Below are 278,069 nucleotides of genomic sequence, written 5' to 3' on the forward strand. Positions count from 1 at the left end.
CTCCCGCCAAAATGGCGTGATACTGGGACACATCCAGAAAATATGGTACAAAGAACCCACATCGTTCAAGCACCACCAGCAGACAGATGGAACAGTGGGTTTATGGAATGTAGGAGTGCAGGGGTATAGTACCAGTGCATTAGCAGTTTATACTGCATCTCCTTATACGTGGTGCAGATAGATGACTGGGCTTGCCCTATTCCATACAGTCTGCCAGGCACTGCGAGAAAGAGGCGATCCGAGGGCGTAGCCCATTTATCCATATATGCATGATGTGGGATCTCGCCCTCCGTGGATGTGGCCAAAAGGCGGTAGATGAGAGAGATGAGACCTCTCGCCCCTGTGCCCAGTCAGCACAAATGCTCAAATGGGGTAGTGACACCTTAGAGCGAACCAAAAGTGGTGCTCACATAGTGAGGAACATAGAGGTAGTGGAGTCCTTCCGTCCGCCAGTAATTTCGTTTGGTCCTGAAGCTGCGCAAAGGATCTCACTTTTTTAGAGTAGAGGGCGTCCACAATGTCCGCCAGGTGAAGAGACCCAACGACGACCAGACCCAGACCATAGGGGCGGTTAAGCTAGAGGGAATAGCTGGGTTGTAAAGAAAGGAGATCATAGAGGAGTGCTGAGAAGCTAAGGCAAATCGTCTGTGGCAGGTGTCCCATATGTGTTTGGTAAGGCCATAGGGCCCCAGGAGGGGAGTGTGGGGGGGCTAACGGGGGGCCGCTGCCATAGCAGCATGTTCGGATGAAACGGGGAAATCCAGAGTTCTTCGATTTCTACCCATTTGGTGTATGCCTGTTGGGACGCCCAAAAAGGAACGACACACAGATGAGAAGCCCAGTAATGGTGTATGATATAAGGGACCGATAGGCCACCTCTATCTGTGGCCGCGAACATGACCATGCGGGGGATGGCCGTGACCTTTACCATGCCATATAAAGTCGAGAATGGCCTGTTGTTGTAATAAAGCAATTTTGGAAGCAGGGACATCTTCACCGCTGCCATGCAGCCTAGCAATGATATGTATAGGGTTTCCATTTTTTGAGGAGGGACTTAAGTTCACGAAAGAGGGGGAGGGAAGTTACTGGAGTACAGTGAGGCATACGTAGGGGTAATATAAAACCCTAGGTACTTCAGCGTGGTATCCAACCATCGATAAGGAAATTGCTCTGAGCAATTTACATCACGAGCGGGAATAAGGAAGGTAGGGCCTCCGTCTTAGAAGCATTGTATCCCGAAAGGTCGCTGTAGTGAGATAAGGCCTTTTGTAGGTTTGGTAGCAGGGCCGTAGATAATTTTTTTTCCTGGGGGGGGGTTCAGCTTTCTCAAATTACACTAGTGCGGGGCTGGCAGGCGGCGGAGCACAGGGGTGTAATTAGGGTGTGCCCAGGCACACCCCATGCGCACGCCTATGCTGCCCAGGGGGAGGATTAAGTGCATGATAGGCCCAGGGCTGTCTACCCAAACTTGGGCCCCCCCCCCCCCTCCATTTTAGTTTAGTTTTTTTTTTTTTGTATGAAGAGACTGCGGTGCTTCATGAGCACCACAGTCTCTTCTTAGGCCATATGACATCTTCAGACTAAAAAAAAAATACCCCAATTGGGTCCTAAACTGAAAAATTTGGTCGCCAAATTTAAAATACATATAGTTGTAATAAAAAAGTCATGGAGGAGAATACAGCACCACATACCTCTTACATCCAGTGACATCTCCTGTCATGTAGACCTTCTTTTCCTCTTCTCCTCATTTGACCCAGACCACCATGGCAAATTCTTTCAGCCGCATCTCGTCTCTACAGTTTGTAACACAGACACGTTAGATTTTCTAAATTTTTCCATCAACCTCCTCATCCTGGTGTCCCCACAGTGTCATCCTGCCACCCCCAATACTGTGCCCGTTGTGCCCCCAATGCCCCAGGTACTATACTGCTGAAAAAATAGTGACCCTAATAATTGGGGTAATTTATCAAACTGGTGTAAAGTAGAATTGGATTCCAAAAGAGCTGTCCAAATATGAAAGGTGGAATCTGATTGGCTGCTATGGGCAACTAAGCCAGTTCTACTTTACACCAGTTTGATAAATTACCCCAAATGTTCCTATAGTGTCCACAGCAGCTATAATGTCCCCTAGAGACCCCCAGTAATAATAACACCCTCTATTGTGCTCCAGGCAATAATCCCTGTATAGTGTCCCCAGAAATAATAGAATTGCCCTACAGTGCCTCCCCAATAACAACACCCCCATATAATAATTTCCACCACCCTGCCCCCACATAGTAATCCCCCATAGTAATTTCCCCCACACAGTAATTTCCCCCAAACTGCCCCCATATAGTAGTTTGCCCCCACACAGTAATTTGCCCCACACTGCCCCCACATAGTAATTTGCCCCCACATAGCAATTTCCCCACATAGTAATTTGCCCCCACATAGCAATTTCCCAACACTGTTCCCACATAGAAATTACCCCACACTGTCCCCACATAGAAATTACCCCACACTGTCCCCACATAGCAATTACCCCCACACAATAGTTTCCCCCACACTGCCTCCATATAGAAATTTGCCCCCACATAGTAGTCCCTCCCATAATAATTTGCCCCCACACTGCCCCATCTAGTAATTTGCCCCCACATAGTAGTCCCTCTCATAATAATTTGCCCCCACATAGTATTCCCTCCCATAATAATTTGGCCCCATACAGCCCCCACATTCCCCCCCCATCATGTACTCAATTTATCTTCCCTAATATGTCCTCCTCCCCCTCCTCCATGTCCCCCAAAGTAGGCACATGAAATAAAAAATAATAATAAATGAACAAAAAATGAAAAGCTAAATACTCACCTATGTCCAGGGCCAGGCGCTTGCTCGCAGAGGAAGGCGGGATGAGTCAGGCGCATCACAGTGCTGCGTCCCGGCACAGGCGCGCAATGACGTCATCACGCACGCCTGCGCCGGGATCTCACTACCGCATAGGCCTCAGGCCTACAAGGCCTGAAGCCTATGGCGGTTATAGGCGACGGGAGAGGGAGCTATGCGCTCCCGTGCCCCGCCGCAGCAATACAGTATGTGGGCGTTCGGGTCAGCGACACGCCTGGGGGGGGGTTTGAACCCCCCTATCCCCCCCCTTATCTACGCCCCTGTTTGGTAGTGTAATGTGGGGATTGGTCAGGGTGAGGAGGACATCGTCCACATAAAGGGAGATCATAAAATTCCTTGTCCCGTACTTTGAGTCCCTGAATGTCGGGGTTCAGTCGTATATGTGCTGCAAGGGGTTCTATACACAATGCAAAAATAAGCAGCGAGAGCGGGCAGCCTTGACGCGTACCATTAGAGATATTGAATGGAGTTGAGGAGCTGAAGGGCAACTTGATAAGCGCCGAAGGGGCAGAGTAGAGGCTGAAGATGGCTTGTAGAAAGGGTCCCGTGATACTGAAGGTTCGGAGGGTTTCGAATAAGAAATACCAGACAAGCTGGTCAAAGGCCTTTTCTGCGTGAAGGCTCAAAATAACTGTGGGGGTCGAGGTACATGTCGCCACATCAATCAGGTTAACAACCCGGCGAGTGTTATCACCGCCTTGTCGATAGGGGATAAACCCCACCTAGTCCTTATGGACCAGGCTGGGAAACCACACATTCAGGCGAGCGGCGAAAATATGGGTGAAAATGTTAAGGTCTGCGTTAAGAAGGGCGATCGGTCTATAGTTAGCACAGTCCTGAGGGTCTTTACCCGTCTTGTGGATGACTACAATATGGGATGACAGCATAGACGGCGGGATTGGGGAACCCAGTAGAAATGAGTTGAGTAAGGCCAGGAGGTGGGGGGAGAGTTCTGATTGAAACGTTTTGTAGTACATGTCTGTGAACCCTAGGGGGAGAGCTTTAATCACGTCCCTTAGGCTACTTTCACACTTGCGGCAGAGTGATCCGGCAAGCAGTTCCGTCGCTGGAACTGCCTGCTGGATCCGGCAAAACGTATGCCAACTGATCGCATTTGTAAGGGCTCTTTCACACCTGCGTTCTTTTCTTCCGGCATAGAGTTCCGTCGTCGGGGCTCTATGCCGGAAGAATCCTGATCAGGATTATCCCCATGCATTCTGAATAGAGTGAAATCCGTTCAGGATGCATCAGGATGTCTTCAGTTCCGGAACGGATCGTTTTTTGGCCGGAGAAAATACCGCAGCATGCTGCGCTTTTTGCTCCGGCCAAAAATCCTGAAGACTTGCCGCAAGGCCGGATCCGGAATTAATGCCCATTGAAAGGCATTGATCCGGATCCGGCCTTAAACTAAACGTTGTTTCGGCGCATTGCCGGAGCCGACAATTAGCTTTTTCTGAATGGTTACCATGGCTGCCAGGACGCTAAAGTCCTGTCAGCCATGGTAAAGTGTAGCGGGGAGCAGCATACTTACAGTCCGTGCGGCTCCCGGGGCGCTCCAGAGTGACGTCAGGGCGCCCCAAGCGCATGGATCACGTGATCGCATTGGACACGTCATCCATGCGCATGGGGCGCTCTGACGTCATTCTGGAGCGCCCCGGGAGCCGCACGGACTGTAAGTATACTGCTCCCCCGCTCCCCACTACTACTATGGCAACCAGGACTTTAATAGCGTCCTGGGTGCCATAGTAACACTGAACGCATTTTGAAGACGGTTCCGTCTTCAAATGCTTTCAGTACACTTGCGTTTTTCCGGATCCGGAGTGTAATTCCGGCAAGTGGAGTACACGCCGGATCTGGACAACGCAAGTGTGAAATAGACCTAAGGCTACTTTCACATTAGCGTTTTTCTTTTCCGGCATAGAGTTCTGTCACAGGGGCTCTATACTGGAAAAGAACTGATCAGGCATATCCCCATGCATTCTGAATGGAGAGTAATCCGTTCAGGATGCATCAGGATGTCTTCAGTTCAGTCATTTTGACTGATCAGGCAAAAGAGAAAACCGTAGCATGCTACGGTGTTATCTCCGGCGAAAAAAACTGAAGACTTGCCTGAATGCCGGATTCAAAATACCGGAATGCCGGATCCATCCTTCCGGTCTGCGCATGCGCAGACCTTTAAAAATGAGAAAAAATACCGGATCCGTTTTGCCTGATGACACCGGAAAAATGGATCCGGTATTGCAATGCATTTTTCTGACTGATCAGGCATTTTTCAGACTGCTCAGGATCCTGAGCAGTCTGAAAAATGCCTGATCAGTCTGAAAAAATGACATGCGTTTGCATACAGTTTGCCTGATCAGGCAGGCAGTTCAAGCAACGGAACTGCCTGCCGGAATCAAACAACGCAAGTGTGAAAGTACCCTAAGACTAGTGAGGATCTTAAAAATGCCTGATCAGTCAGAAAAATGCATTGAAATGCCTGATCCGTCTTTCTGGTGTCATCCGGAAAAACGGATCTGGCATTTATTTTTTTCACCTTTTTTTTTTTCGGTCTGTGCACGGATCCAGCATTCCAGCACTGATACATTCCTATGGAAAAAAAATGCCGGATCCGGCATTCAGGCAAGTCTTATCCGGAGATAAAACCGTAGCATGCTGCGGTTTTATCTTTTGCCTGATCAGTCAAAAAAACTGAACTGAAGACATCCTTATGCATCCTGAATGGATTGCTCTCCATTCAGAATGCATTGGGATAAAACTGATCAGTTATTTTCCGTTATAGAGCCCCTAGGATGGAACTCTATGCCGGAAAAGAATAACGCTAGTGTGAAAATACCCGTAGTTCCTCAGTTGATATGGGGCTGTTCAGAGAGACGACCGCCTCCAGAGAGAGATTTGGCCATTTATAAGAGGATAAGTAATTCCATATGCGGGGCAGAGAGGGTGGGTGCGAGTGTTTATCGGCAAGATTATACAATTTAGAGTAATAATCACAAAAGCATCGAGCAATCGTGTCAGGGTGGTATTGGGGACAGCCAGCTGTGTCTTTCACCGCCTGAAGAGCACGTTTGGAGGCAGCATCCTGTAATTGACGGGCCAAGATAGTGTGGGCTTTATTTCCTTTTTCGTAATATCGCTGTTTGGAGTAAAGCAGCATGCGTTCCACAATATGCATGGAGGCATCTTTTAGTTTCGCACGGGACTCCTCAAGCTCCCAGAGAAGGGAAAGACTCGGCTTATGTCTTAGTCGGGATTGTATCGAAGTAATTTGTGCCGTGAGGTCCCGAACCCGGAGTGTTCTATTTTTTTTTAAGTCGCGAGGCCAGTGCAATACATTGGCCCCCTGAACTACCGCCTTATGGGCTTCCCAGAGCACAGCCCGGGACGAAACCGAGCTGTTTTTGCTAAAGAACGTGCGGATGTATCCCCCAACGTCCGCGTCGGTGAACGGTGATTTCAGTAGGGAGTCGCTTAAAGGGAACCTGTCACCGTGATTTTGTGTATACAGCTGAGGTCATGGGCTGCTAGATGGCCGCTAGCACATCCGCAATACCCAGTCCCCATAGCTCTGTGTGCTTTTATTGTGTAAAAAAAAACTATTTGATACCTATGCAAATTAACCTGAGATGAGTCCTGTATGTGAGATGAGTCAGGGACAGAGCTATGGGGACTGGGTATTGCGGATGTGCTAGCGGCCACCAAGCAACCCATGTCCTCAGCTCTATACCCAAAATCCAGATGACAGGTTCCCTTTAAGCGCCAATGACAAGTGCGTTGTGGTACAGGTTGAGAAGAACGGGTGAGGGTGACGGGGGCCTGATCTCTCTGACCAGGAGATAAGTCCAATGGAAACATCACACATCATCTTCAGAGTCAGAGCACTGCCAAAAAAGTAATCTATCTGGGTGTGCAGTTTATGGGGGGGAATAGAAAGTAAACATTCTACCCGAGGGGTTGTCCACCCTCCACAGGTCGTAAAGGGCAAAACGCCTGATCACGCTACGAAAGTTCCTAGCCAGGGAGCACTGGGACGAGGGTGGGTGGAGAGAAGGGACAACAGATCCTGGTAAAATGTGGGGGACACAGGACCGTGGGTATAGCTTGCTGTTGCCACTAGGACACGACACTAGGCTGAAAACAGTTAGCTCCTCCCCTGCAAGCTATACACCCTCCAGCCTGGAGAGAGCATATCAGTTTGTGCTCCAGCAGTAGGAGAAGCAGAAATTAAACTGAAAACCAAACAAGAACTGCACACTGCCATGAGACCCAAACCAAATACAAGGTCCCAACTGGCAACCCATGGACCCCACATGCCGCACTAAGAACATTGGGTGGTTGCTGTGTCCCGCAATGAATAAAGCGAGAAAGAGATTTTACAGGTGAGTTCATAAAAATCTCGTTTTCTCGCTCACATCATTGGGGGACACAGGACCGTGGGACGTCCTAAAGCAGTCACCAGGGAGGGAAGACAAAACCCCCAAGAACTCCCTCATGGAAGTCACTACACTGCGGCCTGCAACACCCTGCATCCGAGAGCAGCATCCGCCGAGGCCAAAGAATGCACCCGGTAAAATTTAGTGAAGGTGTGTAAGGAGGACCAGGTCGCCACCTTACACAATTGGGACACAGAAACGTGGTGTAGGTGAGCCCAAGAAGCCCCGACCACTCTAGTAGAGTGAGCCGTGATCCCAGGAGGAGGCGCTTTGCCCCTGGAGCTATAAGCTTCGGCAATTGCCGATCGAATCCACGGGCAATCGTCACCTTGAAGGCTGCCAAACCCTTATGAGGACCCTCTGGGACAACAAACAAAGCGTCCATGCGCCGAAAGGGGGCCACGACTAACTGGTAAGTCTTCAAAGCCCGCACCACATCCAGACAATGGAGCAAGACCTCCCTCGGATGAGGGACAAAACGAGGGCAGAACAATGTCCTCGTTAACGTGAAAAGCTGATACTACCTTAGGTAGAAAAGATGGCACTGGGTGAAGCACCACTTTATCCTGATGGAACACCAAGAAGGGCTCCTTGCAAGAAAGAGCCACCAGTTCTGAAACCCTCCGGATAGATGTGATGGCCACTAAAAAGGCCACTTTCCAGGAGAGCAAGCGAAGGGAGACCTCTCTCAGAGGTTCAAATGGAGCGGCCTGGAGAGAACCCAGAACTAAGTTCAGGTCCCAAAAATGTAAGGGGGGGACGATAAGGGGGCACTGTGTGAGCCCCCCCACTGCATAAACATCTTGATCGGGCCCAACCTGGCCAGGGGTCTCTGGAATAAAATGGACAGGGCAGAGACCTGTCCTTTCAACGAACTAAGCGCCAGACCCAGCTCCAATCCGGACTGCAGAAATGCCAGTATATTAGGAAGGAAAAACCCTCTGGGAGGAAGATCACACTCCTCACAGAAGCGCAGGAAGGACTTCCAAGTCTTGTAATAAATCTTGGATGAGGAGGGTTTCCTGGCTCTAATCATAGTCCGAATGACCGCATCAGAGAAACCCTTCTGTCTCAAAATGAAGGTTTCAAAAGCCACGCCGTTAAACGTAGTGTATCCAAATTCTGGTGGAAGACTGGACCTTGTGAAAGAAGGTCAGCCCTGAGTGGAAGGGGCCACGGCGCGTGCCCTAGAAGAAGAATGAGCTCTGAATACCAGGCTCGGCGAGGCCAGTCTGTGGCAATCAGGACCGCCTGGATGTTCTCCATCCTGATTCTGCATAGAATCCGGGGCAGGAGAGGTAAGAGTGGGAAGACGTACAGGAACGAGAAGTCGTCCCATGGCGCCACGAGAGCATCCACGATGTGTGCCTCGAGATCCCTTGCGTGAGAGAAGAAGCGCGGGAGCTTGCGATTGAGGCTGGACGCCATCAAGTCCACGTCCAAAAGTCCCCACCGGAGACAGAGAGCCTCGAACACCTCCTGATGGAGAGACCACTCCCCCGGGTCCACTGTCATCCGGCTGAGAAAATCCACCGTCCAATTGTCCACTCCTGGAATGTAGTCCACAGATATCACCGGAACGTGGTCTTCCGCCCACTGCAGAATCTTCGTGGATTCCTTCATCACTGCCAGGCTGCGGGTCCCCCCTTGGTGGTTGATATAAGCCACCGCCGTACCATTGTCCGATTACACTCTGATCGGACGGCGGGGAGTGGGAGTCCAATGGCGAAGGGATAGATAAATGGCCGAGACCGCCTTTGCCACCCACGCAGAGGCGAAAATGGGTCGCAGGGCCGATCCACTGGCCGCAAACACAGACTTGTAGAGCGATTCAATGCTATGGTCCAGCGGGTCTTGGAGAGAGGAGCCATCTGCCACCGGAATAGCCGTGTTCTTCGCTAGGCGAGCGACCGGTGGGTTCACTTTCGGAGGAGAGGTCCATTTTGCCACTCATTCAGCTGGAAAAGGATAGAGCAGGTCCAGCCACTTCGGAACCAGGAAGCGCAGACCTGGCTGGTCCCAAACTTTTGCTACAACCACAGAAAAGTCGTCGTGCAAGTGGAAAGATTTAGGGGCCTGCTTTGCACGCAAAAATGACACCCCCTGGTGGCTGGTGGAGGGAAGGTCCTCCTGTACCTGGAAAGTGTCACAGATAGCAGATACTAGACTATCCACCATGAATGCAATCTAGGAAGATTGCTCCGGATCCATCTCCGCATCCGAATCTACAATCTCCCCCTCCGACAGCGCGTCACCCAAAAGGTAGGACGCCTGTGATTGGGAATCGGGAGGAGGGGGGATGTTGAGGCGTCAGAGGAGGAATGGTGACCTGCTCTGGGACACTTGCTAGGAAGCCTGCTCCTGGATTGTACGCCCTGAGACAGTGTAGACTGTACCGGTGGCAATTTCTCAACCGAACGACCCATTATAGAAAGGGTGGAGTGGGAGATTTTAGAAAGGTCTTCCACAGCCAGAATGGTCCTGTACTTCTGTGGGCTGTAGAGGGGGGGGGGGGGGGGGGGGGGCATGGCGGCTCTGTGGCGCATGGCGTGCAGAACATAGAGATTTTGCCTGTCCACGAGGGAATTTTACCCTGCACAGGAATAGTAGGTGGCCCTGCAGGGGGCCTGAGGGGAGGTATTGCCACAGCTACTCTACGCTGGAGGGGGTAGTTATAGTCCTACCAGAAATGGCGGTAACCCAGGTCCTGTATCTCACCACGCTGAAAAGAGCCGAGCAGAAGAGGGGAGGAACACTGTCGCTGCGGGAAATGTGGCTCCTCCCCCTCCAGATGCTGAGGAGCATGACTGGAGTGAGTTACCTCAAGCCACGCCCCCTGAATGTCTGCTCTGTTGCGCATGGAAGCTCCTAGGAAATAAATATGAGTGCCGCCATGCCTGCAGGAGGAACGCAGAAGGGGACGCCTGTGTCAGAGAGTATCCCCGTGGGGCGCCGCAAACGCGCGGCGGTATTAACCCCGCATGCCGCGGCCAAAAATTGATGATGCAAGAGCACCGCCTGCGCACGGCGGCAGTTAACCCCTGCATGTCCAGCGAAATGTGGCAAGGAACGCTACCCCCTCTCCAGGTCTGTTCTGGGACTTGTGAGGAGTAGAAAGGGCTGCCGGTGGTAACATACTCACCTGCCTTCATCTGTGATCTTCACCCTTCCTTGTCAGACCAGCAGTGCCACCTCTACAGCCGCTGGCAGGGGCAGGGGACCGGGCAGTAAAGGGTTTGGAGCAGGTGGCCCTCTTGCTGGCGGGAAGCAGGTGAGCTAGGTTGCCCTGGTCCACTTGTCTTCTTGGGGGAGGCAAGGCGGTGGGACAACCGACACTGGCCAGCCTCCCAGGGAGACAGAGAAGCCCTGAGACTCTGTATCCCCTCCAGAAACCTGTGAGAAAACATAAAAATAAAATAAATCACAAGAGCCACCCTGTTAGACACTAAGCTAAAAACTGATACGCTCTCTCCAGGCTGGAGGGGGTATAGCTGGCAGGGGAGGAGCTAACAGTTTTCAGCCTAGTGTCGCCTCCTAGTGGCAGCAGCAAGCTATACCCACGGTCCTGTGTCCCCCAATGATATGAGCGAGAAATCCCTTCCAGAATGACATAGCGACCAGTGGGGTCTATGTGGGAGGAGGATACTGACATGGGACAGGAGGCTGACAACAATATGGCAACACCTGCCTTTCGACGACTATGATTAGCTAAGAAGGCGTGCGGATAGTAGTGCTTGGAAAAGTTAAAGGATCCTGTCTGGTCGAAGTGGGTCTCCTGAAGAAAGGCCACATCCGCCCGTAGGTTGCGGAGCTCCCGGAGCACCAAACGCCTCTTGTATTTATGATGTCTTATTAGCATTGACTGCGACAAAAGGACAATATTTTATATTTAAAGAGGTTCTCCGGGACTTTGGTATAATGCCCACCAGCAACCTGTCCTGGAATTCAAATAGGACAGGTTGCATCCCGCAGTCAAGGTGTGTGGAGGTGGGGCTTTACAACCACTGCACCTAGAGCCTGCCTGCATGTATGGGTCTCTCTTGTCCCATCAGACTGCTCAGCCTGATGGCATATCATATCAATTCTATCTAATTGTAGAGCAGGGAATCTCATTCCCAACACACCTCTACAGCAGGTGGCCATCATGATGAATTCCTCGAGAACCCCTTTATTTTCAATGGCATTGTACTACTTAAAAGAAAAAGGCAATTAAAAAAAAAAAAAAGTTTTATGTAAATATTGAGGTTAAAAATGAAAGTGTTTCTTTTAAGAAAGAGTGAATGAGCCGCTTTATGAACCTGGAGATTTTGGCTGGATCGGCTAATGTTCAGATGTGTATGGGGCTTCCCAACAACACCTCCAGTAATAGATCTCAGGGAGGACCAATCATCATGGTGGGGTCTGGCTGGGTCTTTTTGCACTCTCACCATTGAAACTAATCAGGCATTCATCATCAACCAGCGTCCGTCTGACGGCCATCTTGTGTATGCCAAACATATCTTCCAATAGCAGTAAATATCCATCTAGTGCAGATGGAGGTAGGCATGCTTCTGAGGGACTCAGAAGAGATAACAAGACAACCATGTTAGGATTGTAAGCTCTTGCGGGCAGGGTCCTTTGTACCAGTCTGTTTATAGTTTCTGGTTTATCGTATTTTTATATTTTTGTAACTCCGGCTGGATGTACAGCGCCATGGAATTAATGGCGCTTTCAAATAAATAATAATAATAAACCATGTTAGGTAAAGGCACCATTACTTCCACAGTCACACCCTGCGCCCCTTCTGCTCATGTGGATTAGTGTTCTCTGACCTACGAACTCTTTCAATTGAAAGTATAGCGTACAGAAGACCGCTATGAAAATACCACACAACAGGTCATATTTAAATAAAAAAAATTCTGTATTTATTTAATAATATACCACACAAGATACATTCATTAAAGGGGTTCTCCGGACTACACATATTAATGGACAATCATCAGATCGGTGGGGGTCCAACACCCAGCATTGCCATTGATCAGCTGTTTCGGGCTGCCGCAGACCTGGAAGCAGAAGACTCCATACACTTTGTAGTTTCTGGCACCGGCCCACTGAAGCTCAGCTACCATTCACTTGATTAGAGCTGCAGTACCCTGGAATGGCCACTACACGGCGTATGGAGCTGTCTGCTTCCAGCTCTGTACAACTGCAGATGCTGTGACAGCCTGAAACAGCTGATCGGTGGGGGTGTCGGACCCCCACCGATCTGATATTGATGACCTGTCCAGAGGATGAGCTCATCAATATCCGTAGCCCAGAGAAATCCTTTAGTTAGCTGGAAATCTGAGCAACAAAGATCATCTAAAAGGTGACTAGATTTTGGCTTTAGTTGTTCTGTGAATCACACATTTGAAGAATGTCTTTTTATGACCTCAAGTAAAGCCTCAGTGTCAGCCGCATCGTGTATTTTATCAATGAGATCCTCCAGTAGTTCCTCTCCATTCAAGAATTCCTGTAACGATAGACAGAATGCGTTACTCCCCGGCTCACATGCTCCGGAGGTCACCCCCCTGCTGGAGTTTGGCTGAAGTCGGTGGCGTACAGCTGGCATCATGGCTCCTATCGCCAGTAGTATGACACAACCACTGAGACCACTAGGGCGTTTAGAATTCAAACTTTGGTAACACCTTTTACCTGTCGAGTATGCATGTTGACATTCACATTCAAGTACATGCACACTGGGTTCTGTACTGCTATGAGAACTGCCCACAACATTTATCAAACTGGTGTAAAGTAGAACTGGCTTAGTTGCCTATAGCAACCAATCAGATTCCACCTTTCTTTTCCAAAGGAGCTCTGAAAAATGTAAGTTAGAAGCTTATTGGTTGCTATTGGCAACTAAGCCAATTTTCCTTCTTCCCCTATGCTTCTGTGTCAAGTTTTTTACACATGCATTTTAGAAAATTGGCTTAGTTGCCAATAGCAACCAAAAAGCTTCTAACTTACATTTTTCAGAGCTCCGTTGGAAAAGAAAGGTGGAATCTGATTGGTTGCTATAGGCAACTAAGCCAGTTCTACTTTTTTGGCCAATTTCAATAGCATAGAAAATGCTTCAGAAAAAGACGCATTGATAAGGGGAGTCATAGATTGTATTAATCTCTTGTCGCAGACAGTTTGGTGGGGACTTTCATACACTTCTACGTCTCGGACATGCAAGCGGTGTACGGGCGTATGGATTCCACTGAGGGGTCGCAGTGAGCGCTGTACTATGTGCTATGTAAGACTTTAGCGGAGCGGGCACATGCAGGAGCAGTGATGTGCTATGCACAGGTCTCGTCTGCTCTCGCTCCGCTCTTTAAAGCGGTTGTCCAAGTTCTGAAAAAAATATAAAAAATATATACAGCACTGAAAATCTGATGGGCATCAATATATAACTAAGCTAAGCAAGTTTTATGCAAAAATAAAATATATATTTCCTCATTTCCCTGGTTCTCTTCTGGCCCTTTGTTTACCTGCAATAACAACAATCTCAGCCCCTCCCCCTGCTCCGCTAAGGGAGTGAATACAAGAGCTGCCCTGAGTGACATGTCTGCCTGCCGGGAGACTCTGCAGCATGTTGTATGTGTAGGACTACAAGTCCCAGCTGTATAATGACACTGCTAAGGGAGTGAATACAAGAGCTGCCCTGAGTGACATGTCTGCCTGCTGGGAGACTCTGCAGCATGTTATGTGTAGGACTACAAGTCCCAGCTGTATAATGACACTGCTAAGGGAGTGAATACAAGAGCTGCCCTGAGTGACATGTCTGCCTGCTGGGAGACTCTGCAGCTTGTTGTATGTGTAGGACTACAAGTCCCAGCTGTATAATGACACTGCTAAGGGAGTGAATACAAGAGCTGCCCTGAGTGACATGTCTGCCTGCCGGGAGACTCTGCAGCATGTTGTATGTGTAGGACTACAAGTCCCAGCTGTATAATGACACTGCTAAGGGAGTGAATACAAGAGCTGCCCTGAGTGACATGTCTGCCTGCTGGGAGACTCTGCAGCTTGTTGTATGTGTAGGACTACAAGTCCCAGCTGTATAATGACACTGCTAAGGGAGTGAATACAAGAGCTGCCCTGAGTGACATGTCTGCCTGCTGGGAGACTCTGCAGCATGTTGTATGTGTAGGACTACAAGTCCCAGCTGTATAATGACACTGCTAAGGGAGTGAATACAAGAGCTGCCCTGAGTGACATGTCTGCCTGCTGGGAGACTCTGCAGCATGTTGTATGTGTAGGACTACAAGTCCCAGCTGTATAATGACACTGCTAAGGGAGTGAATACAAGAGCTGCCCTGAGTGACATGTCTGCCTGCTGGGAGACTCTGCAGCTTGTTGTATGTGTAGGACTACAAGTCCCAGCTGTATAATGACACTGCTAAGGGAGTGAATACAAGAGCTGCCCCGAGTGACATGTCTGCCTGCTGGGAGACTCTGCAGCATGTTATGTGTAGGACTACAAGTCCCAGCTGTATAATGACACTGCTAAGGGAGTGGATACAAGAGCTGCCCTGAGTGACATGTCTGCCTGCTGGGAGACTCTGCAGCATGTTATGTGTAGGACTACAAGTCCCAGCTGTATAATGACACTGCTAAGGGAGTGAATACAAGAGCTGCCCTGAGTGACATGTCTGCCTGCTGGGAGACTCTGCAGCTTGTTGTATGTGTAGGACTACAAGTCCCAGCTGTATAATGACACTGCTAAGGGAGTGGATACAAGAGCTGCCCTGAGTGACATTTCTGCCTGCTGGGAGACTCTGCAGCTTGTTGTATGTGTAGGACTACAAGTCCCAGCTGTATAATGACACTGCTAAGGGAGTGAATACAAGAGCTGCCCTGAGTGACATGTCTGCCTGCTGGGAGACTCTGCAGCATGTTATGTGTAGGACTACAAGTCCCAGCTGTATAATGACACTGCTAAGGGAGTGAATACAAGAGCTGCCCTGAGTGACATGTCTGCCTGCTGGGAGACTCTGCAGCTTGTTGTATGTGTAGGACTACAAGTCCCAGCTGTATAATGACACTGCTAAGGGAGTGAATACAAGAGCTGCCCTGAGTGACATGTCTGCCTGCTGGGAGACTCTGCAGCATGTTATGTGTAGGACTACAAGTCCCAGCTGTATAATGACACTGCTAAGGGAGTGAATACAAGAGCTGCCCTGAGTGACATGTCTGCCTGCTGGGAGACTCTGCAGCTTGTTGTATGTGTAGGACTACAAGTCCCAGCTGTATAATGACACTGCTAAGGGAGTGGATACAAGAGCTGCCCTGAGTGACATTTCTGCCTGCTGGGAGACTCTGCAGCTTGTTGTATGTGTAGGACTACAAGTCCCAGCTGTATAATGACACTGCTAAGGGAGTGAATACAAGAGCTGCCCTGAGTGACATGTCTGCCTGCTGGGAGACTCTGCAGCATGTTATGTGTAGGACTACAAGTCCCAGCTGTATAATGACACTGCTAAGGGAGTGAATACAAGAGCTGCCCTGAGTGACATGTCTGCCTGCTGGGAGACTCTGCAGCTTGTTGTATGTGTAGGACTACAAGTCCCAGCTGTATAATGACACTGCTAAGGGAGTGAATACAAGAGCTGCCCTGAGTGACATGTCTGCCTGCCGGGAGACTCTGCAGCATGTTGTATGTGTAGGACTACAAGTCCCAGCTGTATAATGACACTGCTAAGGGAGTGAATACAAGAGCTGCCCTGAGTGACATGTCTGCCTGCTGGGAGACTCTGCAGCATGTTATGTGTAGGACTACAAGTCCCAGCTGTATAATGACACTGCTAAGGGAGTGAATACAAGAGCTGCCCTGAGTGACATGTCTGCCTGCTGGGAGACTCTGCAGCTTGTTGTATGTGTAGGACTACAAGTCCCAGCTGTATAATGACACTGCTAAGGGAGTGAATACAAGAGCTGCCCTGAGTGACATGTCTGCCTGCCGGGAGACTCTGCAGCATGTTGTATGTGTAGGACTACAAGTCCCAGCTGTATAATGACACTGCTAAGGGAGTGAATACAAGAGCTGCCCTGAGTGACATGTCTGCTGGGAGACTCTGCAGCTTGTTGTATGTGTAGGACTACAAGTCCCAGCTGTATAATGACACTGCTAAGGGAGTGAATACAAGAGCTGCCCTGAGTGACATGTCTGCCTGCTGGGAGACTCTGCAGCATGTTATGTGTAGGACTACAAGTCCCAGCTGTATAATGACACTGCTAAGGGAGTGAATACAAGAGCTGCCCTGAGTGACATGTCTGCCTGCTGGGAGACTCTGCAGCTTGTTGTATGTGTAGGACTACAAGTCCCAGCTGTATAATGACACTGCTAAGGGAGTGAATACAAGAGCTGCCCTGAGTGACATGTCTGCCTGCTGGGAGACTCTGCAGCTTGTTGTATGTGTAGGACTACAAGTCCCAGCTGTATAATGACACTGCTAAGGGAGTGAATACAAGAGCTGCCCTGAGTGACATGTCTGCCTGCTGGGAGACTCTGCAGCTTGTTGTATGTGTAGGACTACAAGTCCCAGCTGTATAATGACACTGCTAAGGGAGTGAATACAAGTACTGCCCTGAGTGACATGTCTGCCTGCTGGGAGACTCTGCAGCTTGTTGTATGTGTAGGACTACAAGTCCCAGCTGTATAATGACACTGCTAAGGGAGTGAATAAAAGAGCTGCCCCGAGTGACATGTCTGCCTGCTGGGAGACTCTGCAGCTTGTTGTATGTGTAGGACTACAAGTCCCAGCTGTATAATGACACTGCTAAGGGAGTGAATACAAGAGCTGCCCTGAGTGACATGTCTGCCTGCTGGGAGACTCTGCAGCATGTTATGTGTAGGACTACAAGTCCCAGCTGTATAATGACACTGCTAAGGGAGTGAATACAAGAGCTGCCCTGAGTGACATGTCTGCCTGCTGGGAGACTCTGCAGCTTGTTGTATGTGTAGGACTACAAGTCCCAGCTGTATAATGACACTGCTAAGGGAGTGAATACAAGTACTGCCCTGAGTGACATGTCTGCCTGCTGGGAGACTCTGCAGCTTGTTGTATGTGTAGGACTACAAGTCCCAGCTGTATAATGACACTGCTAAGGGAGTGAATAAAAGAGCTGCCCCGAGTGACATGTCTGCCTGCTGGGAGACTCTGCAGCTTGTTGTATGTGTAGGACTACAAGTCCCAGCTGTATAATGACACTGCTAAGGGAGTGAATACAAGAGCTGCCCTGAGTGACATGTCTGCCTGCTGGCAGACTCTGCAGCATGTTGTATGTGTAGGACTACAAGTCCCAGCTGTATAATGACACTGCTAATACACACAGGATCTTCCCCCTACCTTCTTGTGCAATACTCTCTCTAGTCTGTCAGCTCCAGTGCCCAGAATTGTCTCCTCACTGCCTGCTGTAGCTAGCCAGTCTGTGCAGCTGAAGGGGTTAAGAATCCTAGGATAGAGCAGACAGCCCAGTGAAGGGGGGCGTGGCCAGCACAGGCTTGTATAAACGACCTTTAAGCTGACATCACAGGTCATGTGACCCTCAGTGAAATCTGAGAAACCAGCCACTGGAGATAAAGTGAGTTAATTGGAAAGCTGTTACATTTGCTTAGTTAGGAAAATAGAAAGAACAAAAAAATAACTCGGACAACCCCTTTAAGGGGTTAATCATGCCAGCACATTTCGGAGCAAAATAACCGTGTGCATATAGGACATCCATTTGGTGGTGTAAAGAAGTGCAATTGTGCCAAACATATCATACCACATGTGTCATTTTGATAAATTTGGCATGTTTGGCACTGCCTTTGTCATCTTGCAAGACACATTTGAGATGCCCCCAAATCTGCTCTGCTGCGTCATATTACTTCTCGTACAGCGGTCATCATCTGATGGCTTCTGGTATCTGCCCAATACTAACCCCGGCTCTCCCATTAGGTTTCACTGATCGGCTGTTTATATCATTAAACATAGGCTTAAGCCCCAGTCCAGAAGGTTTTAGATGGATGCAGGTACAGTGAGGCCTAGGTTAGACATCTGTTACATCACCACTTACAATAAACAATGGCACAGATTTATGAAAGGGTCTAAAAGAAAAAGTTGCCCACAGCCACCAATCACAGTGCAGCTTTCATTTCTTGTAGTGCTCTTAAAAACTGAAAGCTGCATTGTGATTGGTCGCCATGTTTTTAGACCGTTTTATCTGCCCCCATACTATATAATACACATTGCAACTATGTAAATCATTGAGCACCAGAAAAGATATAGTTCATACCCTTAAGTTACGGATCTCATACGATATCCTGTGGTCTGTCAGTCTATCCTGAGTAAAGTTGTAAGTGCGAATCCGGTCAGACTGATCTCGCGTTCCAACCTACATAGAACATAAGATGACATTATACATGGTCAGGACTTGGGCTACTTTCACACTTGCGGCAGAGTGATCCGGCAAGTAGTACCATCGCAGGAACTGCCTGCCGGATCAGGCAATCTGCATGCAAACGGACAGCATTCGTAGACGGATCCGGATGCGAATCAGTCTCACAAATGCATTGCAAGAACGGATCCGTCTCTCAGTTTGTCATAAGGACAAACTGATCCGTTTCTATTTTTTTTTTTCAAATTTGCATGCGCAGACCGGAAGGACAGATCCGGCATTCCGGCACTAATACATTTCAATGTAAATTAATGTCGGATCCGGCATTCCGGCAACTGATCCGGAATTTAGAACGGAGATAGTACCGTTATTTCCTACGTCCAAAACGCCGTTCAGTGACTGAACTGAAGACATCCTGATGCATCCTGAACGGATTTCTCTCCATTCAAAATGCATGGGGATATGCCTGATCAGTTCTTTTCCGGTATTGAGCCCCTAGGACGGAACTCTATGCCGGAGAATAAAAATGCTAGTGTGAAAGTACCTTTACCTGTGCTCTGATCATATAGTTCAGTCACCATATACCGTACTGGGCCGTAGGCGTAAACAGGGTTGTCGATAGCAACCAATTAAAATCTGTGATTTTTTATTTCAAACCTGATCAGATAGAATGACAGCTGACATTTGGTCGGTTGCCAAGGACAACACTGACAAGATCTGTCAGGAAGCAAAGAAAGCGGCCAACACTGACACAAAGACAGAGTGCAAAGGGAAAAAAACCAAAGGACACATTTCTCGCGGCAACCAAATCTGATTTTTCACAATTTTTTTTCAGAAATGTTTTTCCGAAAAATGAGAGCTGGAATTTGCTCCCCTCGCACTAGGTTTGAAAATGGAGGGGCAGATTTACTAATCCTGTCTAAAACGTAGACGCGCAGTGGATTATTCTTTTGGATGCATTTGCTTCATAAATACGTCTAAAACTTGATGCAACATTATGCACCAAGACTTTGCCAAGGTTTGGCACATTGTCTATCAAAGTCTAGGTGACATCACATTCGTAAACAATGTCGGACTGGGCTGTTTAGGGCCCACCAGTAAAATGTATTTTGGGGGCTCCCCATACGGATACATTCAAGTATTACCTGCACACGGCAGCAAGACGCTACAAGATGATTGATTATGGGGGTCCCTGCAGCAACTTTGAGAAGGGTGGTCCCTGGGAAAGGAGGATACGGGCAGTCCTGCCTCTGTACCTAGAAGTCACCTCAGCCACATGAACGTGTCTAGAATAATAAACTGGGGAACTTCTTAAATATTCTACCCAGTTTTTACATGAACACTGCACATCGATATGTAGTGCAGTGAGGGGGAGAAGACAAGGGCCCACCTTGCTCAGGGGCCCACCGGGGGATTCACCTGTACCCCTGGGCCAGTCCGAGCCTGTTCGTAAATGGCAAAATGCTATGGCTAGTTTTGATAAAACAGACCATCTTTTTTAGGCCTCTTTCACACATCAGTTTTTTTTTTTTTTTTCATTTACGGGCCGTTTTTTGCGTTCTGTATACGGAACCATTCATTTCAATGGTTCCACACAAAAAACAAACGGAATGTACTCCGTATGCATTCCATTTCTGTATTTCCGTTCCGTTGAAAGATAGAACATGTCCTATTATTGCCCGCAAATCATGTTCTGTGGCTCCATTCATGTCAATGGGTCCACAAAATGCGGAACCCTTTATTGAAAATGTTATGCCCAGCCCAATTTTATTCTATGTAATTACTGTATACTGTATATGCCATGCTTCCGTTTCCATTCCGCAAAAAACAGAAACCAAAACTGAAAAACTGAATGGAACCGGAAACACTACTGAAGCAGAAAACTGAAAAACTGATCCGTTAAAAAAGGCCCGCAAAACACTGAAAAAGCCATACGATCGTGTGAAAGAGGCCTTATAGTGTTTTATCTGCAAATAGTAACATTATATATATTTATATATATTAGAATTTTTTAACTGCTTTGGAAAACAGAAAGCTGCACTATGATCGGACAGTTTGGTAAATGAGCTTCATTTAAAACAAGTACAAAGCTAAAGCCCTGTCCAGCACCAAGAAGACCCAAAAATAATTTCCTTCCAGCAACCCGTATGTACCAAAATCATTCATATCTACTCATTAAAGAGGGCCTGTCACCTCTCCTGACATGTCTATCTTAGTAACTACTTGCATTCCCCAATAAATAACCACTCTGAATCATCTAGTCTTGACTCTATGTTATGCCATTCCTTAAGTATCCCCACATGAATTGCCAACTGGGTGTTACCAGTTTGGGGGTATATTCCTGTACAGTATGACACTGTCCAATCAGTGCCGTACACACTCCCAACTGGTAACATTCATTAGGCCATTCATAAACTGCTAGTAGGAATAATAGAGAAATGGCACAACAGAGTTATATGGAAATAACATCCAGAATGGTTATGGCATGGGGAATGTGCAAGGACGCTCGTAGTTACTAATACAGACATGTCAGGAGAGGTGACAGCTCCCGTGTCTGTACATACTTGTATTTCCCAGGAAATAGCAGTTGTGGAGTATGTTTTCTTAGAACTCTTCATTGTGGAATCCCTCAGTTGTTCCTCTTGGAAAATTATGAATAAATTGAAAATCTGGTTTTATTATTTCCCATGTGAAAGGGATGTGTATCTGTAAGGGTAACAGCCCCAACTGGTAATGCCCAGTTCTCAATTTACAGGAGAGCTAAGAGAGGAACAGCACAGCAGATCACAAACCTCTAAGATGCTCCACAACGGTTATGTCATGGGGAAAATAAGTATCTACTAAAAGACCATGTCAGACAGGTGTGATCGGTAGGGGTCTCTTCGCACCTGCAGTCTCCTGGAGCTCTGCCTCTGGGACAATTCAGACTTCACACTCTGTCCGTGCAGTTTCGCCCGCAGCATCTTCATGGCTTTATCTCTGTTCTGAATCTGAGAGCGCTCCTGTTGGCACTCCACTGATATTCCTAGAAAACGCAGATTACAATGGGAGTTGTGATGAAGGGTCTGCACCCGCATGCTATAAAAACATAGCTGGACACGAGACTGATATGGAAGGCATATGCTAGAATTAATGCTCTGACTTTTGATTTTGATTCTTTTCAGCAGTTTCTGCACCGAATTTCACAGCCAAAAAAAAGGGAACCATTCGATGAACAACTCACCACTGCGCTGTGTAAGAGTGCTTATCTATTGCAATTGGATTCAGACTTAAAGGGAACCTGTCACCGGGATTTTGGGTATAGAGCTGAGGACATGGGTTGTTAGATGGCCACTAGCACATCCGCAATACCTAGTCCCCATAGCTCTGTGTGCTTTTATTGTGCAAAAAAAGCTTTTTGATACATATGCAAATTAACCTTAAATGAGTCCTGTATGTGAGAGGAGTCAGGGACAGGACTCATCTCCGGTTTATTTGCATATGTATCAAATCGGTTTTTTTTACACAATAAAAGCACACAGAGCTATGGGGACTGGATATTGCGGACGTGCTAGTGGCCATCTAGCAACCCATGTCCTCAGCTCTATACCCAAAATCCCGGTGACAGGTTCCCTTTAAAGGAGTTGTCGCACTTCAGCAAATAACATTTATCATGTAGAGAAAGTAAATACAAGACAATTACTAATGTATTGTGATTGTCCATATTGCCCCCTTTGCTGGCTGGATTCATTTTTCCATCACATTATATACTACTTGTCTCCAGGGGTTACGACCACCCTGTAATCCAGTAGCGGTGGCCATGAATGCACACTACAGGATAAAGCGCTGGTTCTCTAGTGGCCAAGCCAGCGGGAGTGCACATAGGCACGCATGCACAGCAGTTCTTGTCCCCACCACCTTGTCTCTACGCTGAGGTGGCCATAACCCCTGGAAACGAGCAGTGTATAATGTGATGAAAAAATGAATCCAGCAAAGGAGGCAATATGGACAATCACAATACATTAGTAAGTGCCTTGTATTAACCACTTAAGGACCACAGGTTTATACCCCCCTAAAGACCAGGCCCTTTTTTACAAATCGGCACTACACTACTTTCACCGTTTATTGCTCGGTCATGCAACTTACCACCCAAATGAATTTTACCTCCTTTTCTTCTCACTAATAGAGCTTTCATTTGGTGGTATTTCATTGCTGCTGACATTTTTACTTTTTTTGTTATTAATCGAAATTTAACGATTTTTTTGCAAAAAAATGACATTTTTCACTTTCAGTTGTAAAATTTTGCAAAAAAAAACGAGATCCATATAGAAATTTTGCTCTAAATTTATAGTTCTACATGCCTTTGATAAAAAAAAAATGTTTGGGTAAAAAAAAAATGGTTTGGGTAAAAGTTATAGCGTTTACAAACTATGGTACAAAAATGTGAATTTCCGCTTTTTGAAGCAGCTCTGACTTTCTGAGCACCTGTCATGTTTCCTGAGGTTCTACAATGGCCAGACAGTACAAACACCCCACAAATGACCCCATTTCGGAAAGTAGAGACCCTAAGGTATTCGCTGATGGGCATAGTGAGTTCATAGAACTTTTTATTTTTTGTCACAAGTTAGCGGAAAATGATGATTTTTTTTTTTTTTTTTTCTTACAAAGTCTCATATTCCACTAACTTGTGACAAAAAATAAAAACTTCTATGAACTCACTATGCCCATCACGAAATACCTTGGGGTCTCTTCTTTCCAAAATGGGGTCACTTGTGGGGTAGTTATACTGCCCTGGCATTCTAGGGGCCCAAATGTGTGGTAAGGAGTTTGAAATCAAATTCTGTAAAAAATGACCTGTGAAATCCGAAAGGTGCTCTTTGGAATATGGGCCCCTTTGCCCACCTAGGCTGCAAAAAAGTGTCACACATCTGGTATCTCTGTATTCAGGAGAAGTTGAGGAATGTGTTTTGGGGTGTCTTTTTACATATACCCATGCTGGGTGAGATAAATATCTTGGTCAAATGCCAACTTTGTATAAAAAAATGGAAAAAGTTGTCTTTTGCCAAGATATTTCTCTCACCCAGCAGGGGTATATGTAAAATGACACCCCAAAACACATTCCCCACCTTCTCCTGAGTACGGGGATACCAGATGTGTGACACTTTTTTGCAGCCTAGGTGGGCAAAGGGGCCCATATTCCAAAGAGCACCTTTCGGATTTCACAGGTCATTTTTTACAGAATTTGATTTCAAACTCCTTACCACACATTTGGGCCCCTAGAATGCCAGGGCAGTATAACTACCCCACAAGTGACCCCATTTTGGAAAGAAGAGACCCCAAGGTATTTCGTGATGGGCATAGTGAGTTAATGGAAGTTTTTATTTTTTGTCACAAGTTAGTGGAATATGAGACTTTGTATGAAAAAAAAAAAAAAAAAAAAATCAGCATTTTCCACTAACTTGTGACAAAAAATAAAAAATTCTAGGAACTCGCCATGCCCCTCACGGAATACCTTGGGGTGTCTTCTTTCCAAAATGGGGTCACTTGTGGGGTAGTTATACTGCCCTGGCATTTTCCAGGGGCCCTAATGTGTGGTAAGTAGGTAAATGACCTGTGAAATCCTAAAGGTGCTCTTTGGAATATGGGCCCCTTTGCCCACCTAGGCTGCAAAAAAGTGTCACACATGTGGTATCGCCGTATTCAGGAGAAGTTGGGGAATGTGTTTTGGGGTGTCATTTTACATATACCCTTGCTGGGTGAGAGAAATATCTTGGCAAAAGACAACTTTTCCCATTTTTTTATACAAAGTTGGCATTTGACCAAGATATTTCTCTCATTCAGCATGGGTATATGTAAAATGACACCCCAAAACACATTCCCCAACTTCTCCTGAGTACGGCGATACCAGATGTGTGACACTTTTTTGCAGCCAAGATGCGCAAAGGTGCCCAAATTCCTTTTAGGAGGGCATTTTTAAACATTTGGATACCAGACTTCTTCTCACGCTTTGGGGCTCCTAGAATGCCAGGGCAGTATAAATACCCCACATGTGACCCCATTTTGGAAAGAAGACACCCCAAGGTATTCAATGAGGGGCATGGAGAGTTCATAGAAATTTTTTTTTTTGGCCTAAGTTAGCGGAAATTGATATTTTAATTTTTTTCTCACAAAGTCTCCCGTTCCGCTAACTTGGGACAAAAATTTCAATCTTTCATGGACTCAATATGCCCCTCACGGAATACCTGGGGGCGTCTTCTTTCCGAAATGGGGTCACATGTGGGGTATTTATACTGCCCTGGCATTCTAGGGGCCCTAAAGCGTGAGAAGAAGTCTGGAATATAAATGTCTAAAAAATTTTACGCATTTGGTTTCCGTGAGGGGTATGGTGAATTCATGTGAGATTTTATTTTTTGACACAAGTTAGTGGAATATGAGACTTTGTAAGAAAAAGGAGACTTTTGTATTACTTACCAGTAAAGTCTCTTTCTCGCTCTTCCTTGGGGGACACAGGAAACCATGGGTATAGCTCTGCTCCCTAGGAGGCGTGACACTAAGTGAAAGCTGTAAGCCCCTCCTCCATCAGCTATACCCTTCAGCCTGGAGAAGAGACTGCCAGTTGCGTGTCCAAGTAGTGAAAGATAACCACCAACCGGAAAAAGAACCGTCAAGCCCCAACGGGGGCAACCAAGCCGGAACCACAACTGTAAACCCAAATGAAGGGCGGGTGCTGTGTCCCCCAAGGAAGAGCGAGAAAGAGACTTTACTGGTAAGTAATACAAAAGTCTCCTTTTCTCGCCCATATTCCTTGGGGGACACAGGAAACCATGGGACGTTCCAGAGCAGTCCCAGAAGGGAGGGACCAGAACAAACTAGACCAACACCGGAGGCATCAATCAACTGCCGCCTGCAACACCAGACGGCCTAAAGCAGCGTCAGCCGACGCATGAGTATGCACCCTGTAGAACTTGGTGAAGGTGTGCAAGGAGGACCAAGTGGCCGCCTTGCAAATCTGCTCCGTAGAAGCCCGATTTCTCTGAGCCCAGGAAGCCCCGACCGCTCTAGTGGAATGAGCGGTAACACCGAGGGGCGGAACCTTGCCCTTGGCGAGATAAGCCTCAGTAACAGCCATCTTGACAAAACGGGCGATAGCAACTTTGGATGCCGCCAACCCTCTGCGTGACCCCTCCGGAACCACAAAGAGCGAGTCAGTACGCCTGAAAGAGCCGGTTACCTCCAGGTAAGCCTTGAGCGCCCTGACAACGTCCAGGCGATGAAGTTCCCTCTCCCTAGGGTGGGAAGGGGAAGGACACAAAGAGGGGAGAACGATGTCCTCGTTCAGATGAAAGGCGGAGACCACCTTAGGAAGGAAGGAAGGGACCGGACGAAGAACTACCTTGTCCTGGTGGAACACTAGGAAAGGTTCCAGACAGGAGAGTGCAGCCAATTCGGACACCCTCCGAAGAGAGGTGACTGCTACAAGGAAAATAACCTTGCAGGACAGAAGTCGCAAGGAAACCGTCCGCAGAGGCTCGAAAGGAGAAGCCTGGAGCGCTGAGAGAACCAGGTTCAGGTCCCAGGGCGGTACCGGAGGCCGGTACGCCACGCCCTGAAGGAAGGTCTTGACAGGACCAAGGGGGGCCAGTGGGCGCTGAAACAAAATGGACAGCGCAGACACCTGACCCTTCAAAGAACTAAGACCCAGACCTTGGGCAAGTCCGCTCTGCAGGAAGGACAAAACGGTGGGGAGAGAAAAGCGGAGCGGAGGAATCCCTAGATCGGCACAGAACCCCAAATAGGTCCTCCAGGTCCTATAATAGATCCTAGAAGAGGACGGCTTACGGGCGCGGATCATGGTGCGGACGACGTCCGCAGAAAAACCCCTACGTGTCAGGACGGTGGTCTCAACAACCACGCCGTCAAACGTAGGGACCTTAAACGCGGGTGGAAGATCGGTCCCTGAGAGAGAAGATCTTCCCTGGCGGGCAGCGGCCAGGGCGCGTCTGCCAGGAGCAGCATGAGGTCGGCATACCAAGACCGGCGGGGCCAGTCCGGAGCGACCAGAATCACCGAGACGCCTTCCGCCGCGATCTTCCGAAGGACCTTGGGCAGGAGTGGGATGGGAGGGAATATGTATGGACGCGCGAAGCCTCGCCAAGGAAGAACGAGGGCGTCGGCTCCGCAAGCTCCCGGATCCCTGGCCCTGGACAGATAGGCGGGGACCTTGTGATTGAACTTGGAGGCCATGAGGTCCACGTCCGGTATGCCCCAACGAAGGCAAATGGCCTCGAATACCTCCGGGTGAAGAGACCACTCGCCGGGGTCGACAGTGGTGCGACTGAGGAAGTCCGCCGCCCAATTGTCCACCCCTGGAATAAAAATTGCCGATAGGGCCGGGACGTGGGCTTCCGCCCAACGGAGAATGCTGGAGACCTCCCTCATTGCAGCAGCGCTGCGAGTGCCCCCCTGGTGGTTTATGTACGCCACAGCCGTGGCGTTGTCCGATTGTACACGAACTGGATGACCCTTCAACAGATGAGTCCAGTGTCGTAGAGACAAAAGGGCCGCTCTCAGCTCCAGGACATTGATCGAGAGTTTGGACTCCAATGGAGACCAAATGCCCTGGACGGATCGGGGAGGAAACACGCCTCCCCAGCCCAAGAGACTGGCATCGGTTGTAACCACCAACCAGTTGAGTGGCAGAAAAGACCTGCCCAGAAGAGGGGACTGTAACCACCAGCGGAGAGATGACCTCACCGGAGGCGATAGATGGAAGGGATGATCCAGAGACTGCGGCGATTTGTCCCAGGAGGAGAGGATCGCCCGTTGGAGAGGGCGGGAGTGAAACTGCGCAAACGGGATCGCCTCGAAGCAGGCAACCATCTGCCCCAAGACCCGCATGCAGAAGCGGAAGGACGGTCGACGGTGGAGAAGGAGACCCCGAACCGCCCCACGGAGGATCAGACGTTTTTCCGAGGGAAGACGTACTTCCGCCGCTCCCGTGTCTAAAAGCATTCCCAGGAAGACCAGTTGTCTGGAGGGGGGAAGGGAGGACTTGGGGAAGTTGATGACCCAACCGAACCTCGTCAGAGTCTCTAGAGTGAGATCCACGCTGGCAACCGCTTGAGAAAGGGACGGAGCCTTGATGAGGATATCGTCCAAGTACGGTAGCAGAAAAACACCCCTGGAACGGAGTAAGGCCAAAACCGGGGCCAGGACCTTGGTGAACACCCGGGGGGCTGTTGCCAGCCCAAAGGGAAGGGCGACAAACTGGAAGTGGAGGTCCCCCACGGCGAACCGGAGGAAGCGATGGTGACACCGGGCTACCGGAACATGGAGGTAGGCATCCTGTATATCGATGGAAGACATGAAATCTCCCTGCTCCAGGGAAGCCACCGCGGAACGGAGGGACTCCATCCGAAACCGTCGAAGGAGGAGAAAACGGTTGAGCTTTTTGAGGTCCAAAATGGGCCGCATGGAACCTCCCTTCTTGGGAACTACAAAGAGGTTCGAGTAGAACCCTTGGAACCTTTCCTCTAGAGGAACGGGGGTAATCACCCCCCTGTCCAGTAAGGCTTGAACGGCCGCGGAGAACGCAACCGCGCGTTTCGGGTCCCGTGGCAGGCGGGAGCGAAAGAACCGATCTGGAGGGAAGGATGCAAATTCGATTTTGTATCCGGAGCACACAATTTCGAGGGCCCAGGCGTCGGAGACGTGAGCCAACCAGACGTCCCTGAAAAGGAGGAGCCGGCCCCCCACCCGGGTGGGTGGGGGCGCGCCTTCAGGCAGAGGATTGCTTTGCTGCGGGTGTGCGGGCAGCCTGCGGCTTGCGCCAGGAGGGCTGCGCCCGAAAAAACGGCTTCCTATGCTTATCCTGGGGAGGAGCCGAAGCGGCAGCTGTGGTGGGAGCCCCAGAGGCCCTGCGGGAGGACCGAAAACGAGACGCACCAGGGCGTCCGCGGGGGGCGCCCCTGGCTTGGGGTTGAGGAAGATGGGTGCTTTTACCACCCGTGGCCTCCGAAATAAGTTCGTCTAGGCGGACCCCGAAAAGGCGGGAACCCGCAAACGGTAGCCCCGCCAAGGAACGTTTGGAGGCAGCGTCCGCTTTCCAAACCTTCAGCCAGAGCTCCCTCCTGACGGAAACTGCCAGGGCGGAGGAGCGTGCAATAAGGGCTCCCGCATCAAGGGAGGCCTCACAAACAAAATTCCCGGCCCGAACAATAAGCTGGGCCAAGGAACGCAGGTCCTGGATAGGGACGTCCGAGTCCAACTCCTGTTCCAGCTGCGCACCCCAAGCAGAGATTGCTTTCCCTGCCCAAGCAGAGGCAAAAACCGGTCTGAGAGCCGAACCGGAGGCAGCAAAAATGCCCTTAGAAAGGGTCTCCATGCGACGGTCCTCCGCTGACTGAAGAGAGGACCCGTCGGGAACAGGGATGGCCGTGTTCTTCGACAGCCGGGCCACAGGGGGGTCCACCTTGGGTGGGGAAGACCATGTGGCCACGACATCTGCTGGAAAAGGATAGCAAATGTCCAGCTTCTTGGGGTTGACAAAACGGGCGTCCGGTCGAGCCCAAGCCTTAGACACCACAGAGGAGAAATCAGAGTGGATTGGGAAGACTTTTGAGACCTGCCTGGGTCTGATAAATGAGACGCTAGCTGCGTCCGAGCTAGGGGGATCATCCTGCACCTTAAAGGTGTCACGAATATCAGAGATGAGTTGACCCATCGCTGAGGCTAGCTTGGACGGCAGGGCCGAGTCCATTTCCAAATCTGAAACCGCCAATTCACCTTCAGAGAGCGAATCCTTTGGGGAGGAGAGGCTCGTCTGGGTGCGCACGCGTGGCGGGGAGAGGGAGGCATCCGAGGAGGAGGCTCGCTCTACTCTAATACGCTTCTGAGAGTGCCTAGCTCGGGAGGGGTCACTAAAGGAGAGTGAACCCGCTGCAGCGGCAGAAGCGGTGGACCCGGAGGGCGCGACAGTAAGAGTGGCGTCCTGCGGGGTAGGCGGCCTGTCTATTAGGCGGCCCACGACATGAGTGAGGCTTTCCACGGCCTGGGACAGGGATCTAGCCCAGTCAGGCGGGTCAGAGGCAGCAGGGAGCGACACAGCGGGCGACTGAGGCTGCGGTGGAGCCCGACATGCAGTACAGTGCGGATCAGACTGCCCCCGGGGAAAGGGTTCCCTACAAGCAGTACAGGCATGGTACCAAGGCTTGGCGGCTGCAGAAGGGTCTGACATGGTGGAACAAAGATGTTGCACTTAAAGTGGGAGACCCCAAGGAAAGAAACGGGGATAACACCCAAGCGACAGTACTGTGGCACGGAGGGGGTTAAAAGTCCTACCAGACCCGGATGATGCAAGCGGCAGCGGTAAGGGGGAACAGACTGAGGAGGCTGTGGAGGAGAGGCAGCAGCACCGGCTTCGGATCGCACTGCAGAGAGGATTCCACGCAGCACTGTGCGATGAACCCGGAAGTAGCGGAGCGCATGTAGGAAGCTCCGCCCCCTCCCTGCCGCTCTGAAGCAGAGCCGCGCGCGCGCGGCAAAATGAACTTAACCCCCAAGGATAATGAAGTGCCGGCCTGAAATGGCCCCCTCCGCGCCTGGATGTGGCAGAAGGCAGCGTCCCTGCCAAGGACTTGCCCAGATAAACTCCCCTGCCCGGTAACGGTCCGATATCGGGGGGGGGGGGGGGGGGGGGGAGGGGTGGGCGCACGATGTAGCAGTGGCCATGTAGTAACAGTGGCCATGGGAGCCCAGGAGGCCTGTAGCAGCGGTGGGAGGGAGGAAGGGGAGGCTGGAGCAGCCTGTCTCACCATACGCTGTCTTCACCCTCAATCCATCCAGCGGGGTCGCCCCTTCAGCTCCTGGCACCGCAGTGGCAGCAAGCCGGGGGAGGGACTTGGCGTGCGGGCGACCCTGAGCTGGCGGGACGCAGGGGAGCGAGGCTGCCCTGGTCCACCTTGTCTTCTGTGGGGGAGGCGGCAGTGCGGAATTACCGGCACTGGCGCAACTCAACCCCGGGAGAAACAGAGGGGTCTAATGCGCCTCTGTTGTCCCTGTAAGTAGAAAAAAACCGAATTAAAAACAACAAATAACGTAAAAATAAAAAATCATAGGAAAACAACCCTGCATAAGCAGGGGGTGTCTTGCCTCCTTGGACACTAAGCAAAAACTGGCAGTCTCTTCTCCAGGCTGAAGGGTATAGCTGATGGAGGAGGGGCTTACAGCTTTCACTTAGTGTCACGCCTCCTAGGGAGCAGAGCTATACCCATGGTTTCCTGTGTCCCCCAAGGAATATGGGCGAGAAAAAAAAATAATAATTCCGCTAACTTGGGCCAAAAAAATGTCTGAATGGAGCCTTACAGAGGGGTGATCAATGACAGGGGGGGTGATCAATGACAGGGGGGGTGATCAATGACAGGGGGGTGATCAATGACAGGGGGGTGATCAGGGAGTCTATATGGGGTGATAACCACAGTCATTGATCACGCCCGTGTAAGGCTTCATTCAGACGTCCGGATGCGTTTTGCGGATCCGATCCATCTATCAGTGCATCCGTAAAAATCATGCGGACATCTGAATGGAGCTTTACAGGGGGGTAATCAATGACAGGGGGGTGATCAGGGAGTCTATATGGGGTGATCACCACAGTCATTGATCATGCCCCTGTAAGGCTTCATTCAGACGTCCGGATGCGTTTTGCGGATCCGATCCATCTATCAGTGGATCCGTAAAAATCATGCGGACGTCTGAATGGAGCTTTACAGGGGGGTAATCAATGACAGGGGGGTGATCAGGGAGTCTATATGGGGTGATCACCACAGTCATTGATCATGCCCCTGTAAGGCTTCATTCAGACGTCCGGATGCGTTTTGCGGATCCGATCCATCTATCAGTGCATCCGTAAAAATCATGCGGACATCTGAATGGAGCTTTACAGGGGGGTGATCAGGGAGTCTATATGGGGTGATCACCACAGTCATTGATCATGCCCCTGTAAGGCTTCATTCAGACGTCCGGATGCGTTTTGCGGATCCGATCCATCTATCAGTGCATCCGTAAAAATCATGCGGACATCTGAATGGAGCTTTACAGGGGGGTGATCAGGGAGTCTATATGGGGTGATCACCACAGTCATTGATCATGCCCCTGTAAGGCTTCATTCAGACGTCCGGATGCGTTTTGCGGATCCGATCCATCTATCAGTGGATCCGTAAAAATCATGCGGACGTCTGAATGGAGCTTTACAGGGGGGTAATCAATGACAGGGGGGTAATCAATGACAGGGGGGTAATCAGGGAGTCTATATGGGGTGATCACCACAGTCATTGATCACGCCCCTGTAAGGCTTCATTCAGACGTCCGGATGCGTTTTGCGGATCCGATCCATCTATCAGTGGATCCGTAAAAATCATGCGGACGTCTGAATGGAGCTTTACGGGGGGGTAATCAATGACAGGGGGGTAATCAATGACAGGGGGGTAATCAGTGAGTCTATATGGGGTGATCAGGGGTGATCAGGGGCTAATAAGGGGTTAATAAGTGACGGGGGGGGGGGGGGTGTAGTGTAGTGTAGTGGTGCTTGGTGCTACTTTACTGAGCTACCTGTGTCCTCTGGTGGTCGATCCAAACAAAGGGGACCACCAGAGGACCAGGTAGCAGGTATATTAGATGCTGTTATCAAAACAGCGTCTAATATACCTGTTAGGGGTTAAAAAAAACACATCTCCAGCCTGCCAGCGAACGATCGCCGCTGGCAGGCTGGAGATCAACTCTCTTACCTTCCGTTCCTGTGAGCGCGCGCGCCTGTGTGCGCGCGTTCACAGGAAATCTCGGCTCACGCGAGATGACGCCTATTGGCGTTAGTGTGACCTGGGGGAGCCGCCGCAATGACGCCTTTCGGCGTTAGCGTGGCGGCAAGCGGTTAAAGAGGACATTTCACTAGATGAAAAAATCTAAACTAAGTATACAGACATGGAGAGCGGCGCCCAGGGATCTCCCTGCACTTACTATTATCCCTGGGCGCCGCTCCGTTCTCCGGTTATAGGCTCCGGTATCTTCACATGTTAGGCTCCACCCAGTGGAACCTGCCGGCGTCTCTTTCTCCCATGCTGTAGCGCTGGCCAATCGCAGCGCTCAGCTCATAGCCTGAGAGAGAAAAAAAACTCTCAGGCTATAAGCTGAGCGCTGCGATTGGCCAGCGCTACAGCATAGGAGAAAGAGACGCCGGCAGGTTCCCCTGGGTGGAGCCTAACATGTGAAGATACCGGAGGCTATACCGGGTGAACGGAGCGGCGCCCAGGTATAACAGTAAGTGCAGGGAGATCCCTGGGCGCCGCTCTACATGTCTGTATACTTAGTTTAGATTTTTTAATCTAGTGAAAGGTCCTCTTTAACTTTCTCTACATGATAAATGCCATTTGCTGAAGTGAGACAGCCCTTTAAGACCCTGTACACAGGCCAATGATTGGGAGGCAGTAATTGGGAAGGAACGCTCCTTCACAATAATTGCCTGTGTAAAGCCTCATTCACACATCTGTGTTTTGGTCAGTGATTTCCATCAGTGAATGTGAGCCAAAACCAGGACTGGAGCCTCCACAGACATAAGGTATACTGGAATGATCTGCACCTGGTTTTGGCTCCCAATCACTGATGGAAATCACTGACCGAACTCTGAAGTGTGAATGAGGCATAAAGGTGCCACTGAGTAAATGCCCCTACATTGGGTGGATGCATCGCGGGTGTATAAAGAGATAGTGGTCAGTCACTCACAGGACCATCTCCTTGACTTCAAGGCTCAGAACAAGCAAAGACTTAGGCCTCATGCACACGGCCGTTGTTGTGGTCCGCATCCGAGCCGCATTTTTTGCGGCTCGGGTGCGGGCCCATTCACTTCCATGGGGCCGCAAAAGATACGGACAGCACTCTGTGTGCTGTCCGCATCCGATGCCCCGCAAAAAAATATAGCATGTCCTATTCTTGTCCGTTTTGCGGACAAGAATAGGCATTTCTACAATGGGCCGCCTGTTCCGAAAACTGCGGAAGGCAGGAAGGCAGATGGGCGGCTTCCATTTTTTTGCGGATCCGCGGACCGCAAAAAAACGAACGGTCGTGTGCATGAGGCCTTAAATGTATAAAATACAAGTTATACTGAATCTTTTTCCATAAAACTATATATAAATCTGCTCAGCTCCTCCTGCTCTATAACATGTTACCTGCAGATTGCCTGCATTTTCATGGTGACAGGTTCCCTTTAAATATTGATGACCTATCCTCCGTTTAGGTCATCAATCGGACCATTGGCAGTCCGACTCCCACCACCCCAGCTAATCAGCTGCGACGCTAGGGAGAATGGTGCAGCTTCTTCTTTGGCCTTGCTGCAATCCCTACAATACTACTGTGCTCGGTATACTATGAAGAGGCTGCCGTGGCCCCCCATCAAACAGAGGATTAGTGGGGATGCTGGGAGTCAGACCCCCTCTGGTCAGATACCGATGACATATCCGAGCCCTTTACCATAGCCCCATACCTGTAGGAATGTGAACGATCCTCACTGCGCTGTCGGTCGTGTTGACATGTTGTCCTCCAGCCCCTTTAGCTCTGAATGTGTCAATTCTCAATTCTTTTGGGTCAATTTTAACATCTATCTGCAAAGGAAATACACTTTATATTAAATTATTTGTAATGCAGAACTAAAATATGAAAATGAAAGAACGGTTCAGCCACTTACATTACCTCATCAGGCTGGGGAAGGACGATGACAGTCATGGTCCCTGTGTGAATCCTCTGCATCCTAGAGGACAAGCCCACCTCGGGAATCCTCTGAACCCTATGAATCCCACCTTCATATTTCAAGCGCTTGTACACACCTTCCCCTATAACGCGTGCCGCTGCATGGTGCAGACCGCCTGCAACGTGGACATCATGCTTTATTAAAAATCATTTGCAATCATTAGCAGCTACACAATGAAACATAAGCAGTAAGAGCATACGGATTAGCTCTAATACCGAGGACGTACGGCTGTGATGGTTGTCAGATTTTTTTTAAATAGCCAAGCACAGTGTCATAATAGTCACAAAATATTATAGCGTAATAGTGTAACTGTAGTAGGGACGTGCCTGTATACTGCACATGGCTGCAGATAGCCACAGGTCATATACTGCTGAGGCAGGTAACTGGCTGCAGCGGCCACATGTGGGATACAGCAAGCCATCACATTACTTCAGAGCCGTCATGGCAGGGAGGAGAGGGGTGACGGCACTGGAAAAGAAGGGGCTCGGGCTATTATTATACCACTCTCCCTCTCCATTCAAAGAAAAAAAAAAAAATTCAGAGAACCCCTTTAATCAGATATACCTGTCAAAAAGGGGTTGTGGGAATAACCTGGCTGTACATATACACATAAGCTGAACGCTGTCCCAACCTGCCCCTGCACACAAACACCAGCGTCTGCGAGAGGGGTCTGACAGTAATCTATTCCTCTTTCTTATAAATATGCATATTCATTCGACATCTCATGTGTATGGTCAGATTACAAATCCCTGCGTTAACATCCAGTTTGATATAGGTCATTGGCTGCAGCGGCCACATGTTCCAATTTAAATTGGATGTTGACTGTGGAGGAGCCAGAACCCAGCAGTGGGGATTAGGCAAGTATGGTTCCCACTGCAGGTCCTACTATGCCGGTCTGCCCAAAAGGCCCTCGGGGGTGAACAACCCCTTTAAAGGGTTTCTGTCATGAGAAATACTGTTATGTAGCCGACTGACATTAGCGATGTGCTAATGTCCGCAGTACATAACAGTATGCTTTATATTTTATAGGGGTGGTCGATATGGCCTAAAATCTATATTGCAATATAATTTTAAGCATGTGTGATATGCGATATAGATCGCAATATATTCTATATTTAAAAGGGGGTAAACTTTTTTTTTACTTTTTATTTAATAACTATTAGCCTCCTTAGGGGCTAGAACCCTCGTCCTAGTGCACACAGCAGCAGGGAGCTGACTATGGCAGCCAGGGCTTCAGTAGCGTCCTGGCTGCCATGGTAACTGATCGGAGCCCCGCGATTACACTGCTGGGGCTCCGATCAAAAGCTGCCACCCTGGGGCCACTGCCACCAATGATTTAATCGTGTGGAGGGGGGAAGGCCCGCAATTAATATAATACTTAGAGGAGGGGGAGTAGAAGGGAGGGGCTGTGGCCACTGCACCATCAATGAATATAGTTAATATGCCTGAATACAAACGTAGCCTGCATGTGCCGGCCATATCCCATACCTGGTCTCTATTACTGCGTCCTTCACTGCGCCGAATACTAAAAGGGACGGCGCGGGATTTACAGGACACTGAGGAGAACTCAACTGGACCTGGGCGTGTCAAAGGGTGCGTAGACCAAACCTCTAGGTGCTGAAGCAACGCCCCAATAGCACCTAGAGGCTCATTAGCAGGCAGGGAGCTATAAAGCATACTGTTATGTTCTGCGGACGTTAACACATCGCTAATGTCAGTCAGCTACATAACGTTATTTCTTATGACAGAAACCCTTTAAGTTGTTCTGATAGCACTGACATACTCCATGGTGCAGTAAATACCGTCATCAGTCCCTGCTCCCAGAGAGCCTCACAATCTAATAACGCACACACACACTAAGGCCAATTTTGCAGACCGCCACTGAACCTTTCAGCATATACTACACGTAGAAACAAGTCTGACCCAAACAGCTCATATTTAGGTCGAATCTGAAGTAGCATTGTGTGGACAGCAGAGAAGAGGAGACTACCGGGCAGAAGTAAAACCCTGCAATTCCCGTCTGTTCAAATGTATTTATCAAAATAAAGATCCAGGTGGAGAACTTTGTATAATTGCTCGCTTCTGAGGAATAAAGACGTTGGCCACTTTCTAAAACCTCTAACACCCTAATCTTGTTGACACTAGCCATGACACCCCAAGCCCCTTCAAATCTTACCTGAGCACCCTGGTTCAATGTCCCGACTGCCTATGGATCTGTGAATGGCAATCAACTGCAGTATGTGTCTGAACATGCACAGAAGAGGGTGCATCCAGGGCAGCCGTCATGTAGGTAAACTGAAGACCACTATCATGATCACCAATGATTCAGCAGTCGCCAGAGTCTGCTGTTTGAAGATGGGATCGCAGCGGGGGATACTGAACCAGGGTAAAATATGAGAGGGGTTAGGGTTTCCTACACTAGTGTTTATAGGGTTAGGGCATTTTTAGAGATATTTTTTTTTAGAAAGTGGCCAAACCCTTCAACATACAAAATGGTGCAACAAATACATTACCATAATCGTTTGGCGTGTAATTCAGAATTTCAAATGACCAAGACTTGTACTGCGCGTAATTTCTGTACATGTCAAAAACCTCACCAGTGAACTGTTGGCAAATGTCACCTGAAAAGAGAAGTACATTGAAAATTGCCCAAACTGGCAGCTAATGATTTCCTTATTCCTTTATATACAGGCACAGGCCTTGCACAATCTTGCTAATGAAATCACCCATGATCAGACATTTTGGAACAAATTACTGGGACTGCAGAAAATGATAATAACAGTTATCGGTAATTTGATTTGCCAGAACCAATGACAGCACCAGAAAGAGAGAGGGGTCTGCCTCTACAGCTGGACAGGAAGCCTTACAGCAGTTAAAAAGAGAACACCCACGTCCTCCTTCAGTGGATTCCAAAGTAGATCAAGAGGAGCCATACAAATATATCCTTAAAGAGGACCTTTCATGGGTCCAGACATGTAGGGCATAGTCCATGGATGTAATATTGCTTGCTATTTTTTCTGGGTGCCGCTCCGTTCGGCCGCTGTGCCCCTGTTCACTTCTCCCGGCTGGTATGTTAATGAATAGCATCGGTACAGGGAGGAGGAGACTCCAAGGTTTCTCTGTAGGTGTCTCCTTCTTCCTGGCTGTGCCGCGATCCAATCACAGTGGAGAGCGTCACAGCCAGGGAGAAAAAAAAGCTCACCTTGTCCCTGGCTGTGACGCTCTCTGCTGTGATTGGACCGCGGCACAGCCAGGGAGAAGGAGACGCCCATTGAGAAAAAGGGCAGTCTCCTCCTCCCTGTACCAATGCTATTCATTAGCCCCCTTTCACAGGAGCGTGACGGATTGGCTCCGGATGCGTTCAGTGAAACTCGCACCATTTTGCAATCAAGTTCAGTCAGTTTTGTCTGCGATTGCGTTCAGTTTTTTCCGTGCGGGTGCAATGCGTTTTGATGCGTTTTTCACGCGCGTGTTAAAAAACGGAAGGTTTACAAACATCTCCTAGCAACCATCAGTGAAAAATGCATTATATCCGCACTTGCTTGCGGATGCGATGCGTTTTTCACTGAAGCCCCATTCATTTCTATGGGGCCAGGGCTACGTGAAAAACACATAATATAGAACATGCTGTGTTTTTTACGCAACGCAGAACTGATGCGTGAAAAAGAAACGCTCATGTACACAGACCCATTGAAATGAATGGGTCAGGATTCAGTGTGGGTGCTATGCGCTCACGGCACGCATTGCACCCGTGCGGAAAACTCGCTCGTGTGAAAGGGGCCTTGGCATACCAGGCGGGAGAAATGAACAGGGGCACAGCGGGCGAACGGAACGCCACCCAGAAAAAATAGTAAGCGATCTTACATCCATGGACTATGCCCTACATAGCCTGCTACTTATTTAATATGTCTGGACCCATGAAAGATCCTCTTTAAAATCATTTAAAAATGTTATAATTTTTTTTACCACCTTAAAGGGCTTCTGTCACCCCACTAAACTCCTTTTTTTTTGGGGGGGTACTTCTCTTTCGGTGACGTCATCGGCGCAGGCGCACTCAGGGAGTGCTGAGGAGGCGAGCCTCCTTCTCTCAGAGCGCCTGCGCCAAATCAAGACAGGCGCGCGATTTTTGAAACGCAGACAGGGCCAGCCGGAGGAGGAGATCGAGGCTGGCCCTGTCAATCAACAAGAGGAGGGGGCGTTTTTCTGCGGCTGCTACCAGCAAGTAGCCGCTCTACTTGCTGGTAGACAGGTAATTTGCATATTATAAAAGTACGTTTTTTGCATTATCTACTGAATGAAAATGATTAATAGCATAATGTATAGATATTTCACAGTATAGGGATTATAAGTACCCCAAAAAAAAGAGTTTAGTGGGGTGACAGAAGCCCTTTAACCAACAACAAGCGAGAGGGAGGAAATGAGAGGTGCTGTCATGGGTTCTGTAAAATCAAATTTCCAGTAAGTGTAATTTATGATTTTTCCCCTCACCCATAATACCACCAGAGAGAGGACAGCAGAAGAGTTGGAGAGGAATCACTGCTTGTAAGATCTTCCTCCTGAGGAAAGTACCAAGATGACCATAAATCACACCAAAATGAAAAGCAGAGGACAAAGGCCCAGAGTCATTCCTACAACTGTCAAGGCATTAGCTCAAGTAAGTGGTTTGATCCCACCATGGAGGACTAAGATCTAGAGGCCTACTAGACTGAAATATTCACATCATTAAGGTGTTCAATGCTTCACAGCCCTAGAAGCCACAGGCTACAGAGTTCCCTTTTTTATTGCTGTAAGGCTTCCTGTCCAGCTGTAGGAGGGGGTTCCTCTCTTTCTAAAGCCGTCAGGCTACGACCACACAGCGCAGCCATGCTGCGGTCGAGTACTGCTGCAGTCGTACGGGCCGCAGCTGCAACTAATTAAACTAACGAGACTACACTATTCAGTGGGTCTGTATTCTTAGTGGCCGCGTGGCCAATAACAATACAGACCCACTGAACAGTGCAGACTCATTAGTTTAATTAGCGGCAGCTGCGGCCCGTACGACTGCAGCAGTACTCGACCGCAGCACTTGCTGGGGGGATTGTAAACTTGTTCTCTACAACAGTCATCCAACTTACTACACTATATAGACTATGAGAAACATTAGAGGGCTGACCTCCAGTAGTTCTCCCGGACACAACTTCCAGTATAGCGTCATTCATGTCGTATTTTTCGTGAGGCACAAGAAAATGTAACAACTGAAGAAAAAGAGAGAACAAATATTTAAAAGGTGTCTGTCACCTCCAAGTCTGTATCAAGGTACGCACACCGGCCGGTAGGGTAGGTGCGCAGAAACATAACCATACCTTTCTTGTGAAACTCTGGTCCTTTAATCCTGAGAAATGCTTCTTTTTATTTTTATGCAAAAAGGCTAGGGAGGCTCGTTCCAGTCGCGGCCTGCTATTGGCTGACAACCCCCCCCACCACCCCGTCGCTGGATGTTTGGATGAGATGCAGCAGCGGCCGTGCGGGGAGCAGGAACGACGCAGGTGCCAGGGAGCAAGGCAACGTACACTCTGTGTGAGGGGCCCAGGCATTTGGGGGTTGGATAACCCATTCAATATTGCAATTAGGAACCAAATGAATAAACAAATCAGTGCACAGGTGTCTTAATGCACAGCCAACTAGAATACTCTGTGCTACCCTTGCCAGTCACCATGCACAACATGTTTGTCTCATTTATTATATTAAAGGGGTATTATGGTTTCAGGAAATAAAACGGTCAATGCATACACCTTGCTGCTCCTTTCAAAGTCCTATAGCCCTGACAGAGATAGCAGATTGCCATGCCTGACACTGAAGGGAGCAGCAAGGCACATGCATGACCACCAATACTCTGGAATGGCTGACTGCAATACCCTATTCTAGTAACTGGTGGGAGTTCTAGTGACTAGGGATGAGCGAACGTCTGTTTTCAAGTTCGCTGTACAAAGTTCAGGTTATTTAAGAATTCAGTTATGGATTTTGCTACCACGCTATGGTCTGTGGTATAGGAATCCATAACTGAATTCTTAGATAACCTGAACCTTGTACGCCAAACTTGAAAACAGAAGTTCGCTCAACACTACCAGTGACCATACATTCATCACTTATCCTGTGGATACCTGAAAAGCAGTTTTCATGGAATAGCCCCTTCCAATGGTTTTTTGCTAGCCCCTTCATTCTATAAGGCTATTTTCACACTAGCGTTAATATTTTCTGGTATTGAGATTCGTCATAGGGTCTCAATACCGGGAAAAACACGCTTCCGTTATGTCCCCGTTCATTGTCAATGGGGCCAAAATGCATTCCGTTCTCATGCCGAAGAGCAAACCGCAACATGCTCTGGGACGCGGAGCAAAACAGATCCGTTATGACCCACAATGCAAATCAATGAGGACGGATCCGTCCCCCATTGACTTTCAATGGAGTTCACGACGGATCCGTCTTGGCGATGTTAACCACTTCAGCCCCCAGTGCTTAAACACCCTGAAAGACCAGGCCACTTTTTACACTTCTGACCTACACTACTTTCACCATTTATTGCTCGGTCATGCAACTTACCACCCAAATGAATTTTACCTCCTTTTCTTCTCACTAATAGAGCTTTCATTTGGTGGTATTTCATTGCTGCTGACATTTTTACTTTTTTTGTTATTAATCGAAATTTAACGATTTTTTTGCAAAAAAATGACATTTTTCACTTTCAGTTGTAAAATTTTGCAAAAAAAACTACATCCATATATAAATTTTGCTCTAAATTTATTGTTCTACATGTCTTTGATAAAAAAAAAATGTTTGGGTAAAAAAAAAATGGTTTGGGTAAAAGTTATAGCGTTTACAAACTATGGTACAAAAATGTGAATTTCCGCTTTTTGAAGCAGCTCTGACTTTCTGAGCACCTGTCATGTTTCCTGAGGTTCTACAATGCCCAGACAGTACAAACACCCCACAAATGACCCCATTTAGGAAAGTACACACCCTAAAGTATTCGCTGATGGGCATAGTGAGTTCATAGAACTTTTTATTTTTTGTCACAAGTTAGCGGAAAATGATGATTTTTTTTTTTTTTTTTCTTACAAAGTCTCATATTCCACTAACTTGTGACAAAAAATAAAAAGTTCTATGAACTCACTATGCCCATCAGCGAATACCTTGGGGTCTCTTCTTTCCAAAATGGGGTCACTTGTGGGGTAGTTATACTGCCCTGGCATTCTAGGGGCCCAAATGTGTGGTAAGGAGTTTGAAATCAAATTCTGTAAAAAATGACCAGTGAAATCCGAAAGGTGCTCTTTGGAATATGGGCCCCTTTGCCCACCTAGGCTGCAAAAAAGTGTCACACATCTGGTATCTCTGTATTCAGGAGAAGTTGAGGAATGTGTTTTGGGGTGTCTTTTTACATATACCCATGCTGGGTGAGATAAATATCTTGGTCAAATGCCAACTTTGTATAAAAAAAATGGAAAAAGTTGTCTTTTGCCAAGATATTTCTCTCACCCAGCATGGGTATATGTAAAATGACACCCCAAAACACATTCCCCAACTTCTCCTGAGTACGGAGATACCAGATGTGTGACACTTTTTTGCAGCCTAGGTGGGCAAAGGGGCCCATATTCCAAAGAGCACCTTTCGGATTTCACAGGTCATTTTTTACAGAATTTGATTTCAAACTCCTTACCACACATTTGGGCCCCTAGAATGCCAGGGCAGTATAACTACCCCACAAGTGACCCCATTTTGGAAAGAAGAGACCCCAAGGTATTCGCTGATGGGCATAGTGAGTTCATGGAAGTTTTTATTTTTTGTCACAAGTTAGTGGAATATGAGACTTTGTATGAAAAAAAAAATAAAAAAAATAAATCATCATTTTCCACTAACTTGTGACAAAAAATAAAAAAAAATAGGAACTCGCCATGCCCCTCACGGAATACCTTGGGGTGTCTTCTTTCCAAAATGGGGTCACTTGTGGGGTAGTTATACTGCCCTGGCATTTTCCAGGGGCCCTAATGTGTGGTAAGTAGGTAAATGACCTGTGAAATCCTAAAGGTGCTCTTTGGAATATGGGCCCCTTTGCCCACCTAGGCTGCAAAAAAGTGTCACACATGTGGCATCGCCGTATTCAGAAGAAGTTGGGGAATGTGTTTTGGGGTGTCATTTTACATATACCCTTGCTGGGTGAGAGAAATATCTTGGCAAAAGACAACTTTTCCCATTTTTTTATACAAAGTTGGCATTTGACCAAGATATTTATCTCACCCAGCATGGGTATATGTAAAATGACACCCCAAAACACATTCCCCAACTTCTCCTGAGTACGGCGATACCAGATGTGTGACACTTTTTTGCAGCCTAGATGCGCAAAGGTGCCCAAATTCCTTTTAGGAGGGCATTTTTAGACATTTGGATACCAGACTTCTTCTCACGCTTTGGGGCCCCTAGAATGCCAGGGCAGTATAAATACCCCACATGTGACCCCATTTTGGAAAGAAGACACCCCAAGGTATTCAATGAGGGGCATGGCGAGTTCATAGAAATTTTTTTTTTTTGGCACAAGTTAGCGGAAATTGATATTTTTAATTTTTTTCTCACAAAGTCTCCCGTTCCGCTAACTTGGGACAAAAATTTCAATCTTTCATGGACTCAATATGCCCCTCACGGAATACCTGGGGGTGTCTTCTTTCCGAAATGGGGTCACATGTGGGGTATTTATACTGCCCTGGCATTCTAGGGGCCCTAAAGCGTGAGAAGAAGTCTGGAATATAAATGTCTAAAAAATTTTACGCATTTGGATTCCGTGAGGGGTATGGTGAGTTCATGTGAGATTTTATTTTTTGACACAAGTTAGTGGAATATGAGACTTTGTAAGAAAAAAAAATAATAATTCCGCTAACTTGGGCCAAAAAAATGTCTGAATGGAGCCTTACAGAGGGTGATCAATGACAGGGGGGTGATCAATGACAGGGGGGTGATCAGGGAGTCTATATGGGGTGATCACCACAGTCATTGATCATGCCCCTGTAAGGCTTCATTCAGACGTCCGGATGCGTTTTGCGGATCCGATCCATCTATCAGTGGATCCGTAAAAATCATGCGGACGTCTGAATGGAGCTTTACAGGGGGGTAATCAATGACAGGGGGGTGATCAGGGAGTCTATATGGGGTGATCACCACAGTCATTGATCATGCCCCTGTAAGGCTTCATTCAGACGTCCGGATGCGTTTTGCGGATCCGATCCATCTATCAGTGGATCCGTAAAAATCATGCGGACGTCTGAATGGAGCTTTACAGGGGGGTAATCAATGACAGGGGGGTAATCACTGATTACCCCCCTGTCATTGATTACCCCCCTGTCATTGATTACCCCCCTGTAAAGCTCCATTCAGACGTCCGCATGATTTTTACGGATGCACTGATAGATGGATCGGATCCGCAAAACGCATCCGGACGTCTGAATGAAGCCTTACAGGGGCGTGATCAATGACTGTGGTGATCACCCCATATAGACTCCCTGATCACCCCCCTGTCATTGATTACCCCCCTGTAAAGCTCCATTCAGACGTCCGCATGATTTTTACGGATGCACTGATAGATGGATCGGATCCGCAAAACGCATCCGGACGTCTGAATGAAGCCTTACAGGGGCATGATCAATGACTGTGGTTATCACCCCATATAGACTCCCTGATTACCAGGGAGTCTATATGGGGTGATAACCACAGTCATTGATCATGCCCCTGTAAGGCTTCATTCAGACGTCCGGATGCGTTTTGCGGATCCGATCCATCTATCAGTGCATCCGTAAAAATCATGCGGACATCTGAATGGAGCTTTACAGGGGGGTAATCAATGACAGGGGGGTGATCAGGGAGTCTATATGGGGTGATAACCACAGTCATTGATCATGCCCCTGTAAGGCTTCATTCAGACGTCCAGATGCGTTTTGCGGATCCGATCCATCTATCAGTGCATCCGTAAAAATCATGCGGACATCTGAATGGAGCTTTACAGGGGGGTAATCAATGACAGGGGGGTGATCAGGGAGTCTATATGGGGTGATCACCACAGTCATTGATCACGCCCGTGTAAGGCTTCATTCAGACGTCCGGATGCGTTTTGCGGATCCGATCCATCTATCAGTGGATCCGTAAAAATCATGCGGACGTCTGAATGGAGCTTTACAGGGGGTTGATCAATGACAGGGGGGTAATCAATGACAGGGGGGTAATCAATGACAGGGGGGTAATCAATGACAGGGGGGTGATCAGGGAGTCTATATGGGGTGATCAGGGGTGATCAGGGGCTAATAAGGGGTTAATAAGTGACGGGGGGGGGGGGGGTGTAGTGTAGTGGTGCTTGGTGCTACTTTACTGAGCTACCTGTGTCCTCTGGTGGTCGATCCAAACAAAGGGGACCACCAGAGGACCAGGTAGCAGGTATATTAGACGCTGTTATCAAAACAGCGTCTAATATACCCGTTAGGGGTTAAAAAAAACACATCTTCAGCCTGCCAGCGAACGATCGCCGCTGGCAGGCTGGAGATCAACTCTCTTACCTTCCGTTCCTGTGAGCGCGCGCGCCTGTGTGCGCGCGTTCACAGGAAATCTCGGCCATCGCGAGATGACGCATATATGCGTGACTCTGCGCAGGGCTGCCACCTCCGGAACGCGATCCTGCGTTAGGCGGTCCGGAGGTGGTTAAAGAGAATACAACCGGATCCGTTCATAACGGATGCAGATGGTTGTTTTATCAGTAACCCTGCCGGATCCAGCAAAAATCCTGAGGATAGGCCATCAATTTTTGGAGTGTACCTCCAGTTATAAACAAGTTTTCAGAAATTAATTGTATAGTTGAGTATAAGAAATTTTATAATATGCTTTATACAAAAATGATGCTTCCTTCTGGGCTTCTCGGAGTTCTTTCCTCCTCTTATCTCTAGTAGCCCCAGTCTCACACAGAAAAGTCTATGGAGAGAGGATGAGGAGTCTGCTGCCAGCCAGTAAGTGATTTCATTACCTCACTCTGTACAGTGATCGCACCTGTATTTACAGACAATTATCAGCAAAGAAGCGTTCCTTCCCAACAACTGCCTACTCTTCATTTACATGCAGCAATCACCTCCACTGTATGAGGACCAGCGATGGCTATGGTTATCACTTACCTTACGGTTATCACTCACCTACCTTATACAAAATCATTGTTCCTGGGCAGCAGAGTGGTGTTCACACACACAGCACCATCTTCTGCCCAGAAATGATGATTTAGGTGTCTTCATGACTGCTGATTTCACCCAATAAACAGGCGTTATGCTTGTTCATCAGGTGATCTGCAACATCTTCACACATCTGCTGGACTATTCGGCAGTGTTAATGAGCCATTATCCCCAATAGTACAGCGTTTGTGTGTCTCTCCTCCCCTCTCCACAATGTTAAAAACATTAAACAGCAAAGCAGCCTGATTAAAGCAGATAAAAGCATGTTTCTTTAACAAAATATATTACAAAGTTTCTTATAGTCACATGTACTATTCATTTATGGAAAGTTGACTTATAACTGAAGGTATGCTTTCACTCCCAGAAAACTTCTTTATAAGATATTACCTTACCTCTTCCTGCAAACGAATAATGTTTTGGATCATAGAGCCCTGCTCTTCTTGCAGTAATTCTTCCTCCTCCCTGGAATTTAGGTCTATAAGAAAACCAGTTACTGTTATTATAGAATAGAAAGAAAAGCTACAGCTACAAAATATCTTATGTAACACCTATGTATCCTACCCTTGAAAAAGGCTTAAGCCCCTTTCAGACGAGCGAGTTCCACACTCCGGACTCGCAGCGTGAGTATGCGGCAGCATATGTCAGTGTTATCCAATACATTCCAGATATTTAAGGGTTACATAGCATCATAAATCAATATAATGCTATGTGACTCCATCAGTGCTGGGAGGTCAGGACAGGGGGGTGCTCTCCCTGACATACACTGCGATTCCAATGCATGGTACTTGCTTGTGTGAAACCAGCCTCCTATGCGGACATTTACTAAAACTGGCACCAGTTTTAACCTATCCCTTGTTGGCATCAGATGCCCTAAAATTAGATCTATGCACCAGAACTGAAGTCTACACCAGAAGGTGGTGCAGATTTTAAGTATAATCTACCTCATTTTCCTGGAGTAGATTATAATAAAATTGTCAGGCCAGCTAAAGCTACTTTCACACTCGCGTTTGGTGCGGATCCGTCATGGATCTGCACAGACGGATCCGTTCAGATAATACAACCGTCTGCATCCGTTCAGAACGGATCAGTTTGTATCATCTTTAACATAGCCAAGACGGATCCGTCTTGAACATCATTGAAAGTCAATAGAGGACGGATCAGTTTTCTATTGTGCCAGATTGTGTCATAGAAAACGGATCCGTCCCCATTGACTTACATTGTGTGTCAGGACGGATCCGTTTGGCTCAGTTTCATCAGAAGGACACCAAAACGCTGCAAGCAGCGTTTTGGTGTCAGCCTCCAAAGCGGAATGGAGACGGAACGGAGGCAAACTGATGCATTCTGAGCGGATCCTTTTCCATTCAGAATGTATTAGTACCAAACTGATCTGTTTTGGACCGCTTGTGAGAGCCCTGAATGGATCTCACAAACGGAAAGCCAAAATGCCAGTGTGAAAGTAGCCTAAGCCCATCCCCATACTGCCCATCTCACCGATTCCAAAACTGATGAGGCACAAAACCCTAAAAAGCTGCAAAATTTTGCATAAGTGAGGTGTGCACCAAACTTTGCGATGTCAGTTTTCTGGCATACAGGGGTTAAAAAGTGTCCTGCGTGTCGTACCTGTAACAGTGACCAGCAGGAAACGTGCTGACAATCTCTGTTATCAACCACAATCATCTGAACGTTCTGAGAGGAAGAAGTTGAGATCCAGACATTGGCCTACCCCACTTCTGGATGACTGGCCAGTGATACAAGACACCATGTATTATACACTATACATCATACTGATGAAGACACCGTCTGTGTGAACCTACCAGCAAACATGGCTTCTAGTTCCCTGGCTTCACTTTCTGCTTCGTGTATTTTGTGCAGGAGCACGCTGAGTGATGAGAGTTCGGTATGCCGCTGGGTCAAAGCCTTGCGCTCCTCTTCTTTTAAAGTGAGATTTAATGTCTGGCTTAGCTCCCTGTGTTCTGCCATCAATGACTGCAAGTAGTTTTGTAACGTCTTGTTTTGCCATAATGGTCCAAAGCCTTGAGAACAGGATCTTCTCGGGGGAAGTCCATAAAGGTTTAAACATGGAAATCGATTCTTACTGGGCTGGATTCCTACAGAAAGCTGTCTTGTATAAGGCTTAGTACACAGTCCACGCAGTACAGAAGTAGGGGTACAAGTACGGAGACCAGACACACGGCACCTCCAGAAGACAACTGACAGACGATTCATTGGGGCATTTCCTGGTGACTCCTGAAGTAAAAAAAAAAAAAAAGTCATGGATTTTAATGGTACCCAACATGTCGGCTAACTTGCACACTGTGTTGACAATTCCTTAGTGAAATGCTGCAGCATCTCAGGAATATGAGGACAAACACACAGATACCTCCTGCCCACTCTTATTCTCACCTACTAACACTTTCTCTGCTTCTCCTTATTGCTGGTGATATCTCTCCAAATGCAGGCCCCCCTCAGCAAATCCCCACTATCACCTCTACGTCCCACTACAAATCTGATTCTACAAATTTCTGCAACCCCTTAAACCTAATAACCATTCCTCTGACCCCTGCTCCTTTGGTTCCTCTTGCAGGAGCATTATGGAATGCACGCTCGGTCTGTAACAAACTGTCCTACATTCATGATCTTTTAATCTCTCGAAAACTATCCTTTCTGGGTCTCACAGAAACATGGCTGACACCTCCTCCCCTGCTGCACTCTCAAATAGTGGATTTAATTTCACTCCACCCCCCCGCCCTGGCTGCAAACATGGTGGAGGAGTTTGTCTTCTCCTACAGCCCAACTCCACTGCCACTCTCCATTACGCTAATTTCATTTGAAGTAAACTCTGTTTGCATCTACTCTCCCTCCAACCTCCAAGTAGCTATCATTTACCGCCACCCAGGCCAAGCCACCATCTTTCTTGACTTCTTTAACACCTGGCTACATCACTTTCTTTCTGCTGACATCCCCACTATCATCATGGGTGACTTCGGCATCCCTATTGACACCTGCCACTCAGCCGCCTCTAAACTCCTATCACTCTCTTCCTCCTTCGGCCTCTCACAGTGGTCTTCAGCTCCCACCCACAGAGATGGTCACACTCTGTATCTTATCTTTACCCGCCTCTGCTTTCTACCTAACTTTTCTAATTCGCCTCCCCCCTATCCAACCACAACCTACTCACCTTCTCTTCACTGGTCTCTTCTGCTGCTCCCCCAGTCCACACACTAACACTCCCCGCAGGAACCTTAAACATCTTGACTTTCCCCCCAAGGGGAAGCCCTCTTCCTGGCTAGGAAGGCTGTAGCATTGAGGTGGATGGCGGATAGAGTCCCCACAGTGAACCAATGGAAGACCTTGATGAACCATGCAATGAATATGGAAAAAGTAGTATACATACATAGAAAATGCCCAGGGAAATTTCAGAAAGTGTGGGGAGAGTGGTGTTCTTCAAATCATTCCTTGCAACCTGTGCACTTGCACTCTGTGTCGGAGGGTAGCATTGCATTAAATGTCTAAACACTAGAAAGTAGATATGCTGTATTGTTTGATGCCAAGTAGCGAAATATTGCTGAGAATCACCTGACACATTATGTATCACGTTTGTACTATGTGGAGCTGGAGACCCCCCTGCGCGGGGTGTCAATGCTCCAAAATATGCTGAACCATGCTTATTGTTAATTTTCAATAAAACGAGTTTAAAAAAAACATCTTGACTTTCGCTTGCTTTCTGACTCTCTTCTGCCAATCTCTACTATTTGTTCCCTCAAAGACCCAGATGCTGCAATCACCCAATATAATACCACAAGTACAGCTCTGGAATCAGTTGCCCCCCTCACACATAACAAAACCCGAAAAATCAACAGACAACCCTGGTACACCAACCTGACCAAAAAACTCAGACAAGCTTCCATGGCTGCTGAACGGCGATGGAAGAAATCCCATTCAAAAGATTAATTCACCACATACAAGCAATCCCTCCTCATATTCAAATCCTCACTCGCTGGTGCAAAACATGCCTACTTCTCATCTCTCATATCTTCCCTGTCCCACAGCCCAAAACAACTTTTTAACACTTAACTCCATTGTTCGTCTTCCAGCGCCCCCACCCTCTCCTTTCATCTCAGCTGAGGACTTTGCCACATACTTCAAACAAAAGATAGTCAACATCAAAGAAAGCTTCAGTACACAGTCCCCACAGACCCTCTACACAACTGCTCGGTCCTCTTCTCCACCATTACAGAAGAAAAACTCTCCACTCTACTCTCCAGATCACATCTCACCACCTGTGCACTTGACCCGATCCCATCCCATCTCATCCCTAACCTCACCACAGTGTTTATCCCAGCCCGAACTCATCTCTTCAACCTATCACTAACCTCTGGTGTCTTCCCCTCTGGTTTTAAACATGCTACCATTACACCCAGTTATCGCCCCATATCACTTCTTCCATATGCCTCAAAGCTACTTGAACAACATGTCCATTCTGAACTGTCCTCTCACCTTTCCTCCTGCTCCCTCTTTGACCGCCTACAATCTGGCTTCCGACCTCACCACTCAACTGAGACTGCCCTCACCAAAGTCACCAATGACCTACTAACAGTCAAAACCAAAAAACATTACTCTGTCCTCCTTCTCTCTGCTTTTGACACTGTTGACCACTCCCTTCTGTTGCAAACTCTCATCTCTTGGCATCACTGACCTGGCCATCTCCTGGATCACATCATACCTCACAGACCGGACGTTTAGCGCCTCCCACTCTCGCACCACCTCCTCGTCTCATTCCCTCTCTGTTGGTGTCCCGCAAGGCTCTGTCCTAGGACCCCTGCTCTTCTCTATCTACACTTTCGGCCTAGGATATCTCAGAGTCCCATGACTTTCAGTATCACTTTTATGCTGACGACACACAGATCTACCTCTCTGGTCCAGACATCACCACCTTACTATCCAGAATCCCACAATGCCTATCTTCCATATCATCGATCTCCTCTCGTTTTCTAAAACTTAACATGGATAAATCAGAATTCATCATCTTTCCCCCATCTTGCTCAACCCCCCCCCCCCCCCCCCCCTTCTCCCCAACAGACCTATCTATCACGATCAATGGCTGTACACTCTCCCCTGTAAACCAAGTCCGCTGCCTTGGAGTGACCTTGGATTCTGCCCACTCCTTCCGACCGCACATCCAAGCCCTTTCCACCACCTGCCGCCTCCAACTCAAAAACATCTCCCGCATCCGCGCTTTCCTCAACTCTGAATCTACGAAAATGCTTGTACATGCCCTCATCATCATCATCAACCTAAAAACCCACCTCTTCAGACGAGCCTACAACCAGTGACCCTGCTGCCTCTATAATGCCATGACCAGCTTCACCCACACCTACTGTGTCCTTCCTCCATACCTCACGGGCAGGGCGCTCTCTCCTTCTGTACCAGTCTGTAACACGTCTTGTTCGTGCTTAGTGCAATAGTCTGTATTATGTATGTGCACTCCTCATCATATGTACAGCGCTATGGAATAAATGGAGCTTTAATAATAAATAATATGTGCCCGCATTGCTGAGAAAAATGTTGGTTTAATATATGCAAAAATGATTAAACTAGTTCCACCTGTAATAAAAGTAACTGCATGAGAAAATCAGACTGAAAACCGCATGCAGTTTTAAATGCACTGTATGAACACAAGACACAGTCAAGGCTGGATCTGATTGATAGGCTAGCAGTGCTTGTACCAGACCCCAGCAGAGCTGTCAGCACCTGCCTGCTGCGGTCCGCACGTGTGCTGCTAGCTCGGATCTCCACTGTTGTCCACCGGCAAATTCTGAGGACACAGCAGAAAGACTCCAACTCCCAGAATACATTGCAAAGGAAGACACTAAGGAAGCCGAAACGCATCAAATTTCATTGCACACAGTAAAGGACTGAAACCGGACCATAATAGCTATTGTACAGACATACATACGGTCCATTGGCAGCACCTTACAAACAGAATGGAAGGTCACAGCCTGACTACAGCCGAGTGTGACAGAGCAGGCGAATGACGTCACTGGTGTGCGCTCCGAATCATCAGTGGGCGCAGCAGGCGCATGCGCATTTAGTTGTCTAGTAGTGCGGCCTCCGACAGAGGGGGATTCTTTCTGGAGACCCCCGAAAGGGGCGGGCGGAGCACGGAGTCATCATGCCGGTTGTCACCCTCCCCCCCAAGGAGAACAACCTCTTTAAGAGGATCCTGGTGAGAGCCCAAACCCTAGTCCACAGAGCTCACACTCTAATCCCTTGCAGTCCTTTGTACAGTAGGCTGGCATTGTCACTCCCAGGGACTACATGTTCCAGAATAAGCCTATGTTGAGCCCAAGCATATCCTGAGTACAGGCACCAGTGAAGAGAAGGGTATCAGCCCCCCAATGTCACTGACATCTGACAACCCCTAGTAGAAGTAGAAACACATAACAGGTGGTGTCACCTTATTCCACAGAATATTAACCCCTCTTAAGCCTTACTCACACATCAGTGTTTTGGTCAGTGATTTTCATCAGTCATTGTGAGCGGAATCCAGGACTGGAGCCCCCACAGGTATAAGGGAAAGATCTGCACCTTTTCTATGTTTAGAGCCGCACCTGGTTTTGGCTCCCAATCACTGACCGAACACTGACGTGTGACTGAGGCAATGTAAGTGAAAATAATAACGCTATCTGAGATGTCATAGATGTGAATGGGTGACATTGCTAGCTGCGGCTTCCACCAGTGAGAATAGCCGATCTCCCCTAATGTGTAGTACAAGACATCACATAATACATGCCCCTTATCTCCTCTGCTCCCTGGCTCCCCCTCCCAATATCAGGAGAGATCATGTTTCTCATGCTGGGCAGCTAAAAATGCAGAGAGACCATGGGAAACAGACTGGCAGGACAGACAGGAAGTCATTGCATTAGTACTTTGTATTAGAGGGGCATGTGAGAGGGAGAGGAACAGGGGTGTTGTTTTAGGGGTTACAGTTGTACCTGTGGCTTGGAACACAACAATGCCCACAAGGTTCCTCTGCCTGTATGACAAAATCAGTGCTATAAATGATGGATAATAGTAAAGGAGCACTTTTGAGATTTTGTCTGGGGGCCCAGTAGCATCAAGCTACACCTCTGGAGAGGAATTGTGGGAAGTGTAGTTCTTCACATTTGTAGTCCCACCCTCAGCAAGCTCTAGCAGCATCAATACAAATGTGCATCACAGAGCTGGCAAGACCAACGAAAACTACAGCTCTCCTGACATGTCTGTAGCAAATAACTGTATTCTCCATAATGCAACTATTCTGGATCATCCTTTCTTAAAGGCTATGTACACCTTCAGAGGCAGTTTTTTATGATTGCATGTACAGTGCTGCCCATAATTATTCATACCCCTGGCAAATTTGGACTTAAAGTTACTTTTATTCAACCAGCAAGTAATTTTTTGACGGGAAATGACATAGGTGTCTCCCCAAAGATAATAAGACGATGTACAAGAGGCATTATTGTGGGAAAAAAACATTTCTCTGCTTTTATTTACATTTGAGCAAAAAGTGTCCAGTTGGCGTAAAAAAGGAGAAGCCTTCAACCCAAAGAACACCATCCCCACTGTCAAACATGGTGGTGGGAACCTAATGCTTTGGGGGTGTTTTTCAGCCAATAGACCAGGGAACCTAATCACAGTAAACAGCACCATGAAAAAAGAGCAATACATGAGGATTCTCAACGACAATATCAGGCAGTCTGCAGAGAAACTTGGCCTTGGGCACCAGTGGACATTTCAGCATGTCAACAACCCAAAACACACAGCAAAAGTGGTGAAGAAATGGTTAGCAGACAACATTAACGTTTTGGAGTGGCCCAGCCAGAGTCCAGACTTGAATCCAATTGAGAATCTGTGGAGGGAGCGAAAGATCAGGGCGATGGCAAGAAGACCCTCCAACCTGAAAGATTTGGAGCTCATTGCTAAAGATGAATGGGCAAAAATACCTGTGGAGACATGCAAAAAGCTGGTCTGCAATTATAGGAAGCGTTTGATTGCTGTAATAGCCAATAAAGGCTTTTCTATTGATTATTGAGAAGGGTATGAATAATTTTGGACTGGACACTTTTTGCTCAAATGTAAATAAAAGCTGAGAAATGTTTTTTTCCCACAATAATGCCTCTTGTACATCGTCTTATTATCTTTTGGGAGATACCTATGTTATTTCCCGTCAAAAAATTACTTGCTGGTTGAATAAAAGTAACTTTAAGTCAAAATATGCCAGGGGTATGAATAATTATGGGCAGCACTGTAACTCATTTTTGGCTAAAAATAATTTTTTCAATTGGCCTTTATTAAAAATATTGAGCTGTTCTGTCACAAAGGGTTAACTGTGTTTCTAGCTGTGTGACTGGTACTTTCACTTTGTGTCATCTAATAACCCTTATCTCTAAACTGCTGAGAGGTCATAAACACTTATTTAAGCCACATTCTTATCAGTAAGATAAGAACTGAGATATAATGGGTGTTTAGAAGGTCAGAGAGCAGAGATAAGGAGCCGTCAGCTCCTGGTCTGACGGAAAAGACAGAAAATCCATATTTTTCAATAAAGACCAATTAGAAATTTATTTTTTTAGCTCAAAATGAGTACAATGCAATAATTAAAAATATTGCCCCCAAAGGTGTACATAGCCTTTATGACGTTTAGTTGTGTGTTTCCTCATATTTACATAAAAGAAAAATGAGTAAACAAAATGAATGACATCTCCTTTATACAATAAGAGGAATATATTTAAAGGTTATGTACACATTCGGGGACATTTTATTTGTGAATGCATTCTACTCATTTTGGGCTAAAATCCTTTTTTTAATTGGTCTTTCTTAAAAATCTTCAGCCGTTTCTAAGTTATGCCTCATTCACTCGTCAGTGTTCGGTCAGTGGTTTCTATCAGTGATTTTGAGCCAAAACCAGGTGCAGCTGTAAACACAGAACAGGTGCAGATCTTTATGCCTCATTCACACAGTCAGTGTTCGGTCAGTGATTTTCATCAGTGATTGTGAGCCAAAACCAGGTGCGGCTCTAAACACAGAACAGGTGCAGATCTTTCCCTTATACCTTATGTCTGTGGAGGCTCCAATCCTGGTTTTGGCTCACATTCACTGATGGAAATCACTGACCGAACACTGACTGTGTGAATGAGGCATTATACCTTATGTCTGTGGAGGCTCCAATCCTGGTTTCGGCTCACATTCACTGATGGAAATCACTGATCAAAACACTGTCGTGTGAATAAGACTTTACAAGGGTTAAAAAAAAAAATCGGACTCTTTGCAAGCTGTCACTTTCACTCTCTCGTGTAGCTCTTATCTCTGATCTCCTGACCTCATAAACACTTATTTAAGCCATATTCTTATTAGTAAGCTATAATGAGTGTTTGAGGTCCTGTCCAAACAAAGTCACAGCTTGCACACAGACTGATTGTTTAACCCTAGCTTTCAGAAATGGTTAAACATTTTTAATAAAGACCAACTGAAAAAAATATTTTTAGCTCAAAATGAATAAAACGCTATAATAATAATAAAAAGCCCCTGAAGGTGTACATAGTCTATATCTTGTACTACCCCACTGAGAAATGATTCCGTGCTTCCATCGTCAGCCTTTCACCTGCACAGATAATGTAGAAGTGATTAAAGGGTGTATAGAGCTGAGGACATTGGTTTGCTAGATGGCCGCTAGCACATCCGCAATACCTAGTCCCCATAGCTCTGTGTGCTTTTATTGTGGAAAAAACCCGATTTGATACATATGCAAATTACCTGAGATGAGTCCTGTATGTGAGATGAGGCTCAGATGCGGACCCATTTATCTCAATGGTGCTGCAAAAGATTCGGACAGTACACCCATGTACTGTCCGCATCCGCAAGTTTGTTCCACGGCTCTGCAAAAAAAAAGAAAAGAAAATTGTCCGTTTTGCGGACAAGGTTAGGACATTTTTGAAGGAGTAAAACAAAAAATGGTGGCATGCACTCGGCCGGTATCCATGCATGAGCCTTAAAGGGAACTTGTCACCTGGATTTTGGGTATAGAGCTGAGGACATGGGTTTGTAGATGGCCGCTAGCACATCCGCAATACCCAGTCCCCATAGCTCTGTGTGCTTTTATTGTGTAAAAAATAACGATTTGATACATATGCAAATTAACATAAGAGTGATATCTTATTTGTGTGACCAGAGTCATATTTTCAAGCTCTGACTCATCTCAGGTTAATTTGCATATGTATCAAATAGTTTTTTTTACACAATAAAAGCACACAGAGCTATGGGGACTGGGTATTGCGGATGTGCTAGCGGTCATCTAGCAACCCATGTCCTCAGCTCTATACCCAAAATCCCGGTGACAGGTTCCCTTTAAGTTGGTGCTTCTCCAATACTGATCCAGAGTTACAAGAGATGTCCCTTTGATGTACAATGTATGAAACACAAACTGTTCATCTTCTCTCTATGAATGTTACTTATTTTTATTTATTAGAAATGCTATGAACAGAAGCAGTATAAGAATGGGCTGAAGTTTTGTAAGATGATCCTGTCGAACCCCCGCTTTGCTGAACATGGAGGTAAGATTCTGCTAGATTCTCTAACACATGTAATATTTTCTTATTACACCTATCAGTTATATTATGTCCTAGAAGGGAAGTCATGTGCTGGCCGAGGTTCCTGTAGGGAAGATTTCCCAATGTAAACTTCGCATGTATACCTCTGTTTGATTCTATTGAGTGGCATCCACCGCACATAGGCACATAAAAACAAAACCACAATGGGGGGATATATCAGGACTGGCGGATCCATCCACCAGTCTTGTTCTCCCTGCGCTGGCGTGAGATGCGCCTGATTTGTGAAGAGGCAGAAGCCCTGCTGTGCACCAGAAACGGATCTCTATGGCAGCTACAGGCTGGCGTAGACTTCAGCTGTAACTCCCACCGCTTTCTGGCGAACGTTAGTGCGCTAAGTCCCGCCCCTTCTGCTAAGCCACACCCCATGTCCATGGCACTTCAGAAAAGTGCAGAGAAGCTCTAAAAGTTGCAAATTATGGTGCACAGATGCCACCACAATTGTGGCGTAAAAGCATTGATAAATGTTCCCCGTTGTATGCCACATGGTATACTTTTTTTTCCCTGCATACTGTACCGCTGTATGGAAAAGCCGTTTGCTGAGCTATTCCATACAGGAAGGACACTCCAGAGTATACCTCCGAGCACTCTTTTGGCCTAGGTCTGTTTAAGGCCTCATGCACACGACCAAATGTGTTTTGCGCTCCACAAACCGCAGATCTGCAAAACACGGATCCTGGCCATGTAGATGCTGCCATTTTCTGTCTCCCTTCTGTAGAAATATCCTATCCATGTCCACAAAATGGAAAAGAATAGGACATGCTCCATTTTGCTTGCGGGCCAGTTTAACAGACAAACGGATGCGGACGGCCTTGAAATGAATATGTCTGCATCCAATCCACAAAAAAGCGCAGATCGAATGCAGAAAAATATACAGTCGTGTGCACAGGGCCTAATTCGGAGCTTAAATGAAGACTAAAACTTGTTTGGTTCCTCTATGGGAATATGAGCAGGGCCACCTAGAGGAGCTGGCACGTCTCATGTCATCAGGAGCCTGTCCATCAAGAGCGCTGAGCCTCACAATGATCAGACAGAACCTTCCTGTGCAGAGTGTCAGCTCTGCAGCTTTCTCACATAACACTTCCTGGCAGTGCTAGAGAGGACAAAAACACTACACCTACAAGAAGTGAAGCTCTACAAAAATAAATATTTTATTGAATTACAATTATACATACATGACAGACGTTGTAATAAAAAAACGGATAGCAGCAAAAAAAACAACACCATCCCAGTGGGACACTGGCTACATACTGTATTATAATAAGCAGTAATTTGTAAACCTATATCCATGTGGCCGAGTCTCAGCTACATAGAAATATATACATATAAGGGACAACCAAAATCTCCAAAAATGATTGCCAGTAATCCTACAAAAGATGTCACCACAAAATATACTGCCCATAAAACAGGACAAGAATTATGAGGACTGCTGAAGCAAGGAAGGTAATAGCCAGAGACTCGCTTATTAAGCTCAGTGTACTCGTACAGGGATGGCGCTACCCCGACGCGCGTTTCAGCGTGCCTTCGTCATGTAATATATACAGACAGGTCCATAAATATTGGGACATAAACACAATTCTAACATTTTTGGCTCTATACACCACCACAATGGATTTGAAATGAAACGAACAAGATGTGCTTTAACTGCAGACTGTCATCTTTAATCTGAGGGTATTTACATCCAAATCAAGTGAACGGTATAGGAATTACAAGTTTGCATATGTGCCTCCCATTTGTTAAGGGACCAAAAGTAATGGGACAGAATAATAATCATAAATCAAAGTTTGACTTTTTAATACTTGGTTACAAATCCTTTGCAGTCAATTACAGCCTGAAGTCTGGAACGCAGAGACCTCACCAGACGCTGGGTTTCATCCCTGGTGATGCTCTGCCAGGCCTCTACTGCAACTGTCTTCAGTTCCTGCTTGTTCTTGGGGCATTTTCCCTTCAGTTTTGTCTTCAGCAAGTGAAATGCATGCTCAATCGGATTCAGGTCAGGTGATTGACTTGGCCATTGCATAACATTCCACTTCTTTCCTTAAAAAACTCTTTGGTTGCTTTTGCAGTATGCTTTGGGTCATTGTTCATGTGCACTGTGAAGCACCGTCCAATGAGTTCTGAAGCATTTGGCTGAATATGAGCAGATAATATTGCCCGAAACACTTCAGAATTCATCCTGCTGCTTTGGTCAGCAGTCACATCATCAATAAATACAAGAGAACCAGTTCCATTGGCAGCCATACATGCCCACGCCATGACACTACCACCACCATGCTTCACTGATGAGGTGGTATGCTTAGGATCATGAGCAGTTCCTTTCCTTCTCCATACTCTTCTCTTCCTATCACTCTGGTACAAGTTGATCTTGGTCTCATCTGTCCATAGGATGTTGTTCCAGAACTGTGAAGGCTTTTTTAGATGTCGTTTGGCAAACTCTAATCTAGCCTTCCTGTTTTTGAGGCTCACCAATGGTTTACATCTTGTGGTGAACCCTCTCTATTTACTCTGGTGAAGTCTTCTCTTGATTGTTGACTTTGACACACATACACCTACCTCCTGGAGAGTGTTCTTCATCTGGCCAATTGTTGTGAAGGGTGTTTTCTGCACCAGGGAAAGAATTCTTCGGTCATCCACCACAGTTGTTTTCTGTGGTCTTCCGGGTCTTTTGGTGTTGCTGAGCTCACCGGTGCGTTCCTTCTTTTTAAGAATGTTCCAAACAGTTGTTTTGGCCACGCCTAATGTTTTTGCTATCTCTCTGATGGGTTTGTTTTGTTTTTTCAGCCTAATGATGGCTTGCTTCACTGATAGTGACAGCTCTTTGGATCTCATCTTGAGAGTTGACAGCAACAGATTCCAAATGCAAAAACTTGAAATTAACTCTGGACCTTTTATCTGCTCATTGTAATTGGGATAATGAGGGATTAACACACACCTGGTCATGGAACAGCTGAGAAGCAAATTGTCCCATTACTTTTGGTCCCTTAACAAGTGGGAGGCACATATGCAAACTGTTGTAATTTCTACACCGTTCACCTGATTTGGATGTAAATACCCTCAAATTAAAGCTGACAGTCTGCAGTAAAAGCACATCTTGTTTGTTTCATTTAAAATCCATTGTGGTGGTGTATAGAGCCAAAAATGTTAGAATTGTGTCCATGTCCCAATATTTATTGACCTGACTGTATTACATATACTAACTGTAGGTTGGCATGTGGGCCAGCGTTTGGTCTTGCGTTCATATTTATTAGTGCTAGAGAGGAGCACAGGGGTTAACTGAACAAAAATTCCATTAAGTTCAGTGGAACCATTAACGGAAGCATTTAATTTTCCTGTAGCTGAAACATTGAGAAAATGCTAGTGTGAACAGAGCCTAAACAATGAGAAGCACGCAGTGTGACTTATTTCTTCCTTTTTTTCTCCTTTCACTTAGCGCTTGATCTATAACCGCTATTGTTTTCTGCAGAAACGCTGGCAATGAAGGGACTGACGCTGAATTGTCTGGGAAAGAAAGAAGAAGCTTATGAGTTTGTACGAAAGGGTCTACGCAGTGATGTCAAGAGTCATGTCTGTATCCTTTTTCAGCATTTTTTTTTACACATTTGGGGGGCACATTTATTAGGACCAGCGTTATAGATGCTGGTCTTAATAACGCCCTAAGCTGGCGGTGGTTCCACCGGAGTTATGAACAGTCGCCGGCCTCTTCATAACTACGGAGGATCCTCTGCCAGTGGGTACATTCATACTAGCGTTGTGGTGGGCAGGTGGGCAAACTGATCAGTTTTATCCTAATGTATTCTGAATGGAGAGCAATCTGTTCAGGATGCATCAGGATGTCTTCAGTTCAGTCTTTTTGCCTTTTCAGGACAGAGATAATACCGCAGTTCCGTCCAAAATTCCAGCATTTTTTCCCATTGAAATGCATTAATGCCGGATCCAGCGCCGAGTGTTCCGGCATTGCAGTCTGTGCATGCTCAGACCGCAAAAAATGTGAAAAAAAATAAATGATGGATCCCTTTTTCCGGGAGGCACTGGAGAGACGGAGCCAGCACTGCAATGCATTTGTCATACGGATCAGGATCCTGATCCGTCTGACAAATGCCACCAGTTTGCATACGTTTTGACGGATCCGGCAGGCAGTTCCGGCGACGGAATCCTCTGCTGCAAGTGTGAAAGTACCCTTACAATTAGACGTTTTTCTACGCCTTAACCAGGCATAGAACATGGTAAATAAGACAGGCCTGCCGGCCCATTCCCTTCCCTGCCCACTTTTTTTTAGACCTGGCAGACTGCGGCGCAACTAGCTTAATATTTTAGCTTAATAAATGACCCTCTTGGTTTGTTGGACGGGGGCTGCATCTTTTCACAATTTTCTCAGTACACTTCTACCACATCCCCAATGGGAAATGATGAGGTTGCATGCTCCTATGGCTGCTGCATGTACATATGCCTCTGTCTGCTTCCTTCCAGACACAGCTCTCCATCTGTTGTTGGGTTGTGTCTGGTATTGCAGCATGGCTCCTTTAACTTCAATGAGGCTGAACTGCACTACCACACACAACAGCCAGCCATGGCTTTCTAACCCTAGACAGCCCCATTAAAGTCTGTTGCTGTATACCATCAGCTCTGACATGAGTTGCTGCTGATATGCGTCAGTGTCTAACCTACACCCCTTGAATTTCATGGTCGCTGTTATGGCACTTAACAGGTAGAATTTAGTGTTAGGTTCCCGTCTTATAGAGATCGCCTTGACGTGCGGCAGACGGGCTCAAATAATTTTGTACAAAATGTATTTGCTAAGCATCTCTACTTTATTAGCATAGCTGTCACGGATGATGTTGCAGATAGCTGGAACTTATGAATAAACGTCCGACTGGCTTGATCCCAAACTAAGGAGAATATTGGTGAGCCCTATAAAACCCTAAGAGCTCTCCCTGACTGCTATGCCCATGCAAGGGTCTCAATGGTAGACGATTGCATGCCCACGTACCTATGACTGTGTGACACCTGAAAACCCTATAATAGTGAGGGGACACGACCACCGGCTCCCTGCACTTAATACAGACGGAGTCAGGGTCACCTAGAATCAAGCCAGCAAGGAAACACAATACATAAAAGACTTATCTGAGCAAGTGAAGCAGTATGGGAGGGAATATAAAGGCAGACGATTAGACTAAATAGGTGACACCTGGGAGAAGGAAAGGAGATGACAAAGTGAAACCAAAACAAAGAAAGTCATGCAAGAGGTAGAGAAGGACGTCTGCCAGACCTTCTCACAGAACTGGCGGTGACAATAGCATTAGCGTTACAAAATGTTTCTGTACTTTATTTGGTTTGCAGTGAGCTGTTGCATTATATGATGGGTCAGTGTCTATGTCAGCAGCCACTCTATATTTTTTTTTTTACAGCTGGAGTTAGACGGCAAAATATGCAGCTGTGTGGTATACATATGGATGCTGGTAAAAATAAGGGGTGCTCCCTAGGGTAATAACATTTTGCATTTTTAATGTCAATTTTGGAGATTTAAATGGGAATCTGTGGTGTTTTGGTGCACACTGCACACCGATATCTGAATTCCACATTGCCGAAATAAGAATAGACAATCAATTCCTAAAGCTAGAGGATCATTTTATCATACATTCCCATACATCAGGGCTGTGCTTTTAGTATACAGATTGTGAGAACATGGCCTAAAAATGGCACACATTATTTGAACCCTAATGAACAATACCAAAAGTCATAATGAACAACTCCATTCATTATTAATAATAGCATATAACAGGAAACGTTCCTTAGTAGTGTGCAAAACAATTGAAAATTATAATTTTTTTTATTCTGAATTTTACATGGACCAAAAATTCCACTTAAAGGGGTTATCCCATGAATAATGTAAAAAATGAAAATCATACTTGATCTAGTACATGACATCCTCTTTCTAACAAAGCTAGAACCAGCCCTGTACCCCACATGAATCTCCCCATACATTGCTCCAATTGATCCGCTAGATTTATTTCAAGCTGGCAGCTCAGTAGGTGTGTCCTTTCTCAGGGGTGTGTCCTTTCTCAGGGGCGTGTCCTTTCTTTTGCCGCTGGTGGCAGTTGAAGGATGGAACTGAGCATGTGCTTCCATCTTAGTTAGCAGGACCTAGAAATTAGAAAAAGAGCAAACAGCAGGTGGCGCTATACAGATTTCATTGAATAACTCTATAATACATTTTTAATTACGTGCAGTTACAAAAGTATTCATATCCAGGTGCTGTTTTGCAGACTGTAGAATATTTTTTTGTGGGACCGCACCTTTAATCTGTTTCAAACATGCTGCCTTAGTGATTGCCTGATATATCCAACGCTTTGACAACCCGCATACCCATGCCCTGATGCTTCAGACTATTAATTTGGCAGAACATAAGGTTGGGATGATATGAGATGATTCTGTGAACTGCCTTGTAGGAGACAGATCCATTACACAAGCCTTGCTTGTCTATTGAGAACTGATAGATGCTTATGGATTCAGTTGGTTTTCCTGAATAGAAGACAGGTTGGCATGTCTATGGTCTTCTTCAGAGGTCCGACAAGAAGTATGATGAGGCGATCAAGTGTTATAGGAATGCTCTTAAACTGGACAAGGACAACTTGCAGATACTGCGGGACCTTTCATTATTGCAGATACAGATGAGGGACTTAGAGGGATATCGGGTAAGTGTGGGAGGGCGTCACTTGAGACACTAGTTAAAGGGGTTATCCAGTCCTATAAAATGTCTCCCCCCCCCCCCTTCCCATATGTCGGGCCCCTTACATTGAATATACTTACCTGGCTCCCTGCGCCACTCCTGGTCCCCACACCGCTGCTGCAGCTTCTCCCCGTGCGCGGATGAAAATGTCTGGTGTCGGGGGGAGCAGCAAATGGCAGGTAGGGACAGGGATGAGCCTCCCTAGCATAGCGGGTGACTGTAGGGAGGCTTGTCCCCACCTGCCATTGGCTGCTCCCCCCGACACTGGATGTTTATATCCGCGCACGGGGAGAAGCTGCAGCAGCGGTGTGGGGACCAGGAGTGGCGCAGGGAGCCAGGTAAGTATATTCAATGTAAGGGGCCCGGCATATGGGGGCGGGGGGGGGGGGTAAGCATTTTCTCTTGGATAACCCCTTTAATTATCCGTAAAATCTATATATGCTGATTAATATACATTATCACGCTATGACGTTCAGCTTCACATAATGTTATCTTGTATCTTTGCTGATGATCATGCCCTAGTTTTGTGGGTTTACAAACCACCCTCTATATGCAGACATAATAATGTAGTGCCTGTGTTCAGTACAACCACAAACTGTCCAGAACAGGAATCTGTATGCTGACAAGTCTCCTGCGTAAGTCTTGAATACTCTGAAATCAGTTTATGCGTATATGTACGTACCTGTAGATTTCTGTATAAACATGGTTCTTTTATTGTGACTGAAGAATAGACTCCTTGAAAAAAGGTAATGCCATGTTCTCTCTGATCAGTATGTGATGGTTTTACTGTTTTCTCTTGCACATTTCCCGTCCATAAACCCATACATCAGATCAGGTCTGTATTTTAAAACCTGGAAAATCTCCTTGTGCTGTTATTCTATAAAGAGCGTGTTGTCCCCATTACATAAGATATTAACAGTCTGATTCAGAATCTGGTCAACTCTAAATGGGTTTTCCAGGACGTCTCCCATGACAGCACATGGGTGGTTGTCCTTATAGGTCTTTGTAGAGACAGGAAGCCCCTCCCCACCCCCCTCTCCAGTGTTCTTCCTGTCCCTACAGAGAGTTGGCAAGAGAGGCCCTCTTTAGGGTTGAAGATAGAATAGGTGTAATGACCAGCGTCACGCACAGGGAGGAAAAAGGGAAAGCCCTGCCCAAGGGAGAGGGAAAGGTGGTGACCCCTAACTCACCTTGCGGCTGGCACCTGACTGCCCTGACGTCCCTAGACGGGTTCCTCACCCGTGCGGCGATCACGTGCCTAAACCCTGGCTTTCCCTAAAATGAGCCCTAGATAGTGAACGGGCCGGTGGGATCGCTAGTCCGCACCACTGTCACTAAGAGGGAAACACCAGGGAGAGGACAGACAAAACAGACAAACACATACACCCAGGTGGGCGACCACAATAGACCACAAAGGTCCAACAGGGATCCGGAGGGTAGCGTTCTGGACCAACTACCAGAGAACGCAGCAACACAGCTCCAGAGGGTCAGAATAGATGTCCAGGCAGGAAGCTCTATATCTGGCAACCAGAGAAGTGTGAGAGGGGAATATAAGGAGGTTTGGGAGTGCTGGACAAGGAACAGCTGAGGAGAAGGAGCTACGGATCCCTGAGTGAGCCAAAAGGGTTTGCAAAGCAAACCCAGAAAGTTACAATAAGGAAACAGCCCTATCTTACATAGAGCGTGCAGCCAACCGCTGCGACTTCCTGACCCCGGGTATAACGGAGTCAGGCGTGGTTCTTGACACCCTCATGACAATAGGATTAGAAGTAGCCACATGGTTACTAGGGCTGTAGCTCGGTCGGGTGGTGTCCGGCCATTCCTCCCAGTTCCTCAAGGCCCTGCTAGTACCTCTGTGCGAGGTTCCCTAGCATTGCCCAGTATACCACTTTCATCCATGGCCGCGGTATCTGGGGGCCTATGCCGCTTCCCCTCCGGGTGCTCTGGGCTCGCCAGTGCACACTTCTCATCGGCATCGCGAGTGAGAGCGGTGACATCACTTCTAGGGGTGGCTCCGTGTACAGGAAGTGATGTCGTGTTACCAGGATCCAAGATGGCGGTGCCCAGCGTTTTCATGCTGGAGGGCTGGTGTTGGGCCTCGCATGGGGGAAGTCAACTCTCCCCTAGGGGATTGAGTCCCCCTGAGGAAGGAGAAATGCAGCGGAAGCAGGAGGGGCGGACCCTTAAGGTAAGACCTATATAAAGGAACCAGCAAGCAGTAAAGCTTGTCTGCTGTTCCAGATGGAGGTCCAATTATCTACCAAGCCTGAGGTGGCTGGCGATCCCTGTGCTCAGGGTTTTGCAAGTTAATTACCCATACCCTGGTCTGTTTGGTTTTCTTTCATGCCTAGACTAAGGGAGAGTTCCCTCTTGTTTGCTCCTAGGGAGAAAAGGATCCAGGACATAGATCCCAGACAGAACCTAAAAGTAAAACAAGGAAATGTTTTTCCTGTACTAAAAAGCTACAGGAATCATTCAAAAAACAATTATGCCCTGATTGTATTGCCAAACTTCTGAAGGAGGAACAGCCGTCCTTCCTTTCTAATCTGAGGTCTATGAAAACAGAAGAAGTACAGTCATGTGAAAAAATTAGGACACCCTTTGAAAGCATGTGGTTTTTTGTAACATTTTTAATAAATGGTTATTTCATCTCCGTTTCAACAATACAGAGAGATTAAAGTAATCCAACTAAACAAAGAAAACTGAAGAAAAGTCTTTTCAAGATCTTCTGTAAATGTCATTCTACAAAAATGCCTATTCTAACTGAGGAAAAAGATAGGACACCCTCACATGTATTCCCTCTTAAATTGGCTCAGATCTCACACAGGTATATCACACCAGGTGCACATAATTAGTAGATCGTTACTCTGCATGTTGAATGAGGCTTGCCCTATTTAAACCTCAGACATTTAGTTTGGTGTGCTCCTGACTGTTGAAGTGAGAGTGAGCACCATGGTGAGAGCAAAAGAGCTATCAGAGGACTTCAGAAAAAAGATTGTAGCAGCCTATGAGTCTGGGAAGGGATTTAAAAAGATCTCAAAAGATTTTGAAATCAGCCATTCCACTGTCCGGAAGATAGTCTACAAGTGGAGGGCTTTCAAAACAACTGCCAACATGCCCAGGACTGGTCGCCCCAGCAAGTTCACCCCAAGAGCAGACCGCAAGATGCTAAAAGAGGTATCCAAAAACCCTAAAGTGTCATCTCGAGAACTACAGCAGGCTCTGGCTACTGTTGATGTAGAAGTACATGCCTCTACAATCAGAAAGAGACTGTACAAGTTTAACTTGCATGGGAGGTGTGCAAGGAGGAAACCTTTGCTTTCCAAGAGAAACATCGAGGCCAGACTGACATTTGCCAGCGATAAAGTTGACAAAGACCAGGACTTCTGGAATAATGTTCTTTGGACAGATGAGTCCAAAATTGAATTATTTGGACACAACAGCAGAGGACATGTTTGGCGTAAACCAAACACAGCATTCCAAGAAAAGAACCTCATACCAACTGTGAAGCATGGAGGTGGAAGTGTCATGGTTTGGGGCTGCTTTGCTGCAGCAGGACCTGGTCAGCTCACCATCATAGAATCCACGATGAATTCTACTGTGTATCAGAAGGTGCTTGAAGAACATGTGAGACCATCAGTTAGAAAATTAAAGCTGAAGCTGGACTGGACCATGCAACATGACAATGACCCAAAACATACTAGTAAATCAACCAAAGATTGGCTGAAAAAGAAGAAATGGAGAGTCCTGGAATGGCCAAGTCAAAGTCCAGATTTGAATCCCATTGAGATGCTGTGGGGTGACTTGAAAAGGGCTGTACGTGCAAGAAACCCCTCAAACATCTCACAGCTGAAAAAGTTCTGCATTGAGGAGTGGGGTAAAATTTCCTCAGACCGATGTCGAAGACTGGTAGATGGCTACAAGAACCGTCTCACTGCAGTTATTTCAGCCAAAGGAGGTAACACTCGCTATTAGGGGCAAGGGTGTCCTATCTTTTTCCTCAGTTAGAATAGGCATTTTTGTAGAATGACATTTACAGAAGATCTTGAAAAGACTTTTCTTCAGTTTTCTTTGTTTAGTCGGATTACTTTAATCTCTCTGTATTGTTGAAACGGAGATGAAATAACCATTTATTAAAAATGTTACAAAAAACCACATGCTTTCAAAGGGTGTCCTAATTTTTTCACATGACTGTACATGCTTTAGTCTCAAGTTTGATTCCTTCTCGACCTGTTTCACCACCAGTATAAAAAAAAAAATAGAATTCATCTGGAATCAGATTAACAAGGCAGGAATACTTACTATTCTGATGGGAAATTAGAAGAGGAAGAGGAAGTCATTCCTTCAGTTTCTTCTGAAGAGGGAAACCATGGAGGTGGAGGAGGTTCAGCAACCTAAGACAACTCAGAACGAGATGTTTGGCGGATTAAGGGCAAAGAAAAAGAAGCTGTTTCCGGTTAATTCCAACTTGAGAGAGATCATACTAGAGGAATGGGAAGATGCAGAAAAGAAACTTTCTATTCCTCGGGAATTCAGTAGTCGTCTCCTCTTTAATCCTGATGACACTAAATTATGGGAAGAGGTTTCAAAAATAGATGTCCAGGTAGCTGAAGTTGCAAAAAAGACGACCATCCCATTTGAAGACTCATCCCAATTAAAAGATCCCATGGACCAAAAATCTGATGGGCTCCTAACAAGAGTTTGAGAATCTTCATCAGCAACAATTAATACTAATATTGCCACCACGTCTGTATCCAGAGCAATGGGATTATGGCTCAATCAATTGGAGAACCATTCAAGGCTCAAGACATCTAGAGAAGAAATTCTCGAATCTCCTCCTCTGCTAAAAATGTTTACAGCTTTCATGGCGGACGCCTCTGCGGAATCTATCCGTTTTGCAGCGAGAAGTGGAACACTATTAAATAATGCTAGAAGGGCATTATGGCTAAAGAGCTGGACGGGCGACATAGTTTCTAAAAACAAGTTAGGCTACTTTCACACTCGCGTTTTGTCTGGATCCGTCATGTACAGATCCATTTAGATAATACAACCGTCTGCATCCGTTCAGAACGGATCCGTTTGTATCATCTTTAACATAGCCAAGACGGATCCGTTTTGAACACCATTGACGGTCAATGGAGGACGGATCCGTTTTCTATTGTGCCAGATTGTGTCAGTGAAAACGGATCCGTCCCCATTGACTTACATTGTGTGTCAGAACCCTTTGGCTCAGTTTCATCAGACGGACAACAAAACGCTGCAAGCAGTGTTTTGGTGTCCGTCTCCAAAGCGGAATGGAGACTGAACTGATGCAAACTGATGCATTCTGACCGGATCCTTTTCCATTCAGAATGCATTAGAGTGCAAACTGATCCGTTTTGGACCGCTTGTGCAATACTATTCTCCAGTTCCTATGTATTTGGAACAGTACTGGACACCATTTTAGAAAGAGCTGCTGACAAGAAAAAGGGATTTCCGGAAGAGAAGCCCAGGAAAAGTCAGCCTTTTCAGAAGACAGACAATCCTAATACTGGACGAGTAGAGGGAAGGGAAAGTCTGGTAAATGGAGCAACCCGAAAGGGGGCAGAGGGAGAGGGTTCCTTCTCAACCCCAATAACACAAATAATCCTGGTAAACAATGACCCCATCCCTGTGGGGGGAAGACTTTTAGTTTTTTCAGTCAGGAATGGATTTCCATTACAGGAAATTCAGGATGGTTACAAACTAGAATTCAAGTCTCCTCTCCCACATAGATTTCAGATAACCGATCCTCACTCAGTCATTACAGATTCAACTTCTACAGGATATTCAGTCTCTTTTCAGGATGAAGGCCATTGTTTCAGTACCCTCTCATCAACAGTTCAAGGGTCACTATTCCTAGTAAAAAAGCCAGACTTATCTTTCAGGACCATTATAAATCTAAAATTCTTGAACAGGTGGATCTCCTATCGCAAGTTCAAAATGGAATCTATTCGGTCGGCCACCCCACTCATTGCCCCAGCAGCATTCATGTGCACAATAGACCTGAAGGATGCATATTATCATATCCAGCCTCATTATCAAAAGTATCTGAGATTTGCCATAAAGGTGGACAGCTACATATGTCATTTTCAATTTCAATGTCTGCCAATCGGAATTTCGTCAGCTCCGAGGGTTTTTACCAAACTGAAGTGATGGCTCGCCTAAGACACTACAAAATAATTATCCCATATCTGGACAATGTTTTAGTAACAGCCCAATCTCAGGAGACTTTGAAGGATCATCTTCAGATAACCCTGCAGGTGCTAGCAATATTGGGGTGGATTATCAACTATGACAAATCAGATCTATGGTTGGAAACCAGGAAGATCTTCTTGGGTACCCTTCTAGATTCAGTGGAAGAAATGTATTTTCTGCCTATACCCAAACAAAAGACCTTGGTGATAAAGTTCCAACAGTTCAAGAAGAAGAGAAATTGCACAATCAGAGAGGCAATGAGAATTCTGGGCATTATGACATCCTGCATACCCATGATTCCCTGGGCTCATTTTCATTCAAGAACATTAAAGAAATTGATCCTATCTCATTGGGACAAGAGTCAGGAATCCCTAGACAGTAGGATATCCCCTACCACGGGGGTAAAAAAAAATCCCTAAACTGGTGGCTAGTTCCGAACAACCTACATAAAGGAATCCCCTAGAAACTGGATCCAATTGTGACAGTGACCACAGATGCCAGCAAGTTAGGCTGGGGAGCCCAGGTGGCGGATCAATACTTTCAGGGAGAATAGTCCCCTCTAGAGGATTTGGGATCTTCAAATTTATAAGAACTAACGACTGAAGACTCTGAAACAGGCCAAAAATATTGTAAAAGGGAAACACCTAAGGATATTCAGACAACATCACTACGGTGTGTTACCTCAAACACCAGGGGGGAACCAAAAACTCCTTGCTGCAGAGGGTGTCAAATCAGATTTTTTTACTGGGCCCAGTCCAAAGTATTATCAATTTCAACCCTACATCTAAAGGGCAAGGAAAACACTACGACAGATTTCCTGAGCATGTCACAAATGGGGTCATCCTCAGGTAGACCTATTTGCGACCAGAGTAAAAACACAGACGAGCTGTTTCTACTCTCTAAATCCAAGGGACAATCCTCTAGCAGTGGATGCGATGTCACAAATCTGGGACATGGACTTCGCCTATGCCTTCCCACCAATTCCTCTTATTCCAGCAGTATTGAGGAAGATTGACGAGAGCACGACAAAGGTGCTATTAATTACTCCGGCCTGGCCCAAAAGGAGCTGGTATTCGCTACCAAATACCAAAGAGGAGCATTTTCATTGCTTGGATGTGAGGAGAGCCGTAGTTAAATATCTTCAGTCAACAGAATCTTGGAGACAGGATTCTAATTTGTTCATTCAGCATTGGGGAAAGAATAAAGGCCGGAAAGTTACTAAGAAACCTTGGCAAGAGGGATCAAGGATACGATTCGAGAGGCATACTCTTTACAAAAAAAAAAACTGTCCAATCTCCATTAAGTCCCATTCGAACAGAGCTATGGCAACATCGTGGGCAGAGAAAGTTAATGCCACGATAGATCAGATCTGTAGGGCAGCTACATGGACAAATTATAATACTTCCTGTAAACATTATCGTCTGGACCTTCTCACCAATCAGAATTTGATGTTTGGCCGGACGGTCCTTCAAGCAGTGGTCCCCCCCTAAAAGTTAAAGTGATTGGTTATTTTTCCCATGTGCTGTTATGTTCTGGAAATCACTAATTAGTCTAATCAGTAATTGTTTTTCCAGGAGTCCAACATGACAGCACCTACATTATCCCCCCCCCCCCCTTCAAAAAATAAATATATATTTTTTTAATTTATATATACTAATATAATAACAATGTGCTGTTAACATTGGGAATTTAAATATATTAAATATATAACATTGGGAAAACTCTGGTGTAGTGATTTATAAGACATTGGAGAGGCCTTTTAAACTCTCTTGCTTCCTGTCCCTACAGAGACCTATAAGGACAACCTCCCATGTCCTCGCCAATCAGCTGTTTGAAGAGAAGGCCACGCTCCGTGCGTGCGAGCACAGCCTTCCCTTCATTGTTTACTGCTTGCCGTAGTCATCGCAGTGGTGAGCCGTGAACCCTTTGTCCCACCGCGTTGTGAGTTTGCAGCAGTCCTGTGTCCCTCCTGATCCAGGGAATCATTAGCCTCAGTGATCACATGTCATTCATGCACACGACTGCTGAGGCCAGTGGTTGGGAGTAGTAGTCGTGTGAACAATGGGCAGCACGTGATGGCAGTTTCTCACATACAATTCAGCCTCCATTCATTGGTATTATGATCAAGCGTATGAGGAAAAAGTTCCTCACGCTTCAGAAGTATCTTCAATATATTTGTAGCTTTATTCTTCTTGATAAAAGACATATATGGCTCACAGGCCCTTCTTGTTCAGAGGACGCTGAGCTGTACCACACTAGTTCATGCGCGACGTTTCGTCGGTCTCGCCCCCTTACTCCTGCGTGAACATCAGGTGGAACTAGCGGGCTTAAAGGCTCCATACCATGGGTGGGGTCTATTTTTATATTATACACCCTATTTTGAGAGAAAATAAAATAGTTACAAAATAAATGTCACAAAAACACCTTGAAATTACAGATGTCATTTAACCCTTTTGGTTTTAATGTCTCCATTTTGGTTATCCATCTAGTTTCATGTTGCAATAATTTGCGTTTATTCTCATCTGTTCCTGGTTTAACATATTCTAACACAACCCATTTTATTTCATTCCATCTATGTTTCTTTTCCTGACAGTGTTGCAACAATGTGGTTTCCTGGTATTTTTTCTCTTTCTATTCTGCCGTCTGTTGCATCCATGCATCTCCTTATGTTAGATTTAGGTTCATTTAGTCTCACTCGTATTTCCCTTTTAGTTTGTCCTATGTACCACTTGCTGTAAGGACACCTCAATCCATATATGACATTTTTAGTCATACATGTGGCATAATGGTACAGAGGAATTTCATATCCTTTTCTTGGATGGTTAAAGTTCTGTCCTCTTAAAATTTGGTTACAGTTCATACAGGATAAACAGGGAAACGTGCCCTTTCTTTGAGGGGCTAACAAAGTTTGTCAATCTTTTTTATGTATTTTTATGTCCCCCTTAATTAGTCTGTTTCCTATTGTTCTTCCTTTTCGATATGCAAACCCGGGTTTGTTTTTGAACAGTCTACCATACTTTATCATATTGTAATATGTCCCAATATTTATTGATGGTTTTTTTAAATTAATATTGCATGACGATCGTATGTCCCTATATACAATAGATGATCTTTAGTATGCTTTGTAATCTTACTTTTTAATAAAGACTCTCTGGGAATTTGTTCAACTTCCTTTTTTATATTATCCATCATATTTTTTGGATGGCCTCGCTTAATAAATTTATGTTGTTAACAGTTTTTCCTGTTTTATATAATCAGTATTCTTTTTAGGCTACTTTCACACTGGCGTTTGGTGCGGATCTGTCATTGATCTGCACAGACGGATCCATTCAGATAATGCAACCGTCTGCATCCGTTCAGGACGGATCCGTTTGTATTATCTTTAACATAGCCAAAACGGATCCGTCTTGAACACTATTGAAAGTCAATGGAGGACGGATTCGTTTTCTATTGTGGCAGATTGTGTCATAGAAAACGGATCCGTCCCCATTGACTTACATTGTGTGTCAGAACGGATCAGTTTGGCTCAGTTTCGTCAGACGGACACGCTGCAGGCAGTGTTTTGGTGACCGCCTCCAAAGCGGAATGGAGACTGAACGGAGGCAAACTGATGCATTCTGAGCGGATCCTTTTCCATTCAGAATGCATTAGGGGAAAACTGGTCCGTTTTGGACCGCTTCTGAGAGCTCTGAACGGATCTCACAAACGGAAAGCCAAAACGCCAGTGTGAAAGTAGACTTAGCTATCCGTTTTGCTCCTATCAACTGACTTTTAAGTATACCTTTAAAGGTATGTCGGGCGTGGTGACTAGTGTAGAGTAGGGTATTATTCTTATCTGTAGGCTTTGTATACAATGTAGCATCAAACCCTCCTTCACCGTCTTTAGTGATTTCTACACCCAAGAATTGTATAGTCCTAGTGTGATAGTGTAACTGGAATGTAATAGATTCATGGCATGTGTTCAGATATTCAATAAACGCTAGAAGAGATTGTTCACTAACTTTCGATCATTGGAAAATATCGTCCACATAGCGTAGCAGACAACTGCGGGTTAAAATGTTTTGGAGTGAAAAAAACATGACTGCTAAAACTGAGGTGTCCCCTTTGAATGCGCTCCCCCTCAATTTGAAAAGAGGAGGCACATTTGACCCGGACATAGCATGTGATATGTTGAAATCATTTGAACAGGGTGTAACTAGTGAAGTTCTATTAAAATGGACTGAAGTTCATAAAAATAAAAACAATTGCACTAGAAAAGAAAGAGTAATGCTAGAGGGATTAAAGAAAGACACCTCTATAATTATATATAGGGGATGGATATATAGGAGAGGCACTAAAACAATTGGATGATGAAAATGTCTATGAAAAACTTAAGAGACCCTACCCCTATTTTTAGAAGAGAACTAAAAATATTGCTAACTGAATATACTGAAATTGGTATCATTAGTGAAAAAACTGCAGATACCTTACTCTGTGAGCATCCTAAAGTGCCAATCCTATATTTGCTGCCCAAGATTCATAAAGATCGTGTTAACCCCCCGGGGCGACCAATTGTGTCCTGTATGGACTCCATGTTGCAGCTTTTATCAATTTACATTGATTCTTTTTTACAAAAAAAGGTTAAAAAACTTGATAGGTGTCTTGTAGATACAACCGATTTTCTTATAAGGCTACTTTCACACTGGCGTTTTGGTTTCCGTTTGCGAGATCCGTTCAGGGCTCTCACAAGCGGTCCAAGACGGATCAGTTTTGCCCCAATGCATCCTGAATGGAAAAGGATCCGCTCAGAATGCATCAGTTTGCCTCCGATCAGTCTCTATTCCGCTCTGGAGGCTGACACCAAAACGCTGCTTACAGAGTTTTGGTGTCCACCTGACAATGCGGAGTCAAACGGATCCGTTTGCCTCATCTTTAACATTGCCAAAACGGATCCGTCGTGAACACCATTGAAAGTCAATGGGGACGGATCCGTTTTCACTGACACAATCTGGCACAATAGAAAACGGATCCGTCTCCCATTGACTTTCAATGGTGTTCAAGACGGATCTGTTTTGGCAATGTTAAAGATGAGGCAAACGGATCCGTTCTGAATGGATGCATGCGGTTGTATTATCTGTGCAGATCCATGACGGATCCGCACCAAACGCGAGTGTGAAAGTAGCCTAACATTGGAAAAAGAAACCAGTCAGGATGTTACATTTTTCTGTACCCTTGATGTACAAAGTCTATATACCAATATTCCACAACAAGAAGGTATTGTGTTGATGCAACAATGGATACCAGGACTATCATCTTTCTTATGACACTCTTGGAATTTGTCCTAACCGAAAATCATTTTAGATTCGACGATGCACATTACTTGCAGCTGCGGGGGACTTCGATGGGGTCCTCTGCAGCACGAGTTTTGCTAATATTTTCATGGCTATGTTTGAAAATAATTTTATTTTTAATCCTGGAAAACTAAAAAGTACGTCCACATGGCTACGCTATGTGGACGATACTTTCCTACTATGGAAAGTTAGTGAACAGTCTCTTCTAGCGTTTATTGAATATCTGAACACATGCCATGAATCTATTACATTCCAGTTACACTATCGCACTAGGACTATACAATTCTTGGGTGTAGAAATCACTAAGGAGGGTTTGATGCTACATTATATACAAAGCCTACAGATAAGAATAATACCCTACTCTACACTAGTCACCACGCCCGACATACCTTTAAAGGTATACCTAAACTAGGTCAGTTGATAAGAGCAAAACGTCTAGCCAAAAAGAATACTGATTATATAAAACAGGAAAAACTGATAACAACATAAATTTATTAAGCGAGGCTATCCAAAAAATATGATGGATAATATAAAAAAGGAAGTTGAACAAATTCCCAGAGAGTCTTTATTAAAAAGTAAGATTACAAAGCATACTAAAGATCATCTATTGTATATAGGGACATACGATCATCATGCAATATTAATTTTAAAAAAAAATCAATAAATATTGGGACATATTACAATATGATAAAGTATGGTAGACTGTTCAAAAACAAACCCGGGTTTGCATATTGAAAAGGAAGAGCAATAGGAAACAGACTAATTAAGGGGGACATAAAAATACATAAAAAAGATTGACAAACTTTGTTAGCCCCTCAAAGGAAGGGCACGTTTCCCTGTTTATCCTGTATGAACTGTAACCAAATTTTAAGAGGACAGAACATTAACCATCCAAGAGAAGGATATGAAATTCCTATGTACCATTATGCCACATGTATGACTAAAAATGTCATATATGGATTGAGGTGTCCTTACAGCAAGTGGTACATAGGACAAACTAAAAGGGAAATACGAGTGAGACTAAATGAACCTAAATCTAACAGAAGGAGATGCATGGATGCAACAGACAGCAGAATAGAAAGAGAAAAAATACCAGGAAACCACATTGTTGCAACACTGTCAGGAAAAGAAACATAGATGGAATGAAATAAAATGGGTTGTGTTAGAATATGTTAAACCAGGAACAGATGAGAAAAAAACGCAAATTATTGCAACATGAAACTAGATGGATAACAAAAATGGAGACATTAAAACCAAAAGGGTTAAATGACATCTGTAATTTCAAGGTGTTTTTGTGACATTTATTTTGTAACTATTTAATTTTCTCTCAAAATAGGGTGTATAATATAAAAATAGACCCCACCCATGGTATGGAGCCTTTAAGCCCGCTAGTTCCACCTGATGTTCACGCAGGAGTAAGGGGGCGTGGCCGACGAAACGTCGCGCATGAACTAGTGTGGTACAGCTCAGCGTCCTCTGAACAAGAAGGGCCTGTGAGCCATATATGTCTTTTATCAAGAAGAATAAAGCTACAAATATATTGAAGATACTTCTGAAGCGTGAGGAACTTTTTCCTCATCCGCTTGATCATAATACCAATGAATGGAGGCTGAATTGTATGTGAGAAACTGCAAGTATAGGGTCAAAGTGAGACTCGTTTGTCAGCCTATTATTTGTACACAGGGGAGTGCTTTGATTGAATATAAACAGCACATGATTGCTGCAGGCCTGGCCGGGACGTGAGCAGTGCCCCTGGGGCAGCAGGACACTTTAAAGGTGAGTAAGGTTTTTTCCTTAAGGGTGGGTTCACACTAGCGTTAGGGATTCCGTTATGGCTTTCCGTTATAACATGGTTATAATGGAAAATAACGGAATGCCCAGATAGAATGCAAAACGGAAGCCTTTAAAAGGCATTCCGTTTGCTTTCCGTCCTAATAGAAGTCTATGGGAAAGCATAACGGATCCGTCTGGGTCCTGTTAGGCAAGACAGAAAACAAAGTCCTGTCGACAGAACTTTGTTTTCCGTCTTGCTTAACGGGACCCAGACGGATCCGTTTTGATTCCCATAGACTTCTATTAGGATGGAGAGCAAACGGAATGCCTTTTAAAGGCTTCCGTTTTGCATTCCGTCATAATACAAGTCTATAGGCAGCAGAACTGATCCGTCCTTCCGTCTTATGGATTCCGTTATTTTCCGTTATAACGGAAAGCCATAACGGAATCCCTAACGCTAGTGTGAACCCTTGTTATTACACACCATTCTGTACCATTTTTATGATATGAGGGGAAACCCATCTCAGAAGTCTTTGTACTGTGTTTAATGAGTTCTTATTGTATGTGTTACATGTAGTCTTTTTTTATAATAGGAAACCAGATATCAGCTTCTTCAGCTGCGCCCAATGCAAAGAGCTTCATGGATTGGTTATGCAATCGCATACCATTTATTGAAAGACTATGAAATGGCCTTAAAATTGCTTGAGGAATTCAGAAAGACTCAGCAGGTAAAAGATATTGTAATATTTCACTGCACTAGCAATGGCTGGTGGTAGGAATACTATTAGATATTTCTTCTGAGCTTCCAAAGTAGGAGAGAAATCAGACTGTATCTCTAGTTTCATCTGACGAGGCTACATATCTAGGAGGATACCGCATCAGTATATCACCCTCTCAAATTACTGTATAAACATTAATTCATATGAATTATTGCTGTTCAGTTAAAGGGGTTATCCGGCACCTGGGACACCCACTAATCAAATGCTGATGACCAATCCAAAGGAATTTAAAGGGGTTGTCTCACATCAGTAAATGGCATTTATCGTGTAAAGAAAGTTAATACAAGGCACTTACTAATGTATTGTGATTGTCCATATTGCCTCTTTTTCTGGCTTTATTCATTTTTCCATTACACTATACACTGCTCCTTTCTAGGGGTTACGACCATCCTGTAATCCAGCAGCAGTTGATAATGTCACGATCAGCGTAGGGGGCAAACTCCACACTGAACACAGGAGGGAAGGGGAACAGTAACTGGGCCTGGAAACTAGGGAAGAAACAGGTCACCTCCTAGACAACCCTAATCCGGGCCCTGACTACCTATCAATATGATGAGACCTTGAAGATAGGAATATTCATAAGCAGGATACCTAGGCCCTGATTTCTCAATAAGGCCCTGGAATAAGTATAGGACCAGAGACAACCCATTCCTCCCCAGATGGACGAATGGAAGTCTCTGTCTCAGGCCCAGATACAACAGGGAATATAACAAATACAAACAAACGCAACACTTCTGTAGAGATGGAAGAACAGGAACCACCAGAGAAGATCTCACACCAACTCAGCCAAACCCAAATGAAGCTATCAGCCGCATAGTCATAAGGGTGGGTTAACAGCTGAGTTAGGCTGGGTTCACACTTGAGCGTTTTACAGCGCGTTCAAACGCGCTGTAAAACGCTCAACACATGAAAACCAATGCTTCCCTATGGCCCTGGTTCTCACTTGAGCGTTTTACAGCGCTGAAAAACGCGCTGTAAAACGCCCTACGCTCAAACAAGTACTTGAGCTTCTTTGGGGCGTTTTACAGCGCGTTTGTGGCCATAGGACATTGCAGTCAATCACACAAACGCGCGTCAAACGCGCGTTTACTATTGCAAAAAACGTGCGTCAAAAACGCGCGTTAAACGCGCATATCAAAGACGCTCAGGTCTGAACCCAGCCTAAAGGGAAGTGGTCATTAACCCTATCAACACTGAATCAAGAGAAATCAAGGAGGCTGTTAGATTTCTCCATGCTCAACCAATCTCTTTCCTGACATCAGTCACCTAAGGGACAGTGACAGTACCCCCCCTTCTACGGGTTACCTCCAGGCACCCAAGACCGACCTTATCAGGATGGGCTCTGTGAAATGCCTTCACCAGGCAATTCGCATTAACATCTGGAACCCACATCCTCTCCTCTGGTCCGTTACCCTTCCAGTGGACGAGACACTGGAGGGATCTACGGAGAACTCGGGAGTCCGCAATCCTGCTGATTTGAAATTCTAAATTATCGTACACCATGACAGGAGCGGGAGGCAAGGAGGATGGCTCAACAGGATTAACGCATTTCTTCAACAACGACTCATGAAATACATTATGAATTTTAAAAGCCTAAGGAGGTTCAAGACGGAAGGCTACAGGGTTAACAATGGCAGTGATCTTATATGGACCAATAAATCTTGGGCCCAACTTCCAAGAAGGTACCTTAAGCTTAAAGGATAACTGTCATATATTTTTTTTTTTGTTGGAGTATTGGATTGTGGTGATTAATATCACCTTGGTGGCCTTATTTCAACTTTTCACTGTGTATTCAATTACCCCTTAATTCCACATTGTTGTTCCCTGTACTGCCTACTTTTACCTGTGCTTAAAATAGGGTTGCTAGGCATGGTCCGCCCTCTGTTGAAGGACGGAGGATGCAGCGTGCAAGGTCCCATTACTGACAGCCAGGGACTGTAAGTAAATGATTAAAGCCAGGTCCTCCCCAGCAGCTGATAACAGTGCCTGGGCTGTGTGCACTTCTCCCTGTCCCTGCGCTTGGCAGACGCTCCCTCACTCAGCAGAGCTGGAGAATGCAGAGTTGAAGCAGCGCAGACCAGGGAAGGGAGATCTGCCATCTGCTCAGTGTATAAATGAAAGCAACATGTGGTAAGAGGACCCCTTTGTGCTGCAGGAGATTAACACTTTAGGGGGAGGGCTCTGGTTACTGACACTTTTGGGGGGCTATTGTTACTGGCTAGTGAGGGCAGGCGGGATTAGCCTCAGGGTGAGGGCAGTGGCGGTCATCTTAACTGAATAGTGAAATTGCAGTTTTATGCAGACTGGTTGCTAAGGGCTGAATCTTATTAAATATGGGGTAAGTCAGTCTAATAGTAACTGATTCTGGAATATCATGTTATTAGTAACTACATATATGAAAATTGAAATTAGGGTCTAAATGTGACAGTTATCCTTTAATGTTTCTTGTGGACAGCCACACAGAATCACCCACTCTCAGGTCCGGACCATTCATACGTCTCCTGTCAGCCACACGCTTATACCTGTTGCCAATCTTTTTCAGGTTATTTTGAATTTTCCGCCAAATTGAAGACAATGAAGAGGAATATCGTTCCTCCTCAGGAATACCGGAAGTTTGAGAACCAGAAAATGTGCCAAACTGTGAATGGAATCCATATGCCCCAAAAAACGGCAACTTATCAGTGAACTCCTGTCTACGGTTATTAATGGCAAACTCAGCTAACGACAAGAACGAAGACCACTCCTCCTGGTTCTCCGAAACAAAACATCTCAAGTAAGTCTCCAGATTCTGATTGGTGCGCTCCGTCTGTCTGTTTGACTGAGGATGAAAAGCCGAAGAAAAGGACAATTGTACCGCCAGTCGAATACAGAACGCTTTCCAGAATCTGTAAACAAACAGAGTCCCCATATCAGACACCACATCAGAGTGAATGCCATGTAGTTTCACGATGTTATCAACAAATACCTGTGCAAGAGTTTTGGCATTAGGCAGAGCAGGCATTGCTATAAAATGCGCAATTTTTCTAAACCGATCAACTACCACCAGGATCACGGTTTTCCCCGAAGAATTCGGTAAATCCGTGATAAAGTCCATGGACAAATGCGTCAAAGGTCTGGGCGGGATGGGTAACGGAAGAAGAGATCTTGAAGGCCAAGTATGTGTCATCTTAGCGCAAGCACAGGTACAACAGACTGACACATAGTCCTCAACACACTTGCGCAGCCCCGGCCACAAAAATCTGCGCGAGATGAGATCGATAGTGGATCTACTCCCAGGGTGTCCAGCCAAGACAGTACAGTGATGTTCCTCAAATACCTTATGACAAAAGACTGAAGGAACAAACCATTTCCCTGGAGGACAAGAGTCCGGAGCATCCTCTTGGGCCTCCATCACCTTAGCCTCAAGATCAGGATATAGGGCAGATATGACTACTCCTTCAGACAAAATAGGACTAGGATATTTAGAATCACCTTCCCCCAGGAAAACTGCACAACAAAGCATCCGCCTTGATGTTCTTAGCCCCAGGGCGGTAGGTGACAATGAAGTTAAATATGGTGAAAAACAGCGACCACCTGGCCTGTCTTGGATTCAGTCGTTTAGCCGACTCAAGGTACGCCAGATTTTTGTGATCAGTAATTACCTTAATTGGATGAATTGCTCCTTCCAACCAATGGCGCCATTCTTCAAAAGCCAACTTAATGGTCAGCAATTCCCTTCTACCCACGTCATAATTTCTTTCAGCAGTCAAAGGTTTTATTGAGAAAATAGCACATGGGCGCCATTTACTAGGTGAAGGACCTTGCGACAAAACTGCTCCGACACCTACCTCGGATGCGTCAACCTCTACAATGAATGGCTGAGACACGTCCGGTTGCACCAGAATAGCGGCTGAAGCAAAACATTTCTTCACAGCAGAAAAGGCTTGTAATGCCGCCTCAGACCAAACAGAGAAATCGACCCCCTTCCTAATCATGTCTGTTAACGGTTTAACCACAGTTGAATTGTTCAAGATTAATTTACGGTAGTAGTTGGTGAATCCCAAAAACCGCATAAGCGCTTTTAGATTTTCAGGTCGATCCCAGTCCAACACCGCACAGACTTTCTCGGGGTCCATACGAAAACACAGCAAAAACACATTTTTCCCACTTCGCATACAGTTTATTCTCTCTTAGGATCTGTAACACCTGTCTCACATGATCCTTATGAGTCTCCATGTCTGGAGAATAAATTAGTATGTCATCCAGATATACAACAACAAATCTCCCCACCAGATGATGAAAGATGTCATTGATAAAGTGTTGAAAAACTGCTGAAGAGTTGTTTAACCCAAAGGGCATGACCAGGTTTTCAAAATGACCCTCAGGGGTATTAAATGCGGTCTTCCACTCATCCCCCTCCCTGATCCTTACTAGATTCTATGCCCTCCTCAGATCCAATTTAGAGAACACCTTGGCACCGACAATCTGACTAAACCAATCCGGAATCAAAGGAAGGGGTTAAGAATCACGGACAGAAATACAGTTGAGCTCATGGAAGTCTAAACATGGTCTAAGGGTACCATCTTTTTTTTTTTTTTTTTTACAAAGAACAACCCAGCAGCCACTGGAGATTTGGATGGTCTGATATGACCTTTCGCCAAGCTCTCGGTGACATACTCTTGCATAGCCTTTCTTTCGGGCTCCGAAAGATTATACAACCGAGATTTGGGCAGTTTAGCTCTAGGAATAAGATTGACGGGACAAACAGGAGTTATCCCCGCATCGGGAGTATGATTACCACTCTCAGAAAACACATCAGAAAATTCGGAAATGAACGAGGGTACAGTTTTAGTGGTGACCACAGAGAAAGACGCATTAAGACAGTTATCCATGCAAAAATCACTCGAATCGAGAATCTGTCTCGCTTGCCAGTCGATGGTAGGGTTATGTTTGCTTAACCCTGGTAAGCCCAAAACCATCGGAGCAGACATGAGACAGATTCCTGATGGAAATCACCCACTCTTAAATGGATGTCATTTACCACCTGCGACAGGCATTTTTGGGTGAGAGGTGCTGAGTCAATTGCAAAGACAGAAATGCTTCTCTCTAATGCATTAGTAGTCAACCCATGAATACGAACAAACTGTCCATCAATCAGGTTAACCCCAGCCCCACTGTCGATAAATACCTCGATTTCCACAGTTTTGGACTCTAGCGCCACCTCGGCAGACAGGATAAATCGGGTACTACCAGTAAATGACAAAAGTAAGTTTTCTTGATCCCCACCCACACCACCAATAGTAATTTGGGGATTAAGCGTTTAAGCAAAGAAATGATCATACCCACACGTTGACACTCATCCCCAGAAGAGTATGGACGCAGCTTAAAGTACACTTTACACGATTTCCTGAACCGAATGAAATTGTCACTACCCCCATAAAAATCTGTTTGTGAGGGCAACCTCAGGTTCAAGGCAGGCCTGGTATCCACCATCGGAACCAGCCGCCTGTGGTCTCTGAATCCGTAAGACTGTCGCGCGGAGGTCACCTACCTCCAAAGACAGTCCCTGCAGATGTTCGACCAGTACAGACATAGGATCCATAGCTGCACTGACCTGAACGAAATTGAGTTTTTTTTGGAGGTTGATAATGTCACAATCAGTGAACACAGGAGGGAAGGGGAACATTAACTGGGCCTGGAAACTAGGGAAGAAACAGGTCACCTCCTAGACAACTCTAATCTGGGCCCTGACTACCTATCAACCGCATAGTCAGAAGGGTGGGGTGAGACTATAAAGGGTAGAAGTGATGACCACTGAGTAACAGCTGAGAAAACCTATCAACACTGAATCAAGAGAAATCAAGGAGGCTGTTAGATTCCTCCACGCTCAACCAATCTCCTTGATTTCCTGACATCAGTCATCTGAGGGACTGTGACCTTGTGCTTGCACACCATAGGAAAAAGTGCTGGCCTCTCTGGTGGCTGGGACCGTGGGAGCGCACATAGGCACGCATGTGCAGCAACCTCTGTCCCGGCGACCTCGTATTCACGCTGCAGCAGTGGTCGTAACCCCTGGAAACGAGCAGTGTTTAATGTGATGGAAAAAATGAATCCAGCCAGCAAAGGAGGCAATATGGACAATCACACTGCATTAGTAAGTGCCTTGTATTCACTTAGCCTCCATGATAAAAGCCATCTGCTGAAGTAAGACAACCCCTTTGAAGTAATGGTATGCTGATAAAAAGAAAACTATAATTATTGTGGTTGTCCACATAGGGACTGATTGTCCCAAATCAATAACTGTTATGTAATTCCATCACCACCCAGCCAACCTAAAAAAGCCACCTATATTAAGCTTTTCAATATAAGAATTTTTAAAGTATACAGGTGAAACTGAAAAAAATTGAATATCGTGCAAAAGTTAATTTATTTCAGTAATGCAACTTAGAATTATACTTTTGTGAAAAGGTTCAATATTCTAGGCTCAAAGTGTCACACTCTAATCAGCTAATTAATCCTTACCCCCTGAGCAAAGGGTACCTCAAAATTGTGACTTTGGGGTTTCATAAGCTGTAAGCCATAATCATCCAAATTATATCAAATAAAGGCTTGAAATATCTCGCTTTGCATGTAATGAGTCTCATATGTTAGCTTCACCTTTTAAGTTGCATTACTGAAATAAATTAACTTTGCACGATATTCAAATTTTTTGAGTTTCACCTGTATATTAATTATCATTCATGTTGTCTCAAATACTTGTTCAAGATCGTTGGGCAATCTTCAAAAATTAGGATACAAAGTGTCAAGTTACCAAGCTTATTGAAATATATTTCTTCTTTTTTATTAGGTACCTCCAAATAAAATAGACTATGAATATAGTGAATTAATCTTGTACCAGAACCAGGTGATGAGAGAAGCAAACCATTTCCAAGAGTCCTTGGATCACATTGAGGTTTATGAGAAACAAATCTGTGACAAACTTCAGGTGGAAGAAATCAAAGGTAAGTGTGTTCATGACTATTCAGTGTCTGGGTGAATGCTATAGGGGTTTCTCCACAGACTTTCACAAAAATTCAAGATTGTTCAAAATGGTTAAAAAAAAATTAAGCAGCTATTCTCAACCTACAACATGATCATGGCCTCCAACGAACCCTTTGATGTAATGTTTAGCCAAGGATGGGATGGGGGGCAGGCATACATACATGCATGCTATATAAATGGATACATATACAGTACATAAAATCATTGCAACAGCTACAAAGCATGTGTCTTTCTGTCTCACGTTTGTAGAAATAAATTTTCTCATGTAAATGTGCCGGCATCACCCAATGAACGAGCAAAAGCTTGTTCTTCAAGTAATCGTATCTTTCGGCTTTCACCCAAAATCATGGTGTCATGTACTTACCTGCCTGCGATCCTAGCCTCGCTATGGGTCTGGTCAGCTTATCAGGGAGCAGGAATGCCAGGCCAGTCAAGCTCTCGGTGCCAGTGTCATGTGTTTCCTGTTGGCGGGGCATTTAAGCAGGCAACTGCTGGCCACAGTTGCCTGTGATTGGTCTTCCTTGCCACATAAGGGTGCTTTGCTCTGCTATTTGTGCCTCTGGATTTTTGACCACTGACCCACTCCTGACTTTGATGTTGACTGCCGATTTGAATCCTGATGTGATCTCCTGGTATTGACAACGACTGGATTTTAAATTCTGGTTCTGACATTTATTCTCTAGTTCTGACCTGGCCTGTCTGACTTCTCTTTTCCCTCTAGTTTAGGTCCCATGCACTTATCCAGGTTAGGGACCGTCGACCAGTTGGAGGACGCAGTTTAGGGCAGATTGTCCAAGTAATTAGAGACAGTGGTGCGGGTGGAGTTTAGAGCTGCACTATTCCCCAACTTACGTGACACATGGTTTCTGGACAGCACATCGCCCTCTGGAAACAGTGATCTGCTGCCCACAAACAGTGAATGTGTATGGGGATGAATGATTACAGTAGCGATCACTCATCCTGTTACAGAGGTGATGAATAATGCATACAAATGCAGTGCTCCCCTATGATCATCGATCAGGCAATGATCAGGAATGAACGGTTTGTTGCTGATAATTGCCTGTGAATCAGCAAGTATAAAAGGACCATTATTACTAGGGACCCTTCTATTAAGTAGAATCACAGCTGCGCCCTAAGTAGTGTTGAGCGAACTTGTGTTTTAAGTTCGGCGTCTAAAGTTCGGGTTATCGAAGAATCGCGTTATGGATTCCACTACCACGGACCATAACGGAATTTAGAATCCATTAAAGGGAACCTGTCACCTGGATTTTGGGTATAGAGCTGAGGACATGGGTTGCTAGATGGCCGCTAGCACATCCACAATATCCAGTCCCCATAGCTCTGTGTGCTTTTATTGTGTAAAAAAAACGATTTGATACATATACAAATTAACCTGAGATGAGTCAGAGCTTGAAAATATGACTCTTCTCTGGTCACACAAGTAAGATATGACTCTTTTATGTTAATTTTTTGCATATGTATCAAATCGTAGTTTTTTTTGCACAATAAAAGCACACAGAGCTGTGGGGACTGGATATTGCGGATGTGCTAGTGGCCATATAGCAACCCATGTCCTCAGCTCTATACCCAAAATTCCGTTGACAGGTTCCCTTTAGGCAAATCTTTGAAAACCCGAACTTTAGACGCCGAACTTAAAACACAGGTTCGCTCAACACTAGTCCTAAGCCGTGTTTAGGTGTGCAGGCCACGTGACAGACAAATAGTTATATATGTACATCTCGCCCTTCTTATTTTTTTCCCTTTATTTATTAGTACCGTTCTTGCACTTCAGCATTTACACTGCAGTTCAGTATCTACTACGTCCGCATCTGACCTTACCTGAAGAAGAATGAATAGAACTGTTAATAGTGTGCACAATTTGGATTACATTTTAATTGTCTAAGTGTTAACCCCTCTATATGTTTGAAGGTGAAGTTTACTTAGAGCTTGGAAGATGGAAAGAAGCTACTGAAGTATTGAGAGAACTTATTAATCGTAATCCTGAAAACTGGAAATACTATGAAAATATAGAGAAAGCTTTGCATCCTGGTAAATATAATAATGTGCATCGATCATGTGTGTTCCAAGCCAATCATTTGTGTTCAGTCCATTTTGATGGCAGGTTATAAGAAATCAACAGCTCTCCTGTTCTTAGAATACCTGGATATGTTTTACGATAGAGAGGCTGTCATCAGTCGCTTAGAATTAGGACTGGAACTGATCCTTATAGTCTGATGTAACTTTAATTCTTCTCATCCTAGCTACCACTGAAGAACGACTTGAGATCTATGATGAATTCTGTGAGCGACATCCAAGAGCAGTTTCCCCAAGAAGATTGATCTTAAACTTCCTTACAGGTAATAGCTGTATAAAATGGTAGCAAGTACCTGTACATGAAGTACATTGGCCATAGTAAAATGACAATGCTCTTGGTCTTTCGCCGAGAAACTGCTGGATTCAATAATAAAAATATTAACAGACCTTTACCAATCAGAAGGTGATGCATAGGCAAAATCAGACTTTACAGAGTAACCAGTTAATCAAGATAATTCTTATTTTAATTACGGTTATGTGTTCATTTTTACAAACATTACAATAAGAAATGCAGCCGTATTGATTGCCACTTTTGAACAGCTCAGTAGACATAAGTACAGTCAGGTCCATAAATATTGGGACATTTACAGAATTCTAACATTTTTGGCTCTATACACCACCACAATGGATTTGAATATAAACAAACAAGATGTGCTTTAACTGCAGACTGTCAGCTTTAATTTGAGGATATTTACATCCAAATCAGGTGAACGGTGTAGGAATTACAACAGTTTGCATATGTGCCTCCCACTTGTTAAGGGACCAAAAGTAATGGGACAATTGGCTTCTCAGCTGTTCCATGGCCAGGTGTGTGTTATTCCCTCATTATCCCAATTACAATGAGAAGATATAAGTTCCAGAGTTCATTTCAAGTGTGATATTTGCATTTGGAATCTGTTGCTGTCAACTCTCAAGATGAGATCCAAAGAGCTGTCACTATCAGTGAAGCAAGCCATCATTAGGCCGAAAAAAACAAATCAAACCCATCAGAGAGATAGCAAAAACATTAGGCGTGGCCAAAACAACTGTTTGGAACATTCTTAAAAAGAAGGAATGCACCGGTGAGCTCAGCAACACCAAAAGGCCCGGAAGACCATGGAAAACAACTGTGGTGGATGGCCGAAGAATTCTTTCCCTGGTGGAGAAAACACCCTTCACAACAGTTGGCCAGATCAAGAACACTCTCCAGGAGGTAGGTGATTGTGTGTCAAAGTCAACAATCAAGAGAAGACTTCACCAGAGGGAATACAGAGGGTTCACCACAAGATGTAAACCATTGGTGAGCCTCAAAAACAGGAAGGCCAGATTAGAGTTTGCCAAACGACATCTAAAAAAGCCTTCACAGTTCTGGAACAACATCCTATGGACAGATGAGACCAAGATCAACTTGTACCAGAGTGATGGGAAGAGAAGAGTATGGAGAAGGAAAGGAACTGCTCATGATCCTAAGCATACCACCTCATCAGTGAAGCATGGTGGCGGTAGTGTCATGGGCATGTATGGCTGCCAATGGAACTGGTTCTCTTGTATTTATTGATGATGTGACTGCTGACAAAAGCAGCAGGATGAATTCTGAAGTGTTTCGGGCAATATTATCTGCTCATATTCAGCCAAATGCTTCAGAACTCATTGGACGCCCCTTCACAATGCAGAAGGACAATGACCCAAAGCATACTGCAAAAGAAACCAAAGATTTTTTTTAAGGGAAAGAAGTGGAATGTTTTGCAATGGCCAAGTCAATCACCAGACCTGAATCCGATTGAGCATGCATTTCACTTGCTGAAGACAAAACTGAGGGGAAAATGCCCCAAGAACAAGCAGGAACTGAAGACAGTTGCAGTAGAGGCCTGGCAGAGCATCACCAGGGATGAAACCCAGCGTCTGGTGGTGTCTATGCGTTCCAGACTTCAGGTTGTAATTGACTGCAAAGGATTTGCAACTAAGTATTAAAAAGTGAAAGTTTGATTTATGATTATTATTCTGTCCCATTACTTTTGGTTCCTTAACAAGTGGGAGGCACATATGCAAACTGTTGTAATTCCTACACCGTTCACCTGATTTGGATGTAAATACCCTCAGATTAAGGGCTCATTCAGACGGCCGTATGCTGTCCGCAAAAATACTGAATGCTCTCCGTTTTTTTGCGGATCCGCAAAAAAACGGATCTGCAAAAAAACGGATAGCATTCAGTATTTTTGCGGACCCATAGACTTCAATGGGGCCATGTCCTGATTTTCACGGACAAGTATAGGACATGTTTCATTTTTTTTGCTGATCCGCAAAAAAACGGATAGCATTCAGTATTTTTGCGGACAGCATACGGCCGTCTGAATGAGCCCTAAAGCTGACAGTCTGCAGTTAAAGCACATCTTGTTAGTTTTATTTCAAATCCATTGTGGTGGTGTATAGAGCCAAAAATGTTAGAATTGTGTCGATGTCCCAATATTTATGGACCTGACTGTATGAAAAAAGTTATGGGGGTCAGAATATAGTGATGTAAAAAAAAATATATAATTTATCAAAGTTTAAATTTATTTTTACACTATTTAGACATAAAGAACCTATACATATGGGGTACCCGTTGTAATCGTACTGATCCAGAGAATGGAAGTCAGTTTTGCCGTATGCGAAACGCCGTGGGAACAAAACCCGTAAAACGGTGAAGGAATTGAGTTTTTTTTCCAATTCCACCCTTTTTGGAATTTGTTTTACCGCTTCCCACTACATTTTATGCCATAATTAATGGTGGCATTAGAAAGTACAACCTATTCCGCAAAAAATAAGCCCTCATACAGCTATGTGACCAGAAATATAAAAAAGTTATGGCTCAAGGAAAATAGGGAAGAAAAATGAAAACGCAAAAATGAAAAAACCTCCGGTATCCTAAGGGTTACAGTTTTGTCCAGGTGTGTGGGCTCAGTACATGATGTTCACCTTCTATGGGGCCGGCCTCACTGCATCCAACTGGAGCAGCAGAAGATTGTGTGATTTCCATGATGTGTCTATTGTCAGAGAAGGCCTTGTGTCCTGTGTATTGATCTGACACATGTACACATTACTCTCAGGGCACATGGACTATAATTGTTCTTTCCTTTTTCTAGGCAGCAAGTTTAGGGAACGAATGGATAAGTTCTTACGAATTAACTTTAGCAAAGGCTGCCCGCCATTGTTTACAACCATAAAATCACTATACGGCTGTGCCGAGAAGGTAAATGTATGATTCTGTGTGCGATAGTGAGAGTATGGTTCTAGTTAGTATGTCAAAATACTGTATTGTAAATGGCTAATCCATTCCGGAGGTAATATGGCTTCCATCAACTCAAATAGTGCATGGATGGAAAAGCTGTAACATGCATTGCAGCACCTATATACATATATGTATTATGCATTTTGTTTTCCAGGTATTAATTACACAGGAGCTTGTTATTGGTTTTGAAAACTCATTGAAAACATGCAGCTTATTTAACGCCAAAGGTAAGTTCCCTCAATACGTCATCTAGACTGGGTGGCAGCTATCGCATTCTGTGCATGCACTGGATAAGTCATTGACCAATGTATGGTGATGTCTAGAAGAAATACATAGAATCCTGGTAGTAAGTCTACAGCGCACAGGCTTCAGGATACAAAAATCTTTCAGGTTTGTTCACCACTTGTCCACTCATCGTTTTTTGGCTTAAGTGCTGAAACTTTGCATGGACACATGCTGAAAAAAAGATGAGGACTTGATATGTCCCCAAGTGGCATGTCACTTTTGGGTCACGTCACCGCTGAGGCCAGTCATTGGCTGCAGTGAAGCATGTGGCCCTGTCCGTACCCTAACTTGAAGTAAACAGGGCAGGTACTGGAAGATCGCAGTATGATGCCAGAGAGATGTAGCACGGAGCAGGTGGGTATGTTTTTTTTCATTAGGTACCACATGCTCTGGGGGGTTAGGTAAGAAGGGGGAAAACCCTTTAAATATAGGGATTTTGCACTTTTCTGGATTTGGATGTGGTTGTCCAACCTATACAGGGGATCACTTCTGTTTCCTTCATTACATTGTCATATTTCACCATTGAATGCTCATTGAGCTCAATAAACCCGGGGTGTTCCATGACATGAGGTCAGAGTCCGAATGGACGGATTTTTTTGATCACTGAAGAACTTGTACAAACATGACCAATTCCTTAGAATGTTGTAGCCATGTATAGATTATGCCTATCCGCATTCGTTTTTTGGGCTGTTTTTTTAGGCAGCATTGCAGTGGGCATCCAGCTGCTTTCAGCCTTTGTAATGTAAAGCTTAGGTACTGGCTCTCCATAAAGAGACCAGCCCTGTGTGGAGAGTTACTGGAAGTGTCCATGGTATGGAGACTAATTGGCAATGCTCAATGAGAAGATAATATGCAAAGAGGTATCACTTGTGAAAAGAAAACCAGTGCCACCTTGTGGAAGCGGCTCCCTATGAGTCTTGGGACATGACAAGGGACATGACAAGGTCAAATAGGCAGGCCATATATCCATCTGTAGACAGCTGTTTCGGGGTCCATCAGTATGGAGTAGGACTGTGGCTGGCTCAGTGCGATATCTTGGATGCAGCTTAAGCAGGGTACTAGCTTTCCTTCAACAGACCAGCGTTACCATGGAGCACTTCCAGTAAGTCTCCATACAGAGCCAGTACCTTGCCTAAGCTGCGTCCAAGGCATCACACCATTCTGCTGCAGAGAATCCACCGTTTGTCTTCTCACTCTCCCTTTACTGAAAAAGTCAATAACTTCTTTGAAATAGAAAATAATAATGGCATTGTAGTAGATGTACATGAAATACGGTGTTACTGTGCTTTTGTATCCTAATCCACGGTGCTTTTGTTATTTATGTGATTGACTTCTCGGATTAGCTGTGTGTAAAATACTATGTTTTTCCTCTTGCAGACGATGAGGAGCGAGAACCCCCCACAACCCTTTTGTGGGTTCGTTATTTCTTAGCACAGCACTTTGATAAGCTTGGTCAGTGGTCGGTGGCATTAGACTATATTAATGCTGCCATTGCCAGCACTCCGACATTAATAGAACTCTTCTATATGAAAGCTAAAATCTATAAGGTAAAGTTATAAAGCGTATATGTAAAGGCGTATTCCCATCTCTGTCACTCATGTCTGAGATCAGAAATACCTGTGGTATGTGAATGTCTTAGGTGGCCAGGATTATGGAAACAACTGAGCTGGTTGTGCTCTGTTCCTAGCCCCATTCATTGCTCTGGGTGTTATGGACATAGCACAGCCGGCTCACCTCCAAATACGATGGGTATTCCGATTGCAGCCATGAATGCCTGAGATGGGAATACCCCTTTGATGTTTACCTACTTTGTAATCGTTCATCATCTTTAGGCTGGGGCTGCACACATTTTGCGGTATAACAAAAGCAGTTCATAAAAAAGTGAGTCACACACTCTGACTGCTACTTGAGCGGAGGGGTTGGAACTAGAAAACCTTTTATTTATTATGTACGGTATTGTATGATGAAAAGGTCTGCAGCTTTCGGTTCTCCACCACTTTCATGATATCTGCTGTCAGTATAGAAAGGAGTCCTGTTTACATCTGGAGGCTCCAACCCTAGAGGCCTAGTCCTGCGCACAGCTGACAATTTGCTACTACCTGCACTCTTGGCAAATCTCTGTGTCCTGTAGTTCAGAACTAATTTTTGCTAAGGTTTTCCGCAGCTCGAAATACCCAGTGTCTAGATGTTGCATAACCGTCAATGAGGATTATAAAATGCTCCTTCAAATTGTATGTGTTTTAACCCCTTCCCGCATTCTCAGGTACATGTACGCAATGGTGTGGCGCAATTAAGCTGTGCCCAATCACTCACTTGCTGGAGGGCTGCTTTAGTTGACAGCCGTCCTGCAACACTAAAGCCAGGCATTGGAGAAACTTCCACATTCGTCCATTTATCCCTTTCTGCACTGTGATCAATGCAGATCAGGGTGCTCATAAAGGTAAAGGACTCCCTTTGTCACCTCATCACCAGCTCCAGCATTGCAATCACCAGGGCTACTGGTTTCATACGTCAGCCTAGGTACTAACAAAAGAGCTCTAGCACGTTGTCATATTGACATCTGACCTTTTAACCCCTTAAGGACATAGGACGTACCGGTACGCCCTATTTCCCGAGTCCTTAAGGACACAGGACGTACCGGTACGTCCTGACTTAAAATCTGTATTCCGGCGCCCGAGGGGTTAAACGGAACGGGATTTCGGCTGAAATCCTTCAGCCGGCATCCTGTGACAACGCCAGGGGGGGTCATGTGACCCCCCCGTGTCGGCGATCGCAGCAAACCGCAGGTCAATTCAGACCTGCGGTTTGCTGCGCTTTTTGCAGTTTCTGATGCCTGCGGTCCCTGACCGCGGGGATCAGAAACTTTAGAGTGGCTAAAATCATTATTATTCACCCCCCCCTGCACCCCTGCATGATTTGATGCCGGCGGGTGGTGCAGGGGGGGTGTCGCATGCGGTGGGGGCGTTGCGGGAGGCGGGCGGTGCGGCAGGCGGGATCGCGATCCCCCGCCCGCCTCCCCATGAATGATCGTTGGTGTCTAGTGGTTATACCAGGGTGCCAGCACATTGCTGGCACCCTGGTACAAACGGCTGACATCTGTGCAGATGTCAGCCGTTTAACCCTTTCCATACCGCGGTCCGTACGGACCGCTGTATGGAAAAAGTTAACTGTCATCGTCAGGGAGCTCCCTCCCTCTCCATCGGGGGGCTGCTGTGCCTTTGCAGCCCCCCGATGGAGAGGGAGAGAGCTCCCAGAGAGCCCCCCTCAGCCCCGTGCTTACCCTTCCCCGTCTGCGAAGTTCTGAGCAGACGGGGAGGGTTCCCATGGCAACAGGACGCCTGCTCAGGCGTCCTGCTGTCCATGGTGCTGAACAGATCTGTGCTAAAAGCACAGATCTGTTCAGTGTAAGTAAAATACAGTACAGAACAATATATATTGTTCTGTACTGTATTATACAAACATCAGACCCACTGGATCTTCAAGAACCAAGTGGGTCTGGGTCAAAAAAATGTAAAAAGAAGTGAAAAAAGTTAAGATAAAAAAAAAACCATTTATCACTGAATAAAAATTAAAAAAATAAAATAAACTACACATATTAGGTATCGCCGCGTCCGTAACGACCTGATCTATAAAACGGTCATGTTACTTTCCCCGCACGGTGAACGCCATAAAAATAAAAAAATAAAAACTATGAGAAAATTGAAATTTTGCCCACCTTACTTCCCAAAAAAGGTAATAAAAGTGATCAAAAAAGTCGCATGTACGCCAAAATAGTACCAATCAAACCGTCATCTCATCCCGCAAAAAATGAGACCCTACTCAAGATAATCGCCCAAAAGCTGAAAAAACTATGGCTCTTAGACTATGGAAACACTAAAACATGATTTTTTTTTGTTTCAAAAATGAAATGATTGTGTAAAACTTACATAAATAAAAAAAGTATACATATTAGGTATCACCGCGTCCGTATCGACCGGCTCTATAAAAATATCACATGACCTAACCCCTCAGATGACCACCGTAAAAAAAATAAAAATAAAAACAGTGTAAAAAAAGCCATTTTTGCCATCTTACGTCACAAAAAGTGTAATAGCAAGCGATCAAAAAGTCATATGCACCCCAAAATAGTGCCAATCAAACCGTCATCTCATCCCGCAAAAAATGAGACCCTACTCAAGATAATCGCCCAAAAACTGAAAAAACTATGGCTCTTAGACTATGGAGACACTAAAACATTTTTTTGGTTTTAAAAATGAAGTTATTGTATAAAACTTACATAAATAAAAAAAAATGTATACATATTAGGTATCGCCGCGTCCGTGACAACCTGCTCTATAAAATTACCACATGATCTAACCTGTCAGATGAATGTTGTAAATAACAAAAAAAAAAAACGTGCCAAAAAAGCTATTTCTTGTTACCTTGCTGCACAAAAAGTGTAATATAGAGCAACCAAAAATCATATGTACCCTAAACTAGTACCAACAATACTGCCACCCTATCCCGTAGTTTCTAAAATGGAGTCACTTTTTTGGAGTTTCTACTCTAGGGGTGCATCAGGGGGGCTTCAAATGGGACATGGTGTCAAAAAAACCAGTCCAGCAAAATCTGCCTTCCAAAAACCATATGGCATTCCTTTCCTTCTGCGCCCTGCCGTGTGCCCGTACAGCGGTTTACGAACACATATTAGGTGTTTCTGTAAACTACAGAATCAGGGCCATAAATAATGAGTTTTGTTTGGCTGTTAACCCTTGCTTTGTAACTGGAAAAAAAATATTAAAATGGAAAATCTGCCAAAAATTTGAAATTTTGAAATTGTGTCTCTATTTTCCATAAAATCTTGTGCAACACCTAAAGGGTTAACAACGTTTGTAAAATCAGTTTTGAATACCTTGAGGGGTGTAGTTTCTTAGATGGGGTCACTTTTATGGAGTTTCTACTCTAGGGGTGCATCAGGGGGGCTTCAAATGGGACATGGTGTAAAAAAAACAGTCCAGCAAAATCAGCCTTCCAAAAACCAAACGGCGCACCTTTCACTCTACGCCCTACTGTGTGCCCGTACAGTAGTTTACGGCCACATATGGGGTGTTTCTGTAAACAGCAGAGTCAGGGCAATAAAGATACAGTCTTGTTTGGCTGTTAACCCTTGCTTTGTTAGTGTAAAAAATGGGTTAAAATTGAAAATTAGGCAAAAGAATGAAATTCTCAAATTTCATCCCCATTTGCCAATAACTCTTGTGCAACACCTAAAGGGTTAACGACGTATGTAAAATCAGTTTTGAATACCTTGAGGGGTGTAGTTTCTTAGATGGGGTCACTTTTAGGGAGTTTCTCCTCTAGGGGTGCATCAGGGGGCTTCAAATGGGACATGGTGTCAAAAAACCAGTCCATAAAAATCAGCCTTCCAAAAACCATACGGCGCACCTTTCACTCTACGCCCCGCTGTGTGGCCATACAGTAGTTTACGGCCACATATTGGGTGTTTCTGTAGACGGCAGAGTCAGGGCAATAAAGATACAATCTTGTTTGGCTGTTAACCCTTGCTTTGTTAGTGGAAAAAATGGGTTAAAATGAAAAATTAGACAAAAAAATGAAATTCTCAAATTTCCTCCCCATTTGCCAATAACTCTTGTGCAACACCTAAAGGGTTAACAATGTATGCAAAATCAGTTTTGAATACCTTGAGGGGTGTAGTTTCTTAGATGGGGTAATTTTTGGGTGGTTTCTATTATGTAAGCCTCGCAAAGTGACTTCAGAGCTGTAGTGGTCCCTAAAAATTGAGTTTTTGTAAATTTCTGAAAAATTTCAAGATTTGCTTCTAAACTTCTAAGCCTTATAACTTCCCCAAAAAATAAAATATCATTCCCAAAACAATTCAAACATGAAGTAGACATATGGGGAATGTAAAGTCATCACAATTTTTGGGGGTATTACTATGTATTACAGAAGTAGAGAAACTGAAACTTTGAAATTTTTCAAATTTTTTCAAATTTTTGGTAAATTAGGTATTTTTTTGTGCAAAAAAAATTATTTTTTTGACTTCATTTTACCAGTGTCATGAAGTACAATATGTGACGAAAAAACAATCTCAGAACGGCCTGGATAAGTCAAAGCGTTTTAAAGTTATGAGCACTTAAAGTGACACTGGTCAGATTTGCAAAAAATGGCCTGGTCCTTAAGGTGAAAATGAGCCCGGTCCTTAAGGGGTTAAATACAGTTAAAAATCTACAAGCAAAAGTCCCTTAAATGTTAAAGATACTTAAAGGGGTTGTCTCATCTGAGACATTGGTGGCGTATTGCTAGGATATGCCATCAATGTCAGATAGGTGCGGGTCCACCTCTGGGACCCATGAAGTGAGCGGAGAGCAGGTAAGCGTGCACAGCTTCCCTCACTTTATTTCTATGGGACTGCTGAAAATAATGATCATAATTCTGCATGGAGAGCATGCCGTGCATGCCCAGTGCGCTCTCATTCACTGCTTGGGGTCCCATTTTAGAGGGAGGTGCAGGTCTTAGAGGTGGGACCCACGCCTAACTGACTTTGATGGTGTAACCTAGCAATATGCCATCAAAGTCCTAGATGAAACAACCTCTTTAATAACCATTCTGATTAAAGAATGTAGCCATGTCAAAAAAAATATATATACAAAAGTTATTAAATAAGAATTATTAGTTTAAAAAAAAAGGGATAAAAAGTGATGGGCAATACAGTGCTAGGAGGTAAAAAAAAACAAAAAAAAAACATGGGGTCTATAAGCGGGCGTTTAGCTTTTTGGACACAGTGATTTGTTTCCAAGCAACACATGATGTGCCACTTGGGGACACGTCACTGCTGAGGCCACACTGTCTCTGTGCCATTCAACAGGTACAGCATGCTGCTAGTAACAGGCAATCAGAATAACTCCCTGGATCAATGACCAACTACTTTCACATCTGCGTTTTCAATTCCGCTATTGAGATCCGACATGGGATATCAATAGCGGAATAAAACTCTTCAGTTTTGTCCCCTTTCATTGTCAATGGGGACAAAACTGAAAGAAACGGAGAGCACCAAAATGCATTCCGTTCCATTCCAGTCCAAAAACTTGAACAACCTCTAGAAAGCTAAAATCGGCTTAATGGATTCAAATTGCAGTGTGCCATATTAGTTATATTTTTGGTGAGAAAAAACAGCATTGGAAACCAAATGTCAAAATAATAGTGTTCCACAGAAGCAGTTCTAGGAACAGTCTTTAACAAAAAGAGCAACTAGTTAAAATCCACAGTTTAACCCAATCTTTTACCATGAAGTTTTCACTACAATGCAGACTTTACTGTCGCGATAGTTTGCTACAGTAGTTTCTATGAATCTGAGCGTGGAGCCCATGGTGTTTAGCTCACAGAGCATTGTATAGACTTCATGCAACTGAATCCATCACTCAGCTGTGAGTAGTATTTTATCTGGACATGTAATAAGAATGTTCTCCTTCACTGACAGCAAACAGAGATCTTAAAATGTTGAGAAATTGAAACACAAACATTTCTCTGTACCATTAATACACGTTCTTTACATGGAACCCTATTTAGATTAGAATAAAATGCTGTCTGACCCTTGAATGTTTGAAATCTAGATTTACTCTAATTATGATTTTTTTTGTGGCGTTCTGTACATTGCAGTGCAGAGTTAGAGAAGATTTGGGAAGTACTTACTTTCATCTGTCTTTAATATCCCCAGCATATAGGAAACTTTAAAGAAGCTGCCAAGTGGATGGATGAAGCTCAGTCTCTGGACACTGCAGACCGATTTATTAACTCCAAATGTGCGAAATACATGCTGCGAGCCAATCTGACTCAGGAGGCGGAAGAGATGTGCTCAAAGTTCACAAGGGTACATGCTGCGCTGGCATAGATTATATATTCACAAGTAGCTGTCCGTTCTTAGAAAACCTCTTCTCTGACATGCTTCTTTCAGGAAGGGACACCAGCCGTGGACAATATGAATGAGATGCAGTGTATGTGGTTCCAGACTGAATGTGCCGCTGCTTACCAGCGACTGGGAAAGTATGGGGAAGCCCTAAAGAAATGCTATGAAATTGAAAGGGTAAGTTTTCTGTGCGTCAAGATTAAAAAGTTTGTCCACTACGTTATAAGTCAGGGATCAGAAACCTCCAGCACTTCAGCTGTTCTGAAACTACAACTCCCAGAATCTTTCTTTCACTTCTCTGGGAGTTTCAAGAACACCCAACTAAGTTTGCATGCTGGGAGTTGTAGTTTCACAGCAGCTGGAGTGCCGAAGGTTGCTAATCCCTGTTATAAGTGAGGGTGTATCCTCAGGATAGGCCATCACAATCTGATCGCCGAGAGTCTGACACCCCGCTGATCTGCTGTTATGTAGTAACTCTGGCTCTGGAACTTCACCGCTTTGTCTGTTGTGAAGTGGACACAACTATTTCCGGAGCTACGACCGAACAGGTGAGTGGTGGGGTGTCAGACCTTCGCCTATCTGATGACCCGTCCTAATTCTTGGAGAATGTCTTTAATAGGGGAAAAAAAAAACATATTAGGTATTGACGCATACAGTGAGGCTCATTAACTAATAATTGGCGTTCACGCTCCAGTCCAGTGCCTCGTAATAAATCTGTCACATCTTCTGCTGGCCGTGTGCCAGAAACTGAAATAGACCTGAGCTTTCTACTCTAGCTTTCTGGCGTACATTATTGTAAATGTGGCGGGCCGTGGGGGGCGTGGCCTGAGAGCGCATGGAGTAGGTCGCACCGCACTGAGCTCCTGCAGACATCCTGATTTTAGAGTGGTAGCAACCCCCTATTTCGCAGATCCTTGCCTACCTGGTGGTTGAGAGGAGACAGGAGAGTGTGGTGCTGATCTTTTGAGTCCCGACATGCCTAGAAAGTCCGGTAAAGGGCCGCGCTGTGACAGGCCAGAGGAGAGTCGGCATGGCGCCGAGGAAGAAGAGGGGCCGGCCTTACAGCCCAAGACGAGACAGACGGCTGCCGCAAAGCTGAGCAGGTTTGCTCGCACGGAGAGTGCTGGGGGAGACTGGGCTGAGGAGAAGGAGATGGACGCTCAGGTTTCCTCTGGACAAGAGGATGAATCCACCGACGGGGAGACCCTGGACGCGGTAAATTGGCCGCCATTAACCCCTGCACGGCCGGCAAAAGACGCGGTAGGCCCTAAAGTTGTGGATGGAGCAGAGCCTACTCTAAAAGATATTATGGCCGCTGTGGCCAGTTGTAACAGCACACTGAAGGTGCTTACAGTACAGGTTGGCAGCCTGAGGTCGGATGTGTCTTTAATTAGGCATGACCTACACAAAATCACAGAACGCACCTCTGAATTGGAGAAGAGGGTGTCCACTATTGAGGACGTTATCCAGCCTATGCAAATGGCGGCAAAATCATCTGCTAAAGATATAGCGGCGTTATACGCCAAAACAGATGACCTGGAGAACAGGTCCAGAAGGAATAACCTGCGGATTGTGGGTGTGCCAGAGAAGACGGAGGGGGATAATGCCACCGAATTTGTGGAAAAATGGCTGCACCAATTATTTCATGAAAAAGGTCTATCCTCATTATATGCGGTGGAGCGGGCGCACAGAGTCCCCATGCGGCCGCTTCCGCCTGGCAGACCTCCCCGTCCCATACTGGCGAAGATACTCCATTTTAAAGACCGGGACACTATCCTGCGACAATCTAGGGACAATGAGGAGATGGTCCTGAATGGGGTGAAAGTATCCATATTTCCGGATTATTCCAACGAAGTGCAGCGGAGGAGAAGCAGATTTATGGATATAAAGAAAAGGCTGAGAGCTCTACAAGTCCAGTACGCTATGCTGTTTCCTGCTAAACTGCGTGTGGTGGCATTGGGATCCACCAGATTTTTTGAAGATCCGGAGGAGGCGACGCAGTGGCTGGACGTCCACGAGCGACAATTGAGAAGTGGGGCCCTGGACACTTGAAGGAGGCAGATATACGTTTCTTATGTTCAAGTTATATATGCATTTACACTCTAGGATTGCTTTAAATGTTGCACCAGTTAGGGAGTGTATTATGTAATGCTACCAAATGGTAGTTCCTGAGGAGGGAGCAGGCGGTAATGATAGTAAAATGTATTTCTCAGTTGTGGGGAGGATTCTCTACCTGAGGAAAAGTGTTATAAATTGTTATGCTTATTGTAGGTTGAAGGGCATGTTGCTCTCGGATTGCCTTGTTTTAATGTGGGAAGTGGATAAGAAAGGGAAAGGTTTCCCCAGCTACAGTAACCTGAGTATGAGAGGGAGGGAGGGGGGTGGGGGGGTAGGGAAAAGGTTGGGGGGGAAGGTTAGGGTCTTGAACTATGAGCGAGTGTTATCTGAATGGGGTGTGAGATTCAAATATGGTTTAAAATTTTACCATGTCACAGGCGATTAGAATCTTAAGCTGGAATGTGAGAGGGATGGCTGAAGCACGGAAAAGACAGTGTATTTTTCAGTATCTGGGGCGGTTTCAGCCGGCTATATGTTGTCTTCAGGAAACGCATTTGACAGGAGAAAATTTACACTGGATGAATAAAAATTGGGTGATCCATGCGTTACATTCAACTCATTCCTCTCATTCTAGAGGTGTAAGTATGATTGTGCATAGGAGTATCAGGTATGAACATATGCAGGAGTGTGTGGACGCTGAGGGCAGGTATGTGTGTGTGGTGTGTAAGGTAGATGGAATACAGCTGGTGCTGGTGTCTGTGTATGTGCCTCCACCGTTTGCTTCCCCATTAATAAGAGAGATCATGGGCTTTGTGGCGGACTTCCCTGGGCTGCCGTGGCTGTTGGTTGGGGACTTTAATTGCACGATGAATGACTCCCTAGATAGATGCCGGGTGGAGGGAGCAGGTGGTTCACCGGGGAGTGCGGCTCTCAGGAATATTTTGGGTGAGGTAGGAGTGCAAGATGTATGGAGACGGCGTAACCCGGATAAGCGTGAATATTCATGTAGATCCGCCACGCACCATTCACTATCGCGTATAGATCTGGCCCTTGTTAACGACATAATGCTACCACTAGTTAGGGATGTTGTTTATCATCCTCGGTCGTTGTCTGACCATTCTCTGGTGCAGATTGACTTGTGCCTGGGGGTGCTCAGACAGGGACCGAGGCTGTGGAAGTGTAATCCTCATTGGTTGAATGTGTTGGGTGACCTATCTGGGATTTCTATGGAAATTAAGGAATTTTTTGATATCAATACAGGGTCGGCTTCGATACCAGGTGTATGGGACGCCATGAAAGCATTTCTGAGGGGAGTTCTGATGAAAGAAATCAACAAACATAAATCCAGGACCAGAGAGGCGGATGTCAAGGCGCATGTACTAGTGTCCGAGGCTGAGAGAGAGTTTAGTAGATCCCCCACCATGGTTAGTAGTGAGGCGCTGGAGGTTGCTCAGGAGCAGCTGAGATGTCATCTGGTACAGGCCGCAGATAGAAAGAGAAGCTTTTACCGTCAGAGATCTTTTGAGGAAGGAGAGAAGGTGGGTCATTTGTTGTCAGTGGTCTCGCAGGCTCAGAGAGGCTCCTCTTGTATTCAGGAGTTGAGAGATGACAGGGGGAACAGTTGTCAGGACACAAAAGGAATATTAGGAATTTTAAAAAGCTTCTATGTATCTCTATATACTTCCACTGGATCTAGTTCTGATGAGGCCCTGAAGGATTTCCTAGAGGAGGCGCAGTTATCGGTGCTGTCAGAAGAAGATAGAGAGAGGCTAGAGGAGCCGATTACACTAGAGGAACTGGAAGCTGCACTTGGGGACATGGCAAGTGGTAAGGCCCCTGGAGCTGATGGTCTCCCAGTAGAGATATACAAAAAACTACAGGGGATATTACTCCCTGAATTACTTAAGGTGTTTGAGCACTCATTGGAGGCAGGTTCGTTACCACATTCGATGCAGGAAGCTATAATTGTGGTTTTGCCTAAGCCTGGGAAGGATCCTAAAATACCGGATTCCTACAGGCCAATTTCACTTCTCACGGCTGATGTTAAGCTACTGGCGAAGGTGTTGGCGAACAGGCTGTCCAAGGTAATTCTGACCATAGTACATCCGGATCAGACGGGATTTATGCCAGGAAAATCAACGGCTATTAACCTTCGTAGGCTGTACACTAGCTTAAATATTCCGGCGGATAATGGTGGTGACAGGGCCTTGCTTGCGCTTGACGCCGCTAAGGCGTTTGATAGTGTGGAATGGAGGTATTTGTGGGGGGTCCTGAGAATTATGGGCTTTGGTGAACGGTTCATTCAGTGGGTACAGGTTCTGTATTCTAGCCCTAAGGCGAGAATTAGAGCTAATGGAGGATTATCAGACTGTTTTCCCCTCGCCAGGGGTTCCAGACAGGGATGCCCACTGTCGCCCTTATTGTTTGCTCTTGCAATAGAGCCGTTGGCGGCGCATATTCGCTTATCTACAAGTATAGAGGGGTTTAGATATGGTGAACTGCATAATAAAGTGGCTATGTACGCTGATGATACCCTACTTTTCTTGGGCGATACTGGTGCGTCCCTGGATGCGGCCATGGCATTGATTGACAGATTTGGTAGCTTTTCCGGACTACGGATAAACTGGCAGAAATCCTCTTTGATGCCAATTGACGGGCAGGCCCTGGTAGGCAGACAAGTAGATAGTTTGGTGCCCTGGGTGGATAAATTTAAATATCTGGGATTACATATAACACCGAGACTAGCGGATTTTGAAGAACTAAATCTATCCCCTTTGCTAGCTACTTTTAGGCTTAAAGTGAGGTCATGGTGTAGGCTCTTTCTTTCGGTGGTAGGTAGAGTTAACCTTTTAAAAATGGTTATGATGCCCCAACTGTTATATATACTGAATAATGCTCCAGTTTGGATCCCTCTGGATAGATTTAAGAAAATTCACTCTATATTTAGAGATCTTACTTGGAAGTATGGACAGGCTAGGATCAAACTGGAGACATTGCAGTATTCTAAGTCGGAAGGGGGCTTAGCTGTCCCTAACGCATGGATTTATTTTTTGGCTTCCCAATGTCAGCATTTTAAGGGATGGATTGATCTACAAGCACCGGATATGACTGGGCAGATATTGCAGCATTGGCTGGGCAGTCGTGACCTCATGGGCATTCTGGAAGGTTTAGGAATGCATGCAGGGAGGGAAAAACTTCCTCTGATTGAACTCATGAAAAAAGTTTGGGCAAAAGTGAAGCTGCTAAGAGGAGTGGGAGGTATTAGTGAACTTTCACCTATTGGAAAGAACCACTTGTTGCCAGAACTATTGGCCATACCAGGACTTAGGAACTGGGAAACTTATGGAGTGACGAGAATTGGACAATTAATTAAGGACAAGACATGTAAGTCATTTCAAAGCCTGCAGCAGGAATTTAATATCCCCAAGGAGTGGTTTTATAAATATCTTCAAATAAGACATGCCCTTGGGGTCACGATGCGGAAGGGATGTGTGATAGCTCAAATGGAGGTGGTCCATAAGCTTGTTCTTCCGTCGGGAGGGGGAAAAAGAGGGTTAATATCACAGGTGTACGCTCTTCTAATGGAAAAATTCTTAGAGGGATATCCGCTTTCAAGAATGAAAAAGTGGGAGGCTGACGTGGGGGATATGTCTAAGGATATGTGGGAAGATATTTTAGAAGCAGTCCCCAAGGTGTCTCTAAGTGAACAGGGCAAACTGTCCCAACTATTTATTATACACAGAGTGTACAAAACACCGGTGTTCCTGAAAAAGATAGGAGTAAGAGGTGATGACAAGTGCCCAAAGTGTATGGAAGATGGTGCAGACTTATTACATATGTTGTGGTCTTGTCCAGTAGTTGCTAATTATTGGGAGGAAGTTGTAGAGATGATTAATAGTAAATTGACATTAAGAATTCAAAAAGATCCTAAGGTGTGTATTCTGGGGTATGTGTCTGAAATTGGAGGAAATGAACCGGTTAGGGTAGCTGCGGGGAGATTGCTATATGTGGCCAGGAAACTGATCGCTATGAGGTGGATCCAGGGGAGTCCGCCCACACTGAGTGAGTTTGAACGGAAGGTGCATGACATGCTGGTACTCGAAAAAGGGGTGTTTGTGAAGAGAGGGTGCCCTCAGAAGTTTGAAAAAATGTGGACTGAATGGTTATCTCATACCCACGTGGTTATTTAGTCATGTGATGGTCAAGACCAATGTTAGGGTTGGGGGGTTAGGGTAGGGTAAGGGGGGGAGGGAGTTTGGAAAGGTCAAGTTTCTGGTAATTTTTTTTTTTGCCCATAATATGTTTTAGCAAAGGTATATGTAGTGTATGGATTCATGATAATACTGAGTGGTGATATACTTATGAGTATTGTTGTTCACTGAATCTGCATCGTGGATAATTTAAAGAAAGAAAAAGTCAACATATTGTATTATGGTATAATATGTATTTATTGTTTAATAAAAACGATTTGATTCAAATGTGGCGGGCCGTGGTGTCCCCGTGCTTTCAGCTAAGCCCCACCCACTTTACAAAAGAAAGAGTGGCGTAAAGCATAGAAAGTAGCCAAAAACCTCTTGTGAAGCCTTTTTAAATGAACTCCACACAAGTTACTGTGTTGCAAGCTTCAAGCGGTATTCCCAGAATGACAACTGCCCATATGCACAGTATAGGTGTTACGTGTTTGATTAAGGGGGGTCCCATGTCCCCTGTTCGAATAGAACATCACTGGAGCATGCACCACTTCGTTCACAGTCTATTGGACTGCCAAAAATTGTGGAGTACATAGTTCAGCTTTCAACGGCAGTCCTATCCATGGGACACTCGTCAGTCTGACACTTGTCACCTTTCTTGTGTATAGGTGATGAGTTGTCACTCTGGAAATACACTTATTAGTTTTCACAGTGTTTGAAAATATAGTTAGATTCCTATAATCCGGTACTTACTGAACCTGACCGTTACCATATTATTAAATGTTCTCTCTTATTAGTTAGGTTCCTTCCTGACAATCGCTTTCTCGTCAGTGGAGTAGAAAGCTGGATTTACATGCAGCGATCCCCTCTGCAGTATGGGGAGGAGAGATCTCTAATGCCATTGATTATCCCTATACAGAATCATCTCTTGCCGGCAACAGAGTTCTGTTTAGACACCATGATCTGCTGCTGGCATACAATGATACCAAATATCCTATTACCTGGTGAACAAGGATTTCTCTCGTTCATCGGGTAAGCAGCGCCACCTTTACACCGGCAGAATACCACTAATGAGTGTTCATAGATACGAAGGCATCTTACTGATAATCTCCCCGAACACCAGGCAGTGTATAGGGGCCTTATGCACACGGCCATATCTGATTTTCAGTCGGCACAAAATGAATCAGTGAAAAACGATTGCTTCCAAGTGCGTTCCTTTATTTTTTTTCTTCACTCCCATCAAAAGAAAGGGCCAATCTCATCCACAAATATGGACAGAAATAGGATCTGGGCTGAGATTTGTGGACTGATCACACGGATCTGTGAAAATAACTGATGTGTGCTTGGCTCCATAGAAATGAATGGGTCAGCATGCTATACATGTAAAAAACGGGTAGCTTACTGAAGAAAAACGCAGTCCTGTGCATGAGCCCAGGAGGAAAACCTAAACTACTGCTTAAATATGCAAATCTAACTCATCTCCTGCTTCTAGTCTAGTAGTGGCTGGAGACAAACGTCAGAATTTCTGAATCGGATATTGAATGTATGGAATTCTTCTTTATATTTGCCGTTACATTCACGGTATAATTTCATTGTATCTACATCTCTTTCAGCATTTCTTTGAAATCACTGATGACCAGTTTGATTTCCACACATATTGCATGAGGAAAATGACACTACGCGCCTACGTGGATCTGCTGCGGCTGGAAGATGTTTTGCGTCAGCACGCCTTCTATTTCAAAGCGGCCCGGACTGCCATAGAAATTTACCTTAAGTTACATGAAAGCCCCTTAATGAATGAGAGCAAAGAGCAGGAAGTGAATTCAGGTGTGTGCGGTGACATTTTACTCCGATTTCTTTCCTCTTGAAATAAAAAGACCTGCAAATACACTTCTTCACCTCCTGTGCAGCAGATACTGGCTGAGCACTGCTTATGGCGGGCATTATATTGCCGGTAAGGGTCCTCACCTAGCTTACCACTGACCCTGAATGGTAACTTTGCTATGTTATGGAATTTAAAGGGAGTTTTTGCGGATGTTTGTATTGATGATCAACACCTGATCGGTAGGGGGTCCAACACCCAGCTCCCCCACCCATCAGCCTCCTTGCAGCTTACCAAGCACTACACTGTCTATTGTATAGCAGCACGGCTTGGTTTTGTAGCTTATCCTCATTCACTTGAATGGGACTGCACTGAGCTGCACCTAGGCCATGTGATCGATGACCGTGACGTCACTGGCCTAGGAAGAGGCCGCGGCACTCACAGGGGGAGTGCTGAGAGTTGGACCCTCACCGATCAGATATTGATGACCTATCTTGAGGATAGGTCATCAGTGTTCTACACCCAGACTACCCCTGTGCATCATAATATGTAACTTTATATACAAAGCAGTCTAGTAAAATAATCGATTTGGACATAAAATTAACATAACATAACAATCAATATTATTTGATGCAGCATCATTTTAGGTTCAAAATTCTGCCCTGATTAATCTCCTTATGAATTTTTTCAGTGATTGGAGTTCTGTCCTTCCGATAAAGCTCCAAATTCTCTAAACTCATGGAGTCGCCACTGGAGGGCGCTTGGGTTTGCGTTCAATATCTATATTCACTGTAATGCTAAGTTCACATCAGCGTTCTGTTTCACGTATTTCTGTTCTGTCAGAGGAACCAAAAAATGTAAAAAGCTGAGCAGTTTTGTTTTGGGCATCAGTTTGTGTGAGGTTTTGGTTATTTTCTTGGGAGAAAAAGTACCAAAGACAGGACTTTTACTCCCATCAAAAGTAACTTAAACCTTGAGGAACTGGCACAATCAATACTCAAAATAACCCATGCAACAAATGGGGATTAAAACGCGTTGGTTTGAAAAATGTAGAATATATTTTGTGGGAAATTAATGAGCACAGCATGTTTCATCTGTTTAGGTTGGACCCTTTTAGACTGTTTATAGCTGTGTCTGCCCGACCTATGTTGGTTATAAGTTCTTTGGGTCAAACAAGAACTTCAATATTGTTTTATGTTTTAGAAAACCTTTCTGCGAAAGAGCTTAAAAAAGTGCTAAGTAAGCAAAGGAGAGCCCAGAAGAAAGCCAAACTACAAGAAGAGAGGAAACACGCTGAGAGAGAACGCCAGCAGAAAAATCAGAAGAAGAAGAGGGATGAAGAGGAAGAAGAGACCAGTGGACCCAAAGAGGAGCTAGTCCCTGAGAAACTGGAAAGGGTAGGGTGGTGTCTGATACTGCACATATGTTTAGATGGTTCCTCCGAAATGATTTGGGTCTATATACTGTATAGTTCCAATAGTCTGGAGTCTGTAGGGCTAGACATTCTTGACCATCAAATGAAGTCTCATGTTTCTGACATACAAAGACCCTCTCTGTTGTTTCTCGTCTATGAAAACAGGCTGAAAACCCGCTAGAAGAAGCAATCAAGTTCCTTACACCGTTGAAAACCCTTGCATCTAACAATATACAGACGCATTTGTTGGCATTTGAGATCTATTTTAGAAAAGGTAAAGAAAAGGATCATTAATATTGTGTATAGTTACAGAAGGTGGGATGTTTGACCAAGAGATTAAAGCTATATTATTCTTCATTTTCTTATTGTATTAGGCTCTGTTCACATTAATATCATGGCTCACTTTTATAGTGGACGCTATAAAGCGCAAACAAATCTGTTTCCTGACAGATCTCCAAAGACACTGACAGAGCTACCATCAAAAATACGAGAAGGCTTAGTGAAACCCTTTAGTGCAGATGTGAACAGATCCTTAATCCAGTGCTGTAATCTCAGTCTTGTAATGTTTTAAATTATAATAACATTTCTTTCTCAAGTTTTCGTGTGCATTTGTAACTTAAAGAGCATCTGTCAGCATAATCAACCATAATGCCTGGTAGGGTTGATCATGCTGAGCAAAATGATATATATCTTTCCTCTCTAGGGTTCATAAGTGCAGACATAAATTACTTTTATATTTATTTAAATTAGGTATTTAGAGCACCAGGGGGCTGTCCATAGCACTCGAATCACGGCTAGCGTAACACCCTGTGCTCCCCATTTGAGTGACAGGGTTAGACATCTTGTCCAACCCTGTGTTCTCGCAGCAGTGATTTAGATGCTGATTCCTGAGCTTGGGAAGCAGCCGAAGAACCACTGAGCAAGCGCCGAGTCAGCTCAGTGACTTGGCGCCTGTGCAGTGGATCTGAGGAGTACTGCTTTCCAAGCTCATCAGATTCACTGTGCCAGCAGTGAGTCACTGAATCTCGACACTACTACGAGAACACAGGGTTGGAAAAGATGTCCAGCCTTGTTACTCAAAGGAGAGGGGATTGTACAGAGAGGACAGGAGGGGTTGCACTAGTGGTGCTTCTAGCGCTGTGGCCAGCCCCCTGGTGCTCCAAATACCTAATTTACATAAATATCTAAATTTATACATGTCCGCACTTATTAACCCTAGAGAGGATAAAAACATACAATTTCACTCAGCATGATCAACCCTACCAGGCTTGATGCCTGGTTTAATAGGGTTGATCATGCTGACATCATTTTTATTTTTTTTGTCATAGGAAAATTTCTCTTGATGTTGCAGTCTGTGAAAAGAGCCTTTTCTATCGATAGAAATAACCCATGGCTGCATGAATGTTTAATACGGTTCTCAAAATCAGGTAACCTGCACACACTGGGCTCCAGTATGTGTTTAGTTTCTGTAGTTTTCATCATTATGAGCTGTTACTTCACCTAACTGACTGTTTCTCATTATTTCTCATGCGTCTAGTTTCAGATCACAGTAATGTACCTGATATAGTGTTTAAAGTGCTTTTACATGAAATGAAGAATATCTTTACCAACAAGAATCTGGAAAGCTTCAATGAAGAGTTTCTCAAAAACAATTCTACCTCCATTCAGCATTTGCTTTCAGGTACAAGCTACCAGGAAATACATCACATTTATTTGGCACACCAGTCCCCCTCTATGGTGTATATAAGCAAATAGGGCTAATGACCAGGGGCATCTTGATGGGACAACCACTTTAACCTGGATAATTCCTTGAACTGCAAAGGGGAGGAGGGGTGTTAATATATTCTTGCTTTTAGGCTCTAGACCGACTGGTGATGTTCCCATCTGTGTGGTGGTCAGGTCTGCACGGACTAGAGTTGAACAGCACGCAGTCCCCCATTGTAATCAATGGGGTCATTCACTCTTCAGCTCTTTTATGTGGATCCCGGGTCCTATTCTAATCGGAGTCTCTGAGATTTCCTCCGACTGCACCCATAGCGCTCGGAGCTGCCAGTGTGCTATACGGCCATCTGAATAAATCCTTAGGTTGAGTGTGCCACTTGTACTTCGGGAGAGGTGTCGACTTAGTCTACTTTCACACTAGCGTTCGGGGCTCCGCTTGTGAGCTCCGTTTGAAGGGGCTCACAAGCGGCCCCGAACGGATCCGTCCAGCCCTAATGCATTCTGAGTGGATTGCGGATCCGCTCAGAATGCATCAGTCTGGCGGCGTTTAGCCTCCGCTCCGCTCAGCAGGCGGACACCTGAACGCTGCTTGCAGCGTTCGGGTGTCCGCCTGGCCGTGCGGAGGCAAGCGGATCCGTCCAGACTTACAATGTAAGTCAATGGGGACGGATCCGTTTGAAGATGACACTATATGGCTCAATCTTCAAACGGATCCGCCCCCATTGACTTTCAATGTAAAGTCTGGACGGATCCGCTCAGGCTACTTTCACACTTAGAAATTTTTCTAAGTTATAATGCAGACGGATCCGTTCTGAACGGATACAAACGTCTGCATTATAGGAGCGGGTCCGTCTGATGAAACATCAGACGGACCCGCTCTGAACGCTAGTGTGAAAGTAGCCTTACCATGCTCTCATTTTTTGCTGCTAGCTTTGTCCCTGCATTTATTTTGCTGGCAGCATACCTTACACCTCATCAATTTCATTATGAGTGTCCCTATTGGGCCCTTCCACAGCTGGCATTTTGGGAGTCCAACACTGTAAAGAATAGACAAAACCAAAACAGGCCTCAATACAATAACAGTAAATCAGGGCATATACATTAACCAGAACATATACCTATAATGTTGCTCACAAACAACGAGAACATACCCAATATAGTCAAAAAATAAATATCCACTTTATTGCATAAAAATCTATATATATACAGTATATAACAGTATAATGGCCATAAACAGAAAACAGCAGATGTATAAGGGTGCCAGAATCACCTGACCTATGCTGCTACCACCCTCAAAAAGATGTTACACATGTCCTGTGTCACCATATCAAAAAATAAATGCACTATAAAGCATACGTATCACATAGCGGCCAACCTGTTACTCCACATGGGTATGTCCCACAATACAAGTGGATACCCATATCAAGTACATTATGATGACACTCCCTAGTGATGATGGCCCAAAACAATGGTACAGCAAGGGCAAAAAGTAAATAAGCAATGAGGCAGGGAGAATGGGGAGAAAAGATAGAAGGCAGAGAACAGAAATGAGATAGGAAAAGACAAAAGGAAAAGAAAAAACGTCTTCAAAACAAACTACCCCACCCACAGCCTAATCAGGAGAGCCACTAACAGTGTGGTCAAGCTATTCCACAAATACATACCACAGGACATGATTGGGGGTGTAAAAAGCAGCGCAGGTCAGTAAGAAAACCTCAACTGTAAAGAATGGATGCCACAATGCAAGTGTTGTGGGGTGAGACCTGACCACTAATGACTTGAATACAAGGACAGATTGCCGAACATGAGAGCCGTGAAAAGGAAACCTGTATGAAAATCAGCCCCAAACCAGGCACAAACCTCGTTAGGGCTGCCTCAGGAAATGACATGCAGAGTTCTCATCACAATCTATTGCCACGGTTCATATGCTAATTAGGTCTTACGTTCACTGAGGGTGGGCCCGAGCCAGTGCACCCTAGTTTCTCTGCTCTCCTTTGCTGGCCACTTCAGTGATAGATGAGATGACAGTGCAGATGAATGGCTCATCAATGTACTAGACGGGGGAGTAGCCAGTGAAGGAGCTAAGGTGCACCAAGCGGCTCAGGCCCGCTCTCAGTGCACTTAAGACCTATTTAGCTTATGAATTTATACCTGTTTTCCTTAGGATCAGGGAATGAAAGGTATGCATGTAATTCTGTGAGGCAGCCCCGACAGGCTTTGTGTCTGGTTTGCTGCTGATTTTCATGCTGACAGATGCCCTTCAAAAATTGCATCTGTTGGATGATTAAGAGCTTACGCACATAGCAAGGCTGCTGTGTATTGTGCAGCAGTACGGTGCCTTCCCCTTTAACGTACCAGGGTACAATATTCCAACACATTTTCTTTTAATGACAAAAAATGTCTATTTATCTAAAAACTTTCTGCATGTAGGACAATGAGTCTTTTGTTGTGAAAATTCAGTAAAAATATAAAAAAAAAATTCTTGGTGTGTAACTTCTAAAGGGGTTCACTGGCCTAGGAGCCAATTTAACCCCTGCGAGTATTATGTGATAAATAAATAAAAAAATGCAGCGACAGCATTATTGACCGCAGAGGCCAGTGATTAGCCGCAGAAGTCATGGGACACGAGAGTGCAATTTTTTTTTTTTGGCAAACACTATGTGCATGGGTCACATCAGCTCCTAGGCCGGACATTTAATGTATTGTCCCAAGGTTAAAGGGTAACTAACTTATCACCAAAATTTTGATTGGTGATGGTCTGAGTACAAGGTGAGAGAAGTGTGCGACTATTTAGCTCTTTCTCCACACTGCTGAGGACAGAATAGAGACGGGCCCATAGAATTCTATGGAGCCTGTCTCGTGCAGTGAGGAGAGACAGTGCCATATGCACGCGCTTCTCTGTCCTTGTTCTAGGGATCGGGAGGGGTCTCAGCACCGATCACAACTTTTGATGTGTCTATGACATACCAAACGTTTTGTGAAAAGTTAGTGACCCTTTAAGTAAATCTCTTCTCTCTTACAAGGTAAACTGCATCACTTGTTACAGGGCGCCATTACATATGTGTTAGTGGCCGAAGGTACTGCTTACTGTTTACTACTAATTCCTGGGCTGTGATTTGCCATTGATACAAGTTGTAAGTCCAGTTGCCGCTCCATAATTAGCTGTAAAGCATGAGCATTCCCGCCATCGCTAATGGAATTGTCTTTGCACCCAAGTATTCTTTTCTGTTTTTTTTTTTTACACAGGAGCAAAAATGATGTATTATTTAGACAAGTCAAGACAAGAGAAGGCGATAGCCATCGCTACAAGACTAGATGAGACGCTGATGGATAGGAACGTGCAGGTAAACCGTGTAATACAGCCACTATATTTATTATCCAGGACTTCTCCTTTATATTCCTTCATTCTAGAATGTAAATATCCTTAGCATAGGCCATCTGTGTTTCATCTCTGGGGATCAAACTCCTGGGACACTTGCCGACAACCACAATAAAGAAGAGGTGGCATATGCTTTGTGTTGATCGGTAGGGGTCCCAGAATTCACATCCCCACCCATAAAACATTGGTGGCCTATACTAAAACAGACCATTATTAAGGAAGTCTTTCACCTAAAATGACCATTTTAGAACACTAACCCCATGATCTGCATTATAGTCCCCATATTGGAATGCTACTTACCGTATAGCTTTTATTCAATATGTAAATTAGGTTCTGAAGGTGCCCAGGGGCGGTGTGCAAACGGCCAGTGCCCAGGCCCCTTTCTCTTTCATCCCTCTGGCCCGCCCTAGGTTGTTCAGAAATCCAGCGCCAGCGCCGTTCACAAGATTCGCTGCGCCTGCGCACTTCATTTCCCATTATGGGTATAGGCACAAGAGCGTTTAATGCGCATGTGCCGGCCCGTACTCTGCCCATAATGGGGAATGAAGTGCGCAGGCGCGGCAAATCTTTTGAACGGCGCTAGCGCTGGATTTCTGAAGAACCTAGGGCGGGCCAGAGGGGTGATAGGGGAGGGGTTTCATATGAAAAGCGACGAGGTGCCTGGGCATCGGCCGCTTGCACGCCGCCCCTGTGCACCTTCAGAACCTAATTTACATATTTATTTATTTTATTTTATGCACTTATATAGCGCTACTATATTCCAAACCGCTTTACAGACATTAGCATCCAACTGTCCCCAATGGGGCTCACAATCTATATTGAATAAAAGTGTTTTTTAGCGGAAATAAGCGTCGGACAGCTATACGGTAAGTAGCATTTAAATATGGGGACTATAATGCAGATCATGGGGTTAGTGTTCTATAATGGTCATTTTAGGTGAAAGACTCCTTTTAAAGAGCTGTTCCAGTTAGAACAAATTATTCCCTAACCCCTGGATAGGAGATAACTGTTAAATTAGATTGTGGGGGTCAGACTGCTGATATCCCACCGATTAAGAGAACGGGGATCCCGTGTACCCTTTTTGAATGGAGCAGTGGTCAAGTATGTGCTCCACAGCTCTATTCAAGGCCTATGAGACTCCCAGAGATAGCAGAGCACTAGTGTTGAGCGAACTTCTGTTTTAAGTTCGGCGTCTAAAGTTCGGCTTCCGGTTAGCGGAGAATTCTGCAGACCATAGAGAGGAATGGAGTGGCAGTGCAAATGCTTATCCTACCTCTCTATTCATATGGGGGCATGGACCCCTATTCTCTCAAAGAGGCTCAGACCCCACCAATCCAGCAGTGCTCCCATTTCCAGTGGGTAGAGGATAACTTGTCACAACTGGAATACCCCTTTAAGCTCCTAAAGGCAACTTTTAAGTGTTAAATACCTGAGCATTGCACAGGAGGTGTTTGCTTAGTATGTGAGTACGGTTTCTACTGGGACCTCCCCAGCCAGGAGAAGATGATGCTCAGGCCTTACTCATGGTCATAGTCCATGTGTTGCTGAACGTTGCTGAGATTGGTGCCGCCTGGCCTGTGCACATATAATCACTTTTGTCAAAACTGTCTCCCCAACGCCTCACCAGTGACAGCAAAACAGCTTTCCAACTGTACCGGCAATTAAAATGTCCAACTATAAAATGTCATCTTGATCTGTGATTCTCTCTCTTGCACAGAGTCTGACAAAGGTCTTGGAAGCACTTCTTGATGGAAGCTTTGGAAGCTGCAATACTCAGTATGAGGAGTACCGGGCAGCCTGCCATAAACTTTTCCCATTTACCCCTGCCTTTATGCTGTCTGCAAATGAAGACGACTGTAACACCGTACAGATGAACCACACAGCTCTCAACCATGATGTACTCTGCAATGAAATGTAGCACAACGACCAGACTTCAGGAAACAAATGTTCAGGGTTCACATGCATTGGGATGCATGACGCATAAGAATGTGGTATCGCTTTTTGACCATGGCCTTTTTTCCCTTTCTTTCTGAGCCTCCCAAAGAAAGGCCAATATAAGACGTAGATCAAGATCTCTCATATGTACAGTTTTCAGCCTTCTATTTGAAATATGGAAGGAGTTGTTATTTTGCTGCTTCTTCTGCAATACGAACATTAAAACCGGGCAAAATGCTTTCCTAGAATATTACAACCTCTGACTATTTTGTGTCATATGTAGCGCTTCTAGTTGAGTAAAATACTCTTAGATTGAAGGTTTTTACATTTTGGAGGTCGATTTTAAAAACAGTTGTAATTTTTATGACTTTTTTTGAGTGAATTGTTATGTGTCATTGACAGGCAGCACCGCTATACTGTGTTGCTTGTCGGTATATGTGTTTGCCAGCCGTAGACTTTACTGCTGATCATGGGGCAGTTCAGAAATTAGAGAAACATATCATGGAAGCAATATCAATTGGAGGCGGCTGTATTTTCCTTTAACTCTTGTGTGCTGTGAAGAGATTTTTAAGGTTGAATTTCTATCCGTCATCACTGCCATTGACTCACAGGCTTTCCCGTGTGAAGACTGGATTTAAAGTATAAGCCCATTTATAAGACAGATGATAAAATATCAGGAATGAATCAAACATTCTCATCAATCATATTTGTTAAATCGCTCTGAAGTCAATCTTCAACATCCATGGACAAGCCTTCAAGCTTAAACACCATATTTTTAAATCTAAATAGGTTAAATTCTGTACTGATTTCTTTGCCAATATATCTTATGGGGAGTCTGTCAGCAGTTTTGACTATGCAAAACTGCTGACAGTGCTAGGTAGAGCGCCAGCGACAGCAGTACCAACATACCTTTTGTGGAACTTTTCTCATCAACTTTTATTCTGCCAGATTCTGCAAGTGCCTAAACCGAAGCTTTATTGTGAAGTACTCGCTGCATTTGGCTGCTTTGTACACCCTCCCCTCTGCTCTGAGTGACTGCTGTAGTGGTCTCCTGGTTGGACGATGCAGCAGTCATAGCAGAGAGCACTTCACAGTAAATCCCTGCTCCCTGGGCACTTGCAGGAGCAGAATAAAAGTTTATATTCAAAGTGCTCCTGATAAGAAAAGCTCTACAAATGGTACGTATTTACTGGTCCCCTGGCTATCGCTGTCATCAGTTTTGCATGGTCAAACTCCTTAAGGGTACTTTCACACTTGTGGCAGAGTTTTCCGGGCAAGCAGTTCCGTCGCCGGATCCGGCAATCTGCATGCAAACGGACAGCATTTGTAGACGGATCCGGATGCGAATCCGTCTCGCAAATGCATTGTAAGAACGGATCCATCTGTCCGTTTCTCATACGGACAAACGGTTCCGTTTCTATTTTTTTCACATTTTTGGATGGACTAATCCGGCATTGCAGTATTTTGAATGCTGGATCTGGCACTAATATATGCCTATGGAAAAAAAATCCGGATCCGGCATTCAGGCAAGTGTTCAGTTTTTTTGGCCGGAGAGAAAACTGCAACATGCTGCGGTATTTTCTCCGTCCTAAAACGTAAAAAAAATGGAACTGAAGACATCGTGATGCACCCTGAACGGATTGCTCTCCATTCAGAATGCATTAGGATAAAACTGATCAGTTCTTTTCCGGTAGGACGGAACTCTGTGCCGGAAACGAAAAACGCTAGTGTGAAAGTACCCTTAAAAAGCAGTCGAAATCCTGATTTCTGATACAAAGTTTCAAATATCCTCCATAGTCGCTTAACATGCTGATTGCCCGCACCGCTTCTAGATGGAGCTTAGGAGCGCCTAACTGAGTAATAAAGCCGCATGCAGTATGCTCCTAAGCAGAATATTTGCAACTCTGTAAATGAGTAAAACAGAGCCCCAACCTATACAAACATATGAGATTAAAGGGGTGATCCAGGAGTTAAATAGTGAGGATCTATTCTCCAGATAGGCTGTCCGTATCGCATCGGAGGGAGTCTTACTCCTGGCATCCCCACCTATCAGCTGTTGCAAGGGGCTACAGTTGCTTAGGCAAGTGCTGTGGCCTGTGACACCACATCCATCAGTCATATGGCATTCTGCAGCTAAGTGCCATTCACGTGAATGGGATTGAAGTGCAAAACCAAGCAGAGCAACGATACAATGTCAGATGTTGTACAATGTACGGCGGTGTGCTTGGTATACTATGAAGAGGCCACAGCACAGCTGATAGTTGGGTGTCGGACCGCCAATGATCTGATATTGATGAGGATAGGTTGTCAATATTTAATTTCTAGAAAAACTTTTCTACTCTGCCCCTTAAAATCAAATGGATTTAAAAAGAAGTTGTTAAAGGGGTTGTTCTGCTGATTAATTTAAAAAAGGGGCTCAGATTGGAGTACAAATAATAAAATAAGTAATACCTTATTAGACCACCGCCACTTTCGTTCCACTGCTTCCCAGGTCCTCCAGCAATCTCTGCCTTCAGGTCCCTCTCGACATAGGACACAGTGGGGGAGATTTATCAAACTGGTGTAAAGTAGAACTGGCTTAGTTGCCCATAGCAACCAATCAGATTCCACCTTTCAAAGAAGCTGTGAAAAATAAATGGTGGAATCTGATTGGTTGCTCTAGGCAACTAAGCTAGTTCTACTTTACACCAGTTTGATAAATCTCCGCCAGTGATTTCCTGACCAGTCACATTTATCGTCGAGAGGGAGCTGTGTTAGATAATTGCTAACCAGAGCTCCCCTTTAACCAGTGATCATGACCTCATTTAATTGGGTGCATTCAAATATGGAGTACAGAGGTTTTCTCTTTATTTACCGCCATATTGTGTCCATGGTTGTGTTAAAGCTCAGTTTTATGTGTTTTTTTTTTTTTTAACATATATCAGACATGTATTCTGCCATTGCCCAAACACAGATAAAAAAGAGAGATTATTGACATCCATAGGAATAGTATGCTACGTTACAGACCTTAGGACACGATGTGAAAATATGAGAATTCTGAATGTGAATAGTGTCATTGATGAACATTAGCTCGGTATTCAGAACCTTCCAAGTGTAGAACTATTGTGCACATACAGTAGGCTCAGACGAATGAAGCCTGATAAATAATCGCATTGCATGGGATATGTACGAAATATTTTATTTCAGGTCATGCCGAGTATCAGAGATCTATAAGCACCATGAGTCCAGATCCAGCTCCACATCCCGCTGGTTTCATGCTGGTCATGTAAAGGAATCAGAGAGTATAAAACTGTACGCAGCTCAGTATACATAGTACTGTGTTGTCTGTTAATATCACACGTGCAGGAAGGTAACTGGATATAATGCATGTGATATGGTGGCTAAAAAAACGGAGAACATTGTAATCTCTGATATGAGATGGTATATAGAATAATTGTGACCTACTCTATTGGGTGACAGAGGTATTCTCCCATTGAAACCTTGCTGCTAGAATAGCACCATACATTGGGCTCCTTTTAGATCAGGCATGCTCAACCTGCGGCCCTCCAGCTGTTGCAAAACTACAACTCTCAGCATGCCCAGACAGCTATCAGCCTACAGCAGGGCATGGTGGGAGTTGTAGTTTTACAACAGCTGGAGGGCCGCAGGTTTTAGAGTATTGTGCAGCGACACATGGTGCCATAAGTTGGCCATGCACATTAGATGGACAGTCGAATCTTCTGATCTTGGCACTCATGGTCGACCATTTAGCAATGGTGTCCCAGCTCTTCTCTCATGTCAGATGTTAAGTGAACGAAACATCAAGCATGTTGGATTTAAAAATGCCTGGTCCTTTGTTCTCAAGTGGGATAAGCTACCACCAGAGTTGTGTGGCAGTGCCGTATCTTTCTCTCTTTATTGAAAACACATGCACGCTTAGCCAAGTGTGCATGTGTGTTAGAACGGCGGGGGAAATAGCTGTCAGCCGAATGTACATGAGGCAAACCGCTATCTAAGGTGCATGGCCACCTTTGGTTGATCAGAGCTTTCTGTTTTAACGTTCATTGCACTTGTGCCATTTGGACTGTTTTCATCCTTCAGAGGTAAACCATTTTTACCGTCCACTGACAGCGTCTGATACATGTTAGGCAAGTGTTTGACAGTCAGCCATGTATTGGTTGCGGTCTTTTGTCAAAGAAATCAATTACCAACCAGCAATCTGATGAAAATTTGATCTGATGTTTAGGGTAAATATGGTTGATTGCCAACCCTTCAACCAGAGCAGTAAAAATAAGATTACCTGATGTTTGCCTATAAGACCAGACACAGCCGAGAGAGTTCAATGCAAGGAACTCACAGCGTAAGGTCCCGTTCTGACCTCTGCTCCTCTGACAGGATCGAACAGCGTTATAATGATTTATAATGCTGTGTGACCTGAGGATCCTGGAATCTATTTAATTACACTGACATAATGCTGTCTGTATAATTCAATAGATCCCTGGTCTGGCAGGAACACGCAGCATTATAAATCATTATAATGCCCTGCGATCCTGTTAGAGGACCAGAGGTCAGAACGGGAATTCACACTGCCACACACAGCGAGTTTCTCGCATTAAACTCGCTCGTCTGTGTCTGGCCTAATGGTCTCCACATGGTAATACATTGCATGGCAGAGTTGTATCCAATGTCTATGGTTAACTTTATGCTGTTTTTGAGATTTGATTTTCTTTACATTTTGTCCATGAGCATATCCACATTAACCATTGCAAAGATGGTGAGAGTTATCATAGTAAAGGTCCATTTACAGGAGCAGATATTCATAGTAGCATTCATTGATACAATTAACGCAAAGAGCGGCCGCTCACATTCAATAGCTGTCGGCCTGCTCGATCGCTCCCTACTCCCCCATACACATATATGCTCGCCCAAACGTGTATGTGTATTTAATGAGGAGAGGGGAGAAAGCAGCTGCGAGACCCTTCTGGTGGCGGCTTATCTCCTGGGGAAACAAAAGGATCAGACGAAAATATTCATTTCACCAGATCCTTTTCTCTCCCAACATCATCTGTCGAGGCAGAGTCGGGAGCTTCCCCTATACATTAAGCTGTCGGCCGACAATACACTAATGTCTATGGGGCCCTAAGAGATTGAATGGTCGCTCCAGACAAGGAACCCCAGTTTTATGTGGGAGTCTCTGCGGTCGAGCACCAACTGATCAGATGCTTATCCCGTATCCTATCTTGTATTGTGGGAAAAACCAAGTTATTCAACCCACGATCTGCTCATGTACATGGGCCTCGGCACTTTGTTACATGCCTTTATAGCTGTATCTTTGTGTTGATGCCTTTTACATTGCTACAGAAAGGTTTTATTTATTTCACGTGATGATGGTTTATGAATAAATTCTTTGTAAGAGCAATGCCTCCACTCTTTGGATTGCTTCAAGTTCACAAGCAAAGCCCCGAATAAATGCGGAGGTTTTCCTTGATCTGACAAATAGTTTTATTAGGCTTCTTTCACATTAGTGTTAGCATTGTCCGGCAGGCTGTTCCCCAGTTGCGTTTTTTTTGTCCGGCCGCCTCTCAGCTTGTTTGCCGTGCTGCAGCCGCATCTCTGACCCGTCCCCATTATAGTGAATGGGGCCAGAGCAGACTTCCGGCAGCAAACGTCTGCAAGCATTAGTACGGATCCAGCAAGCTGTTCCCCTGCCGGACAATGCTAACACTAATGTGAAAGAAGCCTTAGCTGTGTGTTCTCACTCACTTTATATGCTTATATATTATTTCAATATTTGGCACAATTTGGAAGGGTTATTCCTGTGCAAGAAAAAAGCTGTCCCGGGAGAACCTTAGTGATTCCCCGCCACTTTAGATGTGATGTACCCCACTTCCTACTGCTGCCTTGACACGGCAGGAAACGGCTGGGGATGGGAATCAGCCAATCACTGGCTGCAGCCTTGACCTACTTCACAACCAGTGATTGGATCTTACACACAAAGTCCCTCTTTTTCCATCCAAAAAGTTGGGTGGAATGGTGTGTGGCCATTTGAATTTTTTATTATTATTATTATTATTATTATTATTATTATTATTTATTTTAGAATTTACACTTAGTGCCCGGAAGTCATTGCATAGGATCTTGCTAGGTGGAGCAGTACATCTGATGTAAGCTATAGATAGTGATGTTTCTTTGGGTAAATATTGTAGCTGTAGATAGCAATACCCGCATGTAAGATAATGTAGACACAAAAAAGATTGCTTCCTTGTCTCACTAAATCAGGGATGCACAAACTAATCACTTACAAGGACCACACTGGCTTTGCGGTGCACATGACCGCTTCAGCACATTACTGCTGCAGCCAAGAACATGATGGCATGACTGCCAGGGCAGGAAGGATCGGAGCAGGAGGGGTTAGAACTGACGCGTATACATTCTTTTGTTGTTTTAATACCATCCCTCTCCAATTTTTTTTCAGCTCAGACAGCTTTAAGGTGTAGTTCAGGTAAAACGGGTACACTGTGTTATGCCCATAGCAATATCATATCAGTGTTGGTCTGATGCATGGCACCTTCTACTGATTTTGGGCTGCCATGGTGCCAGAAAATATATGAGGCATTATATATATATATATATATATATATATATACAGTATATGACAATAGTGGTGTATGTAAGTCAAAGATTTTGTCGCATGCCATTTTGTAGCAAATTATGCAACTTTTCCTTGCTCACGCCACTTTTGCAAAGTGGCAAGAAAAGGGGGCGTGATGGGTAGGTAGGCAGGCCCGGCTCATTTATCATTTTAATTTGGCCGCTTTCACACGAGTGAGTTGTACACTCCGGACTCTGAGCGTGAGTATACGGCAGCTCCTGTCCTCCCAGCACTGCTGGGATCACATAGCATTATATTGATTTATGATGCTATGTAACCCTTGTTATCCAATACATTCCAGGCCTCTAAGGGTTACATAGCATCATAAATAAGGATGCGCGAATCGACTTCGGATGAAACATCCGAAGTTGATTCGCATAAAACTTCGTTCTAATACTGTACGGAGCAGTACAGTATTAGAACAAAGTTTTATGCAAATCGACTTCGGATATTTCATCCGAAGTCGATTCGCTCATCCCTAATCATGAATCAGTATAATGCTATGCGACCCCGGCAGTGCTAGGAGTTCAGGACGGGAGCTGGCGCATACTCACGCTCCAAGTCTGGAGTGTACAACTCGCTTGTGTGAAAGCGGCCTTTATCAAAATTGCTTATCTTTATGTCAGCAAGGAAGTTGGTGTAGATTTAGCTGTGTGAATCGTACTTTCACTTTGTGCTTTCATCTAATAACCCTTATCTTTAAATTATTAAAAGGTCATAAATATAATCAGTAAGATAAGAATTGAACTATAATGAGTGTTTAGGTCAGAGATAAGGAGCCGTCAGCTGAGCTGCCTGATAGAACAAAGTAAAAATTCAGAGCATGCTACTAGAGAATCTCAAGGCTGCACAGAGAAAGGTGTTCAATATTTTTAATGAAGACCAATTGAAAAAAATTATTTTTAGCTCAAAATGTGTACAATGCAATAATAATTTTAAAAAAATTGTACCCAAAGGTGTCCATAGCCTTTAAAGGGGTTGTCCAATATTTTAATACTGATGACCTATCATCAGTATGTAATTGGTGGGGATCTAACCCCTGGGACCCCCGCTGATCAGCTGTTCGAGAAGGCAGTAGCTCCACGGCCTTCTCTCAGCTTTTCCTTGAAGTGAATTGGGCTGAGCGTGATACCAAGTACAGCCGCTATACAATGTTCGGCGCTGTGCTTGGTAAACTGCAAGAAGGTTGCAGCACTCATAGGAACGCCGGTGCCTTTTCAGCTGATGGGAGTGGGTCCCAGGTCTTGGACCCCACACCCATTCAGAGTATAGGTCATCAGTATTAAAATCTCAGAAAACCCTTTTAAGTCTGTCACACAGCCTGCTGGAGTAATTGCCAAACGTAGGTAGAGGCCTGTGCCTCTACATAACTTTGGCGCTTCCTCCAGAGCGAATAAAATGACAGTCTTAATAAATAGTGCAATAGCACTCTGCCCTGCCTCTATGCTGGATGTTGAATGAGGCATTGGTGTACATTTTGGCCAAAGCGTAATAAGCCACTCACCACGTCAAGGTCGCCTCTATGAGTGGTCCCTAACACTAGTTCCTAGCTGTTTATGGGCCATGATAGCCACACAAAGTCCAGGGAGCGCAGGTACAGCATGCACGCCAGGCACACTCTGCTTTTAACCCCGTCCGGTGCCGTGACAGCTTTCATCGGATCCAGGGATGCAAGTACCAACATGCATGCTGAGCCCACTATATACTTCTCCTGGAGCCAAATGGCTACTGGTAGTCCTGTAAAAGTAGACTCAGTTTTATACTGACTTTAAAACCGCCTACCAGTAGCCATTTGGCTCCAGGAGAAGTATATAGTGGGCTCAGCATGCATGTTGGTACTTGCATCCCTGGATCCGATGAAAGCTGTCACGGCACCGGACGGGGTTAAAAGCAGAGTGTGCCTGGCGTGCATGCTGTACCTGCGCTCCCTGGACTTTGTGTGGCTATCATGGCCCATAAACAGGTAGGAACTAGTGTTAGGGACCACTCATAGAGGCGACCTTAACGTGGTGAGTGGCTTATTACGCTTTGGCCAAAATGTACACCAATGCCTCATTCAACATCCAGCATAGAGGCAGGGCAGAGTGCTGGTTGCAGAGTGCTATTGCATTTGTGTTTTTGCGTTTAATATTGATCGCCTATCTTTGGTGATCAATAGAAGATTGGCTGAGGTCCAACTCTCAGCATCCCGGCTGGTGAACTGGTGACAGGAGCTACTGTGTCCCTAAACCAAGCACCGAAACAGCACACTGTACTGCCGAACTGATATTACTATCCTAAGTCCCAGATTTCTCCTTTTAGTTGCTTAGAACAAAACACTAGCAGCAACAGTGTCCCTCACGGCAGCGATAGCTCTCTACATAAGAAAGACGCAGCAGTTTTTTTTTTACAAAAACCCTTTCAGCCATGGGAACAAACTTGTATGAGTCCTGTGGGTAGGGGGCTACACAGGACTGCACTGTCTATTGAAGTCCTGCTTCTGTAAAACCTGCCCACCACTAATGCATTGAACATGGCAGCACCCACTGCATATTTGTGATGGGGACTAAAATATCACTGTAATTAAAGATATAGTAAGTATTCGGATGCTGTTAGTAATTTATTAGGATGTAGAAAGGAAGAATATTGGATGGTCCCAGTATAGTTATATTAAGTGGATCATTAGTGCAGTACAGCAGAACTAGCCATCTTTGTAGAGCAGAAATTGAGCCTTTTGTAATGCATTTTAGCCCCTTTAATTGCTTATTAATTTATTATGTTTAATTTTAATCAATTCTGCATTTCCTCCTTAGGTTACCATTTTAGGGGCTTCAAATGAACACCTTTTTATAGTTATGGCCTCACTCTACTCATTGGTAACCCTGGAACAAATAATATTATAAAACAAAGGGGTCAATGTGCATGATTTACATACCAGCTACTGTTACTGTAGTGCAACATTTCCACAATCATTGCACTCACAATACATTGTGCTTCACATGATTTTTTTTCCAGACATCATGTTTTAAGTGTCATGCGGCTCATGCCATCATATCAATTTTCATACATGACCCCCAAAAGTATTGGTCTCTTCAGTGGCCCTTCTGCGCCATCTTGTGGTTATGTTTTGTTTTGGTAAAAACAGCAAAGGAATATAATATGCATAGACAGTAAAGTGGAAAGGAATAAAGAAGTATTTTTGCAACCTCACTGGCTGTCCTTGAGATGAACTAGAAAGTCGGGGGAGTGAATGCTTCATATGTGGTTTGTGCTGCCTCTGCATTATCAGTAAGTAGCTCTTATGAGTCATTCTGCACTCTGTCACCCCGAGTACATTAGTTACACCACTCAGAATATAAATTAGTTCAATATATAAAATGAACATAAATCTGTTTTTACTGTTTGAAGATTTCTGTTTTAATTTTATGGTTTGTGTTTCATGTTACTATAAAGATGTCAGCACGTATATACAGTAATTTATTAGTAATGAATATTATTAATATAGCAGATTGTTAATGGAATGGATTCACATAATTTATTTTGATATTTCCCTTTTGTTGAATATTACTATTTGCATCATATGCATGATATGTTAGGCTAATAGTTTCCATTATTACAGGAGACTTGACAGTCATGGTGGATCTGTTGTGTAACAGATCCTGGAGGATCCTATTGACTTGTCTGGCTTGTCCTGTCAATCAAATGGGAGGGGGAAATGTACTGAGCACCAGCGCGTAGCTGTAACAGTGCTTCTATGTCTACAGCCAGCCCCTCGGTGCTCCAAGTAACTAATTTGCCTAAATAGAAAAGTAATGGTATCTCCGCAGTCGTACAAGGTAAAAACAAATGAAAGATATGGTTTTAATTAGCATGATCAACCCTACCAGGCGATATGCCTGGTTTAATAGGGTTAATCATGTTGTCAGCTGCTCTTTAACAGGAACGTGTCATCAGAATAGCTGTAGCTATTGCTAAAATCAGTTTAAACATATTAACCCACACTAACTAATGTGTCTGTTCCAAAAACTGTCTAAAATGTGTCGTATCTCAAGTTTCTACACTTATTTCCCAACAGGCTCGGCAAGGGCTTGGGGCCTAACATGTGCCAAATTTCTGGTGTAAAAATCTGACTCAAAGTAAGACTGGTGCAGGTCTATACAGTCTGTCTAAGCTTATGCCATCTGGAGGATTAGCAAATCTGTGCCATTATTTAAAAATTTTGGATTATTTTTTACTGTCATTGTCTATATACAGTTGCAAGAAAAAGTATGTGAACCCTTTGGAATGATATGGATTTCTGCACAAATTGGTCATAAAATGTGATCTGATCTTCATCTAAGTCACAACAATAGACAATCACAGTCTGCTTAAACTAATAACACACAAAGAATTAAATGTTACCATGTTTTTATTGAACACACCATGTAAACATTCACAGTGCAGGTGGAAAAAGTATGTGAACCCTTGGATTTAATAACTGGTTGAACCTCCTTTGGCAGCAATAACTTCAACCAAACGGTTCCTGTAGTTGCAGATCAGACGTGCAAAATGGTCAGGAGTAATTCTTGACCATTCCTCTTTACAGAACTGTTTTAGTTCAGCAATATTCTTGGGATGTCTGGTGTGAATCGCTTTCTTGAGGTAATGCCACAGCATCTCAATTGGGTTGAGGTCAGGACTCTGACTTGGCCACTCCAGAAGCCATTCTGTTGTTGATTTACTTCTATGCTTTGGGTCGTTGTCCTGTTGCAACACCCATCTCTGTTGAGCTCAGGGGCGGGCTGGGCCGGGGGGCAGGGAGGCAATTGCCCCCCAGGCCGCCCTAAATAAACGGCCGCTGGGCCGCCCGTCTTAAAAAAACTTTTTTTTTTTTTTTTTTATAAATATTCTTCAGGGCCGCACCGCCGATCATCACCACAGGCGGCGCGGACCTGGATGTCATTGCGGCCGTGCTGTGTGCTGTGGGGCAGGGGAGGGAGAGGCGTGTCCCTCCCCTGTTCTTCTGATAGGCCGCAGGCACTAATGCCTGCAGCCTATCAGAGGCCGGCTCAGGCAGTGCGATGACGTCATTATCATCGCGACGCCTGAGCCCGGCAGCACACAGCAGGGACACAGGCCAGAAGAGGCTTGCATCGCTGCTGATGGAGGTAAGTATTAGTGTTTTGTTTTTTTCTTCTCTGCGGGGGGCTGGCACTATGGGGGGGGATCTGGCACTATAGGGGGGGCTTGCACTATAGGGGGGGCTGGCATTATAGGGGGGATCTGGCACTATGGGGGGGGATTTGGCACTATGGGGGGGGATCTGGCACTTTGGGGGAGCTAGCACTATGCGGGGGCACTATAGGGGGAGCTGGCACTATGGGGGGGATCTGGCACTATGGGGGAGCTTGCACTATAGGGGGGATCTGGCACTATGGGGGGGATCTGGCACTATGGGGGGGCTTGCACTATAGGGAGGATCTGGCACTATGGGGGGATTTGGCACTATGGGGGGGGATCTGGCACTTTGGGGGGGGATCTGGCACTTTGGGGGAGCTAGCACTATGGGGGAGCACTATAGGGGGAGCTGGCACTATGGGGGGGCTGACACTATGGGGGGCTGGCACTATGGGGGGGCTGGCAATATGGGGGAGGTGCTGGCACTATGGGGGGCTTGGCACTATGGGGGAGGAGCTGGCACTATGGGGGGGCTTGCACTATAGGGGGAGCTGGCACTATGGGGGAGGAGCTGGCACTATGGGGGGGCTTGCACTATAGGGGGAGGTGGCACTATGGGGGTGGGATCTGGCACTATGGGGGGACACTATAGGCGGAGCTGGCACTATAGGGGGGCTTGCACTATGGGGGGCTGGCACTATGGGGGAGGAGCTGGCACTATGGGGGGAGCTAGCACTATGGGGGAGCTGGCACTATGGGGGGGATGGCACTATGGGGGGGCTGGCACTATAAGGGGGAACTGGCACTATAAGGGGGAACTGGCACTATAAGGGGGATGGCACTATGGGGGGGAGCTGGCACTATGAGGGGAGCTGGCACTATGGGGGGGGGAGCTGGAACTATTGGAGGAGCTGGCACTATGGGGGCATTTCTTGCTGGCACATTATGGGGGGGCACCATGGGGGAGAGGAGCATTATGGGGGTATCTGGGGGCTCTAAAGGGGCTTTTTTTAAAAGTTATTTGCACATTCTGGGGGGCACTATAGGGGAGAGCAGCACTATGGGGCATCTGGTGTTACTATAGGGGCATTATTTGGGGGCACTATGGGGAAGTGGGGGCTCTAAAGGGGCCTTTTGTATTGGAACATTATGGGGGCACTATGGCATTTGGTAGCACTAAGGGGGCATTTTTTACTGGCACATTATGGCAGGCACTATAGGGGAGAGCGGCACTATGGGGCATTATTTGGGGGCACTATGGGGGAGTGGAGCACTATTGGGGCATATGGTGGCACTAAGAAGGGGAATTTTTTTACTGGCACATTGTGGGGGAGAGGAGCACTATAGGGGCATCTGCTGGGGGTACTAAGGGGCATTTTTTTTACTGGCATATTATGGGGGACACTATGGGGAAGGGGGAGAGGAGCAGTATGAGTGCATTTACTGCGGGCACTATATAGGGGTATTTTATACTGGCATACATTATGGGGACATTAGCTCAACTGCGGGCACTAAGCGGGGGTATTTCATGTACTGTCATATTATAGGGAAAATTTGTACTACTAGGGGGTATTATGGGGAGCTTTACTACTACTGGGGGGCTATGAGGAACATGATTACTAGGGCACTATAGGGGCATTATTACTACTAAGTGTGCTCTGGCAGAGAATTATTTCTATTGGTGGGATTTTGGGGGGCACTGTTACTTTGGGGGCACCCTGGCACAGTATCAGCTTAGCACAATTATTTTTGGAGGACATTATCTTTATACTATTAGTGTCTGGGCGCAGTTATTTTTTAGAGCACTGTGCCAATAATTGTTTAAGGGGTCACTATCTGTGTGGTAGCAGTATTCCCAGGGGGACTGTTTCTGCAGTATAGTATTGGGGGTGGCAGGAAACTAATGTCTGTTTCTCAATCTCTGCAGAGACGGGAGATGGCAGAAAAATCATCATGGCGGTCTGGTCTGAATGGAGAAGATGAGGAAAGAGAACGTCTACAACAAAGGTGACATCACTGGATGTAAGAGGTAGGGGGCGCTATGTAGGAGAGGAGATGCTCCGGCTCCTCCCCCTGCCATTTGCAGAAGGAGGATTCAGAGCTGGGTGAGGACGGCCAAAGGGGGCAGCAGGCCACGGGCGGGTGACAGATGGTGGGTGGAACCACAGGCCTTGAGCAGGATCTGGGGAGGGAGGAGAGCGGAGGAGCTTCCTGGCTGTAGCTTGTTGTATAAGCAGGCAGTGCAGCCAGGAAGACCCTCCCCTCCGTATGATGTGTAGAGACAGGCCTCAACTATAGAATGTCAGCTGTAAAGTGTGTGTTGGGAGTGGCCTATTATATGTCGGAGGGGCTTTTAATAATGGGCGGGGCTAAAATGGGCCACTTGGGGGCGTGGCTTGCTCATGGCTGAATAGGACGTGCGTCGCTGCAGCTCTCCCGCCACTCGCATTATTACAGCTATTTTCCGGCTATTAAAACTGCCATAACCCGCTCAAGATGGGCAGAAAAACCGCAAAGAACACTGCTGAGACCGATCAGCCAGGAGACGGTACCGGAATCCAGAAATTCTTCGGTTCCCAGCAGTCTATGACGGGACAGCAAGGTACTCCCAAGATGGCCGCCGTCTCCTCCACGCCGCTCCCAGACCGCGGCGCCCGCTCGGCTCCCTCAGACACAGACTCCAGGAGCCCTTCCTCATGTGTCTCCGATATTGGCTGGGACTTACAAGCGCAGCTGCGTGCGCTGCCTACAAAAGAGGACTTAGCCCACTCAGTTTCCAGACTTGAGCAGACATATAAAACGGAGATGGAGGGTCTGAAGGAAGAAATTATTCATCTGGGTAATCGGGTGGAGGCCTCTGAGAAAACACAGGAGGCAGTGTTTGAACACCTTGCAGACCACCAACAAGTGCTCTCTGCGCACTCCTCACAGATCTCCCAAATTTTATCCCATATCGATGATATCGACAACCGCCACCGGCGGAATAATCTCCGAATAAGGGGACTTGCGGAGTCCGTCGCGCCGTCTGACTTGGAAGCTACTGTCCAGGCGCTATTCAGCTCTCTGCTGCAGAGGTCAGAGGATACCCCCATTGAGCTAGATCGAGTGCATAGGGCTCTAGGGCCTAGATCTGCAGACCCCAACAGACCGCGTGACATCGTATGCCGCGTACACTTCTTTAAAATCAAGGAGGACATTATGAGGGCTGCACGGCAATCTGAGGATTTATCCTACCAGGGGTCTCAAATTCAGATTCTCCCTGATCTGTCGAGAAGGACACTCCAGCTACGCAGAGCGGTCCGCCCTGTCCTTGCCCTGCTAAGGGAGAAAGACATAATATACCGCTGGGGCTTCCCATTTCAACTCCACGCCAAGAAGGACGGCAAGATGGCGACATTCCGGGACATCGAGGACCTCCCTAAATTCTTAGAGACTTTTTCGCTACCCAGGGTCTCCCTCCCGGATTGGCCGGTGATGCCATCCCCTGCACCGCTGCCAGATAGAGTGCAGTGGACGCAAGTTTCTCCGCGCTCATCGAAAACGAGAAAGTCGCCGTGAGAAGATCATCATATTATGTCTGTATTGGACTCTAACGTGCCCACTTTCCGTGTGGGTCTCTTGCAACCGTTTTGCTTTGATTGTGGTTTAAGTATTCGGTTCCTACCCCTAGGTCAAGGCTTGGAGTCACTAGCCTTTATTCCCTTGCGGGTGTTTTGTGTAGTTTTTAGTTCTTTACGGCTCTGCCCTTACCCCTGACTCCACTGGTTGGACTGGTTTAGGGGCAGTCCCACGTTTACCAAATAGCTCTTTATCCGTTATGCCTCAATATTCAGTGGTGGGAGGATGCTGGCTCACCCTGGGCTTTCATTGCTCCTATCTCTACAGAGTGGCTGACGATTTCCCTGAGATGTCACTACCTCAGGCTGAACGCCACAGGTTTCTGTTTTTTATGTTAATTGTGTGTCCTTGTTCTGTCTACCCTGTCTCGTCTGGTCCCCCCTCTCGTTCTTCCCTCCCCCTGTTCATTCCTGACACACTTGCATATAGCCTCTTAATATGTGCTATTCTATATGGCACCTATTAGAATCAGCTCTTACAATGTGAACGGTCTCAACGAACCAGCCAAGCGTAACCAAATTCTCTATAGCATGCATAAACAAAAGGTCTTAATAGCTCTGCTACAGGAGACTCATTTCAAATCTGGACATGTGCCTTCCTGCAAAAATAGGTACTACACGACCTGGTCGCATTGCACACACCCGGAGTCAAAATCTCGGGGAGTGTCCATTGCCATACACAAATCTGTACCATGTGAAATACTGGACACGGTTTCTGACAGCTTGGGTCGGTTTCTTTTCATTAAAGTCTCCTTAGCCTCGAAACTCTTTATAATTGCTAATGTTTACTTTCCCAATACAGGACACCTCCGCTTTGCCTCTAGGATGTTCTCTGCACTGACCGACTTCGCTGATGGCTTGCCGATCGTCTTGGGCGGGGATATAAACTTCCCCCTGGATGTCTCCCTGGATACCTCCTCCGGTAGGTCCTCTGTTTCCCCTGGGGTGGCCCGTGGTTTTAAGAGACATCTCCGATCCCTCAGACTAATAGATACTTGGCGCATCTTATTTCCCACCACAAAGGATTTCACATTTTTCTCCGCCTCTCATAACACGTATCACCGCTTAGACTACATATTCATTTCCCACTCGTTACTGGACTCACACCCAGCTGCGGGCGTTGAACCTGCCTTATTTTCGGATCATTCCCTGATTTGGGTGGCCTTAGACATTGGCGTTGCCTCTAGATCGCTTGGTTCCTGGAAACTTAATGATAACATACTTAGAGATCCTGTCTGTGCTGCTGACATTAAATCCGCCATCTCTGATTTCGCCCTGAATCATGTAAATGATCCTTCTAGCCCGACTGTTCAATGGGAGGCCCTAAAATGTGTGATTAGAGGCAGATGTATTCTTCATGCTTCTAGACTTAAGAAGATTAGAGCTGGGGAGATCAAAACATTATTGTTGAAATTGGCGGGTCTGGAGCAGAAACATAAGGGGTCATTGTCCAGTGAGGCCTTCCAAGAGCTCTGCGAGACCCGTACAGCTCTCCGCAAGATAATTGATCAAAAATATTTGGGTGCTAGGGATAAGTTGCAGAAACTTTTCTACGGCCACGGGGATAAAAGTGGTAGATTGCTAGCGAGAATGTTACGGCCCAAAACGAACGCCTCATATATTCCGGCTCTGAATCGCAGATCGGGGGGACGTATTCACGCAACTGGGGACATTCTCCAGGAGTTCCGCTCTTATTACGAGGAATTATATAACCTGAGAGGGAAGTTTGCAGATACTTCCAATGACACCAAACTCAAAAAGATTAGGGATTACATGGCTGGCTTACTCGGCCCTAAATTGTCCTCTGAGCATAGAGAGGAACTAGAGGGCGAAATAACGGAACAGGAGGTCCACAGGACGATCAAAGGTTTAATAGTTGGCAAGAGCCCGGGCCCAGACGGCTTTACGCCTCGTTTTTACAAACAATTCCAGGAAGTAATAACCCCTCCTTTCACAACTATGTGTAACTCCCTAGCTGCTGGTTCGTCTTTCCCTCCCCAGGCACTAATGGCCCATATATGCGTTATACCGAAACCGGGGAAAGACCCGTTTCTTTGTAGTAACTATCGCCCTATATCCCTGATCAACATTGATGTGAAGATTTACGCAAAAATCCTCGCGGACAGAATGAAACCGTTCATTTCATCTCTGATCCATGTGGATCAGGCGGGCTTTGTCCCGGGGAGGGAAACGCGCGATAACACCATTCGTTCTATGGCCATCATTAACAGAGCTAACAGATTGGGATCACCTCTGTGTCTCTTATCGATCGACGCAGAGAAAGCGTTTGATCGCGTAGACTGGTCCTTTCTGCACGAATCCTTGAAGGCGTTTGGGTTTGGCCCTGGCATGATTGATAGAATTTTAGCACTTTACCGCGACCCTAGTGCGCAGGTCCGAGCTAATGGATCTCTATCGACTCCTTTCCGTATCCATAATGGCACCAGACAAGGGTGCCCCCTTTCCCCTCTGTTGTACATTATGGTCATGGAATTTTTAGCTAGAGCTCTCAGGGCTAATGAGTCTATTAAAGGCCTTAAGATGGGCGACCTGGAGTCGAAAATAGCCATATATGCTGATGACCTCCTTATCTACTGCACAGACCCGCTAATTGGTTTCCCAAATATATTAAGAGAGTTCTCGTCCTTCGGAGACCTCAGTAATTTTAAAGTTAATCTCCATAAGTCGGAGGTCCTTAATATCACCTTACCCCAAGACCTGGTTAACAATTTACAAGCCTCTTTTCCGTTCCGGTGGGCACGTCGCCATATAGCTTACCTAGGTACGTTCATTCCATCTAATTTGACGGATTTATTCCCCCTGAACTTTACTCCCCTTATTGAGGACATTAAAAAAGACTTAAAAAGCTGGAAAGGGCTACCACTATCCTGGTTTGGTAGGATACACACGCTCAAAATGAATATTCTCCCTCGCATTCTGTACCTCTTCCGCACTATCCCCATACCTCTTCCGAACTCTTTCTTCAGAACCCTTAGGTCTATGTTCCTTAAATTTATCTGGGCGGGCTCCTCTCCTAGGATAGGGATGAGATTTTTGGTGAGATCTAGATTAAGGGGGGGCGTGGGGGCCCCGGATTTACCAAATTACCATAAAGCGTCCATCCTCTCATATATACTGGATTGGTTTCACAATGGACATTCTAAGAGGTGGGTCCAGTTTGAGAAGCATGAGGTTGGGTTCTCAACCCATAGCCTGCTCTGGATCTCTAGATCTAAAAGGCCCCCTCGCCTCCCCCTCTTGACCTCGGGTGTTCTGAAGATTTGGGACACTATCGCAATACCACTGGGTCTCACACAATCACCGAGCCCCCTAATCCCCCTTTTTAATAATCCTGATTTCCCTATGGGTTTGAAGAGTAAGTCATTTTTGGGGTTGGAACTTGCAAGTAATCCTACTCTACTCTCAGTTATGGAGAAGGGATCTATACGGCCGCTGTCCTCCTTTACGGAGAGCATGTCGCCAGGGGCGTGGTTGCAGCACAATAGCATTAAGAACTACTTATCCTCTTTAGGGCCCAAGTCAGCTCTGGCTAGGGATCTCACCTCGTTTGAATCACTGTGCACTCAAACATCCCCTCCTACACATTTAGTGTCTCTGACCTACGGGCTACTCCAGGGGAGAGATGACACCATCTCCTCCTTACCCTTTGTAAGGGTGTGGGAGAGAGAATTGGGGAAGACTTTCTCTGCTGACCAGTGGGAGAAGGCATTTGAGCTTTCTTACAAGTCTTCTATCAGTTGCGGTCTCCAGGAGAAGAATTTTAAAGTGTTGTCTAGATGGTATAGGACCCCGGCCGTGCTGCACTCTTTCTTTCCCACATGCCCCAACACTTGTTGGAGGTGTGGTAGTGAAGAGGGTAATATGTCCCACATTTGGTGGTTTTGCAATAGGATTACACCTTTCTGGGAGGCCATTAATGACCTCTATGATCTGGTTTGCGGTAGCTCTACTAGGTGGACGCCAGAGGGTGCCTTACTCTCCATGTTTCCCGGCTCTACTTCCACCCTGAGAAAAGGCCTGTTACGATTTTTTGTTCAGGCAGCCCGCCTGGTTATACCTAGATTCTGGAAATCCACCTCTCCCCCTCTCCTTAGGGACTGGCTTATTACCTTTGAGAAAATTTATAGAATGGAGGAACTTTGGGCGGAGGACTCAGGCAATTCCGTCAAATTCCTAAAGATCTGGACTCCCTGGATTTTGTTTAAGGGATCTAACGAATTTACCAACTGGCTGAATAGGGATGAGGCCAGTCCCTGAGGAGATGTTGGCCCCCTCTCTAGTCTCCATTACCCTATTCCCTTTTTCAGGCTACCATTCACACCTGAAATGGGTATAGGTCTACTGACTGGTTCGCTTCAATTGTATTTTATTATTCTGACTTTTGTTTCTCTACATCTATGGTCAGGATCTATCTCCCCCTTCCCCCCCCCCATGTTCTTTTGTGTATGTCCTGTCTATGTCATTTGTCTGCCTGCGATTGTATGCTACAGAGCGTTTACTTTACAGCGTCCGTCAACCAGACTGTGTTGTGCCACTTGACTGTAAAGAATGACCACTGGTTTGAACCCTTATATGCTCCCTGAAGTTCTCTGTATCTTTAAACATTGGAGTGTATATTTCTATTTGTTCACAGCTTCGACTTGTCATCAAGCTGTTAATGTTTCTTGATGTAATGTTCTTTCATAACTCTTTTGAATAAAAGAAATTGAACAATAAAATGGGCCACTTGACTGGATTTGCCCCCCAGGACTAAGGCTGCCAGCCCTCCCCTGGTTGAGCTTCAGCTAGTGGACAGATGGCCTTAAGTTCTCCTGCAAAATGTCTTGATAAACTTGGGAATTCATTTTTCCTTCGATGATAGCAATCCGTCCAGGCCCTGACGCAGCAAAACAGCCTCAAACCATGATGCCCCCACCACCATACTTCACAGTTGGGATGAGGTTTTGATGTTGGTGTGCTGTGCCTCTTTTTCTCCACACATAGTGTTGTGTGTTTCTTCCAAACAACTCAACTTTGGTTTCATCTGTCCACAGAATATTTTGCCAGTACTGCTGTGGAACATTCAGGTGCTCTTGTGCAAACTGTAAACGTGCAGCAATGTTTTTTGGAACAGCAGTGGCTTCCTCTGTGGTATCCTCCCATGAAATCCATTCTTGTTTAGTGTTTTACGTATCATAGATTCGCTAACAGGAATGTTAGCATATGCCAGAGACTTTTGTAAGTCTTTAGCTGACACTCTAGGATTCTTCTTCACCTCATTGAGCAGTCTGCGCTGTGCTCTTGCAGTCATCTTTACAGGATGGCCACTCCTAGGGAGAGTTGCATCAGTGCTGAACTTTCTCCATTTATAGACGATTTGTCTTACCGTGGATTGATGAACAGCAAGGCTTTTGGAGATACTTTTATAACCCTTTCCAACTTTATGCAAGTCAACAATTCTTAATCGTAGGTCTTCTGAGAGCTCTTTTGTGCGAGGCATCATTCACATCAGGCAATGCTTCTTGTGAAAAGCAAACCCAGAACTGGTGTGTGTTTTTTTTTATAGGGCAGGGCAGCTGTAACCAACACCTCCAATCTCATCTCATTGATTGGACTCCAGTTGTCCAGTGTCATTAGTTAGGGGTTCACATACATTTTCCACCTGCACTGTGAATGTTTACATGGTGTGTTCAATAAAAACATGGTAAAATTTAATTCTTTGTGTGTTATTAGTTTAAGCAGACTGTGATTGTCTATTGTTGTGACTTAGATGAAGATCAGATTACATTTTATGACCAATTTGTGCAGAAATCCATATCATTCCAAAGGGTTCACATACTTTTTCTTGCAACTGTATATATATATATATATATATACATATATATATATATATACACACACAGTATATATATATATATGTATTTTTTATTTTTACAAATCATAAAATCCTGCAGTTTTTGCACTAGCCACTAGATCTAATGATATCTGAAGACTTACTGTTCACTGCAGATTACTTTTCAGGAGTCATGTTATTATAATCACAGACAGGATTACAATAACATGTATCACATAGATATAATCGTGTGCCATGTCAAATACCATACGTTGGTATAGTGGTATAGCTTTGGCACCAGCAGCTGCTCCACAATTTTGTTAATTCTGTACAAGAGATCACCATTGATAGCAAAATGTGGAGATTGTTGGTCAGCTTTTGGTTCCTGTGGTACACCATTTATTACTGTAACACTTTATGAGTATTTAACAGAGTAGGTTTTCTCAATTGTGGTTTGCCAAAATTATCTCTAGACATCTCTAGATTGGGCACATTTTGACCAGCCGTAGGAGTGTGTTCATCCCAAGACCTGCAAAGAAAAAGTGTAATCATCATCATTGTCCGCTTTTTTAATATTGATGACCTATCCTCATGGGCGACAATCATGACCCCCACCGATCAGCTATTTGAAGAGAAGGCTGTGCTCGTCCGAGCGCTGCTTCCCTTCATTCTTTACCTGCTGTCTGTTGACATTGCAGTTAGTGAGCAGTGTAGTTACACCTAAGCCGACCCATTCAATCATATGGAGTTCTATTCTATTTGAGTGTATAGGAAGGAGCCGTCCCACTCAAGCGAATGGGACAGCGGAGCTGTAATTACACCTGCTCATGAGGATAGCTCCTCAATATTAAAAAAGTGTACAACCCCTTTAACGCCACGTTTTCATCATTTAAAGTGGAAGTCATGGGTTCTGCAGGAGTCTCTTCACTTAGAGAATAAGAGTTTTCCCTTCTAGACAGCTACCTGAACAAAGGGAAATCACGACCCAATATGACATCATGCATGAGCCTTTTTGCCACTACAACTTCATAGGTCACAGTTCTAGCTGGAGTATCAAATTTAGCAAGGGCCACAGAGTAAATCTTGTATCGTCATGGATGCACATCACACTCATGTTGTTCTGGCACATACTGTGGTCCCCAGTTACAAAACTGGCATATACCAAGGTTACCAGGCTACTCGATGTAAAGCAACACCTGGACGTTCAATACATGAGGCATATTTGTGGCTCAGTCTCTAGTCCTGGTGAAGCCATGCAAAAAGGTTCCGCAAACCTCATGTCATGAAAGGGTTGGAAACAGTGCAGCTCTGTGCTCCCCGCACCCCTATCCCTGCCTACTTGCATGATATGTCCTAAGTGACAACCCACAACTGGATCGCAGTCCCTTCTTAGGTAAGTGCAAGGGCCTAAACAAAAAATGCATGACACAGCAAATGAAGCTGACTAGAGTCACATTTCATTGGCTCAGAGGTAAGCGGGCAATGGACAGCTACATGTCCCAACTCATGGCGCCTCCAGCACTGGAATAACCCTGGTCTTCTTGGCAGAGACTAATTCTTAGGATTAGCTGGTGACTTTGGACCACCATCACTCTTTTGCTCATACCCAACCTCCAGAACATTGTCCTTTCTACGAGCCCTTTTCCACACCTCTCCAATAGTTGGAACTCTCTCACCAGATGCAGTCGTCGGTCTGGGGCTACTAGCAGATGATGGAAAATCATGGAAGTAGTCCTCTGTCAACAGGAGCCATTCCACCAGGTTGACAAGCTGGTCAGCAGTCTTAGAGTCTCCACGCCCGACCCAACATTGCAAATCTGCAGGAAGGGCCCGAAAGTAACAGTCAACCACCAACTTTTTTACAATCTTATAGATTGTAAGCTCTTGCGAGCAGGGTCCTCTACCTCTCTGTACCACTCCTTTACCCCTCTGTTAATAGGTTCTTGTTTATTGTATTGTTATATTTATGTAACTCGGGCTGGATGTAAAGAACCATGGAATTGATGGAATAAATAATAATCTGGTCTGGTGTAGAGGAGTCTGGTTCCAGCCATTTTCTCACCAGGTGGACTAGGTGATACATCTGGGTCCTGGCAGGTGCATCTGGGTCCAAGTTAGATGGGCAGGTGCATATTATAGGCCAGGAAAAAAAAAAACGGTACATGCCATTCCATTAAAATCCAGCGCATGAAATAACTAAAAATTTCTTAGCAAACTGTGCTTTGCTGAAGCAACACAGCTTTCTGGATTCTTTTTGCCTCACCCATGTGAGCATTCTAGGTGAGATATACACCTCCTCCAGTACGTTACCATACACAGTTTACATATACTGTATAAATATCACAGGATCTACCATTGACAATAGGTGATAGTCACAACTTATCTACTCTCTGCATCCCCCTTCCTTCTTCCCTGTATAATGACCACTGTACAGGTCACTGACCATGTCAACAAAACTCTCCCATAGACATCAGTGAGGTCAGGTCCAGACTATGGGTCTATGGCACATGGTGGCTGCTGTAAAGCATATCTCTAAATACTGTTAACAACAGCTCAGGCAAAATGGCTGCCCCCATAATAATGTTCAAAAAATAGACATGTACAGAAAAATTAAAACAGATTAGAAAAAAATCCAACATCAGCCACTGAGGGAGAGTCAGGAATACCTCCATACACATTAGATAGTCACTTAGTCGCACTAATATCAGCAGGTTTGGCTGTGACTTGCCCAATGTGAATGGCCACCTTTACAGGTAATGGAACACAAATAATTACCAGTACTGTTACCCTAAGTGAAGTAGTATCAAGAAACGACCTTAGATAGGAACAATGCTCTGGCAGATGTATCTCAGAAAACAGAGTACATATGACATGGCTGAATGAGGGAAATTCTTGAAAACATAACAAAACCGTTGCTTAGTTTCCTACATAGAAGTTGATTTCAAAGAGGAACCTTAGTACTGAGATTGCAATAGAATTGATTTCCTAATGCAAAGTTAGGAAACTTTCCAGAGTACTCATATGATGTGAAGTTTTAAATGCAACTAATTTCAGTTTTTATACTTAAAAATGATATCACTGCAGTATGTGTGGTGACTCTCATCATGAGCTGTCTTACAGTGGCATGCAAAAGTTTAGGCACCCCTGGTCAAAATTACTGTCACTGTGACCAATTAAGCAAGGTGAAGATGAAATGATCTCCAAAAGACATAACGTTAAAGATGACACATTCCCTTTGTATTTTAAGCAAAGACAATTTTTTTTATATTCATATTTTATATTTTCAAAATAACTAAAAAGGAAAAGTACCTGAAGCAAAACATTGGGCACCCTGCATGGTTAGTACCTAGTAGAACCCCTTTTGGCAAGTATCACAGCTTGTAAACGTTTTTCAATTCTTGTTTGAAGACTTTACATCCATTCTTCCTGTTCTTCTTCCATGCACTGCTCTTTTGAGATCTATCCAGGGATTTTCTATGGAGTTCAAATCAGGGGACCATGGGGGCCATGGTAAAACCTTCAGCTTGCGCCTTTTGAGGTAATCTATTGTCGATTATCCATTTGTAGAAGCCATCCTCAGTTGGTGTTATGTTTGCTGGAATTTCATTGAATCCATTCTTCCCTCTACCAGTGAAATCATCCATTGGCTGCAACACAACCCCAAACATACCTTGCTCATTGTGGCCAAAGAGTTCTATTTTAACCTTATCAGTTCACAGACTTGTTTCCAAAATGCTTCAGACTTGTTTAGGCTACTTTCACACTTGCGGCAGACTGATCCGGCAAGCAGTTCCGTCGCCGGAACTGCCTGCCGGTTCCGGCAAAACGTATGTCAACTGATGGCATTAGTAAGACTGATCAGGATCCTGATCAGTCTTAAAAATGCCTGATCAGTCAGAAAAATGCATTGAAATGCCGGATCCATCTTTCCGGTGTCATCCGGCAAAACTGATCCGGCATTTATTTTTTTCACCTTTTTTTCAGTCTGCGCAGACCAGAAGGACGGGTCCGGCATTCCGTTATTTGGAATACCAAATCCGGCACTAATACATTCCTATGGAAAAAAATGCCGGATCCGGCATTCAGGCAAGTTTTCAGTTTTTTTTCGCCGGAGATAAAACCGTAGCATGCTGCGGTTTAATCTTTTTCCTGATCAGTCAAAATGACTGAACTGAAGACATCCTGATGCATCCTGAATGGATTACTCTCCATTCAGAATGCATGGGGATATACCTGATCAGTTCTTTTCTGGTATTAAGCCCTTTTGACAGAACTTAGTGGCGGAAAAGAAAAACGCTAGTGTGAAAGTACCCTTAGTTGTTCTATTGCAAACTTCTGACTTGCTGAACAGTAGAACAATGTCCCACAACTCTGAGTCTGCTAAATCTTCCTGAAGGTCTTTTGCAGTCAAGCGGGGCTCTGCTGTCTCTGAAATTTTTCTTGGTCTTCCAGACCTTCTCTTGAACTCCACTGTTCCTGTTAACTACCATTTTTTTTATTACATTATGAACTGAGGAAATGGCAACCTGAAAACACTTTGCTATCTTCTTATAGTCTTATTTTGCTTTGTGAGCCTCAACCATTTTTATTTTCAAAGTGTTAGGCAGCTACTTAGAAGAACCCATGGCTGCTGCTTTTTGGGACAAGGTTAGAGGAGTCTGGGTATTTATAAAGCTTTGAAATTTGCATCACCTGGCTTTCCTAACGATTATCGTGAACAAGCCTTAACCCTAACAAGCTATTTAAGGGCTAAGACAGTCAAAGTTATTTGACTGCTCAAATCTCCTTTTGCAAGGTACCCCCGCCCCCTAAAATTGTACACCAACCAAAATAATACACTGATGTTGCTTAAAATGTTGAAAAGTGTGTTTCATCTTTAACTCTTTAACTTTATGCTTTTTGGAGATAATTTCCTCTTCAACTTGCTTAATTGTTCACAATAACAATAACTTTGACCAGGGGTGCCCAAACTTTTGCATTCCACTGTATGTTCACCACAAAGATAGTGAATGCTGTTTGTGTTCTAAGCATCCTTTATTAAACTGACAACCACAGGTCTTCCGGAACAGACTCCTGGAGTTACCTGCCACAGATGTTAACCTACCCTTAGGGAATTGCATTATCAGCCATTTCCCCAATAGATATGGTTACCAAGTGAGCACTGAGGGTCATTTACGAAAAACTTGTTGCCCAAGCATTTTTAGTGCTGCGTTTGATTCTTGGGAGTGGCAGGGGCTGGATGGGGGCCGGGACATTGGCCCTGAAAAATTTACCAATGTTTATGCCTGGAAACAGGCGTACATGTTGGTGAAAAACTACTCCAGCCAGGAGCACTGACTCTTGAAGTTGCACCTAATTAATGATGAGGCAAAAACCCCATCATATATTTTATGTGCATCTTCTGACAGCAAAGCCGATGCAAAAGGGAAGTAAAAGACTGGGTAAATGACGGTCTGTGCTACAGATGCTGTCAGCACAAATGGTTTAATCACCTGTCAAAGGGTTCCAACATTGCTCAGTGCTCCTTATTAAGAATACAGGAGTCATAATCAGCAGTTCTGTTACTGCTGACTGAAGCAATTTCCTGGTTCAGTTTGAATGGATCAGGGGCCATTTTTTCCTCTAATGTTTGTGGCTGCAAGTGTTTGAGGTTTGATAAAAAAAAATAATGATACCTTTGTGGTTATACAGATATAGTATGATTGATTAATTGTAAGTTTTAGTGGATATATAAAATATATTCTGCCACAGTATGCATTTAAAGGGTTACCCTATGATTAATGTAAAAAAAGTAAAATCAGACATCATATAGGACACGACAACCTCTTTTTATAACAAAGCTAGAACCAGTCCTGTACCTTGCTTGGATCCAGAGATCTCCCCATTCATTGCTCCAGTTGGTCAGCTTAGGGGGCATGTCCCTTCTCAGGGGTGTGTCCTTTCAGCTGCAGCTGGTTGCAGTTGAAGGATGGAACTGGGGCATGTGCTTCTGTCTCAGTGAACCCTATTTTCCTCCCTACCCATAGTGGTACTTTCAGTATATTACATAGTGCTATTAGTGTGGGTTACATACCAGCACATGAGATATTAGTTTATATTGTTACTTGTTTGGGGTTGGAGATTGGGATACAGTTTACTTGCATACATATATGGACCACCCAGTCCACTCTTTCTTTCTTTCTTTCTCTGTGTGCTTACTATTGTCATTTTAGCATATGTATTTTAATATATTGCTAATGAATTTCTAAAGTATTGGTCATTGTATGATTTAGTTCCTGTGTATGTTCTTTTCATTTTTTTTTTTGCTAGTCCGATTTATATATACACAGGCCTTATTAATATATCTGGAGAATCTCTTATGCTTTATGTGATTAAAAAAAAATGGACAAATGCGTGTCTAACGAATAAGGTACATGATACATTTTCTGCTACTAGCCAGCTAACACCAGGTCAGGACCACCATAAATGGAACCCGTCACCATGAAAGTGCAGTGTAAGCTACAGGCAGCATGTTATAGAACAGGAGGAGCTGAGCAGACTGATATATAGTCTTATAGGAAAAGCTTCAGTATAAGGGTCCATTCACACGTCCGCAAATGGGTCCGCATCAGTTCCGCAATATTGGTAACGGGTGCAGGCCCATTAATTCTCAATGAGGCAGAACGGGATGCGGAGAGCACACTATGTGCTATCCCCATCCGCATTTCTGGAGCGCGGCCCCGAACTTCTGGGCTTCGGCTCCGAACTTCCGGGACGCAGCTCCACAAAAAAATAGAACATGTCCTATTCTTGTCCACAATTGCGGACAAGAATAGGCAGTTCTATGGGGGGTGCCGGCCGGGTGTGCGGATCCGCAATACACCACGGACGTGTGAATGGACCCTAACTTGTATTTCATTCATTGATATTCCTGCTCATTCTGAGCTTTGAAGTGAAGCACAGGCCCCTATCAGTGACTGACAACCTTCCCTATATGACTGTGTATACAGAGAGCTGTCAGTCCAAAGCCCAGATGGAGCACCAATATCAATGAATGAAATAGAAGATATAACCACAGTGCAGTTTTTAAAACCACTTGCGAAAAAGAAAAGCGATGCTTGAATTAACATGCAGATTCAACGGGAAAGATCTGCATGTGTTTTTTGCTCGGAATCCGAGGCGTGGAAATAGGAGGTGACATGTTCAGTTTTGGTGCGGATTCCACGACGAGTTACATCCAAATTTCCTACTAAAATGGGTTTATGGGTAGACTAAAAAAAAAGTACCAAAAACTGCATGAAATTTTTAAGCGGATTCTGCTTCTTTTTTTTTTTGACCAGCACAGAAAAAACTGTATTGAAGCAATCTAGCACATGCTGCTGTGATCCCTGTTTTGCTGTTTTCTACTGTTCTTGGGACTGCTGTGGATCCGTGGTCCTGTCGCGGCTGTTGCATTCCTGGTTTGGTCGAGAGGTCCATATGTGCTGCTGTGCAACTTCTTCATTCTGCTATCCTGAGAATAGGTCATCAATATTTTACCAATGCACAACCCCTCATATATCATGACTATTGTATTGAGATCCGACAGACTGATTTATACTTCAGTAAAATTGCACAATTAGAGAATCGGGCTTAGGATGGAAGTTAGGGCATATCTTTAATCATTATTTCGACTTAAAGAGAGGTTATGTATGTGTGACCCATGGGTCCATTGGCGTCTTCCCGTGTGACAGAGTGGAGAAACGGGACGTAACCTCCCTTCTTTCTTGTGGGCCAATGAGAAGGCTGCAATGTCTTTGTCTGAGCTTAGCAACATCCCTAGCAACCAATAGGGAAGTTGCCTACCCCCTTACAATATAAGAACCTCCCCAGCAGCCATTTTCTACGGTTTTTGAAAGTTCTGAGAGAGACAGCAGTGTCATTGCTGTGCTCTGTGCTTTCCACACTACAATAGATAGATAGTATATATACACTCACCTAAAGAATTATTAGGAACACCTGTTCTATTTCTCATTAATGCAATTATCTAGTCAACCAATCACATGGCAGTTGCTTCAATGCATTTAGGGGGGTGGTCCTGGTCAAGACAATCTCCTGAACTCCAAACTGAATGTCAGAATGGAAAGAAAGGTGATTTAAGCAATTTTGAGCGTGGCATGGTTGTTGGTGCCAGACGGGCCGGTCTTAGTATTTCACAATCTGCTCAGTTACTGGGATTTTCACGCACAACCATTTCTAGGGTTTACAAAGAATGGTGTGAAAGGGAAAAACATCCAGTATGCGGCAGTCCTGTGGGCAAAAAATGCCTTGTGGATGCTAGGGTCAGAGGAGAATGGGCCAACTGATTCAAGCTGATAGAAGAGCAATGTTGACTGAAATAACCACTCGTTACAACCGAGGTATGCAGCAAAGCATTTGTGAAGCCACAACACGCACAACCTTGAGGCGGATGGGTTACAACAGCAGAAGACCCCACCGGGTACCACTCATCTCCACTACAAATAGGAAAAAGAGGCTACAATTTTCACGAGCTAACCAAAATTGGACTGTTGAAGACTGGAAAAATGTTGCCTGGTCTGATGAGTCTCGATTTCTGTTGAGACATTCAAATGGTAGAGTCCAAATTTGTCATAAACAGAATGAGAACATGTATCCATCCTCTGATGGCTACTTCCAGCAGGATAATGCACCATGTCACAAAGCTCGAATCATTTCAAATTGGTTTCTTGAACATGACAATGAGTTCACTGTACTAAAATGGCCCCCACAGTCCCCAGATCTCAACCCAATAGAGCATCTTTGGGATGTGGTGGAACGGGAGCTTCGTGCCCTGGATGTGCATCCCTCAAATCTCCATCAACTGCAAGATGCTATCCTATCAATATGGCCAACCGTTCTAAAGAATGCTATCAGCACCTTGTTGAATCAATGCCACGTAGAATTAAGGCAGTTCTGAAGGCAAAAGGGGGTCCAACACCGTATTATTATGGTGTTCCTAATAATTCTTTAGGTGAGTGTATATAATACAGATAGTTAGTGGGAGATAGTCAGGTTATATCCTGATATAGTGTAGCTGTTGCAGTGCAGTGTGTTAGGTAGTGTGATAGGTTCTGCCGTCCATACATACATGCAGACCAGCTGAAATGTGAATTTATCACGTATTGCAACAAAATATTAGCATCATTAGTGCCAATATTAGCATCATTATGGAGCACATCTATCTGCATATAAAGCCATTCTTTATGCTGTCTCTGTCTGCCGTGCCAACCATTTTATCCAGTCTCAAGAAACTTCTAGCAGCTTGGAAAATGTAGCAAAAGTGTCCACGCATGTATTTCACGCGCATTACGCAAATTTACATTGCCGATTTTTCGCAATCAAGAAAATAAATCTCGATTTGCGAATATATGATAAATATTCGCCAACATATTTAGTGAAATATCGCAAATTTGAATATAGCCCCTGCCGCTCATCTCTAATCACAATGTGTTAGAGGAAAAAAAAGAGACAATGCAGCAGCACTCTGCAAATCAGACAAAGTACAACAATGCTTACAAAAATTCTGGTGCTTATACTACGCTTATTTAATGCATTTTGTACAAAACCATCTAAGCCCGTCTGCCGAACGACATAATGGTGAGGTGGAAGAAGCATGGGGAGACCACAGAGTGGCCCAATGACAGAGTCTGGAGATGGCAGCAGCAGCATCAGGAGACCACAGAGTGGCACAATGACAGTGTGGAGGTGGCGGCAGCATCAGGAGGAGGCCACAGGGTGGCACAATGACAGTGTGGAGGTGGCAGCAGCATGAGGAGACCACAGAGAGGCACAATGTCAGTGTGGAGGTGGCAGTAGCAGCATCAGGAGACAAGAGTGGTAAAGTGACATAGTGTGGAGGTGGCAGCAGCATCAGGAGACCACAGAGTGGCAAGGTGAAATAGTGTGGAGGTGGCAGCAGCATCAGGAGACCACAGAGTGGCAAGGTGACATAATGTGGAGGTGGCAGAAGCATCAGGAGACCACAGAGTGGCAAGGTGACATAGTGTTGAGGTGGCAGCAGCATCAGGAGTCCACAGAGTGACCCGGTGAGTGGGGAGGTGGGTGGCAATACCAGTACCAGCTGAAGATGGTGGGTGAAAGAAGGAGCACTTGGCATCAGATGTGTGGCATCAGGCGGGTGGCAGCATCAGAATAGTAGCTGAGGCAGGTAGCCCGAAGAATCCAGCCTCTTTTGTCAAAGTGTTGGTGTGGCACCATGGATGATCTAGTCTGATGCATCATGCATTGGTGGGTGGAAATCCTCACTGATCCACGCCTGATTCACCTTGACAAAGGTCAGTCTCTCCACATTTTGGGTGGACAGGCTAGTTCTTCTTGGGGTAACTATGGCCCCCGCCGCACTAAACACCCTCTCTGATGCCACACTACTGTCCGGACAGGACAGTTTTCCAGGGCAAACTCTGCCAGTTGTGGCCACAAATCCAGTTTGGCTGCCCAGTAGTCCAGCGGATCTTCAATGTGGGGTGGAAGGGTGCTGTCCAAGTATGCCACCACCTACTGGTTCAGGTTCTGCTCCAGGTCTAGCTGCTACTGCTGCTGGTGAGTAGTTTCTTCACTAGGGGGGGTGAAGAAAGCTGCTCATCAGCGACTGTAGACTTAAGTTGCTGTTGACAGCCGCCATTGCGGAGGAACATGAGCGCAGAGGGCCCCCCGGTCAGACCTGCGAGAGGATGGACAATGGCACAGATAGGCAGCGGGCAACTGACTACGTAGAATGTCTCTATAGTAGTTCAGTTTGTCCTCCCTCTCAGTGGGTGTAAAAAAGGCCACCATTTTGGACTGGTAGCGAGGGTCCAACAAGGTGGAGAGCCAGACATCATTCCTCTGCCGAATGGTGACAATTCGGCTGTCACTACGCAAGAAAGTGAGCATGCATCGGGCCATTTGTACAAGTGACTCGGAGGGATTCCCTGCCTCCATCTCCACTGTATACTGCCATGGTGTGTCTGGGTCCTCTGCCTCGTCTTCCTCATCGATCTGTAGCTCCTCTGGCTGCTCCTCTCCTGTCACCTGTCTATAAAAACCACGCATATTACTACACATTGCTTGTGCTCCAATGTCGTCCTCCTCCTCCAGTTCAGTCCCACAGGGCTCATGTGTCCATGAAATCTAGGCGCCGCGTCTCTAGTCCCCTGACCAGCCAGATTTACCAGCATCTGTTCCCGGACATGAAGCAGTGGAATGACGTTGTTCATCCCATAGTCCTGGTGACTGACAAATTACGCGGCCTTCTCAAAGGGCCTGAGCAAAAGGCTGGTGTCACGCATGAGCTGCCACTGGCTGACATCGAAGTTACACAGGGGAGTACTCCTGTCTGCTTGGATCATCAAGAAATCGTTTATGGCCTATCTCTGTTCGTATAGGCGGTCCAACATATGGAGGGTGGAATTCCAATGGGTGGAAATGTGGCATATCAGCCTATGTTGGGGGATGCCGTTCTGCTGCTGCAGCTCAAGGAGAGTGTGCTTTGCGGTGTACGAGTAGCTGAAGTGCATGCAAAGTTTCCTGGCCATTTTTAGGATGTCTTGCAGATATTGTAGGTGGAAGACTTCAGGAACCACTTGACAACCACGTGTGTCATGCAGGGCGCATGGCTCAGCCCTCCTTGACGCATCGCCGACACTATGATCTTCCCGTTGTCGGTCACAATGGTTCCAATTTTGAGTTGTCGCGGAGAAAGCAAGGATTCGATTTCTTGATGAAAGACACGGAGCAGTTCCTCCCCTGTATGACTCAGTCCGCCCAGGCAAACGAGGTGCAGAACAGCGTGACACCGCCGTGCCCTGCATATGTGGTATGCTGGAGGGACACTGTGAATTGTCCCTGCAGTGGAGGCTGAAGACACGGTGGAGGATGAGTAGGCAGAGGTGGACATTGTCACAGGACCAACGGCGTGAGAACGTGCAGGCAGAAGCCGTGTCACCTGGCCAGGTTGCTGGTGTGGCTGTGCAGGAACCACATTCACCCAGTGGGCTGTAAAGGTCATGTATTGTCCCTGATTGTAGTTACAGCTCCACATGTCGCTGCTGCAGTGGACTTTGGCAGACACCGACAGGCTCAATGACTGGCCCACCTTCTGTTCTACATACGTGTCCAGGGCTAGTACTGCCTTTTAGGCAAAGAAATGACGGCTTGGGACTTTCCACCTCGGCTCGGCACAAGCCATCAGTTCTCTGAAACGTGCAGTCCACCACTTGGAAAGGGAGGGACTGCAGCACCAGCAACTTGGCCAGGAGCACATTTAGCTTCTACGCCGTTGGATGAGTGCACGCATAATGTTGTCTCTTAGCAATCGCTTCGGTGATCGATTGCTGACGGAATGACTGACGAGAAGTAGGAGGAGGAGGAGCAGGAACATCAGGACCAGCAGACGATGTGAAGGACAGACAGCTCCCTTTGATTGAGGTGGTGGAGCCTTGACTGCTTGAAATCGGGTGCGTGCCACTGAGTGATGCAGCGGTTGCTGCAGCAGGCAAGACCACCACATTGGAGCCACGGTTCTCCCAGACCGCTTTATGGTGACGCTGCATATGTTGATGCAGGACCGTGGTGCCAACATTGGCACCCTGGCCACGCTTCACCTTCTGCCCACAGATTCTACAAATGGCCATGTTCACCTCCTCTGGCGGCTTAACAAAAAACTGCCACACCACCAAGTAGGTGATTTTACCCCCAACACTGCCACTGACTGACGGCTACCGCCGCTGCTTCCATGAACCCCTGCACCACTACCTTCCGGGCAGGTAGGCTCCTGTCAAGTGGGTGGTCTACCCCGGGCACGTTTGGCTACCGACCTCCAACTGCTGCCACCCTGCTGACTCCCGGCCATGCTAGCGACTTCATCATCCCGATGATGATGAAGCCCCTAATTCACCCGGCTCCCAAGTGCGATCAGCTACATCATCATCATCAAGTACTGTTTGCACGTCACTGATGTCCTCCTCAACGGTCTCTGGGTCTGGAGCCTGACCGCTCGCAACACCAGCTCCCACGCCACTCTCCTCATCACTACTTGCCCACCTACCGGAGGAAGCGGCGGATGTCTCCTCCACATATTGGCTGGCCAGTAGCTGCTGACTGGCCTCTAGTAGCTCGTCCTTGCTGTATAGTGGAGCTGAGCCCACAGCATATAATACTTGTCTGGCTGAGGAAACAGAAAAGGACAGAGGCAGGTTGAGGACAGGTGAGGGCACAGGGCCTGCTCTCGGGCCATGCCAACAAAGGGTTGTGTCTGACGAACCCACCGACTCTTGGCTGGGGGTGTCTGATGTCACTTGGGACGAAGTGGATGACCGAGTCAACCATTCAAGAACCGCTGGGTTGCTGGTCACGCCATGACCGCTAGATGACGCCAGGAGCTCAGGCCTCTCGCTGCAACCCCTTACTCTGCTGCGACCTGTGCCTGCGCCAGAAACATTTAGGTCTCTGCCACTCCCTTGTGCAGGGCCTGGCACTTCTCTGTCTGACATACTGTTAGATCAAATAAATAAAAAAGAAATTAAAAGACCCCCAAAAAGTCTGTAATTTTCTCACTTCACCACACAACGGCTAATAAGTACATTTTTTCCCCACTAATACACGCCAAAAAGGCTTTAGAACATATAACTGCACCGCTGAACGGCAAATAGGCCCTTTCTTTTTTCCACTTATAGACGCCACAAAGGGCTTTAGAACATATAACTGCATCGCAGAACGGCAAATAATATATATTTTTTTGCCACTAATACACGCCATAAAGGGCTTTAGAACATATAACTGCACAGCTGAACGGAAAATAGGCCCTTACTTTTTTCCACTTATACACGCCAAAAAGGGCTTTAGAACATATAACTGCACAGCTGAACGGTAAATAGGCCCTTACTTTTTTCCACTTCTACACGCCACAAAAGGCTTTAGAACATATAACTGCACCGCTGAACGGCAAATAATATATTTTTTTTTGCCACTAATACAAGCCAAAAAGGGCTTTAGAACATATAACTCCACACCTGAATGGCAAATAGGCCCTTACTTTTTTCCACTTATACATGCCACAAAAGGCTTTAGAACATATAACTGCACCGCAGAAAAGCAGATAATATATATTTGTTTGCCACTAATACATTCTAAAAAGAGCTTTAGAACATATAACTGCACCGCTGAACGGCAAATAGGCCCTTATTTTTTTCCACTTATACACCCCACATAAGGCTTTAGAACATATAACTGCACCGCTGAACGGCAAATAATATATATTTTTTTGCCACTAATACACAACATAAAGGGCTTTAGAACATATAACTGCACCGCTGAACGGCAAATAGGCCCTTACTTTTTTCCACTTATACACGCCAAAAAGGGCTTTAGAACATATAACTGCACTGCTGAACGGCAAATAGGCCCTTATTTTTTTCCACTTATACACGCCACATAAGGCTTTAGAACATATAACTGCACCGCCGAACGGCAAATAATATATATTTTTTTGCCACTAATACACAACATAAAGGGCTTTAGAACATATAACTGCACCGCTGAACGGCAAATAGGCCCTTACTTTTTTTACACTTCTACACGCCACAAAAGGCTTTAGAACATATAACTGCACTGCTGAACGGCAAATAGGCCCTTACTTTTTTCTACTTATACATGTCACAAAAGGCTTTAGAACATATAAATGCACCACTGTACGGCAAATAGGCCCCTACTTTTTTCCACTTATACACGCCACAAAAGGGTTTAGAACATATAACTGCACTGCTGAACGGCAAAAATCCCTTACTTTTTTCCACTTATACACGCCACAAAAGGCTTTAGAACATATAACTGCACAGCAGAAAAGCAAATAATATATATATTATTTTGGCACTAATACATGCCAAAAAGGGCTTTAGAACATATAACTGCACCGTTGAACGGCAAATAGGCCCTTACTTTTTTCCACTTATACACGCCAAAAAGGGCTTCAGAAGATAAAACTGCACGCTGAACGGCAAATAATATATATTTTTGTGCCACTAATACACGCCAAGAACATATAACTGCACCGCTGAATGGCAAATTTATAATTTTTTGCCACTAATACACGCCAAAAAGGGCTGTAATTTTCTCACTTCACCACACAACGACAATTTTTTTTTATGCCACTAATACACAAAAAAGTGCTTTAGAACATATAACTGCACCACAGAACGGCAAATAATATATATATTTTTTGCCACTAATACACGCCAAAAAGGGCTTTAGAACATGTAACTGCACCGCTAAATGGCAAATAGGCCCTTACTTTTTTCCACTTATACGCACTAAAAAGGGCTTTAGAACATATAACTGCACCGATGAACGACAAATAATATATATTTTTTTGCCACTAATACACGCCAAAAAGGGCTTTAGAACATATAACTGCACACCTGAACGGCAAATAGGCCCTTACTTTTTTTCTACTTATACACGCCACAAAAGGCTTTAGAACATATAACTGCACTGCAGATCGGCAAATAATATATATTTATTCGCCACTAATACACGCCAAAAAGGGCTTTAGAACATATAACTGCACTGCTGAACGGCAAATACATAATTTTTTGCCACTAATACACGCCAAAAGGGCTGTCATTTTCTCACTTCACCACACAACGACAAATACTTTTTTTATGCCACTAATACACACAAAAAAAGTGCTTTAGAACATATAACTGCACCACAAAATGGCAAATAGGCCCTTACTTTTTTCCACTTATACACATCACAAAAAGCTTTAGAACATATAACTGCACCGATGAACGGCAAATAATATGTATTTTTTTGCCACTAATACACGCCAAAATGCGCTGTCATTTTCTCACTTCACCACACAACGGCTAATAAGCCAAAAAATGCTTTAGAACATATAGCTGCACTGCACAAGGGCAAATAAGACGTAGAAATATTTACTTGTAATAAACCCTATTAATGGCTGTATCAAACAGCACTTGCACCCCAATAACAAGAACGGTTTGCTGGAATTACAGAGTTGAATAATGGCAATTTGGATCCGCAGGGAGTGCAGCAAGGTGTAATAGGATTGTTCCTATTACCCATGCTGTAAACTCCCCTACTGAACCCTGTTCTGCTTCAATACTGTGGAATGATTCCTCCCTATCCTTTCCCTGAGCTTCTATATAGCAAAATAAAAGTTTTTAAATCTTTTCTACCACTGTCCCTAGTGCCTGCTGACGTCTCTCCTGCACTAAGTACACCGGAAAATGGCTGAATCCAAGATAGATATTTATAGGGCTGTGACATCACAGGGCTGGCTGGCTGCTGATTGGCTGCATGCATGGCATTGTGGGTGATCCTTTGTTCCCAGAGTTCCTTGCTCCATATCCTAACATCATCTGTAATCACAACTGTATTTCTGCCAGGTAAGCTGCTGTGACATCACAACTGTATGTCTTTTAGGTAAGCCTCTGTGACATCACAACTGTATATCTGTCAGGTGAGCTGCTGTGACATCACAACTGTATATCTGTCAGATAATCTGCTGTGACATCACAACTGTATATCTGTCAGATAATCTGCTGTGACATCACAACTGTATTTCTGTCAGGTAAGCTGCTGTGACATCACAACAGTATTTCTGCCAGGTAAGCTGCTGTCACAGCAGCTTACCTGGCAGAAATACAGTTGTGATGTCACAGCATCTTACCTGACAGAAATACAGTTGTGATGTCACAGCAGATTATCTGACAGATATACAGTTGTGATGTCACAGCAGATTATCTGACAGATATACAGTTGTGATGTCACAGCAGCTCACCTGACAGATATACAGTTGTGATGTCACAGCAGATTATCTGACAGATATACAGTTGTGATGTCACAGCAGTGCTGTGACATCACAACTGTATATCTGTCAGGTGAGCTGCTGTGACATCACAACTGTATATCTGTCAGATAATCTGCTGTGACATCACAACTGTATTTCTGTCAGGTAAGCTGCTGTGACATCACAACTGTATTTCTGCCATGTAAGCTGCTGTGACATCACAACTATATATTTTTCAGGTAAGCCTCTGTGACATCACAACTGTATATCTGTCAGGTAAGCTGCCGTGACATCACAGCTGGGGTTCTGTCTGTTAGGCCTCCTGCTCACGACCGTATGGCTTTTTCAGTGTTTTGCGGTCCGTTTTTCACGGATCCGTTGTTCCGTTTTTTTGTTTCCGTTGTGTTTCCGTTTCTGTTCCGTTTTTCCGTTCCATTTTTCCGTATGGCATATACAGTATACAGTAATTACAGAGATAAAATTGGGCTGGGCATAACATTTTCAATAGATGGTTCCGCAAAAAACGGAACGGAAACAGAAGACATACGGATGCATTTCCGTATGTGTTCAGTTTTTTTGCGGACCCATTGACTTGAATGGAGCCACGTAACGTGATTTGCGGGCAATAATAGGACATGTTCTATCTTTAAACGGAATGGAAATACGGGAACGGAATGCATACGGAGTACATTCCTTTTTTTTGCGGAACCATTGAAATGAATGGTTCAGTATACGGACCGTATACGGAATGCAAAAAATGGCCAGTAAACGGGAAAAAAAACAGTCGTGTGCAGGAGGCCTAAAGCTAATGTGGCAACATAAATACTATAGGTTTCATTCAAGTAAATTACTACGATATCATTCTGTCAGAAACCTGCTGTGACTTTACAACCAGATTTCAGTAAAGTAAACTGCTATGACATCAAAAGTGTGTTTAAGTCAGATAAGCTGTTGTGACATCACAGCTGTATATATGTCAGGTAAGCTGTTGTTAAAGAGAATATGTCATAAAATGATCTATTGTTTACATCAAGTTTTTATGTTAAGCATGCTTTTTTAGAATGTTTAGTGATTTATTTATTTTTTTACTTTTCCATGTCACTCTCTATGTTAAATAAGTCCTGCAGTTTTCGCACTGGCTACTAAGCCTAATAATATGTTAAGATTTCATGTTAGTATAGGTAGCTTCTTAGTAGCCATCTCATTATCATCTCAGGCCGGACAGCAATGACAGATACCGCCTGTGTATATAGATAACACAGGAGCCAACATTCACAATAGGTATGTTACATCGGAGGCCTGTATCCATCCCTGGCCCACTACTCCCATTTTTGCGTTCACCGCCACTCCCCCTCCTCTCTATGGTCTGTGGGCAGTTGCACAGCTGCTTCTAATTTTTAATTAGCTTCAGTAGTGATGAGCAAAGCGAGCTTCGGATGCTATATCCGAAGTCGCTTAGTTCAAAACTTCGGATTAACCCCTTAAGGACTCAGCCCTATTTCACCTTAAGGACTTGGCCATTTTTTGCAAATCTGACCAGTGTCACTTTAAGTGCTGATAACTTTAAAACGCTTTGCCTTATCCAGGCCATTCAGGGATTGGTTTTTTTGTCACATACTGTACTTCATGACACTGGTAAAATGAAGTAAAAAAAAATCATTTTTATTTATAAAAAAATAGCAAATTTACCAAAAATTAGTAAAAAAAAAATAGCAAATTTCCAAGTTTCAGTTTCTCTACTTCTATAATGCATAGTAATACCTCCAAAAATTATTATTACTTTACATTCCCCATATGTCTACTTCATGTTTGGATCATTTTGGGAATGATATTTTATTTTTTGGGGATGTTACAAGGCTTAGAAGTTTAGAAGCAAATCTTGAAATTTTTCTGAAATTTTCAAAAATCCAATTTTTAGGGACCAGTTCAGGTCTGAAGTCACTTTGCGAGGCTTACATAATAGAAACCACCCAAAAATGACCCCATTCTATAAACTACACCCCTCAAGGTATTCAAAACTGATTTTACAAACTTTGTTAACCCTTTAGGTGTTCCACAGGAATTAATGGAAAATAGAGATACAATTTTAAAATTTCACTTTTTTGACAGATTTTCCATTTTAATAATTTTTTTCCAGTTACAAAGCAAGGGTTAACAGCCAAACCAAACTCAATATTTATGGCCCTGATTCTGTAGTTTACAGAAACACCCCATATGTGGTCGTAAACCGCTGTAGGGCACACGGCAGGGCGCAGAAGGAAAGGAAGGCCATACGGTTTTTGGAAGGCAGGTTTTGCTGGACTTATTTTTTTTTACACCATGTCCCATTTGAAGCCCCCCTGATGCACCCCTAGAGTAGAAACTCCATAAAAGTGACCCCATCTAAGAAACTACACCCCTCTAGGTATTCAAAACTGATTTTACAAACGTTGTTAATCCTTTAGGTGTTCCACAAGAATTAATGGAAAATAGAGATACAATTTAAAAATTTCACTTTTTTGGCAGATTTTCAATTTTAAGAATTTTTTCCAGTTACAAAGCAAGGGTTAACAGCCAAACCAAACTCAATATTTATGGCCCTGATTCTGTAGTTTGCAGAAACACCCCATATGTGGTCGTAAACTCCAAAAAAGTGACCCCATTTTAGAAACTACGGGATAGGGTGGCAGTATTTTTGGTACTAGTTTAGGGTACATATGATTTTTGGTTGCTCTATATTACACTTTTTGTGAGGCAAGGTAACAAGAAATTGCTGTTTTGGCACAGTTTTTATTTTTTGTTATTTACAACATTCATCTGACAGGTTAGATAATGTGATATTTTTATAGACCAGGTTGTCACGGATGCGGCGATACCTAATATGTATACTTTTTTTTTATTTATGTAAGTTTTACACAATGATTTCTTTTTTGAAACAAAAAAAATCATGTTTTAGTGTTTCCATAGTCTGAGAGACATAATTTTTTCAGTTTTTGGGCGATTACCTTGGGTAGGGTATGATTTTTGCGGGATGAGATGACGGTTTTATTGGCACTATTTTGGGGTGCGTGTGACTTTTTGATCGCTTGCTATTACACTTTTTGTGATGTAAGGTGACAAAAAATGGCTTTTTTTACACCGTTTTTATTTTTCTTTTTTTACGGTATTCACCTGAGGGGTTCAGTCTAGTGGCGTTTCTAGCTTTCAAATTTTGGGGGGGCACACTGGGGGCCAAGACAAAAGTAGGGGGGCAGCTATAACAACAATACATTTACACAAGTATGCTTAGAAATGCTGTGATACTTTACCCAATACCTAAAACCACAACAGGGAAAAAAAGTCCTGCTGTCTGTGGTTTAAAAAAAACAAAAAACAATCACTCAGATTTCAACATGTCCTAGTTGCCTGTGGATGACACTTTTATAGGGAGGGGGATCTGTGGATGACACTGCTGTGGGGGGGGGGGATCTGTGGATGACACATACCGTATATAGCATCTTATGCTATATGTGTCATGCACAGATCCACCCCATGACAGTGTCATCCCCATTTCCCACTCCATAACAGTGTCATCCACAGATCCCCCTCCCTATAACAGTGTAATTTACAGATCCCCTCCCTATAACAGTGTCAGCCACAGATCCCCCTCCCTATAACGGTGTCATCCACAGATCCCCTCCCTATAACAGTGTCATCTAAAGATCCCCCTGCCTATAACAGTGTCATCTACAGATCCCCCTCCCTATAACAGTGCCATCTACAGATCCCCCTCCCTATAACAGTGCCTGTAGGCTGTAGCCTGGCCCTGTTTCCAAAGCTAGCCAAGTGGTGTAAGGTTAAGGTACTAGCAGAGATGAGCGGCCGCTGAATCCTGAATTAAAGTTAAAGTTACTGCAGGATATGGATTACAGTTTAGAAATGTCAAATGTACACTCCTGTGAAGACACAGGGAAGAAAAGTCCTGCTGTCATCCACAGATCCCCCTCCCCGCCTCTCACAGGAGTGTACATTTGACATTTCTAAACTGTAATCCATATCCTGCAGTAACTTTAACTTTAAATCAGGATTCAGCGGCCGCTCATCTCTGCTAGTACCTTAACCTTACACCACTCGGCTAGCTTCGGTAACAGGGCCAGGCTACAGCCTACAGTCACTGCCTGTTAGTTGTTACCGAGCGAGCGCTGATTTCTGCAGGTCAGTGGATACGGATTACAGTTTAGAAGAAATGTACACTCCTGTGAGCGGTCCAGTGGCGGATCCAGAGCCTGGTCTCAGGAGGGGCACTTCCAGATTGTTTTCTGTCCGCCGCCACAGAACAAGGGTGCTTATAGAACAGACTACACAGTGTAGATGTATACTGTACATGGTGTGGCACAGTGTAGAGGTATACTGAATATTGTGGGGCACAGTGTAGAGGTATACTGTATATTGTGGGGCACAGTGTAGAGGTATACTGTATATTGTGTGGCACAGTGTATGCTATATGTGTATAACAAACATATTTCACATGAAAACTTACAGTTACTTGGCTTGACCCTTGGGGATATCTGACACCACTTCAACACTTTGGCCGGGGGCTCGGCTGAGCTTATGTTGTGTTTTATCCTAATGAGAAAGATTTTATAATAAGGATTTGAAGAAGGGGCAGAGGGATAGCAGAGCAGGGAGAGGCTGGTGCTGCTACTAGGGGGTCATACCATGGGGGAGTAATAAAGCCCACCATAATGCCCCCCCCCCAGTAGAAATAATTCTCCTTATAATGTGACAATGCAAAAAATACCCCCTTGTAATGCCTCCAGTTGAGCTAATGTCCCCATAATGTGCCAGTATAAAATACCCCTATATCGTGCCCCCAGTAAATGCCCCCATAGTGCTCCTCTCCCCCCTTCCTCCTAGTGCCCCCCATAATGTACCAGTATAAAATGCCCCATATATTGTGCCCCAGTAGATGCCCTCAGTGTCCCCCATAATTTGCAAGTATAAAATTCCCCTTCTTAGTGCCCCCCGTAGATGACTCCATAGTACTCCTCTCCCCCTTCCCCATAGTACCCACCATAATGTGTCCCAGTATAAAATGCTACTGTACAGAGCCCCCCATATAAAATACCCCTTCTTTGTGGCCTCAATAGATGCCCCTATATTGCCCACCAATAATGTGCCAGTAATAAGTGCCCCCAATAACGTGCCAGTAATAAGAGCCCAGCCCCCCATCACATGCCAGTAATAAGAGCCCCCCCAATGTGCCAGTAACAAGAGCCCCCCATCATGTTCCAGTAATAAGTCCCCCTTCATTTGCCAGTAATAAGCCCCCCCATCATATGCCAGTAATAAGCCCCCCCATCATGTGCCAGTAATAAGCCCCCCATCATGTGCCAGTAATAAGCCCCCCATCATGTGCCAGTAATAAGCCCCCCATCATGTGCCAGTAATAAGCCCCCCATCATGTGCCAGTAATAAGCCCCCCATCATGTGCCAGTAATAAGCCCCCCATCATGTGCCAGTAACAAGAGCCTCCATCATGTGCCAGTAACAAGAGCCCCCCATCATGTTCCAGTAATAAGTCCCCCATCATGTGCCAGTAATAAGCCCCCCATCATGTGCCAGTAATAAGCCCCCCCCATCATGTGCCAGTAATAAGGCCCCCATCATGTGCCAGTAATAAGCCCCCCATCATGTGCCAGTAATAAGCCCCCCATCATGTGCCAGTAATAAGCCCCCCATAATGTGCCAGTAATAAGCCCCCCATCATGTGCCAGTAATAAGCCCCCCCATCATGTGCCAGTAATAAGCCCCCATCATGTGCCAGTAATAAGCCCCCTCATCATGTGCCAGTAATAAGCCCCCCATCATGTGCCAGTAATAAGCCCCCCATCATGTGCCAGTAATAAGCCCCCCATCATGTGCCAGTAATAAGCCCCTCATCATGTGCCAGTAATAAGCCCCCATCATGTGCCAGTAACAAGAGCCCCCCTAATGTGCCTGTAATAAGCCCCCCATCATGTGCCAGTAATAAGCCCCCCCATCACATGCCAGTAATAAGCCCCCCCAATGTGCCAGTAACAATAGCCCCTCTAATGTGCCTGTAAAACTATTGTAAAAAAAACAAAAAACACTTATACTTACCTCCATGTCAGCGATGCGATGCAGGCCTCTTCCGGCCTGTGTCCCACGCTGTATGGCTCAGGCGGCGCAATGACGTCATAGTGCCACCTGCGCCGGCCTCTGATAGGCTGCCGGCCTAGTGTCGGAAGCCTATCTATCAGAGGAACGGGGAAGGGACACGCCTCTCCCTTCCCTGCCACAGCACAGGCAGATGACTATGGAGATGAGCGCAATGGAAGCGCTCATCTCCCTGTTGTGCCGGCTGCAGCCGCTCAGTTGGGGGGGCATTATAGTTGGGGGGGCACATAGGGGGGCACAGCGTGATGTAGGGGGGGCCGTGGCCCCCTCTGACCCCCACGGCGACGCCACTGGTTAGGTCATGTGATATTTTTATAGAGCAAGTTATTACGGACGCTGCGATACCTAATATGTATACTTTTTTTTTATTTATGTAAGTTTTACACAATGATTTCATTTTTGAAGCAAAAAAAACATGTTTTAGTGTTTCCATAGTCTGAGAGCCATAATTTTTTCAGTTTTTGGGCGATTACCTTGGGTAGGGTATGATTTTTGCGGGATGAGATGACGGTTTTATTGGCACTATTTTGGGGTGCGTGTGACTTTTTGATCGCTTGCTATTACACTTTTTGTGATGTAAGGTGACAAAAAATGGTTTATTTAGCACAGTTTTTATTTAAAAAAATTTACGGTGTTCATCTGAGGGGTTAGGTCATGTGATATTTTTATAGAGCCGGTCGATACGGACGCTGCAATACCTAATATGTATACTTTTTTTTTATTTATGTAAGTTTTACACAATAATATCATTTTTTAAACAAAAAGAAAAATCATGTTTTAGTGTCTCCATATTCTGAGAGCTATAGTTTTTTCAGTTTTTGGGCGATTATCTTAGGTAGGGTCTCATTTTTTGCGGGATGAGATGACGGTTTGATTGCCACTATTTTGGGGTGCATATGTCTTTTTGATCGCTTGCTATTACACTTTTTGTGATGTAAGGTGCCAAAAAAATGGTTTATTTAGCACAGTTTTTTTTTTTTACGGTGTTTATCTGAGGGGTTAGGTCATGTGATATTTTTATAGAGCTGGTCGATACGGACGCGGCGATACCCAATATATATACTTTTTTTTATTTATGTAAGTTTTACACAATAATATCATTTTTGAAACAAAAACAATTATGTTTTAGTGTCTCCATATTCTGAGCCAATTTATTTTTTATTTTTTAGCGATTGTCTCTGGTAGGGGCTCATTTTTTGCGGGATGGGGTGACGGTTAGATTGGTACTATTTTGGTGGGCAAAGCCTTTTTGATCGCTTGCTGTTGTACTTTTTGTGATGTAAGGTGACAATTTTTTTTTTTATTTAGAACAGTTTTTATTTTTTATTTTTTACAGTGTTCATCTGAGGGGTTAGGTCATGTGATATGTTTATAGAGCCGGTCGATATGGACGTGGCGATACCTAATATGTCTACTTTTTTTTCCCCTATTTTTTCAGAATTTTTTTTAACTTTATTTGGGGAAAATGACTTTTATTTATTTTTACTTGAAACTTTTAATTTTTTGGGGGAAATCTTTTTTTTTCAACTTTTTTTTTACTTTATTTTTTGTCCCACTTTGGGACTTTCAACTTTTGGCGGTCTAATCCCTTTTACAATGCATTCCAATACTTTTGTATTGGAATGCATTGGCTGTATGAGTAAGGCCTCTTTCACACTACCGTTTTTTGTTTCCGTTTTGCGGGCCGTTTTTTGCGTTCCGTATACGGAACCATTCATTTCAATGGGTCCGCAAAAAAAACGGAATGTATTCCGTTTCCGTATTTCCGTTTTTCTGTTCCGTTGAAACATAGAACTTGTCCTATATTTGGCCGCAAATCACGTTCCGTGGCTCCATTAAAGTCAATGGGTCCGCAAAAAAAACAGAATGCATACGGAAATGCATCCGTATGTCTTCCGTATCCATTCCGTTTTTTGCGGAACCATCTATTGAAAATGTTATGCCCAGCCCAATTTTCTCTATGTAATTACTGTATACTGTATATGCCATACGGAAAAACGGAACGGAAAAACAGAACCGAAAGGAAACACAATGGAAACAAAAAAACGGAACAACGGATCCGTGAAAAACGGAACGCAAAACACTGAAATCGACATACTGTAGTGTGAAAGAGGCCTAATACTGTGAGTATTACTCATACAGCTTCCGGCCTGTGAGATCCAGGAGGCTGGATCTCACAGGCTCGTCACCGGAAGGCAGCGCAGATGCCTAAGGAAGGCATCTCGCTGCCTTCCTTCCAAGCCATCGGGTCCCCCCTACAGCCGCATGGGGACCCGATGGCACCTCCGATCACCGCCGCCGCATAAGGTAAAAGCCGCAAACCGCAGGTCTGAATTGACCTGCGGTTTGTGGCGATTGCCGACACGGGGGGGGTCACGGGACCCCCCCGGCGTTGTGACAGGATGCCCGCTGAATGATTTCAGCGGACATCCTGTTCCGATCACCGCCCGCAGTGCCGCAATCTAGTTTTAAACTTAGGACTTACCGGTACGCCCTGAGTCCTTAAGGACTCGGCAAACATAGCGTACCAGTATGTCCTAAGTCCTTAAGGGGTTAATACTGTACAGAGATCCGTCTCCAAACAGTATTAAAATGTATGGGCTCCGATGAGACAAAGTTAGTTATTTGCGAAGTCGTGTAAGACTTCGTTGAATAACTGGTAATTAATTTTTAAAGGATAATGCCCTTAGGAGTAGCTCAAAGTCAAACCTCTTAGGCCCCTTTCACACGAGCGAGTATTCCGCGCGGATGAGATGCGGGAGGTGAACGCATTGCACCCGCACTGAATACCGACCTATTCATTTCTATGGAGCTGTTCACATGAGCGGTGATTTTCACGCATCACTTGTGCGTTGCGTGAAAATCGCAGCATGCTCCTCTTTGTGCGTTTTTCACGTAACGCAGGCCCCATAGAAATTAATGGGGTTGCGTGAAAATCGCAAGCATCCGCAAGCAAGTGCGGATGCGGTGCGATTTTCACGCACGGTTGCTAGGAAACAATCGGGATGGAGACCCGATCATTATTATTTTCCCTTATAACATGGTTATAAGGGAAAATAATAGCATTCTGAATACAGAATGCATAGTAAAACATCGCTGGAGGGGTTAAAAAAATAAAATTTAATTTAACTCACCTTAGTCCACTTGATCGCGGCCCGGCATCTCCTTCTGGCTTCATCTGATCTCTTTGCAGCAACAGGACCTTTGGTGACGTCACTCCGGTCATCACATGATCCATCACATGATCTTTTACCATGGTGATGGATCATGTGATGACCGGAATGACGTCACCAAAGTTCCTGTTGCTGCACAGAGATCAGATGAAGCCAGAAGGAGATGCCGGGCTGCGCAAACAAGTGGATTAAGGTGAGTTAAAAAATATATATTTTTTTTTTTAACCCCTCCAGCGATGTTTTACTATGCATTCTTTATTCAGAATGCTATTATTTTCCCTTATAACCGTATTATAAGGGAAAATAATACTATCTACAGAACACCGATCCCAAGCCTGAACTTCTCTTGCGGAAAAATCGTGGGTGTTCCCGTAACGCACCCGCACATTTTCCCGCAACGCCCGTGTGAAAGGGGCCTTACTATGGGTGCACACCCAATACCCATTATAAGGTGATATCACAGTTTATCTACTCCCTCCTGACCTCACACAGGTCACATAAAACTGAAAGGAGTTAGTTCCAGCCCATTCTGTCTATGGCCCATGTGGCTGCTTTCAATGAACTGGAAGCCTTGATATATTTAGGTAAAGTGATCTGTGCAAAAACTATAGGATTTTAGGATATTTTTAAATATCCATAGTGAAATGGAAAATTTAAGCAAATAACCAACAATTCTAAAAAAAATCTACCATGTTTAACATAAAAAAAAGATTGAAACAATAGGTCATTTTCCACACGCCCTTTAACTGGAAACACAAAGCTCCATATATGAAAAAGAAGTGTACCGTGTACAGGTAGGCTGCTATGACATCATAACGGTTTATCTGTCAAGTTAGTTACTGTGACATCACAACTGGGGTTCTGTGAGCTAAGCTGAGCTACTTACATTGTAAGTGGGTTTCAATCAGGTCAGCTGCTGTGACATCACAACTGTATTACAGGGAAGTAAGGTGCTGTGACATCACGACGAGGCTTCTGTCCGCTATGTGACTGTGACATCATAAGGGTGTTAAGGTGAGAAAGCAATTGTGACTTCACTGGTGAGGTAGGTGAGCTCAGAAGCCGACAAACCAAATGTCCCACTGGTTTATCAATTGTAAATCAAGGAGCATATAGTCATTATGGATTCTATTGAGGAACACTGCCCATTCTATAATTGTCCCTTACTTGGTGTCGTCAGGTACACCGCCCCTCTGCCTGTACTGGAGACATTCATCCCTGTGTCTGCAGTCGTCCAGCCGAGGGTCAGGACTGGCACTGTTGTGGTCTCTGTTCCTCACAAGAGAATGTATTTGCTTAACTCACTTGTTAACAACTGTTAATGAAGTAGTTGACACACTGTAAACCCAAGCTGTGGTTAGCATATCAATAGCGGCACAATTGTGCCATTTATCAATGTCTCCCCAGTTTTGTCCTATGAATTAGTCTAGTCTGTATCACCCAAAAATATGAGGCCCCATCTGTTAAAGCGGGCTATCAAAGACACAGTGCCACGCACTGCCAGATCCCCATTCACTATAATGGGATCCGGAGGCTTTCTGGCCTAAATGCCAGCTTTTTGCTGGAAAAAATGCCAGATACCTAAGCTTCCTATGAGTCCTAGACTCTAGAAAATCAGGAAAAATAAGGATCCAGATAGTGACTCTAATTTACTTATGTCTCCCCTCACGTTTTTATTCCACTCACACAAATTAAAAGCAATCCCAGCTTCTAAACCATACAGTAAAACTTCTTAAAATTGGTCCTCCCCACTCGAGTTTTGCATCCGCTCCTTTGGGGCTCCAGTTTGGCAGGGTCTGCATTGCTGAAATTTGCAACAAAATGTCACACGATGTTTAAAAAATGTGGTGCATCTTTTAGTCTAACATTTCTGTCTTGAGATGTTACTTTACTTCTACACCACCCCTTCACTGGAATAAAATTGCAACTATTTTTCTAGATTCTTTAGTTGAGGCCACAGTTGATAATTCTGCCTTAAAGGGGTTCTCCAGCATGTGAAATTCCAGCATGGATGAGGATCACATGTGCCGCTGCAGCCAATGAGTGAGAGCAACAGTGATCTGTCTTGGCATCTGACCCAGAACTGTGGAGCGCAGGGCTTGTTAAATTCAGCCCTAGGTGCACTGCAGTTTTTGATGCAGTTTTTTGTGCCAAAGCCAGGATCCAGCAAGAAGACCTTCCTTTATATTACCCATTTCTTTTGAATCCACTTCTGGCTGTGGCTCAAAAGACTGCATGAAAAACGGACAAAATCTGTATCTTTTTCCCACCAATCACTCTATGGGTTCCATCATTCACGTTTTTGGTCCTGGCATTTTTTTTCTTTTGCCTCAAAAAATGCTTAAATTGATCAGTGGTTTTTGTAACTTTTTTAGGTGTTTTTACCTGTATGTGTGTGTCTTAGCACCTTTTTTTTACGCAAACTTTTTTTTTTTAGGAAAGTTTCTGCCATTCTGTAATTTCACTTCCTCTGTAGAGCTGAATGGAAAAGAGAAGCATAACGCCATGCGAAAACGTCATTAACAAATGCTAACACACACTGCACATGCCCTTTTTGAAGGTACAAAAAATGAAAGTCTATGAAAGAAAAACACCAATGCCAGAGAATGTTGTGATTTGAAAAAAACTCCAGCAAAAAACCCCCCCAAAAACATGCCACCACCAAAACACCAAAAAAACACGTGTGACACCGGCATTAATGTGGTTTGTTATTTCTCCTTGTGGCGGTTGAACACTGACTGCTAGATTGGACTACATTACTATAGAGCAGAGGTGCACAACCTGTGGCCTAGGGGACCCATGTGGCCCCCAAACATCTGGTCACAGACAGTTATCTAGGCACTGCTCACATGTATTTTCTTTGTCAAAGGGAAGAGAAGTGGCACGTAGGGTAAAAATGTAGCACTGTTTAGCTGTCTCTGGGTCTCCTTGACCCCTATGTGGGCCTCCAGAAAGGAGTAGATGTGGTAGAAAGGTGACTACCATGCGTAAGTATGGCTATGCTTAATGTGATTTATGGGAGTAGTGAAACTATGGATTGTTTTAGCAGCTCACATACACTGCTATGGGTGAGCCGCATGGAGTGTGAAGGGGACACCTATTCTCCTGATAGACAGGAATCCTGGAAGTAGAGTTGTGGCACCAATCAGGCATTTTATGACATTAATACCCCTTTAAAGGTAATGTACACATTCGGAGGCAAATTATTATTTTTTGGCTAAAAAGATTTTTTTTGAATTGGTCTTTATTAAAAATATTGAGCTGTTCTGTCACAAAGGGTTAACTGTCTAGCTGTGTGAATCTGTAATTTTTACTTTTGTTTTGTGTTGGTTATCTAATAACCTGTATCTCTAATTTACTGAGTGGTCAAATACACTTATTTAAGCCACATCCTTATCAGTAAGAAGAGAACTGAGCTACAGTCAGGTCCATAAATATTGGGACATCAACACAATTCAATTTTTTTTGGCTCTGAACACCACCACAATGGATTTGAAATGAAACGAACAAGATGTGCTTTAACTGCAGACTGTCAGCTTTAATTTGAGGGTATTTACATCCAAATCAGGTGAACGGTGTAGGAATTACAACAGTTTGCATATGTGCCTCCCACTTGTTAAGGGACCAAAAGTAATGGGACAATTGGCTTCTCAGCTGTTCCATGGCCAGGTGTGTGTTATTTCTTCATTATCCCAATTACAATGAGCAGATAAAAGGTCCAGAGTTAATTTCAAGTGTGCTATTTGCATTTAGAATCTGTTGCTGTCAACTCTCAAGATGAGATCCAAAGAGCTGTCACTATCAGTGAAGCAAGCCATCCTTAGGCTGAAAAAACAAAATAAACCCTTTAAAGAGATAGCAAAAACATTAGGTGTGGCCAAAACAACTGTTTGGAACATTCTTAAAAAGAAGGAATGCACCAGTGAGCTCAGCAACACCAAAAGACCCGGAAGACCATGGAAAACAACTGTGGTGGATGACCGAAGAATTCTTTCCCTGGTGAAGAAAACACTCTTCACAACAGTTGGCCAGATCAAGAACACTCTCCAGGAGGTGGGTGTAGGTGTGTCAAAGTCAACAATCAAGAGAAGACTTCACCAGAGTGAATACAGAGGGCTCACCACAAGATGTAAACCATTGGTGAGCCTCAAAAACAGGAAGGCCAGATTAGAGTTTGCTAAACAACATCTAAAAAAGCCTTCACAGTTCTGTAACAACATCCTATGGACAGATGAGACCAAGATCAACTTGTACCAGAGTGATGGGAAGAGAAGAGTATGGAGAAGGAAAGGAACTGCTCATGATCCTAAGCATACCACCTCATCAGTGAAGCATGGTGGTGATAGTGTCATGGCGTGGGCATGTATGGCTGCCAATGGAACTGGTTCTCTTGTAGTTATTGATGATGTGACTGCTGACAAAAGCAGCAGGATGAATTCTGAAGTTTTTCGGGCAATATTATCTGCTCATATTCAGCCAAATGCTTCAGAACTCATTGGACAGTGCTTCACAGTGCAGATGGACAATGACCCAAAGCATACTGCAAAAGCAACCAAAATGTTTTTTAAGGGAAAGAAGTGGAATGTTTTGCAATGGCCAAGTCAATCACCTGACCTGAATCCGATTGAGCATGAATTTAACTTGCTGAAGACAAAACTGAAGGGAAAATGCCCCAAGAACAAGCAGGAACTGAAGACAGTTGCAGTAGAGGCCTGGCAGAGCATCACCAGGGATGAAACCCAGCGTCTGGTGATGTCTATGCGTTCCAGACTTCAGGCTGTAATTGACTGCAAAGGATTTGCAACCAAATATTAAAAAGTGAAAGTTTGAGTTATGATTATTATTCTGTCCCATTACTTTTGGTCCCTTAACAAGTGAGAGGCACATATGCAAACTGTTGTAATTCCTACACCGTTCACCTGATTTGGATGTAAATACCCTCAAATTAAAGCTGACAGTCTGCAGTTAAAGCAAATCTTGTTTGTTTCATTTCAAATCCATTGTGGTGGTGTATAGAGCCAAAAATGTTAGAATTGTGTCGATGTCCCAATATTTATGGACCTGACTGTATAATGAGTGTTTATAATGTCAGAGAGCAGAAATAAGGAGCCTGTCAGATTAGCTGGCTGACGGAGCAGAGAGAAAATTCAGATCCCTCTATTAGAGCATTTTAGCCCTATACAGAGAAAAGGGCTCCATATCTGTAAAAAAAAGACCAATTTAAAAAATGGTTTTTTTTTGCTCAAAATGAGTACAATGCAATAAAAAATTGCCTCAAAGGTGTACATAGCCTTTAAGTTTTATTGTGGCCCTTTGGACTGGTTCGGTTTGCTAATGTGGCCCTTAGGACTCATGCACATGAACGTATTTTTGGTCCGCATCCAATCCGCATTTTTTGTGGGTTGGATGTGGACCCATTCACTTCAATGTGCTACACACATCCGTATGTCCGTTCCGCGGCCCTGCAAAAGGATAGGACAATTCTATAGAGGGCAGGACATTCCATTGCGCAAAATGTGGAATACATACGGCTGGCATCTGTGTTTTTTGGATCCGCAATTTGCGGACCACAAAAATGGCAACGGCTGTGTGCATGAGCCCTTAGACCAGAGAAGGTTGTGCATCCCTGCTATAGAGCTTCAACATCCCTGTGTTTCATACCCTGTATTTGCTATTAGACATTAGAGGGCTTTACTGCCATTCTACCAATTTTCTAAAAGGCTTTGTGTGAATACATAAAAGATCCTCCCAGTCATTGAGAAAAACAGCATTCGGTTTAATGAGGAAGTACCTGAAACTGCACGCATGATTTCAAGAGACTTCCCATGACCTCATCAGCAAGTACTTAACGGGGTTTTCCAGGAGTAGAATTTTAATGACCTTTTCTCCAGTACCTCGCTCTCCCTCTGTGCCACAGATTGTCTCTGAGGGCCCGACATGTCCAGTTTTGTGATTCAGTGGCCATTATGTACTACTTGCACTTTTCCTAATCATATTAATAAAATGATGAACTTATTTGCATCATACAATCAGTGTCAAGGATTTCTTTACTATCGTCATGATAGGTCATCAATATCTGATAAGTTGGGGCCTAACACCTGGCATCACCACCAATCAGAGGTGTGAAGAGGCCCCGGTGCTCAAGTGCACGGCAGCCTCCTCCCAGCTCACCGAGCACAGCGCTGCACATTGTATAGTCGCTGTGCTCGGTACTGCAGCCCAGGATCATTTACTTGAAAGGGACTGAGTGACCAATGGATATGACATCACATGGCCTTGAAACACGCCACAGCACTCACTGAAGCGTTGCACCCTCTTCAAACGGGAGGGAGGGGGGGTCAAACCCCTACTGATTAGAAATTGCATCAATATTCTGCTCCCGGAAAACCCCTTTAATGGTTCTCTTCAGTGACACCACACGTATTGGGATGTGCTTTATTTGTTTTTTACTAAGGGAACCAGGCCTGCACATGACTCACAGTCTATAATGGTCAGTGGTTTTTAACCGTAGCTGTATTTATCTGTGTCTTGAAATCACTTCAAGAAGGAACTCCGTCCTGCATGTTAGAAAGGGAGAGTTAGTGGGAAAGAAATCTTATCTAAATCGGTGCGTTTAGAAGTCAGATTCTTATGAACTGGTAAAATTAATTTGCCGTTTATATGGATATTATTGTTTGATAATAAGTTATACAATGTCCTAATTAGCAGAACAGTTTTCACTCCCTGGAAGTATAAAATTAAAGGTTTTGTCTCAAATTATTTTTATTATGTAGAGAAAGTTAATACAAGGCACTTACTAATGTATTGTCATTGTCAATATTGCATCATTTTTCCATCACATTATACACGGCTCATTTCCAGGTGTTCCAGTGGTGGCCAGGACAGGAGGTGCTGCGCATGCGTGCCTATGTGTGCTCCCACGGTCCCGGCCACCAGAGAGGCCTTTTCCTATAGTGTACAAGCACATCCACCGCTGCCAGCATGCAGGGTGGTCATAACCCTGAATACAAGCAGTGTATAATGTGATGGAGAAATGAATCCAGCCAGCAAAGGAGGCAATATGGACAATCACAATACATTAGTAAGGCCTCTTTCACACGAGTGTGACAGATTATGTCCGGATGCTTTCAGGGTGCGTTCAGTAAAACTCGCACCATTTTGCAAGCAAGTTCAGTCAGTTTTGTCTGCGATTGCGTTCAGTCGTTCAGTTTTTTCCGCGTGGGTGCAATGCGTTTTTCACTGATGCCCCATTCCCTTTTATGGGGCCAGGGCTGCGTGAAAAAACGCAGAATATAGAACATGCTGCGATTTTCACGCAACGCACAAGTGATGCGTGAAAAACAACGCTCATGTACACAGCCCCATTGAAAAGAATAGGTCTGGATTCAGTGCGGGTGCTATGTGTTCATGTCACGCATTGCACCCGCATGGAAAACTCGCTTGTGTGAAAGGGGCCTAAGTGCCTTATATTGAAGCCTCATTCACACGTCAGTGTTCGGTCAGTGATTTCCATCAGTCATTGTAAGCCAAAACCAGGATTGGAACCTCCACAGACCTAAGGTATAAGGGAAAGATCTGCACCTGTTCTGTTTAGAGCCCCACCTGGTTTTGTCTCTCAATCACTGACGGAAATCACTGACCGAACACTGACTGTGTGACTGAAGCATAACTTTGTCTTCATGACAGTGGCGTCTCTAGCTTTCAAATTTTGGGGGGGCACACTGGGGGCCAGGACAAAAGTAGGGGGGGCAGCTATAACGATACATTTACACAAGTACGCTTAGAAATGCTGCAATACTTTACCCAATACCTAAAACCGCAACAGGGAAGAAAAGTCCTGCTGTCTGTGGTTTAAAAAATAAAAATAAAAAAATCACTCAGATTTCAACATGTCCTAGCTGCCTGTGGATGACACTTTTATAGGGAGGGGGATCTGTGGATGACACTGCTATGGGGGGGGGATCTGTGGATGACACATACCGTATATAGCATCTTATGCTATATGTGTCATCCACAGATCCACCCCATGACAGGGTCATCCCCATTTCCCCCTCTATAACAGTGTCATCCACAGATCCCCCTCTCTATAACAGTGTCATCCACAGATCCCCCTCTCTATAACAGTGTCATCCACAGATCCCCCTCTCTATAACAGTGTCATCCACAGATCTCCCTCCCCGCCGCTCACAGGAGTGTACATTTGACATTTCTAAACTGTAATCCATATCCTGCAGTAACTAACTTTAAATCCGGATTCAAGGGCCGCTCATCTCTACTAGTACCTTAACCTTACACCACTCGGCTAGCTTCGATAACAGGGCCAGGCTACAGCCTTCAGGTACTGCCTGTTAGTTGTTACCGAGCGAGCGCTGATTTCTGCAAGTCAGAGGATACGGATTACAGTTTAGAAGAAATGTACACTCCTGTGAGCGGTCCAGTGGCGGATCCAGAGGCTGGTCTCGGGAGGGGCACTTCCAGATTATTTTCTGTCCACCGCCACAGAACAAGGGTGCTTATAGAACAGACTCCACAGTGTAGAGGTATACTGTATATTGTGTGGCACAGTGTAGAGGTATACTGTACATTGTGTGGCACAGTGTAGAGGTATACTGTACATTGTGGGGCACAGTGTAGCGGTATACTGTACATTGTGGGGCACAGTGTAGGCTATATGTGTATAACAAACATATTTCACATGAAAACTTACAGTTACTTGGCTTGGCCCTTGGGGATCTCGGACGCCACTTCACCACATTGGCCGGGGGCTCGGCGGAGCTGATGTTCTGTTTCATCCTAATGAGAAAGATTTCATAATAAGGATTTGGAGAAGGGGCAGAGGGATAGCAGAGCAGAGAGAGGCTGGTGCTGCTACTAGGGGGCTCATACCATGGGGGAGTAATAAAGCCCACCTTAATGCCCCCCCAGTAGAAATAATTCTCCTTATAATGTGACAGTGCAAAAATACCCCCTTGTAATGCCCCCAGGTGAGCTAATGTCCCCATAATGGGCCAGTGTAAAATACCCCTATATAGTGCCCCCAGTAAATGCCCCCATAGTGCTCCTCTCCCCCTTCCCTCCTAGTGCCCCCTATAATGTACCAGTATAAAATGCCCCATATATAGTGCCCCAGTAGATGCCCTCAGTGTCCCCCATAATTTGCAAGTATAAAATACCCCTTCTTAGTGCCCCGGTAGATGACTCCATAGTACTCCTCTCCCCCCTTCCCCATAGTACCCACCATAATTTGTCCCAGTATAAAATGCTACTGTACAGAGCCCCCCATATAAAATACCCCTTCTTTGTGGCCTCAGTAGATGCCCCTATAGTGCCCACCAATAACGTGCCAGTAACAAGTGCCCCCATCACGTGCCAATAACAAGACCCCTCCATCACGTGCCAGTAATAAGCTGCCCCCTCCAATGTGCCAGTAATAAGCTGCCCCCCCAATGTGCCAGTAATAAGCTGCCCCCCCAATATGCCAGTAATAAGCTGCCCCCCCCCAATGTGCCAGTAATAAGCTGCCCCCCCAATGTGCCAGTAATAAGCTGCCCCCCCAATGTGCCAATAATAAGCTGCCCCCCCAATATGCCAGTAATAAGCTGCCCCCCCAATGTGATGTGCCAGTAATAAGCTGCCCCGCCAATGTGCCAGTAATAAGCTGCCCCTCCCAATGTGCCAAGAATAAACTGCCCCCCCAATGTGCTAAGAATAAGCTGCGCCCCCCCCAATGTGCCAAGAATAAGCTGCGCCCCCCCCCAATGTGCCAAGAATAAGCTGCCTCCCCCCCCATGTGCCAAGAATAAGCTGCCTCCCCCCCCCCCCATGTGCCAAGAATAAGCTGCCTCCCCCCCCCAATGTGCCAAGAATAAGCTGCCTCCCCCCCCCAATGTGCCAAGAATAAGCTGCCTCCCCCCCCCATGTGCCAAGAATAAGCTGGCCCCCCCCCCCCATGTGCCAAGAATAAGCTGCCCCCCCCCCCCCCAATGTGCCAATAACACTGTTGTAAAAAAAAAAAAATCATACTTACCTCTATGTCAGCGATGCGATGCAGGCCTCTTCTTCCGGCCTGTGTCCCGCGCTGTATGGCTCCGCCTGCGGCCTCTGATAGGCTGCCGGCCTAGTGCCTGCAGCCTATCAGAGAAAGGGGAAGGGACACGCCTCTCCCTCCCCTGCCGCAGCACACAGGCCGGCAGATGAATATGGAGATGAGCGCAATGGAAGCGCTCATCTCCCTGGCTGTGCCCGACTGCGGCGGCTAACTTGGGGGGGCACGGGCATTTTAGTTGGGGGGGCACAGCATGATGTAGGGGGGGCCGTGGCCCCCTCTGGCCCCCCCCTGGCGACGCCACTGCTTCATGATAAGTGCCATTTGCTGAAGTGACACAACCCCTTTAAGGCTCCCATTCAGGCAGCTCTTTAGTGCATTCCAGTAAAAACAAATGATCTCCTATCTCCTAGGATCAGTAGGGGCCAACATCTCTGCCCCCCACTAGTCACAAGAACTGGTATCCTGTGCCCCCCTTATGAATGGAATTGGGCAGGTTTGTATGCTCCATTCATCACCAGGGAACTGCCAGAGATAGCCGAGTACACTGCTCAACATTCTTGGGATTGGTGGCAGTTCATCTACTGGGACCCCAGTGGATAGGGGATAACTTATTTTAACCAGAATACCCCTTTAAGAACCGATTCCTTTTGATTTGTTTTTTTCATCTCCTCATTGGGTACATACAACTTTTTTATTTTTGTGAGGCAACATGTATTTTTTATGAAGTAATGAAGTTCACCTTGAGAGATAAGTAATGAATACGTTTTATGCTATGTGCAGTTAATTATATATATATATGGTCGGTGTCAGACACTGCTTTATGGGTTATTGGGAATCGATTGATAATGTTTTAGTTTTAGAAGTTGGCAGTGTGACGTATGTATACTTCCTTGCATTTTACTTTCTGAGGATTTTTAAGATACACTTGATGATTCATCCAGACCGGCATTTCCCTTTCAACCTAAAGTTTATATCTGTTACAAAGCAGAAGTCTGTGGGTATATTTTACAGATGGAAAAAATAAGAAAAGAAACAGAAACATTTGCTACAAAGTGCACGTCCTTGAATTTACAGGCTTGATCTCCATTGCATATGAAATGGGGGGTTTTACAAGGAGGAACTTGAGAAAATGAAACATATTCTATGAGAAAATTGCCAGAAGAAAAGATGTTCCTTGTTGTCATTTTTGTGAGACTTCTGAGTTTAGTACTGGTCTTAAAAGTGTTAGTATCTAAATTACCGGCTTATGTGCCAAATGTAACACCTCTCTTGAGAGCTCAATGTCAGTGTGGCACTGAGAAAGCAGCTGTATTAACCTGGGAAAGTGTTTCCAGCTGCACATTGGTGTTTTTTTGAATAACAGTCAAGCGATAACTCCTCGCCAAAGTTCTCTCCTCTGCCTCATTACGGGAGCATTATTTAGGCACAAGTGCTATTCCCATCCAACTCTTCACACCTTTATGTTTTCACATATGTGTTGTGGATTCTTGAAGCTGATTCCCATCAATGCATTATATTACCTTATCTCATGTGGTCATTAGAGCAGAAGTTACTGCTTCATGCCATCACTTTCCATTAGCCTAATGCTTGCTGTCCTTTACCACTCTTCCCCTCTCATGTAGGGACGACCCTCTTGTTATATCACCCTCACTTTTTGGAAGATGTTGCATTACTGGACTTCTTCTCATGGTCCTCATAGTAGCTACATGCTCTGACTATATGGTGTGTCCCTTTCTGTATTCCATAGACATTATTATGGTACAATTTACGGCCTTCTCGCTGTTTACCGCAGGCCCAGTGACGTCACGACTAGTATCACTGGCCTGGGCGGGGCTAAGTTCCATTCAAGTGAACAGAGTTTAGCCCCGCCCAGGCCATTGATACTAGTCGTGACGTCACTGGGCCTGCGGTAAACAGCGAGAAGGCCGTGGCACTACTGCCAGCACCTCTGCCTTCTCAAACAGCTGATCGGCGGGGGTCCCGGGTGTCGGACCCCCGCCGATCAGATGCTGATGATCTATCCAGAGAAACTGCAGAACCCCTTTAATCTACATTGCTTATGCTGGTCAGAAATATAACAATTTAAGGACACATTCATTAAGACCAAGGTTTTAGACGCTGGTCTTAATAACCCCTATAGCTGGCGGTGGATCCGCCGAAGTTTTGAAAAAACACCGGACTCTACATAACTTCGTGGTATCCACCGCCACTTCTAAATGTAAGACAGCTTCCGAGCTGTCTTACATTTAGACCCTTTTCTACAAATACACCAGGTGTAGATAATGATAAATGAGATAGCCTTCTGGTCCATCCCCTTCCCCGCCTACACCTTGAATGGGTCCGCAGTCCGGACGGTCGGTGCAGAACAGAAGCACTGAACCCCACGGAAGCACTACGGGGTTTCTGTCCGTGCCTCCGCACTGCAAAAAAAATAGAAGATGTTCTATTTTTTTGCGGTGCGGACGGATGCGGACCCATTTAAGTTGAATGGGTCTGGATCCGTCGCAGCAGCTGCACAGATGTTCCCCGTGCATTGGGGACCGCAAATGCACGGAGCGGCCTTGTGCATGAGCCCTAACTCAGGTGCCAGAAATACACAGGTCCGTCCATTGTGTAATGGGCGAGCTGATAATCACAGCTCTGCTCATACTGAAGTGAATGGGAGCAGCGCTGCAGCTACAAACATCCTCAACTGCACAATGAATGGAGGTGTGTAGTACTGGACCGATTTCCGGTAACGGAGTTACTCTGTAAAAGCTGATTGACGGGGTGCTGGGTGTTGGACCCCCTTCAATCTGATACTGATGGCCTGTTCTAAGGATAGGCCATCAATAGTAAAATCCTGGACAACCCCTTTAACACAATATTGCCACTTTAATGAAATCAGCGGCTGTAACAAAACGAAAGCAGAATAATCTGTAATGTGTGTGGGAATTTTACATTGCCACTCACTAATGTTACATATGTAACCACATGAAAACCTCAGTACAAGAAGTGGATTCTGATGTAACACACATGTATTAACAGGAAATGTAATGTCAGTCCATCCACTGGCATAAGCCTTCACAAGCAATGTCTAGTCTGTGCAGAAACAGGGCTCATGGGACCGAGCGGCTGGGTCCTGGCATTTCAACTCATATACCCTTGGAGGCTAAAACGAGGCGCTGGAAACTAAAACCGATAGATCTACAGAGGTGACGACGGGAAGGACCATTCCATGAGTCTTGCATTTAGCGCATATACAGACTCAGAGTCACAGGGTATGTCATAAATGTCTGATAGCTTCGGGTCCAAGAAAGTGGGGTTGTGGATCAGTAAAAACAATCACCCTAATCATAAAAAGTGTGGCTCCATACAGAGAAGAAATTTACTACGAATGGGTGAAAAGTGGTCGGTAACTTGCTCTATTTATCCACAGTCCGTTTATCCTTATATATACAGAAACCATTGGCGGATTAAAAAAAGCATTTAATTGCATGAAGAATTATGTTTGAGAGATGTGGATAGAAAAAAAGGGAATTTGGCAACTTACAACAAAGGGGGTCATTTACTATCCAGAAATATGCTTATATGAGGCGTGCAAAGGTCATTTACGACGCAATCTGCGTCTTTTCCCTGCTCACGCCAGATCTAAAAAATGGGCGTGGTGTTGGCGGGGAAGGGGTCGGGCCGGCATGCCCATCTCATTCATCATTTTCTACACTTGTTTTAGGCGTAAAAAATGGTCTAACTGTAAGCCAGCTAGGAAGTTGGCTTACATTTAGACTGGCGCCTCATCATAACTTTAGCTGCTCCACTGCCAGCTATAGGGGTTATTAAGACCAGCGGTCTTAATAAATGACCCCCAAAATGTATAGACACCATCTATCATAGAAATCAAATCATACCCATACTGCCATGAAGGGTAGGTGCCCTGGAACATAACCATAACTTTCTTGAGAAAATTCAGACCATGAAGCACTGTGGGAGGGGACACTCTGTTCGGTGCACCTGGCTTCCTCTACATCATCGCTACCAACTCTGAAATCTCAGAGACTGTAACTCAAACAAGAGGGGAAGGCAATGAGCAGCTTTACTGGCTGAATGATGGTGATGATCAGAAGAGATGACTATGTGTGAAACTGGTCCTGTCAATCAAAAGGCAGAGGGAGGGAGAGGGAGAGGAAGCAGGAGGAGCAGGAGAGCACAGAGTGGCTTGGGCCCAACTCTGGTGCACTTAACTACTCATTTGCATAAGGACAAGTACATTTTTGTCCAGAATACAGTAACAGATTACAATGTTAAAGGTACCATTACATGATGCATGAGCTGAGCTAGCCCTACAAGGCATTGGGGTATATTTATCAAGAATGTCAGTCTTGATCACCTGGGCGTTGGAGTCAGATGCGGAAGCCACTTAATAAATTACTTCAAATTAAATATAGGGACGCCGCGCACCTCCACTTAACTTCTATGTGCTAAGATAGGGGGGGACTGTTTGAGGTTAAATCTAATGGAATGATTTACCTTATTTTCTTTATTTTCTTTGCAAGTCCTCCTCGTGACTGTTAGTAGGTCCGCTTGTGGAGTGGTTTAGGTTTTATCATTTTTCTTATTCAAAGGGCTTCAGGGGTCTCCACTGATGATAGACAAAGTTCTTTTTAGAGTCTTTTTCAAAGCTCGCCCCGGCCGGTGGCGCAGCTTTTACTTTTGAATTTCGCTCGTGCTCACAAAGTGGATCGGGTGACGTCACCGGAGCTACGGTTCCTCTCAGACACCAAAAAAGGGAGTTTATCCAATGCGTTTCTAGCACTACGGTGCTTTTCGTCAAGGATTCTTCTAGGTGCCATCTTTGTCTGTCTTTTATCAGCTGCGATCCTTGTCTGTTTAACCCTTACCCTACTGTGATGTACTTAGTCAAACCCAAGTAACTCGATTTCTTTATTTAGCCCCCTTGGTTCCATTGAGTCCATGTTGAAGATCCACTGTGTCCCCTTTTTTGACATATATTTGATGTCATCCCCTCCACGTATGTCCGCCTTAACTATTTCGACCCCGTAAAACGAGGAGCCTTCAAAACTACCTCTATGCCGTTCTCTATAGTGCCTGGATAGAGGGTGGTCATCTGTTTTCTTTTTTATGTTATATAGGTGCTCACTTATTCTCTTTTTCAATAACCTTTTAGTACAGCCTATATAGATCTTCTGGCATTGACATTCTATGGCATAGATTACCCCTTTTGGGTTACAGGATATATGATCTTTTATTTGAAATTTATATGTACTACTTTTATTTTCTATATCTGTCCGTTTTTTATTTTGTGTCTGCCTGCATCCAGCAAATTTTTTACAAGGATAAAAACCTGTCAGTGGGTTCTTTAGTTGTTTGTTATTGGTTATTGCTACGCATTTTTTCGTTGGTGCAATTATGTTTCCAATATTAGCTGCTTTCCTATATACAAATGCTGGCGCTTCTGGTATCAATTCCCCAATCCATTTGTCTTCCCTCAGTAGGTCCCAGTGTCTACCCACTATTTTCCTGAACATATGTTTGGGAATTAAAGGGAATTATGATTGGTGGTATTTCTTTATTCCCATACTTATCTCCCTCTACTCCCTTTTTGTCCCTATTACTATCCCCCAATAGTTGTGCTCTTTCTAATACCCTAACCTCCCCCTTCTGCACTGTTAGTTTATTCATTTCATACCCTTTGTCCTCAAATTTATTCTGCAGTTTTTCAGCCTCCTTATCATATTCTATGACATCCGTGCAATTTCTCCTTAGGCGCATGAATTGGCTTCTAGGAATATTATCTAGCCACCGGGGGAGGTGGCAGCTAGTTCTTGATATGTAGCTGTTGGAATCCGTGGGTTTTTCATAGGTTTTTGTAAAAATGTTATTCTTTTCAACATATATTGTAAGATCCAGGAAATTGACTTCTTTAAAACTGTAGTTTGGGGTGAACTCCAAATAAAACTCTTTTTTATTAATATCCTCTAAAAACATATTTAAAGTTAGTTCACCACCCCTCCAAATAAACACCACATCGTCGATAAAACGCCGCCAGAGGACGAGGCCCGCCCGGAGCTGCCCGTTGGGGTGGATGATTAACCTCAAACAGTACCCCCTATCTTAGCACATAGAAGTTAAGTGGAGGTGCGCGGCGTCCCTCTATTTAATTTGAAGTTGTTTTCTGCTTGTAACGACAGCGGAGGTACGGAGTTGTCTGGGACACTGCTGCATTATTGTAACAAAGTAGCGCCGATGGATTGTGGCGTTGCCACATAGTAAATAGTATCACTTAATAAATTAGCCACATCTCTGCACCCGCATGCTCCAGAAACTAAAATCTATGCCAGATAGTGGCTGGTACAGACTTCAGCAGTTTCTGTAAATTATAGTAAAGCCAGTGAGCTGCCTCATCCCCTCCACAAAGTCACGTCCCCTTTGCACTCCAATTTAGAAAGTGACAAGAAGTGCTAAAAATCGTGAATTATGGTACAGATATGGCGTTTGCCATAATTTGCGGCTTTTTAACATCAGTATCGACCTGTTCTGTCACAAAGGGATAACTGTGTTTCTAGCTGTACTGCTTTCACTAATAACCCTTATCTCTAATCCACTAAGAGGTTGTAAACACTTATTTAAGCCACATTCTTAACAGTCAGATAAGAACTGACCTATAATGAGTGTTTATAAGGGCAGATATCAGAAATAAGGAGCCCCTCAGGCATGGGCGTTGCTAGGGTCTCAAAAGATCCAATGCCCAAGCCCCAATGAATATGGCCAGGTTCTCTAAGCCGTCCACCCTCCCCCCACGCACCACATTTTGCTGTACTTGCTATACAGCAGAACATACCTCTCACATCCCGTGCCTCCAGGTGACGTCTCCTCCAATGTATATCTTCTCTGTCATCATCTTCTCCATTCGGTCCGGACAACTTCTCTCAGCCGCCTCGTCTCTGCAAAGTGTGACACACAGACATCTTAGCTTCGTCACATTTCTATCATCATCCCCCAACCTGGAGTCCCAACAGTGTTATCCTGCTGCTCTCTGTGCCCCCCAATACCCCCAGATACTATCCTAAAGAAGAAATAGTGCCCCCATAGTAATACTGCCCCCTACTGTGCCCCCAACATTGATAATGCTCCCCAAGAGTACCCCCATTAGTTGAAGAGCCCTCCAGTATTAATAATACCCTCCCAGAGTCCCCAGCACAAAAAAGGCCCCCCATTGTTCCCCCAGTGGTAATAAAGCTCTTTACAGACCCCTCAGTAGTATTAAGGCCCCCATAGTACTCTTAGTAGAAATAAGGCGGATCTATCAGTCCCTCCTATAAAGCCCTCTGTAATAATAAGAACGCCTATAATGTCCCCTGGATTTGCAGTGCCCCCTGTTATTATATTCCCGCCTCCACCATACAGTCCCATGTAAATAACATCACACCATCTTTGTTTTCTCTATTGAAGAACGGAGTAGAACCTGGAGAAAGAGAGTGAGCAGGCTGCCCAGCAGCATTCTTACACTGCTGAGGAGGAGAATCCCCCTTCCTAGGAGACAGAAGAAATGGCTGAAGCCGGACCGTCCACAAGCTCCAGGCCCCACAACCCTCCTGCAGAGTCCACACCTTCACTTTAGCTGGTGGCCAGTCGCATAGCGTGCTGGGGACTGTTGCCCTGGACGCAAAATTCCAGGGGGCGCTAGCCGGGCCACACCGCCCATTAGGCAAAGTGAGGATATCGCCCCAGGTGGTGCAGCCCTGGTGACAAGTGGGGGGCGGCGGCAGGGCACAGGGAGATAAGCGCTTCCATTGTGGAAGCACTCATCTCCATAGTCATCTGTATCGCCTTCCTCAGGACAGCCATACAGATAGATGTGCTGCGGCGGGGTAGGGAAGAAGCATCTCCCTTCCCCGTTCCTCTGATAGGCTGCAAGCACTAGGCCTGCAGCCTAATAGAGGCCGGTGCAGGCAGCGCGATGACATCATCGCGCCGCCTGAGCCGTACAGCGCGGGACACAGGTCGGAAGAGGCCTGCATCGCATCGCAGTGCCATGGAGGTAAGTATAAGTGTTTATTTTTTTATATGGTACTACTTACTGGCACATGATTGGGGGGCATCTATAGGGGCGCTTGTTACTGGCACATGATTGGGGGCATCTATGGGGGCACTTGTTACTGGCACATGATTGGGGGGCATCTATGGGGGCACCTGTTACTGGCACATTATTGGGGGGCATCCATGGGGGCACCTGTTAGTGGCACATGATTGGGGAACATCTATGGGGGCACTTGTTACTGGCACATGATTGGGGGGACTTCTTACTGGCACAATATTGGGGGGCATCTATGGGGGGCACTTCTTAATGGCACATTATTGGGGGGCATCTATGGGGGCACTTCTTATTGGCACATTATTGGGGGCACTATGGGGGCATCTACTAAGGCCACAAAGAAGGGGTATTTTATATGGGTGAAGGGGGGGGAAGGAACACTATGGGGGCTTCTACTGAGGCCACAAAGAAGGGGTATTTTATATGGGGGGGGGCTCTGTGTAGGGACATTTTATACTGGGGAACATTATGGTGGGTACTATGAGGAAGGGGAGAGAGGAGTACTATGGGCACATCTATGGGGGGCACTAAGAAGGGGTATTTTATACTTGCAAATTATGGGGGACACTGAGGGTATCTACTGGGACACTATATAGGGGTATTTTATACTGGCACATTATGGGGGCACTATGGGGACATTAGCTCAAATGAGGGCATTAAATGGGGGTATATTTTGCACTGGCACATTATAAGGTGAATTATTACTACTGGGGGGCATTATGATGGGCTTTATTACTACTGTTGGTCTATGGGGAACATGATTACTAGTATAGGCACTATGGGAGCATTATTACTTCTGGGGCACAGTGAGGACATGTTGGGGGCACTGTAGGAGCACTATTACTACCATGTGTGCTCTAGCAGAGAATTATTATTATTGGTGGGACTTTTGGGAGCACTATTACTGTGGGGGCACCTTGGCACAGTATCAGCTTACCACAATTATTTTTGGGGGATGTTATGTTTACACTATTAGTGTCGGGAGCACTATTTGCTGGGCGCAGTTATTTTAGGGCAGTGTGTGCCAATAATTATTGAAGGGGGCATTATCTGTGTGGCGCTAGTATTATCAGGGGGTTTATCTGTTTCTGCAGTATAGTATTGGGGAGCACAGCGGCACAGTATTTGGGGTGGAAGGATGATTTGTCCAGAAGATGGGAGGATGATGGAAAAGTAGTAAACTAAGATTTTGTTTGTCAAACTGCAGAGATGAGAAATGGCTGAAAACTGGTGGTCTGGTCTGAAGGTCTGAAAAGAGAAGATGAGGAAAGAACATCTACATCAAAGGAGACGTCTCTGGATGTAAGAGTTATGTGCGCTGTTTTACCCTGTATGTTCTGTAGTGATGGGAGGGTGGATATAGAATTTGGCCCACACTGTAGCAGCCTGGCCCCAGACTTCAGGTCACACCGTGCGTGTTCTGAATTCTGGGGGCTCACACCCATCTACCACATTATCTGTACTCAGAGAGTTATCACTGTGTTATCTGTGGTGTTACATATGACTGCAAGTGATATCTACTGCATTATCTGTAAAAAAGGGACTTGGCCACAGGTTGAGGGGGGGGGGGGGGACGCAATACTTGGTTTGCCCCGGGTGCTGGCAACCCACGCTACGCCACTGCTGGTGGCACGTCGGAAATGGTCGTTGCCATAAGCTGAAGTGGAGGTGAATACTCCTTTACTTGACTACTTGTCACGAGTCTGCCAGGAGGACCATTACGAAATGTATGGTCAGAGTCTGGGCCCTCTTTTGAAGAGAGTCTTTATCTGCGGACCCAAGGCGCACTTGGGATCGTTCTCGAGACAGCCACTCCTCCAAACAACCCCACCGATGTTTTTGTTCCGCTTGAAAAATTGGCGCACCCATAGGAACATCTATGGGCCACCACCTAGGACTCCTGCACATATTCCTATTAGGGCTCCCCACTACCCTCCTCCTCACCAAACATTACCCCCTCTACCCCAACAATATGGCCACCAATGCATTGGTGAGACAGCATATGTGCACCATGGTTCCTCCGCAGCTCAGGCTGCTCCACTACAGCACTCTTCTCAGGGCACTTACCAGCCCTTTCAATCTGATGTTCCCCCGCCCACACCATCACGTTATTACAACTTGTAAATGATGTTTGCTATATACTGTTATATATTTTCTTTATCTTGTCAGATCTGACTATATTTTTTGTTCTGATTATTTTTTAAGTAAAAAAATAATAGAGACCACAAATGGACTTGGCGTTTTATTTTTTTCAAAGTAATATACACTGTATTTTTATGTACATAATAAGTAGTAAAGATGACTTATTATATTGTCATAATGAGGGATTAGTTAATATTTCAAACACATTTTTATTTACATTTTATGCATGCGAAATATGTAAGTTTGCAACCCATGTCAAGATTCCTCATCGTTTTGCGAGTCCCTAACTAAAAAAATACAAATATAATAAATAAAAAAATTATCCATCCAGGATACATACAATGTATAGTCAGCTTGTGGGTAATGAAACAAGAAGATGTCTGCATCTTCATCAGGACTGGCCTCATACATGCGAATGTAGTTATGGAGCACTACACACTCTTTTATCACATTATTTACATTTTCAGGGGCTAGCTGGATGGGAGACAGAAAAATACACCATTTGCTGGCTAAGATCCCAAAGGCACACTCAACAAACCTTCTGGCCCTGCTTAATCTATCATTGAATGTGCGCCTTTTCTGATTCAATACTCGCCTGGGGAAAGGACGCATCAGGTTTGGCGATAGGGCAAAACCCTCATCGCCAACTATAACATATGGCGCAGGTGGGCCAGAGGAGCCAGGAAGAGAAGCGGGCTGGGGAAGGTCCAGTTGGTTGGACTGAAGCCACCGACCCATTCTGGAAGCCCGGAAGATGCGTGCATCTGCCGAACCTCCATAGGCCCCGATATCTACAATTATACACCTGTAGTTTGTGTCAGACAAGGCCAACAAAACCACAGAGAAAAACTGCCTGAGTTCGGTGGCTTCTTCACTCGTATATCCTTCCTGTCAAGGGCACCAATACAGTTGGGGAATTGTGCCCTCTCCAGTAAGCCCTGGGCAATCTGAAGCCACTGCTGCCTTGATGGTTGTGGCAGCACAGCAGCTCGCAGTCTCAACCAAATGGTGGCACCGATTGCCCTCACTATCCCAGCTATTGTTGAGGTCCCCATGCGAAATTCAAAATGTAATGAGGAAAATGAGATTCCTGTGGCCAAAAATCTATGAACACATAAGAAACAACATCAGGTAAACGCTATAAACACTATCACCATCACATTTATTTTGATATTATGCAACTTAAAATCGGTATCGGAAATAAATTACATTTCTGTTTTTATAACTGCACAAAAATGTACATACCTCAGAGTTATAATTAGCCGTTCCTCAGCTGAAACACAACGCCCCATTTTGGTGTCCATGAAGGTCAAGCCAGGCCTCAACTCCCCCAAAAGCCGATCAAAAGTAGGGATCAAAATTTTGCAGGGTCTACATATAGACTTGTAAACTTCAAAAACACTCCACACACTTTAGATCCACACAAAATGGAGATTCCCCAAAAAGAAGAGCATGCTGTTTTTTTTTATATGTGTTTCCAATGAACATGTGAAGGATGGTTGCGTTTTTTTTCACGATTGTTAAAACGAATGCCATCCGGATGTCATCCGCGTGGAAAAAACGCTAACAATGAACGCAATCGCAGTCAAAACTGACTTATTTTGGTACCAAAATTGTGCGTTTTTAACTGAACATACCAGAACGCATCCTGAGCCAATCCGTCACGCTTGTGTGAAATGGGCCTTAGGCCTCTTTCACACAGGCGTCATGTTTTTGGCCCGGATAAGATGCGGGTGTGTCACGGGAAAATGCATGATTTTTCCGCGCGAGGCAAAACATTGTAATGCGTTTTGCACGCGCGTGAGAAAAATCGGCATGTTTGGTACCCAAACCCGAACTTCTTCACAGAAGTTCGGGCTTGGGATCGGTGTTGTGTAGATTGTATAATTTTCCCTTATAACATGGTTATAAGGGAAAATAATAGCATTCTTAATACAGAATGCATAGTACAATAGGGCTGAAGGGGTTAAAATAAAAAAAATAAAAAATGTAACTCACCTTAATCCACTTGTTCGCGCAGCCGGCATCTCTTCTGTCTTCTTTTTTGAGGAATAGGACCTTTGATGACGTCACTGCGCTCATCACATGGTCCATCACATGATCTTTTACCATGGTGATGGATTATGTGACGGACTATGTGATGACCGCAGTGACGTTACCACAGGTCCTTTTCCTGTGCACAGCAAATAAGAAGACAGAAAAGAAGCCGGGCTGCGCGAACAAGTGGATTAAGGTGAGTTAAAAAATTTTATATATTTTTTTAACCCCTCCAGCCCTACTGTACTATGCATTCTGTATTAAGAATGCTATTATTTTTCCCTTATAACCTTGTTATAAGGGAAAATAATAATGATCGGGTCTCCATCCCGATCGTCTTTTAGCAACCGTGCGTGAAAAATCGCACCGCATCCGCACTTGCTTGCGAATGCTTGCGATTTTCACGCAGCCCCATTCACTTCTATGGGCACTGCGTTGCGTGGAAAATGCATGAAGAGGAGCATGCTGCGATTTTCATGCAACGCAGAAGTGATGCATCACGCATTGCACCCGCGTGGAAAACTTGCTTGTGTAAAAGGGGCCTTAGGGGGGAAAAAAATCTTCTCGACTCCAATCAGGCAATCAGAATAACTCCCTGGATCAACGACCCCTCTCTAGTAGCTATAGCCTGTTATATTATTACGCTCCAGAAATACATCCAGGCCCCTCTTGAATTCCTTTATTGTACTCTCCATCACCACCTCCTCAGGCAGGGAGTCCCATAGTCTCACTGCTCTTACTGTAAAGAATCCTCTTCTATGTTTGTGTACAAACCTTCTTTCCTCCAGACGCAGAGGATGTCCCCTCGTCACAGTTACAGTCCTGGGGATAAACAGATGATGGGAGAGATCTCTGTACTGACCCCTGATATATTTATACATAGTAATTAGATCTCGTCTCAGTCGTCTTTTTTCTAAAGTGAATAACCCTAATTTTGATAATCTTTAAGGTACTGTAGTTGCCCCATTCCAGTTATTACTTTAGTTGCTCTCCTCTGGACCCTCTCCAGCTCTGCTATGTCTACCTTGTTCACAGGAGCCGAGAACTATATACACACAGTACTCCATGTGTGGTCTGACCAGTGATTTGTAAAGTGGCCGGACTATGTTCTCATCACTACTACTAATATGCTAATATTACCTAATACTCATAGGGAGAATGTTACAATTAATCTGCCCTCATGTATATGACTATGGTCTGAATTGTACCAAAAGGAATATTTGGCCTACTTTCCCATTACGATTTAATAAAGTAACTAATTTGTATCTCTTTTAGATTAATAATAGGTCTATGATAACTGTCAGACAGAAGTTATTCAAGTAATGTTTCCTCCAGTCACATGAGGAGGATGACTCTGATTAATTGCTGATTATATATAGACGAGGAGGCTCTCAGAGTCACTAATAGCAGCGGACGCATCAGTATGGCTGCTACAGATTCCTGTCTACGTGGATGAGCAGCAACATAATACTGAAGCTGGGTGCGTGTAAACACTGTCACTGGCAGATGACACTTTGTCTCTTGTCTAATCATTTTTAGACTCGCTACACATAGTTAGCATTGCCTAATCCAAAAAATCCAGGTGTCTGCATCTCTACAATGAATGCTGTTCTGTAATAGGACCATAGAGAAGTGTCTGTTTTCAATTAATCAGAGGACCTGTCACCTCTTTAGCAACTACGTGCATTCCTCATGTAATAACAATTCTGAAGCATCTATTCTTCTTATTTTATGTTGTGCCATTACTTTATTATTCTTGCTAGAAATGCTGAATGAATTGCAAGCAGTTTGCAATGGGTGTGTGTCCCTGCACAGTCTGACACTGGCAATGCTGATTGGACAATATCAGACTGTGCAGGGACACAACCCAACTGGTAACATCCACTTGGACCTTCATTAGAAACTGCTAGCAATTAATTTATAACTTCTATAAAGTATAATAAAGGAATGGGACAACATAGAGTCATAAGAATAGATGCTCCAGAATCGTTATTACATGGGGAACACAACGAGTTACTTAAGCAGACATGTCAGGACTAGGTGACAGGTCTTCTTTGAAGTTTGTACCTTCCCAAGTGGTTTTCTTTTAGGCCACTCTTGTAGCCTGCTTTCACTATCTTGTACTCAGCAACTCTGGTCGTGGCCTGGCTACGGACACACAGAGCAGGTGTCTATTGTTACTTATTTGTAGTTGTACATGTCATAAGGTACAGTTGTGTTCAAAATTATTCAACCCCCACTGAAATTGAGTGTTTTGGCCAGTTTGACATTGATTTTGATCATTTCAGTCATCTTGTTTACAATTAAATCAAAGAGGCACTTGTAAGTCAGACAAATATAACATAACATTTATAATGAAATAACCACAAATATCTTTTCTGTGCTCACATCATTATCAGTTTTATTTTACCCCCAAGTGACATTCAATCTTAGTACTTAGTACAACATCCTTTTCCAGTTATAACAGCTTTTAAACGTGAAGCATAGCTTCACACAAGTGTCTTGCAGCGATCTACGGGTATCTTCGCCCATTCTTCATGGGCAAAAGCCTCCAGTTCAGTCACATTCTTAGGCTAGCGCGCTGCAACTGCTTTCTTTAAGTCCCACCAGAGGTTCTCAATCGGATTTAAGTCTGGTGACTGTGATGGCCACTTCAAAATGTTCCAGCCTTTAATCTGCAACCATGCTCTAGTGGACTTGGAGGTATGCTTAGGATCATTGTCCTGTTGAAAGGTCCAACGTCTCCCAAGCCTCAGGTTTGTGACGGACTGCATCACATTTTCATCCAATATCTCCTGGTACTGAAGAGAATTCATGGTACCTTGCACACGCTGAAGCTTCCCTGTACCTGTAGAAGCAAAACAGCCCCAAAGCATGATTGACCCCCCGCCATGCCTCACAGTAGGTAAGGTGTTCTTTTCTTCATAGGCCTTGTTCTTCCTCCTCCAAACATAGCGTTGATCCATGGGCCCAAACAGTTCTAATTTTGTTTCATCAGTCCACAGAACACTATCCCAAAACTTTTGTGGTTTGTCCACATGACTTTTGGCATACTGCAGTCGACTCTTCTTATTCTTTGGAGACAGCAAGGGGGTGCGCCTGGGAGTTCTGGCATGGAGGCCTTCATTACGCAGTGTGCGCCTTATTGTCTGAGCTGAAACTTCAGTACCCACATCTGACAAATCTTTTTTCAGTTCCTCAGCAGTCACACGGGGACTTTCTCCACTCACTGGCCACTAGACACTGTCAGGTAGCACCATTTTGGTGGTAGCACAGAGCGTCGAAGTCAGCATCTTCTTTCTGCCACGACCAGGTAGCGTTTCAACAGTGCGCTTTGCCTTGAATTTGCGAATGATGCTTCCTATAGTGTCTCTTGGTATGTTTAACATCTTTGCAATCTTCTTATAGCCATTGCCCTTCCTGTGAAGAGAAATCACCTTTTCTCTTGTCTTACTGGACCATTCTCTTGACGTCACCATGTTTGTAAACACACCAGTAAATGTCTAGAAGGAGCTGAGTATCACAGTCCTTTTACATCTGCCTAATTGGCGCTTATTATGCTTGATTGCTGCTCCTTGACATCCACAGGTGTTTTCAATACCTGATCGAAAACACTTGAATGAACCTCTGTTCTTAAGAGTGGTAGTCTTTAAGGGGTTGAATAATTGTGTCAATGAAGAAATCACAAAAAAAACATTTAATACTGTATTACAAAAACAATTGATGTCATTTTAGTTGCATTTGGTTCTTTAAAAAGCCCTTGTAAGATTTCATTCTGAACACAATTACAAATGTACACTAAATTCCCTAAAACCCTTTACAGCATTGGGGGTTGAATAATTTTGAACACAACTGTAGGTGCTTTGATCATGAGGAGTAGAAATAAATAGCGACAAAATATACAAATGCAATCTTGACCTTCACAATCAGAGCATACATACAGGAAAGTGAGCTCACAGTAACATGAAATAGAGTGTCCTTCCTGATGCTCTTCATTCTACCACTCAAGCCCAACTCAACAAAGTGTTACTTGCAGTTGACCCTCCCTCATTCTGGAGAAAGTGGCAGTGGAAGCCTTGGGATTACTTTTTTAGTTTGCTGAGGTAGTGGTGCTCGTGGAAAGTGGAGCACTATGTAGGTTCACACCATCAATGAAGAAGAGTATTGAAGCCATCAGGTGATCTGCACTGTCTTCATTTTGTGCATCTCTTGACCAAGTTAACAGAAATACTAAAACCTTTCAAACTTTTCAGTTTTCACCTCAAGCTTTCCTTTTGGCATGTTCTGACTGTCTCCTGCTCCCCAGCTATGCATGGCTTGCTTGTCCTGAAGACCATGCAGCGTCTACATGTAATAGACACAACTGCTGTGATCAGCTAGGTATTTCTATAGATACAGGACAGGACCATGGCTCTGCGCCATTAGGACAAATTATGACAATATGGAGGAGAAGACGATCCAAAATAATTCAGACGATGACATAAGTCACTGTAGTAGGCTATAGAGTCATACAGAATGGCGGTGCTGTCTTCTGCTAATCCCAGCCAAGCTGTCAGCTAGTAGTAAATCATTTGTATGTGTAGTGTACACTAGATGTCTCTGAGATACTTCAGACACTGACGGAATCTGATTCATGTATGAAAGAACATGTAACACACTGAGTTCAGTAAAATATACTGGAAAATGAAGGAATGGAGAAATGAACGAATAAATGAACACATGGTGTAGCTTTGTCTTCTCACCATGGTTGTGCAGGTGAGAAAGAACAGAGGATTCACAATCCATTTTTTTGCAGTGATCTCCAGGAGTTCTAGTGGTCACACTTTTATGACTGTCTGTAATTTGGGTTGGAGTATTACCAGGACATTTCAGTGTGATGTATAGGCAGTATCATGTCATATGTGATCCTGCCCTGGCATTAGGTAATAGTAGAGGAATCAGCACTATGTACAATGTGTAGCTTAATGGTTGATCTCCATGAGAGTGAGCCATTTACGTAATGGATAATCGGTTTATTTGACCTAACAAGCTTTTCCGAATCTGCTTCTGAAATTTCTTACAGGCATCAGTTACTAATACATGCAATAAACATAATATAGTTTTCCAAAAACAATGGATTTTAGGTACAGGACATGTCCAAGGGTCCCTGCCTGCTTTACTTTCTTATTGTTTATTCGCATGTTTTTGTTTGTTTTTTTAAATACTTTTTATTTTTTCATTTTCAAATACATTATAAAGATCAAGAACAATTCCATAATTGAATACATATTATTAAAAATCCCCAAAACCCAACCCACACCTCAACGTATTGGAGAGAGAAAGGGGGAGAGAAAGAAAAAATAAATTTAAAACAACCAAACTTATGTGCCGCTTATCCATTGATTCCATATTCGTTCAAGACCATCCTTCCTCCCCCTATTATCACACATTATCCTTTCCATTCTTATCATATTATTCACAGATGTTTTCCATTCACACAATAGTTGATCTTTTTTTATTCCTTTTTCTCAAAATAAGCAATCTTGCCTGAAACAGAAGCTTAAGAGTGTCTGTTTTAACTCTCTTCGAAGTTCAGATGACTTATGCCCCACCCAATATACAAGCTACAGGATCGTCATGTATCTGTACCCCTATAAATTATATGTGTTATTTCCAGTGGTATGCCTAGGGTGTTTGGCACCCAGGGCGGGTCCTTTCTCAGGCACCCCCCCCCCCCTCCAATTACTTAAAAAATATGTACCCCCTCACAGTAGTATTGCCCTCATTGTACATACCTTCACAGTTGTTTTGTACTGAGGTGTGCCCCCTCTCAGTAGTTATGCCCACATTTTGCCCCCCTCACAGTATGTTACTGTATGCCCTCTCTGTGCCCCCTTTCACAGTTGTAATGCCCTCTTTGTGCCCCCTTCACAGTAATATTCCCCATAGTATCCCCTTCACACTAATAATCCCCATTGTGTCCCCTTTATAGTAATAATGCCCGTTGTGCCCCCTTTATAGTAATAATGCCCACTGTGCCCCCTTCATAGTAATAATGCCCATTGTGCCCCCTTCACAGTAATGCCCATCGTGCCCCCTTCACAGTAATGCCCACTATGCTAGTAATGCCCTCTGTGCCCCCTCCATAGTAGAAATCCCCATTGTGCCCCGTTCACAGTAATAAGGCCAACTATGCCCTCTTCACAGTAATAATGCCCACTGTGCCCGCTTCACAGTAATAATGCCCTCTGGGGAAGCGCTCACTACTAGTATTGCCTTTATAAGATGCACTGCATCTTATAAAGGGAAAAGCAATGAGAGCTTCCATATGTATTGATGGAAGCGCTCATTGCTTCTGGCACCCCCTGAGAGCCGGCACCTGGGGCGAACCGCTTTCCCCCGCCCCCCCCCCCTCTAGGCACGCCACTGGTTATTTCAAACCAATACCTAAATAACTAGGGGCCTCTCGACATTAAATGTATAAGATCTGCTTGTTCTTTACCACATCTTGGACATTCATCTGTAGTTCTTAAAGGGACACTGTCACCTGGATTTTACTTACTGAGCTAATAACATCACCACATCAGTCTCCACAATTTTCCGTACATTAAAATATACTAGGTATTACCTGCCCCCGTGTCTTTTATTTTGTCTATAAAATCGGTTTTATTAGGGTACTTTTCACACTAGCGTTTTTCTTTTCCGGCACTGAGTTACGTCCTAGGGCCTCAAATACGGAAAAGAACTGATCAGTTTTATCTAATGCAATCTGAATGGAGAGTAATCCGTTCAGGTATGCATCAGGATGTCTTCAGTTCAGTCTTTTTGACTGATCTGGCTTTTCAGAAACCGTAGCATGTTTGTATTTTTACCTCCGGCCAAAAATCCTGAACAACTTTGACTGAACGCCGGATCCGTCTTTTTCCCATTGACTTGCATTAATGCCGGATCCGGCGCCGTGTGTTCTGTCAAACCGGATCCGGCTTTTGCATGTTAAACCCGAAAAATGTGAAAAAAAAAGTCCATAAATTGGCGGATCCGTTTTTTCCAAATGCATTTTTTTCATTGTGATCAAAATCCTGATCAGGATTCAAATGTAATCCGTTTTCCCACGTTTTTACGGATCCGGCGGGCAGTTCCGGTGTCGGAATTGAACGCCAGATTTAAACAACGCTAGTGTGAAAGTAGCCTAATATGCAAAGTACCTCAATAAGGGTTCCAAGGGGACGTCCCTCCGGCAGTTGGAGCCCTAGCCGCGCCCATTACGTCGGAGCCCAGCACCATCCCACTGCTAATTTATCCACTGCTCTTCGCCGACGTAATGTTTGTTCAGCGCCCGTAATCCCACGCATGCGCCATGGATACACGTCAGCACCCGCGCGGTGTCCTGGGATCGGCCTCACAGAAGTCATTGCGCATGCGGGCTCTATTACTGTAAAGGGGGCACAGCGAGCATTATTACTGTGAAGGGGGCACAGTGGGGATTTCTACTATGAAGGGGGCACAATGGAGAATATTACTATGAAGGGGGCACAATGTGGATTATTACTATGAAGGGGGCACAATGGGGATTATTACTGTGAAAGGGGCACATAGAGGGCATAACTACTGTGAAAGGGCACAATGTGCGCATACTACTGTGGTGATGTACCTTGTGATTTGGAGCATGTGATCTGACGTCACCAAAGGTCCTTTATGCCCATAGTTCATCTTTTTAAAGAACTAAAGACCGGGAGAACTACAGCGAACCATCAGGAGTTAATTATTTTTATTTTTTAACCTCAATTGATCACCTACTAAGCATTCTGTATTCAGAATGCTATTATTTTCCCTATATTAACCATGTTATAAGGGAAAATTATTACATCTACACAACACCGATCCCAAAACCTGAACTTCAGTGAAGAAGTTCGGGTCTGGGTACCACAGTCGTTTTTTTTTATCACGCTCGTGCAAAATACATTGCACCCGCGCGATAAAACTGAACCATCGGAACGCAATCGCAGTCAAAACTGACTGCAATTGCATTCCTACTCGCGCGGGTTTGCCGCAACACACCGGGACGCATCCGGAACTAATCTGGACACGCTCGTTTAGTTTTTTTGTGGAAATGACTGCGTGTGCATTCCATTTCCATATTCCACATGACAGTTCCGCCAAAAAAATAAAACATGTCTTTTTCTTGTCCGTTTTGCGGACAAGGATAGGCATTGTTACAATGGGTCTGCAAAAATAAAAATAAAATGATGTGTTTTTTGTGGATCTGTGTTTTGCGGACTGCAAAATACATATGGTTGTGTGCATGAGTCCTAAGAATGATTTTTGTTCTTACACATATCAAGGGTTAAACACTTCTGCATATCCTTGCTGACCAAGAAACGGGTCAGAAATGATCACTTTAGTAACACACAGAAAACACCTTGGCAGAGCGGGGTACTGAATTTGGCACAGTGCAGGCCTCAGGGCATGAGGGGCCAGCGCTAGGCACAGGGATCCAAAAGAGGGAGATCTGTAGGATGTTGCTCTACCTCTTCCAGTTCACATTCTATCTCAAACAGTTCAGAAAAAATATTAGGTTTTTACGTCTGCACAGCAGATAAACGATGTGTACAATTCAGCCAGTTATATCTACAGTACAAGATGTGATAAATGCATGGGAACATTACAGAGTTTATCTCCATACATGCAGTGCTTTAAGTGGGCCAAAAGAGGTGCCGGTACTCTATTAGGCGCCGGTGCTCCCCCCCCCTGCACATCAGACCCCCCCATCACACACACATATATATTAGTTCCTCTATGTACCAGTACAGTCCCCCCCCCCCACCACCGCACATTCGTTCCTCTCTGTACCAGTACCCCCCCCTGCACATCAGACCCCCCCCCCCACTCATCACACACACACACATTAATTCCTCTCTGTACATACCCCCCTGCCAGGGGGGTACTGGTACAGAGAGGAATTAATGTGTGTGTGTGTGTGATGAGGGGGGGGTCTGATGTGCAGGGGGGTACTGGTTCAGAGAGGAACGAATGTGCGGGGGGGTGGGGGGGGGGGGGTACTGGTACATAGAGGAAACCATTATATATGTGTGTGATGGGGGTCTGATGTGCAGAGGGGTACTGGTACAGAGAGGCACTAATGTGTGGTGGTGGTGGGGGGGGGGGTACTGGTAAGAGAGGAACTAATGTGTGTGATGAGGGGGGGGGGTCTGATGTGCAGGGTGGGTACTGGTACAGAGAGGAATTAATGTGTGTGATGAGGGGGGGGGGGGTCTGATAGTGCAGGGGGTACTGGTACAGAGAGGAACGAATGTGCGGTGGTGGGGGGGGGTCCTGGTACATAGAGGAACTAATATATATGTGTGAGATGGGGGGGTCTGATGTGCAGGGGCCCCCTACACAATCAGACCCACCCATCAGACACATATATATTAGTTCCTCTATGTACCAGTACCCCCCCCCCCCCACCACCGCACACATTCGTTTCCTCTCTGTTACCAGTTCCCCCCCTGCACATCAGACCCCCCCCCCCCCCCTCATCACACACATTAATTCCTCTCTGTACCAGTACCCCCCTGCCAGGGGGGGGGGGGGGGGTACTGGGTACAGAGAGGAACTAATGTGTGTGGGGGGAGGGGGGTGCCTGTCACTCACCAGTACTCCTTCAGAAGTTGGATTCCAAAGCAAAGTCGATGTTTCTTTGACTGCACCGGTCCGACTCCTGACTCCAAGGAGGACCAGTCACTGGTCGCCGCACTGATCGCTCCTCAGTCACAGGCGCGCGGGAAGGAGTTGACGTCACCTAACGTGAGGTCAACTCCCTGCCTGCCGCCAGCCTGATGCGTTACTCTGCAACGACCCGCCCCCTCCACTAGCTGCCCAGCCAACGACATTAGGGAGGAGATACTGCCAGCTCTCCGCTGCGCTCCGGTACCGGAAACCCACGTACTGGGCGCACGGAGAGGTGCTGGTACTCTCCAGGGCAATTTTGGAAGTGGCGGTACTGAGTACCGCCGCGTTCCGGCCCACTTCAAGCACTGCATACATGCCTGTATTCATTATTTTAACTATGAATCTTACTTAGAATAAAAACTCCAATTTCCATCCGTGCTCCTGATTTAAGAAGTGACAACAGATGATGTGATCTATGTGTCTGCTGACAAGGGCCAGTCTGGGCATATTTCTATGCAGTGTGTCACCCCGCGGCTTGTTCTGGCCTCTTACCGGTTTGTGATGGGATGATTTAGATGATATAGTCATCACTATATTTAGTCTAAAAGATCCTTTGGAAATTTTTATTTGTGTCGGAAGGAACTAACTGTCCATGTCACTTTTACAGTCCCTTCATTCCAAATGTAGTAGCAAACTGCCATAGAGAACTTTGTGTCCAGCTAAGACCCCCCACCCCCGTCACCCACCGCTAACTATTAAAGCTGTTCTAAAACAAGCAAGCTTAGGGCACTAGGAAAGGGAAAGGACAGAACTCGGATCAGACTAAACCCATTAGTAGTAGAAATACTAAATCAAGTTAAGGTTATGTCCCCCTGGATTATTTATTTCACTACATTTCCTAATTTCACTAAATTTCGAAATGAAATTTAGTGACCGAAATTAACATAAATAATCAGGGAGACATGATCTTCACTTGACCCAAAATACCAATAGCGTCTTTATAACAGCGCATGTATGAAGTACCGGTAAATGTAGATAATGGATAATGGCCTCAGAACAGGCCATCATTATCTGATTGGTGGGGATCTGACACCCCACACCCCCAACCAGCTGTTTCGGAGTTGCTTTAGTGCCAGAACTACACAGTCCTGTCCAGTGTGTAGTGGACGGAGGTGGTTACTAGCGCACTGCTCTCACTTCAGTAGCCAGCTCAGTCCAGTACACAATGGATGGAAATGTTTAGTTCCAGCACGATGTTAGGCACTGGAGCTACTGTGAAACAGCTGATCAACTGGGGTGTGAGGTGTCAGATCTCCAACGATCAGATATTGATGGCCTATCCTGAGGATAAGCCATCACTAGTAAAATCCTGGAATACCCCTTATGTCAAGAGTCGGGTATTTAAATATGGCACCCGGAGCTCAACAAGTGCCATAGCCGCTAGGTGCCTGCTGTTTTAAGCAGCAGATACCCGTGGTTAATTTATGCGTTCAACGATAATGTCGATTGCACACATTTAACCCCTCAGATGCCATGGTCAAATGTGACCTCAGTATCTGGGAGCTCAAAAAACCCAGGAGCACAGATTTCCGGCCGTGAAACGGCTCTGCGTAGCAGGGATCGGGGGAGCTGGATGGTCTGTGCAGCAGCCGCAGTCCTCCTGAATGATCTGAGGCTGCCGTAGATGGCTTCCTATGGAGACCCTGCCTGTGGCAGAGCTCCATAGGAACACAGTGAATTTCTCCTAGACTCCAATGCTAATGCATCGGGGTCCATGAGAGAAGCAATCTAATGGTTACTTGTGCAAGTTTCCTAGGGGAACTATTAAAAAATGTAAAAAGAAAGAAGAATTTTTTTTTTTAAAATAGAAAAAATAAATAAAAAATTCAAGTCTCCTCCTTTCCCAAAATTTTTTTAAAAAAAGAAACCAAAAAATATACATCTTAGGTATTACTGTGTTGAAAAACCTGCCCCCAAAAATGTAATAAAACGTCATAGACGCTCCAAAATCAATAAAAACTACAGATTGTCCCGAAAAAATTTAGCTCTCACACAGCTCTGTGCACATAAAAAAAGCTATGAGGGTCCTAAAGGGGTTGTCTCACTTCAGCAAATGTCATCTATAATGTAGAGAAAGTTAATACAAGGCACTTATGTATTAATTGTCCATATTGCTTCCATTTCTCCATCACATTATACACAGTTTGTTTCCATGGTTACGACCACCCTACAATCCAACAACTGAACACCACAGCCTCGTCAAACAGCAGCGATTTATCTCACGGTCTAAAGGTGCCGCTGAGTGAAACGCTGGTTCATCGGGTCATTGAGTCAGATCGTGCTGTGTAAACACACTCTGCTGCCGGCAAACAACTTGTCTGTGTGAGGACGAGCGATGGTATTAGCGATGACTCCTCCCCATACTGTGGAGGGGATCGCTGCATGTAATAGCAGCAGTCTCCTCACTGACGAGCAGGTGATTGCTGGGAAGGAACGCCTCCTTCCCGACAATCGCCTGCTCAATTGTCCCATCTAAGGGTGCATTCACACGACCGTAAGTGTTTTCACATTTTGCGGACCGCACATGGCCGGCGCTATATAGAGAATGCCTATTCTTGTCCGCAACCCTATTGAAATGAATGGGTCGGCACCCGTTCCGCAAAATTCTATTAAGGAGGGAAAGATAACTTTCGTCTCAAAATCATCATACATAGAAGATAAAAGGACTTTCCTGATGATATCACTAACACCTGGAAGTCATGTCATGAGGATAGCTTCTAAGGGGTGACTCGGACAGACTGAATGAAACACAAAAATGAGTCAGTCCTACTGTCACACACAGCGGCTGAATGAAGAACATGTAACACTATACCACAGCAGTCTGAGAAGATATATTACTCCCTGACAGTGTCTGCGTGACATAGTGATGAATACCTGCTGATCTGGCTCCTTTCCATAGTGAGGTAATGCTGTCTCTTTGCTGGTAACATCACCTTTCTAATTGCAATAATCTGGGGTAATTTTAGGAGGTCTATTATTACTCCTGGACAGGGAGAGAGATATCATGGAGGACCACCTGGGAAAAGACCAGTAACGACAATGAAGCTTACAACAATAAGTCATAGACAAGTACTTAATGAACCAGACAAGTCAGGAGCCTTAAAAGGTGTCTTGGGCAAATTGTTTTGCTCCTGTGGTCCCTGACACTCACTGGGAGGACTATGTGGGCTGGGAAACTCCTGTGTAACACTCTCACGTGTTGCCCGATGGATAGTGAAGCAGGAAAGAATATTTTGTGGAGTATACAAGGTGTAGGGTGCAGGTCTGAAGCAGCGCAACAGCCATTGTCAACTGCAGATGGTGGGTGCCATGTTGCCATATAGTATCCCAGTAATAAAGAAAAAAGATACAGTTATAAAAAATTGGCACCGAGGGACTAAGAGAATGAATTTAAATGAACAAGGGGTGAGTGAAATAACTAGGAATCAGACAGTATAATGATACAATACCCACCATAACAAGTGGAGGACCATCAGACCATTACACAGCTGAACAGGAACGGCAGCCTTCTCCACTCGTCAACGATTCCCAAATGCCAGGAGCCGTGCAATGTTACACAAAGGCAAAAAACACAAATGTGTATCGCACGGCGTACTGTTAGGGTTCAGAAGGAATAAAAACAACAGTAAAAAGTGTGACACACCACTCGAGAGGGAGGACTATCGGGGAAGCACATAGCCTGTGTCTCACACCTCTCACATCAAGGTCACTTGTAGGTGCAACCCATAGTCAGTAAGCCAACAAACAACTTTACCCAGGATGTGGTTTCTATATTGAAGCTCAGTGCGTTTCAGGGAATCAATATGAAGCAAATCATGTAGGCCTGTGCCATCTTATAAAGAACCCAAGGAATGTTGTGTGCCTGCACAGCTGCCATGAAAAAAGTTAAGCATGGAGGGAAAGACCTACGGTTGCACTTTGTCAAAATTGACTAAATTAGTATAATGTGTAATTTCAACTTGAAGGCACCTCTTGTCCCGGCCAAGTCTAGTCATGTCTTCCTTGGAAATATATATTTTTTTTCAACCTGAGACTGCACCATTCTAACAAGATCTTCTGCCTGTGTGCCGTAGAAACATTGAAGACACACAACAACCATCCGTATGTATGTCTGCATTCTGATTGGCCTGAATGGCAGCATTTATATATGTACAGGGCTGTGTACATATTGTGGCCTACTAACCACGCCTAGGAGCACACCATATCTACAAACCAGGGAGCAGAAACCTACGGTAGCACGTGCCATACTCTCTTATGCAAAGCACACTTGTTGAGGAACTCTATGAACAATACTGAACATTGCCACATTTGTAAGGAGGAAAGTGACAATAAGTCAAATACAAAGTGTTGTAGGTGTAAGAATCGATTCTCTATTGATTGCAAAGGACTGTCCTCCAAAACAGAGCCATGATTGATACAGTACTTGGCTAATATTCTATAACATGGGGCCTCTCTGTACAGTGGCTCTCCACTCCAACGATCAAGTGTGGGGGGTCCCTTGAGTTTTTTACTAACTAAATCTGTTGTATGTAATATCAGAGTGACTTTACCATTTCAGATTGGTGCAAATGAAGAGGAACAAATGAAATGCTAGTTTGAGTCTACAGGTCCTTCTAACCATGGCACATCCTACACGGCAGTACTTCTATAACTGACTCTTTTCTTCATTTCTGAGCACTTATTATATAGGCATGTTACACAAGTGTAGAGCAATTACTGAGCAAATGCAGAGACCAATGTGCTTCCTATGCGGCTGGAATTTCATTGTGATATGAGGCGTATTTGGATGAGTAAACCTTTCAGGTGTATATCCTCTATGAATGGATGGCTTGTTACATCTGTAATCTGCGGTGTTTTCATTGGACAGTAGATAAAGAGAAGGGAACGGTTACAACCAATCTGCATGGAACTGTTAATAAGAAAAATAAAGTCAAGGCTTGTCCCGTGTACTTGGCCTGTCTTTCACGAGGCTGTTCCTCATAACACAGTAATCTGTCATTTAACGCCTTTACGTAACACGCAGAGACCCGATTACCGCCACTCAGCTCATCCATGTACATAAGGCTTTCTTTGTTATGAAAATCCTAGAAGTGTGATCGCTCACTAATTGCAGTACCATGCCAAAAAGGGACACAATCTTCTTCATGCAACTGAATGAACAATGTCTAACTCTTTATAATCTCTTGATCGCCTCCTGCACGGAGCACTTGTCAGAATACACGAGATGCCGTATTACCCCTTAGGTTTATAATGTATGCTCCTGGATCTCACCAGACACGTGGCATGAAATGAGAACTAAGCATTTCCGTTCACCTTTTATGCCCCGAATATAAACTTCGAATTGAATATCAGGGAAATGATGGCAGTTTCCTCATAAATACAGTTATTGGAATCATTCCCTGGAAAGGATTACTAAACTGTAAAGTAAGTGGGGAATGTATATATTTTTTCACCCAGGTTTTTTTCTAAAATTCGAGGTGAAGGACAAAAAAAAAATATTTCAAACAAGTACATACTTAATACTAGTGCTATTACAAAAAAGTTGAAACCAATAAAAAGCCATAGCCCTATTGTTTTTAAAAGAGTATTTCCGTTACAAGTTATGCACAATCCACCGGATAAGACATACCTGTTAGATCGGTTGGGGTCCAACCACTGGAGCCCCCACAGATCACAAGTCCCCTGTATGCATTCATCTCAGTGGGACTGGTGGAAATAGCTCCTGGCTCAACTCCATATTGTTGGGAATGGAGCTGCGGTGTACATGCTCAACTTGCCCCCCCATTCATACAGGGGCATGAGAACCCATGTATGAATGGAGTGAATTTACTTTACCGACAGCAGATATTTAAACTGTTCTCTGCTGATCTACTCCAAAACTATTCCTACTGCAAGGATCAGACTTTAAGAAACCCTATAGACTGAAGAATAATTTAACCAAGCATCAGTAGGCTTAACTATTTCATAGACTCTTCCCGTTGTATAAAATGGCTGGCACAGACTAAGGGTACGACCATGGTGGACCATGCTGCGGTTGAGTAACGTGCGGCTCTTGTTGACTATTGAAGACGGCACTGTTCAGTCGGTCTGCATTGTTAATGGCTGCGCGGTAATGAAGGTGAAGTCTCTTTAGATTAACAAGACCCCGCTGCAGCCGCCGAGCATCCTCATCCCAGCCGACTGTGCCGTGTGGTTGTTCCCTAACTGAGCCAAGTATATAGAATTTAGAAATGTAAATGCTCATCATAATTTGTCGTCTCGTCTGTTCTCACCATTATCAGTAACGTACATGGGACCAGACTATTCCTAATCTACCCTGCACATGCATCCTTTAGGATAAGCCACTGCATGTCTGCCTTAACTTTCCAGAGATCTTCTTCATGTGTTAGGCGTGTCAGACATCAATGGGTTATTTGTGTGACAAGAGCCAAATTCTGCACCTCATTAGCACTGGATTAACATTTCAGTAGATGTGTTGTCACTTCAGACAAGCCTTCAAATGTGGTGAAAACGTACTGAGGTCATGGCCACTTTTAGGAACTTTAGCTCATTTAAACGTATTCATTAATAATTTATATATTTTCTAAAAATTAAATACATAGTGTCATGTGCTAAACAGAAGAGATAATCTCATCATGTCTCGTGTCACATCGAAATTGGATAAAAACGAATATTCATTGTAACCACACTTTTTTTCAATTGTTGATATGTCATAGGGGCATATTATGGGGTTATTGTCCTGCTGCAGAGTAAATGGTAATGTAACTATTGAAACTTTAAATAAAAAATAAATAAAAAAAACTTTAGTATTATTATTATTTTTTGACTTTCTGATTAGGCTACTTTCACACTGGCGTTTTGGCTTTCCGTTTGTGAGATCCGTTCAGGGCTCTCACACGCGGTCCAAAACAGATCAGTTTTGCCCTAATGCATTCTGAATGGAAAAGGATCCGCTCAGAATGCATCAGTTTGCCTCCGTTCCATCTTCATTCCGCTTTGGAGACGGACACCAAAACGCTGCTTGCAGAGTGTCCGTCTGATGAAACTGAGCCAAACTGATCCGTCCTGGCACACAATGTAAGTCAATGGGGACGGATCCGTTTTCACTGACACAGTCTGGCACAATAGAAAACGGATCCGTCCTCTATTGACTTTCAATGGTGTTCAAGGCGGATCCGTCTTGGCTATGTTACAGATAATACAAACGGATCCGTTCTGAACGGATGCAGACGGTTGTGTTATCTGAACGGATCCGTCTGTGCAGATCCATGACGGATCCGCACCAAACGCCAGTGTGAAAGTATCCTTATCAGTGTACATGATGGCAGAACCAAGACATCATATTTTGATGTTATAAAACATTTCATATATCAGAAGAGGGTTGTGGTCGGGGTATGGTGGGCATGATGTCATGTATCCTTTGTTTTGTTACAAAAGCCCAGTGTAACCCGCTGTTCATAACTGTTTAAGGGCTCATGCACATGAACGTACTTTTTTTCGGTGTCCGTTCCATTTTTTTTGCAGCTTGCATGCGAAACATTCACTTCAATGGGGCCGCAATAGAAACAGCAACATCTCTGTGTGCGTTCCATGTCCATATGACCCCATAGTCGTTCCGCAAAAAAATAGAATATACCCTCTTATTGTCTGTATTATGGATTATGGAGAAGGATAGGACTGTTCTGTAAATGCGGAATGCACACGGCCGCTATCAGTGTTTTGTGGATTCACAATTTGCGGTCCGCAAAACAGCCAATGTTCGAGTGCCTGAGCCCTAACACACACAGGTGGGGGTCTTCTGGGCTGTATATATTTAAGGCATTTAGGGTACGGCCACATGTTCGGATTTCTTGATGCAGGTTTGGAAACCGAAATCAGGAGTGGATCATAAAAGGAGAGAAACAAGACCGTGTGGCTGTAACCATAAAGAAACGTCTTCCATAAATGCTCTGTCTTTGAAATATTAACCCATTCTTTAGAATTTAGATGTCCCTCAGTTAATCACGCCGATATGATAAGACCCACGGACAATATGGAGACGCGTCTCTAAGGTCTCTGGCCAATTTCCATGAGTGTCAGTCCAAGGGCGCTACAACCTGCATTACAGCACGTGGCCCCTGTGGCAAGAGGCATCATTATTTCATACGTTCGCTCCAGTCTAGTTCCGCTGTTTGACGGGACGCAGCCTTTGTTATTTGCATCTATAGTTATCTTTCTCAATCAAACCACGGCGAGTAGAATGAGGATGTAAAGGATCCACACTTACAAAATCAGGAAAGGCTATATTGGGCAGATTATTAAAAGGGCACTTCCGTCAGAAAAGGGTATTTTTAACTCAATTTTAAGAGAATTTTTTTTGACTTTTTGGCTGTTTTTCGTTTCCATTTTGGCAATTCTTTATCATTGAAAATGATATACCAAATATTGTCCTTCTGCAGCAGTCAGCACAGAGAGATGAAACTCCAATACGGATAGTAATGCATTGTCAGCTGTGCTGGGAAGATGTGACGGGTACCCCTCATGATTATTGTAGATGTAGAATTAGGATAACAGTATAGCAGCTGTACTGTACTTTTCAGTGTAATGTCTCTAATTGAGTCTCTCATCCCCCTGCCCTGTCTGGTCGCAGTGAATGATCTGACTGAGAACGTCAAGCGAGGCTGTGTCCGGTCCGTGCTAAAAGTCCAAACAAAGCAGAAAGTTAAGGAACCAGGATAGGACATGGAGTGACTTCAATAGTGATATCCAGAAAACCATCCAACTGTTTTTTTGTATTTACATACAGGCTGTTAATAATGTGGTAGTGTCCCTTTAAACCTTTGGTTGGGGTAATATCATTCAGCGCATAAAGTTGTAGGTGTATTATTTAACCCAGCTCAGCAGGTGCCCCATATGTAACGTGTACTGCTCCTGCTGTGCTTTTCTTATGTGGCCATTTACATAAACTCCTATGTAGATGATGCCTTGCAGCATTTCCAGCCCATGGTCCCAGCACACGAGTCAGTGTCCTATGGAAATCCCAATGAGAAAGCGTCCATGTAGCTGTCATGTAATCAGCGCCCTCTAGCGGCACACACATAAACATCACCTAGCTCGGATCTCCACAGCACGGTACAATAATGAATGGAACGTTTTCTGGGACTAATAGCCCCGCCCATCGTGACGTCAGCGCCACCAGCCGCAGAGCCTATAAAGTAGTGGGCGCTGAGCGCTTCAGACTCAGAGCGGGACGGGGCTGTCTGGGGACATTGTGCCACCTCTTAGCGGGATCTGTACTCAGCGCTTGACATAGGACGGAGGGCATGAAGTCACCTCAAGTGAAGAGCTCCAGGAGAGGTGAGTGCGGCTGACCAGGTGCCTGTCAGGGGGCACCTGCTTCATCCTGCCCTGGGTTATCTGGGAGCTGAAGTACATTAGGTTATGGTCACAGTGCCAGCCATCAGCTTGCCATGCATGATGCCAGGGTATATGCTCCTACCTGTAGTGTTGTCTAATGGTGGGTGATGCCGTGGGTGAGGGGCACCTTGCTTTAGTCTCCACCTATTCTTGTACCAGATCCTAGGGAAAAACTGTTGTGTCTAAGACTTTAAGACTTCAACCAGTGCTGGTTCTTTGTCACTGTCCTGTACCAGGGTCACATTAACTCCTATTTGGCTCTTGAGTCAAAACCATATATAAGTAATTTCTGACTATTAATACGTTAGTGTGTAAACTCATTTTGGTCAACCTTCTACCTGGTTTGATGCCATCAAAATTTGAAGACCTCTGATGGAGCAGAACCAAACATGAAGACTTCTCCTCCTAACCTTATTACAGGGATCTTTTCTGGTTCTCTGATCCTAACCATGAGAAGTGGCTTCATCCTATAAAGATTTGTCCTGTATTAAGAGAATTACTGAAGTGGTGACCACATTTTCATACTTCATCATTCTGTCTTGGGTTCTTCTAAATTGGCTACATGTACACACTTATTAGCACACGGCTGTAAACATCTTTGCAGTCTGCACGACACGGATTCTGGCCGTGTGCGTTCTGCATTTTGTGGAACGGAACTTCTGGGCCATAACAGAACAGTCCTATCCTTGTCCATAAAACGGCCAAGAATGGGACATGTTCTATTTAATTTGCAGGGCCGAGGAATGGACATACGGATGCAAACTGTCCGCATCTTTTGCAGCCCCATTGAAGTGAATGAGTCCACATCTGACCCTCACAAAAATGCGGATCGGACGTGGATGGAAAGTACATTCATGTGCATGAGCCCTTAGATTGTAAAGCTGTGCCCGGGCTCGGTGGTGATTAGAGCTTCTGTAGCTCTAACCTGTCCATTCAGCGAGGACCTCTGCATTTTCTGTCCCAGCAGATGTGCTATTCAATGTGTCTTGGGATGCTGAATGAAAGCGCTTCCCATAAAGCGGAGAGTTGTGTTTTGCTAAAGAGGCTTTCTGTGCCTTTTGTTCCCAGCCTTCTGCTAATTCTCTATTATGAGGAGTACCCACAGTGGAAGAGATTTCTGGCGCTGCCAAGTCGCCCTACAGGAGTTATTTGCCAGCCTGATGGGCTGGTAGGGGGAAAGTCTTGAAAAGTAATCGCAGTATTAAAATGACATAACTGCCGCCCTGCAGCATTACTAAACCCGGTAATGGGCTGTGACTCATTGTGTGGTTGGATGATGGGTTTTCCATTTTCAGAAATGTTACCATACCCTGGGTCATTTTGAGCGTCTGGATATGACAGTAACTAAATGTCAAGGCTACAGACACAATTATATAAAGTGGAAATCAGTATAAAGTTTTGTTCACACAGTATGGATACATTAAGGATTTTCCATCTGGATTTAGTGGTGGAAAATCTGCAGAGTATTATAGCAGCAGTAAAGTAGATGTCGCCAGATCTCCTCTACACGCTGTGGAAATGAACCTGCCGTGCTTCTAAATCTGCAATATTTCAATTTGTTATAGATTTTTCACTGCAAATTTCAAACTTTGCATTGCATAGGGTTAAATGCATGCAGATTTTTAAAGCAGTTGCCCATCTCGTACACCTATCTCTAGAATGGGGTCGGCAACGCGAAGGAGAGCAGTATGCCTAGCCATATGCCCCCAATGTATGAGATGAGCCAGCCCCTTTAGTGTCTACCTACATACCCCTCAGGTGCCGACCCACAGATCTAATTTCTGCAGTCTGCATGCAGACTAGTCCTTCTTATTTCACACCTTAAAGGAGCCCTGCCTAATCTTTTTGTTTCAGCTAAGGGTACTTTCACACTTGCGTTGTTCTTTTCCGGCATAGAGTTCCGTCCTAGGGGCTCTACCGGAAAAGAACTGATCAGTTTTATCCCCATGCATTCTGAGTGGAGAGTAATCCGTTCAGGATGCATCAGTTCAGTCTTTTTTACTGATCAGGACAGAGAAACCCGCAGCATGCTACGGTTTTATCTCCGGCCAAAAAAACTGAACACTTGCCTGAATGCATTTTTTTCCCATAGGAGTATTAGTGCCGGATCCAGCATTCAAAATACTGGAATGCCGGATCCTTCCATGTGCGGACCGAAAAAAAGGTGAAAAAAAATAAATGCTGGGTCCGTTTTTCCGGATGACAACGGAAAGACGGATCCGGCATTTCAATGCATTTGTAAGGGCTCTTTCACACTTGCGTTGTCCGGATCCGTCGTGCACTCCATTTGCCGGAGGTGCCCGCCGGATCCGTAACAACGCAAGTGAACTGAAAGCATTTGAAGACGGATCAGTCTTCAAAATGCGTTCAGTGTTACTATGGCAGCCAGGACGCTATTAAAGTCCTGGCTGCCATAGTAGTAGCGGGGAGCGGGGGAGCGGTATACTTACAGTCCGTGCGGCTCCCAGGGCGCTCCAGAATGACGTCAGAGCGCCCCATGCGCATGGATGACGTGATCCATGTGATCACGTCACCCATGCGCGTGGGGCGCCCTGACGTCATTCTGAAGCGCCCCGGGAGCCGCACGGACGGTAAGTATACTGCTCCCCCGCTCCCCACTACACTTTACCATGGCAAACAGGACTTTAGCGTCCTGGCAGCCATGGTAACCATTCAGAAAAAGCTAAACGTCGGATCCGGTAATGCGCCGAAACAACGTTTAGCTTAAGGCCGGATCCGGATTAATGCTTTTCAATGGGCATTAATTCCGGATCCGGCCTTGCGGCAAGTATTCAGGATTTTTGACCGGAGCAAAAAGCGCAGCATGCTGCAGTATTTTCTCCGGCCAAAAAACGTTCCGTTCCGGAACTGAAGACCTCCTGATGCATCCTGAACGGATTTCTCTCCATTCAGAATGCATGGGGATAATCCTGATCAGGATTCTTCCGGCATAGAGCCCCGATGACGGAACTCTATCCCGGAAAAGAACGCAAGTGTGAAAGAGCCCTAAGACTGATCAGGGTCCTGATCAGTCTTACAAATGCCGTCAGTTGGCATACATTTTGACGGATCTGGAAGGCAGTTCCGGCGACGGAACTGCTTGCCGGATCACTCTGCCGCAACTGTGAAAGTACCCTAACTAGTGGAAGAAAGGGCGTTTCAGTGGCATGTACTCTTCCATTGTGCAGCCGATTCTGTGACCTCTGCTATGATGACGTGACTGCCCTACTGGCTGCAGGCTCTTCAGCTGAGGTCCTGACCAGGTGTGCTCCTGGACTGTCCTGTTCAGCTACATTATGTATTGTAGCTGAAAAGGAGGAAACGGGAGCTCATCCTGTCAGGACTTCAGTGGAAGAGCCCACAGCCAGTATGGCAGTCATGTGGCCCCAGCTGAGATCAGGGTCGGCGGTGTGAAGGAAGGGTAACTACTGCTGGGGCTCTTCCTTCTACAGCTGTGGAACCCTTTTGTCATATTTTTGTGTATTTAAAGGGGTTACATTAGCATTGACATTGTATTAGCAGTTTCTCAAGAGGACTATCTGTAAAGTTGTAGAAAACGAAAGGGCTAAAGTGAAATACTTGTCCGTAATGTATATGGGAGTCTTGGAATAATGTTTTTTTTTTTTCCTAATGGTTCCATTTTTATATTTTTCAGCAGCCTTTATCGAAGATGATGACCTCAATGAAGTGTTGTGTGAATTTGATGCCGTCTTAGAAGATTTTTCCTCACCTTTCAACAAAAGGCGCTTCCGATATGATGAACATCTGCAGACCATGAAGAGGAGGAGTAGCACCAGCATCAGTGACAGTGGAATCAGCGACTCAGAAAGTGAGAACCAGTACAGGTGACATTATTGGGGTGACTCTAAATGCGGAGAGAGGCTCGGTGTACAGGGGTGGTTATCAAGCATCCTAAGACATATCACCCACAAATGTTCTTGAGGAACAGTGTGGTGCTGTACATGGTCATATATAAGGATTGAAGATCTTGTACAATATGTTTAAACACCTTTCTCCATTTACCTCATGTAGGTAATGAGGAATTACATTTTGTGAATCCTGTGCTTATTCTCAGTTTTGCTCAAGATTTCCAGTAGCTCCTGTCAATTCTTCCAAGAAATGATACTTTGTTTTATGGTGATTAAAAGGGTACTGGGAGCAGGCAGGGTGTGGAGCTAATGTGTTGTCTACACACTTCACTGCTTCTGGCCGGACAATGGCCTCAGCAGTCACGTGTGCAGACACTTTACTAGACCACTGCTGAGGCAATTGATTGGCCGGCAGAGATGATGTGCGGGTAGAGGGGGCTGGAACTGGAGCTCCGGTGACAGAGGAGTGCCCTGCTCGGCCATATGAAAAGGACTCGTTTTTTCTGGGATTCATTTGGGCACCCAACTCATTCCAGTGTAAAGACCCTTTTACTCAAGTCAATGATGGTATGAATGTTCTTTCCCAATCGTTGCCCTGTGTAAATATGCCCAGTGATCCCCTGTCAAATTAGTGCTGCATCTTTTATGTAGGCATCAGAATCCTCATTTATCAGCAGCACATGGCTTCATGTAACTGGGGATCTGCTGCTGACAAACCATGTAGTTCTATGAGAAGGGATTTGTACAATTGTTCATTAAAGCCCCTCCCAATAACGAGCACGGATCTACTTCATGTGTCATTAATTGGCGCTCAGTCATGTGATTCATCTCCCCATGTAAAAGGTCCCTAACGTTCTGAAGGCGTTAAAATTGAAAAATCCCTTTATTTTGGTTCACAAGCTTTCAGTATAGATGGTAGATGGAATTATCACTATCATGCTAAAACTGTGCTCTTGATAAATCCTAGAGATTATAGATGGATCCCCACCCTAGGAGGTCCAAAATTTCAATAGAAACCTTTGGGGTCCTTTATCAAACTGGTGTAAAGTAGAACTGGCTTAGTTGCCCATAGCAACCAATCAGATTCCACCTTTCATTTTTGAGAGCTCCTTTGGAAAATGAAAGGTGGAATATGATTGGTTGTTATGGGGCAACTAATAAGCCAGTTCTACTTTACACCAGTTTGATAAATGACGCCATATATCTTTTAGAAGCAAGTTGTATGTGTGACAATAAAGAAACCTGCCTAGCTTCAGTGCTCTGTTCTCAACAGTGAATGTGACAGACTGGCATCAATAAGAAACTGGAGAAAGGCAGACTAGGTGATAAACTATCAAGAGTGCATGCCCATGATCCAGACTCCCTCTGCTCCAATGCCACTTGTACTACCCCTTTAACACAAACCTCTGGTCTCAAAAGGAGGTGAAGAAATGGTCTACCTATTGAGTGACTACCTTAGAATTCCACTTCTGAGGAAACCAATATCAATTTAGCTGCCCCTTGCTTTGACCTATGTAACCAGATATCAACCCAGATTACCCCCTTTGAAGGAACCTGAATGTTATTTTAATAGAGGAAGAGGAGGAAAGAGACCGTCTTGGAGAAACAAAGATTGTACATGAAAAATCTCTTGGATTTATTTCCCCTCAGTGGCAACCATTGTGCAAAGATATTGTGTGGATTCTGCAGTGTACCCAATGACCTACCTGGATTTGGTTGGACTTGAACTGTTTGTACTGATCTACTTCTAGACAGAGCCAAGAATCAGTCTGTGTGGTCTGAGCCTCATTACTAAAGAACGCTTTTTTTTTTCCCCCCATGGATACTGGTGTAGATCTTTGGACAGTGCCATTAAATAACTCATTAACCATATGCATGCCGGCGGTTTCTCAGCTGTCTTGTCTACACAAGGATTCAGTAGACCATGGTATGATCTCATTAATTAGTCAGGGATAGTATTCAGTCTGAAGACTCTGCCATATGAAGTTGTTATCCTGTGCTGGAATCCAGAGGATCTGGTGAAATGTCCCTGTAGCTGCCACCTAAACAGTCATGACTTTTATTTCTTGGTATCCGATGTTGTATGTAAGTGGCACGTGTTGTGTATCCTCGTGATGGTGGTTGGTGACACGTGTCTGCTACACGTAGAGATCAGTAAACCCACAGGAAATGGTTTGCTTTGTTTTGTTCTAGTTGTCATGTCAGCTGTTGTCATGTAACGTGTATTGGTAAAACCGTTTTCTACCACCTGCCTCCTTTTTAATTCAGGGTCTATCTTTTAGATCCTATAAATTTATGTAAATGGAGTTAAGAGAACAGCTAGAGCCTTCTGTTTAAAATTAAACTCCATTTAAAATTCATTCCTTGAACACTGTCACTCGGGTGGTGTAGGTCTTGGGTGGGGTACGTGCGTCTAGCAGGGTTCAGCTGTAGGCTGTCCAAGCATGCTGGGAGTTGTAGTTTTACAATAGCTGGAGGGTGGCAGCTTGGGTATCCCTGATTTATATACTCATGCACTGAATTCAATTACATATCCTTATTGATGTGTTCTATATGTAGACATCCTATCCCATCTCATGCTTCTGCAGCCATTGCCTTGGACCCTAGGACATGTTACCATGGTCATTTAGTATAAACGCAATTTTCTGCATATGGAAGTGGATGATATCAGATTGAATACTAAAAGGTATACATAACATTAGAATAAACCCATGTTTGGGGAGAGGGGGCCCAGCCAAGTTTGTGAAAGGCTGGCCATACGCATGAGAGACATTGGCTGAATACCTGTTCAGCCAAAAGCTATCTCTCCTGATCCTCCAATGCATATGCCGTGGGAGAAGGAAGCTACCAGACTTCTCTCTGCTAACAAAAGGATCAGGCATTGAAAGCTGACCTCCATGATCCTAATCTCCCCTGAAATCGGCCATTGTGGGACAGTTGGAAAGCCAGTAGACCTGTTAGATGATCGGCCGATGCACATCAAATCTGTATGGCCACCTTTGATCTGGGGTAAGAACCTGGTAGGAATCCCCTCTCCACAGACCCTAAAATATTAGCAAACAAGGGTGTAAGGCATTGACACGAAGAATATGGAGAGCAGATGGAGCACAGAAGTGCTTCTGTACTAGCTGGTTATGGGGGTGGCTGTTTTAACAAGCACCAGATGTAGTCCCAGATGCGCAACCAAACACTGACTTGTGTGCTGCTTGCTGTCACACGACTATTTTAGAACTGTGACTTGGCTGTAAAGACGCAGCCAAATCGCAGAAAAGTTGTAGGCCAGTCGATATTGTGGCTTATGACAAGTTCTGGCATATTGATTTGCAACCAAATATCCAACAGTGACTGTCAGTCACATCACGTCCCCATTGACAATCATTAGATGAGATATTGTGATCTTTAAGTCCCTCTTACATGTGTATACATGCTAACTACTGTATAATATAGATGAAAAAATTGTTTAACCATTAATTTACCCATTTACAGTACAGAGTAAAATTAAATAGCTAATCTTTGAAAAAGTTGGAGTATAAAAACTGAGCTTCCATATTGCCCAGGCTTGGAAAAATATCTAAGTTCAGCTTCTTCATGTCTGAAGTCTCAGGAAATATCTTTACCGTTGTAATTATATCTATTTTAACTTGTGGCTAGGCTTCGCTGAGCCTCTGTGGTGACCTTCTGCAGAGGCTCCTTCTCGCTTTGCCATGTTGTGCAGCGTCACACAATAGTGTTATAAGAATGACGAGGTAGAGAAGTCTTCATTATCTGTTCTGTGTATTAAATAATTAACATAGAATTTTACATAAACTCCCCATCAACCCTTCAGAAAAACAAAGTAGTGATTTTCCATCTCTATCATAAGCCGGCTGCCGATAACCAGTATCTCCTCTTGTGACCTATAATGGATACGCAACCATTTGCCTTGGCTGTGCTGGAATAGGGACAAGGACAGTGACTGAAAAGTCAATACACAATATGTGCAAACATTCTGGAAAATTATTGTGCACAGTATTGAGATGATGGGGGTTGTGATTAAATTGCAATGTTTGTATTCCCGTTATATTTAGTAACAACTAAAATTAAAGTGTGGTTATTAACTAGGAGAGAAAATTGTACAATATAATGCATCATTTTAATATTGCTCACATGGACCTCATTGACTCTCTAAGTAAAGCACATCCAGACCTAAAGCCTATGGACACCTTTTTAAATGCATTTTACAACAGGTCTCTATTAAAGTATTTTTTTTTTTGTCTTCTGCAGCCTTCATTTTTTTTTTCATGTACATTGCAGGCTGCTCTGTCCCATTTAGGGTGACTTATATCGGATGAGCTGGCAGACAGCGCATTTTCCTGTGCCTCTCCTCCTTATTGATCTTCTAAGCTGATTTAAGTAAAGTTGAATTGGACAGAGGTGTCTGCAGAAGAAACAGAACAGAAATAACACCAAAATAAATACAATGCAATAAAAAAAAAGCATACAAAGGCGTCCATATGTAAATGTCCTTGGTGCTGAAACCGCTGAGTTGTGGTTATTGTGGAAAGTCTAGAAATGTATACCCTGGACCCGCAGCAGCAGAACAGTGTGAACTTTGTCTGGAATGTTCCTTTTTATAGCAATTTTTTCATTAATCTCCTTTTGTTATTTTGTGTTGCAGGTGCAGATTCACTCTGTAGGAACAGTTTTAGTTTCAGTGATGAAAAGCTAAACTCTCCGACACTGTCCTCTCCACCCTCGTCATCCCCAGCAGAGACTCCTCGGAAAGGTAACGCAGGAGACCAGATTTGCTGTTTGCTCAGTTCTACATTTATTGCTGCAGGATAGAAAGATAATTGATTACTTATTTTCATTATGGAAGGGGTAATCATTCCAAGAGGAGAGGGGTGTTCTTTCCTTCCTCCGATCCATTCCTGCTCGCTGTACTTTACTGTTTAAGCTGATTGTGATAACTTACTGTATCTTTTCTGTATGGAGGTTTGTAATGACTATTTTCCTCCACAGCTAAACTCGGAGATACAAAAGAACTGGAAGATTTCATTGCAGATCTTGACAGAACGCTTGCAAGTAAGTCTAGTGCACGATGTCAGATATCCCCAATATTCCCCTGGTCCTCATGTGATTGTCAGAGGTACTGGATGCTATCCTACAGCAAGTTGTTGGGGGCGCCCTTCCACTGTACCTGTCTGACATTAAGACTATAACTGTGAATTTTTGCCTAATTTACAATAAGGTGGCTCGGCAAGAAAAATGAGAGCCTGTTTTTTTGTGAGACAACTTCTAATTGTATTCAGGAACAATTCTAAATTCTGAAACACTCTTATTGAACTTCATATTAAATCCATTTTCAGTGAGTTTCAAAGCTCCCTCTAGTGGTGGCAGCAAGAAGCTAGAATTTTACTATTCTCCCCCCCCAACCTCATTGGCATTGTGGAAGCTTCATACTCCAGCAGAGTGTACTACTACTAGGGGATTGTCCATAGAACACCAATCTTCTGGTCAGGAGGGGTCTCTGTCACAAACCCTGCTAATTGCATGATCTCATTGATTTACAATGAGATCATCCAGATAATTTTTGGTTTTAGGCTGCACTTGTCCATGGTCGTTGATGTCTCAGTATCTCGGTGTGCACTCCCCTTTTACCCTAACGCGTTCCCATCATATGTTAACCTCTGTCCCTCTTCCCTCCCCCAGGCATGTGAAGCACTGTGTGGCCGGTCATACAGTCTGCATTGACACAGAAGGCTGTATATCCTCATGAAGTAGTGTTACATAAAGCAGATTTTTCCAGCTGAAGACCATATCTACAGAGTATACTGCTATGTGGCTCCAGCATATGAACCTGCTGCACGGTTGTAGAAAAACTGAAGTGTGTTTTTAATACTTTAAGATACAGTTGACTGTATTTTTACATACATATTGCTTGTAATTTAAAATACTTTTATGAAGATAATTTGTAATGTTATAGTTGAGAGAAATATAATGAAGCTCTTTTTCCTCATATAATATATATTTTTGTATTCAAATAAAACAGTCTGGATTGTATTTCTTTACACACATTCTACATGGCACAACCTGAAATACCTGAGCTGATGGTTGCTGCACATAGTCATGTATACATGTAGTGAGGGTTCAGGCACCATTCTTGAGTCTGTCATGGAATCTCATGCCATAGCAAAACTTGGCAGATACCTAGGACTCGCCCCTTCTACTTGTCGCAGCTCCAACCCTGGTTATAAACTGAAGAGATCTAGTAATTAGTGTTGAGCGAACTTGTTTTTAAGTTCTGCATCCAAAGTTTGGGTTATGGACGCAGAACTTAAAAACACAAGTTTGCTTAACACTACTAGTAATGTAATAAAGAGTGCTGCTGAATTGTGTGAAATCCACCTTTCTATAAACTGGCTTCACATTAGGGCCACATTGTACCTGCAAAATGTAGGCCAAACACAAATGCCAGCACAGAGTTGTCCAAACCATGGCTTGTGGAATTGCTCATAACATTGTACCAGACACACAGTGGGGTCCATAACATAGTGTCACTCATAGTGGTGGTCTACCAAGTTACTGCTATGGTAGGTATTGTACCAATGTGCCAGCCCAGTCCTGCTGTACTACAACACAATTGTCTCCTATTGGACCCGGAATACACTAAATCAGGGATGCCCAACCTGCGGCCCTCCAGCATTGCAAAACTACAACTCCCAGCATGCATGAACAGCCTATAGCTATTAGGGCATGCTGGGAGTTGTAGTTTTGCAACAGCTGGAGGGCCGCAGGTTGGGCATCCCTGCACTAAATCCCTCTTTCTGGGACCAATCAAGAGTCTGAAATCTGTTCTCCTGCGATTAAAAGCCAACTTGGGCACAGCTATATATGATCTTTATATATTTAACAGATAAAAACAGAGCACAACTCCAAATGGATTTTGACTGTGCAGATCAGCACTACACTGCATAGGGTTCTGTAGTGGTTAATCTTCATAGGAACCTTTTTAGGAAGCTGTGCTTTTTACAATCCTGATACTCAGTGGAAAAAAAACTAACAAACCTGCAAGTGTCAAAATATGCAAAATCCTCATAGTAAACGTGGATTTTTATTTAGGTTTTCAGGGTGATCAGTTTTTTTTGTTTTTGCGGTCTCTAAACAATTTTTTTTTTGTTCTACTGGATTTGAAGGGGGTTTTGCATAACTCTCCTGTAGAAGAACGCTTGCAATACACTTACCATCTTGGATTTGGTGGATCAGCCTCTCAGGAACCTGGTTACATGGTTCTGAATATTCTGCTTCTCTTGTCACATTGTTTGCAAGTTTTCCGACATGAATGGGATGTCACTACCACAGCCAAGGAGGTGGTGTGGGCAGGTTGCACATCCTCATAAGATGGATTCAGGAGTTTGCGCATGCACTGAGTATTATAGAACCCTTTAACAATTCATGACCTATCCCTAGGGTAGCTCATTAATATCAGATCAGCGTGGGTCCGACACCCTAGATCCCCCACCGTCGGCTGTTCAGGAGTAGCTCCAGCGTTGTAATTACCTCACTCTGTACATTGTGTAGTGGACAGAACTGGTTATTGTAGTATAGAAGTCAATGAGAGCAACACTGCAGTAACCACCTCCATCTGCTACAGAATAGATGCAGCATTGTAGTTCCAGTGCCAGATAAATTGCAGAATAGTTAATCTGTGGGGTGTAAAACTCCCACTGATCTGATATTGATGACCTATCCTAGGCACAGGTTAAATTCTGGATAGTCTTTTATTATGATTTTGCTACTAGAAGTTCTAAATGTGTTAAATTGAGATAAGCAGTGCCAACAGTTTTGCAAGAGAATTTTTAGAAATGGCTCTAGGTTTCCACACGTGATTCCTTCTATCCCTGGATTTTGACAGCAGTAGGTAACTAAGCCAGGCCTTTCCAAAAGAACCCTAGAAATAGGAAAATTAAATGTGGGTTCTAGTTGCTATGGGCAGAAGGTTTTTATATATGCATTTGATGTCTTCTTCCTGTTTATACCACAAGCAAGCATGAAAAATTGAAAACCTTTCATTTACATCTAATCCACATGATTCAAATGCTACCTGTATTTTACTAAATCACATCCCTACTTTGAGTGTGTGCATTGAAATATCATAGGTAAGTATGCATAAGTGTATTCAGTAGATTCACTGTACTTGAGGGGTAAGCTAGTAAAAACAATGGACTTAGGACAAAAGTGATCGTAAACTGTTCTTTCTTAAGCAACAAGCATTTGAAGTGGGTAACCAGGCAGGCAAGCTACTAGCTCATGTGGTCCGAGGTAACAATTCGGCACCGCCGGTACTCCGCATACAGAATGCAAAGGGTATGGTTCTAGAGACACTACCTGCGATACTAAAAAGATTCCAGGAGTTTTACCAAGATCTATATGGATCTGAGGCACATTATACAGCTCTAGAATTGGAAACCTACATGCAGGAGGTGACTTACCCGCAGTTAAATGCTCAGGATAGGGATCTTTTAGAAAAGGATATTACCCTAGAAGAAATACAGCAGGCCATTCGAGAGTTAAACCTAGGGTAGGCACCAGGCCCTGATGGCATCCCTTTAGAGGTTTATATTAAATATATAGATGTACTAGGCCCCCAACTGGAAAGAAAATGTATGACAGCCCTACAGCAGGATTGCTTGCCAGAATCGCTATATGATGCGACCATAGTGGTAATTCTAAAACCTGACAAAAACCCTTCAGAGTGCGGCTCTTATAGGCCGATATCATTACTGAACCTAGATTATAAAATCCTTACTAAAGCCCTAGCCAATAGACTGAACAGAGTTATCACAACTATAGTGCATGAAGATCAGACTGGCTTCATTCCCGGTCGACCGACTTGTAATAATCTCAGAAGGGCGTAAGTAGTTTCGCAAATAGGGGTGGCTAAGAATGAAAAATGGGCCCTGGCTTCACTGGACACGGCCAAAGCCTTTGAATCTGTTGAGTGGCTATACCTATTTGAAGTATTACACTGCGTGCAGAATTATTAGGCAAATGAGTATTTTGACCACATCATCCTCTTTATGCATGTTGTCTTACTCCAAGCTGTATAGGCTCGAAAGCCTACTACCAATTAAGCATATTAGGTGATGTGCATCTCTGTAATGAGAAGGGGTGTGGTCTAATGACATCAACACCCTATATTAGGTGTGCATAATTATTAGGCAACTTCCTTTCCTTTGGCAAAATGGGTCAAAAGAAGGACTTGACAGGCTCAGAAAAGTCAAAAATAGTGAGATATCTTGCAGAGGGATGCAGCACTCTTAAAATTGCAAAGCTTCTGAAGCGTGATCATCGAACAATCAAGCGTTTCATTCAAAATAGTCAACAGGGTCACAAGAAGCGTGTGGAAAAAGCAAGGCGCAAAATAACTGCCCATGAACTGAGAAAAGTCAAGTGTGCAGCTGCCAAGATGCCACTTGCCACCAGTTTGGCCATATTTCAGAGCTGCAACATCACTGGAGTGCCCAAAAGCACAAGGTGTGCAATACTCAGAGACATGGCCAAGGTAAGAAAGGCTGAAAGACGACCACCACTGAACAAGACACACAAGCTGAAACGTCAAGACTGGGCCAAGAAATATCTCAAGACTGATGAAATGAGAGTGAGTCTTGATGGGCCAGATGGATGGGCCCGTAGCTGGATTGGTAAAGGGCAGAGAGCTCCAGTCCGACTCAGACGCCAGCAAGGTGGAGGTGGAGTACTGGTTTGGGCTGGTATCATCAAAGATGAGCTTGTGGGGCCTTTTTGGGTTGAGGATGGAGTCAAGCTCAACTCCCAGTCCTACTGCCAGTTTCTGGAAGACACCTTCTTCAAGCAGTGGTACAGGAAGAAGTCTGCATCCTTCAAGAAAAACATGATTTTCATGCAGGACAATGCTCCATCACACGCGTCCAAGTACTCCACAGCGTGGCTGGCAAGAAAGGGTATAAAAGAAGAAAATCTAATGACATGGCCTCCTTGTTCACCTGATCTGAACCCCATTGAGAACCTGTGGTCCATCATCAAATGTGAGATTTACAAGGAGGGAAAACAGTACACCTCTCTGAACAGTGTCTGGGAGGCTGTGGTTGCTGCTGCACGCAATGTTGATGGTGAACAGATCAAAACACTGACAGAATCCATGGATGGCAGGCTTTTGAGTGTCCTTGCAAAGAAAGGTGGCTATATTGGTCACTGATTTGTTTTTGTTTTGTTTTTGAATGTCAGAAATGTATATTTGTGAATGTTGAGATGTTATATTGGTTTCACTGGTAAAAATAAATAATTGAAATGGGTATATATTTGTTTTTTGTTAAGTTGCCTAATAATTATGCACAGTAATAGTCACCTGCACACACAGATATCCCCCTAAAATAGCTAAAACTAAAAACAAACTAAAAACTACTTCCAAAAATATTCAGCTTTGATATTAATGAGTTTTTTGGGTTCATTGAGAACATGGTTGTTGTTCAATAATAAAATTAATCCTCAAAAATACAACTTGCCTAATAATTCTGCACTCCCTGTACACTGCTTTGGTTTCGGCCCAGTATTCATAAAATGGATTCACATTATCTATAAGAAGCCTTGGGCAAACATTCTTGTAAATGGTTCTCACTCAGAACAATTGACACTGAACAGAGGAACAGGCCAGGGTTGACCCCTCTCGCCTCTCTTATTTGCAGTAGCTATAGAGCACCTAGCACTCAGGATACACCAATATGCGATTTACAGAGGAGTTGTCATGGGTTGGAGAGAGGATAGATTAGGGTTATACGCTGATGATCTGATTTTATTTATGAGCAATGTGGATACCACCCTCCCAAGGGCAATAAAATTAATAGAACATTTTGGCCACTTTTCGGGTTTACATATAAATTGGACCAAATCAGCGTTAATGCCACTTTGGACACATGACTGGCCACATACATATTGTAATCTCCCAGTAGTAGACCAGTTTAAATATTTAGGTATTGTCATCACAAGAGATTCCTCCAAATCATTTCCAACAAATATAGCGCCCCTAGAGTTGTTATTTGCAGAAAAATTTTGTGCATGGAAAAATCTTCCCCTTTTTTTATCTCGCCCCTCCATTATGGGTTGAGTAAATCTCATCAAAATGGTTCTATTACCTAAAGGCCTATACCTATTGGAACATGCTAGCACACCTGTACCTAGGAGTTTCTTTGACCGCTTACACTCCATGATGGCAACCTTCATCTGGGGAAAGGCTTGCAGAGAACAGAAATACAGGGAGGGGCGGTTTTACCTGATTTCTTCTTGTATTTCTTAGCAGGTCAACTCAGGTATCTAATACATTGGGTGTCGCAGTCCCCATTGCCTGGTGCGGAACTCTATTTGCAGGAGTACTTACAATTACACTCTTTATGGCCGGTATTAGAAAAGATACAAATATTTACCAGAGAAGCTTTACCCCTGCATAGCCTGGCGAATCAGGTATGGAAGGCGGCGAAGCTTTAATCCTATAGTGATTTGCCCTTATGGGATAATCCCATGTTTCCGCACTTAGTGACCCATGATGGAGCATTATCTTGGAGGACACACGGGATAGTAACTCTAAGAGATATATATGAAAATGGGGTTCTGTACTCCTTCACCCAAATACAAGAAAAGTTTGGAGTCCCTCGAACACTATTCTTCAGATTCCTACAGATTAGACATGCCCTATCGGCACAATTTGGGAGCACTAATAAAACTATATCATCATATACATTAATAGGAATATTGAAGACACAGGGTCCCAGAGGCATTGTGTCCTCTCTATACACACATCTCATAAACGTTAAAATGTCCCTGACTACATTGAATATTGAAAGCAAATGGAAAAAAAACATTCCACAACTCACCGTAGAAGAATGGAATGAGGCTCTTGAAGCCCATACTAAAGTCTCTCTATCACTAAATAATAGGCTGATACAGCTATTCATATTACACAGAAGCTACCTTACCCCCACTAGGTTGCAAAAATGGGTAAGCTCAATCACAATAGATGCCACAGATGCGCAGAGCCTAATGTGGACTTTTGGCATATGATCTGGGGGTGTAGTTACATTCACAGCTTTTGGAGGGAGATAGTACTGGTACTCTCGACCATGGTGTCCACTCCTCTTCCAGTGTGTCCCAAAGTGTGTCTATTAGGGATAGTAGATGAAGAATTATGGACACATCACAACAGAATATTTCTGAGGGAGACTTTATTTCTCGCTAGAAAGGCAATAGCAATCAGATGGATGGCGGATAGATTGCCCACTGTTAATCAATGGAAGCTTTTGGTGAACCAAATAATTCTAATGGAAAACATAGTGTTTAAGAATAGAGGCTGCCCACAAAAATTTCAAAAAGTATGGGGAGAATGGTGCTCTCCTCTTCGCTAACGATGTCTGCAGGATGTGGATTTAGTGGGGAGGGATTGACACCTTAATAGGACGCATGTGTATATGAAGGAATTTATGATGTACTAGCTTATGTGACTTGGATTGTGATGATAGGTGATGAAGAAGAGCAGCACAATTGATCTACTGTAATGTTGATTGCTACATTGCCTCTGTCTCTCTTTCTTGTAACAATTACTGTGAATTGGATGCCATATCTGACTTGTTAAACTTCAATAAAACGAGTTAAAAAAACACCAAAATAAAACAATGGACTTTATTGCTAAGTATTAACACTCTGAGATTGGAAATATTGGGCCCGTGGCTGGATTGGTAAAGGGCAGAGAGCTCCAGTCCGACTCAGACGCCAGCAAGGTGGAGGTGGAGTACTGGTTTGGGCTGGTATCATCAAAGATGAGCTTGTGGGGCCTTTTCGGGTTGAGGATGGAGTCAAGCTCAACTCCCAGTCCTACTGCCAGTTTCTGGAAGACACCTTCTTCAAGCAGTGGTACAGGAAGAAGTCTGCATCCTTCAAGAAAAACATGATTTTCATGCAGGACAATGCTCCATCACACGCGTCCAAGTACTCCACAGCGTGGCTGGCAAGAAAGGGTATAAAAGAAGAAAATCTAATGACATGGCCTCCTTGTTCACCTGATCTGAACCCCATTGAGAACCTGTGGTCCATCATCAAATGTGAGATTTACAAGGAGGGAAAACAGTACACCTCTCTGAACAGTGTCTGGGAGGCTGTGGTTGCTGCTGCACGCAATGTTGATGGTGAACAGATCAAAACACTGACAGAATCCATGGATGGCAGGCTTTTGAGTGTCCTTGCAAAGAAAGGTGGCTATATTGGTCACTGATTTGTTTTTGTTTTGTTTTTGAATGTCAGAAATGTATATTTGTGAATGTTGAGATGTTATATTGGTTTCACTGGTAAAAATAAATAATTGAAATGGGTATATATTTGTTTTTTGTTAAGTTGCCTAATAATTATGCACAGTAATAGTCACCTGCACACACAGATATCCCCCTAAAATAGCTAAAACTAAAAACAAACTAAAAACTACTTCCAAAAATATTCAGCTTTGATATTAATGAGTTTTTTGGGTTCATTGAGAACATGGTTGTTGTTCAATAATAAAATTAATCCTCAAAAATACAACTTGCCTAATAATTCTGCACTCCCTGTACACTGCTTTGGTTTCGGCCCAGTATTCATAAAATGGATTCACATTATCTATAAGAAGCCTTGGGCAAACATTCTTGTAAATGGTTCTCACTCAGAACAATTGACACTGAACAGAGGAACAGGCCAGGGTTGACCCCTCTCGCCTCTCTTATTTGCAGTAGCTATAGAGCACCTAGCACTCAGGATACACCAATATGCGATTTACAGAGGAGTTGTCATGGGTTGGAGAGAGGATAGATTAGGGTTATACGCTGATGATCTGATTTTATTTATGAGCAATGTGGATACCACCCTCCCAAGGGCAATAAAATTAATAGAACATTTTGGCCACTTTTCGGGTTTACATATAAATTGGACCAAATCAGCGTTAATGCCACTTTGGACACATGACTGGCCACATACATATTGTAATCTCCCAGTAGTAGACCAGTTTAAATATTTAGGTATTGTCATCACAAGAGATTCCTCCAAATCATTTCCAACAAATATAGCGCCCCTAGAGTTGTTATTTGCAGAAAAATTTTGTGCATGGAAAAATCTTCCCCTTTTTTTATCTCGCCCCTCCATTATGGGTTGAGTAAATCTCATCAAAATGGTTCTATTACCTAAAGGCCTATACCTATTGGAACATGCTAGCACACCTGTACCTAGGAGTTTCTTTGACCGCTTACACTCCATGATGGCAACCTTCATCTGGGGAAAGGCTTGCAGAGAACAGAAATACAGGGAGGGGCGGTTTTACCTGATTTCTTCTTGTATTTCTTAGCAGGTCAACTCAGGTATCTAATACATTGGGTGTCGCAGTCCCCATTGCCTGGTGCGGAACTCTATTTGCAGGAGTACTTACAATTACACTCTTTATGGCCGGTATTAGAAAAGATACAAATATTTACCAGAGAAGCTTTACCCCTGCATAGCCTGGCGAATCAGGTATGGAAGGCGGCGAAGCTTTAATCCTATAGTGATTTGCCCTTATGGGATAATCCCATGTTTCCGCACTTAGTGACCCATGATGGAGCATTATCTTGGAGGACACACGGGATAGTAACTCTAAGAGATATATATGAAAATGGGGTTCTGTACTCCTTCACCCAAATACAAGAAAAGTTTGGAGTCCCTCGAACACTATTCTTCAGATTCCTACAGATTAGACATGCCCTATCGGCACAATTTGGGAGCACTAATAAAACTATATCATCATATACATTAATAGGAATATTGAAGACACAGGGTCCCAGAGGCATTGTGTCCTCTCTATACACACATCTCATAAACGTTAAAATGTCCCTGACTACATTGAATATTGAAAGCAAATGGAAAAAAAACATTCCACAACTCACCGTAGAAGAATGGAATGAGGCTCTTGAAGCCCATACTAAAGTCTCTCTATCACTAAATAATAGGCTGATACAGCTATTCATATTACACAGAAGCTACCTTACCCCCACTAGGTTGCAAAAATGGGTAAGCTCAATCACAATAGATGCCACAGATGCGCAGAGCCTAATGTGGACTTTTGGCATATGATCTGGGGGTGTAGTTACATTCACAGCTTTTGGAGGGAGATAGTACTGGTACTCTCGACCATGGTGTCCACTCCTCTTCCAGTGTGTCCCAAAGTGTGTCTATTAGGGATAGTAGATGAAGAATTATGGACACATCACAACAGAATATTTCTGAGGGAGACTTTATTTCTCGCTAGAAAGGCAATAGCAATCAGATGGATGGCGGATAGATTGCCCACTGTTAATCAATGGAAGCTTTTGGTGAACCAAATAATTCTAATGGAAAACATAGTGTTTAAGAATAGAGGCTGCCCACAAAAATTTCAAAAAGTATGGGGAGAATGGTGCTCTCCTCTTCGCTAACGATGTCTGCAGGATGTGGATTTAGTGGGGAGGGATTGACACCTTAATAGGACGCATGTGTATATGAAGGAATTTATGATGTACTAGCTTATGTGACTTGGATTGTGATGATAGGTGATGAAGAAGAGCAGCACAATTGATCTACTGTAATGTTGATTGCTACATTGCCTCTGTCTCTCTTTCTTGTAACAATTACTGTGAATTGGATGCCATATCTGACTTGTTAAACTTCAATAAAACGAGTTAAAAAAACACCAAAATAAAACAATGGACTTTATTGCTAAGTATTAACACTCTGAGATTGGAAATATTGGGCCCGTGGCTGGATTGGTAAAGGGCAGAGAGCTCCAGTCCGACTCAGACGCCAGCAAGGTGGAGGTGGAGTACTGGTTTGGGCTGGTATCATCAAAGATGAGCTTGTGGGGCCTTTTCGGGTTGAGGATGGAGTCAAGCTCAACTCCCAGTCCTACTGCCAGTTTCTGGAAGACACCTTCTTCAAGCAGTGGTACAGGAAGAAGTCTGCATCCTTCAAGAAAAACATGATTTTCATGCAGGACAATGCTCCATCACACGCGTCCAAGTACTCCACAGCGTGGCTGGCAAGAAAGGGTATAAAAGAAGAAAATCTAATGACATGGCCTCCTTGTTCACCTGATCTGAACCCCATTGAGAACCTGTGGTCCATCATCAAATGTGAGATTTACAAGGAGGGAAAACAGTACACCTCTCTGAACAGTGTCTGGGAGGCTGTGGTTGCTGCTGCACGCAATGTTGATTGTGAACAGATCAAAACACTGACAGAATCCATGGATGGCAGGCTTTTGAGTGTCCTTGCAAAGAAAGGTGGCTATATTGGATTTGTTTTTGTTTTGTTTTTGAATGTCAGAAATGTATATTTGTGAATGTTGAGATGTTATATTGGTTTCACTGGTAAAAATAAATAATTGAAATGGGTATATATTTGTTTTTTGTTAAGTTGTCTAATAATTATGCACAGTAATAGTCACCTGCACACACAGATATCCCCCTAAAATAGCTAAAACTAAAAACAAACTAAAAACTACTTCCAAAAATATTCAGCTTTGATATTAATGAGTTTTTTGGGTTCATTGAGAACATGGTTGTTGTTCAATAAAACAAAAATACAACTTGCCTAATAATTCTGCACTCCCTGTATTAACCAGTTAAACCCCTATACTTTCTATACTCTTTTAATCAACCCCCCATTCCGAACTAATGATATATTCTTTGTACTCCTTGTCCCACTATGCTGCCTACACTATGCAAGTAGACTTGTATCACTCTAGAAATAATGGGGGAAGTTTTCCTTTGCACCAGTTTTGATAAACCTCCCTCAATGCGTCTGAAGACCTGGACCTTTTATTAGTATAGTTTCACAGTCCAGGAACAGTTGCTTCAGTATAAGGGCTCATGCACACGAACATGTACCGGCCGAGCCCGTATTGTGGCCTGCAAACAGTGGGTCCACAATATACGGGTACCGGCCACGTGCACACCGCATCATGGATGGGGACCCATTCACTTGAATGGGTCCACAATCCCGAAGATGCGGTGCGGCACGGATCGGAAGCAGTACTGCACTACTTTTTTGCGGTGTGGACCGTCGGCTACAGATCACGGACCCCATTCAAGTGAATAGGTCCACGTCTGCAGACGGTGGGCACAAGGTTGGTGCCCATGCATTGCAGACCGCAACACGGGCCCAGCCGTCACATGACCCCTAAGAATGACAGTGCTAGCTCAACATCTGTTCTACACCCTCTCGCTTTCCCTCCACTGTAGATGTATATAATTGTTAGCACAACTAATAATGACCCGACACATTTCCTACAGTCATGTCTCATCAGGGGGCAGGTTACACTTACTACTTACACTACTACTACTATACTTACACTATATTGATCATTGCTACACCTCACAGCGTTATGCCACCATTCAAGTGAACTGCTTATGACGCCACATTCCTAAGGTTTAAAGGGAACCAGTCACATTGAACATCTGAGCTGCGGGCAACTTGTTATAGAGCAGGAGGAGCTGAGCAGATTGATAAATAGTCTTGTGGGAAAAGATTCAGTATAAATTGTAATTAACTCATGTATCTCACTGCTCATTCTGGGCTTTGACCACAACGAGACAATCCTATCAGTGACTGACAGCCTTCCCTCTGACTGTATACAGAGATAGCTGCCAGTCACTGATAGGACCGTCTCTTTGACGTCAAAGACCAGAATGAGCAGGAATTGAAATTAATGTAATATGTGTTTTACTGAATCTTTTCCCATAAAACTACATATCAATCTGCTCAGCTTTGCCTTCAGCTCAGACACCATGTTCAACATGACAGGTTCCCTTTAAACAGACCTGGGATTGGCCCACCTATAGGTTAGTAATCTTAATGTTTCTGGGATTACCCCTCCTGTCTCTGAGACTGTAATGTGTGATCGTGATCTGCTGGTCCCAGTATCGTTGTTGCTAGTTCTGCCACCTCTCGTCCCTCTGACATTAAACCCTTGTGGATATTGGCGATTTTCATTACTAGTAATTTCCCCATCTGAGGATGAAATCTGCATCCCTGATCGGGCCCCTACATTGGGTCACATTACCTCATATGCTCTTTTATCTTTGAAATCTTTTAGATCCCTCACAAATTGTACATGCTTCCTATCCTAATATCATTCTCTAAGTGCTTTATGAATGTGTCCAAATATTTGATAAGGAATAGCAAAACCCTTTTTTTTAGGGTTCATGCACGGCATTGTGCACACGAAGTCCATACTACAGTCCTGTAGGCACTCCATATGGCACCTTTGTATTGCATTGTATTATGGAGGTATTCTCATCCAGAATAAACATGCTATGACAATGGTTTGACATCTGATAGAGCAGGACCTCATAGACATATTACCACTCCATAGCAGCTCAGAGTTGTATGGAGCCATAATGTTCCTGTGTTCATGTGTCTTAAACATGAATAAGAGATGTAGGAAAAGTGTTTCCATGCAAGCGACAGGGATATTCTCAACCATAGGGTTTTCACATTGTAACCTCTAGTAACATAGTAACATAGTACATAAGGCCAAAAAAAGACATTTGTCCATCCAGTTCGGCCTGTTATCCTGCAAGTTGATCCAGAGGAAGGCAAAAAAAAAAAACAGAGGTACAAGCCAATTTTCCTCACTTAAGGAGGAAAAAATTCCTTCCTGACTCCAATCAGGCAATCAGAATAACTCCCTGGATCAACGACCCCTCTCTAGTAGCTATAGCCTGTAATATTATTACACTCCAGAAATACATCCAGGTCCCTCTTGAATTCCTTTATTGTACTCACCATCACCACCTCCTCAGGCAGAGAGTTCCATAGTCTCACTGCTCTTACCGTAAAGAACCCTCTTCTATGTTTGTGTAGAAACCTTCTTTCCTCCAGACGCAGAGGATGTCCCCTCGTCACAGTTACAGTCCTGGGGATAAATAGATGATGGGATAGATCTCTGTACTGACCCCTGATATATTTATACATAGTAATTAGATCTCCCCTCAGTCAACTTTTTTGTAAAGTGAATAACCCTAATTTTGATAATCTTTCAGGGTACTGTAGTTGCCCCATTCCAGTTATTACTTTAGTTGCCCTCCTCTGGACCCTCTCCAGCTCTGCTATGTCTGCTATCTATGCCCCTTTTGATGCAAACCATTATCTTATTGGCCTTGGCAGCAGCTGCCTGACACTGTTTTTTGCAGCTTAGTTTGCTGTTTATTAAAATTCCTAGGTCCTTTTCCATGTCAGTGTTACCGAGTGTTTTACCATTTAGTATGTACTAGTGACTTGCATTATTCCTTCCCATGTGCATAACTTTACATTTGTCAGTGTTAAACCTCATCTGCCACTTATCTGCCCAAGCCTCCAGTCTATCCAGATCGCTCTATAGCAGTATACTGTCCTCTTCAGTGTTAATTACTTTACACAGTTTAGTGTAAAGTAACTAGTCTTCTTACGCTTTTCATTAGACTGCTGCAGACACCTGAATTTTACCATTTTATACTGGTGTGTTACACTGACCATAGCAAGTTTTAATAAAAGAGGGATCTCCGATATGAGCTCTTTTTCCTCTAGGGTACGGCTTCTAGATGCAGTTTTGGAAGCCAAAATCAGGAGTGGATCATAAAAGTATAGAAAGTATAAAGGGCAGGTACAACTTCTGCTCCTTTTTTGAATTCACTTCTGATTTGGGTTCCAAAACTGCATGCAGAAACCTGACTGTGTGGTTATATCCTTATTTTATGGTATATAATGGTATTTTACAAATAAAAACCTGTGTATTGGCATTGCTCCACCTGCATTTACTGTTTAACACCAAGAACTATATTGGTAATGGCGGACCCAATCATTTTTTTTTTTTTACACATTATTAACAATTAAATTCTGCTGTCTATTGCATCTATTTGTATCTGCCCCTAAATGTCACTCGGAATCCCATCTGAAGACTATAATGGTCCACTCTCTCTAGAAAGCCTGTTGGATAAACTAATTGTTATAGTATTTCTCCCACACATATTACAGAGTCAGAACCTTCTTAGAAATATGCCTCATATCTGATTGCACAGATCACAGATGTCGCCTAGAGAAGTAATTCCGTTCTGAAGCCTTTCTTGGATTATGATACATTTCTGCCATGGAACATTTATTTCCACTTTGTTTCCCAGGCTAGAAGAACAATCCAGACATTTGTGCCATGGTCTCATTGGACTGTGAAGCTTGTCTTTGTTTAGCCATGAGATATGGCTGCCATTTGCCCTGACACTTTGACTCTTATTACAAATTCATCTAAAACTGGCTGTACCACACATAAACTGGAACATTTGTGTATCGCTGTTTTTCCACTAGGAGCTGAATGTCTCATGAGTGATACTTCAGTAGATTAATGGATACAATACACGATGCATATTGAAAAGTGAACTGGAAGATGTTGTAGTTGGAATTCATGACTGTAACATAGGCTTTACATTGTCTCCACTATGGGGGGCAGAGAAGAGCAGTGTAATAGGTGGGCAGTGTGGTGCCACAATGACATACTAAACTAATGATACAATAACATTAAATTCTTCTATACAAATTAATATTTCATAAGTTTTATGCATATGGATGATAAACATTGTAAGGTCCTAACACTTGGCAGCATGTGGTGTCGTTTGCAGTTAGATGGTGCCACAACTTTTTGCTAGGTCTCATTAGCTTCAGGTTATGCCCCCTGCTCTAATGAGACTATTTAGAAGGTGGGTATTCTAATTCAAAGGTAACCAACTATATTATATATGAAGCAACTAAACCTGCTGATTTTGGTGAGATCAGCCAACTATCTAATTTGAAAAAGCCCCTTTACACAGGACAACTGACCAGACAGTAAGGCTACGTCTACACGACTTCGATAGCGAGCAGGCGATTACCAGGAAGGAACTCTTCCCTCCCGACAATCGCCTACAAAATCTGCAGGTTTAATATAAGCTTAAGGCTAGGTCTACACGACGACATTTGTCGCGCGACAGATAGGGCAAAACTACACTGCAACATTTGTAGCGCAACATTTTGTTGCACTAATGTCGCGCGACAATTTTTATAATGGCAGTCTATGGTGTCGCACTGCAACATGCAACATGTTGCGACTGCGACGCAAAAGTCGCAGAAAATCTATTCGAGATGGATTTTTCTGCGACTGTTGCGTCGCAGTCGCAGCATGTTGCAGTGCGACACCATAGACTGCCATTATAAAAATTGTCGCGCGACATTAGTGCAACAAAATGTTGCGCTACAAATGTTGCAGTGTAGTTTTGCCCTATCTGTCGCGCGACAAATGTCGTCGTGTAGACCTAGCCTTAAGCTTATATTAAACCTGCAGATTTTGTAGGCGATTGTCGGGAGGGAAGAGTTCCTTCCTGGTAATCGCCTGCTCGCTATCGAAGGAGGCTGCTGCCATTACATTCAGCAATCTCCTCCTCAGTATGAGGATAAGCGATCGCTCGTCCCCATACTGAATCACTAAAAGATTCCAATTCCCTAATGAACGAGCTCGTTCATCGAGTAATTGGCGGCAGTATTGTACTGCCAGATCATCGCTAAAGGCTGTATTATACCAACAGATAATTAACTGACAGATTTTCTGACCAATCATTGGTCAGACGGCCGTTCACACACACAGATCTTATGTTATACGCACCAACTATTGGTCTGATTGGACATATATTGGTCAGATAATCTGTTGGTATAATACAGCCTTAACGAGTGTTACTACAAACACTTGTTAGCAATGATCTTCAGTATTATCTGCAGGTGTAATATAAGCTTTAGCGGGAATGAACAGTTTATTTCTGATAATTGCCTGATCATGGGCAGAAGTGAGATCATCATTTACCTGCAGCAATCACCTCTGTTGGACATGTTGATCAGGTGATTGGCGGCACATTTGTGCTGTAAAATTATCAGGAGCAAGCATTTGTATGAACATTTGTTCCCAATAATTGATCTGCTTAAAAGGGCTTTAAAGGGGTTTGCCACTATTTTAACAAATTTTGAGTTCCCCACACCAGAACCAAGCAGGAAAGCATACTCACCAGCTCTCTGCCTCTCAGTTTCCACTCCTTCTGCTCACCATGTTCCAGTCCCTGCTTGTCAACGTCTGCCAAAGATGGGGGGCACGTGTTCCTGTCATTAGCTGCAGGGGCCGGGCCATGGAAGAAGTGAGAACCAAGCAGCAGGGAGCAGGTAAGTATGCCAATCTCCACAGGTCCAACAGGTAGGAGAGGTGCAAAATCTGTTCAAAAGGTGAAGAATCCCTTTGAGGGTGTCTCCAGATTCTACCCCAATGGAATATGTCAGGATCATTCAGCTGCATTTCAATATGACAGACCTTTTGTTCCATGAGTTTCTGTCAGTGGTTTATCTCCCTCACACACATTGTACTGTATGAAATAACAATGATACCAAAGCCTCACAATAAGCCCATGACCACAGTTTAATATGCAGTAGATTGTATAGAAAGTGCCACAATTTCGAAGTATTTGTCTCAGTTGAGGATCAGTAAATGGATATGGGACCTTACATTATCCCTCTTGCCTTCCTCACAAGCACTGGTTACATCATCTAGTATGGGACAAAATGAGAGCTACTTGTACTCCTTTTATATGTGAGAATTTTTCCAGATGCATTGAATGACTATGGATTGCTATATGTATTCCATACACGTTCCAAAATTCATGAGCTCTTGGCAAACAAATAAAGTGACATTCTGGATTTAATTTACCTATAATTTTATTTCCAGACATAGAATAACGTGCACACTCAGTTCCCTATAGGCTTGGCTGGCCAGCATAACAGAAAGTGCTGAATAACCCTTTCTATGCTAAAAATATTCAATAGATGGGGACAGACAAAGGAAATACTTAAAGGGGTTGACCTATCTGAGACAATGGGGGCATATCACTGTCTGATTTATCGAGAATGGAGCGGGGAAAGTAGTGGTTGGAGGGTTTCCACCACCAATTGCTCTTCCCATAGAAGTGAATGGGAGCGCACCGCGCTTGCGCGGCCACTCCTCCTATACATTTCTATGGGGGCAACAGAAATAGCCTAACCAGCTCTGAGTTTTTTTTGGTGGTCCCATAAAAATTTATGGAGAGTGGCCGCACATGCATGGTGCGCCTTCCAGGACATTGCCGGCTGCGTTTACGATATAGGTGCAGGACCCAGAGGTGGTACCCGCACCTATCAGACAATGGGGGCATATCCTAGTGATATGCCTCCATTGTCTAAAATGAGACAACCCCTTTAATACTAGACATTTAGGGTAAGATTTATCATCCCCCTAGTGCCAGAAAAGTGGTTTTAAAAAAGTCACAAACTGTGTTTGAAAAAAAAGTCACAAGACCGTCTTTTTACACCTCCCTCTGTACTTTTCCAAAAGAAGGCATTGCAAGGGCAGGAAGGGGCAAGGCCAACAGCCAAAACAAATTTCTCTTCATTTACACCAGTTTTCTGAGCTGTCGTAGATTTATGCTTAGGCGCACAGACTGCCAGAGGATGAGCCTAATTTATGACGAGGTGTGCGCCTTTGGCAGCGCAGAGGATATCAAGACTGGCACAGAAAAAAAACTGTCTTGATAAATCTCTCCCTTAGGGTCCATTCACACATCCGTTTTTTCTTTCCTGATCTGTTCTGTTTTATGCGGAACAGATCTGGACCAGTTCTGTGCCCATTCATTTTCAATGGGTCCTGGAAAAAATCAACAATGTGTGCTGTCCGTTTCCGTTGTTCCATTCCGCATGTCCGAAAAAATATAAAACTTGTCCTATTCTTTTCCGCAAAAATCGGATCCTGGACCAATACAAAGTCAATGGATCCGCAAAAAACGGAAGACATTCGTATGTCATTACGTATATCATCCGTTTTATGCGAATTCCGTTCCTGGAAATTAAATGGCACCTGAGGTAACACATAACTAGACTTTTATTCACTTTTTTTTTTCTATTTTTTTTCAAAGAAATCCAAACAACTTTATTTGCTTATTGAAATTTATACATGTTTCCGTTTTTTGCGGATTTGCAAAAAACGGATGACATACGGATGACATACGGAAACATTTTCAGGAACAATGGATCCGCAAAAAACGGACCGAAAATCGGGATATAGAAAAATACTGACGTGTGAATGTAGCCTTATTATCTCAAAATAAAACACAAAAGACACAAACTCATTGTCTTTAGTTATGGGAATCAGCGATCCACAATGCCTCAGTGTTTTCTATTAGATTTGGAACATTCCTGATATGACTGCCAAACCTCACTTGACATGTTGGAAGCTTGCAGCTGGAAAATGCCCCTCCAATTTACAGTTCTAATGATGCTAAATCCACAAGTGGTAGGTCTGTATTTAACTTAGCCACTTGTGCTTTGTAGTTAGCCTGGTATTTGGAGCTATTTTATTTTCTTTCTTTCTTTCCCATCACCACTCGTTCCATGTTCCTAATGAGGCTCACATTCTAATTACCTTATATCAGACATACCGTACACGGACATTTGAGCAAATTTCATAGGACGCCAAGTCACCTCAGTATATTTCTGGAGGGTAGGAAGAAACCATAGAATAAGGAGAAGAACCCACACAATCACAGAGTGAACATTCAGACTCCATGCCAGTGTTGCCATTAGGGATGAGCGAATCGACTTCGGATGAAACATCCAAAGTCGATTTGCATAATACTTCGTTTGAATACTGTACGGAGCAGGACCTCCATATAGTATTAGAATGTATTGGATCCTATGAGCCAAAGTTATTACTTCGCGAAGTCTTGCGAGATTTCGCATAATAACTTCATAAATCAATTTCTACTGTAAAAAAAAACATTTCCCGAACTTGGGTTTGGTTCCAAGGTACCATCCGAAGTTGATTTGCTCATCCCTAGTTGCCATTGGTCAGCTTTAAACCACTCTTTAAACCACTAGGATCTAAGTGCTGCAAGGTACCAGTCGCCATGCTGCCCTAGTATTCTGTATACAATTGTAAATTCTAGGAGCATTATCATGTACAAGACCTGGTTATAAGGCCAAGACTTCTGATAATGATATTATTTCAAGAAACTATTGAATTAATTTGCAATTTCCTTATATAATCATTAAAGCTGACTCCAGTGTGGAGCTTCACTTACAGATATTTATGTTTTGTTCCAAGGCAAGTCTAAGATATTGGCCTGTATTTAGCAAAGATTCATCCGTTCATTGCCTAGGAATGTGTTAATACCAAAACCTCAAAGTAATCTGTTTTTCAATATCACAATAAATACTAGTAATAAATCCATATATTGAAGCCTCATTCACACGGTCAGTGATTTCCATCAGTGGTTTTGAGCCATAACCAGGTGCGGCTTTAAACACAACAGGTGCAGATCATTCCCGTATACCTTATGTCTGTTGAGGCTCCAGTCCTGGTTTTGGCTCACATTCACTGATGGAAATCACTGATGTGTGAATGAGACTTAACCTTGGCATCAGATGTGAACTCTTTATTAAATTCTAAATTATACATTATGAAGGACATTTACTATGCTATATATGCCACTTTTGCGGCATAAAAAAGTTTGCTGCAAGCTATTTTTGTAGCAAAATTTGCGACTTTTCCCCCTTCACGACACTTTTCAGAAGTGGTGAGAAAAGGAAGTGTGGTGAGGATGGCAAGGGGGGTGGGGTGAGCAGGCCGGGCACCTTTATATTTATTCAGGTCAGTTTACTATCGTGAATAATGGCAGAAATCTACGGCGGCCTCCTAGCATTTTAGACTGTCACACAACCAAAAAGCAAACCAAAAGAGAAATCTAAATCAGATCAATATTTGGCATGACCACCCTTTACTTTCAAAACAGCATCATTTTTTCTAGGTACACTTACACACAGTTTTTGAAGGAACTCTGAAGGCTAATTGTTCCAAACATCCTGGAAAACTAATCACAGATCTTCTGTGGATGTAGGCTTGATCATATTCTTCTGTCTCTTCATGTAATCCCAGACAGACTCAATTTATTGGAGGCCATATCATTACTTCCAGGACTTCTTGTTCTTTACGATGAAGAAAGCCTACATCCATAGAAGGTCTGTGGTCAGTTCTACAAGATCTTTGGTACAACCTCCTTGCCGAGTTCCTTCAAAATCTGTGTATAAGTCTACCTAGAAGAATTGATGCTGTTTTGAAGGCAAATGGAGGTCACATCACATACAGATTTGATTTAGATTTCTCTTTTCTTCATTCACTTTACATTTTGTTAACTGATAAAAACTATTATAAACTATTAACACCTCAATTTTTGAAAGCATTCTTACCTTGCAGTATTTTTTCCACACCTGCCTAAAAAGTTTCACACTGCCGTTGTAGTTCCACTAAGCTGTTACTGGGTGTTACTGGAATGTCCGCTGGCCCCATTGACTTTAATGGGGTCCAGTACAGATCGGGCTGCTACCCCGCAAATATCCCGGGATTCAGCCGGAGAAATACTGCTTCATGCCTAGTACTGTACATATAGTATTTATCATGTCTTGTCACCAAATGTAGATGTCAGTATTTCTTTCTTCGTCTATGAGCTAATAGTGCTTAGTGAGAGGTCGTCTAAATTACATGATTCATGACACAGAAAGTGAAGTTTCTTTGAATGATTTATTGTGTTGTCCTGTGAGCTGCATTGACCCATTGTTTTCAGAAGATCTTTGTGAAAGCACTCATGTCATGCTAGCACTATACTACTGATCATGTATTACTAGGCTGGGATTACACAGGGCAGCAGTGGAGGTGTTCTTAACATCACATCCATAGAACCGAGAAGAACCAGAGGTATAACTTGCAGTTCCTGAGCAGCCATGCCAAATCTGTAGCATAGCCCACCACCTACCATGAGCTATTTTTTACACTGTTGTCCACTTACAGTATGTGAGAACACCTCATATTGCTGCACTAGAAGTGGATAATATAATTTTGCATATAATTGCTGTGGAAAAACACGACGCGCAGACTTGCCATTATGATGACTGTTCTTTACTAGTACATTTTACAGTAAATGTGAATATAATGTTAACTCCTCCATAGAAGCAAGCTCTGCTCAAGACATTTCATCTATAATGATTTAGTGGAAGTCATCGTTGGAGTAATGATTCAATGATGGTCCTGGAATATGTTCTCTGATTAATGATTCTGGCAAATTGATGGCTGCTGTATGGCTTTGGCTGCTCGAAGTCTTGATTCTCATCACAGGAGAAAGACCTTTTTCTAGTGTTCTCATTTCAGAAGAATGCATCGGAGGGGCTGGCAGGAATATTCCTCTCTGTAGACTTCAGCCGGAACAACACACTAACCACAATGTTGCTGTATGTCCGCTGCTAGGGTTCTGCTAAATATGTGCATTCATGATCTGGCATCCCCCTATGGTTATATAGTCCTAGTCAGCAAAATGATTTCATTGCCGTCAGCAACGCAGACGCCACATCTTAATGTTACACTAATCCAAGTTTACATAACTTTTTTGGTAGAATTGTTCGCCCTGTTTACCCAATCAGAATCATTTTGGCAGACCTATGAAGGAGATGATCTCTGACGATATTTCTGACAACTAAATCTAAAAAAGTGTAATTGTCAGAAATGTACAGTATCCCATTTTATAATACGTGGTTTTATATATACATGGGGTTCAAATAACCAGGCATATATAATGCTTACCCGTCCTAATATGCACTTTACTTTATAGAGAATGTGTCACGATGTGACTGTACTTCCATTCATTAGATGTAGTTCTGTAGAAGAAGGGTGATGGGCAGACATACTCATTCTGTCTTACATTTAAACAATGTAAGCTAAGAGAGTAGATGCTGCACCAAAAAGGATAATAATTCTGCCTGTTTTGTCAGTGGAGTAGAAATGTGGCCAAATTTATGACATATTTGCACCATTTTTAGTGTAGTATGCACCATGTCCAGCATTTTACATTTTCTAAGGGGCAGACAGATGTTTTGGGGGTGGAACTACATTTCTAGAAATATTTATCATTTCAACTTTTTTTAAGTCACAAAAAGTATACTCCAGTTACCTGGTGGCATACGGACTGACAGAGCCTTTGTAATACATATGATTAACTGAAAATTCATAAGTATTTTGCGCAACACTTTGTAAATCTGCAGCAAAAATGTAGCTTCAAACCATTGATACATTACCTTACCAACAAGATTTACTGCAGACACATATTAAAAATCTACAATAAAAAAGTGACATTTTTGGGAGGGTTTTTCCAATTTTAATGTGGCTGTTAGGAGGTTAAGCTATGTCCTTTCCTACCAAGCCACTTGTCATACAAGTCAGAAAAAGGCTCTAAAGGTAAACATTTTTGTCCCAAATCGCACCAGATTTCTGGTGCATTTTTACTAGCAAATCACTCCAGTGTTTTTTATTTTTTATTTGCTACTATTATTTTAATTAAAAAACTTTCATCTGGGTGGCCATATTGGAGACACACATAACCTTCCTATATTGCCTTTATAGACAGTGCAGTAAGGTGTGTGTACTTTATGGCAGCTGTAATGAATGGGAGTTAAAGGGGTTGTATTTGTCTCATTTCAGCAAATGGCATTTATCATGTAGAGGAAGTTAATACAAGGCACTTACTAATGTATTGTGATTGTCCATATTGCCTCCTTTGCCTGCTTTATCCATTTTTCCATCACATTGTACACTGCTTCTTCCATGGTTGCGACTACCCTGCAATCCATCAGCAGTGGTCGTGCCTCTCTGGTGGCCGAGACCATGGTAGTGCACATAGGCTGGTATTTTTTTCTACAGTGTGCAAGCACGGCCACTGCTGATGGATTACAGGGTGGTGGTAACCATGGAAAGAGCAGTGTTTTAATGTGATGGAAAAATGAATCCAGCCAGCAAACGAGGCAATGTGGACAATCACAATACAATGGCACTATGCATCCTGCAGATGGTGAAGATTATAACAAATTGTGAGATTTCTAAAAGGTGAGTATTTTGGTTACATTTGAAGATTGGTAGCATTGGAAATGGCATATGACCTATGGCATAAAATTCCAGAGGAGAGGCACAGGAGATGTCCTGGAGAGGTGGGGTTTAAAAGGGAGAGCAGATGAAGGTTGTGTGCAGAGAGAGGCTGGTTTCAGCCTGGCATTGTCTGTATATGCCATTTTACTAATAAATGTATAAAATCTTTATATTACAGAGTTTTATTGAGTCACAAACAAGACAATGCGACGTTATATCTGATACAATGTGATTGACCTATTGGCCTGGTAGCAGTAGAAATGAAGAAGCTGGCTTGTCGCTATTGTCAGTGACACTTATCAGAAAGGTAAAAAATGCCAACCCCTCTTGTGGTAGAAGTGCAGCCTCTGAATAATAGATGAGTGTCCAGCCGGATGCCCGCTGGCTATACCTATCACTCTGCACTACATAGCGAGACAATGACCTTTTGTCATGGCTTCCCCTCTTGAGTTGCAGGCTTCTCAGGTGACTCCAGCAATGCTCCCTCTATTGATTAGCTTCCTATCCAGATCACAGGTCTATTCTTCTGCCCTCTGATCTGTGTCACTGATATGGAGCAGGATCCTGTGCACTTGGTGTACGACAAGGGGAAGTGAAAAGAATGACATGGTACTGAACCACAGAGATGTCACGCTAAGAGGCCACATCAAGGCTACTGTGTGCAGAATGAAAAGTAATGGTTCCTGGGAGAGAAAAGGCAGAACTTTCATCCAGCACCAACCTCAATAACAAAATGTATCCATGCTGTGAAGCTGATGAAATGGTTGCCTCATCTTTCTGCAAAGGATTAATATTAACACTGTAGAGAGGGGTCCAAAGCTCTGGAACCCCAGTCAATTAACCAACATGCAGAGCCAATTTCAAATATGAAGCTTTACTCACTAATGTATGTGACAAAAGATATCTGAAATACTTCATATTCATTCATCCATTAACATCCCAAAAGATTAATAATGCAGAATAGCAACACATAGAAGGTACCTAAAACATGGGGCACACAAAGAAGCACAACTACATCCTAATTAAAAAGTGCTGTCACAATGGAAGACATGGACATTACTCAGAAGAGTGGGTTCACATGGTGGATTTTGACGCTGTTAAAATCCACCGCGTATACCACAGGAGAAACCGCAGTGGTATTTATTTTATGCACTTATATAGCGCGGACATATTCCGCAGAGCTTTACAGGCATTAGCATCAAGCTGCCCCTAATTGGGCTCACAATCTAATCTCCCTATCACTATATCTTTGGGGTCTGGGAGGAAACCGGAGTACCCGGAGGAAACCCACGCAAACATGGGGAGAACATACAAACTTCATGCAGATGTTTCTGCCGCACTTGTTCACTTTGGATGCTGCTGACTCGCTAGTAGCTTGGCTCTATTTACTGGAGCTAAAACTCCTGCCATGGGTTCAAAGCTGTGTCTGCCCGCACACCGTGCCAAGGAGGGTTACGTCCCATCTTGGCATGGTTTCAGCTTTAAACCTACGAACAGCAGTGCTGCCTCCCATTGAAAACAATGTTATTAAAGACTTTTACTAACATGCATGGCTGCTTCAACTAACACCTGAAATAAAGGAAATGTGTTCTTGCTATCTGAAGCAAAGTCCAGATTCCATACTCCAAGAGTAGTTTAGAACATAAAAGATGAGGTGTGACTGGTTGCTTGCAGATTCCTCATGTCCAAGCTACAACTCCTGTTGATCCAGTGAAGGGAAAAAAAACACTATGAGGTGGTCACCAATTGACCTATGCTGGAGAAAAAAATTCCTTTCCGACTCCAAATCTGGCAATGAGACCAAATCCCTGAATCGATGTCCCATCTCCAGAATCAAGTACTTATAACTTGTGATATTACTTTGAACAAGTTCAAGCGGGTCCTGGAATTTCTTTAATGAATAATCACAACCTTCTCTGGTAGAGGGTTTTATACTCTTACAGTAAAGAATCCCCATCTGTGATAAGGGCGAACCCTTCTTACCTATAGATGTAGAAGATGTCCACTTTTTCTTATACACTGCGTGCAGAATTATTAGGCAAATGAGTATTTTGACCACATCATCCTCTTTATGCATGTTGTCTTACTCCAAGCTGTATAGGCTCGAAAGCCTACTACCAATTAAGCATATTAGGTGATGTGCATCTCTGTAATGAGAAGAGGTGTGGTCTAATGACATCAAAACCCTATATTAGGTGTGCATAATTATTAGGCAACTTCCTTTCCTTTGGCAAAATGGGTCAAAAGAAGGACTTGACAGGCTCAGAAAAGTCAAAAATAGTGAGATATCTTGCAGAGGGATGCAGCACTCTTAAAATTGCAAAGCTTCTGAAGCGTGATCATCGAACAATCAAGCGTTTCATTCAAAATAGTCAACAGGGTCGCAAGAAGCGTGTGGAAAAACCAAGGCGCAAAATAACTGCCCATGAACTGAGAAAAGTGAAGCGTGCAGCTGCCAAGATGCCACTTGCCACCAGTTTGGCCATATTTCAGAGCTGCAACATCACTGGAGTGCCCAAAAGCACAAGGTGTGCAATACTCAGAGACATGGCCAAGGTAAGAAAGGCTGAAAGACGACCACCACTGAACAAGACACACAAGCTGAAACGTCAAGACTGGGCCAAGAAATATCTCAAGACTGATTTTTCTAAGGTTTTATGGACTGATGAAATGAGAGTGAGTCTTGATGGGCCAGATGGATGGGCCCGTGGCTGGATTGGTAAAGGGCAGAGAGCTCCAGTCCGACTCAGACGCCAGCAAGGTGGAGGTGGAGTACTGGTTTGGGCTGGTATCATCAAAGATGAGCTTGTGGGGCCTTTTCGGGTTGAGGATGGAGTCAAGCTCAACTCCCAGTCCTACTGCCAGTTTCTGGAAGACACCTTCTTCAAGCAGTGGTACAGGAAGAAGTCTGCATCCTTCAAGAAAAACATGATTTTCATGCAGGACAATGCTCCATCACACGCGTCCAAGTACTCCACAGCGTGGCTGGCAAGAAAGGGTATAAAAGAAGAAAATCTAATGACATGGCCTCCTTGTTAACCTGATCTGAACCCCATTGAGAACCTGTGGTCCATCATCAAATGTGAGATTTACAAGGAGGGAAAACAGTACACCTCTCTGAACAGTGTCTGGGAGGCTGTGGTTGCTGCTGCACGCAATGTTGATGGTGAACAGATCAAAACACTGACAGAATCCATGGATGGCAGGCTTTTGAGTGTCCTTGCAAAGAAAGGTGGCTATATTGGTCACTGATTTGTTTTTGTTTTGTTTTTGAATGTCAGAAATGTATATTTGTGAATGTTGAGATGTTATATTGGTTTCACTGGTAAAAATAAATAATTGAAATGGGTATATATTTGTTTTTTGTTAAGTTGCCTAATAATTATGCACAGTAATAGTCACCTGCACACACAGATATCCCCCTAAAATAGCTAAAACTAAAAACAAACTAAAAACTACTTCCAAAAATATTCAGCTTTGATATTAATGAGTTTTTTGGGTTCATTGAGAACATGGTTGTTGTTCAATAATAAAATTAATCCTCAAAAATACAACTTGCCTAATAATTCTGCACTCCCTGTATAAACACAATCCTACCACATCAATCTTCTTCATAATAACAATAACATGTTGGGGAGGGAGAATGCTATTGTGCTCTCATGTACTGCTTCATGGAACACCATATAAATGGACGCTAACCTCACCACTCTTCTTCGTGTCTCACTGCTGCCACTGTAGTGATGCATGCACAAGTTCTGCTACATCTTAAAGAGACAAGCTTACTTATAATAGTCACCAGTTTTTTAAGCCATGATTGGTATGTAGGATCCTCTCCTGATTTTGGCTACAAAATATGAATGAAAAATATTGATCATATACTGAAGTGTGAATTAGGTCCTAATAGTGACATAATGGGCCCACACTCCTGTTCTGAGACCTGACTATGACAGTATTCCTTGTAGGACTTATATTCTTTCACATCATTTTTAAAAGGGTTCTCTGGGCTTTTTACAAAAACCGTCCTTTTTTTCTGCCCAGTGGAAGAAAAATAGTTTGGTTAATACTTACCCATCCAGCGTTCTGCCGATGGCACCGTCTCCGTTGCACTCACACAGGTTGCGGGCACTTCCACTTGGGTCCCAACCAGATGTATTCCCTAGTCTTCGTCTTCAGCTCCATAATAGTAAATGCAGTTGAATAGGAAGACCTGGGAACCCATCCAGTCATGACCCAGGTGGAAGAACCTGTGTGACTGCAGCGGAGATGGTGGCATTGGTAACGCAATGGAAGGGTAAGTACCACAGGGCAGAAGAAAGGAGGTTTTGTAAAAAGCCCAGAGAACCCCTTTAAGTTTGAATTACAAATTGCTATTCCATTGATTGATGCCAGAATTATGCAAACAGCAAAGGTTGAAATGGTATTTCACTGTACAGACAGGAGGAACCTCTGAATTCTGGATATTCATGATGGTTATCACAACCACCCCCAACAAAATAATTTCAGCGTTCTGTAGAGAAAACCTGCAGTGACTACAATTAGTGGTACCCTACACTTCACACAACTCATCATTTAGGGCAGGGTTTAGCAACCTCCAGCACTCCAGCTGTTGTAAAACCACAACTTCCAGCATGCACACTGGCTCAGCTGTTCTTGAAACGCCCACAGAAGTGAATAGAGAATGCTGGGAGCTAGAGTTTTATAACAGCTGGTGTGCCAGAGGTTGCTGGTGCCTGCTATAAGGCATTTATCACATTATTGAGGCAGTGTTCATGTTGACATCAGCCTTCCTTGCTCTCTAGCTGCTTACAACTAGACACAAGAAGTTGGAATGACCCATCATATTCACCTGCAATGCTGAAGCTCTTTATGCGGCCTGAGTATTGTGACAGAAGTAACTGATCTTGGTAACTACAGCTCACCTATACATCACACACCTGTCTGCAAACTGCCTGTTGTTCAGAGTCTGTTCCAATACTTTGATGTGGCAAGTCTATGTGATGACGTAAGATAACTGATCTTCTGGAGGAGCCTACAGCACTGTCTGCCCACAAGTGAATAGAAGACTTCAATTACTTTTATATTGCATAACCAACATGGACATTGTGTGCATAATTTGTAGCCAATTGCTGTTATTTTTCTGGGCTATTTTACTGTTGAGCAGATACAATGATATTAGTGCTGATGGTAAATAAGAAATATTAAATCACAATATAAAGTCATGGCAGCTGTCTCTCAACCCATAGAATATGTGTGTTTTACCCGAAGTACTACAGTTACTAAAATGCATTCAAAGATGTGTCATGTCTTCACTATACATCTCATGCTTGACAAGAGCCTACAAGTTCTGTTTCAGATACAAGATCAAGAGATCTGAGCCATCTTTACATTTATTGTCAGCGAAGCAGTAAAGTACATGAAGGTATAGCCTGGAGCATTGTTCTTCATGAGAGTCATATTCATGAATGGTCCTAGCTATTTCTTGTATCACAGTTTGGATTCTCAGTCCATCTGAAACATGTAAAAGTCCATCTAGCCCACAGCTTATGATATAAGCCTACATCTTCACCTCTTCCCTAACATACTAACAATAGCCTGGTGACCCATAACTATTATGGATGCAACTACAAGCCACCCATTTAGTCCATCAAGAACCTCTGTCAGTTATCTGCCTATAAGATATTTGAGTCTTTAGTCTTCAATCGATTGATTGGCTCAATCAATCAGTGATTATGGGCCAAAACCAGGTGCAGGTAAAATACAGAACAGGTACAGATCTTTCTATTATACTATCTCTCTGTATCCTGGTTTTCGCTCACAATCACTAATGGAAATCAGTAACCAAAACACTGACATGTGAGTAAAGCTTAACTCTGTTACATCCATACATTTTGAACCTTTTCAATTTGGGAACCTGGTCAGGTGACCAAAGTGCACTGTAAACAGAAATTCTGTCTCTCCCCTGTAGCTGACTTCCTGTGAACTGCAGGATGAGATCATCATCAAATCCCACCTAGAAGCTCTCAGGCCCCTCCCCACACTCTTCTGTATCTCCTTGTATTCTGCTGATGATATAATGTATCTCCTATCTATAGGGCCAGGAGTGCAGATATATTGTAGGTAAGTGTATACAGTGATTAGCTGCAGTTATATAAACCTCCTGACTCACGCTGCCTGTATTATCTGTGTGTGCTGACTCTCCAGTGTAGATCTATGAATGTAGAGACACAATTAACTCCTTGCCTCCTGCATGTAAGAGCTAAAGGGGGAGAAGGCAGACAGGCTCAAGCTGCATTACATAGGAAACCATGTAGACACTGTGTCACTAATCTGTCATGGCTGCTATGACACAGAGCAGTGCAGTGTGGTGAGACTCCACCCCCTCTATCTCTGCAAAGACAGGCATGATGGGAAATGTAGAATTCATTAGAAAAACCCTATCTGAGGGGAGAAAGAATAAAGATGGCTGACAACTAGGGGTGCACCGAAATGAAAATTCTGGTCCGAAACCGAAACCGAAAATTCAGGATGCCCTTGACCGAAAACCGAAACCGAAACTGCCTTTTTGCCCAAATACTTTTAAAATACTTTTTTTTAAAATGATTTTATTAATAATTCTTTTTCATGAATGAAATTCATCTGTGGGTGGCGCTGTTATGGAGAGGGGGATCTGTGAGTGGCGCTGTTATGGAGAGGGGGATCTGTGGGTGGCGCTGTTATGGAGAGGGGGATCTGTGGGTGGCGCTGTTATGGAGAGGGGGATCTGTGGGTGGCGCTGTTATGGAGAGGGGGATCTGTGGGTGGCGCTGTTATGGAGAGGGGGATCTGTGGGTGGCGCTGTTATGGAGAGGGGGATCTGTGGGTGGCGCTGTTATGGAGAGGGTGATCTGTGGGTGGCGCTGTTATGGAGAGGGGGATCTGTGGGTGGCGCTGTTATGGAGAGGGGGATCTGTGGGTGGCGCTGTTATGGAGAGGGGGATCTGTGGGTGGCGCTGTTATGGAGAGGGGGATCTGTGGGTGGCGCTGTTATGGAGAGGGGGATCTGTGGGTGGCGCTGTTATGGAGAGGGGGATCTGTGGGTGGCGCTGTTATGGAGAGGGGGATCTGTGAGTGGCGCTGTTATGGAGAGGGGGATCTGTGGGTGGCGCTGTTATGGAGAGGGGGATCTGTGGGTGGCGCTGTTATGGAGAGGGGGATCTGTGGGTGGCGCTGTTATGGAGAGGGGGATCTGTGGGTGGCGCTGTTATGGAGAGGGGGATCTGTGGGTGGCGCTGTTATGGAGAGGGGGATCTGTGAGTGGCGCTGTTATGGAGAGGGGGATCTGTGGGTGGCGCTGTTATGGAGAGGGGGATCTGTGGGTGGCGCTGTTATGGAGAGGGGGATCTGTGGGTGGCGCTGTTATAGAGAGGGGGATCTGTGGGTGGCGCTGTTATGGAGAGGGGGATCTGTGGGTGGCGCTGTTATGGAGGGGGGGATCTGTGGGTGGCGCTGTTATGGAGGGGGGGATCTGTGCACTGTTATGGGCATAACAGTGCACAGATCCCTTTCCCCATAACAGTGCACAGATCCCTTTCCCCATAACAGTGCACAGATCCCCCCTCCCCATAGCAGTGCCATAGACCGATCCCCCTACCCATAACAGCCCCGGCCCTGCTGCTCACAGCATCACTCACTGCATCTTTATTTTACCTTACAATCGTCACGCTCCAGTAAGAACTCTGCAGGCAGAGCGGAGGGCGGCGTAACGTCACTTACTCACGTGACGCACCTGCTCCGCCCACTTTATGAATGAAGGAGGCGGAGCAGGCGCGTCACGTGAGTAAGTGACGTTACGCCGGCCTCCGCTCTGCCTGCAGAGTTGTTAGTTACTGGAGCCTCACGATTGTAAGGTAAAATAAAGATGCAGTGACAAAGTAAACCGCCCGCCCGGCGCCCGCCCGCAGATGGTGGGTGACAAATCCCACACCCCATATTTTCGGCCGATATGTAACAATATCGGCCGAAGTGGATTAGGTGCATTTTCGGCCGATATTTTCGGCTGCCGGAATTTCGGTGCACCCCTACTGACAACCTACAACATCAAATAAAACAGGTATACACAAGGCATACACAAGAGCCTTTAGTTTATTCTTTAAAAGTGGCCTATTCTGCTCTATATAGGCAAAAAACAAACTCTGATAGCTTCTTTAAAGAAAAGGTATAGTAATGTGCACATCCACCCTATCTACTGTTAGAAGCTGTCACAGTTATAGGGAGAGAGTAACAGCAGAAACCCCCCCCCCCCTCCCCCCTTGGGGGCCTTCTGTTTGAGGAAGTAACACTTTATACACTGTTTTTATTCTCTGAGTCAGGCCCCTTTAAAGAGAACCTGTCATCAACTTTATGCTGACCTCACTGTCGGCAGCATAAAATAGGGACAGAAATGCTGATCTCAGCGGTGTGTCACTCATGAGCTAAAAGTAAGTGGTTGCTGAGAACCAGCATCATAATCATTGCAGCCCAGGCCTTCAGAAGAGTCACAGCTACCTGAGAAGAGTCCTGGTTATACATAATCTCCTGCTCTCCCCCATCTGCTGATGGTTGGCAGTTATCTACTAGAGAGAAAGGGAGAAAACTAGATAGAAGCCTGTCAGTCATCAGCAGGTGGGCAGGAGAGCAGGAACTCATGGATAACCAGGACTCTTCTCAGGTGGCCGGGACTCTTTTCCAGGTCTAGTCTGCAATGATTGTGATGTTGGTTCTCAGCAACTACTTACTTTTAACTTATAAATGACAGACCGCTGAAATCAACTCACCTATCTCTACTTTATACTGCCGTTAGTATGGGCAGCATAAAGTTGATGACAGGTTCCCTTTAACACTGCCAGCAGTTTTGGTAGGCTGTCCTAGCAGAGAACAGCCTGCAAAATATCTCTAGATGAGGCATTGCCGGACGTTACCAATGACTATAATTGAGACCCGACCACTATCCAGCGACTATACAGAGACTCAGCCGGACAAATACAGCTGCATACCAATGTCCAGGGGGCCACTAACTGGCTGGGTACAGTATTGGACTGGCCATGCCAGAGGATCCTCGTTGGATCCAGACTCTGATACCATAGTGGGCCACAAAGGGCCAGGAGAAAAAAAATCATTTGCATATATTAAAACATAATTTTCCTCAGCAGCTACCATTCTGTCCTCCTCTGCTGTTTACAGCGTGGGGGCCACTTTTAGATTTTTTTTTTTCCATGGCCACTTTAGGTCGCTGGCCTTTACAGTGATTTTACTTCTCGTTGGTGTAAACAGTTTTTTTTTAGGAAAGTATTATAACCAGCAGTGAAACAGTTACTCATTAATGCCGCGGCTCATCACTCTTCAAGCACATTTGTGACATACAGGTAAATATTAACTCACAGAATTGATGTACAGTATTAAAACTACAGGGATGCTATTCTCTGTTATTCTTCACACATTTGTTGCACCACATTCTACCCCTGAAGATGCTGTGTAATTACTGTCTTTTCTTTTCTGTATATTTAAAGGAGAAGTCTAGAGTGTGACCCAGAACCAACACTGTGTCATGCGGTAACTATTATTGATACGTAGTCCTAAGGGGTGAAGACAACATTGGAAGTTTGTTGTCTTTGACTAGGTAATTGGCTTATTTTTACCTAAAGAAAAGAAGAATGTTTAACATACTTTTACTCTTTCGCAGTGTATGGCGGACAACAAAACTATTGTTCCTGTGAAACCAGAATCAGAAATTCTAATACAAAGTAGAAAACTGGGCACAGGAAATTCCTCTAACATACCTCCTAATCATGCAATTTTGTATGGATTTGTCCCGAAACGGAGGATTTATGCAAATATACCTAAAAAGAGGTCGTTCTAGGGAGTATTGTGTATATTTCTGAGCTTATCCTTGGCAAGGCTTAAAATGTTGCTTGATTTTTTTCTATTCTGACAAGTAGTAATATACTTTACTACGACCATCTGTTAAGAACAAAGGGTTTCTCGGAGACTAGAAACCTCCTCTCATCTGGCCAGGAAAGTTGCAGTGATTATAAAAAAATTAATCACCTGTCACCAACACTACAATTCCGGGGCCTTCTCCTCCGCTTCTGGTCCTGACTGAGCCTCGTAGAACCCTTTTAAAAATCTGATAATCCAGCAACTACAAAATTACATTGATTTGGGATTACAAGAATGTTACTGTATCTCATTCTTAGGCCTCATGCAAACGACCGTTCCGTTTTTTGTGGTCCACAAACCACAGATCCACAAAAAACGGAAGCCGCCCGTGTGCCTTCCACAATTTGCGGAACGGGCAGCCGTCAAAATAAATGCCTAAAGCCCGGACAAGAATAGGACATGTTATATTTTTTTAGCGGGGCGCGGAACGGAGCAACGGATCTTTTGCGGCCCCGTTGGTGAATGGGTCCGCATCCGAGCCGCCAAAACGGCGCCTCGGATGCGGACCCAAACAACGGCCGTGTGCATGAGGCCTCAAACAAAGGTTCATCAAAATTACATACTGTATGCAATTATAGATGAATAAAATGGATACTGTAAAATTATATTAATCCAACATCAATGTGATCCGGTAGGTGCTGGATTTTCCAGTATTTTACCAAGCGCCTGCTGCTCACCCATTCACTCTTTATCACAGGGAGAAAGAACTGATTTTGTCCTGGAGGTAGTATTATTATGCCCAAATCAAATAGCCCTCTGGAGTAAAGAGGGGATAGAGAAGGATGAATTGCTGTGGCCTATTCAAAGGTTGCATTGAACAAGGGGATGACCTTTCACAAAGGCCCTGTAAGTCACATTTGGAGCATTGTCTCCTTGAACATTACTTTTCTGCCTCTTCTGGTTCAGTGACAGGTTATATTCTACAACCTTTAAAAGTGGCAAAAATGTGCACAGATGGCACATGAGTTACAAAGTGTAGATAGAAATGGCCATGAAGTAGTTATATTAGGCCTTGTGATATCAAAGTGTGGACTGTAGTCTGGTAGGATACTTTATTCTAGTAGCACAATCCCTATGTGCAGTGCCTATGTAGGAACCTAACAGTGCATTACCTATTTGAGTAAAAAAGCAACAAAATTAGAAAAACAAAACAAAAAAACACATAACATTGAATTCCACAGGCAAGCATAGAAGCCTAGTAGTATTAAAACTCTTTCTGTTAATGTGGGTACTATAAGAATAAGGAATATACATAAACATCTATAGAAGTGGCCCATGAATAGATGCTGATATACAGCATCTCTCTCGTCATCTCCATGGCATTTTTTGGTAGAAATATCTACTGTCTTGACATCAAGCTAAGTTTCTAAGGAACATGTTTGGCTCTAGCTGTATACAAAGAGACCTATGGAAGCTTCACTGCAGCTCTGTGACTTAATGAAAGGCTTCTTTTTCTATCAGAGATGAAGCACATAAACGACAGAATTTCCAGCAAACGATACATCTTCAGCTAAATACAGAATAGCGTTTCAGCTCGAGGCCACAAAAAGGCCATTCTGTGTGACTGTTACAGAACAGGGAAAGCAAAGGTCAGACGGAGCAATCGGATTTCTTTGCTTGTTGTTTGAACAGATGTTAATAGAGAACAGACAACAGATCAGATGGGTTCAGACTAGTGTTGGGCGAGCATGCTCAGCCGAACACTAATTTTACTCGAGCATCACGATGCTCGGCACATCGCTGTGTTCGGCCGAATACTGCGTGCGCTCGAGCGCGATGCTTGAGTCTCCTCTCCACACGTTTGTTGGCTGCTATGCAGCCAATAAACGTACAGGTAAGTACTGCCATTCACTGTAATGCCGTAGCCATGTTGGCTACTGGCATTACAGTGATTGGCTAGCCGGAACGCGTCATCGGGTGATATATAGCACCTGATGACACGTGTTCGGCTCAGTCTTAGGGAGAGCTGGAGAGCAGAAGGGAGAGATAGTGTAGGGAGTGAAAAAGGAATCTTTTTATACTTGTTATAGACCCAAAAGTCCTTTTAAGGACTATTGTTGTGTGTGGCAGCAATATACAGTCAGGTCCATAAATATTGGGACATCGACACAATTCTAACATTTATGGCTCTATACTCCACCACAATGGATTTGAAATGAAACTAACAAGATGTGCTTCAACTGCAGACTGTCAGCTTTAATTTGAGGGTATTTACATCCAAATCAGGTGAACGGTGTAGGAATTACAACCGTTTGCATATGTGCCTCCCACTTGTTAAGGGACCAAAAGTAATGGGACATAATAATAAGCATAAATCAAACTTTCACTTTTTAATACTTGGTTGAAAAATCCTTTGCAGTCAATTACAGCCTGAAGTCTGTCACGCATAGACATCACCAGACGCTGGGTTTCATCCCTGGTGATGCTCTGCCAGGACTCTACTGCATTCCTGCTTGTTCTTGGGGCATTTTCCCTTCAGTTTTGTCTTCAGCAAGTGAAATGCATGCTCAATCGGATTCAGGTCAGGTGATTGACTTGGCCATTGCATAACATTCCACTTCTTTCCCTTAAAAAACTCTTTGGTTGCTTTTGCAGTATGCTTTGGGTCATTGTCCATCTGCACTGTGAAGCGCCGTCTAATGAGTTCTGAAGCATTTGGCTGAATAGGAGCAGAATTCATCCTGCTTCTTTTGTCAGCAGTCACATCATCAATAAATACAAGAGAACCAGTTCCATTGGCAGCCATACATGCCCACGCCATGACACTATCACCACCATGCTTCACTGATGAGGTGGTATGCTTAGGATCATGAGCAGTTCCATTCCTTCTCCATACTCTTCTCTTCCCATTACTCTGGTACAAGTTGATCTTGGTCTTATCTGTCTATAGGATGTTGTTCCAGAACTGTGAAGGCTTTTTTTGGCAAACTCTAATCTGGCCTTCCTGTTTTTGAGGCTCACCAATGGTTTACATCTTGTGGTGAACCCTCTCTATTCACTCTGGTGAAGTCTTCTCTTGATTGTTGACTTTGACACACATACACCTACCTCCTGGAGAGTGTTCTTGATCTGGCCAACTGTTGTGAAGGGTGTTTTCTTCACCAGGGAAAGAATTCTTCGGTCATCCACCACAGTTCTTTTCCGTGGTCTTCCGGGTCTTTTGGTGTTGCTGAGCTCACCGGTGCGTTCCTTCTTTTTAAGAATGTTCGAAACAGTTGTTTTGGCCACGCCTAATGTTTTTGCTATCTCTCTGATGGGTTTGTTTTGTTTTTTCAGCCTAATGATGGCTTGCTTCACTGATAGTGACAGCTCTTTGGATCTCATCGTGAGAGTTGACAGCAACAGATTCCAAATGCAAATAGCACACTTGAAATGAACTCTGTACCTTTTATCTGCTCATTGTAATTGGGATAATGAGGGAAAAACACACACCTGGCCACGGAACAGCTGAGAAGCCAATTGTCCCATTACTTTAGGTCCCTTAACAAGTGGGAGGCACATATGCAAACTGTTACAATTCCTACACCGTTCACCTGATTTGGATGTAAATACCCTCAAATTAAAGCTGACAGTCTGCAGTTAAGGCCTCATGCACACGACCGTTGTGTGCATCCGTGGCCGTTGTGTCGTTTTCCGTTTTTTTTTCGCGGACCCATTGACTTTCAATGGTTCCGTGGAAAAAACGGAAAATGCACCGTTTGGCAGCCGCATCCGTGAGCCGTGCTTCCTGGCCGTGAAAAAAATATGACCTGTCCTATTTTTTTCACGGCCAACGGTTCACGGACCCATTCAAGTCAATGGGTCCGTGAAAGAACACGGATGCACACAAGATTGGCATCCGTGTCCGTGATCCGTGGCCGTAGGTTAGTTTTTATACAGACGGATCCGAAGATCCGTCTGCATAAAAGCTTTTTCAAAGCTGAGTTTTCACTTCGTGAAAACTCAGAACCGACAGTATATTCTAACACAGAAGCGTTCCCATGGTGATGGGGACGCTTCTAGTTAGAATACACTACAAACTGTGTACAAGACTGCCCCCTGCTGCCTGGCAGCACCCGATCTCTTACAGGGGGCCGTGATCAGCACAATTAACCCCTTCAGGTGCGGCACCTGAAGGGGTTAATTGTGCTGATCACGGCCCCCTGTAAGAGATCAGGGCTGCCAGGCAGCAGGGGGCAGACCCTCCCCCCCCCCTCCCCAGTTTGAATATCATTGGTGGCCAGTGCGGCCCCCCCCCCTCCCTCTATTGTAATAAATCGTTGGTGGCACAGTGTGCGCCCCCCCCCCCTCCCTCCCGCTATTGTAATAATTCGTTGGTGGCACAGTGTGCGCCCCCCATCGGCCCCCCCTCCCTCTATAGCATTAACAACATTGGTGGCCAGTGTGCGGCCTCCCATCTCTCCCCCCCCCCATCATTGGTGGCAGCGGAGTTCCGATCGGAGTCCCAGTTTAATCGCTGGGGCTCCGATCGGTAACCATGGCAACCGGGACGCTACTACAGTCCTGGTTGCCATGGTTACTTAGCAATAGTACAATAGTAGAAGATTCAAACTTACCTGCTCCAGGCTGCTGCTGCGATGTTCGTGTCCGGCCGGGAGCTCCACCTACTGGTAAGTGACAGGTCTGTGCGGCGCATTGCTAAATGAACTGTCACTTACTAGTAGGAGGAGCTCCCGGCCGGACACGAACATCACAGCTCCCAGGTAAATATGAATCTTGTACTATTGCTACTTGTACTAGTAACCCGCTGCCACCAATGATCGGGGGGGGGGGGGCGCAAGATGGGAGGCCGCACACTGGCCACCAATGTTGTTAATGCTATAGAGGGAGGGGGGCCAATAATTGCCACCAACGATTTATTACAATAGAGGGAGGAAGGGGGGGGGGGGGGCGCACACTGTGCCACCAACGAATTATTACAATAGAGGGAGGAAGGGGGGGCGGGGGGGGCACACTGTGCCACCAACGAATTATTACAATAGAGGGAGGAAGGGGGGGGGGGGCGCACACTGTGCCACCAACGATTTATTACAATGGAGGGAGGAAGGGGGGGGGGGGGGCCGCACTGGCCACCAAATATATTTAAACTGGGGAGGGGGGGGGGTCTGCCCCCTGCTGCCTGGCAGCCCTGATCTCTTACAGGGGGATATGATAGTACAATTAACCCCTTCAGGTGCGGCACCTGAGGGGTTAATTGTGCTGATCACGGCCCCCTGTAAGAGATCGGATGCTGCTAGGCAGCAGGGGGCAGTCATGTACACAGTTTGTAGTATATTCTAACTAGAAGCGTCCCCATCACCATGGGAACGCCTCTGTGTTAGAATATACTGTCGGAAATGAGGTTTCACGATCTAACTCATATCCGACAGTATATTCTAACATAGAGGCGTTCCCATGGTGATGGGGACGCTTCAAGTTAAAATATACCATCGGATTGGAGAAAACTCCGATCTGATGGTATAAAAGGGACTCCGGACTTTACATTGAAAGTCAATGGGGACGGATCCGTTTGAAATGGCACCATATTGTGTCAACGTCAAACGGATCCGTCCCCATTGACTTGCATTGTAATTTAGGACGGATCCGTTTGGCTCCGCACGGCCAGGCGGACACCAAAATGACTTTTTTTTTCATGTCCGTGGATCCGCCAAAAATCAAGGAAGACCCACGGACGAAAAAACGGTCACGGATCACGGACCTACGGACCCTGTTTTTGCGGACTGTGAAAAAAAACGTTCGTGTGCATGAGGCCTAAAGCACATCTTGTTCATTTCATTTCAAATCTATTGTGGTGGTGTATAGAGCCAAAAATGTTAGAATTGTGTCAATGTCCCAATATTTATGGACCTGTCTGTATATTTTTAGTGCAACCTGCAGTAAATTGTTAAAACTTGTTAGAGACCCAAAAGTCCTTTTAAGGATTATAGTTGTATCTGGCAGCAATATATATTTTTAGCGCAACCTGCGCTAAATAGCTTGCAATTGTTTGGCTGCTGCAGACAGCGACATTATCTGCGCTACATCTCCTGTGTAACGTGTGCGCAGCCTAAAAATATCTGTGACATCCAGTGTACTTTTTCTGTAGACGGTGCCCGCTGCTGACAGTTACATTACCTGCGCTACATCTCCTATATAACGTTTGTGTATCCAGTCAAATTTTTTTGCTGCTGGTGACAACGACATTACCTGCGCTACATCTCCTGTATACCGTGTGCCCATCCTAAATATCAGTGACATTAATTCAGTGTAATTTTTTTATTAGCCGCTGGTGCCCATCCTAAATATCAGTGACATTCATTCAGTGTAATTTTTATTAGCCGGTAGTGACAGCGACATTACTTGCGCTATACCTCCTGTATAACGTTTGTGCAACCTAAATATCAGTGACATTAATTCAGTGTAATTTTTTATTAGGCAGTGGTGACAGCGACATTACTTGCGCCATACCTCCTGTTTATCGTGTGCGCATCCTAAATATCAGTGACATTCATTCAGTGTAATTTTTTATTAGGCGGTGGTGACAGCGACATTACTTGCGCTATACCTCCTGTTTAACATGTGCGCATCCTAAAAATATCAGTGACATTCATTCAGTGTAATTTTTTATTAGGTGGTGGTGACAGCGACATTACTTGCGCTATACTTTCTGTTTAACGTGTGCGCATCCTAAAAATATCAGTGACATTCATTCAGTGTAATTGTTTATTAGGCGGTGGTGACAGCGACATTACTTGCGCTATACCTCCTGTTTAACGTGTGCGCATCCTAAAAATATCTGTGACATTCTGTGTATTTTATTTGCACATACACTTACAAAACCTGAGCTACGGTACGTTTGACATACTTGCAAGCATATATACCATTTAATATGCGCAAGGCGAGCAGTAAGGGACGGGGAAGTGGCCGTGCTTCTGATGGTGCACGCAGAGGGCGTTTCCCTGGGCGCGGTGAAACTGTGCCTGATGCCAGAGCACAAGAAACACACTCATCCACAATACCTAGCTTCATGTCCCAGTTTGCAGGGCGGCACAGGTGGTCGGTTGGATTGCAGCAGATAATGCTTCAAGTCGGTTAAGCACCACCCTGTCTTCCACAAAGTCCAGTCTCAGTAGCCAAGAGTCTGGTCAACAGAATCCTCACCCTGATACTCCTTCCACCTACCATGGAAAGTCTTGGCAAACAAGTGATCCCACACTCGGATATTCCGAGCTAATCCTTAATTTGGGTCTCTCGACAAACCCGCTTGAAGAGGGACATGAGAAGATCTTGTGCCCTGATTCCCAAACTCTGGATCATCCACAGTCAGAAGAAGATGACAGTGAGGAACGCAATTAGTGTTTCACGAGGTGGATGATGATGATGAGACACAGTTGCCAATAAGTCAACCGTAATTAGTGTCTCAAGAGGTTCATGATGACGATGAGACACAGTTGTCAATCACTGAGGTTGTTGTTAGGCCAACAAGTCAGGAGGATGACCAGAGTGAGGAAGTGGAAGAGGAGGTGCTGGACGATGAAGTAACTGACCCAACCTGGGAAGGTGGCAAGCCGAGCGAGAACAGTAGTACAGAGGGGGAGGGATCCTCAGCACTGCAACAGGCTGGAAGAGGCAGTGGGGTGGCAAAAGGGAGAAGGCGGGCCACACCAAACATGCCCGCAACTGTTTCCCGGAGCACCCCCTTGCGGCATTCTCCCTTGCCAAGGGGTAGGTGTTCTGCAGTCTGGCGCTTTTTTGAGGAAAGTGCAGAGGATAAAAGAATTGTCATTTGCAACCTGTTCCGTACCAAAATGAGCAGGGGCGTGAACACTAGCAACCTCACCACCACCAGCATGAGCCGCCACAAGGCATCAAAGCACCCTAATAGGTGGGCCGAACACCTGGGTCCACAACCAATGTCTGCGGGTCACACCACTGCCTCCTCTTCCCCTGTGTTACGTGCTGGCCAATTCCCTGTCCAAGATGCAGGCCCGGATGCCTCCCGCCATGCACCTGGACTTTCGCAAGCACCGTCAGCTAGCACATCCACTTCTGTGTCCCCGCGCAGCGTACAGATGTCTATACCCCAGGCCTTTGAACGAAAGCGCAAATATCTAGCCACCCACCCACAGACCAGAGCACTAAATGCGCACCTTTCCAAATTGCTGGCCCTCGAAATGTTGCCATTTAGGCTTGTGGACATTGAGGCTTTCCGCAGCCTGATGGCGGCGGCTGTCCCGCGGTACTCTGTCCCCAGCCGCCAATATTTTACACGGTGTGCAGTCCCAGCCTTACACCAGCATGTGTCCCGTAACATCACCCGCGCCCTGACCAAAGCAGTTATTGGGAAGGTCCACTTAATGACTGACACATGGATAAGTGCTTTTGGCCAGGGATGCTACATTTTCCTTACGGCACACTGGGTGAACGTTGTGGAGGCCGGGAGTGAGACGTACCTTGGGATGGCACAGGTGCTACTGACGCCAAGGATTGCGGGCCCTACTTCCATCAGGGTTTCCGCCACCATCTACGTTAGTGGCTGCAACCACCCCTTCCCCTCCTCCTCCACTTCCACCTCTGAATTATCATCTTGCAGCACCAGTCAGCCATTTGTCAGTAGCTGGAAGCAGTGTAGCACTGCAGTGGGGAAGCGGCAACAGGCCGTGCTTAAACTGATCTGCTTAGGTGACAAACAGCACACCGCCGCAGAGCTGTGACAGGGGATAAGGGACCAGACTGAGCTGTGGCTCTCGCCACTCAACCTACAACCAGGCATGGTTGTGTCTGATAATAGCTGTAACTTGGTGGCGGCTTTGGAGCTCGGCAAGCTCACACACGTACCATGCCTAGCCCACGTGTTCAACCTAGTGGTTCAGTGGTTTCTCAAAACCTACCCCAATTTTCCTGAGCTACTGGTGAAGGTGCGCCGCGTGTGTGCCCATTTCCACAAGTTATTGACAGCTTATGCCAGTCTGGCAACGCTGCAGCAGCGCTTGCAATTGCCAGCTCACCAACTGTTGTGCAACGTGAGCACCCGCTGGAACTCGACGTTCCACATGTTGGCCAGGCTTTGTGAGCAGCAGAGGGCAGTAGTGGAATACCAGCTGCAACATGGTCGCCACCTTTCCAGTCAGCTTCCGCTCTTCACAAGCGACGAGTGGGCATTGATGTCTGACCTCTGTGAAGTTTTATGCAACTTTGATGAATCAACACAGATAGTGCTACTATAAGCGTAACCATCCTACTTCTGTGTCTACTCAAACGCTCACTGCTCACAATTAAGGCAGACGCTTTGTATGTGGAAGAGGTGGAAATGGGGGAAGAAAGTACACAGGGTGATATCCAGACCGCCCTCAGTTCGTCTTCCCAGCACGAATTGGATGATGAGAAGCACGATCAGGAGACTGTTGCCTCCGCTACAGAGGGTAGTACCCACGGAAGTTTTATTCCATCTGTTCAGCGTGGATGGTAGAAGAGGAGGAAGAGGATGAGGAGATTGAGAGTCATCCTCCTGATGAGGACAGCGAAGTCTTGTCTGTTGGGACTGTGGCACACATGGCTGACTTTATGTTAGGCTGCCTTTCCCGTGACCCTTGCGTTGTACGCATTTTGGCCAACACCGATTACTGGTTGTTCACCCTTCTCGACCCCCGCTACAAAGATAACTACTCATCTCTCATTCCTGTGGTGGAGAGGATGAGCAAAATGGTGCAATACCAGAAGGTCCTTGTGGAAAAATTGCTCCAAAAATTTCCAGCTGACAACGCTGGCTGCAGAGTACGTAGTTCCTTGGCCAACTGAGGAGGGGAGATGAGGGGAACACACAGCAGTACCAACAGAGGCACGGCACCACTCTCCAAGGCCTGGGACAGTTTCATGACACCCCGCCAGCACCCTCAACCTGATGCACGGCCAACAAGGAGGGAAAAATGTTGGAGATGGTGGAGTACGTAGCAGACCGTGTCAGTGTCCTCAGTGATCCCTGTGTGCCTTACAGCTATTGGGTGTCCAAGCTGGACACGTGGCACAAACTGGCGCTCTATGCCTTGGAGGTGCTGGCCTGCCCTGCCGCCAGCGTTTTGTCAGAGCGTGTATTTAGTGCTGCTGCGGGCATAATAACTGATAAGCGCATGCCCCTGTCAACTGAAAATGCTTATCAAAACGAACAAGGCCTGGATTGCCCCTGACTTCTCTACTCCACGAGAGGAAAGCGGCTAAACATAAAGGCACTCTAAATGTGGCTTTTATGGTGTAATGAATACACTGTATTCCCATGCACCCCTTCCACCACTAAAAAGGTTATATGGTTCAATCTCTCTTTTCTCATCCTCCTCCTCCATCATATCAACATGCTTATTAGGCTGCCCTCGCTCCTAATGAGGGTCAGCTCAGCAGTGGGCCCTCATCTATAATCTTTTAGAGGGTCACCAGCAGGCCCTCACCCATAATGTTTTTGAGGGTCACCAGCAGGCCCTCAACCATAATGTTTTAGAGGGTCAGCTCAGCAGCAGACCCTCGCCCACAAAATGTGTTAGATGTTCAGCTCGGCATCAGGCTCTCGCCCATAATGTTTTAGATGGTCAGCTCAGCTGCAGGCCCTCGCCCCTAATGTTTTAGATGGTCAGCTCAGCAGCAGGCCCTCGCCCCTAATGTTTTAGATGGTCAGATCAGCAGCAGGCACTCGCCTCTAATGTTTTAGAGAGTCAGCTCAGCAGCAGACCCTCACCCCTAATGTTTAAGATGGTCAGCTCAGCAGCAGACCCTCACCCCTAATGTTTCAGATGGTCAGCTCAGCAGCAGACCCTCACCCCTAATGTTTTTGATGGTAGGATCAGCAGCAGGCCCTCGCCCCTAATGTTTTAGAGGGTCACCAGCAGGCCCTTGCTTCTAATGTTTTTAAAGGTCACCAGCAGGCCATCAATAATAATTTTTCCAGGGTGTGCATGATGCCCTCCTTTATGTGTAATAAAGGGTGTATTGGAGTGCCGGTTCCTTGTAATTTTTGGCAGCCCTTTCACTTAGTGCATAGGCTTTAGGAATGTAGGAGTCCCACTACCTGAACAATTGTACCACAATGTGAATGAGGCCCTCCTTTATGTGATATACAGGTTGTATCGGAGTGCCTCTTCCTTGTAATTTTTGGAAGCACTTGCACTTTATATACAAGTAAATATACAGGAAAGAATGTTTCCTAACAATTTTTCCTCTAAAACCGATTTTATCTTCGGTTTTGTGCGTATTATTGTCAGTCTGTAAAAGTGGCATACTACTCGGACAACATCGTTTCCAGCAGCGCCCTGGGAGTCCAAGATGCATCCAGACATCCTCCCCATGCTGTTCCAGAACCATTTCAGTGGTGTTTCCATCAATTTATGACCTTTTCCTATGAACCAGACACCCTCCCCTCTTCAGAGCAGGGGGTGCCTGGTTTAATGCTTGGGTTCTCCCATTGACTTCCATTGTGCTCGGGTGCTCGGTAGAGCACCCAAGCATCCCGAGGTGTTCTACTCGAGCACCCAAGCACTTTGGTGCTCGACCAACACTAGTTCAGACAAAATGATTTTCCAAAACATAAAGTGATGCCGGATATAAATTAATAGCCAGACAGATAGAATTTCATAACAAGCAATTTAAAAACGCAATAGGAATATAGATGTAAAGAGAAAAGGCTTTTTAAACATAATAATTTAGGTTGTACAGTGCAGTATGTCATCTACCTAGACGTCAAGAGCCCCCATCTTCTTTTACCTTTATGTCGACATAACTGAACTAATACTGTGCGGCTGCTGTAACCTGACATCAGGAAACTGTTCTCTTATTAAAATAGGAACATGAGAAAAAGAGAAAATGGTACTTCTTAAATAAGAAGTTTGTTCTTGGGGAACAATTTGCAAAGTGAAAATTCTAGAAATCTCTCTTTTGGGAAATCCTTAAGCAATCTTTTTTGGAGAAAAACAGTTTCTTCATCTATGGTCTTTCTCTGGTTGGAGAAGTGGAACAACTTATCTATCTATATATCTATCTTAGGTTTGTCTGATTTCCAATAAAGAGACAGCAGTGGAGGAAGTTTCTGCTACAGTAAAGTGTCCATTGGCACTCTCTTGTGTCCCTAGCAGGTTTCTATATGTCCTGCCTGCAGCTTCTCCTGTTGTGTGTGCTCCTCTCAGCCTCCTAAAAGGCCCGCATACACACACCTTCTGTTGCTCCTAGACTATGGCAGCCTGTGAACATGCACTATTCTGATGTTTGCTTACCTGTGTACCGTCTCTTACCTTTTTACTGGATTTCACCCCTTGCTGCCTGATCGGACCTTTGTCAGTTTCTTGTATTGACCTGGCTACCCACTCTAACCTTGTTTATTGGATTGCTCAAATGCTGTCTGCTCTTAGCTTGTTTCCTAACTACGGTTTTGCCTTATCCCTTGGTGAGCCGCACTAGTGGACCCTAGTAGATCAGGAGCTATTGAACAGAGACTACTCAAAGAGGTAGTGGCCTGGCGGTTCCCCGGCAGCAGATTCAAGATCCCTGTATAGGAGATAAAGGGTGGCTACTTAAATAATGCCCTTAGGAATAGCCCGAAGCCAAATCTGTACAGTGGTGTACAGTGAACATCTGCTTCTGTAACATGAAGATAGTTCTCCTGAGATATGTGTGTAGATTATGGCAAGTAAATAACAGCCACAAATTATTTATAACCGTATTGAAGTCTTATTATTTGTAAATGTGTTATCTTATTAATCATGGCACATGATAGCTATTTTAATTGTACTTCTAAATCATGATGACTGATAACTAATACGGAACCAAGCATTCAGAAATAAGATTTTTATACAATACCACATTAGCCTGGAGAAAAGTCAAAACTACTCCAGATTTTCTGAAGCTATGCTGACAGATTTACCTTAAAGTCTAGAAAAAAGTCAAAATGAACTTTCAAACTCAATATGAAAAGTGCATTTCATCAGAAAAGAAAACAACATCATTCAGCAAGATTAATATATGAAAGCTTAGTTACACCACATCTAAGATTAAACCTCTGTGGAAAATGGGTCAGACAAGAGGGAGCAGTTGGATGGCAGAGAGAGTAATGGGAAATACAGTACATGAACTTGAGTGTTCCTTAGAGTAAATATTTCTCTGATACCTCTGAGTTGCAGGACGTACACAGTTTCTATTCATAAGCACTGTTGTGTTAAGCTTACGTAGCTGGTCACCTGTAATATGATGAAGGAAAATTTATCCTAACATTTTGCAATAAAATTCTGAATGGTATAAGATGTTGATTTACAAACAGGTTAGAGTGAGGCATGACTAAAGAGTAAATAAGAAAAATAAATAAAGAATGCTTCCAAGTTGAGGACAGAATATGAAGAGAACATGGAAAACATTCCAAGGACCAGAACATAAGAGAGATGGAGCAAATGCCAGCACTGGTTTATACAGTGGGATGCGAAAGTTTGGGCAACCTTGTTAATCGTCATGATTTTTCTGTATAAATCGTTGGTTGTTACGATAAAAAATGTCAGTTAAATATATCATATAGGAGACACACACAGTGATATTTGAGAAGTGAAATGAAGTTTATTGGATTTACAGAAAGTGTGCTATAATTGTTTATACAGAATTAGGCAGGTGCATAAATTTGGGCACCACAAAAAAGAAATGAAATCAATATTTAGTAGATCCTCCTTTTGCAGAAATTACTGCCTCTAAACTCTTCCTGTAGGTTCCAATGAGAGTCTGGATTTTGGACCATTCCTCTTTACAAAACATCTTTGGTTCATTCAGGTTTGATGGCTTCTGAGCATGGACAGCTCTCTTTAAGTCACACCACAGATTTTCAATTATATTCAGGTCTGGGGACTGAGATGGCCATTCCAGAACGTTGTACTTGTTTCTCTGCATAAATGCCTTAGTGGATTTTGAGCAGTGTTTAGGGTCGTGGTCTTGTTGAAAGATCCAGCCCCGGCGCAGCTTCAGCTTTGTCACTGATTCCTGGACATTGGTTTCCAGAATCTGCTGATACTGAGTGGAGTCCATGCGTTCCTCAACTTTGACAAGATTCCCAGTTCCTGCACTGGCCACACAGCCCCACAGCATGATGGAACCACCACCATATTTTACTGTAGGTAGCAGGTGTTTTTCTTGGAATGCTGTGTTCTTTTTCCTCCATGCATAACACCCATTGTTATGGCCAAATAACTCCATTTTTGTTTCATCAGTCCACAGCACCTTATTCCAAGTGCCTCAAGCGGCACTTTTTGTGCTGTGGGCGGAGAAAAGGCTTCCTCTGCATCGCTCTCGCATACAGCATCTCCTTGTGTAAAGTGCGCCGAATGGTTGAACGATGCACAGTGACTCCATCTGCAGCAAGAATGATGTTGTAGGTCTTTGGTGCTGGTCTGTGGGTTGACTCTGACTGTTCTCACCATTCGTCGCTTCTGTCTATCCGAGATTTTTCTTGGTCTGCCACTTCAAGCCTTAACTTGAACTGAGCATGTGGTCTTCCATTTCCTCAATATGTTCCTAACTGTGGAAACAGACAGCTGAAATCTCTGAGACAGCTTTCTGTCTCCTTCCCCTAAACCATGATGGTGAACAATCTTTGTCTTCAGGTCATTTGAGAGTTGTTTTGAGACCCCCATGTTGCTACTCTTCAGAAAAAATTAAAAGAGGAGGGAAACTTACAATTGACCCCCTTAAATACTCTTTCTCATAATTGGATTCACCTGTGTATGTAGGTCAGGGGTCACTGAGCTTACCAAGCCAATTTGAGTTCCAATAATTAGTTCTAAAGGTTTTGGAATCAATAAAATGACAACAGTGCCCAAATTTATGCACCTGCCTAATTTTGTTTAAACAATTATAGCACACTTTCTGTAAATCCAATAAACTTCATTTCACTTCTCAAATATCACTGTGTGTGTCTCCTATATGATATATTTAACTGACATTTTTCATCGTAACAACCAACGATTTATACAGGAAAATCATGACGATTAACAAGGTTGCCCAAACTTTCGCATCCCACTGTAAATACTAAGAGAAACTCTCTCCAGCCTCCATGTTTAGCTCCTTCTAACCACTCATTCCTATCCATATCTGTTATTTCCTTTCTTAACTTGAAACTTGGAGCTATATTCTCTAAACTGAAAGTGCTGGAGGATACAGTCTAGTGACACATGAAAATTAGTGGGTGACCATACCGATTACACAAAGCTATCTGGTTTTGTCATCTCTTTATCCCAACAGGAATTATCAGGCTGTCCCTATATAAATAGGTTTGTTGACAGATTCCATTATGACATGTCCTACTTTAGGTACCTGTCCTTCATGACATGTCTGTCCAGCTTTACTCTCTACCAGTAATGACATGTCTGTCTAGCTTTACCTTCTACAGTCGTGACATGTCTGTCCTACTTTAACTATCCCTCTGTGATGTCAGGTCTGCGTTGTTTACTTTCCCCCAACCGTGACATGTCTGTCCTGCTTTAGGTACCGCTACTGGTTTAGCAAAGGGTCATTTAATCAGGAGGAAGACCTCATCCAGAAGCATAACATTTATTTTAGAAAAATCTGAGATATCACTGGAGAAAGTGAACAGTTGTTTCTTAAAGGGGTTGTCCCATGAACAATATTTAAATTTTTTGAACAGCATCTGGATCTGAATACTTTTATAATTGCATGAAATTAAATTTTGTATAGCTATCGAGTTATTCAATAAAATGTATCTGCATAGCGCCACCTGCTGTTTGTTCCTTTCCTTACTTTGCTGTCCACTTTTCTGCAGTGGTTGCACAGTTCTATCCTTGTACTGCCATCAGCCAAATCTACTGTTGAAGCTGTGACAGTTACAGGGAGAGAGCCGAAACAAAAGGGACACCTCCCCTGAGCTGAATGCATAAAGAGAACCTAGCAGATCAATTGGAGCAATAAGAGGGGAAATCTCTGCATCCATGTGAGGTACAGGGCTGGTTCAATCTTTGTTAGAAAGAGACTGTCATGTCCTATATGATGTCAGATTTTCATTTTCAACATATACCATGGGATAACCCCTTTAATGTTGGCAGTCTTCTACACAATCAGGTCCAAAACATTTTCTTCAAAAGACTCATGAGGCTCTTATATAAAAATAACAATAAGACATATACTGCTGTTTTTGTCGCTTTTTATTGGACTTATTTATTTATTACAAAAGAAAAATAAGACAGGGCTCATTAAATTTATTCCTACTTTCTAGCTTCTGTGTGCCCAGCTTGAGCCATTCCATAGTGGTAAGTAATTTTAGTGCATTTAACAAATGAGAGTAGGTAGTGACATTTTTAGATATCCAGCAATTATCTTCTAAGGCTACTTTCACACTAGCGTTAGTTTGTCCGGCAGGGGTACAGCCTGCCGGATCCATACTAACACTTGCACTCTTGTGCTGCCAGAAGTCCGGCCCTGCCCCATTCACATGTTTGCCATTCTGCGGCTGCATCTCCCACCCGTCCCAATTGTAGTGAATTGGGCCAGGCCGGACCTCCGGCAGCACATGAGTGTAAGCATTAGTACGGATCCAGCAGGCTGTTCCACCAGCCGGAACAGCCTTCCGAATGCAGCCTTAGGCTACTTTCACACTAGCGTTTCTATTTTCCGGTATTGAGATCAGTCATAGGATTTCTTTCCGTCATGGGATGCGGAGCAAGTCGGATCCGTCATGACCCACAATGCAAGTCAATAGGGACAGATCCGTTTAACTCTCACACAATCTGACACAATAGAAAACCTATCCCTCCCCCATTGACTTTCAATGGAGTTCATGATGGATCCATCTTTCAACACCGCCTGAATCCTTCTGGGCCTGCTCTCGATTAAATTCAAGCATGTCTCAACCAAAATCTGTTCCCAGGTCTCTTCTACACGTTCCCAATGTTGGTGCATACTAGTCAACTCACTTGGGTACGAATACAACTCTACCCACAAGTGTTCGATTGGGTTGAGGTCTGGGGACTGTGGGGGCCAATCTAGCACCTCTACTTCATTGTCATTGACCATTTCTTCACCAATCTCAACGTATGCTTTGGGTCATTGTCCTAATATGTTGTCCTTTTCATACCCATAGTACTCGAGTGCACGAAGTAACTTGTCTGATAGAATAGTCATATATAGCTCAGCACTGAGACCTCCATCGATCCTGGTCAAGTATTAAACACCTTTGGCTTGGGAAATCTTCTTCATGGCTGCTTTTGGATTCGAACCAGTGACCTTTCGCTTGGGAATCAACCTAATAACACACTGAGCTATTAGGGAATGTGAGAACAGGTTGTAATTTGTAGTATACAAGAAGAAAAAAATAAATAGTTCCACCACCAGGAGCAAAACAGTAACAATGCAGTTACATGGCAAGAATCTGCATAACTAATCATATGTGTCACGAACCAGCGGGTGTGAACCCACTCTGCCACGTGTCCTTACTCCTCTAAGGGCGCTGTCTAAGTAAACCCCTCGTTCTTCACAGTACCCCTGATGGTGGGGATAGGCTTTCCTGAGGGGAACACCAGGTCGCTACCTCTTGAGGATTGGCACACGAGGCAGCTGATCCAGGCAGACCAGGAGGTACCTGAGCAAGGTACCAGAGGTACAGATGTAGTCAGCAGGCCGAGTCGTAACCAGGAGCAACAGTGCAGGACCAAAGGATGAGGCAGAGGCGAAGTCCAACAAGCAATAGGTCAGGGCAGACGGCACAGGTACAGGTCAGGCAATCCGGATCGGCAACAGGAGAGTCAAGGCAAGCAGGCACGGATCAAACAGGTAGTGGAGTCCAGAAACACAAGCACAGGACAGGTACACAAGCAGACATATAAGCAACCTTTGCAGGACACAAGGACCTTGACACTCAGGCATCTGGGAAGGTGGCTGAGCCACTTAAATAAGTGCAGGTGGGCTAGGATTGGTCAGCGAGGTCACATGATCTAACCCATAAAGCACAGGAAGTGACGCGTGCTGGCCCTTAAGGAAGTGCTGCAGGGAACAAGCAGCAAGCATGCTGTAGCCAGGGCTGAAGGGAAACTGTGGAGCGGATCCCAGAACAAACAGTTACTACAAGGACAAAGCCCAGGACTGCAGCGGTGAATGAGGAAGCACTGGCAATAGATCACCGCTGAACATGGCGCAAGGGACCGCAGCGGCAAGCAGGGGAACAGCGGCGCACAGCAGCTGCTGTTACAATATGCTAAATATTTGCAAATCCAATTTATATATGAGATGGCCAAGATGATAAAAAATGATGGTAGTCTCATGTTCAAAGCTGTAGTGGATAGGGAGATATGGAGCCTGAAAGTCCAAAGTTCTAAACATTGTTACCGTTTTGCTCGTCAGTGTATATCTCAAGCAGATATGTAAATTATTATAGATGTGGTCTGATAAGACACTGGGTCTTGTCACAAGAGGATGTAAAAGTGCTTTCTCGATGCCCAATAACAAAGGCTTTAATGCACTTAATAAAGTAGATGCAAGCATTATATATGGACAAAGTCCTCACTCTGATATGATGAAATCTGAGACACTTAGCCAATATATTTTGATCAAAACACATCTGTGCCCGCCTACCAAGTGCCAAGGTGGACTTAGGTCAGGCGGGTCCTACGCTAAACCTACCTAAGCCATTGGGCTTCTATGTTCAGGAGCGCAGACCCTGCACATATGTGTGCTGCTCCTAGTCACCTCCATGTGCATCAAGCAACCAATGGGAGGAGGAGCAAGCACACCTCCTAATCAAGGTGCTCTATTGGATAGGAAGGGCGAAAGTGCAACAATGCTACTCCTAAGATAAAATAGGAGCACATTCAAACTTGAAGGTGCCACTCCCTCAAGCATATACTACATAAACAAAAAAACAAAAAACAAAAACAAAGATAAAAACATCCTGCACGGTATGATATATAAATGTGCAGATGTCCCTGGCCATATTATTGAATTTCTTCAATAACAAAGGCTGTCAGAGGCTACTTTTGAGTACTGTACCTTTTGGTGAGAGATCGTTGACTGCTCGAAATGTCTCTATAACAAACTCGAAGACATTTTGCCCAGTTGACAGACTTTCAGAGGTGAAGCATCATTGGACCGAAAGAGGCAGGATGATCATTTTGACAAACTGCCTGCCATCTAGGCTGTTCTGACCTGGCTGTTGGGAGCAGTAGTTGGGGCTGTTGGGGGCACACACACATAGCAAACATGCTCCAGGGCGGCCCAGACAGACCAACCATAGAGAGAATCTTTTGATCCCCTGACAAGCATGAACAGCTCTCACAGTTTTGTTGTCCACCATCCAGACACATGTGGCACCATCATTACACATCCCTGTCTCTGTGCAGACCTTTTCCAGGCACTTTGCAGAAGACAATTTAGTATCATGGCACCCATTATGTGTACTGCCATTGACCGTCACCTTCATTTGCAGTGGTGTCATAAACAACATATCGTCGTTAGCAACTCCAGTGATTCCAGGTTCTGTTTGGGAACTGAGAAAAGTCAAGTTTCAGTATTAAGGCCTGCTGTTGAGCACTTAAATCCTGCCTTTGCTGTGCAGAGTGTCGTATCCCAAAGGATAGCATACGTGCAATGAAAAAAATAGTGCTTATAAAGTACTTCATTTATATGACGAAATACAAACATTATCACTATCTGGGTCACATACACCACATTCATTACTGGGGGAAAAACTGCCCTCAGGAAAGACAAGATAAAATTGGCCCATTTATTTTGTAATGCTTTGCCCCTAGATTTAGTCTCCCTCTTCACTTAGTTGTTATCAGAGGATTGGTGAAGGCTTAAGGCCCTTTTACACATGCAATTATCTTGAACAAATTGTTCATTCTTGATAATTGCCTATAGTTGAGCCAAGATAAGAGCTGCATTTACATGCAGCAGTCATTCCCTCTGATTGCAGACAACAGATTATAACTGCAATTGGTCATTCCCACATTGTAGACTGCACATCCTTATTTACACAGGACGAACTGTTGTCCACAAATGATGGTTTTATGTGCCACATAATGCAATCACCAATGAGTGAGGATGTGCTCATATGTCGGGTGCTTGGCAGCATCATTCATAGGAATGCTTGTTCCCAATAATTACCACAAACCTCGGCCCATGTAAAATGTCCTTTGAGCAATCTGATCTACTACTGCGTTATGGAGCCAAACAAGACTACCCCTTCATTCCAGTGTAGGGACAGAACTGCATGCTTACAGTAGAAATCCTTTTCTATCTCCCAACCCGCTCTATGATCATTCGTGTCCATAACAGGGCAGGGTTTCACTCCTTTATACGATATACCACAAAAGTATGGAAAAACTTCTGAAAGGCTATAACCTTTACATTAGGATTTGGTGTGGCCCTCTAATGTAAATATATTTCCCTGCAACTTGTATAAGTGCGTCTTGTCCTGCAAAAACAAATGTCTATGTGAATGGAAAAATAAAAAAGTTATGGCTCTAGCGGGGCAAGGAGTAAAAAATTTAAACACAGAAACAGAAAACCCACCCCTCTACGTACTTCCCAAATAGCACCCGGTGCCCCAAAACTTTCTGCTTTGAATGATGCAGTTAAACAATTTCTATTGCAAGTTATTATTACTTCCCATTTGCTAAAATTCTCCTTAAAAATAATAAAAAGAGTATTTGTACCTTGCTGAAAAATATTTAGCACAATCTCTAACGGTAGCCCTCCGCAGGGTTGTCAACCGTCCATAAATTCCTGCATTGTCAGTAAAATTGGTGCATTTTTTTCTAGTGTCCATGATTTTTTTTTTATAAATCTGCTGATTATTGTGACTTAAGTTTCATAATTTTACAGTGATGTCTGTGTCCATATAATAGTGCTCAGACCTGTGGACAAATACTATATGACTTATTATAGTTTTCCATTTTATCCATAAAAATATTAGCTGCCATGATTTTTTGATAAGTTGGTAAAAAAAATAAAGTAATCAGGTGGCAACCCTGCCCTTCAACCTGCTTAAATACATACACTTGGTTATCGTTTGCATATAAAGCTATTCTAATGTTCTGCTGAGCCAACCATTTTCTCCTGTCTCAGAAAACATATGCCAGCTTAAAAAATGGAGCATAAGTGACCCATGTCTGTATTTCACGCGCATTACGCGAATATTACATTGCCGATTTTCGCAATGAAGAATATAATCTCGAATTTGCGAATATATGACAAAGTTTCTACAAAATATTCACGAAATATTGCAAATTCGAATATTGCCCCTGCTGCTCATCACTAATAATAACAAGGAGCAAGATATTTTTCAGTAACAAAGATGTTCAATCTAATGGCGGGTTTACATTGCTCATTTGTCAGTCAGATTATTGGGGATGAGTGTTCCCATGAATGCTCGTTCTCAACAATCTCAACATCAGGTGAAACTGCTGTTTGGGCAAGCAAGTCAATTATTGTTTCTGGGCAGCGGATCGTGCTGTCTAAATAGTGATCTGCTGCTCAGAAACAATGCAGCTGTAGCAGTACAAGTGAGAGCATTAGCTAGTTCTCATACTGTGGAGGTGATCGCTGCATGGAAATACAGTGCTTCAGCCCCACTGAGCGAGCAGCCAGTTGTCTGGAATGAACGCTTCCTTCCTGATAATCGGCTGCTAGTCTCTGTGTGTAAACCCACCATAAGTTGGTCTCCGATAGTCCCAACTTTATAATTTTCTGTTCCAAAACAAGTAAATAAGAGGTGGGCACCACAAAAACCTGAGAGAAACACGAGATAAGGAGAGAAATAAAGTGCATGAGCAAGTATTGCAATATATTCTTCCATTTTATCCTAGAATAGAATAGAAGCATAATGATCAGGCTACATGAAAAAAGTTGCATGTAACCTTCCAACCGTATAATAAATCCAAACTTCACTGTGATCCTAATAAGAAATTTTATGAGTTAACATCTTAAGCTGACCATGCACATTAAATGTCTCTGAATCTTCTGATGGGACTGTATGGCCATCGAATGTGTTTAAGGGCTTCTTAACTCTTCCCCAATGACACTGATAGGGCTGTGTTGGGTCTAGTTAGATCCAGCAGCTTGTTAGAACCTGCATCCCAGCGATGTGTGACCAGTCTCATGACCACTGGGATGCCATTGTCCATATTGAGAATATGGAAGGCAGAAGTGGTGAAAACCGCTTCTGTCTTCTCTCCAGGGTCCTGGAGGGACCCAGCATTTTGCTGCCTGGTCACTTGGGCAGCCGGCTAAAGCCCACAAAAAAACTGTAAATATGCCATGGCATGGGCTTTAGGGTCACATGCCTAATCATTTTGTTCTCAGGAGATATACCATCACCAGAGGTGTCTGGCAGTGGTTTACTCCATCTCCGTATTAGGAACACATGTATAGCCGTGCATGCATGTCTATGATGGGGTTGGTAGAAATAGTTGTCGGGCGAATAGCCAGCTTTAGGCCGGGGCTACATGGTGACTTTGCCTGCAACAAGTAGTAGGTGACCAATGTTTGCCTTGTAGCACTACAGCCTCGCAACACGATGAAAGTGAATGAGGCAGCATATCACCCTCAAGTTGCTGCAACCGCTATCAGACAGTCACAAAAAATCCAACACTGCAGGATTTATTTTTTCTTTTGTGACTGTTGGGTCAGGGTAACTTGCAGGTCATAATGTGACTTTATTCTCTTCCATTATGTTAGAAGACTGCATTGTCGCACAAGCAAATCACCAAGTAGCTACAGCCTTTTATACATGAGGTGAGAGAGCAGGCAATGATCAACTAACAATTCCTACGAACATTCGTTTTCGATCACTGCCCGCTCATTACCTGCATTTACATTAGGGTCTGTACGTGGCTGAATTATCATTACTATGATAGTTCATCCCATACAGCAGGGGTCAGCAACCTTTGGCACTCCAGCTGTTGTGAAACTACAATTCCCAGCATGCTCCATTCATTCCCAGCAAATATGCATGCTGGGAGTTGTAGTTCTACAACAGCTGTAGTGCCGGAGGTTGCCTACCCCTGCCATATAGGCTCCTTGTGTGTTGGCAACACATTCCCGTGGATGAATGAGGTTACGATCACCCAACAAATAAGAATTTCTCATTGTAGGATGTTTGTGCCACATTCACACAAGGCAGTGATAAGGAACGTGTTTGTACATATGTTCCTCCCCAGTAATTGTCCCAATATTTGGCCAACGTAAAAGGGCCTTTAGGTTTACATATATGGCAACCAACTCTGGTAGTCTGTTCCAGCAGAGGAACAGACTTCCAGAGTTTACCGTATCTGGCACAGCCAGATAAGGGCTCATGCACAGGAATGTATGGCGACGTATGGAACATTTAATGGGGCCGCAAAAAATTGTGCGCCGTCCGCATCCATTTGTCCGTTCTGTTACACCAGCAAATATATAGAACATGTTCTATTCTTGTCTGCATTACGGACAAGGACAGGACTGTTCTATTATGGGCCGGACGTTCCATTCTGCAAAATGTGGAATGTACACTGCCGGTACCTGTGTTTTGTGGATCCCAAATTTGCGGACCATGTGCATGACCACTAATGCTGCACACTGCCAGATTCCCACTGACTATGATGACATCCAACAGGAATCTGGCTGCTTTACAACATAAATGCCAACTTTTGACAAGTTTTCCGGATACGGCTGGTTGCCACATATGTGACCCTAAAGGTACTATTACACCAGCAGATGTCATACAGATCACGATAAACGATCGAAGATGTAGCGACTCATTAACAAGGCAAATTTTACTTATTATACACATAGATAATGGTTCGTACTTGTGGCCGTCACTCATTCACTTTTAAATCGTTCCTTGTAATTACATGTAAAGATGGGGGACAGATGCTTAGTCAAAAGGCATGTATGAGACTGTTAGCGAGTAGACGACTCCCTATTATGCGAACCAATCTATTAACAAGGGGCGATCATTTTTTTTGCGTGCTGAAAGATCATAATGGACGTGAAGCGAGTGATTTGACGCTCATCTTTGAATCGTTCATACTTATTTTATTCATTTTCACTCACTTGCACGAGAATCTGTACGATATTCGTTCTGTGTAATAGGGCGTTAACTTGTTGAAGCTTGGAAGGAATCTATTAATCTCATGCTCAAATCCAGTAAGATAAGACAATTCACCCAAGTGCAGTTCATGAAGTCGTTTACATTAGGCATACACACCCATTAATAGCCAGTAACTGCTTCAGGGCTAGTATTTCCTGTCCATAGCATACGGTGTAACATATGTTTCTATCAGTCCAAACAGGAGGTCAGGGTTCACAGTATGATGACCCTCAGGCCCATACATCACTATAATTAAAACAAAAACTAATTTCAAGAAGCCGCTATGAAAGGCAACGCGGGGCGCATTCCTAAAGAATTTTCATATCAGTTCGCACCTAAGACTGCAGATTGTCTTCCACTAAAGGCAAAGGCTCTGTCCGGGTGGATTCCTTAATGATGATAGACTGTGTAAATGCATTAGAAAAGTGGTATTTAACCTATGGTACTTTAATTGTATCCAATGGAAAACACCCATCATCCTCCGATACCTGGACATTCATTGTGTCAAAGGGAAATATGTCCTTACAGCAAACTAATAGGGTAAAGCTGGCCACACTCGAGATAAGGTTCGGCTGAACACTCGCTCTTTTCTGATTCTCCAATATACAGTATGTGCAGCAGCATATCTCCCCATGAAAAAAGGATCAAGCAGTTAAAATCCAAAATGCCAATTCTTATCTCCCCTGACATTAGCCATCGGGGGAGAATCAGGAGCATCCATACACATTAGATGGTCAGCTAAACATAATAAACTCAGTGGCTGACATAAATCTATTGTCTGTGGCCTACTTTAGATTGGCTTTAGAGATCAGTAACTTCTAGATATAATATATAATAACAATACTATAAATTAATAAATCAGGCAAATATGCAGATAATAAAGTAGATTGATCTCCATGGAGCGGAGCTCTGTATCTGCCAAATCAAAAACATTTTCCCATCCTGCCCCAATATTCCTCATAATCAGGTTTCCCTGACAATCACTCTTTACATACTATGATAATGAGATTGGAAAATGTTATGGAGGTCACACAATGATGTAACCCAATGGCTCTTATAATTATTTCTTATTTGCAAACGGGTATATTAGATGGGCAGATTTTCTGCCTGATGATTGCCAACGAGCGTTCGTAGTAACACTTGTTAGCGATCATCTGGCAGTCGAATACTGACGCTGATTGCTCGTTCATCGGGCAATCCAGATCTTTCAGCATGTTGAAAGATCAGGATTTGCAGACGGCTGTCTAATTACCATCTGCCGCTGCCAAAGCACTGTAGAGCATGGAGACAAGCGATGGCATAGCGATCGCTCCTCCCCATGTTGCTGAGGAGATCTCATCCGCTAGCGAGAAGGCGATTGCTGGGAGGGAGCGCTTCCCTCCTGACAATTGTCTGTGTGTTCCCTTTAGGTTTACAGAACATATAAGGTATGGGCTTTTTTGGATGATGCCCTGTGCGAGATAAGTAGAACTACGCTGATGGTTAGTATTCCCTATGTGTCGACATCTCATATTGTAAGAGTATACAGGATGTAAAGTAACCCATACTCTTTAGGCTACTTTCACACTAGCGTTTTCAATTCCGCTATTGAGATCCGTCATAGGATCTCAATAGCGGAAGAAAACGCTTCAGGTTTGTCCACAGTCAATGGGGACAAAACTGAACTAAATGAAACGGAATGCACCAAAATGCATTCCGTTCCGTTTGGTTGTGCTCCCATCGCGGACAGAATAACACTGCAAGCAGCGTTTTTCTGTTCACAATGTGGTGCGGAGCAATACGGATCTGTCCTGACACACAATGTAAGTCAACGGGGACGGATCCGTTTTCTCTGACACAATAGTAAACGGATCCGTCCCCCATTGACTTTCAATGGTGTTCGTCATGGCTATATAAGACATAATACAACAGGATCCGTTCATGACGGATGCATGCGGTTGTATTATTGTAACAGAAGCGTTTTCTTTGCAGATCCATGACGGATCCACAAAAAACGCTAGTGTGAAAGTAGCCTTACATAGTTGTTGGCTGAATAACGGCAATTTCTACTGACCACTCCATACACATGCATGCTTGGACAAGCATAAAAGGTTCTTAGGGAAAGAAACTGATGCCAGACACCTCGTGCAGAGTTTAATCTACATTGAGAACAAAAGGATTGGGCTTGTTGAAGTCCAACATCTGCAACTGAGGAAGAGATAGGACACCCCCAGGCCAGCCAAAATATTTAGTTCAGCCAACGTTCAGTCGAATGTTTACAGCCACCTTAATAGACAGCTACGTACATACTCTGTAAATCCACTAATATGCATTACTAATTAGATGAAAACCTTCAGTGGAGGACAATTGGATTACTTGAAGCATATCTGTGGGAATGGAGATGACTGTACAAAGAGCTCAACTGAGACCATACAGTACATGAGAGCAGTCATGACAGAAGGCGACTCCACCCTAGAATCGACATTACAAAGCACCGGTATTCAGAATGCCATCCAAAGTATTCTGTTCACTTAGCAATTAGGATAACTGGATAAGAATTGCAAAGCTGACCTGCAGGGTGCCATAAAAGGGACAGTGTAATAAAAGCTATGATATCCATCTTAAGAAGTACAACTGTGTAATAACATCTCTCTTCTAAAGGTGCAGACACACCTCCAGTTGTTTGGCAAAAACCTATTCTTCTCAACCCCCTATACACATGCACTCTCATCTTGGCTTTGAGGAGAGGGGAATAAGACACTACTAGGCACCTCTGGCAGCGGAGAACACAAGGATTGGGCACTGAAATCTAACATCTCCTCTTTCTTTCTCCTAACATCATCTGTCGGGGAAGAGACAGGACCTCCGGACAAATAAGATACTTGCAGGGATTAATAGAAGTATATAGCTATATCTCTCTCTAAACAGCGGAGAAGGAAATTGTGGGGACATAACACGTCATTTGTATATCTGGGGCTATTTTCTATGAAGGGGAGATGTAGGTGCTTGATGAGCTGCTGGCCACCCACAGAAAGGAAAGCAAGCCCTCCAGACATGTGATAAATAAGTGTTTTCAATTTGTGGAATAACCTATTTAATGGTCACGTATCAATTGTTTTTTTATTATTATTATCATCACTAGATTGAATATTATGTGATAGAACCATCTGCAATTTGCATGCATTGCAATATGCATCGTGAAATGCAATACAAGGAGGAGGTGTCATCTGTGACTGACCGCTATCTCTGTATACACACTTACACAATGAACACTGTCAATCACTGATAACACTTCTCCATGTATAATGAAGTCAGAAAGCAGAAATTTTTATTTAGAAATTACAAGTTTTACTGAATATTTCCCCAGAAAGTATATCAATCCGCTCAGCTTCTCCTGCTCTATGACATGCTGCCTGCATATTGCACTGCTTTTGGTGGTGACAGGTTCCCTTTAAGCTGAATTATTATCAGTTATCAGAATTTAGCTTTTAGGGTACTTTCACACTTGCATAAAAGTTTTCCGGTATTGAGTTCCGTCCTCTGGGCTCAATACCGGAAAAAAACTGATCAGTTTTATCTGAATGCATTCTGAATGGAGAGCATTCCATTCAGGATGCATCAGTTCAGTCCCTCTTACGTTTTTTGGACTGAGAAAATACCGCAGTATGCTGCAGTTTTCTCTCCTGCCAAAATTACTGATCACTTGCTGGAATGCTGGATCCGGCATTAATTTACATTGAAGTGTATTAGTGCCGGATCCGGCATTAAGTGTTCCAGAAAAACGGATCCGGCTTTCCGGTCTGACCTTTAAAAATGCAGAAAAAATTAATACCGGATCTGTTTTTCCAGATGACACCCGAGACACGGATCAGGTATTGCAATGCATTTGTGAGACGGATCCGCGTCCGGATCCGTCTTACAAATGCATCCGTTTGCGTCCGGATCCGGCAGGCAGTTCCGGCGACGGAACTGCCTGCCGGAATCCTCTGCAGCAAGTGTGAAAGTACCCTAGGGCTACTTTTACACTAGCGGTTTTTGCGGATCCGTCATGGATCTGCAAAAACGCTTCCGTTACAATAATACAACCGCATGCATCCGTCATGAATGGATCCGGTTGTATTATGTCTTATATAGCCATGACGAATCCGTCATGAACACCATTGAAAGTCAATGGGGGACGGAACCGTCTTCTATTGTGTCAGAGAAAACGGATCCATCCCTGTTGACTTACATGGTGTGTCTTTCTCCGCACCACATCGCTGACAGAAAAACGCAGAAAATGCAGCATTATTCTGTCTGCGATGGGAGCGCAACCAAACGGAACAGAATGCATTTTGGTGTATTCCGTTTCATTCAGTTTTGTCCCCATTGACAATGAATGGGGACAAAACTGAAGCATTTTCATCCGTTATTGAAATCCTATGACGGATCTCAATAGCAGAATTGAAAATGATAGTGTGAAATAGCCTTAGATGATCCTTCAGGAGAGGGTGGCAGGAGACAAGCCACCAGAGAGTTCTTAGGCCCCTTTCACATGGGCGAGTATTCCACGCGGATGCGATGCGTGAGTTGAACCTGCAGGGTGCCATAAAAATGGGACTGTTCACATGAGCGGTGATTTTCACGCATCACTTGTGCGTTGCATGAAAATTGCAGCATGCTCCATATTCTGTGTTTTTCACGCAACGCAGGCCCCATAGAAGTGAATGGAGTTGCGTGAAAATCGCAAGCATCCGCAAGCAAGTGCGGATGTGGTGCGATTTTCACGCAGGTTGCTAGGAGACGATCGGGATGGAGACCTGATCATTATTATTTTCCCTTATAACATGGTTATAAGGGAAAATAATAGCATTCTGAATACAGAATGCATAGTAAAATAGCGCTGGAGGGGTTAAATTTTTTTTTTTTTTAAATTTAACTCACCTTAATCCACTTGCTCGCGCTGCCGGCATCTCGTCTGTCTCCTTCTTTGCTGAACAGGACCTGTGGTGAGCATTCATTGCAGGAACAGGACCTGTGGTGACGTCACTCCGGTCATCACATGATCTTTTACCATGGTGATGGATCATGTGATGACCGAAGTGACGTCACCACAGGTCCTGTTCCTGCAATGAATGCTCACCACAGGTCCTGTTCCGCAAAGAAGGAGACAGAAGGAGATGCCGGGCTGCGCGATCAAGTGGACTAAGGTGAGTTAATTTTTTTAAATTTTTTTTTAACCCCTCCAGCGCTATTTTACTATGCATTCTGTATTCAGAATGCTATTATTTTCCCTTATAACCATGTTATAAGGGAAAATAATACAATCTACACAACCCTGATCCCAAGCCCGAACTTCGGTGAAGAAGTTCGGTTTTGGGTACCAAACATGCGCGATTTTTCTCACGCGAATGCAAAACGCATTACAATGTTTTGCACTCGTGCAAAAAATCGTACGTGTTGCCGCAACGCACTCGCACATTTTCCCGCAACGCCTGTCTGAGAGAGGCCTTACAGATACAAAATGGTGCAAAGTTCAACAACCAGTTACAAAGTTATTATTTTTTTTTTTAACACAGTAAGGCTACATCCAAATCTGCATTACGGTATTTAGGTAATCTGCTCTTGCAGAGGAACAGCATGCTGCGGTACCAGTATTTTTCCAGCAGAAAACTGGCATTCATGTTGAAATCCAAAGGGATGCCATTATAATGACTGGGGATTTGGCGGGCGTCGTAGGGGTGTCGGGCTATGCCTCTGCTGGGAGAGACTACCAGAATACTTTAACACATGTGGACGTAGCCTAAGATGGAAGTACAATATTTTTTGCTATATAAGACACACTTTTTTCCCCCACAAGTGGGGTAAAAATAGCAGTGTGTCTTGTAAAGAGAATACTAATGAATGCTTCCATTATGGAAGAACTTATTAATGCACAGGAGGTGCAGCGAACGGCGATTGTAGCACTGGTATTACTTACCATTCCCTGATCTTCTGCTGGCACCAAGCTGTGTTGTGTCCTGACAGTGTACAGTGCCAGAACATAGTATGCGTACGCGAGCACCATGACCTGAACCTGTGCGATAGCAGGTCACGGTGCAGAGCTGTAGCGCGCTGGGTCTCCCAACTGGTGGTGGTGTCCATGGGAGGTGAGGTAACTTGTTTTATTTATTTTTTGTATGATCTGAGGTCTGATAAAGATTGCGGGTTTGATTTGGGGTTCTGCTTAAGATTGGAGAACTGAGATCTGATAAAGATTGGGGGTCTGATCTGAGGTCAGATGAAAATTGGGGGTCTGATCTGAGGTCTGATGAAGATTGGGGTTCTGATCTGAGGACTGATGAAGACTGGGGGTCCAATCTAAGATCTGATAAAAAAAATATATTTTTTTCTTGTTTTTCTCTTCTAAAACCTGCGCCTTTTGGTCAGTTGCGTCTTATAGAGTGAAAAGTATGGTATGTTGTGTTGGCTGAGCAATTTATTGGGTAGGATAGAAATAGGTTATCCTACCCAATAATCACACAACAATAATTTTGGCCTTAGATTACTTGCTACATGACGTCTAATGCCTATAGGCCGTATTTACAGGCCAAGAACGACATATTTGGTGTTCTACACATTGTCATTTTTATGTCAGCTATATCCTTAAGGGATTGTCTCATTTCAACAAGTGGCATTTATCATGTAGTGAAAGTTAGTACAAGGCACTAATTAATGTATTGTGATTGTCCATATTGCATCCTTTGCTGGCTTGGTTCATTTTTCCATTATACACTACTCGTATCCAGGGGTTATGACCACCCTGTAATCCAGCAGTGGTGGTCATGCTTGCACACTATAGGAAAAAGCGTCGGCCTCTCTGGTGGCTGGGACCATGGGAGTACACATAAGCTAGGATTTATTCTCATAGCCTGCAAGCACGGCCACTGCTGCTGGTGTCCTGGTTCTATTTTGGTTCTGACCCAAATGTCAGTTACTTTGTGACAGCTGTTTCCAATTATCCTATTTTTAGGTAATAATGCAAATCCGTGCACGGAGAGAGAGGAACTGACTCATCACAACAAGTTATGAGACAATACTCCGCTTTATTGAGAAAGTTACATTCGTATAAACCCTTATCAGAGCGTTATCTAATAAGCATATTTATGAAAGGCTTAATGTTAATGTCCAGTATCTCAAGGACACGTACTTAGTTCAGCAATTCGCTATATATGGATATAAAAGTGCGCAGATTATATGTTATCCTATTGCATACAAGCTTTATACTCATGTACCTCATGTACGTAATGTAGCTGTATAAAAAAAAAGCAAGCATGTGATTATTTGGTAATTGCAATACTGAAAAGGGGAAGTAGGGGAGAAGAAGGAGGGGGAGACAGACAGACAGGAGGGAGAGAGGGAGACATGAAAATCAAGAATACATTGTCATCCCATCGATTCCATAATTCCATAACACTGGATTACAGGGTGGTTGTAACCATGTGTATGAGCAGCGTATAATGTGATGGAAAACTGAATCCAGCCAGCAAAAGAAGGCAATATGGAGAATCACAATACCTTCGGAAGTGCCTTGTATTAACTTTCTCTACATGATAAATGCCATTTGCTGAAGTGAGACAACCCCTTTAAGTGATAGTGGTTTATTATAGAAAAATGACACAACAGGCTGAGAATAAAATGTGCACAATTTGAAAGCCAAGAAGAACAAGACCTGTCAAAGTACAGTGAGAATAGTCTGGGATATGTTACATGACCTCTGAAGTCAGGGAACCATCAGTCATATGTACAGATCAATGTGCCAGCATGGTTCAAAGAGATGCTAAAAACAAAAAGTAGCAAGCATGAGCTGGTAAAAGAAGTCTCAGTTTATGTTGGGGGTGTAAATGAGTAATTATATACCGTACAGGGGTGTAGGAGATTACTGAGCACATCACATTAAAGTGAATGAGAATGTGTGTGTGGGGGACATTAAACATCCTACAGTACTGGAAGTAAGCCACAAGCATTGTGTATAATGATGACAAGCTGTACTCTTCTGTCCTTACACAAGCCCAGTCAAGGAGTCATCAGTTCATTAATACAGCAAGCAGATGCAGGAATGGCCCAGCAGAGTAAGGCCTCATG

At 44.4% G+C, this 278,069-nt stretch overlaps 3 protein-coding genes and 1 long non-coding RNA gene across 11 annotated transcripts; 3 read left to right on the top strand and 1 right to left on the bottom strand.

Moving 5' to 3' along the window:
- Nucleotides 1-12,331: 12,331 nt before the first annotated feature.
- Nucleotides 12,332-51,740, bottom strand: MTRF1 (mitochondrial translation release factor 1). 6 transcript variants are annotated; one of them, XM_040425401.1, is made up of 10 exons: nucleotides 51,642-51,740; nucleotides 47,504-47,936; nucleotides 46,082-46,164; nucleotides 39,617-39,698; nucleotides 36,978-37,085; nucleotides 34,407-34,579; nucleotides 34,201-34,318; nucleotides 21,581-21,717; nucleotides 18,591-18,689; nucleotides 12,332-12,804 (listed from the first exon to the last, which is right to left on the bottom strand). In XM_040425401.1, the coding sequence occupies exons 2-10, from the start codon at nucleotides 47,913-47,915 to the stop codon at nucleotides 12,694-12,696; spliced, it is 1,323 nt and encodes a 440-aa protein (XP_040281335.1). In that variant the 5' UTR covers nucleotides 47,916-47,936; nucleotides 51,642-51,740; the 3' UTR covers nucleotides 12,332-12,693. The 6 variants fall into 6 exon arrangements, with proteins under 6 accessions (XP_040281335.1, XP_040281337.1, XP_040281334.1 ...); XM_040425403.1 differs by having other exon boundaries at nucleotides 51,646-51,709; XM_040425400.1 differs by lacking the exon at nucleotides 51,642-51,740 and adding an exon at nucleotides 51,294-51,576.
- Nucleotides 51,731-114,656, top strand: NAA16 (N-alpha-acetyltransferase 16, NatA auxiliary subunit). 2 transcript variants are annotated; one of them, XM_040425399.1, is made up of 20 exons: nucleotides 51,731-51,915; nucleotides 56,197-56,281; nucleotides 59,799-59,903; nucleotides 62,870-63,027; nucleotides 76,975-77,109; nucleotides 83,987-84,140; nucleotides 86,110-86,229; nucleotides 86,442-86,537; nucleotides 89,376-89,482; nucleotides 89,676-89,748; nucleotides 91,184-91,353; nucleotides 97,521-97,673; nucleotides 97,758-97,886; nucleotides 105,571-105,784; nucleotides 106,983-107,176; nucleotides 107,359-107,467; nucleotides 108,522-108,620; nucleotides 108,731-108,874; nucleotides 112,162-112,259; nucleotides 114,012-114,656. In XM_040425399.1, exons 1-20 carry the CDS (start codon nucleotides 51,862-51,864, stop codon nucleotides 114,210-114,212), a joined length of 2,598 nt encoding a protein of 865 aa, XP_040281333.1. In that variant the 5' UTR covers nucleotides 51,731-51,861; the 3' UTR covers nucleotides 114,213-114,656. The 2 variants fall into 2 exon arrangements, 1 of the variants encoding a protein (XP_040281333.1); XR_005777694.1 differs by lacking the exons at nucleotides 89,376-89,482; nucleotides 97,758-97,886; nucleotides 105,571-105,784; ... (4 more) ...; nucleotides 112,162-112,259; nucleotides 114,012-114,656.
- Nucleotides 114,657-202,825: 88,169 nt separating this feature from the next.
- Nucleotides 202,826-212,923, top strand: RGCC (regulator of cell cycle). Of its 2 annotated transcripts, none has more exons than XM_040425407.1 (5): nucleotides 202,826-202,972; nucleotides 206,688-206,861; nucleotides 211,559-211,666; nucleotides 211,903-211,965; nucleotides 212,593-212,923. In XM_040425407.1, exons 1-5 carry the CDS (start codon nucleotides 202,939-202,941, stop codon nucleotides 212,598-212,600), a joined length of 387 nt encoding a protein of 128 aa, XP_040281341.1. In that variant the 5' UTR covers nucleotides 202,826-202,938; the 3' UTR covers nucleotides 212,601-212,923. The 2 variants fall into 2 exon arrangements, with proteins under 2 accessions (XP_040281341.1, XP_040281342.1); XM_040425408.1 differs by having other exon boundaries at nucleotides 202,841-202,972; nucleotides 206,691-206,861.
- A 19,321-nt stretch (nucleotides 212,924-232,244) lies between these two features.
- Nucleotides 232,245-235,038, top strand: LOC120995906. The gene is made up of 3 exons (XR_005777695.1): nucleotides 232,245-232,430; nucleotides 234,355-234,359; nucleotides 235,026-235,038. It is a non-coding gene; the product is annotated as an uncharacterized LOC120995906 (long non-coding RNA).
- Nucleotides 235,039-278,069: the final 43,031 nt, after the last annotated feature.

This window comes from Bufo bufo, chromosome 3 (assembly GCF_905171765.1).
Source record: "Bufo bufo chromosome 3, aBufBuf1.1, whole genome shotgun sequence".
NCBI classification, from domain to species: domain Eukaryota; kingdom Metazoa; phylum Chordata; class Amphibia; order Anura; family Bufonidae; genus Bufo; species Bufo bufo.

Coding starts and splice junctions, on each gene's coding strand:
- NAA16 (XM_040425399.1), top strand. CDS start 51,862: ATGCCGGTTGTCACCCTCCCCCCCAAGGAGAACAACCTCTTTAAGAGG. Junction 86,230..86,441: donor AGAGAAAGCTTTGCATCCTG/GTAAATATAATA, acceptor TTCTCATCCTAG/CTACCACTGAAGAACGACTT. Junction 107,177..107,358: donor TCCCTGAGAAACTGGAAAGG/GTAGGGTGGTGT, acceptor CTATGAAAACAG/GCTGAAAACCCGCTAGAAGA.
- MTRF1 (XM_040425400.1), bottom strand. CDS start 51,314: ATGCAGTTACTTTTATTACAG. Junction 47,937..51,293: donor TGCAGTTACTTTTATTACAG/GTGGAACTAGTT, acceptor TTTTTACTTCAG/GAGTCACCAGGAAATGCCCC. Junction 18,690..21,580: donor AGAGCTCCAGGAGACTGCAG/GTGCGAAGAGAC, acceptor TGTTCTATGTAG/GTTGGAACGCGAGATCAGTC.
- RGCC (XM_040425407.1), top strand. CDS start 202,939: ATGAAGTCACCTCAAGTGAAGAGCTCCAGGAGAG. Junction 202,973..206,687: donor AGTGAAGAGCTCCAGGAGAG/GTGAGTGCGGCT, acceptor TATATTTTTCAG/CAGCCTTTATCGAAGATGAT. Junction 211,667..211,902: donor AGCAGAGACTCCTCGGAAAG/GTAACGCAGGAG, acceptor TTTCCTCCACAG/CTAAACTCGGAGATACAAAA.